This window comes from Dermacentor albipictus, chromosome 1 (assembly GCF_038994185.2).
Source record: "Dermacentor albipictus isolate Rhodes 1998 colony chromosome 1, USDA_Dalb.pri_finalv2, whole genome shotgun sequence".
Classification (NCBI taxonomy): domain Eukaryota; kingdom Metazoa; phylum Arthropoda; class Arachnida; order Ixodida; family Ixodidae; genus Dermacentor; species Dermacentor albipictus.
Window position 1 is genome coordinate 334827069 of NC_091821.1, and position 243793 is coordinate 335070861.

General features: G+C 47.3%; 4 protein-coding genes and 2 long non-coding RNA genes across 9 annotated transcripts in view; 3 read left to right on the forward strand and 3 right to left on the reverse strand.

The window, feature by feature from the left end:
• Window positions 1-35023, forward strand: part of LOC135915051 (zinc finger protein ZIC 5-like) — a 99864-nt gene extending 64841 nt beyond the window's left edge. Inside the window, exon 2 of the mRNA XM_065448032.1 lies at window positions 28826-35023. Within this exon, the coding sequence (XP_065304104.1) occupies window positions 28826-29325 (500 nt within the window). The 3' untranslated portion in view covers window positions 29326-35023. The remainder of the gene's footprint in view (window positions 1-28825) is intronic.
• Window positions 35024-82531: 47508 nt separating this feature from the next.
• Window positions 82532-165696, reverse strand: LOC135915019 (uncharacterized). Its single transcript, XR_010568498.1, has 3 exons — window positions 165642-165696; window positions 163846-163962; window positions 82532-82741 (listed from the first exon to the last, which is right to left on the reverse strand). It is a non-coding gene; the product is annotated as an uncharacterized lncRNA (long non-coding RNA).
• LOC139057407 (uncharacterized) lies at window positions 88041-90978 on the forward strand. The gene is made up of 3 exons (XR_011512749.1): window positions 88041-88435; window positions 89847-90056; window positions 90887-90978. It is a non-coding gene; the product is annotated as an uncharacterized lncRNA (long non-coding RNA).
• Window positions 165697-167061: 1365 nt separating the features above from the next.
• LOC135915050 (uncharacterized) lies at window positions 167062-200364 on the reverse strand. 3 transcript variants are annotated; one of them, XR_010568500.2, is made up of 8 exons: window positions 200208-200364; window positions 199375-199496; window positions 194500-194909; window positions 189858-190071; window positions 187910-188283; window positions 174917-174963; window positions 171357-171414; window positions 167062-167175 (listed from the first exon to the last, which is right to left on the reverse strand). XR_010568500.2 is itself a non-coding variant. In XM_065448030.1 (6 exons), exons 2-6 carry the CDS (start codon window positions 199482-199484, stop codon window positions 176209-176211), a joined length of 1197 nt encoding a protein of 398 aa, XP_065304102.1. In that variant the 5' UTR covers window positions 199485-199496; window positions 200208-200364; the 3' UTR covers window positions 176087-176208. The 3 variants fall into 3 exon arrangements, 2 of the variants coding, with proteins under 2 accessions (XP_065304102.1, XP_065304101.1); XM_065448030.1 differs by lacking the exons at window positions 167062-167175; window positions 171357-171414; window positions 174917-174963 and adding an exon at window positions 176087-176297; XM_065448029.2 differs by lacking the exons at window positions 167062-167175; window positions 171357-171414; window positions 174917-174963 and adding an exon at window positions 177923-178491.
• Window positions 200365-209290: 8926 nt separating this feature from the next.
• Window positions 209291-234328, reverse strand: Uvrag (UV-resistance associated gene). Of its 2 annotated transcripts, none has more exons than XM_065448027.2 (14): window positions 233980-234328; window positions 233683-233797; window positions 233540-233574; window positions 233369-233432; window positions 229974-230077; window positions 228895-228984; window positions 228193-228290; window positions 225372-225604; window positions 222834-223006; window positions 220744-220807; window positions 217911-218076; window positions 217049-217127; window positions 214545-214633; window positions 209291-211457 (listed from the first exon to the last, which is right to left on the reverse strand). In XM_065448027.2, the coding sequence occupies exons 1-14, from the start codon at window positions 234046-234048 to the stop codon at window positions 210842-210844; spliced, it is 1995 nt and encodes a 664-aa protein (XP_065304099.1). In that variant the 5' UTR covers window positions 234049-234328; the 3' UTR covers window positions 209291-210841. The 2 variants fall into 2 exon arrangements, with proteins under 2 accessions (XP_065304099.1, XP_065304098.1); XM_065448026.2 differs by having other exon boundaries at window positions 228193-228293; window positions 233980-234327.
• A 227-nt stretch (window positions 234329-234555) lies between these two features.
• On the forward strand, window positions 234556-242370 carry Lamtor4 (Late endosomal/lysosomal adaptor, MAPK and MTOR activator 4). Its single transcript, XM_065448028.2, has 3 exons — window positions 234556-234786; window positions 235012-235132; window positions 242212-242370. Exons 1-3 carry the CDS (start codon window positions 234706-234708, stop codon window positions 242307-242309), a joined length of 300 nt encoding a protein of 99 aa, XP_065304100.1. The 5' UTR covers window positions 234556-234705; the 3' UTR covers window positions 242310-242370.
• Window positions 242371-243793: the final 1423 nt, after the last annotated feature.

Consider the following 243793-nt stretch of genomic DNA (forward strand, 5'->3'; position numbering starts at 1 on the left):
TCACGCTAGATCTTCGATTTGAGCCGCATTTCTGCATGAAACCAGAGGTTAAACTTGGAACCTTGTGCAGTCGAAATCTTGCCTATATAGATAATCTTTAACCACGAATCCTTTCCGATCCACGCTTCCCTTGCGCGGATTAAACGTCCGACATGCTATTCGTCGAAGAAATGCATATAGTACTGAAAACCGCGATGCCACGCTAACACCGATTTCTGTCCGATAATTATATGCGATACCGCCAGACCCCTTTAATGTAACCGTCCACGGCACACCCACTCAAAGAAGAGAACAACCTACGGGAACGCAGCCTGCGCAAGCATGCGCACCAACGCACGCTATGACACGCATATGCGCACTCGACAATGCAGGCTGCGTCACTGGCAGTACGCTCGTGTCACGCTTTCGCAACGGGCATCACGAATAAACGGGAGCTCGCGCGGGCGCCGCAGAAAGTCGAAAGAAGCGTGTCGAAAGAATGAAGCCGGCGCACAGTAGCGCGTTACAAAGGAGGGGGGAAACAAATATAATAAAGTGTGCACAAGAGACCAAGCAGGGGGAGGGCTGGCTGAGTGAAGTAGGTATAGCCCGCGGCAACAAGCGTTAATCCCGCGGCCTATTCAACGCAGTCCACCACACTACTGGGAGAAGGAGAGAAGGGTCCGACAGAGGTGCGGGCGCGCTTGGGTGTCGACCCCGGAGTCGTGGCCGTCACGCCTTCCCGCCTTGCTCCGTTGTTGCGGGGCGAAACGCGGCCGCCGCGCCGGACGATTTCGTGAGCTGTGAATTAGTTCGCCAGCGCCGCACGAACGGCACCAGCGAAACATTCACAGCTCCCCGCCTCACCGCCCCGAACGGTTGCTTGTTTCCTCTTTGCTTCCTTTCGCTACGGCCCCGGTTACACGGCACGAACAAGCGGTCCCTTTGATCGCTGCGTGAACTCGGCTAAGGTTACGCGGCTAACTGCTGCACGAACAGCGTTTGTTGCGTGTGCCGTTTCCATATTGGCGCGTGCCGGGCTGTTGAGTGTAGGGGCGTTTGTGGGCTTGCCCGTGTTGCCTTCCGAAACGGCTCATTTGTTTCGCAGCAAGTGCTTTGGGGCGCCGATAATTGCGTCCTTGCCTCTGCGGAAGGCAGTGCCGAGGTGGTAGCTTTAACTGGCACCCAATCGCGTGTATTTCGATCGCCCATGCAGTGCAAGTAGAAATGTAGAAACGGCATAAACGCACGACAGGAAGTTGTGGGCAGGTGAAGAGGCGGGTGCAATGCGGGTGAATTACCTACAGGCTGAATGGTTGAACTGTGGGTGCGATTATAGCGGGTCGAGACTGATCACTGAAGCGGGCATATGAAGCATGTGTGGCGCAACAGAACGCCGATGTTTCAAGCTCTACGGTTCCATGTTCCTGCGCGCGCTGTCACGTCATATATATATCGCAGGCAATGCGGAACAGCGCCTGAGCATGAACTTGTTGGTACGGCTTCGCAATAATAAAAAAAAAAAGCAGTGCACTGGCTGCAGATGACAAACTACGAAACGGGTGCCCTCGGCGGAACACGAAATCCGTGGTTTTACATGCCAAAACCACGACTTGATTACGGGGCACGCCCTAGAGGGCCCTACAGCGCTTGTCTTCGTCGTTCTTTTGATCCGTGTCTATTTACGCGCTGTAAATGATGGTGGCAACAATAGAATACCAACTAGCCCGTACTCAAACCCTGCCTAGAGGGGAACCCGATCAATTTTGACCACTAGGTGATCTTCAACGTGCCCCCAATGCACGGGACACAGGCGTTTTTATATTTTGCCCCCATCGAAATGCGGACGCGGCGGCCGGGATTCGAACCCGCGACCGCGTGCTTAGCAGCGCAACACCATAGCCGCTAAGGCACCGCGGCGGGTCGGCAGAATATGACATAAAAATTGACTGAAATGGCTCACACAGAGTGATGAGATATTACATTCGTCAGAAGCGCTAAGGCACGGGTGCAGCCAGTATAATAAGGCAACATCAGAGAAAATGAGATGTCTGTAGGGCAAGCACCTGCCAAATTATCTTACACTTTTCCCCCTTGCACTCGTTGTGTGAAACGAAAATCAGTTCGCCAGCATTTGTGCCCAAAGTGACCACATATTATCTCATTGATTTGTGTGATCACAGTTGTAGGAAATCATGCGCCGAGGACACTTGAATATAGTCTTATTAAAACATCTAAGCTAACACTGCAGGCTGCGTAGCAAACCAACAGACAAGCTGCATATTTGTAAACAAACAAGCACAGTGCAAGCAAACGAGCACTTTGACATTTTTCCTATTCTTTGTAAACAGCCTCGAATAATGACCTACTGAAGGCCGTCATAGAAAAGTCATGGAATAATAACCTATTTCGCCATCATAGAAAAGTCGTGCCCCCATTAGAGCAAGTCAAAGAATAATAAAGAAAACTTTCTTTTTCTTCTTGCTTTTCGCCTGCATGGAGTGTGACAGCACAGCACTGACGCCTCGTATGCGTGACGTCAGGTTCTGCACTTTGTGCGCAGCGGTGGCACGATGCGAAGGATCATCTTAAGGACACAGCCGGGCTTCCGCGCGCAGACACGCGGGCACGGCTTCCCCGTCTCGCTCGCGGCGCCAGCGCGCGCGTTAAAACGCGCTCGCGGGCGTGCGAGCGACAACCGGGCGTAGTACAACTGCGCGCTTGCGAGCGGGAAGCGAGGACTGAAAGAGAGCGCGTTTTACTACGAAACTCCAACTGCGCGCCACTCACACCCGGGGACACCCCGCGCGGAGGGACGAGGCGGTGGCCCAGCGAGAGACGCTGCCGAAACGCCAACGTCGGCCGCACAGGCGGCGTCGGCGGGCGCAGCATGCCCGTGTGGAAACCTGCGGCGATCCCGACAGCGCGCACAGCTTGAGCGAGACAAAGGCAGAGAGCGATTGCGAGGGCTGCAGCCGAGCCACACCGGCGGCGGCGGCGCAGTCGTCGGAGAGCGCGCAGGCCTGCGCGGCGGCCACAATTGCCGGGGCGGCAACGGCGTGTCTCCGATCCCCGCGGCCTGACAGCAGACAGATGGCCATCGACGCCCGCTCCCGGCAACGCGCATGTGCGTGCGTACACTACGTGCACGCACACACACACACACACACACACGCCTTTTCGCCCTACGGTTAATACGCGAGCGGGGGGGGGGGGGATGCAAACGCCGCCGGGAATCTCGTCGAGGCGCCGCTTTCTGCGCCGTTGTTCGAACGGACAGGCGATCGGCTTGTGCCCTCCTCCTGCTGGTGATGATGCTCCGGACGAGTGTGCACCGGTGTATACACGCAGACGCTACAGGAGCCGCACCCCATGCAGCCCGCCTCCTGGTCCCGTTTTCCTCCGCTCTCCCTCCCATTCGTGGCCGCGCAGTGCGATTCACGAGGGCTTTTAAAGAGCGAGCTTTTAAAAACCACTTAGAACGGTGTCCTGCCAGCCTCCACGTCCCCCTGCCTCTTAGTTTACTGTGTGTGCGTCTGTACGCTATTATATACTCAACACATCGATTCTCAATTGTCCTGGGGCTTTGTGGATGCACACACGTGGTCACCGGTGGTCGTTCAAATCATTAGTGTTGCACGGTGTGTGCTTGAATACGCAGATGCTCTTCTTGTGTATGTGTGTGCGTGTATGTATTTGTTCGCCTATAGCTACTCCTTGGACTTGATAAGTGTCAGTTTGGAATGGCCGGTATTTTAGTAGCTTCATTTTCCAGATTTTTATTTGTCGGTAAGCAACACCAACCCGTGTCCTTGCATCCTTGTGTCGTGTGCTTTTGATAGCGTCTTCTGTGCTGGCAACTGTGAAGGCATACGATCACGTGCTGAAAAGTGTTTGAAATGATAAAAGCGCGGAACTGCTACACTCCCGCTCCGTAAGACAATCCAGGAAAAAATAATAAGAAGAAGATAAGACAAACATTGTGCATCGCCTGTCTCGCCCTCTCGAGTGCCGAAATTCCTAGTGTAGTGCTCTTCGCCAATATTCCATACGGAAGGGAGCACCGTCCTGTATTTTCTCTATATCGGCATCCGCCTTGGTTTTAAATGATAACTTAAGACATCAGAAACATCGCAAGGCAGTAATATATGATTAGCTTCTGCTGCTCAATTAAAACATATATTCGCGATCCAGTCATATATGAGTATATTCCACGGGCACTCAGGCTGCACCCAAGTCCACACATCCCTGACCCCATTCTGGCTGGAAACTACATCGCCCCTTCCGGGCGCACGCGTTTCGACGGCGGCTGAGCATCAGGAACGTCTCATTGCGACTTAGCGTGGAAGCTTGGGCTTGTTGATGATTCACTGGAAAAAGGGCCCCATGCAAAAGAAAGAGAGGCACAAGAGAGTGACACGCACACAGCGCTGACTTGACGACAGTTTATTCATGAAGCCATGAAGGAATAAATATATAGGGTGCTGCCATATGCGCACTATGTAAATGATCGTAAAAACATGGAGCATCATTTGCAATGCTGATAACGACAGCTACACGCGGGCAGCGCACACTGAATGTTTGCCATTCAATCCTTGTCAAGATATGCCATTTCCCGAGATGAAAGTGCAATCCAAGGAGAACTGACGCACGAGCTACCAAACCTCCTCGCGAAATCTGCCTCAATGATTTCACGTGTCAGCTATGAACTATGTTTAGCCAGCCATTCGATCTTTTCTCCAATATAGGGCTTACACCCGTGATCGCGTCAATGAATACCCAGATGGCCCTGTATCCGTGTTGTACACAGTGTTGTGGTGCTCCCTGAGACGATCATTTAAGCACCTCCCTGTCTGTCCCACGTACTTTTTTCCACAAGCGAGAGGAATCACCGACACCACGCCAGTGATGCAGGGCACTAAACCCTTCTTGTGTTTCACAGTACAATGGCCACGCCTGGTTTGTGAAGCAAACTTGCAGAGCTTCGCTAGTTTTTCCGGGGCCGAAAAAAAGCACCGCAGCACCAGCGGGTTGCCTATACCCTCTTCAGTTTGTGGGACACATCATGTACGTACGGAAGAACTGCGTTTTTTTTTTTCGTTTGCACTGGCGGACGTGGTGCTCGATCATCTTCGCCACGCTTGATTTGCTTAAAAAGTTTTTTCCGCGACATCTGATGCTAAAGCCTTCGTGTATCGCAACAAGCGGGCAACCTGAGCATCAAAACGTTTTTGCATAGAATGCGGACATGACCTTCTGAGGGCACTGACGAGGCACACATTAACGATTGCTCTTTTGACTAATTTTGAATGTGCTGACTGGTAAGAGAGAAGCGGTTTCCCGCTTCTCGGTTCGAATGACCAGCACAAATGTCTAGTGGACATGCACAGATGGAAGTTAAAGAACCTCATACAGTTACTTTCGGGTAGCTCTATAGCTATTGAAACCGTTTTTTCTATGCGAGAGCGATATTTCTCTCGCTGAAGTAAAATCCGAAGCCAAGAGGCTTTGCAATGCCCTTAGCCTTGAGAAACTATGTCAGTCGAAAAATAAACAAAGCTGAGTTTGGACTTGCTTTTTACCGCCAAATCCCACAAGAATTACTGCTCTCTATATACGAGTGATCGTAACCGAAAAACAGACTTGCCGCGATCACGGGAAAAAAGCGAAATGGCTGCTACTAAACATAGTTCACAGCTGACACGTGAAACCATTGAGGCAAATTTCGCGAGGAAGTTTGGTAGCTCGTGCGTCAGTTCTCCTTCGATTGCACTTTCATCTCGGGAAATGGCATACCTTGACAAGGATTGAACGGCAAACATTCAGTGTGCTCTGTCGGCGTGTGGCTGTCACTATCAGCATTGCAAATGATGCTCCACATTTTTCCCGATCATTCGCATATTGGGCATGGCAGCAGCCTACATACCTATTTCTTCATGGCTTCATGAATAAACTGTCGTATGTCAGCACTGTGTGGGTGTCGCTCTCACGTGTCCCTGTATTTTTTGCGCTGTGTCCTTTTTCCAATGTCTCATTGCGGTTTCAGCGGCTTGGAGCTTTTCCAGCAATTTTCGCAGCCAACGAAAAAAGGAGACGGTGACACGCAGCGGTATATAAGCCGTAAGCGATTTCCGTATGTGAACGGCACCGTGCTAACTTTTCTTAGAGTGGTTCTTAAGCTTCGCTTTCAGGAATATACTGTTTGAATCCTAATTCTGCATCAACGCGAATTCTCCAGTATTCGCGGTCGTCTTTCTGAGCACGCGAGCAGCATTCGAAGGGTCCCGTGTGTACAGGGGCAATTAACCATCCAACGCTGAGCGGAGGCCAATATCGCTGCGGTGAAGATCGCGTTCCGTGTTGCCGTCGCGCTTACAGCTTCGCCGGCGGCTGCCCCGGGCGCTCCGTTTGATCGGCGCCTGCCGCCTGCCATACATCAAAGTCGGCCCGCTGATGGAAATCCTCCTCCTCCCACAAGAGGCACGGCCGCGTCCACCCTCGCTCTAGACGCTGTCCCGCGTGTATACCCTCCAACCCCCATCCGCTTCTTCTTCGCTAGTGGCGATGCCACACACTGCATCGGGACGGTGCCTGTGACGTACAGGTTATTAAACCACGCGAGCTGCCGGCGCCCACGCAAGGCAAGGTGCAGCGCAAGAAGCAGACGAACGCAAAAGCTGAAAAGAGTCTCGCGGTTCCACGCCAAGCTCACTCCTTTCTTTGTGGTATACTTGTGGTATTACTTCTCTTGTGGTATTGCTTCTCTGGGGGTCACTCAGAATAGTTAACGCAGTGAAGATGACTGGCACTGTTCCCGCCCTGCCAGTATAGCGCTTGTTTTCTTCTCTGTGAGAACACACAGCGGGTCATCCATCAGTGCCCGTCATATACCTCGTTGATCGGGTTGTTTTTAGTTGTTGAGTTATATGCACAAGTGTGTTTCGGCAAACTCGTGCCAAGCCTTAAAATATCAGCGTGCGCGTTACGAGAATGCAACATAGTGTTGTTCACTGTCCTCTTGAGAAACTCGGACTGTATTTTACTAGGAGCTCGGGGCAAATCATTAACAAATAATTAACCAACTTTTCAAGTACTGCCTTAAACGCAAGATCTTCAATAAGAATGTTGTCGTAGAGCGTATACATTGAAAAATATCCAAACAATTTCTTTCCGTGCTACAAAGAAAGTGCGCGAGATTTGAAAATGTACCACGTGAATATGCACTTGCGCGCAGCGACACTAGTGCCCTCAAACATGCAGCGAATAATCGATGGTGAGCGCAGACTCAATAACCGTTCAAATCGGTGCGCGTGCGTGTGTGTGCTTGTGTGTGTGCGTGCGTGCGTGTGTGTGTGTATGTGTGTGTGTGTGTGTGTGTGTATGTGTGTGTGAGCGAGAAGAAAGCTGGTTAACCGAGGCACCCGATTTTCATTAACCTTACCATAAGAAGCCAAGAAAGAAAGCCACAAAAACTACACAGGGGAGATTACTTATACTTTCTAATTGAACTGAAGAAATGATAAATCAGTGGAATTGACACTATATGAGAAAACAACATGCCACAGGTGGGGAACGATCCCACGTCTGATGGTCTACCAATTGAGCTACCGCGGCGCCGTTTTCCGATTCACTTTCTGGGATGTTCATGCGTTACTACTAGAACTAACCCTGGGCGCTGGCTGACACTTCCATCGAGGTAATCCCAATAGATGTTTTGTCAAAAACCAGGCCGGCCCGTTTCTTGCTAAGCTGCACTGAAATCGACGTACCCCTATTGAGCGCGTACCCCTTCAGTTAGAGGATCGAAGAAACACCTCGGGGGGGCGGGAAAAAGGCGAGCGGGCACCTATAGCGTCCCGCCTCCGCGTCCCCTACATGTCACACAAAACGATGCGCCACACGCTGCCGTCTCGCGCGCGCCTCTTATCACCCGCGCGCCCGGGAGGAGGACAGCGGCCGGCGGGACGCTAACACGACGCGCAGCTGACCGTAATGATTTACGAGCCGCTCGGAGCAGGAGCGTCGAGCGCTTCCGGAACAGTCCGCGGCGTCCATTCCATTCTTCGCCGGCTGAAACTCCGGCCTCCCGCCGGGCGCGCACACAACACAAGAGACCGCGGGAGAGCACAGCAAGGTCGCTACAAAAACAGATCCCGCAGTTCGAAGCGCGCCTCCGTGTCTACCGTCGCTGTCTGCGCGATGACCTGCTGAGAGAGAGCGGCCGATCATCAATTGGATGCCGCGCGGGAGAAAAGGCGCCTCGAGCGGACGCATGCGGCCCGGTCGCCTCCAATTCAACGAACGGGATGCGATGGGTTCCAGCGCGACGCCGTAATCTTTCTCACGTATACAGAAAGAATAGAAAAAAGAAAGAAAGAGAGAAAAGAAACGTGACCAGCGGTCCGCTCGCACTGACATTAACCTTTATGCGTGCTCGTGGCGGTCGCCCACGCAAGCACGCAGCGCGTACGTTATGCCTGTGTCGCTTGTTGAAAAAATTGGAGGACGCTTAAGCTTCGCCTTCAAGAGTGGGACGCGACAGCGTTCCCGTCGACCCGCCAAGGGGTATACGACAATGCGCTACGGCACAGCAATCACTTACGATGCGCCCCGCATCGGACTTAGCGCCCACCTATCACGCGGTGAGCGTCAAGCAACGCAGCGCAGCGAAACGAACCAAAGAACTCGGTGTCTCGGAGGGGAAACGATCTACGCCAGCCAAACGTCGTGATCGGCACGGGCAGAGAGATAGATAGTAATCTAAACCGGAAGCACGGCGAAGCGTCGTCAGGGGAGAGGGAGTCCCGCGACGCGCCTGGCAGCGGTCCCAATGCGCGCGCGGCGCTCCTCCTGTCGGGGCAGCGCCGTACATTGAGAGGAGGGGGTCTTCTGTGTTTGCCGCAAGATGGCTCTGCGTGTGCGGAAAGCGCAGAAGAAATGCAGCGGAAACGCACTTCGCAACTCGTGTAATTGTGACTTCTGTACGTTACATGTTCATAATTACCGATATACACCGCAGTATAACTTTCCACGGCTCGTTTCGAAGGCAACACCGCATTCACTAGAGGCGCGTTTGCACCGCTTGGAAGCATCGAACTCGTGGCTGAGTGGTAGCGTCTCCGTCTCACACTCCGGAGACCTGGGTTCGATTCCCACCGGGCCAATCTTGGAAGTTGCTTTTTTATTTATGAAGCGCCTGCCGTGATTTATCGCTCACGGTCAACGCCGCCGACGCCGACACCCGACGCCGACGACACCGGCTTTTCTGCGACACGAGCTCCTTAACGCTATCGCGTTAAAATGGTTTTCGCATCGATACCGGTAATGGCGCTTTGGCGCGGCGGGCAGGCAGGGTTGTAATGGGGCCCTTGCCGCGAGGCCCAAGCACTTCTTCGCAGAAGTCGATCGTTGTCGCCTTTCTTATAAGCTCGCATTTTCAAGTATAGATGAAATATACAGTGCGTAGTATTGCCCCCCCCCCAAAAAAAAATATTTACTTTTATTTGATTTAAATAAAGTAAAAAAATACTAGAAGAAACACAACATACTTCACCTAGTGGTGCAGGGCGAGTTCAAGATGTCTAAAAAAGAATTTTAACGTAACTGATTTTTTTTTCTTTCTTGCAAAGAAAAGAGTAAAATTAAGCTATTTGCGCGAAACGCACCAAATGAAATGAAACCTCATTGTACAAAAGAAAAAAGAGAAAAGGAAAAGGAGCGGCGGCACAAGTGGTTGTGCTTTAGGATGAGACAGGATCCTGTCCTGCCTCATCCACAAGGGGGAGGAAAGCTGCCGTAAGCACGCGCACGCACGCGGTGTGCCTGATACTCTTTAGAGCTTATTTCAAATTTATTTAGTAATTCTTCAGCTTCTTCAATTTCGCGCCCAGGCTGCGATGGTGATGACGTTATTTTGACGCCAAGCACATATACGGAGTACGCTTTAACGGACATTTGGGTTGTTTTTGTGTAGCGTAAAAGCCCACGGAACGTTGTTAGGTTAAGCGATTGGTTTATATTCTATAACTACTTCATGCTCTGTCACTATTAAACCACTAGCTAATCTCCGCGAGACGTTTTTGAAGCCTGTGGCGTGTCACTGCAGAGATGGTTGGGAAACGTCAAAGTGGTACCCTCGGGCGCTTTTATTATTGGCGTCGAGAACATAGCGCGGCGCCGTCTGCCGGAATCTCTCCGTGACGTAGAAAACGTCGTCGCGTGATACCGGTTGCGAAGCGATCGACGTCTCCAGTTGCTCAGCCCGTTCAGCGACCGTTGTTTTCGTGTTGCAAGCGTTCAATGTGTGCATCTTAGCTGCAAAACAACCTGGTGAGCGGGCCAACAAAGATTTTTTTAGCGAGCCAACGTACGGCATCGTCCACTCTCGTGTGTGCGCGCGGCGCCATGCATGACGGCGAACGTGAAGAGGCCACTCGCGTGTATGGAAGCTTTTACGAAATTTACCCAGTAATCTACAACCCTAAACACTCGCACATCTCGTGTACATTTACGTTTAGTGAGGCAAGCCTGATTGCGCGCACCTATCTCTGGCTTCTGCGCGCACGGTGCGCGGCCGAGAGGTAAGATTTCGATTTGCGTCAAGTGATTGCCGTGCGTGATTCGCGGCAACGCTTCGCCCTAGTTTTGAGCGCGCAATTAAATTGGCGACGCATATGATGCTTTGATATTGCTTATTCAGTTCGCATGACCTTTAATAAAGGTAGCCATATATACGCACTCTCGGCGCAATATCAGCATACTGTACGCAGCATTCGTCGTGGCGAGTGCGGCGTGCCACTTTGGCCAGAATTATCACGGGGCGATGATTTATCACCGGTATATTTTAATAAGTGGAACTTCAACCGATCGTATTTTTGCGTCCTCAATACATGCTTCCACTATTTGCACTTCTCTGCGCAGGGTATTTTCACTGGTGTGGTATCAAGTGAGCACGCTGCAAGCGCAGTGTGCATCGCTTGCTCGACTCATATTACAATCACCATATTTCGTTTACGGTGACACTGTCGTCTCTAGCATCAACCAATTCGTTGACCAGCAGTTCAGCACATCACGGTTGCTATCAGAAGGAGAGGCACTGTGTGAGGCTGACCACGTTCGAATATGCAGCCAAAGAAACAGCATGCATGAGGGCAAATTCGCTCTTGCCGCCTCTGTGCTGCAAACAGCTAAAATGTTGCGTAATATTGTGCGGCGATGGTGTTATCGCTCTTGGACTTTATACGGAACTTCACGGTGACGGCGAAGGCTGAAATGTGCTTGGATTGTCCATATAATCGTTCTCGAAATAAAAGCTTTACGTAAAAAATTCGCACCGAGCACTTCACAAAGGCTAGCGAATCGTCAGGTTTCGCACTGCAGGTTGCGCTTGACCTCCCGCATGCTATGCAACCCGAAGGAAACCAGCCGCGAGCTTATCTCCAGCTCCCGATTCCGGCGAAGGTCGGTGTGTTTTGGACGGCCGTATACAGGAAGGTCCCGCTATGGGACTGCTCCGGGAACAAGGCACCGTCTTTTCCAGCCATGGCGCGAATAAACGTCGTAAATTCTAATACGCACAGGCCCGGGAAGTTGCACGCCGTACTAACCGAACATTTTAGCTCCAACGCCGTACACAAAATCTTCTCGCGGAAGTGCTTGCCACACACGCGATAATGAATGTTGGGCTGCTTCCCCATTCTCAGCTTTATCAACCATGCATCCTGCTGGTGCTTGGTTTTGGGGTACGCATGAAAACTCGCACTGGGCTCCGTCGAATACGTTCTGCACAGCGGCAACGAGCAGTAAACCACGCTGAAACAATAAACGAAATTACTGCCTTCGGGATGAAAGGCAGCGAGCAGCGCTGGCGTGGCTGGCGGCGGCAAAGGCGAGTCACGTGATGTCGTTTATTACGTCACAGCGATAGCAGCGCCGGTCTCTGCTGTGGTGGCCCTCGACGCCAATATGTTTACGTTCTGTCTGGAATAAACCCTGCGTTACCTGCAAAAATAATCTCATTTGTATTGCAGAAGGGCAATCTAGAGCAGTCTAACTTGCCTCTCTTTATTCTTACTTTAAGGTTATTCGCAGAAAAAACATTAATCTATTGCGCCTTATCACTACACGTCAGCCTTCCGATTTCATAATCGTATCGATTGGTGCGTCTCGGTTAGTGTTCATTGTGTCATACAACGGTATACGGAGTTTTAATAACGTCTATACGGGCATAATATATTCCAAATGACGCAGGGCGAAAATTGCAAGCACTTAAAATAGATATCTGAGTCCGACTAATACAGGAGCAAATAAGAATAGGGTGAGCGGGACGTGCACATCTATGGTGCAGGCCTTGCACATGTCTGCTATACTTTGTAGGCGCACATATTCCTTCGCGTGCATCCGTATCGAGGTTTCTTCTCAGATGGCACCCCCCGGCCGTTGCACCACAACGTCGCCTGCCCAAGCGAGAGAGAGAGAGAGAGAGAGAGAGAAGTCATAAGGGAAAGGCAGGGAGGTCAACAAGCCCTATATATAGAGACGCGAACGCTAGTTTCCTTTCTTTCATTTTTGTTGGTATCGAGCGACGTGTTGCCTATGGACACATCATCCTTGTGCCGTCAGACACCTCTTAAAGGAAAAGAAAACAGCCACTAATAGTTGTGCCGCGGGGTTTAGCTATGGCTCGAGTTCAGCTCCACAGCGGGAAAACAATAGTGAACACAGACTCGCAATCGCAGCACTCACGAGAGGAACAGAAGCCCAGTGCGAGAAGAAAAAAAAAAAGGATAACAAAGGAAGGAAAAAAAGAAGAATTCGCAAAAGGCAAGCACAGCGTAGCAGAGAAAGAAGAGGGGGAGGGGCGTAAGAAGGAAGTTGGCCTCTACGCGGGTGTACAACAGCACTGTATCCGCGCGAGTCGCAGATGCGCGCCGCCGCAAGACGTGTGCGCAGCCCGGAGGTCCCCGTCGTTTGTCACTCGCTCTAACGAGCGAGCCGCGCAAGCATCTGCAACGAGCTCCTCTGCATCGCGCCTCCTCACCTCGACTGCCTTGCCCCAACACCGAGAGACTCGCTCAAACACGCACAAAAAGAAAAAAAAAAAAACGCATCCACCGCGCGTACACCTTCGCGTCGCAGTAGCAGCAGCGAACCACCACCGCCACCAGCTTTCCGCACGGCTCAGCATTGGCCACGGCTTAGATCGACTTCTCCATAGCTACGGCACACACTACACACGGACTCGGCAAGGCGCCGCTTGGCCGACCAAGCGACATAGCCGTGGCAGGCAAGCGACAGGGCGTCGCTTACATGGCTGACGCGCGCGGCAGCTTTTTTTTTTTTTTTTTCGGGAGAGGAGCGACCGCCCGCTCGTTCGCTGCGCCGCTCCAGCCGCCGGTTGCGCCGTTTTTATCTCCCTGCCCGCGTTTTTTGGCGTTTTGCTTAGCGCGCCCATTAGAGGGGCAGAGAGCGAGGGCCCCGCGCCCTTATCTCGTCACCGCTGCCGCGCGATTGGCAAGCCGATTTCCAGTTTTCACCTGAAGCGTATACGCCACACGTGACGGCTTGTTCCAGGAAGACATGCTTCCCTTGTCAGCGCGTGCGTCTTTCCGTGTGGGGATCCGTTTATCGTATATATAGCGCCGATTAGAAGCCGCGTGGACCCCGGCATGGGGCGACGGTATATGACGTGTGAGGCGACGCAACTCTGCCAGGCCAAGCAGGAACACGGAGTGCACGACCGTGCACACGACCACCAAGCGAGAGAACGGAGATGAGCAGGTTGTCCTCTACAGTTTTATGATCTCGTGTTTCGTCTTGTTGAGCATTATTTTCGCCTCCTTGAGTACTATACTTGTTGCCGCCAGATTTTACTTTTGCGGCATGTTGGAAGGCTGTGCCTTTTAAATGCGCAAAGTGCCACCTCCATCTATATATCTGCATTTATCAGGATTACACCTTTTCTCAAGCTCGAAGACAGAGTGAGGGGGGTGGGTCATCATAAGCTTATACAAGTGAACTTTAAAAAACGTTGTGTCATCGGAAATCATGATGTTTCTAAACTACTTCGGAATTCTAACACACAGAAGAGTTCATCATCAGGTCGTTTACGCGACCTGTACATGGTGTTACAGCTGCGCTCGAATACGTGGGCGGTTTCACATGGCGGCATTAATGTAGTAGCTTGTCAGCTGCTAAAAAGCAGCATTGGTGCATAGCGCCATCTTTCCTGAAAATGAAAAGACCTGTTGAGAGCGCGCTTAGTAGGCTCAGATTTGAATGGACTGCGTAATTTCGCTAGAGATATATGATGGACGCGGGTTTTAAGTCACCAGGCGATACCCGTCCACGAGAGAAACCTCAACGGCGGGCTAGATAGTTACCGTGAAAATATTGAATGTCTACGACGGGCGTCATCTTTGCACTCGAGCTCTGAAGAGCATGTGTAAATGTATACACATCTTCAGCCGTCAATAAATTTGGACGACGCGGAGCAATTTAAGCGGCTTTCCGCTTAAAGCGGAAAGAGAATAGTCTGCAGCTATGCTTCGATCAATTTATGCTTAGCTTTAAGAATATTTTTGAAGCAGCTAAGCAGCGATGCGTTTCTTCAGGAAAATCCTCATTTGCTGCATGTTCAAAGTACCCAGGCCGACGCATCTCGGCAGCCATAAAAACATTCCACTGCATCCCGATCGTCTGTATAAATGAAAGGTTGGTGACGCCATAGATTTGTTCGGAAAGTTGTCGGCTTCGAAGAACGTCTATTTGTATGTACGCACACATGACCATGTGCTATAGTAGGCCGGAAATTCATCGTCAATGTGACGTGCTATTGCCATAATCACTGACGGAGAGATGGAGAGAAAGAGAAAGACTTCAATAAAATAGAACCTCTTAAGTCCCCATGGAAAGATATTTATCAAACAAAAGTGCCTGGCCTTTCTTAATACACGAAATACACATTAGTAGATTACATTACAAGGCATTTCACGACGGGTGAAATAAAAGGTCGACGGGAGTACGCGTGTCGCCATGCCTGTATTTCCTCGCGAAGCGCTATGTAGCCATGATCCAATCGACGCAACTATCTTGCCTTCTGAAGCATATGTAGGATGTACCACACTGTCCGATTCGCGCGGCAGTTGCACACAGGAAAGTTTGCCCACGATGAAAGTTTTCAGTCATGAAGGCAGGAGGAAGTTCTTCTCCCCGATACCTATCACCGTAAAAATGGCAAGAGAAGAATAATAAGGCCGCTCGCTGCAAATATCTCATACACCCGGAACACAGCGGGAGCGTATTCAGAAAATGCCTCGTGGGGAGGCCGCCCTTTCGCTGACACGTAACGGCTCGAGACGATAAGTGTGCCGACGCAACGTCGGGATTCTCAGCTCCGCGCAGCTATGCGTGCGAAGACGCTAAATGTCAGAGTATGCACGGAAAAAGAAAGAAAGAAGCATTTCGCGCTTGTAAGCAAGACGCGTCTTTGTTAAGAGATTTTTTTTCTTCTTTGCTGCGCGGTATTTGTCAAAGAACGTGTGCCCCCAGCAGAATGCAAGCTGTCTCGCGGCGCATTTAATTGGCCGTGCGGGTGTTTTCCCAGCTCTGCGTGTCGTCTGGAATGCCCGCGCGTCACATAATCGATTACTTCTTTTCGGTTGCTTGATTCTTCTTTTCTTTACTACGGTTGACTTGCTTACTGCGCACTTAAAGGGACGCTAAAGGCAAATACTAAGTCAACGTGGACTGTTTAAATACCATTCCAGTAACCTCTCAACGCTTGTTTTGGGCCAAGAAAAGACTTAGTTTACGAGACAATTGCATCTGAAAGGTCCGAACACCTTTTTCGAAACTGAAATCTCCCGCCACCCAACCGGGCAAGTGGTGACGTTGCATATACGCCATCACGCCACTTTGCTGCCGTCGGTGGGTAAAACGGCGCCCGACATCGGCGGTACCGAGCCAAGACAGATAAAGACAGAGCGGTGGATTCGCCGCTGCAGCTGCTTTAAGTGGCGTAGACTGGGAATCCTGCGACATCACGTGGAAAGCGAATCATCTGCTACTTGCAGTTTGTGCGAGTTTCGCGAGCCAGCAAAACCAGCGCAGCAGTACGCGATAACGAAACTACTGAAACGAGAAAGCGTCCATGGGCGGCGCAGAGTCGAGCGAAAACGAAACCTTTCGACCGCCCGCGTCGTTGTCAAGGGCAACTTCAATTAGTTCTTTTTTCTAAGAAATGAAATAGAAGTGTATAAGTAGCATTTTATTTCCTCTTATAATGCAATATAAGAATGTCCTTTTCCAACTAGTTGTTGAGTACTACAGAATTTAACTGAGGAGTGCATTCGTCGTCAGGCAAGTATACTTGAATGTCCCGGGGTAGTCTGTTATTATGTCCTGCATTTACCTCAATTTCTTGATTATTAAGGCTCTGTTCGCGATAATAATGACGCCTTATAGATTCTCGAGCACTAATCTATCACTTTAGCTTGACTTAATATTTGCCTTTAGTGCCCCTCAAAGTTTATGCTAAACTACGAGAGCACTGTACATATGCTCTGGGAGTCAAAATTTTACGAAAATAACTATGTGTGTGTGTGTGTGTGCGTGCGTGTGTGTATTTCCATAACCCCACGCCCCTTAAGCTTTTGACGCCGACTCCACATTTAGCGTTTTTTACAGGTTCCGAAACGAGAGCACATTTCTTTTAATATGACCGTTGAGCGGCGATTCGTTGCACCAACCTCATTGGTTTCACGCACATAAAAAGGACAGATTATGAATTTCTCAAAGTTGCACACTAGCATTTACGTACAAATATGTTCTGAAGAAGGCTTACTGGGTAATACAACACACATGGTAAGAAGCCCTGTGTCTCTATACAGTATAACAGTTATTTTATTCTATCTTGGCGCATAAACACACACGCACGCTTTTTTTCTTGTCGATAAGCGCACAGAGGTTACCTACGCCCATATTCGCTCACGTGTGACAAGTTATAGCGCATGCTTTCTTGGTACCTGCACTTTCTCATCTTTCGGGAGGTGTTGTGCGGCAATGAAGCCACAAAGGACGCGTCACGGAGGCAGGTTTCGTCGAACGTTCTGACCGGCCGGTCCACATAATATTTCTTTTTTCTCGCGCAGCTCCGAGGTAGTGTGCAGTGGCCTTCCATTGACGTCTGGCGCTTGGCGCAAGTAAATCTTCTCGCACCGCGAAGAGACAGAAAAAAAAAAAATCGAACACTCGCATTCCGCGCGATGAGAAGGAGGTTGATGTCCCAAAGACAACACGCTGGGAGAAACGCCCCGCTCTCCTCCGCCTCGAGCTGTCTTCGGAGTGCCGCCGCCGTGAACACTCGCTGCTGCTGCGGCAGTCGCGTATGACACCATATTTCAAAGCGATCTGAAATTCACTCTCGCTCGCGGGGTCACAGCGCCGTCAGTTCGTCGGGGCCACGGGGCGGCGCCTCTCGGGTCCCAGACGGCGGCAGCTCATCGCGAAACGCACACACGACTCGCCCCCGTGGCTTCTCTCGGTCCGCCGCCGCCGCTCGGGGGTCAAGCGCGGCGCCGGCCGCTTTCGATTAATTCGCGGCGGCGTCTCCAAAAGCGCGCACACGCGCGCGCGTGAGCGCTGCTTTTACTTATCTCCGCTTTGATTTCATTTCTCGCGAAGAAGGGTCGCCCCTCCGCCGGTACGGCACACACGCCACACTTTCCCGACCGGGCCGTGCCGGCCGAGTCAGCGGCCGAACTCGAGGAGGGAGGCACGTAGAAAGCGTGCTCGGAGGCCTCAACAACAACGACGGAGGCATCGCTCGCTGAGCCAGCGACGACGAGCAGTCGCGGCAACAACTCGGCGAGAGGGAGAGATGAGAGACCGCCCGTCGCGAGGAGGAGGACGCTCCTCCTTCGGCGCCGGCTGCTCCTCGCCTCCCTCAACAAACGCACGCACGCAAGGGCTGCTGCTGCTTCTGCAGCGGTAACTTGCAGCGCCGCGAGCCTGATCCACATATGATCCCAGCGCGGGCGTGCGCCCCGCGAACCATCTCGGCGCATCCCATAAGCCGCCGCCGCCGTGGTCATTATGGGAATGCGCATGCGCTCTCCGGTCACGACCGTTTCTGGAGTCACGTCCGCGACCTCCCCCCCCCACCACCCAACTCCGGCACCTCGTTCCCCCGCCCCGGTATTCCTCACCTATGCTTGCTCTTTTTCTTATTCTTCGTCATTGCCGCCGCCGCTGCTGCTGCTGCTGTTGTTTTCCAGTGCTTGTATATTTCGCCCCCTCGGCGGTGGTCGCTTTCGCGGAGACCGGTTCCCAAAGCCACTCGATGTTCGGCCGCCGTCGTGGCCTCCTCCGCCGAGACAACGCCGTCTCGGCGGCAGCCAGCAACAGCACTGCAGCGCACTCTCGCAAGAACAGCCTAGCCGACGCCGTCCCATCGATTATCTGCCTCGCGGGAGAAAACGCGAGGTGAAAGAGACTAACGACGACAAGCAAAGGGAGCAAGAAAAGCGAGGAAGCGTACGCCGCGAGCTTTCGGGTAAATCGCCGACTCCGATGCGACCCCGCAATGCGAAGCGCGCGGCCCTCCCCGGGGCCAAGCAAGCGAGGCTCGATTCGCCTCCAGCTGCCCCAACGTCTTGAGCGCGCGCGCGCGCGCGTACCGCAAGCAGTCTGGCGCATTCCTTGTTCTTAAGCTGGCCGTCTCATATTCCACGGTAGAACCTGCGGGAGCGTGGTCCCCAATTTTAACTCTTGCGTACTATCAAAATTCGAACCGGTCGTGACTGGGGTCCCGATCGAGCGGTTTGGTGTTCTTCTGTTCGCTTTTGCATCGCAGGGCGAACCGCTGATCTCGTTCGATAATTGTATATAGAGCGTGGGAAATCGCTGCTTTATCTCCAAATGGCCGTATACCGTGAGGAAGGTATACCACCGTATCATCAAAGGTGACGAAACTGCCGCACGTGTGCCGGTCCTTCCTCGACAGCAAAGCTCCTGCGGTGTCCTTCCGCCTCTGCGGAAACCAAGCCGAGTCACGTCCAAGTTTACCTCGTGAGCAAAAACAAAAGGAGATACCTTCCACTGCTCGGGAAAGTGGTTCAAAGAGACAGCGTTCTGCAAGAGCTGAACAGGACACACCAGCCGTATAGGCCTGAGAGGCTACTCCCGATGGCAAGGGTGGGATTATAAAGATGGAGGCGCTCACACAGGCTCACGCGACGTCCACGAACACGCAATGTTGAAGTACTTTGCAGGTCCTGGTTGATAAGCGTCCCGCAGAGACGTGAAATTACCGCCGTTGCGCACGACAGAGTAAGCACTCTTCTGAGGTTCACAGGACGTTATCGGAGCAGCCAAAAACACATGCTAAGTGACCTGTGTGTATGCCTTTACAGGTGAAAAATAATTCGGACAGAGTTTGACTCGTGCGTATCCCTCCAACATCAAGATTAAGAAGTGAATGAAGATTAAGAAGTGAAAAAATTCGTTGCTGATTAAACAAAAAAAAGTATTGCATGCGTTAGTATCACATCCGACACTGGTTTACATGAACTTTCCGCTTCCGCTCCACTGCGATATAGGCGATCTTGAGGACACCTTGGAGTGACGTCGCAAACGTATCTGTTTGTGCGGGCGTTTCGTACAGCTGTTAGTACCCACTGCACGCTATATGCAACGGCTGATTTCTTCAGACGACAAAGTTCGCTGTTTCGAGAGAGTATAGACAAAATAGTTCGTCGTTTCAAAAGCACGTTGACTTCTCGCCACGCGCTCCAGGACGTTCATGTTACACGCCTGATACGGCAGACAGCACGGACCGAAACTGGAATAGCCCACGTAACCGCGAGCAGAATGGATAAAGCCCCTTCGCAGTGGCCGGAACACGCAGGCCATAGCGAAGCGCAGCTAACGAATAGGCAGCCCTCTCTCGGCCCTTAATCTCTCCGCGAGATAAATATTCTGGAAAGGCACTTGTATATATGTATGCCGCACGCCCGAAATCGCACACTTTTTACGTCGACGTGGACAATTTGCGAGGAGCGAAAGACCTCTCCGACTGCGCGCGCCAAGCGAGTAGCAATAACGTCAAGCATCGACCAAGAAATGGGCGAGAAGAGGCGGGAAAAGAATATAGAAAGAAGAAAAAAAAAATCGAGAGACGAGCTAGATTCATGCAGTGCCGGCCGGAGGGGGAGAGGGCGCCAACGCACGAATCCCCGAAGCAGCGCCTGCGCGGCAAGCGAGGCGGATTCCGCGCAACTTGGTGCGCGCGTACACGTCCGCGCGAAGAGAGACAACGTGTTGTGTGCACCGACGGCAGCAGGTATATGGGACTCCGAGGAGGCGCCTGAAAAGATGGCTCCCCATCCCGCGGTGACCATTTGTCAGGGACCAAATCCGGATCTCACACGAACTCAGGACCGGTTTGGTGCAGATTCCTGCAGAGCACCGCGCCGCGTTCTGGCCGCGAGTGACTCTTCCCCCCGGATCAGTTGGGGTGGTGCTGCTGCCTGCACACACACACTGTGTGCGCCACTGACACACACACACACACACACACACACACACACACACACACACACACACACACACACACACACACACACACACACACACACACACACACACACACACACACACACACACACACACACACACACACACACACAAACACACGCGCGCGCGCACGCACGCACGCACACGCACACGCACACACACACACACACGCACGCACGCACACATGCACAGGCATCATGCGCACGGATAGGCCGCTGTGGTGACGCCGCCCCTTGAATTTTCACACACAGTAATAAATATCCATGATGCGCGAGCTCATATACTCGTAAGCGCACGTGTATGTTATAGAGCAGCAGGCATTTGATATGGGTCTGCGTTGTTAATGCCGGCGGGTGTAAACGCGCACTTTAGAAGCCGACCCATCAATAAGAGAATGAGCTGCGATATGGGTTTAAAGTGGATCTCGTTAGTCATCGGCCTCTAGCAACGCACTATGGATGGAGCGAAGGAGGAGCGAAAGGTACTCAAGGTTGCGGCTCTCGCGTCCATCGTACCTCCTGATGTCACGCGATAAGTTTCGATAAAAATCTGCTGTCTAAACGTTAGGGAACAAACATTTCGCAGTCGTTTCTATATACATACCTGTATATATACTACCTGTATATATGATCAGTAAACAAGAAGCGACGCACATCGGCGATTTGTATGGTCGTTTTCCCGGCGCCGGAGCAATCTGATTTTACGGGACTGTGGCAGCCACATGAGGGCACAGCCATTCTGTCCCTTCAGCATAATTCAGTCCTACCGGCTAGTGTTTGCTACAGTCATGTCTCCGAGATGACAAGTGGCCTACTGATTTTTCTTGAAGAGTTCTGTATACCGATAGCAGAGCTGCTGTAAACACGTGCTCCAAACATAGAGTGAAGTATGTATACTGAACATTAAGTTATAGAATATGTCAACGAAAGTGCCGGATAAACGTGTCCAATGCAGCTTATGTTGCGGTTAACTCGATCGGTGCGCCGCAAGCCAGTAATAAAGGCCCGCTCGCAGTCGGCAGGCACTCGTAAAGCCCGTGTAGTCAATGTGAGTCGCAAAGGCACATTACTCTCAATATCAATTTTGTGAATTGGAAAAGTTTAGCAGATGAGCAACACGAGAACAAGGTGACAGCTGGAGCCGACCTTTCGACAAGTGGACTTGTCTTATTTCAAAAAGTCCGCTTGTCGAAACATGGGCTCCTGCTCTCACCTTGTTCTCGTGTTGCTCATCGTGTTGAATTTCCATCTCCCGCATTCCCCGTGTTTTCCGTAAGGTTAAGCAGTACGACAACGCCGAGCGCCACACGTTTGTTTTTAGCCAATACAAACCGAAGCCCACAGGGGTGTAACCATATGGACAGCTCAGGGCACGGACACTCTATTTATTATTATTATTATTATTATTATTATTATTATTATTATTATTATTATTATTATTATTATTATTATTATTATTATTATTATTATTATTATTATTATTATTATTATTATTTCATGAAAGTTTGAGGAGAAATGGGAACCAAATGGCAATGCGCTGTCAGAAATTAACGAACATCGATGCAGGCCAAGGCCCAAAGTAATCGACTTTCGATTCTCAAGAATGAATTCAAGTGAATGAATTCTTCGGTTTTGTGAGGCACTCCGTTGTGGGGGGACTCCGGATTAATTTTGGCCACCAGGCGATCTTTAACGTGCCCCCAATGCGCGGGACACCCTCTTGGAATCGCATTCCGGGACGACAAACTTCCCAGTCTTCGAGGGCCACCGCGAAGTATGCGAGGCAATGATCCACACCCTCATCGACCACGGTGCGCGTTCGCACAGCCGGGGGCCACACCGGCTGAAGAGGCATCGCACGAGGCGAAGGAGACCACGCGAAAATAGAGAAAAAGAAAAGAAGGCATCCGTAATACAAAGCGATAAATTTTCACTCGATATAGTCTGCTGGCTTCTCTCGGAGAATACGCAGCAGCAGCACACAAACCCCGCCAGAGCAATCTCCCGCTCTCTTACAACTGGCTGCCGGTAACTCGGAGCGTCTTTCCTTCTGTGGTCCTGGTGCTCGCCTTTCCTCTCGTCTTCTTTCTTTTGGCTCTCCCCTCGCTTCCGACAGCTCATCGCGCTCTCTCATTTTTCAACTCTCTCGCAGGTGACAACGCAGCTCTGCCTCTCTCACGCGCACGTACGCGCTCGACTCTCCGCGCGTCTTATCCTCCTCCTCCTCTTCCTCCGCTTCTTCCTCGTCGCCGTCGGACACAGGTGTCTACAGGTGTACACTCCCCGAGATCGGAGATGTGTTCCTTGATTGCCACAGAACGCGCTAGCAGAAGCAGCAGCGGCGGCGGCGGCGGCTGGAATCGTAGTTTTTGGGAGTGGCACTTCGAGGCGAGCGAAAGAGGCTCTTTGGGCGCGTGCGCGCCGCGTCAGGGAGACGAGATTCATTTCGACGATTGCCCGATGAAACGACGCCGGTGAGGTGTCCGGCGCGCAATTTTCTATTCGAGAGAACGAAGAACGGGGAGGAATCGAACTCCGCATTAATTGAGGGCAACTGTGGCAATTGCCGGTGTGTGCCTTGTTGCCATATATATGCAGAATAGCCATAAGCGTACTCCTCAAACGCGAGGAGTTTAACCCATGGGTTTCTCGCAAGCGTCATGACGCATCGAAAAGGCGCGCCACCATATGCAGTGGTTTTTCGGGGGGAAACCCAGTTTTGTGTGTTGCAGGACCTCCTAAAGAGCGAAGGTAAAGGTTAAAAATATTGCGCGGACGAAGAATTGCTCTGTTCAGGAGGAATATGCTCGCCTCTCAGAATCACTGCAGAGATGTGTAGCGTTCAAAGCGGAGGATGGAGATTAAGCGGGAACACGACGGTTGCGCAACATGGCGCGCATAGGACACGTTAAAATGCTGCAAATTTGGGAGCCTGATTTCGGTTAATCCGTGAAAAGGCGGCAACGGTTGCTGCTCACGTTATATAGTGCGGTAATTGTATCACCGTGTGGACATTCTGTGGGCTTAGCGATATGCATTTTTCATTTTATAACGTATGAGTTTTGCTTTTCGCATTTCACAGATACTACAACACTGTTACGAAGCAGGGTCCGTGTCCACAAAAAAGAAAAAGAAAGGTACTTAAGCTAGAACTGTTAGCAAGAGCGCATGCAAACCACTCGTGACGGCGGACATCATCGAAGGTGGCAACACAATGAAAACAGAACTTGCGAACGAAAAAAAAAAGTTTTCTTTCATCTTCTTTTTTTTTCCGATATATTTGCGCTTGTTCAATGCATTTAGTTACCGCGCCCATAAATCATGCAAACAGTGAAAGCGTGGCAGTGATGCACACGAAGAAAGCGAAGCTTTTGGGTTCCTTCTTTTGTTTTCCTGTATTTCTTTTATTTAATGTTTTTTTTTTTCGCAACTTACCGGGGTTTGAGGTGGCTTCATCTGGGCCGGTCGGTATTGTGGCGAATGTGTATGCGGATATAGCATTATGAAAACGTTATGTGCACGTGAAATGCAAGCTTAAACGAACTGTGGTTTGAATGATTTGGTGCTGAATGGGGACGAAGTATAGTGTCTGTGTCCGCATGCCTGTTCTACGTAACCAAACAAGAAATCGCTAACAAAACATGTGCGTATAATATCGGCTCACAGATGTATCTCTGAAGCATACAGGCCTCTTAATTAATGGAATGACACCTAATATTCAACGGCTTCTTTGTATTTCTTACCTCTCTGAGGCCGAATTCACGACACTTTTCGTTCGTATAATATATAAGCGCCTTCGTAAATAATATGTCCAGCATCGAGATAAACTGAAATTTTCTCGTATACGAACAAATCCGGCGTAAGAGCTTCTTTTTGTGAATACGGGCACTGATGTTTGTTGTACTGCATTCCTGGCTCACTGGAATTGATATATGTGTGCCACTGTTACACAAGGCGAATGGAACGCTGAAACACATATATACATATATGTGTCGCGCCTTTCTCCGCACTCCCCCCCAATGCATCTTTCCTCACCATTCCTCCCTCGAAAAACACGAAACTTCGCCTTCAACCTCTTCACATCGGTATACATCGAGGTCTCACACTGTGCACCCGCCGGCAAGCCGTAACATGTGAACAGATATACAGTGCATAAACAAACGTCGCATGAGATTACGGTTGTGAGCTCTGCGGTGCTAGACGTTGCACGAGCTTGTGCATTGCCTGAGATGAAGCAACTCAGTTGTACGCAGTGCATTTAGTTGTATAGGGTAATTAACTATCTGGCTTAAGCTTCACTTTCCATATGAATTGCAACATGTGGGCTGGAGCTGCGTATTTGTTGTTGTTGTTTTTTCCCAACGCCAGCATGGCGGGGGATATTTTTAAAGCGTGGCTATCGTTTGCTTTTTCTGGCCCGTTTCGATACCCTCGAAACAAGACGGGGCAAACAACAGCGACGTTTAATGTCGCGACAGCCTTTCAGTGTCAGTAGTGTGCATATGCATACAGGGTATTTTTCTTTTTTTTTAGCTGCACCAATTTTTTTAAAGATTGTCTATGGCAGATAGTACAATTCTACTCCTTCGCATAAATTACTCGATAAAGCGGCCATTACATTTATGTGAAATGGAAATGTTCAACTGAATAATTAACGTAATTAAGCTAATTAACATTTAGTTAATTGTTTTGCGTAACACATTTTGTATATAGGAAATGTGTGAAATAACGAACTATTCTATTCTATGCTGTGATGGCGCTCTTGTAAAACAGCTGTGTTATATATCCTGAAAACCTGTTTGTTCCACCTTACTTGTCTTTCTCTAAATGCTATTGTAGTGCGCTTCTGTTTGGGAGTATATCTGTGCAAAATCTTTCCTCTTTTACTGGTTATGTTTTGTTCCCCCCTACGTAATGACTTTATGGCGATGTAGTTTCTCTGTAAATAAATAAATAAATTTCAATCTGCGAATTATAGCCGCTGAGTTCGCAAGGCGTACCCATTTGGAACGAATTCTCTGAACAGCACCAGTTCCGAGAAATAATTTTCAAAGTGTCCGTCGAAATGTATTGGTCTTCCAGTTACTTTTGTGCTACGATGCATAAAACAGTGGTTTCTCTTCAAAAAAATCCCCAATCCGTACACAGCAACCGTCGTATACTGAACAGAATTTGTTAAGAATCCCCTTTTAGAGTGAGCCATGCTGTGTACATATGCGGCGCCCGCCACCGGCTGCACACAACTATGTATGGTCGCGCGCAGCTTGCAGTACGGAGGAACTGCGGGCGTGGGGGGGGGGCGCCAGGTGGAGGTGGGTCGGGCACCTCACGTTCTAGCCACGCGCCACCGTGGCCCTGAAGCGCAGCTGCGGTAAATATCGCGAGCCCTCCCGTGCAATTACGCGGGCACCTCCCCTCTTAACCGCACGCATTCCGGGCGCCCACCGGGATACAACTGCCCCTGGCTGTACACTCTAAGAAAAAAAGGACTAAAAGGGGTAGGGAGGTTAGTCCTTTTGGGGACTAACTGATTTGCCACAACCATTAGTCCTTTTGGGGACGAACTGACATGGGATGAACTGTTACTCCCCATGCGCTTACTGCTTCGGGGACTAACAGTTGCCCCTGCCCGATGGTCCTCAAGGGAGTAACGGTAATTCGTTCCGATGCTCCGCAAAGGTGGAATTAATTAAATTAGGCATTTATATCATAATAAAAAAATTAATGAGCTGAAAAAAAAAAACGAGCCCGAGAGCAGGAGTCGAACTCACGTCCTCTCGCTCACAAGTCAGGTACTCTAACCACTTCACCACGCCGCTTGGTTGACAAGATGGGATATTTAGACAAAGTTAAGCATGGGAACACAAGTGCGGAAATATAAAAGTGACTCCGTATTTTGTGCAAGCTATGCAGTGAGAGTCTAACGTTGAGTGTACTTGCAACCATAAGCGACTGCGAAAAGAAATCAGCCCGCGTATTACTGGAGTGATTTAAACTGAGGCACTACGCCATGTATACGTGTAGCGAGCTCAAACGGGGCACCGAAGACGACAGAGAAGGGCAATTTCTCTGTCACTTAGCGTGTGCCGTTTGAGCTGCACATCGCTTCAGTTCGCAACCTCCTTGGAACGGAAGGAACTTAGGTACTATTGACCAAGAAAATCTAGCCGTCTATCAATGACTTGTGCGTTTAATGTGTATCGCTCACTTATGGGGTGCGCACGAAGGGCATGCCTCTTCACATTCCAGTTTTAAGTTTCACGTAATTTTCGAAGAGGCAAGGTGCTGCTTTGCATGTAGTTCTACAGACAATGCACTAACTTCGAACCATTCACGATTTATAGACAATACCGTTTTCGCCGCATCGCTCCATGACACGGACGAAAACAGCGAAGTGCCTGGGGAGTAACTGTTGCCGTTCGTCCTCCCATTGCTCTCTTTCCGAGCAGGGACTAAACACTTACTCTCCGAAATTTGCAGACGGCACGCACATTCGTGCAGTTAGTCCTTTGAGGGACGAAAGCGCCCTTTTTAGGACTAACGGCGCAGTTACTCCCGTTTTCCCCGGGATTTTTCTTAGAGTGTAGTTGCTCACGGCTTCTGTGGCGGCAGTGCGTTCCTCTTCGAAGAGACAGGCGATTGAGCGCACCCCACAAATATGCGGTCGCCACCCCGGGGGGAAAGCAGATTTTTACGCGGAAGCGAGCCGTAGATCGTCGACACACGCACGCACAACACACGTATGTATATATAGCAGAGCAGCTCGCGCGGTAATCGGGTCATCGTGGCTCTTGTGCTGTGAAACAGTTTTGCCTCGCCGTCTAACGAGAAGTCCCGTTTGTGAGTGCTTCGATGAGGATTGCATAAGCGGGCTGCTTCTTTCTCTATTCGCACATAGCACAGCACACACATCGTCAGTTGCAGTCCGTCACGCTTGCGCGGTACGTGACATCCCCATGCGTGGGGTAGCAAACCGGTTAGGCTAAACTGGTTAACCTCCCTGCCTTCCCTTCTCCACTTTTTCCTTCCTCTATTCGCACGCACCCTTTCCCGCGAGCACGGCACGGGGCTTGGTGTGTCGCGCCGTTCCAGTTGGTGACAGGCTTCCAACTCTCTAGCAAAGGTGCTGTGACGCGCAGCAGGCCTCTCAACTTTTTGAACGTTCATACGACATAGTCCGTAGAAAATGAAAGTGATTTACCGCTGGATGCTTTCAACTCTTGATAACTGAGAGGTGCGAAAAAAGCCTGCAATTTTGTTTTCTTTGAACAATCTTTAATCTAATGAACGCTTGCAAGACCACCAAGCTTACAACCTTAAAAACCACGCAGGAACCTTACGTTTAGTTCCGAAAGCTGGCTTCCACGCGCATCAAATTTGTCATAACGAGGATCGCGATGTTGTAATAGGGCCGAAGCAAGGAAGTGAGACTGACAGGACTGAAGGCGTCACGCTACACCGTTACACGTTCGTTCCGCTTGTAGCGTGAAGTGCAGTCTTGGCTCGTCGAAGTAGCGGCGTGAAGTGCGCTTACAGAATAATGCGTTGTCTGTCGTCAAATGAACTGATTCCTCCACAAAACCGCGATGTTTCCATGTGTACAGCCCGCGTGTTGTCAGCGTGCGAGGAATATAGTTTTAAGGCCGAAAAACGGATGCTGATGTATTGCTCGATATTTTAAATCACATTTTCAAGGTTGCTATCCAATTTTCTTGTGCAGCGTAATGCGCCTGACATCATTAATTAAAGTTAGTTTTGTCTGCTCGTGCATGGCACACCTTTTGTTTAATTTTACGAGCAGGGGTGAAGAAACGAAACAAGTCGCATAAAATAAAATAAGACTTTATGTGTCATTCAATCTCAAGTGTACACAATATAACGTACAATCACCTGTGTTTGGTTCTGGTTCTGCTACGTATTAGAACCTTATCTAACCCGACTGGAAGTTTGTTTCACCCTGGTCTTCCCATGTTTGCAGCTCCTGACAAAACAACGCAAAAGCCATGCATGACGCGCGTGACTACAACATACGTATGGCGGTGTTCTTGTGGGGAAATTGACTGTTTAGTTCTGCGAAGGGTGACGACGACAACCCGAGAAACAGTCTTAAGCAAGTTTCGATCACACCCCCTTTCTCGTGTATATGCTTTCGACAACTACTGTTCGTGTCCACTTATCATCGGGTATCGCAGAAACAGAAGGCTGAGCAATTTATGCAGTGCCAAAGCTGCTGCCTTCTAGGCGTGTCTGATTGCTCTCTCTCTCGTTCGCAGGCGAGAAGCCGTTCAAGTGCGAGTTCGAAGGCTGCGACCGGCGGTTCGCCAACTCGTCGGACCGCAAGAAGCACTCGCACGTGCACACCTCGGACAAGCCGTACAACTGCAAGATCCGCGGCTGCGACAAGAGCTACACGCACCCGAGCTCGCTGCGCAAGCACATGAAGGTGCACGGCAAGTCGCCGCCCCCGTCGCCCTCCTCGTCGTCCGCGTCGGGCTACGAGAGCGACCCGGGCGCGGCCGGCATCACCGCAGCGAGCCTCGGCACCGTGACGGGCTCTTGCAACGCCGCGAATCCCGCCGTCGGCGCGCTGGCCGGGACGCCGCTGCAGCCGCTCGGGCTGTCCGCGGCCTCCCACCAGCTGGCAGCGCCGGCATCGACGGCGCTGAACGAGTGGTACGTGTGCCAGACGGGCGGCATGCCCACGCCGCCCAGCAACGAGCACTCGCCGCTGGGCGGGCCACACTCACACCACCTGGCGCCCCCGCCGTACTGACCCCGGCTGACGGGGGCTACAGGCTTCTGAGGACCCCCACCACGACCTGCGTGGAACCCTTCGGCAACAACCGCACGCCGCCGCCGCCGCCGCGAGACGCAGCGGCAAGCAACCACGGCGTTCACACCGGCCGCTACGTCTGCCGCAGCGCCGCCGCGCGGAGAGCGCCACCGCCGCGGCTGAAACCGCGTCCTCTCGCGGCCCAGTGGCCGTGCTATACCATCGGGCACGCGCGCTGAGAGCTTCCGCTTCGGAACCAGCGCTCACTAGGAAGGCAGGGCACAAGGCGTCGAGGAAGAAAAGCGGTTCCTTTCCTCGGCCTCGGTCTCGTGTTTGTCTGCTCCAGTGTAAAACGAACTCCGTAGTCATGACCTCCGCGGGGAGCGAGGCGATGCCTGGTGAAAACAGAGACGTGCCAGCGAGCGCGGTCAATCTATAGCGCGACAAGGCGGCCCAGCGAGAGAACGGAAACGTTGTTCGTGCCGTTGTAGCGCCGCCGCTACTGTGCCACTCGCACAATGCCTTCCGCAGAGTGCTTGTCAGTGGCGACTACCGCGTCGCTGCGACGCGTGTGAGGTAGCGGTGGCGCGACAACGTCTTGCGAAGAGTACCGCAGGTCCACGGCCGAACATCGGGCACCATTGTGTACGGCGTGCAGCATTTGCGCGATGTGGCTGCGCGCGCGCAAACGCGCAGGAGATGCTCAGGGACAGCGCGCACTTGCCGCGCACCGCATACATGAGAACCGGATTCCCGACCTGCTGTGACTCCCATTTCGGGTGACTCGCTGGGCGCCGAACGCGATACCCTGTCTGCTTACCCTTCTCTTAATTTCATTTTCCCGGTCCATTTCACGACAAAGCGTTCCGTTGGCTTGCCACTTCTCTAGCTGCGTCCAAAATGCGTGTAAATTCACATCACGTCACATAAACACGGTTTCCATGGCCCATATTCACGTTCTCACGTATGCATTGCCGTTTGGCACTATTATTTTTCGTCCGGTTTCGCGGTCCCCAAAACCGTTGCAAAACGTTTGCTACCTTCTTCGACTTGAATTTTGTGCAGGAAATACGTCATTTGGATTAGGAGCTGTTATGACATCAAAAGCGTCCTGAATTATCTCAAAGCGCCCACGGACCTCTTAACTTGACGGTTGCGAAGTGTATTAAAAAAAATACACAAAACACTGCGAACTGCATTAGTGCGGTGTGTTCAATGTGCATTGCCATTGTGAGATCATAAGGTATTCTTGTACGAAAAAGAAATATTATTGTTAAATGTTAAAATTTTGGACGCAGCTGGAAGTGCGCAGAACACTTGCTGCTAACACCACTAACGCTGGAGGCCTGCCGCTGAAAAGACACTTGTACCGTTCGTGTGTGTGTTATTATTATTTTTGAGGCTCTTCAGCACACATGAGAACTGTACAGCTGTTTGTTTATGCGTGTATGTGTGTGTGTGACATTCTTTCTTGTTGTTTTCTCTGCTTTGCATAAATTGACAGAAATTAGCATGTATGAATGAAAGCAGAAACGCTTGTGTTCTTTTTCGCTTGTGATAGAAATGATTTTCTCCTACTGTGTATTACCATGCCGCTTCTGACATTTGTATTTAGCCGGATCGGCGATCTCAGGGCGATCATAGCATGTGTCTGCCTACTTCCGTGCGAAAGAAAGGAAAAAAGAAAAAGTAAAAACACAAGGACACGATCGAAAAGGACATACGTGGCCCCGTCCACCACACTAGAAACAATGGCGTGACCTTTAGCGGGTTAGACAACTGAAGTACGTCTGTGTATGCAAATGCCGCGTTAGTTTCACGAAGATGAAGTGGTCTCCGTTTAGTTACTCGAAGAGATACCATCTTTTTTAAGCCATTCGAACCAAAAACATCAGAGCGCAAAAAGGAAAAGAAAGAATGTAGTACATCAACACAAGAAAACCGCCGCAGGAGACCCCTGTATTCTGTCTCGGAGAACAAAAATTGCTGAACTGGCAAGAAAAACATCTGTGCTTTCAAACTCTCAAACAACTTGCTAGGTACATAAGATTTCTTGATTTTCTACTTATAAGACAGGCGACTTGCTTATATCTTGCAATTTTTGAACAAAATAAATACATGTTTACGCGCATGTAAAAGGCATGCTAAGGAATGAGATCGGTCAGCCTGGATGCTTAGACAATGAGACTTAGTACATACCACTTGCATCTGTCTCCTCAGGAGTCTCTCGTATTTGAATTCATCCCTGAGGAGTCAGCGTTATTTTCCTTTTTTTTGGTCATGTGACATTGTAACGATGTAGGAAGCAGAAGCGGCTCTTTTATTTAATTTCGCGTTCGTGCGGAATCAATCAACGAATAATCAAGTAATAAATAAATAAGATAGGCAAAGCACTCAATAAGTAAGCAAAAGATGACAAAGATCGCTAAAATTAAAGTAAGGCGCAACCTAAGGCGAGAAGGTTAAAACGCCTAGTCCTTGCAAACTACTTATAGGTATAGCCATTATCATCCATTATCGTTGTGTGTGCGCTCGGACAGGTATCTTCTTCCTACGAGAAAGGAAGGTATTGGGCGCGGGCAAGTTGACGCGTAATCACAGGCAGCGTTGAAAGGATACTGGAGCTGAACAATAAATCAGATTAAACCGCTTTACACAACTTTTCGCGATCTTCCCTCACAGAAATTTATTTGGCAGTCTATACAAGGTATGCGGACTGATTTCAACAATCTGTGGACCTGTCATTCGTTCAACTAATCTCCGTCTATCAGTATGTCTATAATTAAGCTGCAGACAAAATAAACATCATACGAGGTAAAGTAACTTATGTCTATACAGCCAGTATACATACCTCCGAGTGCTTTCTTAGACAGTAACTAAGGCAATCTTAGTGTGAAAATTTGCAGCTGAATGCCTAATTTTTCTCCTTGAACTTTTATTCGCGTTCGTACGACAGCAGCCACGATGTCATTGCGCGACAACACAGGTTTGGCGACTCGAGACCGTTCCTTCTGAGCTTTCTGAGAATGACGCTGACGCAGTCTGTGACGTCATAGGGACGTGCTTTCAGAATTCGAATGGGGATTCACCACCGGCCTTTCGCTTTCCCGACGTCTCCTCGTGTGACGAGCGTCTGCTCTCAGCAACAGAGAACTATTCGCTGTATCAGTATTGTGGTCTGCCTGTGTAACTGGGCGTCATGTGTTTAACCTTTTGTGCCCTTCTAAGCGGCATTCACTACCTCAGATCGCGCGGAGCAAAGGTCGCGGGCGCGACTGCGCTCACGCGATTTCACGGTGCGGCGAATGAGTATTGACACCGCGTGTCTCGCGGCGTCATCCGAGAGATTGGTCGCTTCGCAAGGTTGTAAAATGCGCGACGTCTTTGTGTGGCGGGCGGCGTCACTCGCGTGTCTACTACGATTGGCTGCAGCGATCGTGACGTCACGCATCAGGTGCGAGAGTCGATGATCCCAGTGTTCCATTTCGACGGTGGATGTGTACTTACAGTGACACGTATAGCAGCGCGAAGTACAGCTCTTTCCTCGCAACGCTCCTCAAGTCAAGGCCGGGGCGTGCTGTATTCAGGTGGCTCCAGTGAATCTCGTTTTGATTGCGTGTGATCGCGCTGGACATGAAAACGAAAAAAAAAAAAATAGACATCGTCACCGCGCCCACTCACCTTCTCCGACCGACAGAGAACTGTCACACGTCTTCCAAGAGCCAATGATGATCTTGCGGATATGTCGCCACCAAACTATTACTGCATGCAGTGTTGCCGAAATTTCGCAAAACAATATCCTGCGAAAATTTGCACAAGTGTCTAATTTGCCTGAGTACCACTCTTGCTTATCTACTTCCGTTTCAAGGTAACCAAAATGGGCTGAGACGTCGTCTCACAATCGCAAATGTTTAGATGGCCGACGCGTGGTTCACTAGAAATACCCATTTTTGGAACCCGTAAATCCGTACAGTTCTAACCTTTGTACTATTTATTCATATTGTTTCATTATGGTTTGACAGAAAAAAAAATGTTTTTTTCAACCTTCTGGAAATTTACTTCGAACATTCAAAACGAAAAACAAATTGAGAGAGAGAGTACTGTGCTGTTCAGTGCATTGACGGGCAATGAAAGCGGTTTTCAGGCGTACAAATTTGAAAGTAGAAAAAAAATGCAAATGATTAAACGGGCGCCTAAAGCGTTTGATCTCAGGCCAGCGAAAGAAAGAGAGAGAGAGAGAGAGAAAAAAAGGCAAGTTCATTATCTGCTTATCTGCAGAAAACCGATAAGAATAGAAACAAAAATCTCTCGGAATGGGCGTTCCAGAAAAGCCCATTCGTTTTTGCGCCTGTGTTTTATAGTCAAAGGCAGGCAAGCGATGGAGCACATTTCCTCGTATGCGCGTACAGTCCTTGCCAAAAGTATCTAGGCCAGAGCGCAATACCGACAAGAGCTATCATCACCCGGGCCAGTAGCAGGCATCTCGAGGCAATCTTTGCGTTTCGGAGTGTGCACGTCAGCAGGCTCTGTCTTTCTAAATCTCCGTGGCCTTGAATAATGCCTGTGCGGCTCAGTAGCTCAGAGACCGCATTTTGATGCTGGTAGAATGCAAAAAGGCACCAGTGCAGATTTCAGTCTGTTATCAGAAAGCCTAGATGGATAAAATTATCCCGGAACCCTAGGTTTCGGCCTATCTCAAGCCCCGGTTACAGTTTTGGGAAGCGAAACCCGATCAATTTTCATATACAACTCTTAAGGAACGACAGGCTGCACAGCAACACGTCGCAGTGAGAGCTCCGGTGGCACGCACGGTGGCCTCGAAACTTTTGGCACGATCTGAACGAAGAACATACGGCGTTGGCTCGCGTCCTCGCTTTGCATGCCCATGTTGTAAGATATACGCCTCCATCGTTTTTCATCCACTGTGTGTTTCGGCGTCACGATCGTTGTCATGCGCGTGTGTTTGTGCGTGCTCGCAAAAGTCAAGCTGCGCCCATGTGCCGGTGCGTGTGTTTCGCGCACCTGCGCGAAGTAGGGTTGTCGAGCCTCGGGCGGCGGACCACCGCGTGTGTGTACGTCACCGCCGTCGACCGCGCCTTGGGACCACAAACAGAACGGACGTACTTCGACGCACCAGTCATGCCTCGAGAGAAGAAGGCAAAAGGAGAGAGACACTGCGCGCGCTTGGTCACGTGATAGACCGCTCGGCCGTGCGCATCTACACGCATGCGCAGAAGCGGGACAACATTATCTGTGTGTGTCTGTGTGTGTCTGTGCCTACCAGTAAAAGAAACAGCTGTTGTCGTGAACGACGCGCAGGCAACGGCGGATGACTGTGTGTGACCGGGTCGTGAGTGTACGTGAACTGACGAAGTGCATAGAGGACGCTATACATGAACATGCATGCTTGTGCGCTCTATTCGGACGTGTCTGTGTACGTGATATGTGCGTGTGCGCGTGTGTCTGTGTACATTTTGAGCTCTCTATTTTATTACGGCGTCGAGAACACCTCTTCTATCCACGTCTTCTCCCTGGCCCGAAGCCTTTCACCCTCCGGTCGACATCCCGCCGAGAAGAAAAATCCCAAGTGATAGAGCATGCAATGCACTCGTCGTCTATTTTTGCAATGAACTTGGACAAAACCGTAGGACGTGAAAGTGAATGCAGCATTAAATGAGAGAGAGAAAAAAAACAGACGAGTTGCGAAAACCAAAGTTGAATTTGTCCTGTCTTCTTATACAATCCGACCGCAACAGACGACGCCAAGCGTTGCATGTGCTTGAGCACGTCGACTTGCGGACGGAAACAGGAACGCTGCAAAGCTTGCGTATGGCACTGAATGTGCAGTTACAAGCAAACCAACCAACCAACAAACAAACAGATAAACAAACGAACCTGTTATATGTTTACTTAGCCCATGCACTGACATGTTAAACGCGCAACCACTGGTTGCGAAAATGTGTTGCTTTATTGCCTGATTTACCAAAACCTGGTTATTGGCGAGGCCCCCAGGGATGGTTTTCACTAAGAAAGTAAAAATAACGTGCATGGAATCTACTTGTTCAGTGGCTGTAAATGTTACGGTGCCGATTTGCAACAACCACCTCGCCTTCTTCTTCCCAAAAAAGTTGTGTACATAGCCCGGAAGTGTGTTGTTTCCAACCTGTGCATTTAGTACCCAAGTTAACGGTATTCCTGGAACATCAATACGGTATACTTACTGGACGACACATGTACGTGAGTTGAAACTTTTCAAGACCGCAGATGTCTTCGTATACGTGTTTTTGCGGAGTGAAAGAAACAGGATAGATAGATAGATAGATAGATAGATAGATAGATAGATAGATAGATAGATAGATAGATAGATAGATAGATAGATAGATAGATAGAGAGAGAGAGAGAGAGAGAGAGAGAGAGAGAGAGAGAGAGAGAGAGAGAGAGAGAGAGAGAGAGAGAGAGAGAGAGAGAGAGAGAGAGAGAGATTTATCCCGCAGAACATCCATCGGCGAGGTGAAACCGGGTATGTGGACGAAATGTGCGCCATGGAAACAGTCGTTACCCAGCTCGTTTAAATACTAGAATGAAAGAAAGAAAGAAAGAAAAGAAGAAATACTAGGGTTGTATCGCGAGCGAGCGAACAGAATCACCAGGCTAAGATAGGTAAAAAATAAGAAAAATAAATGTGCTGTTCAAATGCGCCCTGTGCCTATTCTACGGAACACCGAAAGCGAAGCCTGCAGACCCTTCATCATGTGTTGGCGTTGAGCGCCTCGCAGAGTATGCGCGACAAGTGTCGTGCCCAATAGCAATGACTTCCACAAACGTGCATGGCACAAAAGTTGCGCTACGTAAAGTGACGTTGTGCGCGGACGTTGTGCACAACGTCTCTTCACACAACGACGTTGGAGTGACCGGACGTTGTGCTTATCTGTGTTGGTGCTCATCGATTGCTCTCTCACTTTAATCATGTGCACCGATTATGGTGAGGATTAGTCGAACAAGGCGTGTCGCCTTAAGCCAACGTTTCGACAAGAGGACTAGCCTTAGTCAGGGCAGCAGCTGCTTTCCTTAGCAGCGTTAATATGTACGCGTAGCTCACGCTCCCTCAGCCTAGGCGGGAGACGAAAGCAGTTTTTATTTCGACGAAGACGTGTCCCTTTGTCGAAACGTTGACTTAAAGTGCCATTCCTTGTTCGACTATAGTCGAACAAGGAATGGCGCCTGAAATGATGGGCGGTATACCACCCATCATTTCAATGATGGGGGAAGCTGGAAACCTGAAATGATGGGCGGTATATCGCCCATCATTTCAAGTTTCCAGCTTCCTCTTAACTTCTGTCTTGTTTGGATGCACTCATTAATGAACACGGGTAGCACACAACGCTTAAAAATGAGCTCTAATGACTGTGGGGTGATTCAACGTTAATGACGCGGGAGGCTTTCGCTGCTCCCCATTATCCTGGTCATCCTCATTTGTACCTGTGTGAACATACATTTACTGCGGTCTGGTTGGCTTGCGCAACCACTACAGTTTGATAAACCCTGCGCAGATCGTTACGTCTGACGACAACTTTCGACGTATCCGGACCAGGTAAAGGCCGATTGCAACACAATTTCGCTTAACTAAATTGTTTCCAAAGGAGTACTAGTATGTACTATTCAACCAATTTTGGCAGAGCTTCAGTGCTCGTTCGTGATCGCGCTTGACAAAATGGACGATCACCCCTTGACGGAGACAATAGTCCTATAGGACACTGTGCAAACCTGGCTCAGCACTTGTGGTCTTAAATGCGCTGCTCCGTTACCATAAGGACTAGCGAAAAAAAAAAAAAAACTAAATTGTGAGGTTTCGCGTGCCAGAGAGAGAGAGAGAGAATGAAGAGGAAAGGCAGGGATGTTAACCAGATATGAGTCTCCAGTTTGCTACTCTACACTGGGGATGGGGGATAAGGGTTAGAAACATGACAGAGAGGAAAACGCAAAAAAAAATAAAAAAAAACGAACGCCCACACATGCAGTTGCGTGCCAAAACTACGATATGATTAAGAGGCACGCTGTAGTGGAGGGCTCCGGATTAATTTTGACCACCTGGGGTCCTTTGACGTGCACCCAATGCAGGGTACACGGGCGTTTTTGCATTTCGCTCTCATCGAAATGCGACTGCCGCGGCCGGGATTCGATTCCGCGCCCTGCGCCGATTGGTCGGCGCGATCGCCACTTGCACCACAGTACGCCGCGGCAGCCACTGTTAAAGTATATCGAGTCCCTGTTCTTTTGAATTCTAAAATTAAAATTATGGGGTTTTACGCGCCATAACCACGATATGATTATGAGGCACGCCGTAGTGGGGGACTCAGGAAATTTGGACCACCTGGGGTTGTTTAAGGCGCACCTAAATCTATATACACGGGTGTTTTCACATTTCGCCCCCATAGAAATGAGGCCTCCATGGCCGGGATTGAATCCCGCGACCTCGTGCTTAGCGGCTCAACACCGTAGCCACTAAAAGCAACCACGGTGGGTTTCTTTTGAATTTTCTGTGCACGAAATTATGGTAGCTTGTGAAGCATTCCTCCACTCAAGGAATGCCAGCATTGCATTCAATTTATACCTAGTACATATACATCAATTAACTTGCTTACACCGTTACAAGTGTCCTATCGGTAATATCGCTACCGTCAGGACTTTAACAAAACTAACAGTGCATGACAACGAACGCTAATTATATGTGCGATGAGAAAAGGCGTGGTTAAAAGCTGTCTATTAATTTTGACAGCGTTGGGCACACTGAAATATGTGACAAGAGAATTTGACAGCGAACGCTTTGAAAGTTTACTCAATGCACCTTTCGCATTGTCTGTAGCAGCTGTCATCATTTTTACATGCCAGAAAAAGTCATCAGTCAAGACACCTTTATTGATCCCCACCTAGAATCGCTATAGCTGCCCCTATACGTGAGGGTCTTAGCCATGGGACAACCAAACACTCTTTACACACCCTTAAACGCGTCACAAAGTTGTACATTGTACTTTGAGGAGACATATTGTGCTGGTTGCTGAAAAGACCCGGATGTCGTACATTAATAACTGCAGCAGGGATATGACATGTCACTCTGCAAATTGTACTAGTAAATAGAAGGCAATGTAATTACTTCGCACTGTCCGCAGTGAGTGCATGTAATGAAATTCTTTCGGGTTCCACACACCGGTATACTCTACACAACGATCCATCCAATAAGACTGAACTACAGAAGCGCGTCGTCTACCGCGCTTGCGTGACCCAAGCCGATTCATTGGCTGCGCTCGGACATGCGTGATCGCCTCAGGGACAACAGATGCGAGTGCCACGAAGAAATTCATTGAATTCGATATACCGCGCGCATGCAACCACGAAGGAAGCGAGCAGCAAGCGCAGCGGCTTTCGATCGGCGCTGGCACGTCGGCCGAGAGCTATAGCGTATGTGCATACATACCCTTAATGCATGTATATTCCCGCGCCAGCGGCGACACGCATCTCGGTACGCGGATTCTTTCAAGGCGCGCATAATACGGGGGGAGGGAGGTCTGTTGCGAAGGCTCCCTTGCGCAGCTATAGTGGGAGGAGGGAAGAGACCATATCGTGCAGGCGCGGCTTGTCAGATAGCCGGCGAGCCTGCGCGTATAGCGACACATTCGTGACCTGCTGGCGAGCGTGTGTTGCGTGCCCATGAATCTATCCCAGAGCCCACGCAGCAGCCCTTGTGTGGACGCGAAAACCACGGCGACAGCAGCGGAGGGGACAGATAGCTCTCGCGGCGCGTTCCGCGTTGCACGCCGCATCCACGCAGGAGCACATTTGTACGCGAACAGTCCCTGCTAAGCACATAACGCATACGCACGCGCTGTGCCAGGTCTTGGATGTGTACGTGCAGCCTGCGTGCATATACCGCCTCGCGGAACATCTTTCCCATTCCATTTTTTGTTGTTCTTTAGCTTGCAGCGATGCGTGCTTGCACGTTGTTTGATGGAGCTGTCTGTGCAAGGCAGAAGCTATCCACCTTGACAGGCGATTACAAGAGACTCGGCACTTGAGGCTTGCGAAGATTTTCCATTTGTGAATTTCCTGACGGCACCGTTCTTCCCCTTCCTCTCACTGGCCTCTCCTTCTTGATCACTATACGGCGCGCTGCGCGAGTTGTACAGCACATGCCTGATATTTAAATAAGCCTGAGCGCTTTGGACACGCAGCTGCTGTTGCTGCTCGGCGTGCACGAAGAGCGAAAGAGGAAAGTGTATATAGTGCACAGCGCGCGGCGTTTGGTACCTTGCAGTAACAAACGTCCAAGGCAATGGCCTTTCGAACCACAGCGGAATATATGCAAATGATTCAAAATCGTGATCTATGAGTATACAGACCTTCGCTGCCGATAGAGCGCACTTCGATCAGCTGCTATAGCGATTGCATTAACGTCACGCGACACCGTTGGTCGCACAATAACGACGCCATCAAAACTAAAAAAATAATCGAAAAACATCAAAACGCCATTAAAAGATGATTCGGGCACACTATGCATGCAGTAGGCGAAGTGACGTATCGAGCTCCGACTATAACAAACAGCACAGCAAGCTCCTCCGTGGCAAACAAATTGCGGCAACTGGACAAGCTGTTGACATATATGTACGTTGCCATACGTCTCGCTTTCTTTGTGAAAGCTCTACGTTATACCCGATGCAGTGAAACGCCACTGTATTGAGATCACACGGAAGAAGTGTGACCTCATATACCGCCAATAATTAGCGTATGTGGCCAATGTGCAAACTGCATATAGCTCCAGCTTGAAATGGACGCGGCAACTGCGAGTCGAAGATACATATACGTATACAGTATACCTAGCTCTGCCTCAGAAATTTACGGGGCAAGGACGCGGCGAGGACGTCACATTTCTTAGTGACTTTGCCACTCAGCCTGGAATTTAGATGGCAGGGGCATGCAAGAAATCACGCGTGATGGCCGCGTACATCCATATCGCGCCTTTTGATTTCAAGGTGGACGCTTTAACAATATTATCTTTCTTCAAATACCGCGTTCGACAAGCTTTTACGGTTCTATAGATACGTCGAAACGTTTCACGTGGTTGCCGCCGAAAGGTCTGGCTGCCATTTCAGGTTAAGGCTTTTGTATTATCGGTATACGAAGGCTTCGGTATAGAGAAGCTCTCTATTTATTATATGTTTTATCGGCACCTTTAGGCCTTCCGTTCACATGGAACGGATACGTAGTATACAAACGAAAGAACGAGCCGGCACTAGCTGAACAAGTGAAATGTAAAGAGAACGAAAAATCGGCGGATCTGCGTATATGTGAGAATCGGTGATAAGCGAAGCTTTGTTTGATTTTGATTTTTACCGATATATCCTCATTTATTCATTTGTAGGCAAACGTTCCTCGCTCAATGCACACTATATACGGCCCCATTTCGTTTCATTTACCTTTTACTCCACATTCAGCTGCTTTTGTTGCCGACTTCACTGCTTCCCTCTTGTTCTGCTTGTCTGTATGGGAATCTACCCAGTGGTACGACTCTGCGCAGTGCGCTCCAATTTATTGACACAGAGAGCCCTAGTACGTGGGCCATGTTTTCCGACTCGTGACCGGCTTTACACAGCATGCAGCCAGTTCTTCGACGTGGACCTCACGAACAGCTAACATGCGAAATTGCCAAACTTCCCCATGGTGTCAAACAGAAGGGCCACGAAATTACTTTCTGGTGGCTACTTGGCCATTGCGGGATTAGTGGAAATGATCAAGCAGACAAAGCTGCCCGAGAGCCACATCCAGAAAACACAGCTTTCCCATACATCTTTCCAGAACAGACGCTGCAAGGCAGCATCGTCGCCTGGCATGTAAGCTCTCTTTCAGTGGAACATCCCAAATATAAGGCGCACCAGGTTGCACGAACTGAACCCTTCGCTCCCACTCTGACTTCCACCCGGGCTTCACTGATGTAAGGCATCACTATACCGGTTGTGGTTGGGAGTACACTACTTTGATTGGAATGACCGACAGTGTTGCATGCAACGTCTGCGGCGTGCATGGAAGAAAACATCTTGAAGAAAAGAAAAGAGCACTACAAAGACGCCTCTGTGATTGTGATTGCAAGGCTCTCAGTTCTATGGCATTGCCAAGAAGGCTGACATGTCATCACTAGCCACGAAGCGGATGTCTATTTTTCTCATAAATGAAACCACGTACACATCTTCACGGACGGTTCTTCATGTTTACAACAGTTTTGCCGGAGCCGTGATTATCCAATCAAACTCCGTCCCTATACAGCTGAAGTTTTAACATGTTATGACATCCACAGCAGCGGAACTTGGGGCTCTCGAAGGTGCCGTTGAATTTGTATTTGAGCAGCCACCTTATTGATGGGCAATATTTTGTGATTGCAAGGCTATAGCGTATACAAACGCTACAGTTTGCCTTGAGTCACGGCACTCATGAGTAGATTGTACATGAAATTAAAGGCACGACGCCACCAAGATTTCGAGAACGGCCATGATATTATATTTCAGTGGCTGCCGAGCCACTGCGCAATTTCCGACAACGACAGGGCAGATGAAGCAGCACGCTCGGCTCACCGGCAAGATCAGTGCACACCAATACCGCTGTCGAGAACCGATGTAGCGCGGCAACTTTACTCACTTGCGCGTAGCATTACATTTCGACATTGGAATTCGCCAGATTTTATCAGCTCTAGATTAAATCAAGTGGACTCTGACATGCTATTTCGCCTGCCACCCAGATTACCTCGTCGCAAAGCAATCTTAGTGTGCCGCCTATGGTTGGGCGTCGCATTCATGAACGCTTATTCATTACTCATTGAAATGGCCAACAGCAACGCACGCAATCCTCGCGGATGGGGCGAAACCATACAACACATTCTGCGCTATTGTCCAACCTATAAGTCTCGGCGAGAGAGAGAGAAAATAATGTAGAGAAAGGCAGGGAGGTTAACCAGAGGTAGTTCCGGTTGGCTACCCTGCGCAGGGGGAAGGGTTAAGAGGGATAAAAAGAGAAACAGAGTAGAAGGGGGAGATAGAAAGAAAGGGAGACAAGCACGAACAATGCGCGTACACCACAGAGCGGTAGGGGGCGGCATTCTTAGAGTCTGTCGTGAAGCCCCGTGGACCGCAAGAACCTTACTAGCGCGAGTAAGGCCTTCAACGCGGATGTTCTTTCGGAGCATTGGCCTAAAGCTTTTAGTTCTGAAAGTGGACGATTGTCCAACTGGTCCAGCACTCTGCACATCACTTGTCTCTCAGCACTGTATCGCGGGCAGACACAGATAATGTGTGCGAGCGTCTCGTCGATGTTACATGTGTCGCACGTGGGGCTGTTGGCCATTCCTATGAGGAAAGCATAGGCGTTTGTAAAGGCAACGCCTAGCCACAGACGGTAGAGCATAGTCTGTTCACATCGGGGTAATCCAGGCGGGAGGTGCATCCGTATGTCCGGAGACAACGAACGCAACCGACACATTGTGAAAACATTCGAGCCCCACAGGGGCAAAGTACACTCACGGGGCATCAATCGCAGCCCAGCCGCGGCGTCTGTTCGCGAAAGCGGAATGAAGACTCGTTGACCACTTTCATGCGCAGATCGGGCGGCTTCGTCGGCGTGGTCATTCCCGCTGATGTTACAATGTCCTGGAAGCCACTGAAAGATTATGTTGTGTCCCTTGTCATAGCTTTGGTGATATATGTGCCGAATTTCTGAGGCCAGTTGTTCATTGGGTCCGTGGCGCATTGGGCTTCGTATGCACTGAAGGGCTGCCTTGGAGTCACTAAAGACTGTCCATTGTTGCGGTGGCTTCTGTTTAATGAAATCAAGTGCAGCACGGAGCGCCGCGAGTTCGGCACCCGTCGATGTGGTCACACATGAAGTTCTTAATTTGATTTCCTCAGATTGTCTCGGCGAGATGCCTGCATATGCGCCTCAGCTTCTTAGACGACAGACCGTTCTCGGAAGCTAACATCCTGAGGCCCTGGCCGAAGGCCTCTGCTATGTACAAGACCACCAAAGTGCTAATGCGCTTCTTGAAGATAGCCGGAGTAGATGAGCGCCTGCTTGCGAATGAACATTCATCGTGACTGAACATATGCCTCAGTGAACTTTCATCTGCGAGTGCGCGTGCAGTAACTCTCCTTCTCTCCTTATATTTCCTTCATCTTTTCCACTTCCCCACATGTAGGGTAGCCAACCGAGCGAGACCTTAGTTAATCGTCAGCAGCGGGCATATTGTTTAGTATCTTTTACAGATGCAGAATATGCGTCTTCTCATTGGAATATATCTGAATGAAAGGTTTAATTACAACATACTTGGTACAACAGTGGTACCATCTGCCATGTCCATTCCAACTGTATACAAAATATTTTTGCCTTTTATTTATTATTTATTTATTTATTTATTTTTGTCTTCTTGTTTCGTCCTTCCATAGTCGCGAACGACGCCAATTTCTGGTTCGTTCGCGGAGGCACTCACATAGTTTTATTTGCCGAGAAGATAGCCTTTATAAACATTGTAGGATAATTCATGATCGCGCAATCACCGGAAAGCCTCGAGTTTGCGAACAAACTGCTTAGCTATTACTAATGCTCCTTTTGTGCGTTTGACAAAGAATGCTATATTGTGTGCCGCGTAACGGCAAAACATTTTCTGGTGTTGTGAATAGTAGTGTGTGAAAATCGTATGATAATAACTGTTACATTATTCGCCAACTACACGGAAAACATTCGCGATTCGAGTCGATCCACGTCTGGCACTATTCGATTCGCATTCGATTCTATCTTAAAATTCACTATTCGAATACTCCTATAAGTTCGCGCGTGGGCCGTATAATTGCCGCTAGGGGGTCACGGACTTTCAGGTGCACTAGGCTGCCGAACACCGCGGCCACATACTCGCATATACACGGGATGTCCCGCGGAACTTGTGCCAAGATTTAAAAATAGGCGAGTTCAACGTAGCTGGACAGAACCAAGGTAATGTTGTTTTTCGTCGCTTGGAGCAAGTGAGGGTATTTTTTAGAATTTAGCCTAATTTCATAATTCGGTACTATTAATAACTTAATTCTCAAATATTATAATTACATCAAAATTGTCAATAAGAATATTGTAGGCCGTCGTGAAAAATTCCCGATCCATCCTTCTGTGGCTCTATACGTACTTCGTAAAAAAATATTTTCCAAGCCTGAAAGAAGCCCGCGACGAAAGCCCGCAAGAAATGCTACGCGACTCACGCGTCGCGTGGTTTCTTTTCTTATCTTTTTTTTATTTTTGAGCATCGCAGGCTTTCTTTCAGGCTTGTAAAGAAACTCGTATGTAGCACGTATAGAGCCACAGAAAGATGTATCGGGAATTTGTCATGATGGCCTACAATTTTCTGATTGGCAATTTTGCTCTGATAGTGATATTTGAGAAGGTAATTGTTCATTAACAACTAATTATGCAATTGGGTGAAATACAAACAAATTATATTACTTCTTTCTAGCGACGTTCAACGTTAAACGGTTGAACGTTAAACAAGAAGATCGTTTATGTATAGGAAACGGTTATTAGGGGATGAAAAGAAAGAATTAGGGACGCATTAGGGACGCTCATCTGGTTGACCTTCCTTCCTCCTTTTCCTTAACTTTTCTGTCTATCTTTCTGCAATCCAGTCACTTCTTATGAACGCGTCAAATGCGAGCGGTGTGGATAATGGAAGCCAGAAACGAAGTGCCCTATCAAATGTCACGGGTTTACGAGGCGAGAACGCACGTAAGTAGAAACTGAAACGATACGCGGGCGATTCCGAAACCACGATAAACAGCCGCAGTCACGTGGTGTTTACACAAGTGTTACGTATAACTGCATGAGATAAGCGGTGAGCGGTATTGGGACTAATTTTTAAGCGTCAAAATAGTTAAAGCTTAGTCGTTAAATTGCTGTCAAAGAGAGAGACAGAGAAAGGATGCATAGAAAGGCAGGGAGGTTAACCAGAGGTAGTTCCGGTTGGCTACCCTGCACGGTGCAAGGAGTAGGGAGATAAAAAAGAGAAAGTTTGAGAGAGAGAGAGAGAGAGAGAGAGAGAGAGAGAGAGAGAGAGAGAGAGAGAGAGAGTTTCATATAGGCAGTGATTTGCACAGGGCCCAATACGCAGGCTAACCAATTCTAGTGAAACTCGATACAAGCTTGGATCTTGATCCTATGGTAAAGGTCATATGCTATGGTCACACGCGGTCGATATCTTGCTGGCTCAGCCTATACATAGCCAGCAATATTTTTTTTTTATAAGGCCGCTATTGGCACAAAAGGAGCGAACGAGCTGGCCTTATCTACGGAGGTACGACTTACATACATTTCGCCATTGTGCACTGACAATGTACCGTATGTACACATGCATATATACGTGCCGACGTGTCCAGCATCCGTCACGTATATACACACTGTTGTAATATGCTCTCTTCCGGTGTATGCCACCCTTACTTTGCTGGCGCACTAGGTGCAAGCGCAGGCTGACGCTATGTCGACAGACTGCAGACAGCGGTGCTGAAAGGTACGAGCGCCGCCAATCACAAGTCACCCGATACAAAACTGCGGGTGATTGTAAAATTGCCAAAGGGAAACTATATTTAAAAGAAACTACACTCAAGTGTTCACTTTAGCGGCGTACCGCACTGTATATGTCTTGAAGCGAGTACTGTCGAGAGTCCGACACTTACTTGCGCCGACTTCCACACTCACCCACCACATCTTGGTATCTCACTGTTCTTTCTTTCTTTTTGTTATCAACGTGGACTCAGAATTAGCACTCATATACCAAAGTACGGAATGCTGCCTCTAAGACAAACTATAGCGACAATATGAATCCCGTAATAAGCTGCACGGTTTTGAGACCTTCATTTATAACGCCCCGCACATCCCGCACATTCGGTACATTTCTGTTAAGGTGAAGGTTTGATAAGCCAAACAGATCTTCAGACTGGTCATCTTGAAAGACCACTGATTAGAAAGTTTGAGTGTTAGCAACTTCTAAACATTTCCTGAACGCATCCGGCATTAGCGTTGTTGATAAGTTGATTCGAATTATCTTCAGAATTGTAGGCGTGGCCGTTGCTGCTCTGGAGAAATATTTGTAACGTAGAAATTGATAAGAATTTTCATTCCAAGATATGTACCTAGCCTGATAAAAGAATACTGCAAGAACAAATTGAGAAAAAAAAGAAAAGAATAACGTCTGCATATTAAGCGCACGATGACTCCATTATGGGATATTCGAGCTCTCACCCGCGAAACAAATGGCCCATTAATCAGCGTCACGCTGTGCTCTTCACTAGAACATTGATCAATTCTGTTTACACGCATCCGGCACCGCAAATGGCACACACATAACGCGGCGTGTCACACCGCGCTGGAACAGTCGGGAGGTGGCGATGCGTCTAGACAGGACACGGCGCCCGTCAGAATTAACAATGCGGAGCATTCGGGTTCTTGGATGAGAGCACTCGCTCCGCACCTGCACGGAACGCTCCTATGGGCGAAGAATACCGTTCTACCGCGGGTAAAAGACAAACACGAAAGCGTAAGACCCGAGAAAGAAAAAAAGTCAACGACACAAAAGAAGAATGCAGACGCGAGGCGCCTCCATCATGTGACTCTCCGCCACCGGAGCCTGAACGACTACTCTTCTATCTTGCGCTTCTTTCTTTCTTTCTTTCTTTCTTTCTTTCTTTCTTTCTTTCTTTCTTTCTTGATTCTCTCGTTCTTTTCTTTACGCTATGGCGCCTGCGAACTCTCGTCTTCCCTTCCTCAAGATAGTTTTCGTGGCAGCCATCTTCTGGGAAAAACGGCTTCCAAATGCCGAAAGGCGCAGAAAAAAAAAAGACGGATATAAAGCACCAGGGTGACAGCCTTCTGGCTATAAGACGAGTCACCTTCTGTTTTGGAGACGGCGGGCGCAAGTGTACACCGCACAGCCGAGCGAGCACTCGAGCCGACCAGCGAGCAGGCGAGCACGCAACAAGCGTACAGATACATCATGAAAAAAAGAGAGACACATGCACGAAAGACAGAAGCGAAAGCTGTCGCCCGCGCGCAGAAAGGTGTATACGAGTGGCAGCAGTGGTCGAGGAATCCAACGCTGCTGCTACTGCTTCTGCTGCTGCTGCCTGTTATGTACGCTATTCTCTCGGCAACGTGTTTTCGGAGCGCCCCCTTCTTCGCGTCTTTCTTTGGTGCACAGCGAAAGCTGTAAATGCCTCCTTCATCGCCGACGAGATCGTAAACGAAGCCATTTCTCTCTCTACTTGAGGCTCACCATCGCTGCCCCCTTTCGCTGTTGGTTCCCCCGCCCCGTCCCCCACTTCTCCTCGTGCTAGGTGTTCCACCAGAAAGCCTCAGCTTCAGACGCACCTTCGTTAGGGAGAGCTTGTTCTTGACTGCGCACACCTCGTACGTCCACGTGACGGTCGAAAACGAGACGCGTCTCCCGAAACTCAAACAACGAATGAAAGAGGAACGGCCAGGCAGGTCAGAGATTCTCGGTAGCCGCGCACTGGCTTCCTTTCTTTCATGCACTCTCGTCCCGAGGCAGCCCCTTGTCCTTCCATTTTAACTTCCTTCGCCGTTTTCCAAATGGCCTCACGCACACGAGCAGCTTTCCCTGCTGGCTCCTAAGAGTTTACGCGGTCAGCGAGAAAAAGCAAAACGGGGGACTCGGGCCACATGCGTAAGTGCGAGTCGTACGCACAGTCCGATGCCTGAGTACAACAAGCACCTTGTTCACAGGGGTAGCCCACCTCCAGAGCCGGCTGTACAGCGGGACAACGCATAACACTCGTGAAAGCCCGAGGAGAAAATGAGGAAGTAGGCAAAGGGAGGGAATCACTCAAGGTGCGCCTCCGGAGGGGGGCGGGGGGGGTCAGATGACGGGGGTCAAATGACGACGACGCACTGACCCAGTCCGGCGCACCACGAAGTTAGCGAAAGAAAAAAGTTAAGTGGGGAAGGAAGCCCCGCGGCTATATCGGAGACAAAAGGAAGGCGAGGGAACGCAGCGTGACACGGCGAAGGCGATCCAGACGTAGGAATGGGTGGCATAGAAAGAGGCACCCAAACAACGCCGCGAGGTACGCAGAACGCCATCGTGACCAGGCGGGAAGAAGGAACAAGCGTGAGGAGAGAATGGCGCGTACGGTACACGGCTCGCGCGAGTATCCGGGCCGTAAACAATTTCCGTTGTTGTGCACAGCCAAGTCACGCTGAAATAATGTAGCGGGTCTCTGTCGAACAACTGAGGGCCTCCGGACAAGAACGGCGACAAAGACGACGATGACGAAGGGGAGTGGTAGGAAGGAGAGAAGGCTCGTCCCTTCTCGAGAACTCCATGGTGCTTCGCGACGACTCCGTGTTGATGGCTCTCGGCCCTCCGTAAAAACGCATCCGCGGCACACCGGTGGAAGGGGGTTGAGCAGTTAAAGCAGGGGGTCCGCGACAAGGCAGTTGGGCTGCGGTGGGCGGGGGAGTGCACGGGCAGGCGGCGCAGAAACCAGCGGGCAGCCGAGATGACATCGCAACGGGAGCGAACATTTTCTCACGAAGTCGTCAAACCGAGTGAAAGCCGCGGGGGAGGGCGAGATTTAGACGGCGCGCACCGGCGAGACGGTAAAAAGTCGGGCCGGACACAAAAGACACGGAGAGGAGTCGTGCAGTGATGCACAGGCAGGTAGGCAGGTAGCGAGAGCGAAAGTGGTGTTACAGCGCAATGCGACGAGCCGCTTATGTATAGCATACGGGACCTCCTGCGCACGCGGATTCCACGTAAACACGGTCCCGAACGACCACGGCGGTCGCGGAGTCAACGGGTCGCGAAGAAAGGGGCGAAACAGTGCGTAGGCGACCCAGTGCACTATACGCGGGGCTTCTTGAGTCACCCTTCTCTCAGAAGCGCGCTTCTTAATAACCGCGAGACTTTTGATTTGCCACGCAGTCAAATCAAGTGAGCGTTGCCGCGGCGGTCCGACAAAAGTCCCGACGCGTTGGAGAAGTGCAGTGTGCGGGAGATGACGAGAGAGAGAGAGAGAGAGAGAGAGAGAGAGAGAGAGAGAGAGAGAACAAAGAAGTCCCCGAAGCGGTCGCCGTAAGTCGCGAAGCTGAATGACAGGAGAGAAACAACGGGCAGCTTCGCGCAGCGCGTCAGCAATGGCCCAATAGCAACAACCTGTCGCAAAGCGAAAGAAAAAAAACGAAACGCATCGTCGTCCGGCCCGAAGACGACGTCAAAGCGTGCAGCGAGCAGCGAAATGTGCCCGACAAATTTCGGTCTGGGTGTGTCCCGACGCTTCTTTTGAGTGCGCTCGCGCGCGCTGTGTGCGAGCCGTGCATCAGAAGCCAAGCGTTGCCCCCACGCCCCGGCTCGGACTCGTCGAAACACAAGGGAGCGGAGGGAGGGGACGACGACGGCGAACGAGAGCTCTGTCGAAGCGAGTCTTCATCTTGCGCCTCTTCTTGCAGCACGCACGCGGTTCGGTTTGAAAAATCACCGGTGGGAACCCCCCCTATATCCCGTGTTCCTCCCCCCGTTCGCTGTCTACTGCTCACCGCCGCCGCTGCCATCGCAGTGTAGCCTTTTACTTTCTTCTCCGCGTGTCTCCTCCGGCCCCGCAGCGGCAGCGGCGGTGGGACCACTCTCTCGCGCACGAAGCAGCAGCAAGCGAGCGAGTCCTTGAAGTGCCACTTGCCCCGCCGGCATTCCCGATGCGCGTTCGTTCTTCGGCGTGGCAGCAGCAGCGGATCTCTCTTGTTTTGTTTCGCAGCCGGCTTGTGCACGGCTCGGTCGGTCGGTCGCTTGGTCGGTCGGTCAAACGCCGCGGTGGCAGCATCGCCGGTTCGTCGTGCGTCGTGCGCCGCCGCCGAGGCATTCCAGGCATGCTTCTTCCTTTCCGCCGCCTGGACAGTCAATCCTCCGCGCCAACGGCATACCACCACCACCACCACCCTGCGCGGCCTGATTGCTTTCTCCAGAACGCCCCCGACAGTCGCTGCTGCAGCTTGCTCGGCATTTTGGTTGTTTTTCTCTGCTGCGGGTGTACGCATTCGCCACAGAACGCGCGCTATAGCCACGACGCTGTTTTAAAGGAATTGGGGAATCCGGCGGCCCAACGGGACGGAGCGTCAGGTGTGATACATGCCTGCCCGCGTGTGGGTCAGCTCCCGGCCGGGGGCCGCGGGAACCGTTTAGAGCGGTCGACAAGGGGAGGTAATTGGTTGGCGATAAAAGCTGAGCGATGCCTCACGCACGCTGACATGTCAGAGTCGCTCCCTTTCCACGCTTGTTTTCACTTCCTCCGCTACAAGCTCGCTCTTGTACACAGGTGCGCGCGAGAGAGAGAGGCAACTCTCGCTTCCGAAGCGCAGAGGTCTTCAGGCGCTCTTCGAAGCTCGGATGCCTGAGATACTTTCGTGCAGGTCGACAATTCGTTTCTCGAGGGTGAGTCATGACACGAAAATATCGGCTAGAAAGGGGGCATCGATTTCCAGTGTGACCACGCTTGCTCATCGATCGGCTCTCCCTTGCACGATGATCGAATACTGTGATCGGGAGTTCACGCGTTCGAGCACAGCGCAGCACTGGGGGCAACGTTCACGACGAGCAACGTTCAAAAGTTCAGGGCCAAGCATCGCAACCTGCCACGCACTAAGCTTATAAAAGCGATGCCGAGTCTTCGTTTTGTTCCCCTCTGTTAGTACAAATAACATACCGGTCAAATAGCCACGCAAGAGCAACGGAGCGCACGACCACTTATTCGCATGGCCTTTAAAGCGCCGAGAAAGCGCGACAATCAACAGTGCCGGAGATTCCCTTGACGTCAATAAACGTTGCCGCAGAAAAGTGCGTGAAACGATGGCGATATCACGTACCCTGCAGAAGGAGTTTGCCGAAATTTGCAGGCTAAGTTTAATTTCGGTTAGCTTTGTATGCAAACCTAATAATTTGTTACCGATAAGCGCTTGGCCATGATCTGTGCACGCACTGTCAAAACACTGCAAGTGACGGGGAGCCGATTCGCTATAGTTTCGATTTACATGCACAGCGTTGTCTGCCGCTTTTGTGCCCTTTACGGCTTACCGTACCTCTGCTCACTGAAGGACTTAGAAAGCTGTAACTCCGCAAGTGTATTGCACGAGCAGTAACTTTATTTATTTATTTATTTATTTATTTATTTATTTATTTATTTATTTATTTATTTATTTATTTATTTATTTATTTATTTATTTATTTATTTATTTATTTATTTATTGTTCGATTGTTCGCATAACTCAAGAATTGCCTTAAAGAGACACCGAAAAGCAAAACTACACCAGTTTAGACGGGAAAAGTATGATATTAAATTTGACTTGAATATTGACTCGTCGTATTGAGGTTGAATATTACGGGAGGGAATGGAGGCTCAATTTTCCTTTATCTTGAATTTAACGCCGAGACTTCAGCGCCGATACCTCAGTGTGGTACCACACATGTCAAATTAATTGCCCGTATTCGGGCCGGAGGAGGAAAAAACTTTATTCTTGTCCTGTACAAGGTGCTGCCACCTGCCTGGCTAGTCCCATGTTGGGACCGGGAGGTCAAGCCTCCTAGCCCTATCACGGGCGTACTGGACAGCCAGGACTTGAGGGATATGATCTGGAGATCTGATCATTCCTAAAAACTGATTCCGTGAAATGCATTTCGGCCGTCTGGTAATGCAAATGTTCACAAAGCATGCTAGACTGAGTCTAGCATGTTAAACACTCAAATGCAAGTGATAGTTTGTTCCCGCGAGGACAGTCCCTATTTAGAAGAGAGGTGTTTCGGCTCCTCTTAAGCTGACACAGTCATACAGGGTTAGAAAGTTGATCGTTGTGGCTCGCAGAAGAATCGACATTTGGGCAAGTTGGTAAGACGTCTTGCGCTGCCCCTTCAAGACGTCGTGGTTCGGAAAACGTGCAATGTACCGGGCTCCGCGTCGACTTCTTTTTTTTTTTAATGCCTAGCGTTGTTAGCTGGACTGCGAAGTCTCTCACACCATATTTCATTTCATTTCATTTCATTTTATTTCCTTAAAGGCCCCATTGAAGGGGTATTACATAAGGGATGGGTACATACATACATAAAGAAATTGAAGGCCATATTTTTATTACAGGGTAAGATAATTTGTTACGGTGTTTAAAAATGTGCTAGGACAGGTTATGACTGTGATTTCGTTGGAAAGGCCGTTCCAGTCTGTTGCTGCACGAAAAAAGAATGAAGACGAAAAAGTGACAGTGCGTGTACGTGGGCGCGCGACTTGTTGCGGGTGACCGGTGCGGCTGGATATGCGTGCCGGGGGGAGAATGTATGGTGCTTTGCCAAGTGAGCTGTAAAAGAACTTGTGAAAAAGACAAAGACTAGCAATGCGGCGGCGAGATGCAAGCAATGATAAGCCAGATTCTGTTTTTAGTGCCGATATACTGATGTTGTAGGAGTACTTAGAATGAATAAATCTTGCAGCTCGATTTTGAAGCGATTCCAGTTGATTGATGAGATATACTTGATGAGGGTTCCAAATGGGGGATGCATATTCTAATTTCGCCCTGACGAGAGACTGATAGGCTAGTAATTTTACATGTTGGGGGGCGTGGCGCAAGTGGCGTTTTAAAAACCCGAGTGTTTTGTTAGCAGATGAAATGATGTTCATAATGTGCGTTTCCCAGGTTAATACCCCTGTTACACAGGTGACCTTAACCGCGGTTATCGCTAAACGTGGTTACACGGCAGGTGAAACTGCGCTTGGGCCGCTAACCACAGTTGACCGCCAACAGAGATTGGCAACCTCGGTTTAGTGTAACCGACATTTCAGAAACGGGCAAAATGGCGGACGGCACTTCTCCCGACTGCAGCGCTGGCACTTCCCAGATATCTTCCAAAAAGCGTATCATTTGGCCTGACACAACAACTGAGGCATTAATAGGCGTTTGGGAAGATAATCTGGCCCCTCTGCACTCAAGGAGTCGAAACACGCACCTCTACAGAGATGACGGCTACGCACAAATTTCAAAATTTAAGAACAGCGCAATCAAACTGGACAAGTGCAACACACACAAACGCTGTATGTTTGCGTGCGTCTCACTTTCTTGTCCAATTTGATGGCGCTGCTTGTGAATTATAACTTCAGTATTTTTAACATGTACATTTTTGTGATACTAATTTGTGCAATGTGAAATCACAGTGTACATACATTAACACCTGAAATCACTACCGTTTCTTCCTTTCTTATTCCTTTTTTTTTGGTAAATGCAAGCCTATAGTTCCAAAGTGCATTCGCATAAAGTTGTACTCCCTTTAATTATGTAACCAATGTTTGTTAGTTGAAACATTTATTTGTTCATTAAGAATATTTTTTTACCTTTTCGTTCAGTGGACTTAATTTTATTCTATATTTACCCATTGGTGACTCTTAATTCTGACTTTTTATATAGTTGTATGCACACCAGGCATGCTCACAAGTGAGAGCAGGAGCATTGAAAATAAATAACCTACACATGCAAAACCTAGTCTTACACATTAAAACTCTCAAATATGACAACTGTTTTGCTGAAAAATAACATTTTTGTACCAATGTAATAAAATGTCTAAGAAAAATTATTTAAAATGAAGCCTGTACGCAAGAGATCATGTGACGCATCATCAGACCATTAACTGTGATTGGTATAGCCTGTGTAACTCTGGTGGGCTACGGTTCGCGTTAACCACAGTTCAGCGAGTTAACCACGGTTAAGCTGCCCGTGTAACTAGGGTATAAGTCACTGCAAAGGGTTACTCCGAGATATTTGTAGGAAGGAACTAATTCAAGGTTGACGTCAGCAATTTGGTACGAGAAAACAAGTGGATTTCTGCGGCGGTGGAAGGAGACAGTCTTACATTTGTTAATAGGGTCTGAAGCGCCCGTTTCAGGATGTGTGCGGCTTTTAACGTGACAACGAAGGTTGTGGCTTACACTTTGAGTTCGCCGTCACAAGCAAAGAATTGAGCTCCAGAGTAGATCACGAGGGGCAGTCGCTTATGCTCGAGGCACGACCAAGAGAGAGAGAGACAAAAGGGAAGGAAAGACAGGGAAGTTAGCCAGTGTAAGTACCGGCTGGCTACCCTGTGCTGCCTACCCTGTTATTCAGCTGTTACCATTGTAAAGACAGGGTTTGCGCGATACTTAGACGCCGCAGCCTGTGTACCTTGCGCATTTGCAGTACACCGGTTACGAATCTTAACAATTTGTAACGCGCTCTTTAACTATCCCACACACTTAAAGCAGAGCAATGTTTCGAATTCAAGCCAACGGTTTTAAATTGTAGGCGGTACCCAAAGGTACACATCGAGTGCTACACCTCTGCACCACACGATGTTCGTATATATGCGACTCCGCGCATGCTTTTTCACGCCACTTCTCAGCTCATCAGCGGGCAACTGTAGTCTCCAGCACGGACCGCGAGGCTTCCATGTGTCGCATGTTCGACAATCTCGAAACCCAAGTTTTCAGCCGCCAAAGCGAAAATTTCTCTCCCTCTCTCTCTCTTTTTCAACTGACGTAAGTAATGAAGCTCGTTGCGCACAGACATCGGTGGGATCTTCCACAGAGCGTGCAGGAAAGGAAACGGTTTTCCGAAAGGTGCGGACGCCCGGGCGCGGGCTCCCCGTGCCCCGGCACAAAAAACACAGGTGCCTCGCGAGGCAACGACGACGGCTCCAAGCAAGCGGCGAGGAAGCCGTAAGTGGAACGAGTACAAGTAAATACCTACAGGCGGGGATAAGAAAAACCTTTTAGCCGCCTGTCAATTCTAGCTGCCTGCTTTCGAAACTTCTTTTCATTTACTTTTATTTGTTTTTGGTTTTCCCCTCCGCCGGTCTCGTTCATTGTTCAGTCCCAGGAGAGGTCTTTTCGAGTCTCGTTAGGTTGTTGTTGCTTTTGTGCTTGCGCGCTCCACACCCGCCTGGCGCTCCATTGGTGGAAACCAGTTCCAAGGAGACGACAGCGAATAGAGGAAAGGGAAGCACCGAAAAAGAGAGAGAGAGGGTGAGCGTTCGAAGAAAAACGCCACATAACGCAGTCTCAAGTGGAGAGCGGGATGGGAGAGGAAGAAAACGGGAGGCCGGGAGAGGAGGCGGCGTAGTCTCCTCGTTTTGGAACAATGGTCCGTTAAGTGATCGCTCATTTCGGCCTGACTCGCGGTACTTCCTCCTCGTCACACCATTTTGTTTCCCGTCGCCCCCGAGCGCATCGCTATTGACGCATGCGAAAGTCCTCCTACGCACTCGTTTTCATCAGCTCCCTCCCGTTTTCTTGCTGCTGTTTTTTTTTTTTCTTTCGGACTCCTTTCGAAAGCCCTTTCGCTGCAGTTCGGTGTGTCTCTGCTTCTTACGAAGCGCGCGTTCCTTTGTGCGTTCGCTGTTGTTGCGCTTCTGCTGCGGCTCTTCATTAGGGCGTAGCGTACAGTCGTCATTCTTCTTCCTCTCTTGGCGCCGTGCCTACGGGAGCGATTGCGAACGCGAGCGGATACGGCCAGCACGAAAAGCTGTCGCGATCGTCGTTAGCGAGTCGAGAAAGAAATGCCGTAAGTTCAGTCCGTTGTGTCCTCCTCTTTCCACCCCGACCCCTTTCTTTTTTATTTGTTCGCTTGGGTCAACTACTACGCGGCGAAATGTGGGAATGAAGTGTAAGCACGGAGGCCCGCTCCGTTCAAATACTGCAACATCGACTTGTGAAATGCATCGTCGCATGCCGAGGACGAGGTCGTGGTTTCGATTCCGGCTACCGCGGCCGCATTTCGGTGGGCGGGAAATGCAACAACGCTTGTGCACTTAAAATTAGGTGAACGTTAAAGAATCCCAGCTGGCCAAGATTAATCCGGAGTCCCCAACTACGGCGTGTCTCATAATTGGATCATGATTATGCAACGTAATGCAATGTACATGAGCTGTCGCTGGTAGTCGTTAGATTTGTCAGCTCTTAACTTCCCATCTCTGAGTGAATTTCTCTACCCCTTCCTATACTTGTCGGGTCGCTCCAAGCTTATTTTTCTCCCTTTAGTTTGTACTGTGCGCCATCATTGCCTCTTTTGTGCTTCACGCCATATGTAAAGCAAATGTCAAGTGGTCTGCGTCCGACACGTGCATGTTTAACTATTTCCTTAATGCTAGAAATGTGCTCATTTTTGGTGCTCATATATGTTAACATTTTATTTCACACGAGGCGTTTCCACACGAGGTGAAGCACGCTTAGTGTTATATACCTCCCTTAAGCATGCATATAGCATTTCACTTGCGGAGGATATTGCGGGCTGTAGGGATAATTGCGTTGCAGCCGTCACCATTTCCATAAGGCGATGGTGTCGTCTGCCGCGGCATATGTGACCACTGTTAAAAGGACTTGTGTGCCTCGGACACTACAGGCAAGGCAAGACGAAAAAGACAACGCACATTTAGCGAAGTTGTGGAGCATGGCGCAGTTGCAAGTCAAACTTTATTCAACGTGGTGGAACGCGGGCGATAAAGCCTCGATTCAGGGTAAAGCCACTGTGCTATCAGGAACAAGTCGCCACTCCGGACGTCTTGAAATGCGAGACGCGACTATTCGGGGCAGTGGCGACGCCGCAACGCACAGACTGCAACCGCTCCGTTTCGCAAAGCACCATTATTATTATTATTATTATTATTATTATTATTATTATTATTATTATTATTATTATTATTATTATTATTATTATTATTATTATTATTATTATTATTATTATTATTATTATTGTTATTATTGTTATTATTGTTATTATTATTATTATTATTATTATTATTATTATTATTATTATTATTATTATTATTATTATTATTTAGCGTTAGCATAATAGCTTAGCAGCAGGAACTATCACCGAAGGGTCGACTATGCCTATAGTTATCAAAAATGAACCGATAATATTATTAGTTCATAAACAACTAAATAATGCAGCAATTGTCCCACACGCGAACACCGGGCGATCACAAATCGCAAGGCGTAACCGCCGCTGGAGCCACGACGCAGCCCGTGATTTCGGCGGTTATGGAGCACTGCATTCTGCCTCGCCCTCCTTCTCATCCTCCTCCTTTCCCGCGCCTCTGACGAGCACGTCTCGAGAAGACCGACGAGCGTCGCTGAAGACCACCCCGCTCTGTCGTAATAGGTGCCAAAAACCGAGTCACCGGGCGCAAAATAAAACAAAGAAATGCGTGAGGAGCCCAGCGAGAGAGAGAGAGAGAGCTGGCGAGCTGCGTGCACGTAGAGAGGGTCGTCCGTGCGTGAGCGTGCGTGTCCACTGACGGGCCGGACAGCTGGACACATCGGGCCAGAGCGAAGACGAATCGCCCCTGGCCGTGCGCCGTGTAGAAAAAAAAAAGGGGGGGGGGGGGGCGCCGCCGCGCGCTGGAGGCGTTTGCGCCTCGCCGTGCCGCCGCCTGTGTGCGCCACTCTCTCTTTCTGATCGAGCGGGGCGACACGCAGAGTGCACGCGCGCGCATCATCTGCATGCGGCCCGGCGGCCATGCACACACACACACACGGGCCGCCTTATAACGCGTCTAGTTTTCGCGCCGAGCCAGTTGTAATAGCGTCCTCGCCGCGGTGGATTTCCTTCTTTCTTTTTCTCCGCCATTGTTCTTTTCTCCTGTGGCTCACTTCTTTTCCCGGACCACACAGCAAGAGCGTGGTCGAGGAGTGGAACTGGAAAAGCCGTGCCATTATAATTTGTCCTTCTTTTTGTTTTATTTATAGATTTCTTTTTAATTTTTATTTAGGCACATGGCGGTTTATTTCCCGATGGTCGGTTGCAATCACGGTGTAATGATATTATGGTTGCAGTTAACCTAAGGATGCAGCCCCACATATACCACCATACCAGAGGAAAAGAATGTGTATTGATGCGCCATCCAATAACGTTCGTCCATTTCCCTGACGTCTAGGCGGAGAGAAACTTCTTTCGAGATCGGCATATCACAAGCACAGAGGTCACATGCGATGCGGTTTTGTGGGTTGAGCTTGTACTGAATTCTTAGGTTGTCACGGACTGTACTAAATGATCAGTTTTATAACGCAGATAGAGTCACCTCACAACGGCGACAAGACGGCCTACTCTTAAAACAATGAATACCGAGATTTAGCGTTCGAATGGGACTCACTGGTTAAAATAGATGTGCTAGTGGGACACACCGGATAGATTTACACCGTGCACCCGCAGGGTTCGTTAACGTGCACACAAAGCACGTTACACGAGCGTTTGTGCATGACGCCCCCATGGAGGAGCGAGACCGCCGTGGCTGGGAATCGAACCTCCGACCTCGTGCTCAGTTACTGGGGCCGCGGCGAGTCTTGCTGCCACGTCCGTTTCTATACAAGCTCTGAAAAAGAAAGTGACATGAGATTGAAATTCTATAATAGGGCTTGCTAGAATGGTTAGTAATAGCGTGCCTAGAGACATGATTTTGAATAAAAACCAAGGAAATTTGTCATATGTGTAACTATATTATAAAATTTATTTGTAAAAGGTCAATCAGCACTTTCCACCGCTAAACTAGCTATGCTCTCAACCCTTACTTTCTGGGAATTCAGGCACCGGAATGGGAGAAAAGAGAGGAAGTCAAAAGAGTTTGATGAAAACTCACCTATATAGCCGGGATTAATCACAGTCAAAGAAAGAACTTGTACGCCGACCATAAACACAAATAATAGATATTGTTATGATTTATTTATGTCTGTGGTCAGCGTCAATGTTTTCTTTGACATTATAGGAGAGGAAGGAGTGAACAAACGGTGACGGTCAGTGGATGGGGGACATAGCCGCTCTTGCAGGACCGAGCTTCGCAGGCTTCATATGAAGGTTTGTGGCTTTTCTCCGACCGACACTAAGTCGTCCTTCACTTTCACTTCCCTTTTAGCTAGTGTTAACGCTCAGCATTTCTTTCCTCATACAGTGACACCGTCGTATAGGGGAGTATAGGTTCCTTTCTCGCATCGTTTCGAGCCCATTCAATAAGAAAGGTTACGTGTCCGATGGCACGCTTTAAATAACCCCAGGTCCTCCAAAACAAAAGCCAGACGCTCTCACCATTGGGCCAAAGAGGCTTGCTTCTATGTACTTGTGTAGACTTCCTTTTCTTTTATTTTGTGTTATGGCGAGGCACAAATCACTCTTCCGGATAACGTAGATAAATGATCTAATGATTGAGTACGTGGACGCGTCTGTAGCCTAATGAGCCAGAGAGACTAGGAAAGGCAAACATAGATTACATGCTCTCGTACCAACGGAAACTATAGCGCTTTGTGACGATTGGCGTGTGCGTCATGCACAGAGCATATAGGAATAATTTAATTTGCTTAAGCTGCCGCAGTAGTTTAGTGAATTTGCCGTCGCGCTGCTGGGCTGGAGGCCACAGGTTTGATGCCGACCGCTGCGACCGCGACGAACGGACGAACGGACGAACGTACGAACGGACACACGGACGGACGGACGGACGGACGGACGGACGGACGGACGGACGGACGGACGGACGGACGGACGGACGGACGGACGGACGGACGGACGGACGGACGGACGGACGGACGGACGGACGGACAGACAGACAGACAGACAGACAGACAGACAGACAGACAGACAGACAGACAGACAGACAGACAGACAGACAGACAGACAGACAGACAGACAGACAGACAGACAGACAGACAGACAGACAGACAGACAGACAGACAGACAGACAGACAGACAGACAGACAGACAGACAGACAGACAGACAGACAGACAGACAGACAGACAGACAGACAGACAGACAGACAGACAGACAGACAGACAGACAGACAGACAGACAGACAGACAGACAGACAGACAGACAGACAGACAGACAGACAGACAGACAGACAGACAGACAGACAGACAGACAGACAGACAGACAGACAGACAGACAGACAGACAGACAGACAGACAGACAGACAGACAGACAGACAGACAGACAGACAGACAGACAGACAGACAGACAGACAGACAGACAGACAGACAGACAGACAGACAGACAGACAGACAGACAGACAGACAGACAGACAGACAGACAGACAGACAGACAGACAGACAGACAGACACGAAACTTTATTTGGTCCTAAGGGACAACGCGGCCGCGCCCGCGCCGAGGGCGGAAGACCGTGATTTTCAGCCCTGTCGCAGGCCCTTTGAACAGCCCGACGCTGGACTTGAAGGTCGTCGCTCTTGATGGTTTCTTGCCGGTATTCTTGCCTATTTAAATACGAGTGGTGCAACGCAAAACATTGCCACATCATGTGGTGCAAGGTGGACCGTTCCTCGCCGCAGTCGGGACCGCGGGGATCCACACCCGGAGTGTAGTGGCTCAGCCTGGATCGAGACGGAAAGGAGCCCGTCTGCAGCATTCTAATCACCGAGGCCTGGGGTCTGCCTAGCTTCGGGTGAGGAGCCGGAAACTGTATGTGTCCCAGCTGGTATAGTGAGCAGTGATGTCGTGGAAAGTAAGCAGCGGGTCCGTGGTTCGGTCGATCCCCTGCGAAGCCGGGCCCCTCGGACCGGCGCGGTTGATGAAACCTCGCGCCTGGTCGTGGGCCAGCTCATTGTGGTTGATCGAGCTGGGGGAGACGTTCAGTCCCATGTGAGCCGGGAACCAAGTGATGACGTGACGGGCCGTGCCTGGCTTGCGGGTCCTCAGCACCGCCGCAGCCTCGGCCGAGACCGAGCCGGCGAGAAAAGCCATCGCCGCCCACATGGAGTCCATGAAGATCTGGGTGCGCCCTGGTTCGCAGAGCCGGCGCCATTGCGACTTGCACTGCGACGGACGCCGTCGAGTGTTGGATAGACGCTGCATTCAGGATCTTGCCCTGGGGGTCAACGACCGTGGCCGCGTATGAGTTCGATCCCGGATACTGCACGGCATCGACAAAGGACGCGAGCTCTGGGTTCTGCAGGGCAGTCTTGATGAGTGCTCGGGCCCTGGCTGGGCGCCGGGCCTCGTTGTGTTGTGGGTGAACATTCCACGGGAAGGGGGAGACTCGAAAGGCGGCCCTTTCACCCTGGCAGAGCGGGACGGCTCACGACTGGCTGCCAGACCCGCCATGGCTGCCAGACCCGCCATCTCGAGTATTCGGCGGCCGACCTTGGTGGTATATAGGCGAACGATCTGTGCCGTTCTCTGTGCTTCTACGACTTCGCTCAGGGTGTTGTGGACCCCGAGTTGCACCAGCTTCTCCATGCTGGTCGTCACGGAGATGCCGAAGACTCGTTTAATGTTCTTCCTCATGAGTGCGTCGATCTCTTTCTCCTCTGACCGCGACCAGTTAAGCGCGGAAGCCACGTAGTTGACATGGCTCATGAGGAAGGCGTCGTAGATCCTTAGGAGGTTGGCTTCGCTGATGCCACCCCTCCTGCTCGTCACTTGCGAAACGAGACTGAGCATGTTCTCCGTCTTCGCGCTCAGGCGCGCGATCGTTTGCGCGTTGCTGCCCTTTGCATTGAGGACCATTCCGAGCACCCTGAGAGAATCCACCCTCTGGATGCGCTGACCCATCTTCGTTCTGAGTTCTATCGGTACTTCGTCCAGCGTCGTGTCGAACTTGCTACCCTTTCTGTCGGGCCGATACAACAATAGTTCCGACTTGGTCGGGGAGAGGACCAGTCCCGTACCCTCGAGGAATTCTTCCGAGACGTGCAGGGCCTCTTGCAGGGTCTGCTCCACCGCTGTGTCCGACCCACCGCCGCACCAGACAGTGATCTCGTACTCGTAGAGAGCGTGATCAAGATTGACGCCCCCGATGCGGCCGAGTCGGACCGATAGGTCTTTCATCGCGATTTTGAAGAGCAGTGGGAATAACACCCGCACCCTGCGACGTGGCGCAGAATCCAAGCACGTATCCGTCCGACTTGATCTGGCCCAAGTTGATCGTGGTCTTGCGATCCTTGGGGAAAGAGCTGACGTCGCGTGATAGCGTTCGCCGAGGTTCAATCTAGTCACAGAGTCGAGGACGTGTTTGTGCTTGACCGTGTCGAAGGCCTTGGCGAGGTCCAGCGCCAAGATGCCTCGGAGGTCTCTCTTGACCACGTCGACTATCTGCCTGATAATCAGTAGCATGACCTCTTGAGTGCACAGCGAGGGTCTGAAGCCGACCATATTCGGCGGGAGGAGGTGCCGTTCCTCGACACGCCTCGATATTCTGTTGTGAATGACATGCTCCGCCACCTTGCCCACGCAAGACGTGAGCGAAATGGGTCACAGACTGTCTATGGCTGGTGTCTTGCGCGCCTTCGGAATCGAGGGACAATAAAAAAAGGCCCGCGTGTATAGGTACGCATTTAAGAACTGCAATTGGTCAAAATATAATCCGGAGTGCCAACCCTCGCCCGCTCCTCCCAAAGGCTTGTCTCGTAATCATATCGCGGTTTTCGCACGTCAAATTTCATAAATGTTTTTCACACAATTTGTTTTTCATCATCAGCCTGGTTACGCCCACTGCAGGGCAAATGCCTCTCCCATACTTCTCCAACAACCCCGGTCATGTACTAATTGTGGCCATTCCGTCCCTGCAAACTTCCTAATCTCATCCGCCCACCTAACTTTCTGCAGCCCCCTGCTACGCTTCCCTTCCCTTGGAATCCAGACCGTAACCCTTAATGACCATCGGTTATCTTCCCTCCTCATTACATGTCCTGCCCATGCCCATTTCTTTTTCTTGATTTCGACTAAGATAACATTCACTCGCGTTTGTTCCCTCACCCAATCTGCTTTTTTCTTATCCCTTAACGTTACACCTGTCATTCTTCTTTCCATAGCTCATTGCGTCGTCCTCAATTTGAGTAGAACCCTTTTCTTAAGCCTCCAGGTTACTGCCCCGTAGGTGAGTACTGGTAAGACACAGCTATTATTTGTTTTTAAACATATTCAATACCCTTCCACTCTGTGAAGAACGATGACCAGCGAAGCAGTGTATGTGGGCCCCTTAATGGCAAACTGCACCTCCGCCGCGGGTCGGCCCGGCACTGCACTATCTTCGGTATCGGCCCACGTATGGGGACCTTTTGTGCCTTTTTAGGAACGGCCTGCAGAGGTGCCCACATGCAAAGTTTTCTCAGCCAGCTGCAGCTGCGAGCGTGGCAAGCTTCCCCGAAGCGACCATGGAAGCCTTCACCACTTACCGCGGTGTCTCGTTTCGTAGGGACGACGATGTGCCGCGTCAACACCCCCTCGGCGCCACTATGACTAAACGCCGCATTGTTCGTGGATTCGCCGTGTCCGCTGTTTGAAGCAGGGGAGCCCCTGGAAAATATTTTGTGCGGCCGTCTCACGGGGCTTGGAAGTCATGGACGGACGCGGTGGCCATTGTCTGCGGGGTCAACACTGGGATGAAGACGCGCCTGCGGGCCAAGCCCCGTGTCTCCAAGAACCCATTCAGCTCGGCGTGGTCAGTAAAACCTGTGTGGAAGTGTGTGTAACCCTCCCCCTAATAGGCGGGTCGGCTACGATGACGTTGGACGCTACGAATTGGCGGTGAACTGCCATTTTTCACCTCACCTAGGGATTTAGGAAGGACAGAGTGTTTATAAGCAGCTGTTGTGCGGCTACTGAGTGTGCTTTCTCTCGCAGTCCTGCTAGACTGATGAACTGCAACGTCCTTATGTAGATGCTCTAAATAAACCCATATTCTTTGTTCTCGATGAGAAGCAGTTCTTCCCTTCAACAACGTCCTCAGCGTGCATAAGTTGGGCGACGGCATGGGCCAAATACCATCTATTTCATACCCGACTCCAAACTTGACAACAATGGCAGTGGGGAGATCGTCCCTAAAACCTTACAGCCTACACACGGACACAATCCTGGGGGAACTATAGCCCTCAACAGCTTCGCTGTGACAAGTGAGCGCATGCGTGCGTGTGGCTCGCCAGTTAGCACTACAGGCTACGGGCGGAGTTGTGCTTATTGTACCACTTTCGGGACCAGCCCAGATCGTAATGAAATAGGTCACAACTTTTTTTTATGCGAAGCATATTACGAGAGCTCAACCCAGCTCCTCAGGCGCGGCGGTGTCGCCATGAAACCACGTGACACCGTGACGTCACGACAGAGGAGAAGTGGCTTTGGCTCAACTCTTGCAAGACGGGCTGGGTGGGAATCGAACCAGGGTCTCCGGAGTGTGGGACGGAGACGCTACCACTGAGCCACGAGTACGATGCTTCAAAGCGGTACAAAAGCGCCTCTAGTGAATGCGGTGTTGCCTTAGAAACGAGCTGTTTCTAAGGCGTGCGTCTCTTGCTCAGGCGCACATTTCGTTGCCGCGCCGAACGCTGCTTTGTTCGACGCTCACCGCGTCCAATGCGGGGCGCTTAGTCGCTGCCCTGTAGCCCATTGTCTTACACCCCTTGGCGGGTCGACGGGAACGCTGTCGCGTTCCACTCTTGAAGGCGAAGCAGTAATGCATGAGTTGTTTCTTCGTCTAGCCGAACCAAATATAGCCAAGCAACAGCAGTTCACCAGGCTAAACAGTGGTTCAACAACTAAAATAAAGGCTAGTATGCTTCGCATCCTGGGCTTAACCTTACCTAAGCCACAGCCATTTTTTTCATTGGAGTATATATTAAAACAGTCGCTATACCATCGACGTCGCCCGTCACTGTCCTACTATCGTCGTCGCCGTTGTCATCAGATGGCTGCTGTCATCACACACACGCTCGCGCCGCGCACACAGTCGCGTCGCTGACACAAACATGTTGGTGCAGCCGGCAAAGCCTTGCATGCAGAACCGCAAACGATGCTGAATAGCCGGCAGCTTGCAGGACGTTTCGTATAAAATTGATTCCCAATGTGCCTAGGATCTGATAAAATTTTGCACATTGCAATTAAAAAAAGATGCACACACTTATCTTCCCCTGGCTTCATTAACTCTTGGGTTCACATTGGCTCAACCTAAAACTGAGCCCTCCGGTTTTCATTATTCTTCTCTCTCTATTAATTTGTGACGACAGGCTCTTACGCTCGTGTAGCTGAGGTTTAACTCACGAGCTATATAGCTAACTGGTGTTATATCGAATCAGGACAGGATCTGCTAGTGCACCAGCATGGTTATTTAAAACGGGGCGCAACAATTCTCCGAACTATACGACATGCGACGAGACAGGAGACATTGAACACATACTGTGGTCGTGCCCTTAATTCCGAGACGAAAGGGATGCCCTCCTGAAAAATCTGCAACAAAAGGGCCTTCCACATACGTGCCTGCAACACAATTCTGTTTCGCGAAGGACCAGCTTATAGCCCGCCAAGATACTTCACGTCTCCTTATCGGATTCTTAACAGAGACTGTTCTGATGGACATGTTGTGAAACACCACAGTGATATTATGAGACGCTCGGGCGGAGCAATTTCCAGCTTTGATGACCAGGCTAAATCCGCCTGTAATTCACCACCACCACCACAACCGAAATCGTGCGCTTTCTTGCGTTCATAATCAACAATCGCGACCGAAAAAAAAAACGGGGGGGGGGGGGAGGAGGGAACCCCACGGAGCTCATGCACGACCTTGTGTTGTCTGTCTTTTTCTGAGACGACGAGAACGCGAAGCCGTCGGCGACTGAGCAGCACAATTCGCTTGCGACACGAACCTGCAAGCGCGTTAGTCGCCGCCACCACCTTGGAATCCGATACGATGCTGCTCCCCGGCTTCCTCGCGTCGCACCGTCGGGACGTGCTTTCTTATCAAGCAGCCGCGCTTCGGCCAGCTTGAGCGAGACGAAAGAGCAGGGCGACGGAGAATGCTGGCGGAATCGTTGTGGTGTAATACCGGCGCCTCGCGTATACTCTGTGACGCGCACGCGCGAATTTGAATACCCTGACAGGGAGAACGCCTTTCCGTCAAATTGGGTCAGCCGCCTGCATGCCTGCCAGCCTCGAGCGCGGCTGCATAGCGTATTGCGCGCATGTCGACACCGGAACGCCGCGCGGTATACAAAGCGACGCCGCTAGCACTTTGACGCGTCATGGATGCAGCAACGTGGGGGCCGTTTGGCAACACACTGTGAGATGCATAAGCATACGGGAGCGCGAATACATATGCATGCAGGTCACCACTGGATATGTGCACACACATTCATGTCACAGCGTCCATTGGAAACATACCATTTCCATTTGAAGAAAGGTAAAGCACATGATAGGTCTTTTTAAGCCGTGAAGCAGTTATGAGATATAGGTATATGAACTCATAACTGTAGGTATGGACAAACTCTGATTTCCACCCAGGCTTCACCGAGGTGAGGCATCGCTTCTATGCCGGCTGTGGTTGGGAGTGGCTTTCACGAAGGCTTGCACCACATCGAGTGGAATCACTGACAGTGCTGCGTGCGACGTCTACAGCGTCGAAGAGAACATCGAACATTTATTGTGCAACTGTCGCCGATTTCAGTCGGAAATACAAACACTATCTATCGCATTGCGACGACTGGACGATCGGCCGTTGACCGTGCAGGTGCTACTTGAAGACCGTCCCTATCGCTCGTCGGCCCACAAAGCTGCGGAGGTACTTTTGTCTTTCTTGAGGGCGACTGGACTGTGTGAACGCCTTTGACTCGGTCAGGCTCTCCGCGTGCGTGTGCGAGCTCACCGCTTCTTTCATTCCCCTCCCCCCCCCCACTCCTCTCTCTCCTCCTCCATAGGTATGGGGATATCCCTGTAACATAACGGTTCATTGTAACATTGTGGCTCCTTATAGGATCACCCTCGGAACTTTGGAAACAAAAATAACGATAAAGATCAACTTGCCCGCTTTCCGGAGCACAAAGTGAATATTGTGGACAGTGGTATTCAAATGAGGACCAGTATTGAGCATTGCTTATATGCGACTCGCTTCGGTTATTTTACTTGGGTGGCTCGCTTAGAGGAAGAGCTACACGCAATGGAATTGCACAGCGCAGACACTTACTGGGAGCTTAATTTTCATAAATGGCGACATCTGATTTTGCTTCTGAGCTTAGTTGTGAATATGAAGGTTCATTTTTTTTTACCCTGTCGAATATTATGCGATTCTTGAGAATATCATGAAGATTTAAGAATAAGTCACTGTTATCCTCTCAACAGGCACCATAACTCGACTGCGCCATTGAAACACAGCAAATTTTGACAAGCCAAGGAAAGTTTCGTCTAATAAGTAAAAGAATAAAAATAAAGCAAAGGCCGCATTATGTCATCATGTGGCGCTATACTCTGTCACTGTCAATCGCGCATTCAGCATGGGGACAAAATGCGGCACACTGAAATTCACTGGTTTGACTATGCGCACCTATGCATCATATTCGCGTCACAGCGTTCGTTTCAAGGGACAATAACAAGAAATATTAAATTTATTTATAGTACTACTTTTCGATTTTGCAGTAGAAAATGGGCAACTAATACAATGACAGGAAGCTTGGCGAGCCAGAGAAGGTCCAAAAAAACAAAATACGAGTGGTGGACTAAACAGTTCGTTCTAAAGGAAACGAAGAGTCGATCTTTTTTAAGGTGCGAACACCTTTCCGGTGCCAAAAAGGCCAAAATATACGACAGCGTAAGCTAATCCGTGATGTCACAACACTATGAGGTATACCAGCTTCGTGGTTACAGCGGGGAACTAAACAATATTGAATCAATAGATTGCTAGTCTGAACTAAGTTTTTTCACGGAGTTTCCTATCCATCAACAACGGCTACTATCAGTGGATGGCTGACTCCTGGTGAGCATTCTAATGTTACAACCCACCGTCGTGGCTCAATGGATGCGTTGTGCTAAACATGGCACGATGTCACGGGTTTGACTATACATGTCGTGGCGGCAGCATTCCGACGGTTACAGAACTTAAGATTCAGGAGCACGTTAAAGAACTCTTCGGGGTCAAAACGAATCTGGATTCCTCCGTTGAAGCGCCTCTCATAGCCCCAGTGTTACTTTATTATTATTATTATTATTATTATTATTATTATTATTATTATTATTATTATTATTATTATTATTATTATTATTATTATTATTATTATTATTATTATTATTATTATTATTATTATTATATTTCATTCCCTCCTCCCTACTCTGTTGGGAGGAGGGAATGAAAAGAGGAGAAGAGGAGAAGAAAATAAGAAAGAAAGGAATAGGAAAGAAAATAGGAAATAAACAAATGAGTGGCGTCCTAACTTGTTGCTTTAGGACACCAAACCCAATAAATCTATAATGGTAGCAGTCCTATTTTTCTTTTGTTTTCTTTCTTTTTTTGAAATTCTATCCAATTTACCTTGCTTGAAGCTTCGAAACCGCTCAATAACTGCTTGCGGACGGTTACAAACATACGACTGCAAATAGTCATCGGGGTCCAAGGTTGAAATTACATGCCGGCGGTACATCCAACGGTATTAGCAGCTATACCACGACACTGCAACATGACGGTGAATCGCATTTCCGGTGGCCGTTAATATCCCCATCAAAGTCCCACTATGATCGAGTGGAATCGCTACATGGGAAAGGTCTCAGGACAGATCTTAGGTTTCTAAGCAATAAGACATTGCAGCCTCTCCGCGTCCTTGCATTCCAATGTATACGATCTTGCGCAGATGTGTCGGCTCGGCGAGAGTCGGAAGGAACAGCGCTATATACTCCAGATAATTCGGAGGCGGGCGGAATCTCGCGTCATTGTGGCACTCAGCACACTTCGTGTTACACATTGTCCTGAATTTGAAGCAAAACGTAAGATATTAATATATTAACCGAAGCGCAAGACGGCACCACACTCAAATGCAAGTGAGATTTCGTTCCCGCGAGGGCATTGGATATTTAGGAAAGACGTGCTTCGGCTCCTCCTAAAGTTCCTCCGTGATACAGGGTTGGTAAGCGAGTGGTGAGCCGTGTGGGTCATGGTGGTGCGGAAAACGCACAACGTGTTGGCTTCCATGTCAACGTGTTTATTTTTTTTTCACTTCGTGCTGCTATATAGCTGGACTGCGAAGTGTTTCAGAAAACATCGCGTTTGATGGGTGGCTTTCAGGCTGAGCAATTGAGGGAAACTTTTGCGATGCTAGGAACGCCTGCGCCAAGCAACACCTCCTCCTCCTCCGCTATCCCGCGGAAGCTTTCATTTATGAGTGGCAAAAATTCACCGACAGCCTCCGTCATAATAATGCGCAGTTTTGTTGAAGCTATAGCCGATCAGGAGCATGCCAGAAGTGAGGCTCGTTCAGACTGTCGTGAAAGAGAGTGGAGAATAATTTGTTCATGACGCACAACGTCCACAAGGACGCCCTTCTGGATCGACAAGCCAGAAAGATCGCGGAAACAGAGATGCAGCGAGCGTCCGCAAATAGCGCAGCAGAGGCCAAACAATATTGCGCCGCTCAAACGAAGGCGACCAACATGTGCCACGCAGCTGAACTTACTTCGATTCGGCCTCCTTGCGTTCGAGAACGCCGGGCAGTTCCAGTTCTGGCAGGTCGACGACAGACTCGAGCGTTTCGCCCAGCGGTGAGGGCGTCGGACATTCTGTGTTTCTATGTGTGTGTACACTAGATTGTTTCTGGCGTCGACAAATCTGCAAAGAGGCCCGCACGCGCTTCGTTTACAATGCTTGGCCTTCGGGCGCATGCACGTGCAAGCACTCGCTACCCGACGAGCCTGGATCTCCGCTCGCGGTCTTGTTTGGCTTGCGTGCCGAGAACGAGCACCCGCTGACACAACGGCGGTATACCCCGGCGGCTTCCTGGCGGACACGCGCGGGCGTTTCGTGCTAACTGCTTACACCTGCTCGCGCTTTAGGGCGCCCGGCAAGCAACGAGTGAGATGCGCAAAGAACGAAGAAAAGTGTGGCAAGAGCGAGGAATCGCGACAAATATTCGCACGCTGCCCCTATACGTGCCACCGACAAATGGATCAAGCAGTATTGTAAAGGCCTCCTAGCATCGAGAGAAGGCACAATCTCTTTTCATATTCCTGCCTTTCTCCATAACGTAACCTATCACCCAACCCCAGCAGACATGGCCTAACCTAACATAACCAATTCCATCTCAACCCGAGCTAACCAACTAGCGCAAGCCAGTTCCTCACTATACTTCTTTCTTTGGTGTATATGACGTTCGATGAGCAGTAGTTGTGCAGTATTCGAGCGTTCTGCATGAGCGAGTACTGCATATGGACACGAACCTGCGCAGCGACAAAACAGCGATTAAAAATTTTGAGTAACAACATCGGCGATGGGGAGAAAGCGTGCCGATGTCCCGATAGCATTTTATTAGTGGTCGGTAAGCGACTATGCTATAGTGTAAACAGGGTTCAAGCCTCAAAGCGACATTGTTACCAATAGTAGAGAACCCATCGGAAACTGCGTTTGCACGTGCCGCCGAACTAAGCGCGCGTGCTGCGTAGGCTAAAATCAATCGATATAGAATTGTGTCGCTATTATAGCGTCCGTTATCAGTGTTGGCGCACTACCGTCGACGCCACAACGGCCATTGTGTCACGTCTTACCGTTTAGTTAGTAATCGTTGCGCACCTATTATACTACAGGTGAGATAACCGAGGCATATAAAACAGGCTATGTTTGAATTGAACTAGTAACAATTTCGGCAACACACAAATTCGGGCTAGTTGGTCGATCTTCATGTTAAACTTTCTTGAAGCGCGACTACGAATACGAGGGACAGTTTAAAATGAAAGTAGCATGATTAGATGACACCTTCGTCAGAACCCAAAAGAGAATGCAACAAGGGTGGCTTCAAGCCAGAATTATCGCATGCATTAAAGTGCCAAGAATTGAAGAATAGTATGACAGCTCACGCGTTCAGACAGCATAAGAACATTGGCTAGCAAGCTCTCTCAAGAGGGTTAAGAACTATTCAATCTGACAACTATATGAGCGATGGCTGATGGACAACACATCTGATAAGGCACTCTTGCGGCACGTGCATGAAAGGAGCACGCAGGATTTTATATGAATTCATCCCATGTATATTGCACGGCCAGGCAAACCAATGCGGAAAAAAAAAGTGCTCACACGAGCTTATTGTTTACATGGTACGGGGGAGTGTGAATGTAGCAAAGTTCAAAAGACGACGAAGAGCTACTATGGGAATTTTTGCACGTGTAAAACTGAGACAAAAAGCAGCAGTGCTTGAGCGTTAACGATGTGCAACGTAAATACAGGTCACCTACTAGTTAAAAAGCAATTAAGGTACGTTACTGTTTGGAAATATTTTACCACAATGTTTCGCCACGAACACTTTCACCAGTGTGGAGTTAAGAGGGACAAAAATGAAAAAGGAAGAAAAGAAACCCATTCAAGCTACAGTCATGTACACGGAAGCAGCGTCGTTCGCCGGCATAGCTCAGCGCACTTTCCTCACAGCACGTGCGCAGCCTGCCCCAGAGACCTAGTGGCAAAGCACAGTCGTGCAGTACCGCATTGCTACGTGCCGTAATTGGCTCCTTCCCATTGAAATGAATACAAGCTAGCGACAACAAGGGTGTGGGTGCGTGCTTTCACGCTGCACCCTTCCCCTTCCCCTGGTTCTCGACACAACATTCACAGGTCCGAGAAGCTCGCGCACAGTACAAGAGTAAAGAAGAAACGACGACTGCGTGCGATCGTGAAAAACCGACCGACTTCCGCGAACCGCTCGTGTGGTCTCATTGTGCCTTGACGAAGCGGGACCGTTCCCGCTCCGCCATGGCGCGTTCTTCTCATCGCCGGACAAGCCGCCCTGCATACGCGACCCTTTTGTCGGGATGAGCGCGCTGCGCTTCTTTTTAGCTACTTCCGCACGCGCTCCGCGCTCTTTCCCACCTTCTTTTTTCTGCGCCTTCTCTCTCTCTTCCTGCGTCTCACCTATACCCCTCCCTCCCAGCTTCCTTTCATCCCCAAAAACCGCGTCCGCCCGTCCGTCACCGTCGCGCTCGGTCCCTTGAAGCAGCGGCCATGAAGAGGGACGAGAAACGATTTCTGGAAGTGAAAGTTCCCAAACAAGAAACCCCCAAACCAAAAAGAAGGGGAAAACAAGGAAAAAAAGAAAGCGAGCCCAAGTTGGGGGAACTCTCACGAAATATATGTAGAAAATAGAAAGGAAACGAAAAAGTGGGGAGTGCGAGCTTGTTTCTTCCGACTGGGTCACCTTCGTTCCCGTCGCTGTTCCGGTGCCCGAGTTCCTTTCTTACAGTTTTTCTTATTTCATTGCCTCTATTTCTTTTTCTCCACAGGGCGGAGGCGCTGCAGTGACTTGGACGAACAATGCGAGAACTGTCCGATTCCGGCGAAGACCCAAAGAGAAGAGACAGTGACGCACCACAGCCGTACAGCTTGCGGCAGGCTCAGCAGGCAGGATACCCCGCTGGGTCTCGACAGCCGTTTTCGAATACGGAAGAATCTGCGCTACAAACTCGACCCCCTCTCCCACCGCTCCATTTCACCCCCAGGCCCTAACTGCCTTACAGCCCTTTCCCATCTGACTCGGTGCGAGAAGACGCGCTCTTAAAGATGTTCCCTGGTGCGTCCTCGCAAACCACGAACGACCTGACTTGACGAGCGCGTTCTTTAGTCTTGCAAACGAATCTCTCTCGCCTCTCTCTTCCTTGTTCTCACTGCATACGTTCAGGCGAGTCAGCATTCGAAGCACTAACGCGACCTCCTCAAAGAAGCAGCGTGACGAAGTTTTCTTTCAATAAAGAGATGGCAATCTGTAGTTCAGAGCTGTTGTTGTAATGCTGAAGAGAGACGGCTATACACCAAGCGTTCTTTGCGTGCCTTTCTGGTAACACGGATGTCATGCTGTTATGACTGAGTTCTGCGAGTTTCCAGGACTCTCAGAAAGTCGGAAGGTACGCAGTGATAACTGAAAGGGCCGTGCCAAGGTGGATGATCCAATTGCCGTAGAGGAAGTCAAGAGAAACAACACGAGCTTTTGTTCGCGTGACTTCGATATACGCACAAAAACGATTGCAATTGAACCTTCGTGTGCTCCAAAACCAGACTTATGTTCGAAACGGTTACACTGCGCGGTTCAGTGGCCAGCATGAGCTATCTAGGCTATTGTGAACAAGATACTAGCGAAGGGGGGCTGCGCAGTGACACGCAGTTCTCGATAATCAAAAAGCCTCTTGCATTCGGCTCTCGGTCTCTTTCGCGGCATGACAGCGTTACTCGGTCGGAAACGATGCACGTAAGGGCTCTTGTGAAGGGTAAATGGATTTGGTCTCGCTCGCAGCTTGACAGATGCCGCCGAAGCGTGGAAGCGACGCGACCTACTGAGAACGTTTGCCGTCGACACCCCTGGTTCGCGTGGAGCACGTACGGAGAACGTACGCACGTAGGCGTGCGCACTAAGCGCCTTTACACCTCAGGGGCGGTGGCGCCCCCCCACTACCGCCCCTAGGCGCACGTGCAGCCGCATAGGAGCGGTTCGTTGTCGCAGCGCACCTGCACACGGATGAGATCGCGCCATGCTGCTCGGCGCGGTCGGACCTGGAAACGTCTTCTGCCGGCCAATAATGGGCGCTTTGCGGTGTACGTTGCGGACTGGCTGATTGACAAGCCGATAGAGGCTCTCGTCTCGAGACTTCAAAGAAACCGTCTGCCGGGACACCGAGGAGGGCGGCCGCGTGCCTTGCGGTCCAGTGCTTCTGATCACCCCCATGGCGCAAAACGGCGAGCGGCTCGGTTGGCACGCCCTGGCCGCCTGTGCCAGCCTCGCTGCACCCGTTCGTGCATGCGGGTGAGGCAAGAGTGCGGTGCGCTGACGTCACAAAGACACGCCGATCGTCTGCGACGCGCTGACACCTTTTAGGAAAACCCGAAGCAACGCAGATGAGAGCGCAGAAGGTCTCCCTTTAGAATGTCATCAGTATTTCGAACCAAAAAAGCGACTGGTGTCCAAACTGACGAGGTTTGATCGAAGACCAACGCGTCTAAAGGAGCTGCTGCAGTACCATGGCCAACAGCTATATCTCACCAGGAACGTGCGCTTGCTGCTCTTATGGTGTTCTTTAAAAGTCACTCGTATTGTGGTTAAATACAAGGATAAGGAGAGCCCGAGCATTCTTCCTGATGAAGATTCAGTTGTTTCACAACCAAACAGATATCTGTCGAATGTTTACCTCAGATGTAAATCACTGCTTGCATTTCTCTCTCTTGTGACATTTTGTGTATCTGTAGTATTTGCGATCTTTTAAGCTGTGTTACTCTATGAGAAGCTCTCATGCTTTGAGGGCTTATCGAAATGTTATTTTAAAACGTATCTTTTCTTTTACATCTCTGATGTCCTGTAAGTTGTGAATTTGTGATAAATCTATTCACGTGACAAGGAGTGATTGGCACCGCTTCTTGTGCAAACATGTTGCTACGTGCTACTAGAAAATGATGATGTTGACCAGGCACGTACCCAGGATTTTTTTTCGGGGGGGGGGGGGGGCCACCACCTCCATCATCATCATCATCATCATCATCATCATCATGTTTTATGTCCACTGCAGGACGAAGGCCTCTCCCTGCGATCTCCAATTACCCCTGTCCTGCGCCAACCGATTCCAACTAGCGCCCGCGAATTTCCTAATTTCATCGCTCCACCTAGTGTTTTGTAGTCCTCGATTGCGTTTCCCTTCTCTTGGTACCCATTCTGTAACCCTAATGGTCCAACGGTTATCTAACCGGTGCATTACATGACCTGCCCAGCTACATTTTTTCTCTTGATGTCAATTAGAATATCGTCTATACCCGTTCGCTCTCTGATCCAAACCACTCTTTCTCTCTTAACGTTATGCCTAGCAATCTTCGTTCGATCGCTCTTTGCGTGGTCCTTAACTTGCTCTCAAGTCTCTGCCCCATATGCACTGGCAAAATGCACTGGGAAGGAAGGAAGGAAGGAAGGAAGGAAGGAAGGAAGGAAGGAAGGAAGGAAGGAAGGAAGGAAGGAAAACTTTATTTGGTCCTGCAAGTAGTGATAATTCATCACTAAGCGGGCCGCTCCCACTTCGAAACCGGAAGGCCAAGCCCCACGGCCACATCGTGAGCCTGCTGGACAGCCCAGAATTGTTCATCCAGGTCTGGGAAATGCACTGGGAAATGCACTGGCACATGCATTGGCGCTGGACATATTGCATTGGCAAAATGCACTGATTGCACACCGTACTTTTCAATAGTAATGGTAAGCTTCCAGTCAGGAGCTGGCAATGTCTGCCGTATGCGATCCAACCTATTTTTATTCTTCTGTGAATTTCCTTCTCATGATCAGGGTTCCTTCTGATTAATTGACCTAGGTAAACCTACTCCTTCACAGTCTCTAGTGGCCGACTGGCCATCCTGATCTCTTGTTGCTTTGTCCGGCTATTTATTATTATCTTCATCTTCTGCATAATAATATTCAACCCCACTCTTACACTCTCTCTGTTAAGGTCTCCAATCATTTGTTGTAACTCGTCTGCATTGTTGTTGAATAGAACAATGTCATTGGCAAACCAAAGGTTGCTGAGATATTTGCCGTCGATCTTTACTCCTAAGCCTTCCCAGTTTAAAAGCTTGAATTCTTCTAAGCACGCAAAAAATGGCTTTGGAGAAATTGTGTCTCCCTGTCTGACCCCTTTCTCTATAGGTATCTCCCTGCTTTTCATGTGTATAATTAAGGTAGCTGTAGAACCTCTGTAGATATTCTAGCGCGAAAAACGAGTCAGTAAGACGAGAAATTATTTACACATTATATATAGAACAACGGTTGCAGTGAAGACCGGTTAGATTGACAGCGCGAGCCCAGTTCATTCTTCCACATCTTTTCTGGAGTGATGGCGCCTACGCGCCTCGTTCAGACAAACAAATACCTCACGCATGTAGCGATATTTTCCAAACTTTTTACGTAAGCGTCTGTACTCCTTGATTACGTAGTGCCTCTACAATTGCTGGTATCTCTACTGAATGAAATGCCTTTTCGTAATCTATATAAGCCACATAGAGAGGCTTATTGTGCTCTGCGGATTTCGCGATAACCTGATTGATGACATGGATGTGATCCATGGTAAAGTATCTCTTCCTGAAGCCAGCCTGTTCCCTTGGTTGACAAAATCCAGTGTTAACCTGATTCTATTGGAGATTATTTTGGTAAATATTTTATATAATACTGGGAGCAAGCTAATGGTCCCGTAATTGTTCAATTCTTTAACGTCTCCTTTCTTTTGCGATTAGTATAATGTCTGCATTCTTCCAGTTTTCTGGGACCTATAGTCGATAGACACTTCGTATAAAGAGCCGCCAGTTTTCCAAGCATTATGTCTCCTCCATCTTTGATTAAATCGACTGTTATTCCACGTTATCCTCCCGCTCTTCATCGTTTCATGTCTTGCAGGGTCCTTCTGACCTCATCGCTAGTTATAGAAGAGTTTCTTTATCCTGTTCATTACTGTTTCTAAGTGAACTATCGTGACTCCTCTAGGAACTGTATACAGGTCAGCTTAGAATTTTCCCGCTGCTTTTACTATATCTTTGAGATTGCTGATGATATTATCCTTCTTATCTTTTAGTGCATGCATTATGGTTTGTCATATGCCAGGTTTCGTTTTTTACTGATTTCAGGCTGCGTTCATTTTATACGGCTTCTTCAGTCTTTCTCATGTTATCGTTTCGAATATCAGTTATTTTCGCCTCGTTGATCAGTTTTGACAGTTCCGCGAATAGCGTGACGCTGTGCGGCTGCCAGTCCCATACAACCGCGTAGAGCGCAGGACTCTGCGATTCAAGACGTACTGCGCTCACTGCGAAATGTTAGAAAAACCCCCACATAAGCACAGCAGACAAATGGCTACGTGAGGCTGCTCGACCGATAACTGTAGAAGCGTCATTCAAAACAAGTAATTGTTCTCCACTTCCGGCGGCGTTTTCTCTACTTCCTTTTTAAATAAAAAGATGTTGATCCATAAATATTCTCATAAACAACGGTTAACTTTTTTATTATTCGCTTTTGCTTGCAGTTTGGTTGTTGCCTTGACTCTCTCCCTTAGTAGATCGCTTAATTTCTCAACTCCTTGCGATTTTTGTTTCCAGTTGCCAATTTTGCACGAAAAGCGCTATACAATTAGGGAACAAACAGACGAGGTAACGGGCGACAGTCATCTTGCTTATGGGTTAAAGGGTTATTGCAGGGTTTCATGATGGATGCTTTTTCACATTATTTTATTTCCCACCTTATCTAACCCATATCACGTGTATATGGTTACGGGCATCTGCCAGCGTCGCGGCGAGCCGTAACTCAAGGAAACAATGAAGCAAAGGGATAAGTTAAACGCAATTGGCGTTTTCTCCGGCCGCAACTCGTTCCATGAGAGTACAGACCAGCTGAGTAACAGCCGCATCCCTCTCCTGGTCCCAAGATCAGCCTAAACAAAGAAAGTTGAACTAACAAAAGCAACAGCTATGCACGTGACGGTTGAATAGATGGTGACAACTGAACGCATCTCGAGTTGATCGCGCGGGTGCGGAATCTACGAGAAAGCTGTCCTTCACATTACAAGAGATGCCGATAACTACCGCCATCTAAAAGGAGTGAAAAAGGCAGCATAATGCTGACCGATGAACAGCTGCGAAATCTCAACATTGATCTAGCGGCGCTTTAGGAATGTGTGAGGAGTGGTGGCGTGGGTGGGGAGGGGGGGGGGTATGCCACTTGATTACGGGGGGGGGGGCCGGGCCCCCCCGGGCCCCCCCCCTGGGTACGTGCCTGATGTTGACCCTTATATTTAGTGGGACGTACCCATAAGCGCCCACTGCTGATCTGATGACGACGACGTGTTTTGATGGATGTTCGCTGGTTTCCACGTTGGCCAAGAAATGGGTGGATTATTCCAAATTAATATGGAGCATAAATTTCCTTATATCTACGGAATTAGTATTGAACAGCTTAGAATTACCTGTTAAATAAAATCAGGAAGGTCTTGGCCAATCCCCCATCGTGGGTAGGAGCCACACGTGTGGCAGGCTACAACAACAACAACAACATGTTTGCTTGCTGCCCTTGTAAATACACCCTGTAAACAGTTTCCCTACTGTGGTGGTGGTGGTAACAACTTTATTGAGACTCTGCTCAGTTGTGATCTGGCAGGTCCGAGTCCTAGAATGGCCCCTCACGAGGAGCGACCCTTTCGGCCTAGGCAACGAGGGCTTTTTGTACTGTGCTTTCACGTAACATTTATTTGGTGGAGGTGCGGGGTATCGATCCCAGTATCTCTCGCGGTAGAGGCGCTGGGTACTTCTTCTGACGACGGGGCTTCGCAGCGGACGCCACCTCGAATCTACCGCCATGCCTCCAGGTGATGACACGTCGCCGCCAGCTACGCCTGCGAGCACTACCCAGTTTGTCGCCCTCGCACGTCCCCGCGATCCCGGGACCTTTTCCGGGGCGAACAACGTTGGCATGGAAGAGAGGCTCAGCATGTACGAGCGAGTCAGCAAACAGAATTGTTTATACAAGGAAAAAAAAAAAGACTAAACGCATGTACTTTGCAACGCAAGCGCTACTTTTTAGATGAGAACACAGAAGCACATGACAGGACAGACAAACTCGCAGAAGCGGAGCGAGTTGAGGGTTGAAGGGGTCACGTTCTACGAGCTACGCGAACATATGATGAGTGAACTTGAAATCACTCCTATTGTCGGGGAACAATATTCAATGAGCTAGCTAATGATTCCCTTATATACTTCGTATCATTTCGTCCTTTTTCTTTACACTCATTCCACGTATAACGCCAACCACAATTTCTCCGCCATGTGGAAAGGCAGGAGTTATTTCAAACACTTTCACACACTGCAGTGGTCGTCTTGCCTGTCACATTTTCGGAACGAACGCCTTTGGCATGTTGTCCGAAATTAGCACCATGTAGAGGAAAGCGAAAGTTCGTGTGCTCTATATGTATATTCAAGATAATTATACGACTTGCTACAGCAGCTAATCGCTTGCATAACATCGATATGAGCCGGCATCTCGCTACCCTTGGTCAAGTTTGTTTGTGGGTGCGTGCGCGTACTGTAAAAAGCTAAAGAAATGCTTTGTTGTGTCACATTCCCGCCCACCCGCCTCCTGCTTCGTGTTTTTCACTCACTCACTCACTCACTCACTCACTCACTCACTCACTCACTCACTCACTCACTCACTCACTCACTCACTCACTCACTCACTCACTCACTCACTCACTCACTCACTCACTCACTCACTCACTCACTCACTCACTCACTCACTCACTCACTCACTCACTCACTCACTCACTCACTCACTCACTCACTCACTCAACTCAACAAAAGGCTTCGGTGTGCGAACAAATCCGGCGAATGCAAAATTGTGCAGCGAGTTAAAAATGCGATGTGCCTTGTTTATTTTTCTTACTACATATGCCTTGCGGCGAACACCCCGAATAAGAAAAATCCTTTTAAAAATGTGTATGTGCATGACCGCAGCATCTCTGCTTCCTTTAACGCAACATACCGGGTACGTTCACTGAATATGCAAGCCCATTCTTCTGCAACGCAGCAAAGAAGAAACAAACAGCGAACAACATCGCAGTGCTTGAAACGCATGTAAGGGCAATAAACATGCCTTCCTTTTTTTTTTCTGCTCAACGCAATAAGGTTCATTATTGCTAATTGGACAGAGAAAGTTAAGTTGCAGGTTTCCATCTATACAGTTAAACAAAGCTAGACACCTGCGGCGGCTGCCTTAAAATACAAATTTAGCACATTAATGTGGAAGAGAGGGAACAGGAAAAGCAAGGAGGTTAGGTAGACGTCCAGTTTGCTAGCCTCTACGTGGGGCGGGAAATATAGAAGTGTGAGAGAGAGAGAGAAAATCAAGGGCTTGCACTGCAAACGTGCCACGGCGATCCTGTAGAGCCGGGCACGATATGGTGTGCTGCTTTCAGATGCTCTAGAATAGCTCGTTCGGCTTGCTGGTCTATGGGCGGTGAGGCAATGCTCTCAGGACTACTGCATCGGTAAAAGGCCGATAGTCTAATCTCTAAGTGACTTTTATGGGAAAGAAACAAGAGAAAAGTGCAGTGCTGTAACTGTCTCTCGTTGTTAGGACACCTTAACAGCACTGCACAGGAGAGGAATGAGGGGAATAAAAGAAGAGAAGCGGAAAGAGGCCTCCTCAGTCAAGCGGCAAAGCTTACCTCACGCTCAAGGCACACTCGGCAGAATCATTGAGAGAGAAAGACATAGGAAAGGTAAGAAGGTCAACACTTGCGACCTGAATGTCCAACGAGACGGAATGTCCAATAGTGTGCACATTCCGATTCGTTGAACGTTTAGGCTTGTTGGACAATTCGTCTCATAGCCACGTGACCCATTGGGCGTTCCGTCTGGTTGGACATTCGGTCCCGTGGGATATTTAGGCTCTGAATCGGAGGTCAACCAGATGCTCGTCCGGTTTTCTACCCTACAAAGAGGAAGGGGGCTAAGGGGACAAAAATAAATATGAGAGAGGAAGTGGGAGAGGAATCACTAAAGCAGTCGGTCACTGAGGTCAGCCGATTTCAGAAAATTTTAGAAGTGGAGTAGCGTAAGGTATGTGCCTCCAGCCTCTCCAACGGATCTCCCAAATAAATCTATCTAAATCTAGCAATGCTTTATCCTTCTTTTGTGAGTCTGCGACACATGATTCCCCAGTACCACGGTCCTCGTCTGATATTCTATAGAATGTTCGTTGAAAATGGTTTAAAATCCAACCTCTTTAACACAGTCCAGAGGAGACTACGCTTTACATAGCAAAATGGAAAAAAACACCAGGCGTATTCCATTGCCTGCACACCGCTGCGCGAGCCACATCTAGTTGTGTATGCAATTTATAAGTAAATATGCTCTCGTAAATGCCACGCCTAGCCAGAGGAGGCGCAGTAAAGTTTGTACTGTCAAGAGAAGAGAGAAAACAAAGAGGGAGAGAGAGAGATAACTGGTTCCTCGATTCTCTAGGTCTTCAACTTTGTTACTTCGTTGTTTCACGTTTGGAAGACATGCTACTGTACCAACTTTTCAATCATAAGACCAGCATATATGTTTAAGAGCAAAACTACCGCCCCAACTAGTCAGCTAAAATGAACATAAAAACCACCATACACGGCATTGTGTGCTGCCGTTCTTATGTCCGTCCGTGTCCATTCAGCGCTATTCGGTTTTTCAATATGTCTTCACTGCATAGCACACGCACTAGACAGTGAAACCTGCAGCCTGCACATAAGATTAAGAAGCATCAAGTTAATACTTCTAAATGTATTAAAATAATTTGTTTATTTAAAGATAACATCACAGCGAATCTGAATACAAACGGCTTCAATAGAATAGTAAAATAATGTAATGACCTAAATAGCCCAGTTTGAGAGTAACGTCAAGCACGCTTATCTCGAGTTATGACCTACTAATCCTGCATCATGACTATGAACTTCGAGGCACACTGTCATCTATTTGGTACTAATTCGTACTAGGCTCCTCTTACGAGAGATTACAAACTCCGTACGGCCCCACTGAAACGCCTAAAACTCTCATTACTACTCCGTTAAATATAGCATTATATCTATCTACTGCATAGAGCGGATAACTGAACGGAGCTGGAAGTTCCGTTAGCTGCTAATAGTATTTCTAAACCACGATACAATCTACTGAAAATAATTCAAGACGTTATGTCCATTGCCCACTAAAAGCGCATTTCCGCTCCTCAAACGAACCTATCATCCTCAATGCCGTAAATCTGCTGTTGTCACATAGTTCCATAATCTCGTTCAAGAGAAACCGTTGTTCTTTCGAGTAGATCTTGGCAACGCGAGGATGCGCGCTAAAGGCTGGCGCACAGTGGCCTACACGTACGGGCCGCACCGGTCCCTCGTGGCAGTGCACAAAGACAGACAGAACCCCCCGTCTAAGGCAAGGCTGGGGTGTGCGGTTTCGCGGGGTCCTTTCTCATAGCAACGCCGCTCGCGTGTGCGGTTACGTGCGTGCGCGGGAAAGTATATACTACTATACTACATGCGCCGCGGAGCGAGGCGGCAACAGACAAGCCGAAGAGGAGGATCCCGCAGGATCTGCGCGCACCTGGTCTTGAGCCGTGAAATCCGGCCGCGGTGCGCGTGAAAGCCGCGAGTGGGCTGCAGATGCCCGCGTCGCTCGTCGCGGGCCCGCCGGGGGTTCCGCTTGGCTTCGGCGGGCGATAGAGCGGCCTGTTGCGCCGGCGCTCCTGCCTGTTACGTCTTCATAAATCGGCGGCCGACGCCTTCTTATTCTTCTCCTCCCGGAAGACGCAGAGTGCCGAGTATCCACCTCCCTCCTCTTCCTTTCTTTTTCTTTGTCAACTGTGCAAGACAAAGAACGCTTGTACGTATTTGAGTCCCTTTAACAAAACGTAATGACAAGATACCTGAAAAATCTGCATGCTTTGCAAAAAAAGAAATTGGGAAGAAAAATGAAACAAAAGTTGGCGTCAAGCAAGCTATTAGAGACGAGGCCAAATCTAAAATAACTGAATAGGCGCACTTAGCCAATTGCCTAAAACAGTATACAGTTAGGAGCAGAATAGGATTTAGAGATGTGGAGAGGTCGCGGGGAGGACAAAGGTTCTGACGGTAAAAAATCCACAGTTTCGCCAGAAAGGCAAAGCATCGATTGCGATAGCAAATTAGTAGACAGCTATACGCTGTAAGGATAGTACTTTTATCAGCCGTATAAACTAGTAAGCATTCCACTTATTAACTAAAGTAACAAGCATGACGTCACGCGCACACAAGCAAACATGAACACATCCTACTCAATGAGCGCGGAAACTCAATGTCAAAACGCTGATGTGAGGAAGCGCGGCAGCAGGAGCGAGCGAACTGACTTTCGCGCTGCCTCTCGCTTCAACGCTAACTAAGCGGCGAGAACATAACGCACACGAAGGTATCAGTCGTCGGTGCGCCTATAGACGCCTAAACTTTGTCCCCATCGCAGATCGCTTTCGTGATAGGGCCCGCGCGGCCGTGCCATGTGCAGCCGCCGCCAGAGTAGAACGCCCCCCCTCCCTCACCTCCCCCCGGTGCCTTGCGTGCGACGGAAGACGTCTCGCTTCCTCCCCGCTTTCCTCCCTTGCGCGCGCAAGATTGAGCCGCCATCGTAGGCTCGCCGTCGCGCGGTTTCACTCGCACATATATACAGCATACGGCGTGCGGGAACAATGTGAGCCCCCTTGGACGCTATACGGAACATCACAGCGACGCTGCCGGCGACGACGGCAGAAATGCGCCTGTAATGTCCATATAATTGCTGCCGCAATAAAAGGACCGACAGGCAGGGCGCTCGAATTAGCAGGCTTCTGGCTTCTGTACTCCGCCTCAGCAACTCCCTGCAACGCAGTGAAAACTGTTAGTCGCGTCAGACAAGCAGAATGCAGAACCAGGAAGACGTTTCCTCCGCTGTCCGCCTGCGATAGCGCTCCCAACGACGCAGAATGAATGGAAGATTCACGGAAGGATTAGGGGCACACAATGGGCAAGCCATTCTACATGCTTGGGACTCGCAGCTGGCTCTCGTTAATAATTGGCTGGCACGATCCCTAGCCTTCGCTACGCTGCGCGCATTTGGTAAAACGGGCTAAGGTCTGAAGCCGAGCTAGTTGGTAAGTGAACATCTATAAAGCTGCTCAAGTTTTACTCAGTCTGAGTGTTGACAAGTGACGTATCCACTGGAACAGGAAAAAATGTGAAAACAGCCATAGCATCGTACGCGTGCTTTTAATGACCTGGATCGTTGTGCGTGAATGTTAAAAAAATTCGGCAGAGACGCTTAAGACTGCTTACGTGTGGGAATGCGAAAGCATTATAGTCCCTTTGGCGAAATGCTTCTTCTGCGCGTTCCTTGTCCTCGCAAGCTCTCGCCTGCCTTTTAACTGGGCCTCGCTATAAGGCCAAATGAAAACCGCGCCACGCGTATCAACGCGCTCGCTTGCCCACGAGGAGTTCCTCCCTCGAAGGACCGCTCAGCGGCGTTCGATAGTACATTATGTTTTAATTGCGATAACAATTATATGGACACTCCAGGCGCATTTGTGCTGTCGCCGTCGCCGTCGCCGTGATGTTCCGTATGAGTGAAAGCGTGCGAGGTTGAGCCCGCGAACCCGGTTCAATCTCGCGTGCGCGAGCGAGGAACACGGCCCGGATGCATGCCCTCTCCTGTGGCGCGCGAGGCAATGGGGGTTAGACGAAGGAGGGGGGTTTCCTTGTCCGGCGGCTGTCAAGGTGTCTCGATGTCCTCCTCGACTGCCTCTCCGTACAGAGTGTTGCAGCGTCTACTGCGGCGTTGGCCACGTGAATCGCGGACAGCGTAGTAGACTCCTTTGGTGGACGGCGTATATAGGGACGCGTTGCAGGCGCTCGTGTGTCTTGAAAGCAATCTGCGACGTGGCCAAAGTGCGCGCCCGCGTGGGCCTCATCTTCAAAACGATCTGCAATGTTTGCAGAGTGCACAGCTTCGTGTGCGCTGTGCTTTCGACGTTTCGTTCGTGTTGAGGCGACAGATGCGCGGAGGTCAATTGGCTCGCGGCTGCTGCCGCGATAATCCGCCGTTTTCACAGACAGTTTCTGCTGTCATTGAGCGAGCTGTGTTCGTGTTTACCTGTGCGCGCATGACAACGTGCTGATTAATTTAGTTAAAACACGTTGACGGGCTAGTTCGTTTGAAACCATGATAGAATGCGTAGGCGCGACTGAACAAGGACGTAGAAGCAGACACGCTAAGACAGCGCTGTCTCTGTGAGTCTGTTTCCGTCTACGTCCTAATTGAGTCACGCTTACATATTCTATCATTGTTAATTTAGTTAGTAAGCGAATGTTTACGAGTTTATACGGCCGATAAAACTATCCTTACTTCGTACAGCTACCTACTAATTTGCTATCGCAATCGGTGATTCGCCTTTCAAGCAGAATTGCGATTTTTTTTAAAAATTTTATGCACTCATTTTATACACACATAACATGGCGCCACCCCTACCCTTTGGCTCTGCGGTCACGTGCCCAACGGCGTACGCACTAGGCCACGCGTTCAGTAAGCCAGATGGCTGCGACGTGACGCTCGCAGTGACACACGCACTAGACACCCATATAGTCAATCGGAACCGCGGAGCCGCCGTGGAGTCGGGAGCGTGTTCCCCTTGCAACACGGAGGCCCGGGTTCGATTCCCACTCTGATCTAAATTTACCTAATATTCTTTCAAAAGTCATTAATTTACTTTGTTCAGAGGAACCTCCCTGATAAATTTGACATCAATCCGAGTATCTTTTGACGTGTTTTTACTCCCTGCCATCGGCCATTTTTGGTACTATAGTTCGGTCACGCCGCCGACTATAATGCTTTAGCATTAAAAATGGGCCACCTTGCGTCAAAAAACTCAGCTGGAAGTTAGCGCTCTGTTTGCGCGTTTGCCACTTGCCTGATACCGTCTGTTGCACTGTTCCATTCGAAGACGGTAAGATGGAGTGCAAATGTGGGGAAATACATTGGAAAAGCGAGAGAGAATATAGGATAACAGGTGACGATACACCTTACCCATACAAAAATGCTTCCTTACTTTCTTTAGAACTTTTATCAACATCCTATCAACTTTAGTAACATCCTGTTGACTTTTACTTTTTAGTAACGTTTGTCAAAAGAAAGTTGGTTACTTCTTTTCTAACGTCAGTATGTAAAAAGAAAGTTACTAGAAAGTTAAGACACACTATTTTAACTTTTTAGAAACACGATTCAATAGGAAGGTAATAAAAATAATTATGTTCTTAAAGTACATAACCCAAGTTACAAAACATGCATGAATATTATTCAATAAGGTTATAATTATTCAGTGAACATGGCTGGTGCAAGACAGTGTTGTTTCATGGACAGGTGTAACTTTCCACAATTTGCAATCAACTTTCTAGTAACCCTGGTTACTACAAAGTTGTTAAAAATGATTTAGTGAAAAATGAACATATAACAGCATCTGAACTATAAATGAATATGCAAAGACTGGCTGCATTAAAAAAAATGTTTTTTTGCACAGTAACTGTTTTCCTAATTTGTAATCAACTTCCTAGTAACAGATGATAGTAGAATGTTCATAGAAAAAAATTGGTTCTAATACCGGACGCTAAGAGGAAATATGGTCTCACCAATTCAAGATGTGGGCACGTATTCTCAAAAACACGACAGCTAGTGCCATGGGAAGCGTGTATATGAGCGGTGATCATGAATTTGTGCTCAGTAGGTGTCAAAGAAGCCCGTAGGCCATGCACCATCGTACTAGACGGCGCGCTGATCGGCTCGTGTTCGCCAACTAAAGCGGGAGACACACGGTCCGATTTGGTGTCCGATCCGGCGTCTGACGCGCCGAAACTGCAGCCCGAATCGAGGTGTTTTGCCGTGCCGAAGCGCCGGATCGGACGTCCGGCGTGCGACAAACCGGGCAGATTTTCATCGTTCGACGTATCCGACAACTGCACCGTCGTCTGGCCGCAGCCATTGGCAGCGCGGCTGGCATGTGACGTTCTCTGACGTTCCCTCCACGGAGGCGGTGCTGGCTTTCCGGTTTCTCGCAGTTATTCTTTTTCCTTGCCTGCTGCAGTTTGTTTCTGACATGAAATAGTTACCAGTTCAGTAAAATTATCTCGAACGTGTGCCTGTTATGCAAACCAGCGCCTTGTACACTAGCACTAAGCTACTGGTGAGATCGGGAGCCGCGACGCGAGGGCATTTCGCGAGCAGACATCACAAACCGACCGTCTGAGCGAGGCCGCTCGCTTCGCTTGCACGTTTGCCCTTCGCAACGACTGCGTCGAGTAAACCAATTGTATTTAATTACGGCCGACCTAAGTGTACAGTGTTCATTGTTTTGGCAAAAATAAGCACTCTTCGACGAGCTCGGACTGGATCGCAAGCGCCGTCGGCTGCAGCGTCCGCCTAGCTATGCCTACCGGCCCTATCGCTGGCTTTAGCGGAGCCGTCAGTGGACAACGCGCCGTCGTGAAGTGTTCTGTCACTCACAGGGGCATAATTTTATCGACAGCCTTCGCGTAAAGCGAAGCAGTGTTGTGCAGAGTTGTTTATATTGGGTTTCTCGACGTGGATATGAACTCAAGCTGGGGAGTTGGATGTGGGCGGAGCTTACGCGCCGCTCATGCCGTAGCATGCAGCGCCGCACGTCGGATCGGACACCGAATCGTACCGCGTGCGTCTGTATAGCTCGGTCATGGTTCGGCGGAAGTCCCCGTATACACTTTATAAATAAGGAAGCCTACATAGGCACTGTAAACCCAATGATTGGGGCCTAAATGCCTCTCCGCTTCCTACTACGGCTTCCTTTGAGTGACAGTCTAATCTCGAAGGCCGTGCTTTTGCAACCTGCATGCACCTGAAGCAATTGCGAATCTTGAAGGCAACATCCGCTTAGTTTTTATTATATATACATTTCCTTAAACATCGCATCACAAAGTACAAAGTACACACTTCTGGACCAAATAAATTTATTAAAAGACTCTATCAAATGTTATTAGAAAAAAACACGCAATTTTTTCATTTAAGATACATTTTTCTAAAAGACCGCAGAGTGGCGCTACTGTAGTATTCGTTTGGTCGACAGACCACGTTGGTTGTCGTGAGTGCTCCCTGCAGTAAGGTGGTATTTGAGTTAAATTTTAGAAGTGCCTAGACAAAACGTGCTCCTTGTTGTGTGCAGTGACCATCCCAAACCCTCCGGACTCGTGTAACGCCATTAGTTCGCCGTGTGTTTCGAGCGAACCACCAGTGTCGTCAGTGAGTGCCCTAGTACAGCTCCCGTCCGAGCTGCCTTTGTTCTGCCGAGCTGCCTGCCCGCGCTCTCGTGAAAAGTCTGGTACTGGGGCTTCGAATTGTAGTGTTTGGAAGACTGTTGAAGGTTGTGCTTTTGTGGAGCTGGAGTTCATCGGCAGTTCTAAAGTGCTTGCGCCAGAGAAACGTCGGTGCTTCTGTACCTGTTAGACGAAGGAGCGTTTGCCAAGTCTTGAAAGGTAAGCAAGTTTGGCGCTTGCACGCATTCTTGAAGCTTATGATTTACGTAATGAGCGTTGTGTAACTAGCTAGAGCAAAGCGCTTTCCTATCGTATGTTAGCCATGTTGCTGTGCACATTTAGCAAGCAATTTCACGAAAGCTTCCTCTGATGTTACAGCGTACTTGCATTCTGCTACCCGCCTTGATTGCTATGCCTGAATGGGCACACAATTATGAAAACACATTGAAAGTTTGTGTTCGTTCGGCAGTGCGTAATAATTTGAAGACTGCGATTTTGTAGCGATACTTACCCCTCGATTCTATATCACTCTTCTCGCCCACCGCTAACGGCCGGCAGCTGCAGTACGTAGCACGGGCCGGGGCGTCGGTCAGCCTACTAACGAATAGCGCAAAGGAATACCATCGCTACAAAATCGCGGTCTTTAAATTATTACGCAAATTTTGTGCACAATGAGATGTTATAAACACACCTTGCATGTACATGAAAAAAAGGTTTACAACAGAGATGACATATATGCATGGGCACATATATGTGTCAATAAAATGCTCGAGCCTCTTTCTGCCTACAGAAAAAGAAGTTATGTCTTCTCGAGGGCATGGCTGCTTGTACTAATGAACCTCTAAGGGAAGGTTTTCTCTAATCCCTATTTTTGATATCTAAATGCTTATGTGGCATGTACAAACTGCTTGCATCAATTTCTCATTGGGATGAGCTGTCTGAAATTTAATTTTCAGTAATAATTGCAATAATTAACTCCTTTCACCTGTCTTCTAATGACTAAAGTTCTATGCTTCTACCTTGACAAACCTTTTGTGAAATTAGTTTGATGAGGCCCAATATACAGGGTTTTCTAAATTGAAGGTATCAGTACCTATTAAAGACTATGCTAACTATGAAAATGCTGCTTGTGTGTATTGTTTATTCACTCTGTCAGACAAAATCTTTACACCCAAGTGCAGTCAGTAAATTTAAAAGTGCATGTCTGCAAGGGGAAGTCAGAATCGTATTTGAAGACAATTGCATCCTGTTTGATAGTTCTCGAGCACTTGTGCGCCACTAATCGAGCACAGCTTGGCCCTATACTCGATGAGGCTTGAAGCTTTCAATGTCTGCTAATCACTAAAACAGCACCAGATCTCACTCAGTGTCAAGGGGTGGCACACATTTGCTTAGTTCTAGGCAGATGCATGTCTTTCTTTCGCATTGAAGTTCCCAATACTTTCTAGTCTTACGTAAAAGTACACAGCTCAGTACAATGCATGTATGGTATACGTAAGGCTGCTTTGTTCTTTAAACCGAATCAACAACAAGCAGCGACTTCCGTTTTTGCAAACCTTACCCTACTTCCTAACCATTCCTTGATCAAATGCGTATAAAATGAATCTTTGGTTGTTGTATTCTTTCACAGGTAGACATCGGTGACGGTGTATACGTTGAAAAGGGCCTGCTGAAGAGGCTGTGCCTGGATGCTAACAACTCAGGCTTTCACTTCGTGGAGGGCCTCCTTAAAGCTCCCTTTTCAATAGAAAACGTTGAAGGGAGGTCCTTCATTGGGCGGCTGTCAAATGCCTTCCACAGAAGGATCCGTTGGATTCCAAGAAGGTCAACACCACAGTAGGTATGTGTGTCACAAAGAAGCATCTTAATATTCTTTGTGCAGTTTTCAACAAAACTCCTTTCATGGCAATTTCAGTGCTATCTTAGGGTATACTCCTTTCTTTCCTGCTAAAATAGCTATTAACCTGATTATAATAGCATATTATAATGCAAGCTTTGCCACCATAACTAGAAAATTGTCATTACTGTTGGCATATGTATTTTTGTGATAGAGGCCCTGGTCATATGAATGCACTGATAATATAATATCCTGTCTTGTGGAAAGCTAACATGTTTAGTAACAAGCTCACTTTGACAATGTCTGCCTGCACAACAAAGGCATTTTCTAATCTTGCTGTAGAACGTCCGTAATGCCTGTTCAACTGCTTACATGTTGCTTGTATCATTTCGTGGTTCTTAAGGGCAACATAAAAATCAACTCTTCTATGTACCTGTGCCCAAGCAAAGCTGCAGCATAGTTATGACTGACACCTTGCCTTTCCTAAGATAATTCACACATGAAACTTCCATGTACTAGTCACAATACGAATATCGAAGTTCATTAAACTGAAGTTGATTTACAGCTTTTGTTTGTAGATGACAATTGGTACGATAGAGTTTGTGTTGTGCATCTGTTGGTGTTACGCACATCCATCACGCTCCCAGCTTTAATGCACGAATTCAGTCATTTCATGCATTTTTAGGACTGCACAAAACAGGTGGAGATGTTTATAGCTCACAGGATTGAAAGCTTGTCTCTTGTGCACTTCCTTTTTAAGAAACAGATGCATGGTGTGTTGCAATGTCACTGTAGCAAAACTAATATATTGCCTTTTTTCTTCTCGTTTCTAGACTACACAACGCAACATTTCAGCCTACTTCCAGGGCAGCTGGAGAACTCGTCCTCCTTATTAGCCCGGGGATATTAAATGGATGTGTTCAAGCACAAATGGAAACCCGTCTTCTTCTGTTGCATGCCACACCTAGCCACTTGGCAATCACTATTCGCCAAAGACAGATAGTTGACAGGATGTTACTAGCAAGTCGTTAGGATATATAAAGGTGGTTAATAAATAGTCATTGCACAGTTTTTAGGAAGCAAAAAAAATTTTATTCAGAGATAGTCAAAGCTTACTTTTGCAATATATAATTGCAAAAGTAATTACCTCTGAATAAAATTTTTATGTACTTTCTAAAAACTGTGAAGCGACTATTTATTAACCACCTTTATACATCCTAACGACTTCCTAGTAACATCCTGTCAACTATCTGTGGCGAATAGTCGACAGGATGTTACTAGCAAATTGTTAGGATGTATAAAGGTGGTCAATAAATAGTCGCTTCACAGTTGGCACTTTCTAACGACATAAGATAATAAGCAGTCGGTAAGAATTCTATCGACATTTTATATCTATACTCTCAATTCAATATCGGTGGCCAATAGTCGGTAGGAGGTTACAAGGAAGTTGTTACGGTGTCTAAAGACGTTTTATAGAATGTCGATAGGTTCTAGTAACATTTGTCTAAAGACGGTTTATAAAATGTTACTAAAATTTTTTGTAAGGGTACAACACAGAATGCCAGCGATGCAATTCTGTCAAGTATCAGTTAGCTAATAGCTTCTGTATAAGTTTCGTTATCGCCCAGCCTTTAATCATCTGCACCGCTAGCATTCAATTGAAGCAGTTAGTACTGCTAAACGTCCTTGAATATTTGCAGCTCGTATCTCCAGATGTTTGAATTTCTGCATTCTAAATCGTGTCGTCATATGTCTTTCCGCTCGCCCGTGATGACCAGCAAATTCGGCGAAGTTAGAGCTATGCGGTTATACGCCACGTACGTTGCTTACCTACCAAGCCGGTTTCCTATGACCTATATAACATCTTATCGACGTAACAGAAGCAATAAGCATATTGTCACTTTATGCTTGTCACCTTGAGTAACTGACCCTGGTTAGGTTGAATAAACGAATTCAGTACTTCTATAATTGACTCAGACAGGATCTCAGCTCAGATAGAAACCAATATATCAAACTAACGAGAAAAGCGCAAAGTTCAATGCCGTTCTCTCTTGGTCGCGGCAATCGTATAGCACCCCGCACGCCTCGGTTCTGGACGGTTCCCTCTTGGGTTGTCCCTGAGTTTTTGCCACATTTCTTCACTGTTCCTCGGCAGGAGGTCCCATTAGCACCGGCCCACAGATGTTCGCCTCAGTGCGCTTCGAAATTGTTCCCAGAAACACGGCCTAGGCACAATCATCCATGGGATATATGTGCGCCTCCCCGCGTCAAGTATGCGACAGGATGGGACAAAGAAAGATAAAGCAATCGCAGCCCGCACGTGCTGTTCATTTTCGGGTGTCCAGCACCGCACAGTGATGCTCCTGTTCGGCTCTAATGCGCCTTCTCGTTAGGGAGGCACGATGCTGCTTCTCCCTAAGTCGAGGCCCACTCACGGCCGTAAGAGCATATCCGCGCTGTGCGTGCAAGTACGACACGTTCAGATGGAGCCACAGGAAAGAGAAACACGTCGTTAACTTGTGAATTGGTGAGACATAAGCTTATAAATGTTCATTCTGACAGCCAGCGTGCTTGCACGCAATGATCAGTCAGCTCTGACGCTGCCTCAAGCTGCAAAATGTGGAACGGTAGAGGGAAGACGCGTGCAATGGTTGGCTGCAAAAATAGTGACCGGCGTCTTTATGGAATGGAATGAATTTGTGTCGCCAATTCCACAGACCACTGACATAAGAACTGCCTGCGTTGCCGGGCTTTCGCGATACACGGCTTTCCTCGAGCACACGCAAAAAAAATAAAGAAAAAGAAAAAAATTCACTCTTCCGTCAATGTTGGATCGCTGATTTCCAAAGAAAGGACTTCAGCCCCGGAACGTCAGCAAAGAGTGAGTAAACCGCCCGTTACACAACGACAAAGGTACTAGCGTCGCTTCCTAGCACAGTAAGCTTATCGAACTTTATCTACACGCATCCACTCCAACTCACGCCAATATGCGCCCACTGTATCGCCAACGTATCAAGAAAAAATTGGAGGACGCTTAAGCTTCGCCTTCGAGAGTGGAACGCGATAGCGTTATCGCGCCCCGTTCGCACCGCCCACTCATTCGCTCAGCATGCTCTTGACGAGACAAAGGGGAGAAGCGGGCGAGTGGGCGCCACCTGTCGGGGCAGCGCCGTACATGGCGAGGAAAGGATCTTCTGTGTTTGCCGCAAGATGGCTCTGCGTGTGCGCCAAGCGCAGAATAAATGTAGCGGAAACGTACTTCGCTACTCGTTTAACTGCGACTTCTGTAATTTACATGCTCCTAATACGCGATATACACCACAGTATAACTTTCTACGGCACGTTTCTAAGGCGACACCGCGTTCACTAGAGGCGTTTTGTCGCGCTTAGAACCATCGAACTCATGGCTGAGTGGTAGCGTATCCGTCTCATACTCCGGAGACCCTGGTTCGATTCCCACGCAGCCCATCTTGCAAGTTGTTTTTATTTATAAATTGCCTTCCGGGATTTTTCGCTCATGGCCAACGCCGGCTTTTCTGCGACACCAGCTCCTTAACGCTGTCGCGTTAGTAGATCAATGGCGCATACTTCAATAAATGCGCCAACGTATTTGACACGGCGACTATACGGACTTACACACGTGTGTTGGAAGCTGAACGTTTCGTGGTCGTCCGCAGGGGGTAAGCGAGTGACTATAGCGTTAATACAGCCTCGCTACAAGCTATTACAAAGCACAGGCCAGTGCCTACGTTCCAAGCCTTGTGCGCCGCAAGAACAAACATATCGCAAGAAATGCATGCATTTCCCGCAAGCGATTAGGCAGAAAATAAACAGTACGATGGTCAATTAATGCACCGAGAAACCTTATTGAGTAAGAAATATTATACAAACCGCTGCATCAACGTGTTTGCTGAATAAATAATGAAGAGCAATACACACTGATCCTGATTTAATTCATAAGTGGAACGTTTCGACAGCTTGAAATACATTCTCAGCCCAGCGTTTAGTATGCAAACACTGTATGCGCTGCGCGTGATGTTTGGACAAGGTAGTGAGCGCGGAAAGCGTATATACGTGTCCTCGAAAGCTGTGACCAAAGTTTCATGTCCTCAACCCAGTCACCGTCTACGGTATTCGCGTAAACAGAGGTTTGATGATTCACACCGGGTGTCATGCACATCATAAATACGGAGAGAAAGGAGGCTGCTGAGGCAAGCAATGGGCGCATCGCCACGTGATCAAACAGAGCGGCGCCCATGTACGGGATCGCAGTGAAAAGGGTCTATACCGCCCCGTAATCCAAACCACGATTTTGTGACAGTATTCTGTCACTAGCATAATCAATAAAAATAAAATAAGATGCACGTGTTAATAATGCCATTAGCAACATTTCATATGTATCACGACAATATTTGTCGAATTTTCTTTGTGTTTTTGGTAATGGGGAACGCCAGACTGGCGTTCAAAGAGTCTGTAACAAAAACTTATTTCTGTCCATGTTCAGCATCTTACCTTTTCGTTTATCTGTTCATATAAGGAGGTCAACAAAGAGCGAAAATTGCTAATTTCACATCCTTTAAATGACCTGAAATGCCCCATGCACCACGCATCTCTGTAGCGAAGATGGCGGTACATACAGCACCTATCTCCTGGCCGCTTCCAAACCGTAACAGTCGTCGGTAACTGCCTCTGACAAACAAAAATATTACTGTATGAATACTTTCCTACTAGAATCGCTCTCTTCCGTATCTCTAACAATTTATTTCACCCTTCTATACTATATTTCCAAAAATTTCATACAAGATTGACGATATACTCTTTCCCACACTCCAAGCTTCTCATTTTTTCAAATAGTTATTCCCTTTTGAAATATTGGCACTGAAAGCTGAAATATTGACACTAGTTTACACATTCCTTTTTTGCACTTGGGATCTGGTTCGTATGCATTTTCATTTACCTTTTCTTTCTTTTTTCTACTGCCATGCGATCCTTGCCCTGTCATCGCAGTGGTTTGTGCCCTTTCTTTCTTTTTGCTTAGATCATAATCTTAATGATCATCATCGTCCTCCTCAAAATCATCGATAAATGTGTGCATGGCTCAGTAATACAGGTTTCAAGTTGGATTGAGCATGCGTGAAACGACGATTTCTGTTTTCTCCAACCGCAAATAAATTGTAAACTGCCTGCGCTCAGAGGAGTGCTCCGCCTCAACCCCATCGGTCGCGATGCGCAAAGCCTCTATACACCAAACTGAAAAGCGCAAGCAGTATACGCCGCGCTTAGAACTGTCGACGGGCGCGTCTATTATTTCGGAAAAGCTCCAGCCGGCGCTTATATAGCGAGCCACCCGTCGGGCCATTTAAAGCAGGTGATGCAGCCATGGACGCCAGCCCACACTTCGCAGCTCTTTCTTTTTTTCTTTCTTTCTTTCTTTCTTTCTTTCTTTCTTTCTTTCTTTCTTTCTTTCTTTCTTTCTTTCTTTCTTTCTTTCGAGTGCCGGCAATCGCTTTGGCTTTTCGGTAGAACGGCGGCAAGGCCTGGAGCATCGGCGTAAGGGCCAACGGCAGCTGCCTGTCGAACGCGTGCACGCGCACGCGCACGTACACACACACGCCCGCACAAGCGCACACATACACACACATACACATTCACGCACGCACACGCGAGCGTGACTGACCAAGCCTCGGTTTGGTTTATACCTCCCACGTACTGCGCTATATAGCACGCGCGCGTGCGCATATCCTATGTAGCGCACAGCCTGGGTCGACAGAAGTATCCGACGGGGCGGAGGTTCACATCGGCCGGATCAGTTGAAAAACTCGGAGTGTGCGGACGTACACTTGCAGTGGCCGCAGCACGCTCGCAAATGGTGCGCCCTCAGTATATATAGTGTATGCTCCTCCGCCCTCGCGTGGCCTGTGGCTCAGTAAGAACTCAATTTCCAGCTGTCAGCGATGTTCGTCGATTCTATTTGTTCTATTTGTTTGGTTACTTCGACAGCTGCGTGGCTGTGCGCAAGCACGCCCCAAGTTGAAGAACCGTGGCACATGTCGGCACCGTTTGAAAATCCTCTCGAACGAAGGCAGAAAAATACGGTGAAATCATGAGGAGCCAAAACTGAACTTTCCATATGACTGGAAAGTCGACTGAACGATGTGGCCTCGCCTGCTCGGACAACCCTGCGCGATGGCCGCGTTGTGCGTGGGACAACCCAAATCATGGTTGTCAAGGGCTGGACGAGTACTAACACGAAGCGTATCATGTTCTCCTGACAACGAGATAAAAGGAAAAAGAAAAATATACCTGCGTTTCAGTTAGCAGTCCGAGCAGGGCCCCTGGTTCCTTCTGACAACGATCATAAGCGACACCTCACCTGATCTTGCTGTCTCAAATTATTTTCTGTTTTCTCAACATTGGCCCTCTAGGTAAAAGCGTTTTCCGGCCCTCAACGCAATATGATGGAAAACCAGAACGCCATTCAGGAAGAAGACATCGCCTACAGTCTCAAACATTAGTACATACATCCTGTGAATTGTTACACCATAGCAATTAATAGCATCATATGAAGGGGGATTACTTGGACATGCAGTAATGGGCACTGCACTGAACATTTATATATATATATATATATATATACATATATATATATATATACATATATATATATATATATATATATATATATATATATATATATATATATATATATATATATATATATATATATATATATATATATATATATCACACAATTACATCTCAATTACAATTAGGAATGACAATACATCACAATTAGCTGGCACTTGCACTTACGCACAGTTGTAGCTAAACTAAGGACATCTTGTGAACACCAGTCCTGAATTCATTCACCCGACTTTGTTGCCAGAAGTCTTAAAAATCATGTTTATTGAGTTCGTGTGCAAGGGAAAAGAGCTGAATAATGTTTGCGTTTGAAGCTGCTGAGCAGAAGAGACGCGCCAGCGCGCTGACAGTGATCAATTTCTGTCAAAGCATCTCGCTGTCTGAGCTCCTTGTACCTAAAGAAAAAAGAAAAAGCGAAGAACACAAAGCGCCTCACATTGATACCAGTGTGAAGTAAAATATTAAATGGGGTTTATGTTGAACAACCTTTCGGCGAAAGTGCACCGCCTTTAATATTACCTTTTTCTTTTCCTTTTCTGCGAAAACGAAACACACCAAACCTAACTCGTTCACTCACACGGCGACCGATATGCAACAAAATGTTCTTGCACTCAGCACCACGTGCGACTGGACAAGACAATTTACCTATAGTTTACCGAACAATAAATAATTCAAATGAATTTTATCCTTGCGAACGCCACTGTTCATCGTGTAAAAAAATTATATTGCTCAAATAACTCCATACACGATAGGAAATGACGTCCCCGACAGGAAGACGACGCGCCGACGCCGCATGCGCGATATACGTCAATCAAGTCCGACTCTCGAAAAGATGAAGCAACAACAACAAAAAAAGCGATATATATATCCACCAGAATGGAAGCTGGTGTTCGTTCAAAGGAACGGAGGCGGTCACGGAGAAGCGCTCGACCAGCGGCATTCACATTCGTGCAAACGCCCGCGCGCACTCGAGGAGCCGTGCAGGCCGTGTATATGAGCCGTCGCACGCCGGGTCCGAGCCCGTCCGCCCCCGCCGTTCACGCTTCAGCGGGCGTCTTGTGTCAAGCCCGATCTGTTTACCAACACTGTGTCGGACGCCCCTCCACGCCGGAGACGAAGGCAAGAACGAGCTTGCGCGCGCGCGCCCTCATCGCTCTGTAGTGCGTGCGTGCGTGCGTATGCGTGCTCGGTGCTCATGTCGTCTGCTCTTGCAGACGACACCGCGGTGCCCCTGCGTCCGCCCTACAGCGACCTCTCTCCTGCGGGAAGAGTAGAATGGCGTGGCTGCTCGCTGTGTACCTCGGGCCACACCGCCTTAAATCTCGGCGCGGTTTCAACGCCGGCCTCGCTCGCAGCGCTGTAGGTGTACGGCCCTCTCTATTCCGAGCTCCGGGCTCGCAGCCGGTGTCCATTATAGCCCGTTCCTCGCCACCCCGGCAGTCCGTGTTCCCGCTCGCTCTTTCGTCGCCGATTGAATGCCCTGTCCCTGGCCATTCTAACCTTCCTCGCTGACATCCCCCTACACTACACCCACTCTCTGGACTCGCAGCAAAGCGAGTGGGGGCAAGGCAAGAAAAGAAACACAGAGGGGAAAAAAGAGTGTCAGAAGAAGAAACACACAAGTGTAGAAAGTGCAAAAATGGAAGCGAGAGTTCGGCATTCAGCGCCGTCGAGTGCGTTCCGGGTATATACGGGTATAAACGGGAGCGCGCGCACAGAGAATGGGTCCCCGAGCGACGGACACCATACAAAACGGCGAATATTCGCGCCGCGGATCCGAAAAGCCGAAATGGAGCGGATCGAGGAACGGGCTTCGCAAGAATAAAAGGAAAGCACACCGGCGCGCATCCACTTATTTATCCCTCACTTCTGACCCCGCCGAGGCTCTCCTATTTCCTCCATTCGTGCGCGTATTCGAAACCCGTTCACTCGCTTTCTGTCGTTTCTTTCCTTTTTGCGCCGCCGATTGTGGCGGCCTGTCATCTCCGTCCGTGGCTCCTCAGCGCGCGGGTTCGGGAAACCGAGGAGGGTGTGAATGCATGCGTTGAAACGCGGGCGTAAATCTGTGGTCACTGGCGAGGTGTCACGCTGGGCAAAATGTATACGTTCGTTTCGTATGTGCCAGCTCTCGGCACGTCGGTCCGTGAATTGCCGACGCCTTGGTTTTATCGCAAAGAGCCCCTTCCGTGAGCGGCCAATGAATACCAATGTAGAAACCCTTACCACCGACATTATTGATCTGCACGGTAAAGACCTGCCCTTTGCACGTATGTGTGTGTGTGCTTTACTAGTTTTTTTTTTCTCGTTATCTTGTTTTTTATTGCAAGAACACAAATGAATGATAGGAAACGTGGAAGTTTCCAGGAAGAATTTAAAATGAGGCGAATAAAAAAAAAAGAGACATTTCATCTCGAAACGCCCAGGACGAAAAGCAGGTAAAGAATAGAACGTATCAAATACGAGTTAACCCCAGAGCAAATGTCTAATTGTGCATCTCGTACCGAGCGAAGTGGAAAATGCATAAAATGTGAGGAGAAAGGAAGCTGAGATAGGAAAGAAGGAACTGTCCTCGCACGCGCGCGGACACGCCGAACAGCAGAAACACCGAAAACTACCGTAATAAACCACAAGAAACCAATCCGACTTATCGTGGCCTCCTCTCCGTAAGCTATAGCAGCGCAAGCCCAGATCCCGCTGTGCGGAAGCAGGTCCCCGTAAAGCATGCACCCCCTTTCATATGACCATAATCTGCGTCGACTATCAAGCAAGCGAGATCATTTGGGCGTGTGCGCTATCCAGACAAAGCGGTATAAAACATAATCTAGTATAGTAAATTCTTCATCACTATTTACTAGCGTGATCAAGTCGACAGAAGAACAAATGACACTTTCAAGGAACTGTGGCTATACGACCTGGCCTGCAGTTGTCCTCGCCCAGCGAATATATTAGCATGCATCTAATCTATTAACATCCGTCTTAGACCCTGAGTCTACCGACCGCGACTGCAATCATATTCGCTTAATATCCATGCATGTTAAACTGTAGGTAAAGGCACCCGATGGTTTATCCACTACTACTTCGTTCTTTTACACATTCATACTCGAAGCCCCATTCTTTCTCTTAATATGAACTATAAGATTCCACTACACTATACTATAATTTCCTTTCCGTCGCTTGCATAGCGCTGTCGGCTAAGATACCAGCAGCAATTGGGTCTACGGTGCGAAGAGCGGCGGTGCAGTGCTGTGCAGCCGCCCTCCAGGGCTCGCCCTTATGACGAGGACAGCTGCGTACGAGCATGCCGCGGCGGAAGCAGCGGCTCTCCCTCCCGTGTCTCTTCGCCCGCATCACTTCCTCCTCGCTCCTCCTCTGTCTTTTCTTTTATGGCCTTCTTGCCGCCTTCCTGCGCGCCCTGTTGCTGTCTGTCCTCTGGCACGCAAGTGTCCGGACCGGCCAGACAGCTTGGTGCCGACGCCTCTCGGCAACAGCGTCGCTTTCCTGCCATCCGTGGCTGCCACCGTGTTTTCGGGGGAATGGGGGGGGGGGGGGGGGGGCGGCTCCCGCTCCGTCACGGCCGTCCTCTCGTTTTGTCTCCGCGTCTCTCTCCGTTAAGTAAAAATAAAGATCACCTGAAAGTTTGTGCTTTGTGTTCCCGCCTCTATGCATAGAAAGCTACTCTTCTTTCTGTTCAGCTGTTTTAACCGTTTGCACATAGGTGTATAAACAAACATCACTGGCGCAAGGGAACGCTGCCATATCTTGAACTGTTCAAAATGGAAAGTTGCGAGCCGTGAAAAAGACAGGTTCCCTCGAAACTGCACGATTGGCATACAAAAAAGAACGCTGTCTTTACTTCTATTGTTGTCGCCTGTGCCGGGTGTCATCCCCGCATGCCCCGCGCGATAAAAGCTCTTGCTAGTACAACAAGTACATTCGATAGCTCTACTGCGCCGCCCTCGAAGCCAACTGGCGACCCTCGACCAGGCCCGGCGAGCCGCGATCGCCAGTGGAACCCTGTCAGAGGGAACCACCCAGGAATAAACCGCGCAACGGTTCCTGCAATAATAAAGTTCTTCTTCTTCCTCCTCCTCCTCGTGCTTCCTCCTCCTCCTCCGCCTCATCCTCCTCCTCGTGCGACTTCGTGCTTAGCAGCCCAACACCATAGCCGCTAAGCAACCTCGGCGGGTGAATCGCGAAGTTTTGTGCATGAGTTCAGCACACATACGCGTATAGAGTCAAATATTTTGAATTGCCAAAACACCGAACACAAGTAATTACACTGAAAAGCACAGATCACAAGTAATTACACACAGCGTAAAAAAACACGATCACCCCTTAAATCAATCTTGAGCACAGAACAGCACTTATATAACTCATTTAGCTTATTAGGATAATCTGAAATCTATTTATTTCCCTAAAATACTTCCAGTGCACGAACGGCGTGAGCGTTATCAGCGTGACATAGCATTCTCGCCAGCGCTGAGTTTTCAAGGAAACGCGAGCAAGGCAGATGACGATTATTGTTTTGGGACAAGATAAGTCCCAACGGGTGCAAACTTTCTTATGACTGCAGACTATAGTGTTGTTTTCGTGGCAGCGCCCACTATACTGACGGAAAAGTAATATGTGTTTGACAGTAACAACACCGCTCGATAGGAGAACGTCAAAAGTAAAAAAATCATTTGAGACCATCGCACGTGCCCTTGATTCCGAAAAACTCAGCTACAGTGTTTGACGAAAATGAGTCGGTAACTACGAGACTCAAGCTCGAAAAAGGTTTCCGACGCCTCGTGAGACGATTGTTTAGGAGTGCCGCAAGGAAGACTGAGTTCTTTACTTCTCGTTGAGGAGCAGCAATGAAACATAGCGACGACAGGCATTTTATTCAAAAAGTGTGGTGCTATAGTTTCTGCCTAGCGGAAAAACAAGTGAGTAGTGCAGTCTTAAGAATTTCCCTTCGGAATGGCTGCCGCGTCGGGAACGAAGCCAATTGAAGATCATAGCACTAACACTCGAGCAAAAGTCGCAGTGACAAATAGTGAAGCGACATTAAAAAACTCACACTATTCTTTTCATGGCCTCTCCCTCCCCTCCCCGAAAGCCTTCCAATTGCTTTCTGGGCCTGTACTTATTAACCTCGACTGCACGAGGACGTTCGCTTTTAACATTCCGCAGTCCACACTAGGCATATCAAATTTAGGTGAACAAAATGCGCGCTTTGGTGCCACTCCCCGCTCCTCCGAAGAACAAACGTGCGGCATTGCACATAGGTGCGGATCGACAGCACTTCGTTTCCCTTGCGCGGGCAACACTTGCGCCGAACGAGAAAGAGGAGCTCGAATTATACAACAACAACAACAACAAAAAAACACAGGATGCGTTACAGAAGAGGCTGCCCCTCGTGCATTGCTCCTCCTGGGTTTCTTTCGTGCGAGGGGCCCGCAGGCGAGGCGAGTGCACAAAGGTGGACGCGGGCCCGTCCCATCGGGCTCCGTCTGGGCCGCATCGGGCGCGCGTGCGGCAACACGACGGACGAGTGTGGGCGCTCGGCTCATTACTATACGTGCTCGCAGGCAAGGGGCCACCGCCCTAGACCGGGGACCACTCCCGTCTCGCTCTCGTCGTAGGAAAAGAAACGAGGGGGTAGTGAAGGGAGGGGGGGGGGGAGAAAGAAGCGCGCTTTACCGCATGTACTCCGGACCAGCAAGGCGGCAGTGCGGATATATGCCTGCCTATGCGGACCCGGATCTTAATTTGGCCCGTGCCGACGCCGCCCGCTCCTTCGCTCGTTGCATTAGTCAGGGGTCTCCTTTCGTCGTCCGGTAACGACAGGGAATGGCCTTCCAGCCCATACAGGTTCGCGGTTGAACCGCATCGCGACGCGGCAGAACGGCACGTAAAGAGTAGCCCGATTCCGACGCTAAAAAGCGAGAGCTGAAACCGGTCCAAATGCTCGGGGCAAAGCCGCTCTCACGACGTGCGCAGCGTCAGGCGCTGCCCCTTGGAAATTTGGCGGTGCTTCACTGCCCAACTTCGGAACAGACGCGGCGTGCTATGCGTGATCCGGTATAGGTCCTCGAACGAGCCAAGCCACTTATACCTCGGACGTTACTGGGCGCGTGCTGCCGGCTCGTGCGGCTCTCGAGCAACGAGTGGAACGGACCCATCCCTCAAAGTCATCTCGGGGGCCAACCGCGGAGCGCGGCGCGCTTTTTTGGCCGCTATCATGCACTTCGAGCCTGGCTACGCTGAGCGCGCAGGGCGAGGGGGGGTCAAATCGTTTCCGCCTCTGTACAAACTGAGGGTGCTCCGTCCCGGTGACGTGAACTCGGCGAGCGCGCTCGCACAACTCGTGAATGCGGGCCGGTCTCGTTTATAAGCGGGTGCGCGAAATATTTGCGGTCGGCGGCGGCGCGGGCCATCCTTTTACCGCGATGAGCCGCGCGATTAGCGAGCGGCGAAGGTGTGGCCGCGCCGGACACTCGCCATTCTCGTCGACACGGGCAGAATAGAAGGGAGAGGGGAAGTTCGAAAGTCGGCGAAACCTTGTAGCGGTACGGCATCGCGCTTCTGCGTGCGTCCCTTCGCGTACGTTATGATTGAACACCGCGTGTTCTCGTGCTGCGCCCAGCCCGTGGAACATTCAGTAACAGTTCCAAAGATCGGGTCAGTAAAAGCAACTTTCACAGCGTTCGAGCATCTTCTCACCTTTTTGTTAGGTTCATTTGTGTAGGCACTTCAATTTACTACGGAGCTTCCCTGATATCGACCATTGAACGATCGTGATTAAAGAAAATGTCTTACGGAATCTGGCTAAGAGTATATACACGGGGAACCTTCTGCCGATGACCACGGTGCATTTCGCTAATAACTACATGCCTGAACCCAATTTCTTTGTATTAAGCGCAGGCAAATGTATGCATAGTATTCTTTGTTTTCAGCAACCTTCAGACGTTATCCTTACTTCACATATTCTTTCTGAGTTATTTTCTGCATTTATGTGGCGAAGTACGCATATTCCACCGCGTAGACAATGCTAATTATACAGTGAAACCACATCTACTTGAACGAGCTCTAAGAAGAGTTCAAGAAACTTCGCTCAAGTGAACGATTATTCAATTTGACCGTAAATACATGAGTTTCCTGTTAGTGCGAGCATGTTGAAATGGTTCGTTTATCTGAACGGTTCCCTTATGGCATGTCAGTGCACTTGTCTCAAACTTTTTAAGCTTGTTCTATTGCAGGTACTGATGTGTAACAGATCCACTGTTAGCATATGTCGACGAAGCTGGTTCTCGGCATAAAATTTACAGCAAATATGCATAGTTTCCGCTGTGGCTGTCTTCAGTGCTGCAATACAATGCTGCAATACAATGCTGCAATACAATGCTGCAATACAATGCTGCCCTTAATGTTATTTATTCGTAAAGTTCATTACCATATTTTAGTTTTTAAACCATCACTCAGTGTTTATAGGCTATGACAGATTCTGACTGCCATCTCCACAAATAATGATATGCACCCTCCGTGGTTGCTTAGTGGCTATGGTGTTGCGCTGCTAAGCACGAGATCGCGGGATAACTTCCGGCCACGGCGGCTGCATTTCGATGGGGGCGAAATGAAAAAAAAAAAAATAGCGCCCACCCATGTGCTTTCAGTTAGGTGCACGTTAAAGAACTCCAGGTAGTCCAAATTTCTGAAGTCCCCCAATACGGCGTGGCTCATAATCACATCGTGGTTTTGGCACGTAAAACCCCATAACTTAATTTATTAATGCTCTGCCTGCAGTGGCGTAATGTTCGCAGGAGAAGCATACCTGCTAGGAACACGTTCTGGTAAAACAACTGAGCCATTTCTCAGGAGTGCCGTGTACCAACAATCGTAATTTTAGAGGTGTATTCTTTTAACTCAGAGCTGTCTTAGCATGATTACCGTACTCTGGTGTCGTTTCGTCTAGCCTCTATCGACTACGCAGGTGTACACTGACGTCATGTAGTCTTGTATAGTCTACAGAAGACGTTTTCTCTCGTTTGTGAATGGCGCCCTCTCAGAAGATCCAGACAGCTGTGGAACATGAAAGGAAGGAACGACCCCAAACCATGGACAAGTCCTAATCTGTATATAGATACCTGCATGCACATTGTACATATCATATCTATGTGCTGTGTTTCAACGCACCATTTCCCAAAACTAAGAAAGCTTCGCTCACACGGACAGACATCGGGAAGGTCCTGCCTCTTTTTTTTTTTTTTAAACCTCATGTTGCTCATCTGTTCGTCCTCATCATTACCGCCCCCACAACTATTATCCTTGCACTTATTCTTTAGCATTGCGTAGTTTGTGCTTCTGGAATAAAAGCTCCGGTTGAACCAGTGCATTGAAATATGCATCACTAAGGTGCCAACAATGATCTTTGCCAAATATTTCAATGCATCGCGCACAGTCAAAATGTTAGGGTATTGTGTTTTCCTTTTATTACTTTAAGCAATATTTACTTGTGCGCTCTAGTCACATTCGTCACCATTCTGCCGTCAGCGAGGTGGGAATTGCAACACTCCTGTAGAAGTTTATTTATCGAATTCTGGCCGCAAAACTCTAAACTAAGTGCAGTGCGTTTTCTTCCGATGCGTGCAGGGAGCGCATGCCTCACTAGCTTCTTACACAAGCAGATGTCGCCAAGTGACAAACACGGCGAAGAGCACCAAAAACCAAACACAGACGTTTCAGTCGTCATTTTGAGAGCGGCAGAACCGGCGACGCGTCCTGCTATCGATCACGTGATCCCAAACGTCACGCGCAGCTGACAGTGCCGTCGTTCGGGGCACAGTCAAAAGGAAGAAGGCACCGGCGCGGCTTCTGGTGAATTGCGAATGCATCGTGGCCTCTGCGTCAACCGAGGGAACTGAAAGGCAGGCGAAAAATGGGAGAAGGAAGGGAAGCCTGGCCAGGGGTGTGCGCTGCAGTGTGTACGATGCGAAAAGGAAGCAGCCGTTTGCGAGCACCCGCTCGCTCCCTCTCTGCCCGTCATCTCCCCCGACTCCCCATCATCACCTTGCGCTTCTTTTCTCAAATAATAACCGTACGGCACGCGCGCGTTTGGCCGCGTGCGCTGTGGAGGGATGGCCACGTGCACAGAGAGAAGCCAGTCACATATACACAGCCGGATGCACCGGTGCCACTGGAGCGGCAGGCCGACCCTATGGAACCCAACGCGCAGGCCGCGTCAATTTCACACGCCCTTGACTGATTGGTTATGGTTTTGTAGCCTCGCGTCATCTTCAACGTCGTTCGATTTACGACGCCGTCGTCGGTCAAGTTTTGTTTCGCCTGCTTTTCCACTAGCCCCAGCAAAGTAGGAAATGAAAAATCAAACCGTGGAGTCTTAAACGTCCCGAGGCTAGCTATACCCACATGCAATGAGTCCGAGGTTGCACCTAAATTTACGAGCACACGAGCGCTCTTGCATTCTGTCAGCATCTGAATATGGCTACCGCGGCCGGGAATCGCACTAGCGAGCTCGTGCGCGGCATTGCCTCGCGGAGCCACCGTGGCGGGTGCAGCGAACTTGACAGGCTTTCTTTGGTGGAACAGTTTACATTACTTTTTGACGTCAATGCCCTTCTTTAGGGAGTTGGATCGGCGTTATACACTGATGAAAGCGCTCCAGACTACCCGTCCAGCATGAGTGCCATATGGACAAAGCAGATAACCGTCACTGATATGCGTCAGTCGCAATGACGGACCCAGAGTGAAAGCAGGGGGTCGGGATGAGACAGTGCGGACTCGGGCTATAGTCATTTCTTCAAATTAAATCAAATTGTGGTGTTTTACGTTCCAAAACCACGATATGATTATGAGGCTAACCGTAGTGGATTAATTTTGACCACCTGGGGTTCTTTAATGTGCACCTAAGTCTATATAAACGGGTATTTTTTTGCACTTCTCCCCCATAGAAATGCGGCCGCCGTGGCCGGGATTTGATCCCGCGAGCTCGTGCTTAGCAGTGTAACACGAAACCCACTAAGCAACCACGGCGGCACGGTAATCTGTAACATGAAGATTAGGGGGTACATACTAGCGCGACGTTGAAATAAGGACTTCGTGGGATGGAGTAAGAAAGAACAGAGCGAGCGCCAAACTTCAAATCTTTGTATTGTATTGTATTGTATTGTATTGTATTGTATTGTATTGTATTGTATTGTATTGTATTGTATTGTATTGTATTGTATTGTAGAGCGAAGTCAGGAATACACACCAACTGGGCATGCCTATATAGCATTCAGGTTGGCCGCATGCATGCGTAGGTCTTGTATTCCTGTGTCTTCGCTCTACGAATAAACAGTTAAAGTTTAGCGCTCACTCTGTTCCTTCTTACTCCATGCTATACTGAGTCTTTATTTCCACGTCAGCTAATACCTACTCCCTGGACTTGAAACAACTCGCCCAGCAATATAATCTGCTCAACATGAAGGTTGCAGTCAACTTTTCTTTAAACAAAGACCGCATGGCTGCTTGTAACAGGCAGCTCACGGCAACAAGAGGTGGAAACGGCAACTAAGGGTACGCTGCATGTTGCCTTGTCATGTAGGTCTTATTTTTTTTTTCAATTTCTGCCTCAGCTGATGGCAGTCACAAGTCTCGGCGACAGTCTTAATCGGGGCTCCCGAAATCTTTTCGTTTCAAATGACCATTCTTTTGTCGTCAGCGTTATTTTTGATCATGATAATGATAAGCGGCAGCTGAAGGTGCACAAGAGCCAGGGTACAGCCGCACCACGCATTGAAAGTATAACAGCGCACGTCGCGGGCTACACAGTAAAGGGGGCGGCGGCCATTCACTCTTCCGTCATCAGCGGCCCTTTCTTTTCTCTTCTTTCCCGCCAACTGTCGTAATTGTCTTCGGCGTTCCCGTTCTTCCATCGCGCGGGCCTCGCCTTCTCCTGTGTCAGACGCCCTCGCGCAAACGTATAGCTTCGGGCTTCTTCCGTCAGCTGCCGTTCAAATGAGACCCGCTGCATGGAATACTCAGGCCTCCGCACACACGCGCCCCCATTCAGCGCCTTTGGTTACTCTCGTACTCCCACTCTCCATCCCTTTGTCACTTTTTGTTCGCTTACTTAGGTAACCGCGCCTAAAACAGAGCATCTCTCCGGATATTCTCGGCAAACAGGGATTCCAGCCGAGCGCGCAATCTGTATACAGGCGTGGTCCTTGTCAAAGGAGTAATCGACCGATTGTAGCCTCCGAATTTGGAAAGCTATATACGGCAGCTCGAAGCGGTCGCTTGCCTTCCATGCGAATGATGTACCTTGAGCATGCTCATCGTCTCATACGTGCATAAGCTGCTAACGCTAATCTACCGGCACTGCGATTAGCATCCCACCTTCTGGCTCAAGGGTATCTTAACAAGGGAATACAATGCGTCAGTCCGCCACCACGGTCCAAAGCGGAGGCATGCTTTGCAGAGGCACAAAGCGTATACTGCCAAGCTGCTCGAAGTTCGATTACATGGTAAAACCGACCTGAAATTTTGAGACGATGCAGATAATAATAATATATGGGGTTTTACGTGCCAAAACCACTTTCTGATTATGAGGCACGCCGTAGTGGGGGACTCCGGAAATTTTGACCACCTGGGGTTCTTTAACGTGCACCTAAATCTAAGTACACGGGTGTTTTCGCATTTCGCCCCCATCGAAATGCGGCCGCCGTGGCCGGGATTCGATCCCGCGACCTCGTGCTCAGCAGCCTAACACCATAGCCACTGAGCAACCGCGGCGGGTGAGACGATGCAGAAGACTGGGCTTAAGGATGGTCGAATCATAAGTCAGCCCTTTTTACATGAGTTTGTTTCTGTGGCTAACCAAGAACTGATAGGCAGTCGGTGTCGAAGCAAGACAATAGAACGTCCTTTTTTTGTTTTTCGTTTAGCTGGCTGCGCATTGCCAGTCCGACCCGATTGCATTTATTACACGTTAGAAAGTTTATCGTTCTGAGTCCACCTACAACGTATACGGACGGTTTAAGTCCGCTCGAGATCCTTCAGCAATAAAGACTTTTCTCAACGATAACAGAACCCTCACCTCATTAATTTGACGATTCCGTAACACCAAAAGGCAACCAGCAGCTTGAATTTTTCTTCTTTACGTCACCTTAAACGCCCCCATAAGAGGAGCGGTATATCGCATAAAGGCTAGTTCATACGATTACAAAAGAAATACAGACAGAACACAGAAAGCCGGCAGTGATGTCGTTCATTTTTTTCTCCGCGTATCTTCTGGGCTGTGCAACTCGTACGTGTTCCAGCTGCTCCTGCTATACGGGCGGCAAACAAAATCTACGCAACATGGACCCACTCACACAGGTTTATTGGTGACGCCTTAGTGAATCGGACACGCACAGCGTTAATATCCTTCACAGGCATGGTAAAGCGGCGCTAATGAGATAGAAAAAGGTTGACAGTCAATTTAGCATACGGTAAAGAGGATGAAGGCCAAAGCCCGTGTGCTCGCGAGACATTAATTAAATTGCTTTGACATTATCGTTCGAATGCGCTGTTACTTCCTACTACTTGTTTTTCACTTGTTCTTTTTTTTTCCGCCGCCTAGACATCGCCACTGGTTATGCGTGGTTAATGGCATGTTAGAACGCTCGTGGCGAGTCTATAAAGACCATTAAGACAAATACGCAGATTCACCGAATGATTTATTTAGCAGTTTAATCGACGAGGGTAGCTACATGGGCTTGTATATGTGGTGCCTTCTACTTTCTTGTAGCGCAGGCTGGATGAGAGGGACACAGAACGGCAAATTAGACAAACACACAGCGCTAACTTTCAATGACAGACTTATTTACATGGAGTTCTCGCAGGCGCACTTATACTGCTCAAATGTCATAAGACACGTGTGCATCGCTCGACATATATGAACAAAAACGGGGAATACCACATGCAGGCACTTTTGTTGCCAAACTGTTTATTTATAAGGGTGGATCCATTCCACGCGAGCAGAGATAATCGAGCTCTTTTATTGATAAAGGAGTCAATGGCTTAATGGCGCATGCGCTTTAATGTTGGTCCCATAACGCCGGACGGTCGTCGGATTCTTCGATCCACGAGCCATCTAAGGATTTCGCCTTAAAAAGAAAAAAACGCAAAGCGTGCCGGCAGAGCTGCTGGTGAATGTAGTATCCTTTGTCAAAAGATGCGAAGGCACCGAGCTCTGGCCCCGTGACATCGTAACCGGGAAACTTCAGTTGCAAGAAAGCCTGGCAAGGAAGTTCGCTTCATTGGACTTTTTTTTTTTTTTCTTCTCGAAGCACGCAGTGCGAATGGCACTGGAAACCAATTGGACGTCCACACCGAATGAGTTCGTTTGTTTTTACAAAGCCTGTATACGTGCACGGTTCGATCCCTCGCGAGGCGTACGTAAACTGCAGTCATGCAGCTTTCCTTACGCTGTACGGAAATCGTGACGCGAAGTCCCCGAATACATACGCGTAAGCGTGCACACGCGGAGGACCAAACGCGGTCGAGCACCGCGGTCGCAAAACGCCACAGCTTTGCACGCTCTGTATGCCGCACACAAAGCCGGTCGTTATAGACCGAACGCAGCAGCGATGAAGTACGTCCACATCATCTGCTAAACGCGTCGGCGCGCGCACGTATACATATATATAGAGAGAGGGAGCGCACTGGGGCACGCGCTGGGGCTCCCTAAACATTTTCACGGCCCGCTGGAACCGCTCAATGGCGCGGCGGTTGGAGCCTCGGGTCACCCCCGAAAAAAAAAAGGAAGCTGACAAAGAGGACACACTTAGTGCGCACACGTGTCCAACGCCCCCCCCCCCTCCCCCCTCGCCTTTATTTAGTCGCCGCAGATCACGTGGCCTGTGTAAGGAAAAGGTAAATGAAATAACACACACAAAAAAATATCAGGAACAGGAGAAACGAGAGCGGCACGTGCGGAGCAACCACTTGAGAGGATTGAAAGGCTAAATAAAAGCATGATGAGTCCCCATTGTCCCGCTTAAACAGCGCTTGGTTTCCCATGCCCTGGAAGGATACTTCCCTCAAACAACCTGTATACGATGCGGTTTCTTATGGCGTTTTTCACTGGTCGATTCGGAGCAGGATTTCTTGCTCCGTGGCAACGAATCCGAATTTCACTGGTCGATCTGGAGCGGGTTCGCGCGTTCCACTGGTCGTTTCGGATCAACTCGCTCCGCGCCGGATCGCTCTCACTTGCTCCGCCGCCGAAGCGCGGATTCGGGCGGAAATAGCTCGCGTCACTTCCGTCTTCAAGCGAAATCGGTACCGGTTGGTACGCACAACATTGTGTTGCTTCGCAAAATGGCTGCGTTCGTTGCTGCTGCAGAGTTCGCGTTTAGCGATGAGAGCTCGGACGACAGCGATTACTAGGTGACGCAGGTGCTGTACGAAGCCTTCTATGCACGTTGTCCATGCATAATCCTTGCGGGCGCGACATGGAAATGACGGACTCTGCGATTGCCGTGGTCAAATTACGCACGGGGGACGGTGAGTTTGGTTGCCGTGGAAACGTAGAGAGCAGAAGTCGGGCATGGTTTCCGGAACCGGTTTGTGCGACGTGCACGCAGACTTCCGGTGTGATCCCCCACGGAGCATTTTTGCGCTCCGCTGGCCGATTCGGATTCGCGAAACCCGAGCGCTTCCTCGAGGATTTCGGCGGCCGCTCCAGATCGACCAGTGAAAAACGCCATTAAATACCGTTTTGGACTCCCTTTAATCACCCATTCAAGAGAATAGGCGGTTAGCGGGAGGGAGTGCGCATGGATCAGTGACTGACTTGTTGCACGTTCGCAAATACAAATCCGCGGAAATGCACGAAGCCTATGGAACTGTGAGATATTAGGTCATCTTTGGGCGTGTATATTAACAAGCAAAGATCATCATTCTTACCAATTGCATGTGGCGTGCCACAAGGAAGTATATTGGGGTCCCTTTTCTTTAATACTTTTATCAATGATATCGTAAATATCGACACCACAGTAAAATTCGTAATCTATGCTGATAATAGCACCTTACTTATTTCTGGGAGTAATATTAGCACACTAGAGCCAAAATGCAATGATATCCTTACTAAACTATCGGCATGGACTAGAGTAAATAAAATCAAAGTAAACCAACTAAATCCAAAGCAGTTATTTTTCGTGCTCAGAATAAAGCAGTTCCTCCGGTGAATTCATTCATTTTTCAAGACCAGCATATAGAAATAGTCACCGAGCACAAGGTTCTCGGTGTGTACTTTTCTGCCCATCTAAAATGGGACGCTCATGCTGTTTACATCTCCAGAACACTGTCTGCAGTTACAGGTGTAATCTCACGCTGTCGCACATTTCTTCCCACAAGCGCTAAACTACAAATGTATTACGCCCTATTTCTTTCTCACGTTAACTATTGTACACTGGTATGGCCTACAACAACTAAAAGAAATATGAACAAGCTCTTGTATTACAGAGGAAAATTATTCGCCTTATCGTTAACATATTGAACCAACGTCGAGTGTTAATCCCACAATAGCATCATTCAATTTGAACCGTGTAGATAATATATATGAATTTCGCTTGTTACACATAACATACTTTTCTTCCACAGGTATGAGTAATTTCCTCACACAACTTGCTTCCCTTGAATATTGTACACCAATAGTTAACACTCGTTGCACTGACACTTGGTCCTTAACACAGTTTAGAACCTATTACAACCTGCAATCCTTGGCTCACAATCTGCCATTTTTTTCTCAATAAACATAAAGATACTGCTGGTTTTAGTAGAAAACAACTGCGAACGTACTTTGTGCACATGTAATCCGTATTCCTTCATATGCTGTTTAAGAAAACTTCTGTGTTATTGTTGTACTTGATTTGATGACTACTTCTGTATTGCTATTGTTATTTCGTTCTGGTCTGCTGTTGCCATGTAATGGTTTCCCGGGCCTTCATGAAGCTGTTCGTACAGCTTTTAGCCCAGGTGACCATCCAGATACTTGCTGGAGAACAAAATATGATTTGATTTGATTTGAACGGCGTGATATTTTTTTTATCTTCAGACACAGTGCTGCTCAGACGAAAAACGTTTCTGTTACACATGCAAACACTGACGCAAGTTTCTGTACGTGCAATCAGCGCGGACCTAATCTCATTTCAACTAGGTTCCAGCTATAAGCGGACGAGAATTTGCAAATAATATCCATTTACCTAAATGGAATGGTGTTCTATATAATGTTCCTTTTCTTTTTACTCTTTAACTACACATAGTCAAAAATATGTGCAACTTTGCTCCAGTGAAATAGCCACCGTTATATATATAGAACAGCATTTGACACATGTGTCCCTATTATTTGGAACATGACTTCACACACCACTATAGACAACATTAAACCATATTTAAGTATGCGGGGCGTGGTCCCGCATGCCATGGCTAATATTGATACAGTGGTTAGTATATAGTCAGCAAACACCGATAACGGTATTTCAAGAAGGCTAAAATTGTCCAAGACAACGGAGGAACGAAACAAAATATGAGAGGCCCTAACGTCGCGTTTTAGAAGCCGGAAATGCAGCTATGTTGGTGTTCCACTTCTCCTTGCGGCTCAAGTATAGCTTGCCGGTGAAGATAGGCGCCAGCTTTGAACTTGCATTGCTATACGAGCCGCCGGAAGTGTGTGCTGCCGACGCGCGTCAGAACAAAGCCTACGAAACTATACTGTAACTGTTTTAGTGAAACAGATGCGCTCCTGTGCTTTACCGTGGCACGTTGAAGAAGACGGCGAAGGCCCACGCCGTAATTAAGTGAGTGTCTCTGTTGCCGGTTGACACTCACACACACTTACCCAAAACACAACTGCCACGCTTACACACCACGCTCCAACGTGAGCTTGTCTGGCGAACAGAATGTGCTGCGAGAACGACGCGGGCCGAAAGTTCTTATCTCATTTTTCTTTTTTTAATTATGGGGTTTTACGTGCCAAAACCATTTTCTGATTATGAGGCACGCCGTAGTGGAGGACTCTGGAAATGTCGACCACCTGGGGTTCTTTAACGTGCGCCTAAATCTAAGTACACTAGTGTTTTCGCATTTCGCCCCCATCGAAATGCGGCCACCGTGGCCGGGATTCGATCCCGCGACCTGGTGCTCAACAGCCTAACACCATAGTCACTGAGCAACCACGGCGGGTTTCTCACTTTTCAGAGGCCGAGACCAGCAGCGAGAGCTTCACCAGTGCGGCTGCTATGGCAACGTTGACGTTTGGGGTACCAGTGTAAGTGCTCCTTTGCTAAAAACAGCACGTGACTTCCGCCACACTTTCTCCAACACGTCCGTGCTGGCCGGGGCCTCTCCTACGTTTTCCTTCATCCATGTCCAAGACAAATGCGGCAGCGTGACGCCATAAATTCCCAGACGTGTTCGCGGATGCAGTTTCTTTAAATGCAGAAAAAGCTCGCAAAGCTTTTCAGGTCCTTCGACAATTTATTCGACAGTAGAAAAAAAAGAAAAAAGGAAAAAGAAACAACTCGGCCACTCGTCACTACGAACTGTGACGTCACATTTGCTCGCTTACATAGATAACCTAAGGGTAGCATCAGCGCTCGCTTTCGCTTTCACGTCATTTTCCCTTTCAAATCATCAAAAGAAAGTTGTTAAGAAAGGCAGCGAACGCATCGGGAAGTTCCTTCTTTGTTCGCGCACCCGAATCCGCTCAACAGAACTGCTTTGCAGCGTACGAAACGCTGCCATACGAGGTGTCTTCTTTTCTTTTTTCGCTCAAGTGCGCGCATTGAATAGATCGAGCACAGAAGGCGTTCTTGAAAAGTGTGCTGTTAGTTCTATGCACACCCGTAATGTCCTGTAGCCACCAGGGCACAGATACTATACGGTGTTCTCTTGCTGAACAGAATACTCAGTGATAACCGCCTGAATATTCAGTTCAAGCTTCATCCACAAAACTGCAGTGGAGCTTCCCTTTTTGCCTCCGCTCTCGAAAAAATAGTTCCCAAGGGACGCCAATTTTGAAAGCAGCTCGCCTTCGCCGTGACGTCACGAAAATTAGGGAACGTAATTGGCTGGCGCATCTATACAAATTCTCTGATATGTACAGTGGTGTATTTTCGATAGTTCGGCGGGCTAACGTTTGGTCAGGTAAAATCGCTATAGTAAAGAAACAGGTCACTGATCCTAACGAAAACAAAACGAAGCTTCGGAGAGAAGAAGACACAAAGAAAAATGTTTGAAGAAAAGCTACATGTGGAGACATAGTGATGTGATGCATGGTAGTCCGCGTACCCCTTTCCTGGACGGGTGAAAGGCTGAAGCAGTCTCCAGTGGGCTGTAAAGAACTAATACGGTGTTGATCATTAAAGCACACGCTTCACAAGGGCACGCTTGGTAAAAAGGCAACACGACGATGCAAGAACGTGAAGACGGAACCCGACAAACGGTAACTGCGCAAGAAACTTCACGAAGCTTCACGAAGAACGTGAGACAACAAAAAATAACATTCAACATCTTTGTTCTTTGCTTGCCTACGCCTACTAGTGAGCATTTGAAAGAGCGGCATGGCTCTTCTCAAGAGAAAACGACGAGTACCACACAAACACGCAGGCGGGCTTCATAAAAGCAAGACGCGCGCAAGACACGCGCTAGTGGTGAGGCGCGCCCTTGCGTTTTGTTGCGCCATCGGAGACGCGCGTAGGCGCGCTGTGGTATATAGCAACACAGTGACGCGGCGAGATTGCGGGTTGGTTGCGCCGGCGCGTCACGTGACCTCAGGCACCGCGTCGCTGCTGATTGGCTATTGTGCGAGAGCACTCGAGGGGAAAATTGCTGGCCCCTATCGAGGAATAAGGGCGCCACCCTTGAAAGCAGAGACGACGTCGGTATTATAGCTGTGAGCGAGCGGCGACCGAACTGGGCAATGCGAGGACAGCCGACGTCTGGTGAAGAAAGTAAAGTGCATGTCTCGGAGCTTGTCGTAAAGCGTCGTACCCCGCACAATACGCTTACTGATATAGCAGCGGGGAAAAAAAAAGAAAAAGGAAAATGGGGATGGAGGACAATAGAAGGGACGACACAAGCAATTTTTAAATCCCTATCATTTTTTTTTTTGCTAGCATATCCTAATCATTCAGTGATCTGTTCTTGCGCTTTCTGTGCTTTCGAACCTGCCTGCTAGTTCAATTGAGGTAAGTTGATACAGGCATCCCATAGCTCCATCCATAGCGGAAAGCACGACGTCTGTTCAGGTGGATTAACCATGCATGCATCTCAGTGCTTTTACTCACAGAGGGCGGTCTGCTTCACTGAATCTCTTCCCGTTCCTGTCCTGTTTTCCTCCTACTTCTTTCCTTCTACCTATAGATGCACGTACATATCTGACATGTACTTTAAGCAAGCGCAAATCAAAATAAAATAAAAAGAGTAACGGCGAGGATATTACTGTCTCATTGCCCGACCTTGTTTAATCCCGGCTCGTAACCAAATTTCTTAATGTTTCTAGCGTCACAATGCAGGGCTGTGATGCCCATACAAGCTTTGTGCGTGGCTTCAAAGTAAGATAACTAGACATTTATGTCTTTTCTTTTTTCTTTTAATCTTAGGTTGTGCGCCACTGAAGCCACCAAAGAGCCACTACTGTCACCCGTGTGCAGGCACTGTGTAAGTTATTGGCTAGCAAATTAAACGTTCAAAGGAACACCTAAAAAGCTGCTTTGTTTTCTTTTACTTATGCAGTGTACACATTCATTCGGGCGTTTACATATTGATTGATTTATTGATTATTTCCATCGAATTTCCAAACGTGATGTATACGTAAAGTAGCATGCACTCCGGTACACGCGTACTATCAGTTTTCACTACCTCCCCTAAAGAAGGAGCGGGCAACGAGGTTTACCGCTAATTGCATTGTTTGCCAGCCCCGGCCACTAGTGGAGCGAACAGCCACTTTAGTTGAATGTATCTGCGATCAGTTCACGGCGGCCTTGCGAAACTGCCCGCGCTGGCAACTTAGCACTCAGTTGGGGAGCCGTAATCAGATTGGCTCCCCGGCCCCAGCCTCGCGTCGGTTGCTTCACATGGACTCCGACGGCTACGCGGGGTTCGCTCGCGGCTGCATTCAATTTGAGCGACACGGGTATCAGGGGAAGGAGGACTCGCGTGTACGTCCTTCGCCCGAGCTGGGTGAATGCTATGGAGCCGAATCTTACTTGCGAGAGAAACCGTGTCAAATCAGCAGACAACGACTCCCCAAAGCTGGCCTGCGAGTGAATGTGATTTTGCGGCCGTAATGGGGAGCCTCGTCGCCTTTCCGTGTCGATATACTTGGATGAAGTGAGCGACATATGCGGGCGATTTACTCAATGGCTATAGAGTTGGGCATGAGGAGAACGTATATAGGCGAAAGATACGTCCTTACGTATTATAGCGAAATATATTGAAGTGTCACGCGACTTCGTCAACCGTTTACTCATGGGGAAATGTTTGCGGCTAATGCAGTGTCACGGGATTTGGCAGATCTTGATGAAAATGTGGGCGACTCACGGTATATAGCCGCTGCATCGAGTTTCAGGGCGTGACTAACGCAGACGACTTATCTACATTCCTCCGCTGTACATACAGTAGACCAAAGAAGTTTACGGAACATTGCTCCTTCGATAAAGAATGTCACTTCCTGCTCTGTTAAGGCATGACGCTTCTCATTTAATGGGTCACTGTGTAGGTAGCACAAACTACTAAATATCAAAACATTGAATCGCTAATAGCGCAAGCTTCACGGACGTTCAGGTTTCTCGCTATTCCCGTGCCCCGTAAACTTTTTTGCCCGAGTGTCCGTCCCTCAGTGTAACCGCATTTCATTCGGCGCATGCTCGAGCAACGATGACCAGTAAGAAATGCCCTCCTCAAGGCGGCAGCGTAACGGTCAAACTCGCAGATTCCACATTTATAAGCTCGCCAGCGCAAATTGTTGGGCAACTTCAAAAGTCGCCCCTGCAGTGTAGGCAGACAAGCACTAACTGAAACAAAGAGCACCAAGTTCGCTCCGTCTGCATGCCAACTTGGTCATAGTAATTTCGTGTTCCCGCGCACAACTCGTTACCGTTGGCCGCACATGAGCGCCCACAGCTTCGAGAGCGGGGGCCGAAATTTCTCAAACTCAACAGCCACTTATGGCCGTGGCCCAGCCGATCATCCAACTCCCGGAGAAGTGGACAGGGACCGAAATGAACCGAGAGGAGGCGATCGAGATTGCGCGCGCAATAAATCGTGGCCAGCTGGCGGCAACAGGTTCCCCGAATGGAACCGCGCGTGCCTTCGCGCGAGAGGTGCGGGGCCGCTCTTCGACGAAGCCCGGGCCTGACAGCGCGTGTCAGACCATTTGAATATAAATGACATAATCGATGCAGCTCGCTTGCCCCCGACGCGCCGCCGTGTGTATACCACGGAGACACCCTGCTTCCCTCTTCCCCGCCGACTCTGTGAGAGAGAAAAAAAAAAACTGGTTCCCGACCGAGTCACTAACCGCACCGCGATGCAGCAGCCTTGCGCTGAGTGCCTTTGTACACTCGTGTATGCCTGTATACATACACGCCCGCACAAGCAAGCGCAACATGCAACGCGCGAGGCTGTACACCGAGAGCACTGGGGCGCCGCTGTCTGCGAGAGTACGCGAGTATACGCGCGTAACACTATATGTGTGTGTGTGTGTGTGTGCGTGTGTGTGTGTGTGTGTGTGTGTGTGTGTGTGTGCGTGCGTGTGTGTGCGTGCGTGTGTGTGCGTGTGTGTGCGTGCGTGTGTGTGCGTGTGTGTGTGTGTGTGTGTGTGCGTGTGTGTGTGCATGCGCACCAGAGCGCGTCTGCGAGTGTGTGACACTTCGACTTGTCTTTTGGCCTGAAAGATTTCTGGAGAATGTCTATGCATGCACGTTCTCGGCGGCGTTGGGGAATGAATGGTCCTGCGTGGAAAAGAAATTGGCGGCGACGTTCGATAAGATCAAAGTCACTGATCGTCGGAAATTTTTTTTTCGTGCTTGGTTTGAAACGCCAAATTGTTGGTCAATGTTTTAGCGTGCGCATAGCGATACTAGTATAGTGATATCGTAGCTTCGAATGTTTCTTTTCTCCGTTGATTTGTGTTTCTCTCTCTTTTTTTCTTTCTCGGTCGAGGGGAATGGAAGGGTAGGTGTGCAGCCTTCACAGCACACTATATACACGTGCATGCTCTCGTGCTCTTTTTATAACACCATATAAATTTGTAAATTTACAGAGGCACAGTTAATTACTTTATCATGACAAGAAATAGAACTGCTGCAATGACAAACATAAACGTTATAAGTTGACTTTACAATAAAGTGACGTTCTGCTGCTGAGCGCCATCGGAGGTCGGAGGTTCGACCCTATATCGCGGCAGTCCCATTCCGAATGAAAAAAAAAAATACTCGTGTATTTAGGTACATGTGCACATAAAACAACCTCAGGTGGCCGAAATTAATCTAGTGTCCCCTATATGTGAGGGTCTCTCAGAGCCCGTGCCTTTAGTTGGGACATTAATTAAACTCCATCATTTTATTTGCTTCGACGCATAACTGCTTACAAATTTGAGTTCAATAATGTGCCCTGAAACTTCCACGATAAAAGCGCTCATAAGTGTCATATCCGAAGCGAAAACGCTCGCAAATATTTACAAATGAATTAATTTCAACATCAGCGACAGGTAAGTGTACAACCAATGACTTGTAAATCTCGGAGCGTCTTCAGGTATCCGAAGATCGTCGCAGTTATCGATAGATAGCGCTTCTACGTGGGCACGTGATACGTATACTGGAGTCAGGCGCAAGCGTTGCGCCAGACGACCCGGCTAATCAGTGCGTTTTTGCTTATATACGAAACATCGGACGTCATATACCTGCGAACGGGATCCCGCGTCGCCGCTCTCAGCTGCCCTCGACGACGTCAACGACGGCGCGTCCTTAGGGCTGCATTACAAAGTGGGCCGTGTACATGCGTGCCGCGGAACGACAGCCGTTGTCACGCGACCACTCTGCGTTACGTCACACTGCCCGCTGTCAACCGCGGCTCCGATGAGACGAGTATTGAATGCCAACGCAGTGCACATCTATACAGGCGTGCACGGATAGCTAAAAAGATGCCAACTGCCGATGCAGAAAATCACGCAGCCCGGAACCTTGCCTTTCACTGGTTGGACGACTGCAGGAGAACAATACGCATGCGCGGCACGTCTGAAGGGGCACCGCTTTAATGATGACATTTGAAATTTTAGTCCGATAACAGCAGCGCGAACACATAGTCTTGGCAAAAGCTGGAGAGAGAGAGAAAACAAGGGTAGGAAAGGCAGGGAGGTCAACCAGAACAGCATCCGGTTTGCTACCCTACACTGGGGGAGGGGAAAGGGGAATAGAAAGCGGTAGAAAGGGAGAGAGTAAACACTGAGTTCGTGTGGGAGGGACACCAAACACAAGGACACTATAAACGGTCTGTTAAGCCCGTGCACTTCAAGTACTGCACTAGTGCACGAATCGCTTTTCGAGCCAGCGACGGGTGTGGCCACGGTCCGAGTATCTTTGACTCGGTGAAAGGTCTCGAGTCCAGTCTGCGTAAAGTTGCCCGCAGAGAGAGGCGTTGGACATCGTAGCGAGGGCAGGTACACAATAGGTGCTCGATGGTCTCCTCGCACCCACAGGAGTCGCACATCGGGCTCTCGGCCATTCCCATACGGTAGGAATATGCGTTCGTAAACGCCACTCCCAGCCACAAGCGACACAACAAGGTTGCTTCGCCGCGGGAAAGGCTAGATGGCAGTTGTAGCCGTAGCGTGGGGTCCAGTTTACGTAATCTGCAATTGAAGCCACTTGAAATCCAGAGATCTTGGGACTTCTTGCGCGCAAGTCGGCGAAGTTCTCTGGCAGCGTCTGACCTCGCCAAAGGTGTTGGACGCGTCTTGGTATCCTCGTGGGCACACCGGGCAGCCTTGTCAGCTAGGTTGTTGCCGACGATGCCACAGTGAGCAGGGATCCACTGAAATATAATCTGGTGTCCTCTTTCCAGAGCATGATGGTGCAGTTCCCTGATTTCAGATGTCATTTGCTCGTAAGTTCTGGGACGTAATGCGGACTTGATGCTGTGAAGGGCTGCCTTAGAGTCACAAAATACGACCCATTTCTCTGTTGGCTCTTCGGTGATGTACATCATAGCGGCATGGAGAGCTGCAAGTTCTGCCGATGTAGATGTAGTCGTGTGCGACAATTTGAATTTAGCTGTAACGTTCTTGGCTGGAACGACGAATGCGGCAGTTGAGCTGGTAGGTGAGGTCGAACCATCAGTATATATATGTATGCGGTCATCATACGTCTGGTGCATTAATAGGAGCGTAAGTTGCTTCAGAGCTGGCGATGGATGATTGGACTTTTTTGTAAGTCCAGGAATAGCAAAATTCACTTGAGGTGGTCGCAGGCACCACAGGGGAGAGGAAGGCTTCGCCGCCGGTGTAAAAGATACCGGTATGTACTCTTGATGAGCGCTAATCACTCGTGAAAAGGTCGCTTGAGGTCTATCTGCTGGTAGGGAGGCCAAATGATGGTCGGGGATCCTTGACAGATGGCGAATGTGCGCTCTGAGAGAGTCGACAGCTACATGAGTCTGGATTGTATGGTCTCCTGCGATGGCGATTGTTGCTGCGGTTGAAGTGCACCGAGGCAGCCCTAAACACGTGCGTAGGGCTTGACCTTGTATGCTCTCCAAGGCGCGAAAGTTCGTCTTGCATGCACTTGACAATACTGGTAGGCTGTAACGTAGGAGTCCGAGAAACAAAACCCTGTACAGTTGCAACATAGAATGGACTGGTGTACCCCAGTTTTTCCCGCATAGAAATTTGAAGACCTGAGCAATGGCGACGAGCTTCTTCTTCAGATAGACGCAGTGAGGGCTCCACGAGAGGTTGCGGTCAATGATGACGCCCAGAAAGCGATGCGTCTTAACATAGGATACAGCTTGACCATCGATGGTAACAGGATACGATGACATTTGTTTCCGCGTAAAACCAAGTAATGCGCACTTTTCAGTAGACACACTGAGGCCTTGTTCTTGGAGGTAAGAAGCCGTCATGGTTGCCGCCCGCTGAAGCCTGGCTCTTAGCTGAGGGCGAGTCACCGCAGAGGCCCAGATGCAAATGTCGTCGGCGTATATTGAGAGATGTACTGTCTGCGGTAGGTAATCCGCTAGTCCTACCAGGACGAGGTTGAACAAAATAGGGCTCAACACTCCACCCTGCGGCACACCACGGCAGATGTAATGGTCTGAAGTTGGGCCGTCTTCGGTCTGTAAGAAAAAACGCCTCTCAGTCAAATAGTCCCGAATCCATTGATACATCCGGCCACCAACTCCAACAGCCTCTAGTGAGTTTAGTATGGCCTCATGGGCGACGTTGTCGTATGCTGCTTTTATATCCAGAAAAAGTGCCGCAGAAAGGCGCTTGAGGCTTTTTTGATTTTGGACCCATGTTATGATGTCAATGACGTTGTCGATGGACGTGCGACCTCGACGAAAGCCTGTCATGGCGTCCGGATAGATGGTGAATCGTTCTAGGTACCATTCCAATCGAGCAAGAATCATTCTTTCCATCACTTTGCCGACGCAGCTCGAAAGCGCAATCGGACGATATGATGAGATCTCAAGCGGAGACTTTCCAGGTTTCAAAATGGGGATCAAGCGGCTCGATTTCCATTCTTTAGGAACGGCGCCATTCTGCCAAGACTGATTGTAGTATTTGAGCAGCTCATCACGTGCGTCATGTCCAAGGTGGCATAGGGCAGCATACGTGATGCCATCAGGTCCTGGTGACGAAGAACGCCTGCAGGTCGCCAACGCAGCATCGAGCTCTTCGAGGGAAAATAGCACGTTTATTTCTGGTACACGTGCCTCAGGGATGTCATTCAATGCTGCGTCAGTAATGATGGCCATGGACCCAGCAACCCGTGCACAGAACTCTTCAGCCACTTGAAGTTCCGAGCGGAGTTGGTAGAGGGCCAGAGCAGCGAAGGGCTTCCTTTGATGCGGAGATGAGCGAAGACCCCTAACCGTCCTCCATATGTGCGAGAGCGATTTTCGGGGATCAAGTGACTGACAGAATGTTTTCCATCGCTTATCTTCCAATTTATCCATGCGACGCTGGACTTTCTTTTGTATGCGTCGTGAAGCCCTCAGATCCAAGACGGACTTCGTGCGCCGATACCTCCTCTCCGCCTGTCGGCGTGTCGCACGCAGCCTCTCAAGTTCCATGTCCAAGTCTGTTCGCCTTGTTGACTTTGTAAGCGAGCAGATGGATGTTTTCACTGCCTCTGCGATTGCTTCTTCGATGGTGTGTGAGAGGCCTTCCCGACATGTGTCATCCATATCCTTCTTAAATTTTGACCAATCAACTGTACGCAAGACGGTAGAGGAGCGTTGCTCAACTCCTCTAATCTTTATGTAGGTTGGAATATGGTCGCTTCCATGTGTTTCTATGTCCGTAAACCATTGGACGCTTGAGGCAAAGCGCCGTGACACCCAAGTTAAGTCCAAGCAGCTACTGTAGGTCGTGCCTCGCAGAAATGTAGGGCTGCCGTCATTCACACAGCACAAATCATGGTCAGCAGCAAAGGAGGCAAGGCGCCTGCCTTTGGAGTCAATTTTAGTGCTTCCCCATAGCTGGTGATGCGCGTTGAAGTCACCTGTGATAATCCAGGGGCCATTGTTCATTAGTAATATTTTCTTTAGTCGTTCGCCGTCAAAGTGACCCGCTGGGGATATGTAGGCTCCAATTAGTGTAAATGACACATTCTTCTTTTGGACATTTAGGCAGACATATTGGTTGTCGTCATGAGGCTCTATCGCGTTAGCGACGTATGTTAAGTCCGTGCGGATGTAGATGATCACCTTCGTGCTCGCACCGCATGTGGACGAGACGAAAGATTCATAACCGGACAGCCTGAGTGGAGTTGACGTATTTGGTTCGCAAATAACCAGTATGGGGAAGCGGTGTGTAAAAATGAATTGGCGAAAGTCTGATATACGGGTCCTTAGACCCCTGGCATTCCATTGAAAGATCGACGCACTTCTGAGTTCAGTGCGGAAGGGGACTGTTGATCGAGCCATGATGCTTAAACGATGCTAGCAAGCACTGGATTTAGTGCATCCAGTATTTGCAGAGCGCTTCGAGCTGCTGGTGTTTGCAGCTTGTTCAGTATAATGCGCATTGTATTAATTAGCGATTGCAGCATATCAGCCACTTGCCTGTCTTGGTCGCACAAATCGCCGGCAGTAGATGTCGGGAGTTGTCCAGCGAAAGTTTGCTGTGTTTCTGTAGGTGAATGTTGTCGTTTCGGTAGAGCCGGCCAAGATTCGGCAGATGTGGTCTTCTCAGTAGACTGGCTCTTCGCGGTCCTTTCCACATTGTCTGGCCTAGGTGGTGGAAGAGGAGGTGGTGTTGTAGGAAGTGGCATGCGCCTTCCTTGAGGAGCCTTCCTTGAGGAGCGCCGGCGACGTGAACGTCGCTTCCTGATTTTATCGGCGGCTTCGCGATGAGATGAATGATCTCTCGCCATCTCTTTCAAGATCGCCATTTCCTTCTTAATATGTGGGCATGCCTTCGATGAAGCTTCATGTGATCCTCCGCAGTTTGCACACTTCACTACAGTCGCGCCACATTTATCTGCAGCGTGGGGCTCTCCGCAGCGGGGGCATGCTGCCTGATTTTCGCAGACGCTGCTCACGTGTCCCAGTTTCATGCATTTGCGGCACTGAAGAGGTTTCGCAATGAAAGGCCGCACTGCATGTCTGAAGTGTCCCACCTTAACATGCGAGGGTATATATTTGCCCTTGAATGCTATTTTCACGCAGCGTGAACTGCCTAGCCGCCTAACATCAACGATGACCTCATAATTGGCTGGCTTGATAAGAATCGGCAAGTCGTTGTTAAGGATGGCGACGTCTACGTCGTAGATAACGCCGGTGACTACGTCAGATCCCAGAGGGATGTAAGAGCGCACCTGAATGCCATCGAGGTCCGTTACGCTGCGTAGAGTGGTCAAAGCAGCCGCATGCTGGACATCAACCGCCAGAAGATTTTTTCGGGTGTTCACTCGAATGTCCGATATTTCATTTGGCACCAGGGCTTCCAGTGACATCGACACAGATTGCCTGTTAAGTAGCTTCATGTTGACGTTGGGAAGCAGGGGCACGAATATGATGGTATTGGCGTCCGGCCTCTGCGTCTGTCTCACTGTTTGCGTGCTTGACGATGAGGACGTCCTGGTGTTCCTTCTCTTCGCTCTGCGACTCTGCACAAGCTGGAAGTCGTCATCGGAAGTGTCCTCACTGCTTAGAGAGTAGACATGGGTGTCCTCGCTGTCGGTGTCGCTCTGCTGACCGATCCGCTTCCTGGAGGCGGCCGCCGCTGACGCCGCCGTCGCCGGCAGACGTACGGGGTCGTCCACTTCCATTACGACCGAGCAGGGAGCGAGGACCAGCGGATGAACTGAGGTTTTCACAGAAATAAACCGGAGCTAGAAAGAACAGCTCTGTATCAAAAGACACTTCGTCAGCAAGCAAAGCAAAAGCTGGAGATTAACAGCAAAACTGCTACCTTCATATGCATCGTTATAACAAGTGAAAACCATGTTAGTACCGAATTTTTTGTAAAGAAAACAACTTATTTTTATGTTTCTGTGATATCGTCTACGTATAAGAACAGCGGCTAACACGACAAATGTATTGTGGTTGGGGGAACATTTCATTCCTCAGTCATTTCAACTTACGTTCATACGTCTGTCCGCGATCAGCTTTGTGGTAACTGCGTATCGTTTTATCGCTAGCATATACAGCAAATGATCGACTGTGTCTTAAGTAAAACATCAGCAGCAGCAGCCTATGTTTGCTTATGTCCACTGGCTGCCGGACGAAGGCCCTGCGATCTCCAAGTACCCCTGTCTTGCGCTAGCTGATTCTTACTTGCGCCTGCTAATTTCCTAATTTATTTTAGGAAAAATGAGACATCCGCTCATTGTAGCAATTGCTACCAAGGAAACCTATGCGGGTTCCTCAAAAGAAAAGACCCGCCGTTGAAGAAAAATTCGTCTTCGCCCGGGACTCGAACCCGAGACCACCGCCTTTCCGGTGTAACCACTCTACCATCTGAGCTAACCAGGCAGCTAGCAGATGGCAGGGCGAAGTCGAACTTGTGAACAACTCGAAGCAAAGGCAATTGTTTGACGTAATAGTTCTGTGGAAAATCGCAAGGTGGAGACAATTAATTAAGAGAAAATGAAACATCCACCCATTCTTAGCAATTGCTATCAAGGAAACCCATACGGGTTCCTCAAAAGAAAAGTCTCGCCATTTAAGAAAAATTCGTCCTGGTCCGGGACACGAACCCGGGACCACCGCCTTTCCGGTGCAGCCACTCGACATCTGAGCTAATCAAGGCGCCTGCTAGCCGCCTCACGTAATTTTCTGCCGTCCTCGACTACGATCCCCTTGCCTTGACACTCATTCGGTAACTGTAATTGTCGACTGGTTATCTGTCGTACACATTACATGGCCTGACCAGCTTCAATTCTTTTTTTCTTAATGCCAACTAGAATATCGGCTACACGTTCCTTTTTTGCACTGTAATTCACACCGCTATCTTCCTGCTCTTAATGTTACGCCTAGAATTCTTCGTTCCATCGCTCTTTGTGCAGCGCGTAACTTGTTATCGAGCTTCTTTGTTAACCTCCAAGTTTCTGCCCCATATGTTAGCGCTGGTAGAATGGAATGATTGAACACTTTTCTTTTCAATGACAGCTGGTGAGCTGTCAGTCAGGGTTTGGTAATGCCTGCAGTATGCACTACAACTAAATCTTTTTTTTTTCTGTGAATTTCCTTCTCATGATCAGGGTCCCTGTGAATAATAGACCTAGAAAAACGTACTCCTGTACAGACTCTATATAATGAATAAAGGGAAAATGAGACATCCACCTGTTCGTAGCAATTGCTACAAAGGAAACCCATACGGGTTTCCTTTGTTTTTTTTTTCTCTTCAACTATGAGGCTTTTCTTTCGAGGAACCCGTATGGGTTTCCTTTGTAGCAATTGCTACGAACAGGTGGATGTCTCATTTTCCCTTTATTCATTACTTCTCTCCACCTTGCGGGTTTCCGCAGAACTACTTCGTCAGACTCTATATAGACTAGCGATCCTGAATTCCTGTTCCCTTGCCAGGCTATATTGAATATTATCTTTGTCTTCTGCATGTTAATATTCAACCCTACTCTTTCACTTTCTCCGTTAAAGTCCTCAATAATTTGTTGTAATTTGCCCCAGTAATGCTGAACGCGACATTTCACCTGCAAACCGAACGTAGCTGAGATATTTGCCATTGATCCTCCCTCCTATAGGTCTTCTCAGTCTAATAGCTGAAATACTTCTAGGCATGCAATTGAGAGTTGTTTCTCCTTGCCTGATCCCTTTCTTGATAGGTAATTTTCTACTTTTCTTGTGGAGAACCAAGGTAGCTGTGGAAGCTTTGTAGATATTTTCCAACTTATTCATGTATGCTTCCTTCAATCCTTGGTTACGCAATGCCTCTATGGCTGATTATATACCTCTACTGAATCAAACGCCTTTTCATAATCTATTAAAGCCATATTGAAATGTTTATCTTATTGCGCAGATTCCTCAATCACCTGACTGATGACATGGATGCGATACATCGTAGAATGTATGTTAGCACCTCACAGCGTTTCAGCGCTACTAACCATTTAACAAAACCCACGAACACCATACAATACATGATGATTTACTAAGTTTTCACGAATCCGAGTCATGCAGGGTAGACGTATGTATAGGTATATCATGCAGGCAATGAAGCAGAACTTCCCTGTGTATTATTACTGAAATTATCGTATTTTACGTACCAAAACCACGATTATTATTATTATTATTATGAGACATGCCGTGGTGGGGCGCACCGACCTAATTTTGGCCACCTGGCCCGGGGTTCTTTAATGTGCATCCAATGCACGGTGCACGGACGTTCTTGATATTTCACCCCCATCGAAATGCGGCACCGCAGCGGTGACCTGATCCACCTCCGTCGGCCTTATAGCAGCGTAACGCAAAAGCGCGCATACTTCACCACGATGGGTATATGCATTATTACAGCGTCCACGATCGCGTAAAAACTGCCACGCAGTGAATCACAGTTTCGACCCACATACGTTCGTGCTCTCGCACGCGCACGCTCAGCTTGCGATCAGGCTTCGTAATAACGCGAATAAAGAGTTGTATACGACGCCTCCCCCCCCCCCCCGCCCCCTCTTCCCTATCTCGAGGACGCTCAGCGGTTATGTGTTTCTCCAGCAGCCCGTGATGTACACGGTAAACGCCCAAGCGCAATTCGACGCTGATAGCGAAAGCGGATATGCGCGTTAGCATTAAAACAGCAACAAAAACTATCAAGGGGGGCGTCCGGCCCAAGCGGAAGTGGACTGCAAGACATCCCTGACGGGCACTCATCTCGTGACTCCACGGCTTCAACGCGTCCGCTGTCTAATACGCTCCGCAAAAGCATGCCACACGTGAAACGCTTTTCCTTTTCACCCACGCAACGGCGCCGTAATCCGAGTATGAACATCGGCCGTGCCGTGTTCCCATTTTCTTTCGCGTCCGTTTTCTCTCGCACGCGTGTGCGCTCGCAATCTCGAATAATTGTTTCACGCATTTCTCTGTTTTCATCTATCTGAATATACTCCTCCGCGATCCTTGCACAAGACGCGGTCGCGGAACCTTCTCGAAGCAGGAACCCACGGCGGATGTGCGATGTGCACCTCGTATCCGCAACGCGCCTCCTCTGAAATCAGCGCCGCCGCTTTTCAAGACACGGGGGCGAACGGGGGCATTGTCAGAGAGTGCGCGCAGTTGACGGCACGTCATTCTCCATTTTGCTCCGCGCCACTTGAGCGTTTATTCCCCTCCTGTCCGTTGCTGCCGCTTTCTTCTTTGTTGTGTATCTTCTCGCTAGTTGCACAACTCGGGCCAGATCGCGTGGCACGGTACAAGGAAGCAATTGCGTATGTACACGCCTCGCGGCAAGTCGTGTGTCGTGTAAGCTGCAATGCCGCGATAGCGTCTCGCGCCGCATTCGCGCTAACGTGCGCGAGGCAACCGTGAAAAGCTGATTAATCTGTGTGCATCGCCAGTTTCCGCATAGCAATATGGGATTGCCGGCTAGACCGCGAACCTCAAAGAATTGGCGTCGTTGGTAACGTGACGCAAGTTGGCTCCGTCCGCGTTCGTTTTCATTAACGAAGAAAGTGGCTTCAATAAAATGTAAAAAAAGAAAAAAAAATGTAGCAGCACCGAGTCGGTGACTCAGCTAAGCAGGTCCATTGTAACTCGCCCCTTCACATGAGCTAGCAAACCTGTTCATACAACGGAACCAATTTTTGCATAAACAATGCTCAATACTTGTCTTAACTTATTTTTTTATATATATGGGGTTTTACGTGCCAAAAACACGATCTGATTATATGAGGCACGCCGTATGGGGGGACTCCAGAAATTTGGACCACATTGGGGTTATTTAACGTGTACCTAAACCATACGTGGTCTGCGTTCCCTCCCAGAACAACGCTTCCCATCCAAAGCGCTGGCGCTCTTCCAGAAGCGACCGGATGCTGATGTTGCAGAACACTTTTTTGCAAGGATCGCTGGTCAAGCAACCGGTCCAGGCTTTTCAGCCCCCACTCGCATCCCTGTTTCACGTGACTGCCGCATGGATCTTCCTTCCACAATGGAGGAACTAGAAGCGACTCTTGCTATATGTGCAGGCGTTCTTCATCCCCGGGACCATGCAGATGGAATATCCTACCGCGCCTTGAACAACCTGAGTGATGGCGCACAGAGAGAACTGTTACATCTATACAACGTATCTTGGCAAGGTTGCATTGTTTCCGAAGAATGGGAGACAAGCCGCTTGGTATCTCTCCTGAAGCAAGGCAAGTCCCCATTTGAACTCACCTCATACCGCCCAATAGCGCTGGCGAGCTGTGTGGAAAAGATAATGGAAAAGATTACCCTTGCCCGCTTAGAGTGGTACTTGGAACACTACAACATGTTACCAAATTGCATGGCTGGTTTTCGTCGAGATCGCTCATCAGTATATACAGTGTTGTTTATCTCGCTACGTATGTCCAGCATCAAAAGTCACGCGAAATAATTATCTGCAGCTTTGTTCTTGGATGTCAAGGGGGCATACGATAACCTATCTCACGAGGCTATCCTAGATGCTCTTGCGTGTATCTGACACGTCCTCAGATACACGCAAGACTTCAAAAAGCTGCTACTCTGACAGCTATATACCTCCGCAACCAAGGTCTTGAAATCTCATCAGACAAATGTGCACTGATGGCATTCACTCGCAAACCAATGACACCACACGCCATCTCAATAAATGACCAGATCATTTCCTATGAGTAGACTCACAAATTTCTTGGCATATTCATTGATAGAGATCTCCCATGGAGCCCGCATGTGACCTTGAAACTGCGTCTGACAACAATCTCCCAGCTTTTCAAGTTTCTGGGCGGAAAGACTGGGGAATGTCAGTGCATGAAATGTTGGAATCGTACAAGGCTCTTTTTCTGAGATTCTTGAGATACAGTTTGCCCGTACTGACCAACACTTTCCAGACAAATTTTCGTGCTCTACAGGCTATTCAAGCTCCGGCTCTCAGGGTATGTCTCGGTTTGCCGAAGTGCACATCGACAGTGGCGACTATTCGATCGCCCGGGACCAACCCATATAAACACAAATTGTGGTGGAAGTGTTGAGAGTGCACATTAGGCACTTGGCCCATGCCCGTTCCCACCATCTGGAAATACTACCGTCAGAAAGGCCGCAGGTATCATTTTGTACTACGATTTCGGATTATTACACCTGCCTTCCATCAGGCTTCACCCCCGTAACTAAGCCATCGATTCCTCCATGGTGTTTGGCTCGCTCTGCAGTGCACCTCACCGTACTAGGAATCAGGAAAAAAATCTGCGCTGTCATCACCTGCTCTTAAACAACTAACTCTGCTCCTTTTGCACGAGAGGTGCGCCGACCATGCACGTACATATCTATACTGATGGATCGGCAACTCTCCAGTGTTCCTCTGGAGCCATGGTTTTCCCAACGAAAGTCACCACCATCAGTTTCAAGACATGTCACCAAACGACACCGATGGCTGCGGAACTTGCAGCTCTTCGCGTTGCACTTCGTCTCGTCGGCCAAGAACAACCTCGAAGATGGTCAATATTCAGCGACTCGAAGGCAGCACTGCAGTTTTTGCTATCAGTCCTGCGGCGTGGACCACACGAACAACTGGTATTCGAGATTAGAGAACTAATCCATACCTTCACTGAGAAAGGACACCACGTGACATTTCAGTGGCTCCCAAGTCACTGAGGCGTCATAGGGAATGAACACGCCGATGACGCTGCTCGGTCGGCTCTTCAAGGCGACGAAGAGGAGCCGATACCATTATCAAGGACAGATGCCGCTAGAAAACTTCGAATGCTCAGCCGTGATATCACGTTCTCCTTGTTGAACGCAGGGAATATTCAAAAGAACCGGCTGCACAAGCTAGACCCATCTCTACGCCTTTGCATTTCAACTGGACTCTGCCGTCGCGAAGCTACCCTGCTTTATCGAATATGGCTCGGGGTGGCCTTCACCAAGTTTTTTGCTTTTCGAATCGGATGGGCCGACGACGCCTCGTGTGATGACTGTGGTAACGGGGAGACTCTTCAACACCTTCTCTGTGACTGTCCTCGCTATAATTTACAGAGACGATTGCTCGCAATCGCGATAGCGCGTTTTGACCAAAGACCTCTAACAAAAAAAACTTATTTTAAAATGTCGCCACCACAAGCCATCGCAGCAGAGGGCGACGAGGGCGCTGTTGCAGTTTTTGAAAGCAACAGAATAGGACAAGCGGCTGTAGCCTGAACAGATGTTTATAGTGCTACAATTGCTACTGTGCCATGCGGTGACAGTATGCGGCGACAGTGACCGACTGTGATTGTATGTCTATGCTCCTTTCTTTATCTCTACTTTGTTATCACTCTACCTCCCCTCCCCTCTCTCCCCAGCGTAGGGTAGCACCCTGGATATTCCTCTCTGGTTAACCTCCCTGCCTTTCCCTTTTCCTCTGTTGGAAGTCAATAATTAATAAAAAGAAGAAAGAAAAAGAGAAATGTCTGCGAAGTGTTAGAAAAGTAACTCATGCAATGCATGACATAACATATAAAAAAACACATATGCCATATAACATACAAAGTATAACTTAGAAAATATGACATATGAGCACTTATTATACAGAACAATCTGTCAATTGCAGCATTATTTATAAAATTAAACTTTAAAGTTTGGCTTTAAAGTTTGGTATTAAATGTGCCATGTTCTGCTTGTAGGTGATGCGGTTAAGTTATTCCAATCTTGTTGGTAACATATTAGGTGTTAGGCAAGATGTTAGTAACACTCGAGGACAGGTCCCCGAGTGTTACTAACACCTGGGATGGCTCTCAATAATGCTTCGCATTAAAACCACATAGGGATAACTAAAAAAAAATTAATACACTTGCTATATGTTATATCTTACATAACTTTATATGCTTGTTTCCACGGTTTTCTAAAAAAAAAGGAATAAAAACTAAAACTCACGAAGCTTATCTTTCTAGTAACTGTTGGAAAAGTTAGGGCGATATGCAGGCAAATTTTGATGTGTGTGTGTTAATTAGGAGTTAAAAGACAGCTGCTAAATACCCGTGTTCGGCCCGGCCTCTTAGATGCGTCATATGAAGCGCTTACAAAGTTTCCCCGCTTCCCTGAGAGGACTGAAAATGCAAGCAGTTTCATATTTAGAGGAAATGGGGCCATGTTATGGGTGATGTGCATCGAAAGTTTCAGGGGAGTGTGTTAAATATATATACGTGGTTTAAAAATAATAACTGAATGCTCGTTTTCTTCCAAATTTCATGCATCATACGAGGCATGCATATACAGTTGGTTTTATCACGGTCTCATCGGTAAACTATGCGAGGCACGTAGTTTATGTTTCGTTGGCTTAGGACGCGCGTTGTGAAAGACAAACGATAAATGTTCAATCTTTCTAAGCAAATTACACCCTTTGCAGAAAATTACATATTCAAATATTCCAGAGTGTCACACTGCCGTTAACGCAATGTTTCCAGAAAGCTAAAACAGCTGCACAAGACACGAAATTTAAATTTTGTGAAGATGAGCGGCATTTTAAGTGTAATGGGCAAGGAAATTTTAACGTCTCTGGTTTAATCAGAAACGTTGCGAATAAGCGCTCGAAAGCGTTATATGAGGGCGAGGTTTCAGACAGGTTAGACGTATGCGGGTAACGTCTTAATGTATGAGGTTTAATTGCAGGCACCCGAAGTTGTGAACACAACGACTCGAAAGAAACAGCATCGCTGGAAATTGGGTTGTGATTCTGCAAGGTCGTACAAATGAGCTGTCTCTCTCTCTCTCTTTTTTTACGAACTCCGCAAACTAACAGCATAAAGTCTTATACGTTTCAAACGGAAGTGTTTTAGTGAATAAAGTTATAGCAACTGATTAAAATCTATACGAACAGCTAAAGGGTCCGATAAGCTCGCTATCAGGGAAGGCCACAGCGGAGGGCAACAAATTAATTGTGACGACCTTGAATCAAGAACACGAGCGTTCTTGCATTTCGACTCCGTGTGAATGGATAGGTAATCGAACCCACGGCCTCGTTTTCAGTATAGCCCAATACAATAGCCACTGAAACACCGCGGCGGATAAGAAACGAACACAATAACCTAACGTAACTTGCGCATCATTAACAGTACACGAAGTGTTTCGTAATTCGCTCTTTCCAGACGCACAAAACTGCTATAGGACACAACAGCAACAAGAAAAGGCAAGTGGAGCGCATGAGCGCGGTGAAAAAAAAAAAAACAGAAAAAGCGCGCAGCAACTAAATGTGAGAAGTTGCGAACGCCAGCATTTAACGACCCGCGATATTGGCGCCGGATAACGTATGCAACAAGGTCAAACAAACTAAAAAAATCAAACACTGTCACCCTCAGCGAAGGAGGCGAGAAGTAACATAATGAAGCAAAAGTAAGGAAATACATGAGAACCCGCATAGCATAGAAGACGGATAAGAAGGCGCACAACTATGGCACACGATTTAAAGCAAATATATTGAATAAGAAAATACAGATTCAGTGACGACGCGCCGAGAAAACTCGCGGGTATTACACGTGACAAGGAAAAAAAAAAAGCGAGGAACTACTACGCAGGAGCCAGCGGAGACAAAGGAAAGAGCGCGCGGGATACGCGACACGGCACGATTCAGCGAGGGACGGATGCGCAGAGGCGAGAAGGGTATAGGCGCGCCCGCGGCAAAGGGTGGAAGGAGGGGAGAGACGAGCGAGAAATGAGAAAAGAGCGGAATCGGCCAGAAGACGAGGAGACGGGCCCAGTGGAGAGAGACGCGAGGAAGGAGACAGAAATAGGCAGGACCGGGACGAAGAAGAAGCATAAGCGAAGAAGAGCAAGACGAAAGAAGCGGACGACGCGGGTTGTAGCCATAGAGGAAGGAAGGAAAGAAAAACTCGGTCGCTCGTCGCCGCGGGAGGTTGCCGGTCATCAGCGGCGCTCAATGCCCGGCCCCGCGGGGCGCCCAGCTTTCATTACAGGCTCCGGACGCAACTCGCGGTGCGCGCACCACCACCGCCGAGGCGCAGCGGCCGCGTGTCTCTGTCTCGTTGCGTCGTCTCGGGCACTCGGCCGCCCATATAGCGCGGCGCGCGCTGCCCGTCCTCGCGTCGCCCGCGACGTCCACGCAGCGATCTCTGCGTCGGAAGCTCGTGGATGCGGGGCGCGTTGCGCGTACGGATGCTGCGGAATATGTTAATTAGGGCGCTTTGGTGTGGGGCCGCCATCTTCGACTACTAGAGCGAAAGTTGCGATTCGCAGGAGAAAAAGAAAGGCAAAATCATTAAAGCTTTGTTTTCTGGCTATGCCAGCGGCGACGCGTGCTCCACTGACCAGTTGGCTGCTGAATCGCGTGTTGCACGGCTCGCGGGTCGATACGGAGAGCCGGGCTCCGTTGTGGACTATCCGCCGATAAGGTGGGCGATTCGACTGCAAAAATATATTGGGGAGTTGAGGTGGTCACATGCGAAAAACAGGGGCGAATTCTACAGACGTGCGAGGCGTAAACGTGAGAGGAGGCGACCCGTTTAGCTGCTTTCTACACTGGCATGATTGCGTGTTCACTGCAGCCCAGCTTCGAACTGCGTACGATCGTCGCGTCAGTGCTACAGCGTCACGTCGGACTGCTTTCAATCCATTATGAAATGTCGTCACAACTGCTTTGTGCGTTTTCATGCGTGGCGTGGCCGCTTGCAGATGTCGAATAAGCTTGTGGTGACTGAATTATCTGTCTAGCGCTGTGCCCTGTGTGCTTTCGTCCGATGTCTTTCTTGCACTAGCTAATGGTGCCTCAAGTCCGAAGTTACCTGGCTTATAATATTGAAATTGTCGGCGTCACAGCCACTGTTGAAGTGGATAAGCATCCTCACTTTCTTAAAAAATCGTTTTCAGGTATACATTTATTGTGTACTTCTATGAGTGTGCTTGCATGTGTGCGCATGCGTGCACATGTGTGTGCGTGTGTGTGTGTGTGAGATAGATAGATAGATAGATAGATAGATAGATAGATAGATAGATAGATAGATAGATAGATAGATAGATAGATAGATAGATAGATAGATAGATAGATAGATAGATAGATAGATAGATAGATAGATAGATAGATAGATAGATAGATAGATAGATAGATAGATAGATAGATAGATAGATAGATAGATAGATAGATAGATAGATAGATAGATAGATAGATAGATAGATAGATAGATAGATAGATAGATCTTTGGTTGCACTATGGGGTTTAACGTGCCAAAACCACGATTTGATTATGAGGTACGCCGTAGTGGACGACTGTGGTTTATTTTCGACCACCTGGGTATCTTTCCCCCAATGCACGGGACACAGGCGTTTTTGCTTTTCGCCCCGATCTAAATGCGGCCGCCGTGGCCGGGATTTGATCCCGCGACCTTGTGATTAGCAGGGCAACACCATAGCGGCTAAGCCACCGCTGCGGGTAGTGAGTGAGTGAGTGAGTGAGTGAGTGAGTGAGTGAGTGAGTGAGTGAGTGAGTGAGTGAGTGAGTGAGTGAGTGAGTGAGTGAGTGAGTGAGTGAGTTAGTGAGTGAGTGCACATATCCGTGACAGCTTCCTTATCATAGTTCTGATCCCAACCAGAGAGAGAGAGAGAGAGAAAGGATGGAAGTCCAAGCTGAGATATCAGGGCTCCTAAAGACGCAACCGAACCAGCATCCCGCATATATATAACGTGTGCTTTAAGAATCCTCGACCCAACCGCAACGAGTATCCTTATGTGTATAACACAAGCACTATATAACAATGCACATTCAGGAAATGATACCGAGCAGGGCGTTCCGCAAAGAGCAGGAACGTGAAAAATAAGAAGCCTCCCAAAAAATTAAGTAAAAGGCGCCTTCGGTGGGTGTTCAAATGATATATGACGAAACTATCACTGCACAAAACACGGAGCAGGAACCAAGACAAGCGTATGCCGGTCGGTCTGAGCTGAGCGCGGGAAGCAAGGAAATATACATAACAATAGCGTGAGGTCGAGGGCGCGCACATGGAGAATCGGCAATGAGGAAGAAAATAATGAAAATAGGGAGAGAGAGAGATAGAAGTCATACACGTGTTCGTGGCTGGGCTTCACGCCGACGCGCAATAAAATATAAGCCGGTTAGTCGCGCATGGCTACAGGCAGCGTGGCGGCGAGGCTATACAGAAGAGTCGCCTGTAGAACAAAACAAAACAAACGGAACGGGGAATGACACAACAGACATATACTCTTCGGAGGGTAAGGCGGAATACGCAGAAGAAGGCGCGCGTACAGGAGCTGGGGTTTGAGGGGGGGAGAGGATGGGGGAAGGGGAGGGTTGTGCTGTGAGCACCGAACTTATTTCTGTGAAAATATCTTCTCTCGCCTTCTCCTCTTTCCGAGATGCTCCGATAACGAGTGACGGCGGCCGCTCGCTGTTGTCCATGCAAAAGAGCGCACTGCCTTTGCCCGCGCTTTGCAAGGAATGGATGTTGAGGATTGCGGGAGAGGGAGGGCGCGCAGGCAAAAAGTCAGAGCGAGAGTAGAAAGGTGAGGGAAGGGACTAAGAAAAATTGCCCTCCAGGTGGCATGGCTCGCGCGCCCGTGCCCGCACACACGCCGGTAACGCGGTTTCGCTTTGGAGGGTCCGCTGGCATGCATATAGCAGAACAGAAAAAGAGAAGGAAGAAAAGCAGGGAAGGAAGAAGAAGCAGAGTCAGTGCGGGTTTCTTGGCGGGTAGTGAACGAGATGGAAGAGAGAGAGAAAGAAAGAAAGAAAGAAAGCAATGGGACAAACCGCACTGCAGCGAATGCTGCGGGCCGGGGAGATAGCATCGACACGGGAGAAAACGACGATCGCGGCTGGCGGCTAACTAACGATCGGTCCGGCTTTTTGAGCGCCGCGAGAGCTCCGCGTAGTCGTGGTTCTGTTGCCCGAGTAGAGGACCGTGCCCGCCCCCTGTGCGTTCGCCTGCGCAAACGCACGCACTCACAGTTCGCCGTGCGGTTGACCGGCAGTGACAGCAGAAGAATGAAACGTTGTGTCACGAAGAACACGGCCCCGGTCAGAAAATGCCGAAGCAAAAATGCATAGAGAGATGGAAAAGTAACAGAATTATACAAATGGCGAAAGAGTCGGGGGGAAGGCGGATACGTGATTTAGGAGAGATATGATCGGAAACGTATGCGCGATCCGTGTCCTTCTCTTGCCCTCTAGTTGCACTTGTCTATTAGACTTTCGTTTTTCTCGATCGTAGTGTGGGCTGCGAAAATGGTCCTCCCTGACATTCCCTTTCGCCGGAAATACGCGCATGCCTTTCGTCGAGTGTTTGGCGCTAATTAAAGCCACAAAGAGCAGTGCGTGTGCGTGGGTATACTGGGCAGTATATACTACATGCCCTTGCACACACTGGGAGAACTTAGCCATGTGCTCGGTGTCGTTTTACGTGGTTGCTTTGGCGAGGCTGTCCAAAGAGGCTCCGCCTACTTCGATCGCATCCATGTCCCGTGGGGGCACCGCTGCTCTCTCTCTCTCTCTCTTCTATATGCTGCAACACTCTCGCAGTATTACAACGTAGCTGCGAGTTGGTTATGTATGTGAGTTTTAACGTCGCGAAACTGCAAAGTTGTTTATTAGGGATGCAGAAAGGCTGTGGAATAATTTTGACCACCTCGGAGTTATTAAAGGTGCGCCCATAGCGCGATATACACGAGCGTTTTTCCACTCCGCCCTTATCGATATGCGCATACTCCACAACCGGGCTCGAATCCGTGACCTCGCGCTCAGCAGCACGATGCCATTGCCACTGACATGCAGCAGCTGTTTTATAGCCGTCGTTTATGACCGTCCGCGCACACGAAGAAAAAAAAAATAATCGGCTTCACATATATAGAAGGTAATGTGTAGTGCACTCCACGCATACCATCGCAAGACGGTGGCGCGCCCGCAAGCTACACAGTAATGTCGCGCATGCGCAGGCGAGTCATTTCACATAAAAAAAAGGAGAAACACTCGCTGAACCTACGGGAACTAAGCGCTGTGCTACACGGATTCATACTATACACCTCCCCTCCACTCCAACGGCGCGGAGAACAAAAGGGCTGCGGGAACATCGGCGAGTGCCCGGATGCGAGAACGCGATGAAAATTTGCGGACGACGGGCGAGGCGAGAGAACCGCGGAGCAAGAAAATCAAGACGCGTTCGCAGAAGCGGGGAAAGCTGCGCGCAAGAACCCGTACGATCCATCGCCGACGCGCTCGACAGCGGCGCTGAGAGCGGCTTGCGCGCAGGCGTCCGTACCTCTCGTATATACGGCAGCGCGGCGCGCGCGTTGAGTGACAGGAGATGAGATCGGTGACCGCTCTCGCATCGGGGGTGGGGGCGCCGTGTTCCGCGCGCCGAAGCACGCATATAGCACGCACCCCGCCCGCCGCGCATGCAGGAAGTGTGCGCGGTCAAACGTCTAGCGTTTCGACGGAGAAACCCTCGGGAGTGCGGAACTTGACGCATATACGAGATCGACGCACTCGAACGAAGCGCCCTTGTAGAAGGAGCGAAGAGCGCGCACAGACAATGCCCGCTGTGCAGAATCGAGGCGTAATTGTGCATCCCGTCATGTACTGCGTTGCACGTTTAACGAGCGCGAATCGGTTTTACGCACTGTACATGCCGTATGTGACAAATGAAAGACATGAACGAGAAGAAAGGGGGTTAACCGAGGGGCCCGATTTTTATTAATCATATCATAAGAAGCCGGCAAACATTGACACCAAGGACAACATAGGGGAAATTACTTGTGCTTAATAAACGAAATGATGAAACGATAAATTAATGGAGATGAAACTGGATGAATATACAACTTGCCGCCAGGTGGGGAACGATCCCACAATTCATTTATCAAGCACGCCCCCTATGTTGTCCTTGATGTCAGTGCTTGTTGGCTTCTTATGACTATTAAAAATCGGGCCCCTCGGTTAACCCCCTTTCTTCTCGTTTATTACATAACGAGAGTCTCGAATCCGGCAGCATTGATGCCTTCAGGTAGCATGTGGGGGTTTATTGACCAGTTGCCTTCACCCGAAATGATCACGTTCTCGTGACGCCTGCGGCACAAAGGATGTTCCACATCCGCCGCCAAGGTTTGTGAGTGGTGGCGCTGGCTAACACTCCCAGGGTTCTACTAGGAAACATAAATACCCAAGAAAAGTGTATGGGGAAACGGCGCCGCGGTAGCTCAATTAGTAGAGCATCGCACGCGTAATGCAAAAGTTGTGGGATCGTTCCCCACCTGCGGCAAGTTGTATTTTCATTCACTTTCGTTTCCATTAATTTCTTGTATACTTATTAAGAACAAGTAATTTCCCCTATGTCGCCCTTGGTGTCAGTGCTTTTGTTGGCTTCTTAAATCAAAGACATGGTGGCGCGAGAAACAGAAAAGGCATTTTTGTAAGCAAATCGGGTGAAACGTGTGTCGCGAGGGCATCCATTACGGTGCATGACGCTGAACTAGATTACCTGGGCGCCCACCATTAATTAACGTAAGAACTAAAAAGTTTTAAACTTTTTCTTGGTGCCACCTGTGTTTTTTCAGCGCGTCTGCCTGCCTGCCTGTCTGTCTGTCTGTCTGTCTGTCTGTTTTTATTATTATTAAATCATCAGCTGATAGTCTGCGCTGTGTCTGTGTTTTCTTTCCCTCCGTCTACGTTATTTCGCACTACCTAAATCAAGTATACCGTATATAGCGAAACCTAATCATAAAGGAACGCATCGATAACGAATGTCTCCTTCTCAGATATCGGGGTATCAGAGCCATCGCCCTCCCGACCGTATACGTTTGTTAGAAAAAGAAATGTCGACATGCTATATAGGAAGGAAAATTACTTCCTCAAACGCGGAGTAATGTATTCGCATCCAACACCGAGCTGGCTATATAACCAACTGAGTCCAACCAGCGTGATACCATCGCCGTTGTCGCCTTTCTTATATATTCAACGTTCAAGAAGCGGCCACTCAAGATATAGCATATATGTCAGTCGTGCAACATTTTCATAACAGTACGCTTTCTGTTATATATATAAAGGCTATGACGTTACAGGTGTACGTCGACTAAAATGACTGTGCAAACAAAGCAAGACGCCGGGTACCTGCGCAACTCCCCGTGCGCAGTAACTGTTAGCGAACAAAGCTATATGGGAAATATATAAGTGGGCGCCGTCGGCATCTGTACGTGACGTGGACGAATCGACGACGCGACGCGGCTGGCACGCGCAACCGGAGCCGACAACAACTTGACGGGAGAGAGCACGGACCATGCAAGGACTGAGCGTTAACGGGAGGATCCAAGCTTCCGTGTACGTAATGCCAGGTTGCGTGAGGACTAAGCGGGGATATATATATAGGGAAGGAGGAGTGGATGCGGAGCATAGCACAGGCCTCGATGAAAAATTCATCCCCCCAAAAAGCGAGAACCCCGAACTTGACATGGGTCGATCCCAAGCGCGGATTGAAAAAAAAGAGAAGAAAACAGAAGAAAAAGGATGAAACCGCGCGCCAACCTTCTCTTGCCGATTGCGCGCACACGTTCGCGACCCGCCAAAACCAACAGACATCCTCTCCAAAGTAAACATTGTTTCGCTAACCGCCGCCCGAGAGCGGTCCCGACCAGACCCCATTGACCGACCCCGACCCGCCGGGGTGACAATGGTGCAGCACTAAAAACCCCCGCGACTCGGGGCCGGGCCCGGCGCTTCGGTGAGCACAATATGCCTGCGCCCCCTCCACCACCGCCCCTCTTCTTTGGCGTTGCCCCTTCGCCGGGTGCATATTATTTATATGGAAGGATAATAGTTTATTTTAAATCGAGGTCCGCTACGGGAGCCGAAATGGGAGAATAGGTCCCGCGACGCGTACAGCGAGAAGGAGCGCTGCAGGCGGAGGGTGTCGCGGAGGCAGGAGAGAGCTCGCGCGCGCGCCCGGCGTGGACGGGAAGTTTTTTTTTATAATGTCGGCGCACGGGCCTTTCCCTCCCGAATTCGCGCGCCTGAGGTATGAGGGAGCAGTGGGGGGGTGTTCGCACAATGACGCCGAACTACGCGCCTCGGTGAACCCGTGCGAGTCTTTCGGTGCGCGCAGTCTTGCGCGAGATGCCGTGAAATGGCGGTTCGTTCCGACACCACCCGAGGGCGGTACGTGCGGCCGTCGTGAGCGCGACACAAGTACGCAACGCGCCGCGTCCGGTTGCATCGCCGCGAAGAAGCACCAGGTTTCGTTCGTTCTCGGAAAAACACTTTTTCATGTAGCACGTATTGAGCCAGAGAAAGCTGTATCGGGCGTTTTTCATGTTGCTCTACAATTTTCTCGTCGACACTTTTCATTTATTTATAATATTTGAGAAGTTGATTAATTAAGTAAGATTAACGATCTGCTTAGGTGGTAACGAAAGTTATAGAGGACAGGTTAATATAGGCCCTCACCGTACTTGACTTGTAAGCTGTAATTTCTAGCCGCCGTGAGCGCGGCGAGTATGTACGAGATAATACGAGAGTACACGAGCGGGTTGCGAGAGTCGATCGTGACGTGGACGTCACTAAGACCTACCGCGTACCTAACAATGTTGACAGGTCCGGCAACCACGGAGGACCTACTCCATAATAGTCGACGCGCAGATAGGCCCTGGAGTGGTGCGGCGTCAGAGGAGGTCGGCTTGCTGAAGCTAGCTGCCTGACGTCACGCTCCCTGACGTCATGCTCCCGTCTATTTTTGTTTCTTCCTCCATGTGTGTGACGTGAGAAGCACGTGACAGCCTGAGTGGCGGTGGATTCGCTGGATTGCGCAATGCTTTCCACCACACAGCTTTGCGCGGAGACCCGCCGTGTTTGCTTAGTGGCTTTGGTGTCGTGCTGCATGCTAAGCACGAGGTCGCGGGATCAAATTCCGGTCAGGGCGACCGCATTTCGATGGGGGCGAAATGCAAAAACGCCCATGTACTTAGATTTAGGTGCACGTTAAAGAACCCGAGGTTGTCAAACTCAATCCGGAGCCTGGATACGGCGTGGCTCACAATCAGATCGTGGTTCTGGCACGTAAAACACCATAATTAAAAAAAAATTAAAGCTTTGCACGGGTGTGGTTCTAATAAAGCGATAGACTGCGATTCGCCACAGTGTGCACTTGTGTTACACGCGTTCTGTACGTTATATGTACCGTGCTTAATACCACTAATATCGTAATATCTGTAGTCGTCATATGAATATATTGCGATGGTATGGTAAGAGTATGCAGTGACTTTCCTTTTTCCAGCGAGATAGCAATGGTATATTAGATTGATAGTCGTGATGCATATAGTTTACGTATGTATCGTGTTAAACAGCAACCAGAAGAAATAAAAACAGTCGTGCTGTGGTGTTTAGAGAAATCAATAGGTAAGGCTGTAGACTCGTAGACAGCAGCAGTATAGATAGTAGGCACGTGCCCAAGGGCCCCCCCACCCCTGAAATTAAAACACATACTCCCCCCCCCCCCCCCCCGCTCACGCTACCACTTCTCACACACATTCCTAAAGCGCCGCCACGTCAATGTTGAAACTTGACAGCTATTGGGCGGTCAGCACTTTGTTGTATTTCTGACTCCTTTTGGATGGCGGTAGTTATCGGCATCTCCTGGAGTGGGAAGGCCGGTTCACTCATCGATTCGGTGCCCACGCGATTAACTCGAGATGCATTCAGTTGTCACCGTCTTTTCGGCAGTCACTCGCATCACTGTTGCTTCGTTAGCTCAACCTTCTCTGTTTGGACTGATCCAAGGGCCACGAAAGGGATTCGGTTCGTGGTCAGCTGGTCTGCATGCACGTGGGACGAGTTGCGGCCAGAGAAAACGCCAATTCCGTTTAACTTTTCCTTTAGCTTCATTATCCTCGGAACAATATACCCCTGATATGGGTTAGATAAGGTGGAAAATAAAATAATGCGAGACAGCGTCCATCATCAAACCCTGCAGTAACCCTTAAACCCATAGGCAATCTGACCGTCACCCGTTAACTCGCCTGATTTTTCCCTAATTGTAGCCCTCTTTCTTGCGAAATTCCCAACTGAAACCAAGAATCACAAGGAGTTGAGAAATTAAGCGATCTACTAAGGGAGAGAGCCATGGCAAGAGCCAAACAGGAATGAAAAGCGAAAATTAGCAAATTTGACCGTTGTTTATGAAAATATTTATGGATAAACATATTTTTATTTAAAAAGGACGTATGACAGAAAAAGGAAGTGAAGAACAGTTCCGTGTGTTCTGCCTGACTCTTCTACAGTTATCATTCGAGCAGCCTAACGTAGCTACTTCTCTGCTGTGCTTATGTAGGTGTTTTTCTAACCTTCCGCGGTGGGCGTAGTACGTTTACAATCGCAGCGTCCTGCGCCCTGCGCGGTTGTACGGGACTGGCAGCCACGCATCGTTACGTAACTTCCCAAATAACAATACGAGTCGGTTGTGGCACTTGGTAGAGCAGTAAACGAGGGATCCAAAAGAACTGTGATTGTTCCGCAAATATATACTTCTCTATAAATATTCCAGAGATAGTTCCAAACACTACTGTAGTCGGAGGCAAATCAAGTCGGCAGCGAAGCCCCGCCCATGCCCTCATATCCGCCAGCCACTGTTCCTCCAGGAGGCTGCAAATAATTCATACTTCAAACTTTTCCTGTTACCCAAATAAGGAGGTAACCACAAAAATGAAAATATTATGGGGTAATCTTGTACCTTTTCCCTCGCTTATTATAGTGGAATGGCCCAAGCCTAATTCTTGATTGAACTGAAATAACATGCTTGAAATAAGAACTACTTATTGTCAAGTTTCACTTCAGTTGGCAGTGAAGTTTCATGAGGAAAACTGTTTCAGCAGTGAGATGAACCGCACCGCAGACTTTTCAAGAGTGAAATGCTCAGACTTCATACACTTTGCCCATGTCTGTTGCATATCTCATTTCTTGCGCCGATGAAAAGACTCTTCAAGAGCAGCAGACGCTCCGGAGGTATCAAGTACGACGCCACTTTGAAAAGGCCGCATGACGACGATATTGTTTGCTTCTGTGATTGGCTGACGAAGTAGCACAACTCCGCGCGGTTTGTGTGCCTGGGTTGCCAACTGTTTTTTTTTTTTAAGTTGTATTCTACTAAAGTAATATTTATTTTACACTTTGGCTTCTTTACTTGTTCTTGGCAGTGCTCCTCCTGCGCTTCTTTACTGCACAAGTCCATCTGACGTAGTAGCTTGTTTGCAAGTAAAGGAGAGGTGTATCGCACATGCGTACCTGTAAAATACACCTTATTTCATTTCTCTTTTGTGGGTGTACGCGTTTTTACGGCGAATGGTGGACGTTATTCACATTTGTACAAGTAAACGTACAACCCCCCCCCCCCTCATTTGCATAGAACTTACCTTGTGTTGCCCCCCTCCCCCCCCCCAGAAAAAAAAATCCTGGGTACGTGCCTGATAGATAGCAATGTCATAGTAAATTACAGATGACCCTGGGCTATTACAGGAACTCATTTGGATGTAAGCATCAAATTAAAAGGCTTCACAATTTTCTCGCATTACGGTCACCCGAGTGAAGTACGATCGAGGTCCTGTACGTATACGTATCTGCAAGTAAAATCACGCAGATCTACTCCTCAATTTACATTTTCGCTGTTACAACCATGCCGAATTAAGCTCAGTTCACGTGACATAAACCGGAATAAGTTTTGTCACCTTGTACTGAACTTCGATCTCTCCAAGAAAACATTGTAAAAAATTCCAGGGCGAACTCCAACGGCCATCGACAGACATATTCTGCGGCAAAAAGTCACAAAGTGTTTTCTCCGTGCACGCAATGCTGTCCAGCCTCACTGTCAAGGCTGGAGAAACAAGGAAAGTGGGAGAGAGGGGGGGGGTCTCGTACCCCCTCCCCGCCCGCTTAAGTGTCTTCCCTTACCTCGTCCCCTTCGCCATACATCACGCGCGCGACCACATTTCCACGACGGCCGGCGAACGAACCGAGTTGCCATTGAGGCACCCTATGCGAGTTGCAGGCAAGCAACGCCCTCTGTGCGGGCTGGCACGCAGCAAAACTGCGACCCGGACGATCCGGTCGGAGCGAAGCGCCGCACCGGAAGAAAAACCCAACCGGGGCTCGTTGAACGCAGCGCTAAAAGAAAGAAATAAAGAAAGAAAGAAAGAAAGAAAGAAAGAAAGAAAGAAAGAAAGAAAGGAAGAAAGGAAGAAAGAAAGGTGTTACGCGAGAAGGAGAAGGCAGGGCGCACAAAGGATGACGACGACACGCGATGAAAAAAAAAATAAAGAAGAAAGGGAGAAATAAAAGACGAGTAATGTTCGCAGGAATACGTCCCATGCACGTCGTAACAAAGGCCATTCAAAACAGACCGCGCTTACACGTACGCGGCGGCCGCTGGTTGGAACGGATAAATCGCAGGAAGGCGTAGAATGAAGAAGGGCCGCGCGAAATAGCGCGAGTATACGTGCGCGCCGAGGGAGAGGGCGCCGCGTTGTGGGAGGAGAAACGAGCGGCAAAAACGTGCGCTGCCAATGACAACGGGAATGCTGGGAACAAGAAAAAGTGTATATATATATATATATATATATATATATATAGCAATGACAGAAAAGAAAAAAAAGAAGTAATGGTCATGAAAATAAAAGGAAGGAAATGGGTTTGGGGAGGTGCCGAGTGCGGCATTGTTTTGGAGATGACTAATTATTGTGACACGCTTTGCGCTGCACCATTCAAGCATCTTTGATGGACGTTTACGTTGCGCAGCCGGGGAGCTGTATATACTGACAACTCAATTCGAGGAGTTACGGACAAACTTTGGATGGTGGCGGAGAAATCAGGCGATACTATGTAAACTGAGACTTTTAAGACGCCGGTACAACTTATGCTAACATGCGTCGTCAACATAAAACCAGTGCAATGTCAGTTTAGTTTTGTCATCATCCGAAAATTTAATGTTACAGAGTCTTTCTTGAGCGCCAAATGACGAAAGCTTCGGAAGCTCATTTACGAATACAGCACCGATTTTTCCTTTATTTTTCCTTTTTTCTCCCACGCGCGTTGAACACGCTAAGACAAACATATTGTTACACTGCTCTGCACAATTAGCGTTGAGCAAGAATGTATACGGCTGTTCGCATTTTAACACCACTGTCACATGGGCACTTTCGATCGCAGCCGAGCCCGATCGGGATCGATTGCGATCGAAGGTGCCCGTGTGACACCGATATAAAGCGTTCGAAGGCATATACGCGTAATATTGCATGCGTAATGTGCCTCACATTTCCTCCGCGTCATCGTATACATTCATATGGGTTCATCTTTCAGTGGAGAGACAACTCGTGCAGGCGCGGGCCGGCGCTGATGCGCTCGCGAAGACAAGTACGCACACCGGCTGCTTCAGCGAACACTTTCAAACATTTTTTTTTAAACGTTGCCTGTGGCAGATAGCGCAATCTTAGTTAATGAGCCGGCCTACTTAAAGAGGCGGACATTGCTTTCACACACGCACGCATGCGCGCGCGCACACGCGCGCGCACGCACACACACACATACACACACACACTCACACACACACACACACACACACACACACACACACACACACACACAAGAAATAAATGCATTATCAACTAATTAAAGAATGACTAATTCAGTTTCCAACTAATTTATTTAGTGTCCGCTGCTTCGAGTAGACCACCACTTCAGCTAGAATTGTGCTACCTGCCACAGACAGCATTTAAGACTTTTTGAACGTGGTCGCTGAAACACCCTGTCTACTGTTGTATGCTTGCTCTTGTTATGTGACAAGAGGCCTCCGAAGTCGCCTCAGGGACCCAGCGTCTCTCTTATATTTATGCAGCGCGTATACGTAATGTCAACAAAAAATGAATGAAACGAATGTATGAACGAGTTCACCCATTCGTGCATACAATCAATCAATCAATCAATCAATCAATCAATCAATCAATCAATCAATCAATCAATCAATCAATCAATCAATCAATCACTCAATCAATCACTCAATCTATTGTTACGTAGTGACTCAATTGGTCAGTCAATCAACGCCCCCAATCAGAGAATTAATCAAACAGTCAATGCAGCGCGGCATGTATAGCCTAGCGACGCGCACTATATATATGCATGCGGTTTCGTATATACAACGAAGTGTGCTGTTTATACACAGACACTCGGTCTGGCATCCGGCGCGGCGTGGTGCATTCATCGACGTTCACGCCTTATCCCGGCTGGACCTCTCTCCTCGTCTCGCATGTTGGCGCCTCATGGCCGCCGGTGCCGCGCATCCGGAGAGCGCCGTATATACGCACGACGCGTGTCTATCTCTCGGCGCATAATGCATGCACGCCTCCCCGCATGAGCGTGCATATGCACGTGGCGCACGCGCGGAAAGCCCGCGGTGGAGCGTCGTGCTGTATCAAGCTGTATACATTGTATGCAGAACGCGCGCGCCCACGCATACATTTGGCTCGCGCGATGCATATACACGCTTGATGGAGCGGCCGCCGCGGCCGATATCGCCAAGAAGTGCGTGCATATACATGCGCAGCCGTCCTCGCAGTCGCGTACACATTTCGCCACCGAGCTCCCGAATATGCATCGACACATACATATGCTGGCAGGATTTGCACCCCCCCCCTTTTTTTTTTGTCCTGCATAATCCACAACTAGGGTTCATTACACTTTCATTTTTATTCGGACAAGCTGCGAGAAGTGCCCACGGAGAGAGGCAAAACGATCTGTCTCCTGACTGTGCTTTTACGACCTCTTCGTGCTGCACCTCGGACAGATGCGGCAAGGCATAACGCAGAACAAAGTGGCATAGTATATATGTATAGTATAATGTTGGGTTTTGATTATCAGCGTATTCATAAAAGTATTTTATAGGCTGCCAATCTGACTGGAATGGAAGTATAATGTGGGCGTCCGAGCAGAAGGCTGGAGAAGTTGTTGCTCGGCGGCACACGCACCGTGTGACACTGAATGTGCGACATGTGGCTGTATACGTATCCGTCAAACCCATTCAAAAAGAGGTGGATATATATAGAATAGAGTCGCGTCTAAAATATGAAACGTCTTGACGCACAACATGCTTCGAATCGCAGCTGTAAATGCTGCGCGCTATATACAACTGACGGATTTGGTATTGCGGCGCGGTATATATAGGTTAACCATTGTGATGGGCGTTAAAGAAACTGTAAGGAAAAAAAAAGAAAGAAAAGGACACGTGTCCCAATACATAGATTACGCACTTTTTCAAAGCAATTGAAACGCGCAGATGATTTTGTTTGGTTTTTTATATGCCCATGCGGCTCATTACTACGTTCTATATCGTTGCCCAGTGAAACCTACATGTGTTTATAGTGCCGTCATAATGTGGTTCGGCGCCGTCAGCATATATGGCTCACTTGAAGCGCCAAACGAACATATCGGAGGAAGTCGCACCCCGCTGGCGTCATCGATCGGGCCAGAGGTGCGGGACCGTCGTTATCGTAGACGATAACAAATTCGGTTAAAGCCAATGAGTCTGCATGCCGGTCAACCCTATACATACAGCAGGGTGCATAATAACAGTCATTGTATACATTCGTTTCAGAGCAAGATCTATGTATCAGGGGAAGTAAGGTATACATGTACGCGCACATAACTGTCATAACAGACATTATGTGTACTGTTCTATATATATGATAGTTGCATATATTCGACGTTCTTCTGATTCGGTTTCTTCAGATGACAAACCTGGCAGTGGCGTATATTTGATTTGATATCCGGGGCTTATTTCGTGGGGTCCCTGCATGCAGCTTGGCGTTGATTTCGAGGAGCGTGTGTTTTGTCTGCCAGTATAAGCTGTTCCCTGTCGCTTTCACAGTTAATATATATGCTTTATACGGGGAACTTCTGACACAAGAAGTAACGCCTCCTGCCACCTCTCCGCTTGTCTACGTCACTCGCCGTCATGTTAACGATTCTACGTGCGTATACAGCGAAGACTTCAATGAATATTCACGAGAACAGGAAAGAGAAAAGAAGTGAGAAACTGCTGTTCGATCATATTAAGAAAATCATCATCATCATCATCATAATGACTATTAAGGAAAATATCACTATATGCTATTCGATTTCACTTAGCATAACCCCATGTTTGTCAATTCATACCTCTAATACATTTATGAAATCTGCTCAATTCTTGGCCAGTCCCATTTAATGGGTGTATATAGCTGCCGCCACTATATTTAAGATCATCATCGTCGTCGTCACAACCATCACTTTCCCATCCTGTGTCTATTCTCATGTCAAGGACATCTCTGCTATACTCTTTCAATCACTCTGACTCTCCAGGTACCATGCATAATACAAATAATTCACAAATTTCTTCTGCTCTGTACGTAAAGCATGCATAGTCGGTCAAGCTTATAACACCAAACTATTTGCCCCTTCACCCGCTAACAATATCCCCTACAAGCACCCATGCCCAGTGTAACTTAACATGTTTCTTTTTTTAGTAATTTTGCAAGAAATAATAATTATCCGGGGGAAGTTCGCGATTATCCGCAGATGAGGCATGCAAAAAATAGCAGCCATGGTTAGTTTTGGTGTATAGAGCTCCAGGTGGCGCCCGTACTATAATGCATCATAACTGAAAGCACGGTTTGGATAATTATCATCTGTAAGAATCTATAAAATATACTACAAGGCAGAGACACTCGTTAAGTATACAGAACTCATTTCTCCACACGTAATAACACCTTTAAGGATCCGTTTCTTTTTTTGTTTTGTTTTTTCTTGGACAATTTAATGGAATAAACTTACTAACGAAGCGGTTTTACAGCCACCCTTACACCCGTTTGCCTTACAAATTCAGCAGCGACTTGTCCCACATGACGTGCTCTTTTTGAAATGTTCTAGTGAAACATTGAGCTGCATTGACAAAATATGTCATTCGTTTCCCTGTGTTATTGTCATTGTTGGCCAAATTGCAAAACCCAGCAAATGTAACTCCACCTTGCTAAATGCCCCCATCGAGGTTGCAGTATTCATAAATAAATTAAATAAATAATTTTCACGAAATGTTTAACCCTTTGTGAGAGACTTCATTTTTGTTTCCATTTTCCCAATCTGAAAAAAGAAGAAAAGTTACTGGAAACCAAACAATGAAGTTCGTAATCTTGTGCTGCAGCTAGTGAGAGCAAAAAAAAAAAAAAACTGCCAGAAAAATGTATTTGAGTGACTAAAAGTTCGCCCCCAGTCGCGTGCTAGAAACAGAAAAATAAGAAAAGAAAAAAATACAGGAAAAAATAACAATCGCAGTTTCAGCGGAAGAGGATCAGACGTTCGGACACGGCTGATCATCCGAAAACCACGAAACGAGGGTTTCATCCAAGTTTCACCGAGCTCCCAAACCATGTTGTGGCAGGCGAGCCACGATTAACACGGGGAGGGAAAATGTTACGGGTTAGAATGGAGCACACATAAAACGATCCCGTTCCGAGTACCAGTCAGCTCCTCCATCGAGATAAACGTCGCATACGCTGTGCATGAGAGTAGTATTCAGCCCGCAGTTACAGCGAACCAAACAGCGAGTCCCAGATTACGATTACTAATAATGAAGAGCTGAAAAAGAAATTGAACACACACACACGATAAGAAAAAGATATGTTAAAGTGAACCGGTCCCCGCTGGAACAATAATAGCAGGAAAGGCAGAGGGCGATGCGTACACCGGGAGAGGGTCGCCACGCACGTGCTAATGACGTGCGCCCGGTGGGCAAGGGAGTGCTCCGATTGGCGGAGCAGCACGCCCCAAGGTCGCAGCGGGGGATCCAATGAGGGTAAGGGGCAGCCCTGCAGGACAACGCCCCCTTCCCTCGGCAACCTCGCGCCTCGGCTGGCACCACTCCCTCACCCCTCGAGGCCTGTGTTTTTGGCAGGGAGGGGTCTTCCCCTGGCTCGCTCGCCGCGCGCGCGGTTTATGAACAGGGAGGGGGGGGGGGGGGCGACGACGTCACCGGAACACTGCGCGCGGCAGAGCGCCCACAGCGGCTTGCACGGGCAGACATGTGCGCGCGTCCGGCGCAGACGTCGTGAGACTTGGGTAACGGAAAGATGAGAGGTGCGCGGGGGAGACAGGTATCATTCTTCTCTCTCTCCCCCACGTGAGTCACAGTACGAACAAAAAAGTAACAATCGCGACTTCGCGAGTGTTTTAATCAGTGAATAAATGGTGCTGCAGCTGCTGGATTCTAACGTTTCGTGTTTTATTTTTTTTTTCATCTAGCTTTTCTTTTCTTTTTTAACCTGCAGCATTCTGTACCCACGGCAATATGACACTGAATTGGAGGTGCAGAGCCGTATCCAGGCGCTCGAGACAGCAGACGACGCTATGACGCAGAGGGACGCTGGGACATGCATTGACGCGTTAACGCTCCTCATTGGATGGCGCATGTTGTGGCGTCTAGAGCAGTGCCACGTTATTTTGAAACAGAATGCGGGACCAGCCCCCTGTGCTTCTGTGTCATCGTCAAAAGCAGCCTTTGTGCCTACAATGCGAAAGACGAATGCTGCCAAAAAGAGATAAGAGAAAGGATGGCTTGACAGCTCGTCTCTCAAGTTCAAAAAATTAAAGAAAAGCGGTGACGAATGGGCAGGACGTCTTGGCCCTATAGTCATACCCGTTTGGTTGCGGTACACAGGCAGCGTGCGCCTTGCGTCAAATAAAGGATGAGCGCACATATTTCAGCGGTGCAAAGATCGACCTACAACCGTCGTCTACAAACCGTGACGTGTGGGCTGCTCTTAAGTGTAGATAAGCCAAGATAACCTTGATTTAGGCAGCAAGAACACACCTGCACACGCAGGGTGTCCTACGGCAGCTAAGAACTGACACAATGCATATAAGGACACCCATGCATGGTGTTCGTTAATAAGTCCTCTTCCGCCGCCGGGACAAATTTTGTGTGCTAATTATTTGGCTAATTACAAAACAATAATCAAACGAGCTTTTTCTTTTTAAATCACGGCAAGATTTTCGATAACTACTTTCTAAAAATAGGAGTGGCAAGATGGCGGTGTAGGTTCCCGCCTATGGCGAGCTGCATGTTTCGCATGACCTTCACAGCCTATGCAATAGGCGGTTGCCGAGGTAAGTAAATGAGCGAAGTTGGTTTCTTCAAATCTCTATTGGAAAGGCATTCAATCACGCGCCACTTTTTGTTCGCGCGCTACTAGTAAAGCAAATAATTACTGAGAACATGGCGTGATGAAAAAGAGTGAATGGGCTACTTTAGGCCGCAATACCAGATTTTGCCGTCGGAAATTGTGCCCTCAATTCAAAATTTAAAACCTTGATTACTTTCTCTAACTACTTATAGTTAAATAACTTATTATAGTCACGGCAGCGGTCGACCAGATCTAGTACGTTTGCTACTCTATCTATGGGAACGAGGTAAGGGGACGAAAGAGAATGATGAAAGATGAGGAGGAGGAGGGCAATAAAATAGACACGTACGTACAATCGCGAACAAACGTCTGTGGACAACGACTGCCGCAAGCTGACTTTATTTCTTTGCAGCCTATAGCACGCAGGTTGAAAGCAAGTACGACCTATAGGATATATAGGAAGAGGCGTACGTATACATACGTACGCCTCTTCGACAAACGTAATGAATTGAGACGATTTTACCTTGCGCAGCTGTACAAGAAAAACATTTTATACCTTTTGCTGGTATCATGGCGCACAAACTTTTGCTCCCGACCGTAAAGTAGTTACATAACCTAGTGGCCTTCATAAAGCATCGAGTCTCGTCCAATGTTCTGCAGTCTATATATAAGAGCCGTCGTGGCTGTATTGGGTACCACAGCTAAAGTGTTCAGAGAACATGCTGCTGCTAATAAAATACGTTTTTTTTGTGCTCCTATGACGTTAAAAAAAAAGAAAAGCTAATGGAGTACAAGGAATCGAGAAAAGGGCAAGGCCAGGGGTAAACGAACAATCACACGCGTGTTATTTGCAAGTTAGGCGTAGTAAAATGTTAGAGATTGGGAGAAGAGAACTCGCTCGAATGTTTCCTAAGAAAGTCAATGTCACGAAGGCACAAAAATAAGGTACCTAAAGAAGTGACGTTGTTCTGGTGGGAGTACGTACCTGTCTAATTGGACAATGGCACAAGCGAGCCGCGTGTTGCCAATAATACAAATAACAGCGACGGATAGCACAAACAATAAATTGTTCACAAGAACAGGAATGGGAATATAACAAGGAAGAGCAAGGGAAAATGAAAGAATGAAGGCCAATTTTATTAGAGCACACGGGTGAAATAGGTGGCTGTATGGAACACACCAACAATGATAACAGCTAGTGCGCGGGTTGGCTTCGCCGCAACAAGACTTTTAATGTGGAAATGCCGAAGTGCAAGGCTACTTTTATTTATCAGCAAAAATAAAGAAGGAAATAAATATATCCTGCAACTATATCAACTATTGACAAGGCAGCGTGACCACGCGCATCCGTTTCTGTGGAAACCAGGACACCATTCCTGACAACTTCTGTGGATATTCCCTCAAGTGCGCGCTAATTGACGGACCAAACGGAAGTGAATATGAGAGAAGAATTGCACAACAACTATCGCAGTTATTTTTTTCACGTCGTACTGTTATCGAATAGTCATTGAAAGGAAAGTACAATCGTAACACTGCATGCTTAATGCAGGTTTTTCAGTATCTCGCAATAAATGGTGTGGTGCATCCCCATCATCAGGCTGTGTAAGGTGCCTTCCTGTCTTGTTCCATAATTTGACCCTGCTTTGAACGTATCATGCTTTCAACACGACAGTGGGGCGACAGACACCAGCAGCCTCATTTTTCGCACGCTTCCTCATCTCCCACTGAAATTATATCAGTGCAGCAGCACAAATTTTGTAACCATGGCAGATGTGTTAGCATGTATGCGGCCACCGTATATATAGAGGACTTGCCTTTACACATATACCGTATGTATGCAAGCGGGAGTGCTTCAGTGCTGCTATACTCGGCGAGAGGAACGCAGCGAGATGCTGCAGCCCCTTCCATCCCTCCTCGCCACAAAGATTTGCGCGCGGCGTTGATGGAGCCGCAGACGCCGGAAACGGATATAGAGAAAGCAGAGGGAGAGAGCGTGGTGGAAGCGAAATCGGGCGGAGCGGAGGCGTCGGGGCCGAGCGCTTGATGAGTTGTCTCAGCGTGAGCCGCGGGTAATCCATCCAAGCTGGCGGAAATTAGACGAGGCGCTCGGGCTTAGAAACGAGAGCGAAGGCGGTGGACAGACGCGGGAACGAGACAATAGAGCTCCGAACAGAGACGAGAGGACCGATATAGCGTCGACGCGAGGGAAAATGAAAAATAAATAAGGAAAGAAGAAAACAGCAGCAACATGGATGGTTGCGTAACAGGACGGGTGTACATAAGCGCACACAAAGGGCGGGACTCGCGTGAAAAGTGTGGAAAGAACATCGTCTCGCGCGCGGGTGGCTCGTTTCGTCGACAAATTCCGGATTCAAGCACAGCGCAATGCCCCTCAGAGGCGAAAGTTTTTTTTTTTTTCATTTTCGGGGCCACTTGAAGAACATTAAGAACGGAAAGAGCTATTCACAGAACCACGAGAAAAAGTAATCTATACAAGACTAGATGTATATACACTCCGAATGTCACCTGTCGGGTCTGCGTCTATAGTTCACGTACGCAATCCAGTGAATTGCGCTTTCGTTTCTCGATGAGCCCACTGCAGACGTGTGCGACGAAACCCGTGCAGCGGAGTGGCCAACTTCGTCATATAAGACTTCGGAAACGGTGTGTACATTTCGGGATACTTATATAAGTACATAATGCCCGCATATGCAAAGACCGGATTCTTTCGTATAACATCTTGCTCATCTTGTACGACAAGTGGGATGCCTTGAACCCTTTGCTCCGTATTTGCCGAAGTTGCGTTGTATACTGACGCGTTATTTAGAAGGACGCGTCCTTTCACGAACAAATGAACTCCTTCTTTGGCAATGTATAGGCGCTTTAATATGTGCGCGGACGGCCATATTGGTCACGCAAAGTACACGACATATCTCATTCACAACCATCAAAACTCAAAGGAATAAGAAAATCAAAACTATATACACAGAATTTCACTGGGTTTCGAATGTAGAGAGTAAAACCGAGAAGGAAGCCACGTCAACGCCCATTTCAGGTTCCCTCGTCACCTTCCCGCGTGACTCTCCAGCGCGAAGTAGACGGATCTCGTGAAAGAGTACGGTGGGCCGCATTTTCCGCCAGTGTCGTCGAGTTTCATGTCGAAGATGACCACGCCGTGGGCTTTCCTCCAGGACCCCATGTCGGACTGCGGATCCATCGCGACCCTGGACAGCGAGCCGGAAGACGCCACCACACAGCCGTCGGAGCGGCTCACGTTCCAGCCCTTGAGACCGCACAGCTCGGCGCGGCTCGCAGCTCGTCGAAATTTAACTTCGCTTGCGACGCTTCCATTGCTGACGGAGACGAATTCAAACGCAGCCGCTGAGAGGCTCACGAACAGCTCGAATCCCTGTGGCGCGGCTGCTTCGTCGTTACCCACCTCCGCCGTCTTCGCGGCGCCTGCCGCGAATTCGTCCGGGACGAAACACGGAAGCGGACCCGCGGAGAAGCGCCTCGCATCCGTTGCGCGAGCCATTTTGATCAGTATCAGGTAGTTCGAACCGTTGAGCACCTGAAGGTCTTCGTACATGTCTGCCTCGACATCGGGGTCGGCCGGCAAGAGCACTGCCGTGCGAAGCGACGCTTGCGCGGCCAGCGCGCACAGCACCCGCACGAACAGCCCGACCTTCTCGGGCCGCTTCAGCTGCTCCGGGCGCGGCACGTGAACCAGACTTCCCCAGTCAAATCCCAGCCTGTTCAAAGACTTCACCACGTTGGTCGCCAGCCTGGCGCGCGTCGCGCGATTCTCGATGGCCCTGGCCAATACGGTGGCGTTCGTGGCCGGCCCACCGATGCCCAAGACGCGCTTGACGTACGGGTGGCGGTTCCGCAGCTGCGCGACCGCCGCGCTCAGCGAGTCTCCTTCCACGTCCAGCCACGAGTGGTCGACGGCGCCGCAGCAGACGACGACGTGCGAGCAGAAGCGATACGGCGCCGCGGCGTCTCCGGCTGCCGTTGTCGCCTCGAGCACGCAGAAGATGGAGCTCCTGGGCGGAGGGACGACCTCGGCGACGAAGGACGGATGCCCCGAGGCTCGCGCTGGCGTCGTCGGGTAGCGGCGCCGCGCTCCGTGGTAGCGCCCATCGACGCGCGGAGCGTCCTGGACGAACGGCGTCGCAGAGGCTTCCCGCTCGCCATCCGCGGAAGCGTCGGGCGTCGCAGAGGCTTCCCGCTCGCCATCCGTGAAAGCGTCGGGCTGCGACGCGAGGTAGCTGCGCGCAATGAGCGGCGCCAGCAGCAGGCCCAAAGCGGTCGCGGAGAAGACCAGGCCCGAGGCCAACACCAGCAGGAGACGGCATCGCCCGGACTCGGGTTGCTCGGGGTAGGCAGTGCGCTTCCGCTGCTTCTGTTTCGAAGGGTCGCGTCTCGTTGCCGGGAGGTGGTGGCACTCCGACGGGGCCTGCGACGCACGCTGGCTCATCTTGAAGGCTGTGCAACTTCCTCTTCTCTTTTGATGCGCCGCCGCGTGGATTCGCAGCATGCAGGTGATCGTTCGCCACGCGACACCACGTGAAGCTGGGAACAAAAATTCGCGGGCCAAATTCACAGAGCTTTTTGTTCGTTAAGTGCTGTTTTTCATTGGCTGATCACCTTGGCTAATAATATTTCCTACATCGCTATTGGCTGGCACGAACGCTGGAACGAACGGGCCCATATATCCGAGTGCATATAAATATAGGCGACGCCAAATGAATATTGAATGTCTTGCGCCGCCGTCCTTTGCGTATATACAAGATATCCCAACTATCATCCATCAAGATGTAAAAATATCCTAGTGCCACGTAACTGGACAGAACCAAGGTAATGTTGTTTGCAGTCGCTTGACGATAGTAAGAATACTATTGCATTCCACCGAATTACATAATTAGTCTTAATTAATTAATTAATGATTAATTAAATTCTCAATTATTATAATTACACGAAAATACACATGATAAAGCTGTAGAGCAACAGGAAAAGCTACCGCTGCAGCTTTACAACGGACGATTACGAAGTGATATGTGTTCATGCAGAGAAAGACATCTTTGCTGTGTACGCTACAGCCCTCCCGTTGGCGGTATTGCCGATTTTCTTAATTTTTTTGATGATCTGTTATCATTCGACAATGAAAACCACCTAAATTTAATTATTGGAGGAAATTTCAATGTACATATTGGCTTGGATAGAACACGCCGGTCTTATTTTGAAAGGGTAATCATTTCAAATGGTTGTATATATTCAGTTCCCTCTAGCACTAGAATAACCGAAAATACGGAAGCTACTCTTGATATGTTTATAACGAATTACGATCATCTGTGTATCACAAGTGCTGTTTTGAATAGTGCTATAAGTGACCATATGCCCATTTGCATGTTTGCAAAAACTAAAATAGCTAGCACCTTGCACAGATACACAAACGGAACCTTCCAGAAAGTAACCGAGGATGCATATGCGCCAACAGCATTTCAAATAGAACTGAAGCAAATTACCTAGAATGATGTTTTACAAGAAAATAATGCTGAATCAGCCTGTAATATATTTCTTAGCAGGTATGTTGGCGTGTATAAAAAACATTTGTTTACAAAATCAATAGTAGAAAAAAACATACCTAAGAAAGCCATGGTTAACGAATGTTCTTTGTAAAAAAAATGAAGAAGCGCGACAAACTATATGTAAAATTTATCTAAACTCGAGAGCCTCTGGATTTAAAAACATTCAAAATATTTCGTAACAAATTAACCAAAGAATTACAAAAAGCACGTGATGCCTATCTTCTGCAGATGTTTTCGTCTTGTGTGAATGACTCAAAGAACCTATAGAATACACAAAACGTTCTCATGAATAGAAAACAGAGGAGTGATCCAATTGAACATATTAGTTTAAACGGTAGATTTTTGGTAACGGAGAATTTGGCAAACGCCTTCAATGATTATTTTGTACGCAGAGACGTTGATCTCAATAACCCCATGCCGTATTATGTGCACATTACACCAAACGTAAACAGAATATATTTTTAACCAGTCGTGACTTCGGATGTATGTGCTGTATACATAAGACTCAAAACCTCTCGCAGTTGCGATGCCGATGGTCTACAGACTTAACCTATAAATGTTGTTATATACGATATAGCCCCTGTTTTGAAACACACACACACACACACACACACACACACACACACACACACACACACACACACACACACACACACACACACACACACACACACACACACACACACACACACACACACACACACACACACACACACACATATATATATATATATATATATATATATATATATATATATATATATATATATATATATATATATATATATATATATATATATATATATATATATATATATATATATATATATATATAATTTGTGTATTTCCACAGGCGTATTTCTAGAAATTATGAAGCTTGCTAAGGTAACAGTATTATTTCAAAAGGTCTTGAGAAAGTTATCCTAAGCCAGCTTTCTTCCTTCTGTAAAAAATACAAAATAATTTCAAATGCTCCATATGGTTTTCGTAAAAACAGGTCCACTGAATTAGTTCTTCTCGATAAAAAAAAATTATATTGCAGAACTTTGAACATAAGCTATTAACAATAGGCATATTTGTCGACTTTACACAAGCGTTTGACCATGTTAATCACAACATACTACTTTACAAACTAGAGAATTATGGAAATAGAGGCGTTACACCGCAACTATTAAAATATTTTCTTAATAACAGACGCCAGTTTGTTTCTGTAGGCAATAATACATCGCTAACCAATGAACTATTTTTTGGCGCCCCACAGGGCAGCATTTCGGGCCCGTTGCTCTTCAACTTGTACCCCAACAATATTACTTCCATCTACGAAAAGGCGAAATTTATCATTTACGCAGATGAAACAAGTGCTTTCATTTCGTCCGGTTCTTGCACCAATTTAATTACTGTGGCAAATAGCTTCTTGTGCAGTCTGTCCCATTGGTCCACAGAAAACTGTTTCAAAGTAAATACGGCGAAAACAGAAGCTGTAATTTTTCATACCAAAGGCACGAGTCTTCCTTCAGGTTTAACATTGGCGTATATGTCTACAAATATAGAACTTGTACATACTGTAAAGGGGTACACTGCACAAGTACTTTGCAATGGGACGACCACATATGCTCGGTACACCAAAAGCTTAGCCGCATAACAAGTGTTTTAAATCACAACAGATATACTTTACCTTTCTCTATGAAATTATGAATTTATAATGCTTTATTTGTACCTCACATTCATTACGGGCATCTAGTACGGGACACCGCGGCTCATTGTAAATTGAATAAATTACTTCGTAGCACGGCGCCCGTGAGGGGAAGGACAAGCGACGTTCGGTTTGAAATTTCAGCTCTTTCCGCGGCGATGAGCGATGTAATACTTAGCAGACATTATCGTTAGCGCGCGTTGTGTGCACGGCGCTTGTGAGCTCAAAATGGCCAGACCAGGTGAGGGGCCCTTCAAGAGTGGAACGCGATGGCATTCAAAGGCCCCTGACTGCTTCTCGTGCTTCCCGGCTACTGCAGCTTATGTAACCGTAATGTTTACCGGAAAACGCCGGTGCCGAACGCTATGCACTAAGGCGAGCTTTCTGGTAGAAACGGCACGCGATGGACGGACGGACGGACGGATGAATGAATGAATGAATGAATGAATGAATGAATGAATGAATGAATTCTATGAACGTCCTCTTAGGAACGGGGCGGAGGGTTGCGCAAACAAGCTATTAACATATTGCCTAATGTCCCAGCTATGTTAAAAAGAAAAAAAAGAAAAGGAAAAAGAAATCCACGATGAATTTCCATAACCAAACTTTTTGAACCCTTATAGTGAACTTTGTTTTTGCACGCCTCCATTGTTTGTCGTTTCCCCTACTTTTCTTCCACCAATCTTCCAATCGCTTCTTACCAATCTCTACTGCGGGCACGTTTACTTTCCCTCTGCTCTCGCTGAACCCAAGGGCTTCAAGGAAGCCAGAAGTTCCTAAATCGACCGCTGGGCAGATATCTTCACATTCTAATAAAACATGCTCCACCATTTTGCTAGCTTTACCTCAGCGAGCACATGTTTCTTCTTCCTTAGTATATTTCGCTTCATAAGTGGCTGTTCTAACATACCCTGATCTAGCTTCGAAAGTAATGAGCTTTCCTTTGAGTTATCATAAGTTGCCTGATTTCATTTTTTACTCTTAAGCAGTTACCTTATAGCAGATTTATTTTCCATTGCCACAACCCATGAAATTATCTCAGCCTCTCTGACTTGCCACCCGACGTTCTTTATTGCTGTGTTGCTCACCCCACAGGCCGCATACTTTCTGGTAAGCTTCCTTGTTCTTTTACTCCAATGTGAATCAATGTTTTTCCTTTACAAATACTTCAACAATCTCCCAGCCCATTTACTTTCTTCCATATTCCTCAGTCGTTCTTCATAATTAATTTTTTCTGTGAGCTTCCCTCACTTCAAAAGTTGTCCAGCCCATATCACCCTGCACAGCTTCATTTGTAGACTTCCCGTGAGCACCCAATGAGAGGCGTCCCAATGACCTTTGGTTGCCATCGAGTCTTGATTGTATCCCTAATTTCAAGCAAAGAACTCCATTTCCAAATGTAAGTCCTGGAACCATTAGACCTTTTCACGTACCCCGGAGCACCTCATGCCTATTCTATCCCCATAGCGCTCTGTGTTTCATTATGACTGCATTTCTCTTTCCCTTTACTGTTATTGTTTTTTCCTCTGTTTCCATATATCTATTACCTTCGCTTATCCATATACCAAAGTATTTATATTCTGTTATCCGAGGTATTTCCTGGCCCTGTATTGCCATTGTCTGTTCGCTGTTCTCATTGAATACCATAGCACCTGACTTCTAACGCTAAATTTCAAACCTAAATTCTCACCTTCCTGCCCACAGATATTAGCCAGAGGTTGGAAATCACTTTGCTTGTTAGCTAGCAAAACAATGTCGTCCGCACAAAATAAACCTGGAACCTGCTGCTCTACTACTCTACCCGCCTGTTTGTATGAGATTAAACCCGATATTACTTTCCTCTAGCGCCCTCTTCATCCTCACCATGTGCATCATAAACAGCAATGAGGATGAAAGGCACTCCTGCCTCATTCCCTTGTTGATATAAACTTTCTCGTTCCTCATACCTCCCCATTCAATGCAAACGGTATATTCAAGGTAAATGTCTCTCAAAAGCTGTATGAAATCATCGCCCGAGCCTTCCCCTTCTGGAGTATCCCACAAAATCTTGCGGTCTACGTTGTCATACACTCCTGTAATTCATAGTTCTGCTGCAGTTCACTCCTGTAATGTCTAAAAAGGACACTTATAACGGCCTCCTTTGTACTCTGTATATTTCAACACGCTGAGTAAGGACAAATAAGTTATCATCCAGACGTTCTTCTGAAGCCATTCTGAAGTTCTCCCAAAATGCCATTATTCTCGGCCCATGCTTGCAGCTTTAACTTGTAATTGCCTGAATTGCTAACCTGTATAACCTGTATTTAGTTGCCATAAATTGTTTCTTTCGTGATTTCGTATTTTTCCTCTGAAGTAGTCACTCATAGCACGCTTCTTTTTCACTGCATGCCGCCACTCATGAGATTATTTGAACCTCTCTGACTTTCCACTTGATGCGGCGCGACGGAGGCGAGCGCCATCTGGAGGTGTTGCAAGAAAACAGGCGCGCCGCTTCGTGGCCTCCGAGATTGGCGCGCACGCAAATATTGGAGGCCATGGCTGCCTTGTGAATGGTAGAAATGCTGGAACAGGGGTTGGTGTTGGAGTTTTCCCGTAGCAAAATGATGTTTTCACGTATACTTAAATTACAATCCTACGCTATTCGGTTTAGATTGTATCTTACGATTTTTCTGACGCATGTTACTTCGAGAAATTCAATTCAGTAACGCCTCTGCGCCAGTCAGATGACCTGCGTGGTTGCGGTTCGGAATTTTTCGCCACGCGACGTCCGACATCGTATGTTTTGCGACACGGGGCCCTTAAAGCTGTCGCGTTAAAGATGTCACCGGTCGCTAAATCTAGCGACAAAATCGCTATAATGGCAACCGTGCGAGGCGAAGTTGCACAGCGCTACACACTAAAATTAGTTTTATATTAATTCTCTCATGCAAACATGTCGAGCGGCACGAAAAGGAGTGCCGTTCGGGAACGTCTTGAAAAGAACCGATGCAGCTGTAGAGAAATACCGATATAAAAGTGTTTTTTTTTTCCCCTGGTGTTAACAGCGCAATTAGGCGGGGACACGAGACGAGAAGACGACACAACTTCTTGCGTCGGGAAGAAGTGGTGTCACAAGAAGTGGTGTCGCAAGAAGTAGAGCGTACTCCTGAGCAAGAAGCTGCCTACAGCAAAAGCGAAAATGAGATGAAAGAATGGTGAAGTTTGACTTGCATGGTGGAACACTCCGTAACTAACACAGCTTCGCTGTTCGTCCATCTTCACGTAATGGGAGGGGTGGCGATTTTTTTTTTTTTTTTTTTTTTTTACCGATGCTTCGCCACTAGGCCCGACACGCAGGTTTCCTGCCAAGGGGAGCGAAGCGATTCAGCGGCCGCACACCAATGCAAAATGACACATTGTTACTGCGAATTCAGTTTTGCTGTAACACATTAATTTGCAGGTTATACTTAAGTTTTTGTTCTTGGCTGGGCTGCGCGCACGCAGGGCGTACCCGAGTGGCATGTAACCTGCCGTAGCCGACGGCCGCGACCATGTCAGAGCGCCGAAGACGCACTGCGAAGCGGCAACCATTATGCTACGTACGCCACAGTGACACGGGCCACCCACTGACGACAAACAGCCGCTTCGCCATTACGGACTCTGCATCAGCCGTTTATGATCCTGTTTGTACGAAGGTTAAGCGGCGTTTACTTGTGGTCGAGGGAGCAGGCAATGCACACAGTCCTTCGTAGCACCAGGGTGGTAGTCCCTACGCTAAAGCACATTAGAAGCAAGAGACCCCAGCAGTCTCCAGCAGACTTCGCAAAAATCCCCAGATGTCCCTTTCGCAACTCACGCATGCGCACGACGTTCGGGCAAGTACGAAACAGCAGCTGTCGTTGCACAGTCACCGATGTCGTTGCAGCGTCATCAAAATTTGGTCATGACGCGACGTCAGGATACGGCACCCTTGCTGCCGTATACGAAAAAAAAAAAAAAGGTATCGTATTAAAATGTTTCCGACCTTTACACTTGCTAAGCATCGTACTCTTACGTGCAGGGGTTGTGGAGTTCTTACTTGAAAAATATATCTGTACTCATTTAGTTATGGCAATCATATCTCTCTTTTATTCGTTGTCCCTCCTAAATTAATAGGCAGCACACTACCCACCTGCATACGTTCTGAATGGCTGCCAAGAGTGCAGAGGGATGTCCAATTTCACGTGCATTACGGTCTTAGCTTCTCCGCAAACTCGCAGATGATACAGTTTAGATTACTCGAGTCATGGACGGCAGTAGCAAAGCTGGTGGCGACATCTTGCGCCGATTTCTCAAACTGCAAAGCGTTTGACAACGTTTTGTTGCATCAGTGTTATCGTTGACGGAAAGTCGTATAAGTACGGCACATTAGCGACTGTGTTGCTACAAACACTTTACAGCAGTAAAGTAGCATATACAAGTCGCTGCAGTATTCGTTTTGCGTGCTCTACCGATTAGACACTGCATCACCAAGAGGTTGTTACGAGCTCTGCTGTTGGCATACACTTCTCGTGTAACCTGCTGCTGCGCGAGCGCACAAGCAAACTTAAAGGGACACTAAAGGAAAACAATAAATCAGTTTAGACTGATAAAGTATTGCTTGAGAACTCTGCAGGCGGTCATTTCAAAATAATAGTTTGATTAGATGAGAAAATGAAGGTTAAAGTACCGATATTTGAATTTCGCGCCTAAATCCCTACGCCGGTAAGTCAGTGTGACATCAGGGATTCCGAAGTATGTTTTCGAATTTGGGCAGCGTTAGCTCAGTAAAGGTTCCCCAAACTTGCCATGTCGAATATTTGGTTCCTTAAGAACACTACACAGTCAACCTGTACAGCTAAATGAATAAATAGGCCCTAGAAGACACCATCAAAATTTATGACGTCACAGCAGCCTGGTGCGGGAAGTTCAACGAGGCGTCGCCACATGTATTTCGCTTTTGCGCTTTTTCTTGCTTGCTAAGCGTCTTATTGTGGCAAGATTGGTGTTTGTGCTGTTGTAGAAGGGCAATTTAATGATGCACAAATCATTTCTCTTTCTAGTGTCCCTTTAAGCTTCGGTGATCGTTCCTCGCCGCCTAACCAGTTATCGCTCGACATAAGAGGTGCGTAGATGTTTTGAAACATTTCCCAATGTTGTCGCACACTGTATAGCGAAACAATCGTAAGTTTCCATTTGGATTGCATACGCGACGCGCATAGTAGGGCGCCTCGAGGTCATCGAGCACCGTAGCGAATAGGACGCCTCACAGTGCTCGGCGATTAGTCGCGATATTCGGACCGCATGCGGCCGGCGAGTGCTGGGTGATCGCGGAGGGGCCTAATCAAATCGCGATGCATCAGAAAGGGCTCTCGCTTTCATGCGATACAATGAAGTATCGGCTCGCTATCCCCAGCGCCCACCGGTGGCGCAGAGTGCCGGCAGCCACACGCTCAGTGCATCAATCGCCGAGCACTGTACATTCCGGAACAGACGCGAGCGCTAGTGATTTCACTGGCAAGCGAGTCATGAATCGGCGACGCACTTGACCCATAGCTAAGAATTTCAACGTTTGTACACGCCGCTAACGTTTGCGTATCGAGTTTCACTTGGCAAGGTAAATTCGTGACTCACTTTGGCACTGTCTCGCTCTTCACCGTCACAATCCATCCATATGTATATTTTACGCCAACACAGTCCACCCGGTTATTCCGACTGACAGGAATGACGTAATTAACCATGCATAGGAACTAAAACATGCCCCCGTATAAAACGTGCGCCCACTTTATGTCCAAAGTAGAAAACTAACTTAGAAATGACACCAAAGCTGAAACTCACCAACTCCTTTCGGCTATATTATCAATGAAACCACCCTTGAGCACGTGACTTCCTATAAATATATTGGAATCCAGCTAAACAGTAATCTTTCGTGGCATGCGCACATCGAATATATCATGAACAATGCAAACATATCTCGGCTACATTCGCAGGAATTTCTCAAAAGCCACACCCCATTTGAAGTTACTGCTCTACAAAACACTACTTAAACCGAAGCTAGAGTACGCGTCATCTGTCTGGGACCCTGGTCAAAAAACACTACCAGATACCATTGAGTCAGTTCAGAACAGGTCAGCACGTTTCATCCTTTCCAATTATTCCCACACATCTAGCGTTTCTTTAATGAAGTCAAACCTTGGCCTTACTAACTTGCACATTCGAGGAAAACTTTCCTGTCTCTGCCTTTATAAAAAAATCTCTTACCAAAACAGCTCACTTAAACAAGACTTAATTTCAGAGCCTTCGTACATGTCGTCGCATCTTGATCATCAGTTTAAAGTGTTCATTCCTTTCTGTCGCACAAATGCTATCTCCGACTCATTTCTGCCGAAAACCAGTGCCGAGTGGAACCGCCTTCCTCCCTCCATCGCCTGCATCGAGGAGGCATCTTCTTTCAAGACTGCAATAACTGATTATGTTTTGAGTTTATCGCCTTAATACTAATAATTGTTTCAACATGTATTTTTTTTTATTATTGTACCCACCCCCTCTTATCGCCCTTCTGGGCTCCGAGGGTACTGTGAATAAATAAATAAATAAATGCATTATTTTGATCTCCAATGCTTTCCTACAGAATAGCTTATGAATGCAAGATTACATAAAATCACGTATTTGCACAATCTGTGCTTGCAGTATGTGACATACTAGGCTTAGGTGAGTGTGGCCAGTGGTTGCAGAAACTAGACTTGTTCAGTGGTAAATAGGTTCAGACCTGTGATGCTTTCCATGTAGTAAATAATCGCACAAGTATGAGACGTTACCTTGAAATACACGATTCATACCCACACCTTCCACTACATTTTGGTCTAAAATTTAAGAAGCAACTGAAGTCTCTCTAGCCTCTGCAGTGTGGCCTGCTCCATATGAAATGGAGTAAAGTAGTTTGATTGGCATACTATTGTGTTAGTACTATGGCACCCTAAAGGGTGCAAGCTTGTGGTGGCACGAAAGGCTGGATGCAGCAATGTGCCCCGTGCAGAGCTAGATGACCACCAAGAAACCTCCATATGATCTTTATTTTTGACACGCGCAATTAGGGTGCTACAGGGGACTTGTGCCCATTGCCGGTCTTGGGGACCTTGCCAGGCCAACATGGTTGACAGACTGCCATCTGCACAAAGCCCACCAATAGAAAGTAATGCAGTCAAACACAACGTGACTTCCAGCCAATGCAGTCAAACACAACCTTGCGCACAATTCACCATGTTTATTGACCTTAGTCAAACAATAGTGAGACAACTGCAAGCCTAAGGTCATGTTACTTGGACAACGGGCTTGCCCTTTAAGCAAAATATACATACATACATTTTTTGCATTCTGCCCAGCAATTCACTATACAGATCAACTTGACAGAAATTCCGCGCACATGAAGTTGTTCAAGTTGGCATGCTGCTTCTCATAAGCCACCAGTACAACATCCACATGTAACCTGTCACAACAGATATAGACAAATGACTAAGGACATCATCCAAGTGCCGGCTCACAAGCTACAATGTACCCTTAGTATCCAGTTTCAATTCTTATGCAGCCTTAACGTGATGCTGGCCACCTGCTTTAGTCACAGCAAGCACTCAAAACTAGAACAGTGGTGTTCGTTCTACCTAAATAATTATCAGAAATATAGAAAACCAAGCAACACTCATGTGGTCGAATGCTTTTAAACGAAGTGCTTGGAGCCTCCGACATCATTTGATATACAGGTCACTTTAGTGTAAAGGTCACACACCACACAGCTCACAATAGAGCTGTGGGGTAAGAGCGACTGTAAATTGCAAGAAAACTGAAGCTAGAGCAAGCATAAAGACTTCCCCGACATTCTCTCATTATCTTTTACTGCTCAATATTTTCTGCATACAATGACAATCCTGCTGAATGCACATAATACGGTCTGTGGTGTTAGCCACAGATATATTAAGAGGAAGCTTTAGCTCGGGCCCAACTCCAATGCAGCCTATTCAAATACATGTAACATGCAAAAACACTTTTCCGAGATAACCCCTGGACCGAGCTTAATGAAAATTATTGCATTTGAGAAAGTTAAATTCTAGTGACTGTTGGAAGCGGAATAGGGCCTGAATTTTGCTAAAAAGATTTTTAACGAATTCGAAAGTGCTGAAAAAAGACGCACAAAGTTTACAAATTAATGGCTCAGCTTTAAGAACAGATATCGTGGTTCTGTAAACGGCACCTATTAGAACATTCAAAGCAAACAAATTTGATATGTGAATTTATATCTTACGCGAATTTCTTACGTTGTGTGCAAGGGTTCTGCGAAAGCTGTATTTCCATATTACAAAATTTTTTTAGATTCACGTAACATATCAATTTTGCCTGCTTTAGATGTACTATCAGATGCAATTCACAGAACTGTGATGTCCTTTTTCCTTGATGAGTTAAGAGTTTTAAACTTGGTAGTTTCATCTTATGAAAATGTCAGATTTTTGTCAATTTTTAATAAAATGTTGACGACCTAAATCAAAAATTTGAAACAAACAGTCGCTACATTTTCAGTTTTTCTTTTAAATGCAACAAACCTCATCAAATTCGGTACAGTGGTTGCCGAGAAAAACGGATTCTCCTTTTACATGCGTTTATACAGGAGCATTCGAGCTAAAGCTAAGGTTATACTGTGTGTTCTTGTGACACAGCTGTAAGTCTGTAGCGCAACCCTGATTATGATGGTCTCATCCCATACGAAACTACTTTCGTTATATCTGATATTTACAAGCGTACACAAGCCAGCCAATCTCCTTTTGGCTGTGATGGCTTGTCAGCAGCTTGCTGTGGCAGCACATGGCACCCAAACAAGACTGAATTACTAATGTATTTTTGCTAATATACAGCCATGAGATCAAACAAAATCGGAAAGCTAGCTGGCAGGCTGCAAGTCGTCAGCCAAGCCATTTTTGTTGTTGGTGGTCAAAATGCACATCCAGAAAGTGCTGTTTGAAGCTGCTTTTGCCAACATTGATAATTTGGACACATAGGAGAGTGCCTAAAAGCCTGAATAAGTGCAAAACTGAACCTATCTCTGTACTTTTATTTAAGTGACATTATTATACACATGGCTTTAAAATCTTAAAGCCTTGCTGCACACATATGCATGTGACCAGTTTGTTTTTCAGCTATTTTCGTGCTACAGATACTACGGTCAATGATACCATCAAATCTCCATACCCTGGCACCAGGAGTAAATAAAAAAATTGAATTGTGGGGTTTTACATCGCAAAACCACGATCTGATTACGAGACACGCTGTAGTGGCGGACTCTGGAAATTTGGACCACCTGGGGTTCATTAACGTGCACCTAAATCTAAATACAGGGGAATTTTCGTATTTCACCCTGAAATGCGGCCGACGTGGCCAGGATTCGACCCTACGACCTCGTGCTTAGCAACCCAACACCATACCCTGGCATCGGATGGCCAAATGATTCTAGGTTTCTTTGCAGGTGTTAATGACCAACTCTTCCATTGCTATATCACCACCTGTGTTGGTGCAGACATCTAGGGTTGAGTTGGCACGATATAAAAATTCTTGATGGATTTAAGTGGCAAAATATTTTAAGAGTAGGGGAAAAAGAAAGCCACCTGAAACCATGTCTCCAATGTAAAATAAAGCCCAGCCAGCCAAACACCAGATTTACTTCGTTGAAATGTTATAGCAAGGTACAGAAAACCTTGTTAATATGTACTCACTTGATAAGTAGTTGCAGTTTAAATATAGAGGCAATGAATCCTCCACCCTGTCGCCGTCAAACTTAATGTATTGGTTCACCATTTAATGTAGTCATTTACGTTACTGCATGCCAAACAGTGTGTAGTATTTACTGCCATCTTTAGACGTGTAGAAGCCCAGAATCGTGGAAATGTTGTGTGTAGAGATCATAGTGAATTTGTGGTGTACAGCTTTTCATTTACTGCAGTCACCAATGATAGTGGCGTCAAACTATGGTGGTCATGACGTGTTTGCCGATTCCATAGCTTCTGGTGCTTCCATGTTGTTCATGATGGTGATGTAGAAGCGGGTGATGGCACTTGTCTCTGACCAGATGCATGCGTTTACCATCATGAGGGCATTCGCACAGGAGTGGAGTCTGGTGGAGGAACTGGCTCACAGCCTTGCCGAGTGTAAATTGGAATGTAGGTCAATCTCCAATACAGGCCGGCCCTTTGCTTTGAGGTGAAAAAAATTCTGCAATTCAGTTGGCGGAATATACTTTATTCAATCAATTTTCTCATTTGTCAGTCAAGACAAAAACCAAATGTGCTTGCTTTTGACAACCCACATTTGCATCATTATTGGTGTGTTCAAGCCTTTTATTATGCATGACTAGGACTGTATGTCACTGTCGAAATGAATGACACACACTGGGCACCTGAGGTGCACACGTAGTGATGAAATTACTGTCCGCCACTTATTTGCTTTGATGGTCTCCCGCTGGCAGCGGTTCAGCACGTTCAGCTTTTTCACGCCATGTTTACAGACTGCAGTGGCTAACACGACCTACCCCACTGTCAATTTGTACTGGCAAGTAGTTGCATCGCAGTCTTAGTACAAAACACTAAAAGCTCATCTGCTTTGCATACACTCCTCTGAAGAAAAGAGAAGCCTTTCCATTTCATGAAGCGACACACTCGCGAGTTATTTACGACGCCTCTTCAATTATACAAATCTGCCATTACGGGGAGTAATCGTGTGTGATGCTTAAGAAGGAATTCTACCATACCAAAGTGTCTTAAAGTTAAGCGCAGCGGCCATGAAAGTTTTCAGTGAAAGTCAAGTTTCACAAACAGTGCAGTGCCAGCATGGCCCAGTTTGCATCCGCGCATTCTATCACATCGTTTTTAACCGCAGCACTCGAGTCGGAGACCTGCCAATTTGCACCTAGACAGAAGTAAAGCATATTTGCACAAAGTTTGCCAAGTTCATGCACTTGCAATGGCAACAATAACAAGAATGCTTATGCATTCTCTCCATTATCCCATAATGGCCAGACAAAAATTGACAAGAGGCACCTTTTCACAATATTTTTTTGGAGAAAAAGGATTCGACATATATTCCAGTTTTTACCGTACATTTATGTGGAAATACGAGTAATAAAGGTTTGCACTGACGCAACTGCTGGTAAACTAAACTTTAACATGAGACGAGCACAGCCCAGCTATCAGCTTCCAATACTTTTTGCTGCCAGGTACCCATACTACGAGAGGTGGGATCTATTGCAAGCATGAGTTCACAAGCATCCATGGGAACATCATAAAGAATTCCTGCTACACAATGTTGCCTTACCAGTTCTGAAGTGCAGTGGGACTCAGTTCCAATTGGCTCTCCACCAATGATGCACATCCTGCATGTAGCAAAAGGGTTGCACTGTATCAGCATGTTTCATACACAGAGAAAGAAGGGCTACTGTAGCTGTAAGCAACGCATTCCTAAGCCAGTAGTAGCACCAGTGAACAGTACAAACAGGAAAGAAGTGAGAACAAGCACTACAAATAGCACCTGTACAGTGAAACCTTATCACGAACGACACATTAACAAACTTTTCATTTAGCGAGTTTCTCAGAAATCCCCTGCAGACTTTTTATAGTATCAACGTAAAAATATTGTTCTAACATGCACCCGGACGGCCCTGCCTGACTCTTCGTTGTGCCTGAGCATCTGCGTCAGACTGTTCCCACCCAGCTTTATCATGTCCCTACTGCCGGTCACCTCGGCATGTCACGGACCTATGACCACATTCGCCGGCACTTCTACTGACCTGGTCTATACCGTGACGTCTGCCATTTTGTCGCTGCATTTGACCTTTGCCAATGACGCAAAAAGCCGACCACACTCTGTCGGTCGCCTTCAACCACTTGACATGCCATCAGAACCATTCTTCCGTGTAGGTGTTGATCTTGTAGGCCCTTTTCCTACGTCTGATTCGGGAAACAAGGGAATTGCTGTAGCAACAGACTACGCCACCCGATATGCAATCACACGGGCTCTTAACAAGCTGTGCAACCGATGTCGCCGACTTCCTCCTAGAGAACGTCATCCTTCACCACGGCGCCCCTCGACAGCTCTTCATCGACCGCGGCCGCTACTTTCTTTCTAAAGTTGTCAATGACATTCTACGCTCGTGCGCGACTAAACACAAACTTGCTACTGCTTACCATCCACAAACGAACGGTCTAACCGAGCGCCTAACCGCTTCCTTAATGACATGCTCTCCATGTATGTCTCCGCTGACCATCGCAACTGGGACGTTGCGCTGCCGTTCGTTATTTTCGCCTATAATTCGTCTCGCCATGATACCGCCGGCTTCTCTCCATTCTTCCTCTTGTTTGGCCGCAACGCTACGCCACCTTTCGACACCATTCTGCCTGCTAGCCTGAATTCCACGTCCGAGTACGCCCGTAAAGCCATACTCAAAGCTCAAGAAGCACGCCATATTGCCTGACGTCGACTTGTGGAGTCGCAGGACAATCAGCGGCGCTTTTGTGACGCCCGCCATTGTGACGTCCATTACACACTGGGCACTCTGGTTCTCCTTTGGTCACCGTCACGACGCGTTGGCCTCTCGGAGAAGTTACTTTCACGCTACTCTGGCCCTTACCATGTCTTGCATAAAGTAACTGACGTGACGTACGAAATCGCCCCTCTTGAGCCAACCGTGGCTCAGCATCGCTCTGACGTGGTCCGTATCACTTGCCCGCCTCCTAACGAGCACCGAGCCGGTGCTTCCGCCGCCGGGGGTCATGTGACACGCTGACGAAGAAGATGTCAGCTTGGTCGGAAGACTACGCTTTGGACTTTGCGTACTGTCTACCATCTTGTCAGCTGCTACAATTATTTATCCTGCAAATATACGTCTGACTGTTTTTAACCCCGTAAAATTTTTTCAGTGCTACAACTTCAGAACACCCAACTTTTCAGAATAAGGGCCGTTATTCAGTTTCTGTGTGACGTTAACACCACCTCAGTACTACGAACTAATATTCAGAATTCTGGGGATTCTTATATTTATGTGTATCCTTCACGGCAGCTGAAACAATAGACTAGCAGATAACAAGGCGCAGGAACTGGACACTGCGGTGCATGAATTTGGGAAACCAGAGTTGGCGCCCAAGGGGAAAAAGTAAGAGGGGGAGTGCAATTACGTTTCCACTCCTATTCAGGGGCAAAGACAAATCAGGTTTTCCGAGCGCATGCTCCGACATGACAAGAGTTGCCTAGCAAAGGAGGCGTGTCTCTTCCTTCTTTCGCCATTTTTTCTGCGGCCATACTACACTCCGTTTCAGACATCAGGTGCAACACTGTAGAAGCTACGCAATAAGTTTGGCGATGAAAATGTATCACTCCGCACGTTTTATCTATGGGTTGCTGCGCACCAACACCGTTCACTCGCGCGAGCGTGCATGTGAGGCTGCCGCGATGGGTTGCCAATAAAAAAAAAAAAAAAGGAACACAATTAACCCTTTGAAGATTTTTGCCGTATATGTACAGCGGCGGTTTTCTGTCCCGCAAGGTCTTTGCCGTACGGGTACGGTTTCGACCCTCCGTTTGAAATTTCGCGCCATAATGACGTTGCGTGCTCACCGGGAGGTGCTGCCACCTCTTAGAACTTACAAGAAGCCTTTGAAATTTGTGCTACCTTATTGGGGAGATAAACAGAACTGATTTCTAGCTTCAGCGCATCGTGCAGACTGCAGCCACACCCCCTTTGCGGCTTCGGTTTCGCCGCGTGATCGCAACGAAGGCGCACGGAACGTCATTTTTCTCTTTGTCGGCACTCTCTTGCCGGGCAGTGGAGTTGATTTCTATCTTGATTGGCGCTGCTCTTAGCTTGTTTATCACTGCCGCTCGCGAGGTATTCTTGCTCTCAGCGGCAACATGCTTTTGAGGTTTCGGTTCCGCCGCGTAATCGCAACGGAGGCGCGCGAAACGTGATTTTTTTCTCTTTGTCGGCACGCTGTGGCAGGGGCGGCGGAAGTTGATTTCTATCTTGATTTGCGCTGCTCTTAGCTTGTTTATCACCACCGCTCACAAGGTATTCTCGCTCTCTGTGGCAACGCGCTTACGCGAGAGGGTGCCTCAGACCTCTGCCCAAGGCAGCCGCACACAAAGACGATGTCATGTGTGCGCCAACACAACTCGTCGCTTCAAGAGGAGAACAGACACGCATTTTAGGTGTACAGACTGTGATAAGACGCTGTGCGTAGAACCGTGTTTCAAGGAGCACCACCCTCTGAAATTCTACTGAACATTTTGCAGTTCTGAGTGATGCCGACACCAAAATAGTTTCTAATTTTTCTTTTTTTACTATTTATTCCCGACTTTATACATTTTGTACATCCAAGATCCGCAATAAAGTAATTCGAACACCTGGGAAAGTTTTTTTCAAAGCAATTCGACCCTCAAAGGGTTAAAAACAAATTGGTCTAAAGCACCCAGTCGTGCAGCTATGGGCAACAGGGTCATGGATGGGAAGACACCCAGTGCTAACCATACGAAATCTCGTGAAAGGAGATCGTATCCCCTCAAGCGAATGATCGGGGAATTTGCCCCAGAATCTTATCATCCATTGTTTTTTAATGTGCACGTTTATTTCGACACTCGGGTTTTTCTCATCCTGCCACCACCTGAACGTTGTTACCACGATGGCCAGGAATCAAACCAAAGGCCTTGGGCAAAGCAGTACAACACAGTGACCGAGACATTATGCTGGATCAACAGCAGACAAACAAATATTGATTCCATAAAGCCCAATGTATAAGGAGGCCAATGATGGCTCCACAAAAAGGTTCTACAACAGTGCGCACTAAAGCCAAGAAGGAACCGGCTGAACAAGAGAATACACTCACCCTACAGAAGATTGATGCTCACTCCTTCGCAGGAAAGGTGCTTCAACCTGAAGTGCAAAGGAGCAAGTTAATAAAAACAAAGAAAAAGTTGCAGGACAAGAAATGTCACTTAAATAAGTTCCCAATTCTTAAACAAGCCAATTCCAACTATCAAACAAGTGAAGAGTTTTGAAATTATGAACTGGGATTCCGGGCCCTGCACACTGGCAACAAGAAGTATTGTCAGAACAAGCTGCCAGGCATCAAGCCATTTCATTCAGAGCTCAAACACTGAACATGCAAGTTTGAGATGTGTGAAGTCTTAGAAATGTGCGAGTGGCAACTTTGCTACAAGTGCCATTATTTGGGGCCATATATTGGGGTAGTATCCAGTGCTAATGCCAGTAGTGATGGCTACTAATGTACGTTGGAAGTTTTGCGCGAGCCCATTTCCCTATTTACATTAGCCCTTTTCCCTCTTTGCGTAATCTGGCCGTTTGAAAGCATTAAAGACAGGCAATGTAATGAAACTTTTGTTAACCCACCTGTGGTACTTATCATCCTTGGATGCAATTGATTTCAGCATCGCGGAACCAAGCTTTGTGGTCTAGTGTTCACGTGCAATGCTTCGCTGCACTTTCTCAGCACCAGCATACAAATGGATATAGAAGCAGGCGATGTTTTTCATAACAGCATGGCATACTTGCTTCAATAGAGGTTTTTACTGCACTGAGCTGCAAGCAGCCTATGTCTAGTTGTAAATGATGAAAGGTGCCCTGGATTATTAGCTGTTTACCTACACAGTAAGCAACTTTTTTGGTTGCAGATCAAGACTCTTGAATTACTGCAAAGGTGTGCCAAGCCACTTAGGTAAATGGCACTTCATCAGTGCCTATTCATGATGGTTTGTATGCAGCACAGCATCATCCAAAGCACTTACTGCAAATTGGTCAGAAGACTCATAATTGGCAGCTTTGCTGCAACAGTGATGCCATGCTAAGCATGTGCAAGTACTGTAGGTATGGCTTACTCATCTGCCGTGTGAAAGAGTAACGAAACCCTCTAAGGTTGAATGCTGTGCTCGCATAAATAGGTTAAGTTAACACAACTGGCAGTAGACAGGGTTACGTGAACTTGTCACTGCACCTAGATGGCATTAGGCATTACTAAAGCAAGACACATAGCCATGCATATGTATTATAACTTCTTTATAGACACTTGGAAGATGTGGTATACGAAGAGTAAAATGGTGCATGAGGCTTCCTTCTGTGTAGCAGCGGCAACGGCCGAGATGCTGGCTTTCATGAGCGAGATTATGTCAGGGTAGTGTGAAATACTTGGCCGTAAGCCTGTGGAGCCACTGGTGCTGTGCCCTCTCCATAGAATGACGGACTTGCGAAGGCTGTGAAGGATTTAAGAAGACGGCCTTGCAAGCATATTCACATTCAAAATCCTGGAAAAGCTTGTTACTACTAGAAGCAAATGACCTGCGCCAACTAGCAGCACTAACTAGGGTGAAAATGCTTAAAACAGTCACAGTTAACATTACACAACTCAAGCAGAATGCTTGTTTCCGTTACCTTAACCGAAGCATTACGAGCTAGATGGGGACTGTAGAGTTTGCGACTATTACCTGCTACTGGGAGACATCCAACGTAGCAGCCGCAAGCATTTACATGGTTTGATTGTATGCACAATGCCTCCTGCTACTTATTCAGGCAGCACTACAGTTGCGATACTTTAGACCAGAATATAGTTAAGGGCCAGTATATTTGTGTGCACTCTAGTATGTATCCCACAACAGGCATATATTGCTTTGTACTGTGTACATTCATGTATCACTATGTTTCAATAAGCCACTTCCTATCAAATTAAGGCACCAGAAAAAACAACGTTGATAAACAATGACAGACCAGATAAGTCTCAGTTCAAGGGCACTGCAATCATAAAACATTGGCCTTAGTGTCGTTGCGCTTCACTACAAGTATACAGTGGAAATAAGTTCAAACCTGACCCTACAAAGCCAGGCGCTGCCGCAATGCATTTTGCAGCATTCAGGAGTTCTACAGAAGCACTGCCCACGTGTTTAAACAGCCCGACTTCGTCATGAAAATTTTTTTCTAGCAAGTTGAGGCAAAATTTTTTGTTTCTGAACTCGTCTGAACTTCTATCAATGCTGAAGGATGTAGCACTGCATCAGAGCTTGAAGAGAGGTAACAATGTCGCAAGTGCACGAGATCAACTCCTGATTGCTACAGCAGCACAGCTTGCAGCATCCGCCTTTCTTACATCAGTGCCTTTAACTGAAAAGTGTATTCTCATTAACATGTTAATGCAGTGCAGTGCTAAATGAATTCGCACTAGTTTGTTTGCAAACAAGCCTTAAAATGCACTGCTCTACAGCTGTAGTCTCATTACACTAATAAACCAAAATGGTGCCATCCCCGTCTGGTGGGATTTGCATTAAAGCATGTAGTCCAGTTAGGCCTTATTACACAGGGGAGGCATCAAAATGACAAAATTCTGGCATGTTTCCTGATGCAGACTAATAGACTAAAACTGTGCCATCCCTTTACCTCTGGTAAAAGTATCAAAGCAAGCAATTTGGTATGGCTTATTGCAAATGGGAGACATCAAAATGGTAAAATTCTGGGATAGTGCAGACTAAAAGTGCTTGCTACTAAAATGTGATCTTAAATTTTAAATACACCAGCAGACAAATCTGCCAAGCTGTGGTGCGAGGCAATTAATACTTTCCAGCTGTATAAGAACAAATGCACGATGAATAACAGTCAAGAGCTAGTTACAGCTGGAGCGGACTTCCAGTTTTAGTGATAAGCTTACCAGGGCAGCTTAACAGCCTTGTGAAATTGCTGATGCGGTTCTCAATGGAAAAGCAGCTTCGGACAGGCACTTGGCCCTGTTCATTTCTTCGTTCCATTGCAGTGTGGCTGTAGAGGTTCGCTACGCTTCCCACAAGGGCTAGCGCTGCATACTAAGCATCTCAGTAATCAAACTTGCAGCAGCTAGGGGGTTCCACTCCACATTTTATTTCATTTGATCCGCCTGGACCACTTTGAATACATACAGAGACAGTAGCATGTGCTTGTTTCATGACATGAGCGCTCACTAACACCAAGTTCATAAGACAATGCCAGGTTCCATGGGTAGAAATGAAAAATAAAACTATGATGTGCCTAACGGTGCACTGTGGCCTTCCGAGCCACCTGGCTAATGCTTAGGGAGAAAAAAAAAGTTCCACGAGAGGAAATGAGAAATGAAGGGTAAATTACAATCACGTGGTTCATATGTGGTGTTGGGAGGAAAAATATAGCACAGTGCCTGCATCTAGAAATTTCTTCAAGCAAGGCCATGATGGTATGTTGAAGATGGATGTTGGTGGGCATGGTGGAGGCTTTTTCATATGAAAAAATGTCTCTGCCACTCTTCTATGCCTGCTCTCAAAAAGAAAAAAAAAAAGGACAGCAGCTTGCTGCACTCTTAATAGTGGCCTGCCCCTCCATAGCTATCCCGAGATTGGCCATACGCTGCGCCACCATAGCTGTCATAGGAGGCATAGTCTGATCGGGGACCACCTGCAAGCAACGACAGACACCGAGACTGTTATGCCGCTTCACACTTCTTTGCGCATTCTAACAAGTGGCTGGAAACCATACCAGCTAAACGCCTATGAACTTCTGGCCTTAGCCATTTTGTTGAGAATCTAGATTCAAGCCGAAGCTCTTTTACAAGTTACTGTGACGAACCATTCTGCGCAAAAATGCTTAAACTAGTCATAATAACTTAGCGGCGATTACTGCTGTTTTGCTGTATGGTGAAATCGAAATTCTCAGTGCGTAACTTCACACTCTACAATGTGCAAAACTAATGCATGTATATTAGTGCCTCTGCTACAAAGCAATGCCTACTTCACAAGGCACATTCTAAGTCTTACAAGCGGCTCTTTCCATTTGCACAGCAAAACAGCCATCTCTTAGGAGGCACTGCTTCAGGTCTACTGCGAAAGTGACATCAGAATATGAGCCTCAGCAGCCCATTTGCAATCAGTGTTGCACTAAGTCCTGCACTTCCTTTTTCGTCATCTATCACTGTGCATGGTACTACAGAATAAAATTTCAATAAATGCAACAAATGCTGGGGAACTATATCAATGATTTGAAGAATTCATTAGGTCGCGAACCACATATCCTACCCAGCATCGCTGCAGTTGCATGTTGAGCAGCCATTAAAATAGTTGACTTGTATGTGCATCATTGTCACCATCACGTGACAGTTGCTCTAAGGTACTGTTTTAATTGCTATGTGTTTTCTAGTATTGTTGCACACCATTTATACGGACTCAGCATTACGAAGAAGCCAGACAATTTCTATGGAGGGATATGGCAAAGGCATGCCGTTCCTATGTTAGCCCGCACTGGTGTGAAACCTTATGTGTTGATGGGTATCTTGGCCCACTCTGTAAAAATTAGCAGCGAGGACACATATGATATTCTAAAACCAATAAAAAACATGTCACATTCATTTGCTACTTACAATTCAAGTCCATGAAAGCATCAGAAATACCATTAGTGGCTAAAAACACAGATTAGAGCATGCTGATTCAACATCACATTTAATAGCTGGCTCCATGGTGCATGTGCCTAAGAATGCTGCTTGCAAACAGCGTCATGAATCACACAAGTTAGCAAGGCAAGTATGAGCATTGCTGATCCAGCAGCCCTTCTAGACACGTGGCTGTGGTCACACTGACGCCCAGCAGGATACCAACAAATGGGTGCAACCATTGAGTGAATGAAAATACGACGACAAAGAAAGCAGCTTTACATGCACCAGCAAGTAGAAGGTAATACTGTGTTTCTTGCCATTTGTGCAATGTGCACAGAAGGCACTACTCTAGCCAACAACTTCCCTCTAGCATTTTCCTGTCAAGAGATCTGTTTGTTGCAGAAATGAATAGAAAGGCTTTCTTGGCTGAGAGAAAGCTATAAAGAAAAATGTACAAAATTTGTCTACTGACCTCTTACTTGGCTGCTTTCCTGAGATGCTCATTTTTCAAAAGTCGATTTCTTAGGTCACTAGAAATGTTACTGCCACAAAGCAGCCATGCAGCCAAAGCAGTTTAGAAATACACCCAATCACATGATGTACTAGAGGTGCGAAAAGCTTATGCATGGATGCCAAAAAAGCTGGATATTTCTATAGCTTGTTACTCACATTTCCTGTCTTCACCAGAAGAATAAACGATATGGCTAAGTAATACAAAAAAACCAAAAATGCTTCCTTATGAACACTGCGTGCCTTGACAGACATTGCCCGATGGAAGGTAAGGGTGGGTGTAAATCCTAGTGGTAAGCCAACCACCGTGCAACAGCCTGCAGGGTCTCAATGTTTTTTCAGCGCAAACTTATAAACCTATTGTTTAGATTATCAGCATTTATTGAGCATGCCTGTGCAAGTGCAAACATCTGAACAAGAAGTCCTTCTCTTGACTACATATGTGCAGCATTTCAACACAGCCGCAATTACACCTTGCAGCACGAGCCACAAAACATGATTTGCTGTTCCAAGTTATATTCTGCAGCAGTAGAATGCACAAGTAAGGCGGTCAACACATGGCCTCCGAGGCCTTCAGCATGTGCAGTGCACCTTGAAATCTTAGAGGCCATGGCCAAAAACCTCAGCTTTGAACCTTGCACCAGTAGTAGCATTGCACACCACTTAATTTCAGCGTAATCCACATGAAATTATATAAGTAAATCTTGTAACAAAAATAGTTCATGTCTATTTCTGGAAAATGTTTCACTAGGACATGTTAAGGGGGGACGCAGCAATTGAAATGGTCAATTTGGTCAAAAGTTCAGATTTTCCTTCTTTTTTGTGCAATCTTCGTGGATTGTTTGTACATTTTACCTCATGATGAAAAATACAAATACACGCAGTAAAAATAGAGAAAACAGCACTTTCCCAGTGCGCTGTCATCGAAAATTAAGAGAAAATAGGGCTTCAGGAGGTGCCATTGGCATCACCACCATCTTGGTAGTACCATAACCACGAGAAATCGAAGCTTAAATTAGCCCACAGCTCTGCATTTCTGCAAAGTGAAAAAAAAAAAAAGAAAGGGGGGAGAAAGTGATTGCAAAAAGGGAATACCAGTGTCGCAATTCATTACTGTAGCCACATGGTGCATACAGTGCACTGCTATTGGCAGACACAGGTTTGAATCACTTGCGCACTTCTTTCGGCAGTGACGAGCTGCACATTTTCAGTGTTTCGGAGAGAGACACTTCATGATGTACCTGGAGTTTGAGTCCTACCTGGTGCCTGATCGAGATTTGATTTAATCAAGAATACGTTTATTTTCCTTTGCAGCAGCAAACCATTTCCTATCATGCGATCTGACAAGCAGCAAAAATGGTCAAGTTTCTGTCTACAGGCATGGTAAATTGGGGAAACCATGGGCAAGTTGCTGTCTATAGGTGCGGTAGATCATCATCAGCTAGACTTCGCACATGACACTGCTGCGGCAAGTTCGGGGTGCAATCATTTCGCGGGAAAGAGAAAGAAGGTATCGAATCCTAACGACAAAATTCCGGGCACGATCATTACGCGAGTGCTATCATTATGCAAGTAAATACAGTAAACTAAATTATGTTTTTTGGATAAATTTGTTTTTTCAGAGATTCGATAGTTCAGACTTATGTTCTTTGTGGGATCCATATAATCAGTCGTCAACTGCATAAAAATAAGCTTTTCTCTGTTCACTCGCCACCACCCCAACTGGGGTGAGGCAACTATTCCACAAGTGTCATGAAGTTTCAATGCAATTTTGTGACCTCCATGACACATTGTACACAACAGTGCTCATAATATGAACACTGCCATTATCATATTTGGCTTCACGGAGGTCTAACTTCAATGTTGTAATGTGAAAATACAGTCGAACCCACTTATAACAATATTCAAGTGCCACGAAAATTCCATTGTTACAACCGGGTTGCATGAAAAAAAAAAAAAAAATGGAGGATGGCAGAACTGATGCGAGAAAACTATAATGGTGGGGAGGCCAGTGCCACCATCACCTCGCTCCATCCGGCTACTGATTGTGTTTGCTCATTTAACTGATTCCTGGGTGCTCCTATCGCGTGTAACAAGCTGCGGCTGTCGGCATTAAAGAATGGCACTGCTATAACAACTGCAAAGAGGTGCCACCGATGGCAAGCGATATGCGAGCACCGTCAAATATTACTCTGGTGGCCCTAAAAGGGTCCTTTAAAAATTGCGAGAAAGCTGCCACGAGAGCCTGTCAGCTTGAGAAACCCAGAAGAAACGCTGAGGAGAGATTCCCACAAGCATCTCATCACATACCGTAAAAACCGGACTATAGGTCGGACCGGAATATAGGTCGATCACCCAACTAACCAATTCTCAAAATGAAAAAAAAAAAAAATCTTTTTCAATGGCAAAAAAACCGAAAGACATGACACCCTTACCTTGAAACAAATGCGACTCAGGGGGTTGCACAATGGTGACAGTATTTATTTAAATGCTGCTCGCAAGTGCACCTGGGCCAAGTTTTTAGCGGTATCGCGCGACCATCGACACGCGTGCTTGTCAACACCTTATTAACGGCGCTGAGCAGTGAAACAAACGAGATACGTGCATATGTACACATGCCCTTACTTTCGCTATTTCGCCGCTCCGTGCCGTGATGATAAGGTGCTGACAAACACGCGGGTCGATGGTCGCGCGATATTGTTAAGGGGAGACACGGCTCTTAGGAGCCGAAAATTTGCCCGAAAATAGAGTTTTCAGAAATGTCATTTTCGTGTTCCTACTACCATCCCGCACCTGTCTGCAACTTTTTATTTAAAAATACCTCGTATTGATGGCGTAACAGCGATTTAAAGATTCGTTGCCACACCCACAGCCCTTTAAATTGTGGACAAATTGCGCTTATTTCGGCTGCCTATAACTCGTGAACGGCTCGCTCAACCGCGGCCATTTTGGTATCGTTGAAAAGCTCGCGCGTTTAGCTTCTTTTTGTCACTCAGTAAACAACCCTGCGCTCGCCGCCTTCACAAATAAAACGAGAAAAAAAAAGCGTGCATAGAGAGTCGTCATTGGCCAGTTAGGATCACGTGGCTACGATGGCGCCATGTTATTGGCTTAGGGCACTGGATAGAAAAATTTGGCTGCGAGAGGCGCCATTTTGTCTTTGGTGGCGACCGCGCCGTGGGTGTTCTGTGACCACGCCACGACAAAATGCCTGGAGGACCGAAAAAGTTCCACACTGTGTATCAGTTCGGCCGAAAGCGAGCAAAAAATAAGAAACGTGCTAAGGGCACGACATCGCGGGACACTGCAACGGATGAGCAAGCGACTTTCGTCGCTAAGGCGCCCGACAACGGCGATGGAGGTGATAGCGTTCCAACAGCGCGCGGCTCTGGAACCGATAAGCAAGTGACTCCCGGTACTGGTGCATCCGACAACGGCGGTGTATCGCGCGTCTCTACAACGGGTCAGCAAGCGATTCGCAGCGATGCTGGTGATAGCGATCTGCAGACCGACGGCATCCTTCGCGCCGACTCCGACCGTGTGATAGTTGCGGCTCGCGGCGATGCAGGTGATAGCGTACTGCAGAACGACGGCATCCTTCGCGCCGACTCCGGCAGTGTGAGAGTTGACGCTAGAACTGTCACGAGCAGCGAAATAGCTCAAGTGAGTGCCCGTGATCAAGTCACGCTTGATAGACTTGAGTCGACGCCGGCAACAGCGCGAAAGACTGCTGTTTTCACTGATGCAAGCGACGCGTCATCGGCTTCAGCCGTGGACATTGCAGCTTTGTACGCGATTGTTGACTTGAACATTGTCAATGTGCTGCTTGCTTCCTTGAGATGCAAGGTATGCGGAGGTTGTGCGAAAGTAGTCACGGGCGACCGTGACTACGGCCTCGCCAAGAAACTGGTCGTGTTGTGCGAGAATTGTGGGGAAGTTGCGGCGCAATGGAACTCGCGCAGAGTTGATGGCGAAAAGACATGTAATCCGTTTGAGATTAACATGTTAGCCACACGTGCAATGATCAGCAGTGGAAATGGCCAAACAGCCATGAACGACATCTTCGCGTCAATGGGGCTTTCGCGCCGGGGACTCCACAATAAGACGTTTCAGCGGCACCTAAAGAAGACGCTAGAGCCTGCTGCCACCCGAGCTGCCGCGACCGTTATGACTCGGTGTGCGAAAGAAGTCGCTGAATTGTATGAGGACATTAGCTTTGGACACAAAAAGAACATTGCCGTGTGCTACGACGGAACTTGGTTGACAAGGGGACATTCCTCACATATTGGTGTTGGAACTGTTGTTGAACTCTTCACTGGATATGTGCTCGATTACCATGTGATGTCTAACTTTTGTTTGGGCTGCGAGAATGGCCCTAAGCCAGACAGTGAGGGCTATGAGCTTTGGAAGTTGAGCCACCAGTGCCAAAAAAACACAAGCTGCAAGTCTGGCCAGATGGAAGTAGATGCAGGCAAAATCTTGTTTGAGAGGTCACTTCAGCGACATAACCTTCGCTATACCACCATGTTGTGTGACGGTGACAGCCGCACATACAATGCAATTAAAGAAGCGAAAGTTTATGGATACATTGAAGTAGAAAAGGAGGATTGCATCAACCATGTTAGGAAACGCATGGGCACCGCACTACGCAACTTATTACAGAAACACAAGGGTGAAGGCAAACGAAGCCTCGGTGGCAAGGGGAGATTGACAGCTGAGCTGGTCGACAGGTTGGCTGTCTACTATGGGCGAGCCCTAAAATCACATGTTGGTGATGTGGAAGCCATGAGCCGTGCAGTGATGGCAACTTTTTATCATGTGACTTCCACTGACAGTTGCCCAAACCATTCCCTGTGCCCGGCTGGTGAGCAGTCTTGGTGCCCCCACAATGCAGCAAAGGCCAAAGGGGATCCAGAGCCTAGGCACAAATACAATTTGCCTAGTGATGTCGCTGCAGCTCTTTTGCCAGTGTACCAGCGCTTGTCAGAGAAGAGCCTGCTGCAGAGGTGCCTGAGGGGAAGGACTCAGAATTCGAATGAGTCTCTGCACTCTGTAATCTGGAGCTTGCTAGCAAAAGAGCAGCACTGGTCTCTTGTTGCAGTACAGGCAGCTGTTGCAGAAGCTGTGCTGCGTTTTAATGCTGGCAACGAGTATACAGCTGCAGCAGTGCTATCAGAGCTGGACATGAATATAACACCCACTGGGTCCAGCAGGGCAAAAGAAAAGGACTTGCGGCGGAGTACAAGTTCTACCAAAAAAAGGGCAGCGTCACTTGGCCTTGCTAAGGCAGTAAAAAAAAAAGCACCATGACAGCATGCATCCTGACTACTCCCCTGGTTCATTTTGAGATATATCGGTGGGGGGGATCTGTGAATAAACGGAAATATTTTGGCCCGTTTTCTCAAAGCAGCATTTCTGATGGTGTCATTGTCTTGGAGCAACAATATATTCAGTTCTGCTTATCCTACAGCAGTAATTATTTTTTTGCCAGAAAGGTAGTGAATTGGTCAGTGAAGTAGGCCTCAAATATGAATAAATATCATTACAGAAAATTTATAAAAATAATAATTTTGCCTGGCAGCTGCATTAGCTTTTACTTTGAAAATTTTGACATGCTCTAATTTTGGTCCAAATTTGTGAAAAACATTCATTCTTGCCTGGTTGGACCCCTGTATCATCCTTGATCAAGTTAGTATTCAAGCATTTGCAGTAATCACTACGAACATGTCCTGAAATGTTTTTCCTCGTTTTCTCAAAACGTCATTTTTGATGGTAGTGTAGTTTTGGAGTGACGATATCTCTGGTTCTACTCATCTTATTGCAATAATTCTTTTTTCGTCTGAAAGGTGGACAAATTGGGAGTGCAGTAGGCCTAAAATGTGAACAAATATCATTACAGAAATTTTGAAAAAGTAATAATTTCTCCAGGGTTTCACTAATGCCTTCTGCTTACAAAAGTTTGACATGCTGTAACTTTGGTATAAATCAGTTTAGAACATTCATTCTTGTAGCACTGCAACCTCTGATCATTCAACATCACTTTGATGTGCCAGTCTCCTTCATTAACAGCCAGCATTGTAGAGAGAACTTGCCTCCAAATTAGTCCATACAAGAAAACATGAATTGCTCATATTGTGAAAAGTACTTGTTGCATGGGAAAACCAATTGCATATTTGAAATCAGCATGTAAAAATACATAAGTGATAGAAGTTTTATCAAGTTGTGGCCACAAATAAAAAAAGTAAAATAAAGTGGGGTGTCCCCCCTTAAAAATTCGTCGGGTGTCAGAAGAATTCGTCAGAAGGGAACGAAGTGCACAAGCGCTACTCCGAATCAGAGCAACGCTTTGATCAGAGTCGGATGATGAGTGCTTCTCGCTGCCCAGTCCATAGGAGCGTGCGATCTCTACCGCTTTCAAGCGGATGCATTTGGCAGTCACAGGCAGCGATCTTGCACGCAGCTCGCGGACGGACTCTGCAACCTTGCCTTCCAGTTCTGCAGTCCGCTGCGATCCGGCACGAAATGACGTTTTCTTTTGGTTGCTGCAAGTTGTAATACGTTGCTTTTGCCTCCGCCATTATCGAATGCTCTGTTCGGATACTTCAAGTTCGCGTTGTGCCGCCAGGTTGCCGTGGGCTTCCGCGTACTCAATCGCTTTTTTTCTTGAAGGCGACGGTGAATTGACGCCGGCTTCCACTCACGCTTAATTTGAAACAAAATGAAAGTGCAGCCTTTAATTAATATCACTTTGCGACAATGGAAATGCAAAATGCTGGTGCCACAGCGTTGCCACGCCGCCATAGGCGCGCTGCTGCTGATGGCGATGGCGAAGGTGGCTGTTTACTTTATCCGCCCATTGTTGCAAAACTTCCGTAGTTTTTCCGCCAATGTCCGGTACATAAGTCGAGGGTCGACTTTTCACGATGGTTTTTTGAAAAAAAAAAAAAAAGTTCGACCTATTTTCCGGTTTTTACGGTACTTCTCAGTGGTTTGCCTATGTCCGTCAGCCTTGCTTGCTATATGCAAAGCTTGCCGACATCGTTCTCCGAGGTATCCAAGTGCTTCACATAGTGTAACAGAAGGTTCCTCATGAAAACGAAGCCCCGAAGGGGCTGAGTTATGAGGAACTGGGCTTCCTGTGAGGACGACGTTGAAGCATCCTGTCTTACTGCGTCACTATCTGATGCATGTTCACACCGATCGTCTTATTGGCTAGAAGCACTTAGTTACCAAATTTATAGCCAAGCACTTGCTTTTCGCCGGTAATGTCATGCATTGCCAATGATCAGCGGACGCATCAGCCATCTTCTGTTTTGACGGCGAGTCAAGCAAAGCTGAGAAACCATGCAAGCAATCTGCTTGCAATGCAGTTGGCGCAACCTATTCGCGTTTCGGAGGGTGGGGTGGCGTAGAGCTATGGGGGTAGCCCATTCGTGTTCGGAGAGCTGGAAGGGTGACGGCAGAGAGCCGCGTGGAGATGACTGGAAAAGAATGCATGGCGGCTGTTGGAGTAGCGGCCCATCGTGTAGCAGCTTGAATTTCTCGTTTTCTTTTTTTATTTTCAGGAATTTCGCATTTCACTACCTATCGGCTCGGACACCCAGCAGTCGGACTTCCTCGTTAGAAACGATAATGCAGTATCAGGGCACTGTAGTAAGCGGGTTATTTCACCATGGAAAACATACAAAAATTGACGGTGCAGCAGCTTCTCATTGCTGTAACCGATATATTGTTAAAACCGGTATCGTTATAAGTGGGTTCAAATGTATGTACATATTCTTAGTCTACAAATGGACAGCAGTGCCTGAAAGGGTTGAGTCTAAAACAATGCTTGTGATCAACACACTTTCATGCCATCCTTATGGGAACATGCACCTGAAGAGCCAGCCAGCTGTGAAGGCAGATACTTCATCTAGGGGAGCAGAATGCAGAGCTTACCTCCACTGAAGTTGTCAGCCGCTGGGCGTCCTCCCCCGTAGCCACCATCTTGCCTTCCCCCATAACCCCTGTCGTCGTAGCTGCTGGCGTAGCCGCCACCACCACCGACGCCACCAACGGGGGGTGCATAGCCAGCACCACCACTTCTGAAGTCACCACCTCCCCTTTCCATCGGGGGCTTGTTGTAATCCGTGTTGTAGCCACCAGCACCTTCGCCATAGCCGCCTGCGTTGCCACCTACTCCAACTCCGGGACCCTGATAGCCATTGCCCATCATGTCCGAAGGTGCTGCATACGAGTCCTGGTAGGTGCTCCGACTGACAGGTGCTTGTCCGTAGCCATCATCATAGCCACCAGTGTTTCCATAATCTTGGCTGTGAAACAAATACGGAAGTAATTGAGAGTATGCCAAAAGTTCACTACAAACAGTCATTAAATGCTCACAAAGATTTGAGCAAGTTGAATTTTACACTGCTTTCAGGCTGTGTACAAATATGAATCACTATTAATATGCCAGTACAATCATTAGTAGTTTTTTCATCATGTCAAAACCTTAAAATTACGCTGCAAAATAGTAAAAGTTTGACTGTGACTGTTCTGTTTGATCTTGCCAACTTGTGCCTTATTATATAGGGTGTCCCTGTTTGCAAAGCTGTTCAATCAGGGAAGGGGGCAGGGACCACCCTGAACCCTTGGGCATGGCGAAATAAAAGTGAGCAGATAGCATATCCTGCTGTTAACATCTTGGCTGAATTTCGCTGTCGTGCACAGCATATGGATCTCACAAGCGGCGCTCAAAGTCTCCTTTCTCTTAAAAGCACACTTTTCAACAGTAGCCTGCTTCTCACTTTCTTGTGCCCTTTATTTCATAGTATAGCAGATTCTCATAAACGGCCGCTCTTGGTCAAGAGCTCAATAAAGGAGGGTGTTTAGATTACTGTGATTCTTCCGACTGCTACTGTGTATATTTACTGACAAGGCTAACAGACTGAAGTGAAGATCTGCTGTGAAATTTCGATAATTACTATTGTCTGTTCACGCTCGGCCACCTGCATAAGAACTTTGGCCACCCTGCTTATTGGTGTCTAGCCGCCAGGGCTCACTAATTACAACTAGTTTTGAACACTCAACTAGCCTCAAACCACGCAGAACTTAAAATCCTTACCGTGGTTAGAGCATCAATCACTGTGGATAGATGGTTTTGAATGCCCCGCCAAAAATAGAACTCCAGGGTTATGGATACCTAACGCCATCTAACCAGTGATAGAAGAACTAGTGCACATATTCTTTTGCATTCTGTCACAAGGGCTCCAGCAAAAAAGGGTGCAGCAGAGGAGACAGCATCGAATTTTTGCAAACATGGCACCGAAAATGCGTTGCACGCCGCTGAAGTCTTCTGAAAGTGATTCTGCTGCTTCTGATAGCGACATTCTTGATGTGAGCAGTAGTGAGGTCTCCGTAGAAAACACTAAATCGTCTCATTCTGACCCCGACATGCGTCATGTAGGTCATGAAACAGCTGTTAACGTCTTGGTGCTTTCATGGCCGTTTTGTTAACTTCGTAGGCTCCCCACACACTGTGTCGCATGACATCGATTCTGACAGGGCGCGAGATCTGCCAGTTTTTTCATTCATCTTTTGTGCTGTCTTCTATTTGTTCTATGGGGGGTGCCTGGGAAGAAAATGACCTTGGCTCCAGAAAGGTTTGCTTTCCTTTTTTTCTCCCTTGCCCATACATTAATATTTTTCTCACTTCTTGCTAGCAGGGTTGCAACGTTTACTGTACAAGTATGCTGCATTAAAAAATGGCAGTTACATCTGGGCTAATTTCAGTGGGTAACATCTCTAATTGACAGTTACCCAAGCCTGGTTCTAACCGACAGATGGTTGTTTGTGAAAGCATTAAGAGCGACTATGTTTCAAGACAGATTACACCACTTTTCCACACCTTGCTCCATTGTTGTAGTAGTTGTCCTGATAGGAAGCGCCCGTATTCGGGGGTCCCTCCCAGCGACCCCGCTTGGCAGGTGGTCCTCCAGCACCCATGCCACCACGTGGTGGTAGCATGCCATGGCCAACTCCCGGCGGGGCATCTCCCCTTAAGGCAGGCCCTCCACGCATTGGTGGTCCGCCAGCTACGGGTGGTCCTCCCACAAAGCCACCTGCACATTCAAGAGGGGATGCAAGCATTAGCAAAAAAGCATGAAAAGGATTATTCTTTAGACATGGTGCTTTTGGATTCTACAGCTTACACTGCTTAAGTTCGCCAAGTTCCAATGGCAATGTGCCAATGTCTCATTGCCTACTAGCAGGAACGAAAATTAGGGGTGTGCAAACATGAAGATATTCTAATAAGGTTCGAATATCAAATAATTATATGCATGAAACTTTCGGGTACGTTCACACCACCGAACTATGAGGAACAGCAAAATCTCATAAAGATGTGTTAATTATTAGTTCCAGAGTTCTTGAGGTCCAACTAGGTGGTTCATGTGTACGCCCGAGGAAGAGCCTGGAGAAGTGCCAGGACATTGTAGGAAGCTGAAATTCACTGTGATGATCCCGTGACAGATATCCCAGGGAGCTACAAAGCCCCTTTCTTTAATTTCCCCTCCAAAAAATTTTAACGTAACTTTGAATTTGATGTAGCCAGTAATGACCACATTCATCAAAAATAAATTGCTTATAAGTTAAGGCGGGACATAGCTACTCAAATAATGCTCCTGATGTTTTCCCTTATTATTAATGAAACTTTCCATTCTTGTTAAGACTATTGCGCTGATTTCAAATATGTAGTTATTTTTCCAATAGACCATTTAGTTCTGAAGATAAATGAAATTCGTTGTTCATAATTTGCAGAAATAGGGGAAGAAAAATGCACTACGAAATTCATATTTGCATGCCTGGGTACTAGAAAACATTAGGAACACAATGGTAGCAATACTATTTTGATACATCAAATATTAATTTTATAGCAATTCAATCTTTACCGTTCGAATTGTGGCTACCCTACTGTCTGATCTAAAGCAGAATTGAAAATATTTAAGGCATAAATTCCAAAATCTGATCCTACCATTGTGTACTGTGCACACTCAGCTACAAGCCACAACAAAAATTATGGCTCTACCTGCTTTGAAGGCAGAGATATCGCTGCCGCAAATCAGCAACAAGTCAAAAGTCGGTGTTTTGAGAAAACGAGAAAAAAGGAATACATTCACTTTTAATCAAAAGTACAGAAATAATTTCGCAATATTTTGCAGTGAAAATGGCTAAAAGCCACCAGGAGTGTAGTCGCTCTGACCACGGCCACCCAAATGCAACAAAAACATTTGGTGCTGTTCACCGATTCCCGGTGGCTTGCATTGCGCGCGCGGCAAGGTTGTCATTCACGCGGGCCGAGCTCCACGCTGCCGCAATATCGCAACAACATGCGCACGTGATAACGAACTTTATGGCGAGGACAGATTAGCATTTGCTTTTGCCTACTGCGACGCTGCCGCCGCACACCTTGCACTTGACAAACGACATAAGTGCGTTCACGGAGTCCTACTGAGGATAACGAAGCCTGCCTCGGCGTTGACTGGCGTGGCTGCAACGTCGTCGGTGCCAGTGAGCAAATCTAACACCCGCTTTGTTGCTGGCATTGACGCAAGAACCTGAAGTTTTTTTTGAGCATTCATCTTTTGCTGCAACAAATCTGCACGCTGCAACATTGCAGTGTCACGCCGAACGCGGCCGTTGTCCGTAACGATTTCACTCATTTGTGAGCTGGCTAGGCCTACTTTGGCATCGTCAACGGCTTCGGCATCATTTGCTGTTGGCGGCGAGCTATTCTCTATACTTTCTGAAGGAATGGAGCGCTTTTGAAAGTTATAAGCTGATCGCTTCTTTTTGCCGAACTTGTGCCTCATGGCAAACTTCCCCATTGAATCAGACATAGTTGGGCATGTGGTAAAAAACCTACGAGACGCGCTGTCGCGTTGCCTGCGGAGTGCAGCAGACGACAGGAACCTCGCGCAGCCAACCACAGCACATGTTTTTGGTCAAGTGCACTAGTCAAAACGAATCGGATCGTGCGTTCGGCCTGTCTTTCTCCCCTGGCTGCGATCACGCGCATAGAAAAAGAGCTACGCGCATAGAAAAAGAGTTACGCGCCGCGATAAAAAAGGGCCGTTTTTGCGTGGAATTGAGCTCACAGCGATGTTACGAATTGATATTGCGGACGAAATACTCTTGCGCGAGATTCGAAACTTGGTGAATTCAAGGAATATTAGCAGTAGATATTGAAAATTTCATTTTCAAAAAATAGATTTTTTTTTTACCGCAAAGAGCCGTGTCCCCCCTTAACTGCACCAGCTTTTAAAAAAGAAGCTTGTTGCTTTCTGGCAAAGTCATTTAGGAACAGAACTCAAAAAAAAAAAAGAAAGGGAAAAGCGGCACACAAATCTGAAGAGCGGTTCTTGAGATATCGCCTTCTCCAGCACCACTACTAGCGAAAAAATCCATTCTGAGAAAATGGGCCTTAAAGTTGAACACGTGTTTATTATTAGAAAGCTCCTGCTGAGCTTCTAATTAGAGCTTGCAGCTCCAGGTACACTCAATGTGTCGGATTTCAGACTGGCGACAGCCGACAGCACAGTCCCGCCGTTGAAAGCATCTACGCAGTCGGCACTCGCTACGGAAGATCGGAAGTTCCATGCTCGTACAAGTCACATATCGCGCACCGAACATCTGCACCATCTTGGGCTTCGTTGCCAGCATCGCGTGCAGCAAAGAACCAGCGGAGGGGGGAAAAAAAGCGCAAATCTAAAAGATAGCGCAAGGCGATGAGAAGCTAGCAAAGCAGGCTGTTGAGGCGGATGGAGCAAGGGGCAACAACGACAAGCATGGCAGGCGCGGCATCGAAGGGAGCAGGTGCGCACTCAGTTTCATTTTGGCACCAACAAATCTCCCGGGTCATTGATGCAGCATTCACAGCTAGCACTATCAATCCTGTTGAGATAAGCACCTTCACCTATCTGTTTTATGGTGTGTGACACGTAGTGTCATTGGCAGTGTACTGCATGTTTTAGCAGGCAATAATCCAATTGCGCCACAGTTCCCTGCTGCAGACGGTACAATGTGGGCATCACATTTCGCTATGGCAGCATCCGGCGTTGCCCACCAGCTTGATTTTGCTTGTTTCCCATAGTCCTCCTAAAACACCACACAATAGGAAAACAACAATGCGTCTCGGACCGCAACAATCCGTGTGACTTTGTATCACATAGATGTCAACAATAGTAGAATCTGTCGATATTATTTAGTTACTCTGGATTGTGTGTTTTTTCCAGGCAGTATGTTTTTTTCTCGCATTTTTTTTTTCCAAAAGGCATGAAGAACGTTCTACTGTACATACTCCTGTTTCATGAGTGGTTCCTTTCGTTTTTTTGGTACGCTTCACCGCACTATATTGCATTTTCACTGCGCAACATAACTGCATTGCAGCAAAGCTGAGCCATCCACAATCTTCGCAGATGGCTCCTGCCAAAAGTGAAGTCAGTGCCATTTCTGACAGCGGAAAATTGTTTCAATGAAAAACCTGGCACTTATCCACAGGAAGCCTGGTAGTGAATGTTGAAGCAGTTAGGGTTAGAGTTGTAGGGGTGGCTATGGCTGTTAGCGGATTGGAGTGTGAGAGAGCTGGTTAGACGCTGTGAGATAATCAAAATAGCAGTTGTGGTGGCATGGATTAACCCTTTCAGGGTCTATTTTTTCGCCACATGCGGCTGCCCAGGGTCGATTCATTCTTAATTGCAGATTTAAGTTCAAAGGGACCTATTTCAAAAAAGATATTTTGCATTGGTATATATGTACTGCTCATTCATTAATAACAACAATAAAAAAGGAAATAAATTAAAAAAGTAAATTAAAAAATAAATGTAAACGGAACAGCGTGAAACGGCGCATTCATGATTTCTTCAAGCCTACTGCCGAGCCGGAATAAGTGCGTGGAAATAAAGGATTTCATTTTCCCCCTTAATCTGCTTTTTCAGACACCTGTTTATTTGGACATTTTCGCAATCCCCGTGAGGTCCGAATAAACGGTCGGCGACTGTATTCCCACAGCGGCAGCACATGCCAGGAAAGAAGTTGGGAAATTGGCATGCTTTTTAAATGCTCAGATGGCGCCATAAATATACGGCATTGACCCTGAAAGGGTTAAAGCTGTTTTGAAGCTGCACCCACTAGAAATGTCTTGAAAATTGGATGGCAAAGGGTTTCAGCCGTCCTCATACATTGGCTCTATGGGGTTTGTGGAGGTGCGGTGAAACCATACAAATTATCGGGCATGCCCAAAAAATTGGTTGACTGTACAGCCTAAATTGCCAGAGTTCTGCAGGCGAGGTTTTCACACAAGACCAATACATTGGATCTTTTGAAGTAAAACGAGCACAAATAGATATATATATATACACATACATACATATATCTGAACACACTTGGCACTTACAGAGACAGCAATTTGGGCTTGTTGGTGATCCATTACAAGCACTAGATGTAGCCAGAAACAACACACAGATCAGGCTGCACAGCTTGTGTGCACTCACCTCCCCTCGCAGTGTTGAAGTCGCCCCTTCCACGGGGTGCAAAATCTCCACGGCCCCTTGGTGCAAAATCTCCGCGGCCCCTTGGTGTGAAGTCACCACGGCCTCTTGGTGCGAAGTCACCGCGGCCCCTTGGTGCGAAGTCCCCACGACCTCTTGGTGCAAAGTCCCCACGACCTCTTGGTGCGAAGTCTCCGCGGCCTCTTGGTGTGAAGTCACCACGTGTGGGAGGCCCCCCTCGTCCACGCGGCGTAAAGCCCCGACCTCGGGGGACAAACTCTCCAGTGCCTCGTGAAGAGAAGTCACCAGCACCACCCCGACCTCGTGAGAAATCTCCGCGACCCCGTGGTGTAAAGTCACCCCGCCCATGCCCTTGGAATTCCCCGCCTCCTCGTGGTGCACCTCGGAAAGCACTGCAATGAACAAATGCCAATATAGTAACGCTGCTGAAATAAAAGACAAGCATAGCAAAGTGGCTGACAGAACACTAGTTTTGACAGCAGTGAGCAAGCTGGTTACCAGCATTATCAGTGTCAACACCCCGTACCCAAAAACCAGGACAAAAAAAAAAAAGTGCTTATTACCAGCGGTACAAGCCTCACTGCTAGTGACATGCAAGGTGGCCAGAGCCTACTGCCATGCAAACTCATAAAAAACTGCAAACATTCTCTCGATGGAACTAAAACCTGCACATGAAATGCTTTGATAATACAGTCGCCGACCGATTTTCCGGACTCCGAAAATTCGGACATGCCCGATTATTCGGTCAGGCTCGCGGCACCGCCATTCTCCCCATAGACGATAATGTATAACAACTGCCGAAAGTTCGGACACCTTGCAACCTCTCGTCTGATTTTTCGGACACTCCTTGAGCCAACTCGGTCAAGAGCGCCATGCACCAACTCTGACCGGTGCATGGTTCGACTTGCTGAACGCCATTTTTGTTTTGAACGGAGCTTCCCTGCTGCCCCACGAAGTGGCGCTACTGGAAATCCCCGCTCATCATCATTGTTTCTGGCTGGTTAGCTAGAGTGGCTCTGCGGCAGTTCCGGTTTCAGCTTAGTAAGCCATGTCAAGACAATCCAGCAGCTCACTTGTTTCTTCGCGCAAGACGCTGCGAGCAGGCCGCGTTTTTCGTTTGTGCGACTGGTGTCGGCACGGTGGCGTTTGCTTTGTGTGCTGTGTCGAGGTTTCGGTTAGCCAACGCGGCATACGTAAACATCGCGTCAAGGGTCTAATGGCGCCGACAGTGCCCGCGCAGACTGCGCTGGGGAATGCCGGCAAGCGGGTGCCGGGAGGCCTAGGACTTGTCACCTTCCGATGTGCTCCCTACTGATGCGGAAAATGTTCTGCCGAGACCTGCGCAGTGGTTGCATTGCGATTCCGGACACCGTCTCATTTGACAGTTTCATAGGTGCTGACACTGCTGTATTGACATGCGCAGAACTCGACGACGGCAAGATCATTCGTCAGGTTTCTGCTGCACCGCCGGACGATGATTCTGAGTCGGAAGATGACGCACCATGTGCTACGCTGCCGTCGCATGCGGAGCGTGTACAAGCAGTGACTGTGCTTTCAGCCGCTAATAGTGACCGTACGACCCTCTCCGAGATTCAGGCTTATCTAATTGCGCGTAAACGGAACAGCGTGCAACGGCGCATTCACAATTTCTTCTAAGCCTACTGCCGAGCCCGAATAAGTGCGTGGAAATAAAGGATTTAATTTTTTTTTCTTAATCTGTTTTTTCGGACACCTGTTTATTCGGACATTTTCGCAGTCCCCGTGAGGTCCGAATAAACGGTCGGCGACTGTACATGATGAACCATTATTCAATCGACCCAGGAGCTGCGCCATGGACCTGAGATCTGACCTGAGCCCTGAACAAGCAGCATGAGCACCCTTTCTTGGCCCCCCCCCCCTAATATTTCTCTTTCATCTGGACCGAAGAAGATAGAGAGGAAAAGAGAAAAAAAATTGCAAGCCACATCTGTTCAGCTAAGCTTGGCCATGGTCACTAAGACGTCTAGAATATGTTTCTTACTTCTGCAAGTCTCACATCAGCACAATGCCAAGCATTTTTTCATCCCAAGAAAATACAGGCTTAGAAATTTGCAACAGCAACTAATCCAACACAATATTTTTTCAAAAGATCCTAAAATTTGGGCGATTCGGAGAAACAATTTAAGAGAATGCCCATTAACGTGCAAGCCACTGCTACACATAACATACAAATAAAATTTTTTAAGTGGTGGTCAAGAACAGAAATCTTATTAGCACGAAAGCTGGTTTGGGGGGTGCTGCAATGAGCTTAAATGCTTTGTGGGGAACCAACCTATAGAAATTTGCAACTTAAGGCTCACACACATTGAGAGATTTTCCAGCAGAAACACAGTGGCCAAAACATAGCCGTTTGCCGCCGATCAAGCCAGGCATAATATTGTCACCGGCAGCCCGCCGAAAACGGCGAACGCAGGCAGGCAGTTCGGAATGCTGTTTGCCGCTTATATTGTTTTCCGCTTCTTTACCGGTTGCGCTAGCTAGGCAGCACGACTGGACGAGCGCATTGCGTTGTATGTTAAAGCTACTGAAGTTTGCAAGAACTGAAATTGTTTGTTTCATGTGGCGCGGTAAATCCTCGCAGCAGCTGTCGCGCACTTCGTGTTCTTACATCTATTTTATGCGTGGCTTCGCACATGTTTAACTGTTGATAGTTGCTGCATGCATAACTCTTGTCGATTCTTTTGAGCTGCGAAGTTTTCACCCTGCCTTGTTTGTAAAGGGTATAAATCACGCTGTGTCTTATTGGAATGATACCAAGGAAGTGCTTCTTTAACAGCTTTATTCTTTTCGCCCGAGGGCATCTTAGATATTGTTTGCGTTTTTGGAAATTTGTTTAGAAAATAGGTAGTTCGGGGCGAGAATCGCTAATAGCTGCTGCATATGGTATTTTTGTTCCATTTCTCGCTGAAAAGTTCGCGTCCCATTTGGGAAGTCATCACACCTCGATGCTGCCTGAGCAAACTTAACACGCCGAGTGATTTGTTTGTTTCCAACGTAGTCCCTTCTTGCAGGTGAGTTTTGTACTCAACTGAATTCTTTCTTATACTTACGCCGCAGACGATTAAACCGGGCCTTGTCGCCAGCGCTCATCTACTTTGATTGGCGCTGCTCTGCCTTTAAATATATTATGTGGCACCAATCTCTAGTAATATAAAAAAGTACTGAAAAGTTAGTCAGTCTTTAGCTTTGTACGTTTCCAAGCAGCTCCCTTGGGGAAGTTAAAATTGCACAAACTGCAGCGGGAACGGTAATTCATCGGCGTATGCAGCAGAATTGCATCGGCGGTAAAGCACTAACACGCGCTTTTATTAACCCATGTGTTTGGCGACTTCGTTGGCTAGCGTACGCGTTTCCATCAATAAATTGGCAATTACTCTTCTTGAGGCGACTTCGACTGCACTTATTTTTGGATCCCACATGTATTCATCGGCAGAAAAATCACAGCGTCATATGCAGAGATTGCACCATGCGGATTTGTTTGATATAAGTCTGCACTAATGACGGGTGCTCATTATTCAGGTACAGAAGCAGCATTACGGCAATGGTAGAATTAAAAAAAAGAAAAAAAAGAAAAAGAAGAAGAAAAAACATCTAGAGGTCGCATCACTCAACAAAATTTATTGGCTAGTGAACATGAGCTCGACGTCATGTAAATGGGGTTCATGGCGTTTGTCTGCGGGACACGCCTTGCACGTATGTGGACCATGTCCCAAACACCGTTAACATCGTGTTCATACCCGCGCGCACAGAGGTCAGCATCTTCCCTACAGCTGTCACCGCAGAAGAAGCAGACTGGCACCCGAACAAAGGAGAAATCACAGCCGCCAACTTCAGCCATCCTTGCTGCAAAGGGTTGTCGTCTGCTACTGCTCCCGCGTGTACTGTTGGAAGCACCCACTAGGTGGCTTTCAGTGGCGCCTCTATAGGTGGTGCACGAGGCGTATAGGCTCACGTGCAGGTAGCGCGAGAATAGGACACGGTAGCGCACTCCATCCTTAGCAGCTGCAGTGTCGGGCGCACTACTATGTTCTATTCTCGCGCTACCTGCATGTGAGCCTATCTTCTCCCTCTGCTTTGGAGATAGTTGTGCCGCTACAAAGGTATAGTGCGTGCTATCCAGTCATAACCACTGACGAGTGTGCACATCCTATTAGACCACACTGCGCAGTGATGCTCCCGCTATATACTACAATATTTTCGTTTGTTTTGATTCTGGTTTGAAAGCGGAAGAAAAAGATGACTGTGCAAACTGTAGCATATGCACCGCTGTTGAATATGATTTAACGCTATAGCACATACAGATTTGGCAGACTGTGCTACAACACTCCCCCTACACTGCAATATTTTAGCTTTTCTTTAATACTTCTTTTATCCCAGTTAAATAAAACATGCCCTGAACAAATATTGCAGTATAGGGGGAGCACCATCACGCAGTGCTGTCACACAAATGAGTGCACCTGTAAGTGGCGATGACTGGATGGCACTATACTTTCAGTTATGGTTTAGCCATGCACTGCTGTGTTCGTTTCAGTTGACGCCGTTTATCTAGTTCCGGCTTTGCGCTATTGCTAGTTGCTCATAGCACTTCCGGGCGACGAAATCATGATTTCCATAGCCGGGCGATCTGTCGCGCGGCGGCCCGTTTCGTCGCTGTCTCGAGCAAAATCGCTCATATGGGGTACGGGCTTAACATATATGTCTTCAGCGAGTTTAGCCTCAAGAGTACCATTTCCATTCAATGTGTGTGACCATTCTCTTGGGCCCAATGATGGGCACTTGTGTGAAAAATAGAATGCAACAAAGCAGCCGAGTGCTTACCCAGGCGGTCCACCGCGGCCTCTGGTGGGTCCACCACGGCCTCTTGTGAAGTCCCCTCGGCTCATCCCTCTGGAGTAGCCTCCTCTACCACGCATTCCTCCACCATCCATCTTTCACGGTTGCTGAAACGAAACATGAGAAGTGCGATAGACTCACGAGGTCAAGCTACGATTGATATACGAAGGCAATATGCAACGCAATACCTGACCCTTGTACGAGAACCAAGTTCCGATCGCTCTCCTACTTGCCGGTCTAGCGAACGCACTTTCCATAGCAATTTTCGCAGTTTGGTGCAGACATGAAATTTCGCGCGCAGATTATAGATTCAACTTCTGAGAAGCGTGCACTCCTGAAAAAGCTTTCACCAAACAATACCGTGACAAAGACCACGGCGACAAAAGTAATGTACATGAGGAGCCGCAACGCTCAGTGAGGTCATTATTACCATAACCTCTCACTACGCATCACCATTTTCCCACTCGGCAGCGAGGACGACGCTAGGCCTACTCTGGGACTTGACAGGTATGAAACCAGCAAACTCTATCGGAAAAGCAAACATACATAGATGATTTTTTCTAGGTCGCACCTAAACAGCACTCAGAAAGCCACTAGTTTCAACTCCGAACAAGCTCGTACTGTGATATTGAACAAGTGCGTCGTCTTCGGGCGTCGGCGATAGGCCTAGTTCATAGTCGACAAAGAATGATCACGCGGGGAAGTCGGCGCGACACCTTAACAATGCATTCAATGCACACGAAACAATCAGAGCTGGTTCATACGGTCAGCACCAAGTAGTATATACGTGACGTATAAGAATAACAAGTAGTACTCACAATTTTTGCCGGAATTCTACACGGACAACCAAATGAAAGAAATGCGATGAATGACGGGAAAGAAATGACGCCGGCGCCGGTTTGCCGGTACCAAGCAAAGCGCCACTGGTGGTGAACTGCGTACTTGTAAATGCGGACGCTATTTACTTTCTTTAATTAAAAAAACTACGATTAGCAAAAAATTGCACGATAAATAATGTAACACATTATGCTATATTGGTTTAGTCATGGAGTAAAGCAAGCGTAGACGTAGGCCAATGCGTAGGCATTGCCTCTGATTGCCTCGCTGCCGAACTCTTTCTCTTTTCTCCTCTCCACTAGTTTCGGAACTGCTGGGCGCTACCTGGCTACCTGTTGATTTTTTATTGTGGCTACCTCGCGTGACTTCTGAAATCTTCCTCACGCGTGCGAGCCGATCCCGAAGGCCATTAACCTTCATCATATCTCAGCGTACGTTTGCAGGCATTACAGGCGACAGCTGTTCTAGTGCCAAACAACAAATCCTTGATGCACACCCAATGATTGTGCTGCCAGGGTTTCATCACGGTACTGACCACGTAAACACCGTGCGCTGGATGAGCAGCCGTCACCACCACCCGCCGCCCGTGATGAATGCTTGAAAGGAGCGCGTCTGCTTCAAAAAAATGACAACCATTCTTCTAAAAATGGAATGGCAGCGAATACTGACGAAGATCTCCACACTGACTCTTTTTCTCAATATTTTTCAGCTACTTTCACTCACTTTAGGCAAGTTTTGTAGCTCTAGCTCTACACTTGACAGATATTTTTCAATATGGCCTCAAAATTGGCCGAAGTTCAAAAACGTCAAAAAAGTGACAACTTTGATTTGGATTTAAAAAAAAAACATCATCGAATTTCATTAAAATTTGCCTGAATAATCCTCAATACTCGATAATTATAAGGCACAAAAAAGTGTTGCATTATATTGTTTTAAAGTATGAAAATAAATACAAAACAGACCATGATTTCAATCCCTATGACTACTCAGTATTCCCTCTTTTAGGATGCGCAATCGTGAGAAGCTGGATTTAGTATTGGTTTCTTGTTGGTAAATTTTAAATGCTACAGTTGCCGAGTTCATAAGTGTAATTTGTAAGTGTTTTTTCTCTTACAATCAAAGGTCTGCTCCTATTCGCTTTCGTACTCTTCTAACAGTGGGACTTAAATTACTGTAAGCGTATTTTACCACGTTATTTTAGAGTGACGTGTGGTTAATGCAAACACGTCGCTACTCTCAAGATGCCTTTAACGAGCTGCCGCCGCTCTATGGATGAACTGCGTTTGGCAGCCGCTCCTATAGCTATATAACGCCCGGCGCGACCCTGAATTTCATAGTACCATGTGTGCCGCCACCGCACCGAGGCTTTAGCCGCCGCTATCATCCTTCCATCGCAACGCATCGAACGCCTGGCAGATATGCCTCAGCCTTCGACCGAGACAGCCCCGATGAGCGGATGTTCGGATCTCGAGTTTCGTGTCGTTTTGCAGGCCTGGTAGACAGTGGGGTCGTTTTCTGTACTCGCTTGTTTTCTCTGCGCTGGAGTGCTCCCACGACAAGCATACTTGGTATCTCAGTCTCAGCTCGTACGCCAGGCCGAACCAGCGTCAATGTCGACGGCGGCACGCCTGTGTTAAATATCCACCCATCTGTCCATCTTTTTTTTTTTTTGGAAAAGCAGCCCTGGGCCCTGTATCCGTCACCTGACCTTCTGTCCCACAATAATCTTCGGAAGCGATGAGCTTTTGCATTCATGAAGAGATTTGCGCGGCGAATGTTTTGTGCCAACTACTCAAAAAGGCACAGAGAATTGAAAAAGAACGTAATTTTCGCAGTGTAAAGACACTCAATGTCGCTGCTCTAAAAAAAGTCCTACTTCCCGAAGAAGCTCTCCAAGTACGATAAAGTGACTTCATCTGTCAGAATTGTTACCGTCGGTTCAAGGAAAACATAGATAATATGCAGGCAGATCGAGTCAACCAAAACATTTGAAGAATTCCGCCCTGGGGAAGAAATCGTAGAAAATTTAAACTCCAGTGTCAGCCCCACCTGCGAAATCTCGCCCCTAAACCCACCGAGCGCTTAAAGAAAACGCCTCAGACTTTCGTATGCAAAGCGAAAGCAGGAAGGGGTGGCAAGAGCTATGGTGACGAAAATCCGACCAGGTAAATATCCCAGAGACTTCGCGTGCGTCACAAGAAAAGTGTGCACAATGCAGCAGCTGGGAAGACAACCTACATGCTGCCTACAATAGGTTAATAGGTGTACATCCTTTCAACAGTGTTGCCAGCTGCTGACACTGCTACCACGCAACCTAACCATGAAATATGCGCAGGAAGTTATTCCAGAGGCTCAACGAGGTACGTTATCCAAAAATCGAAGAAGATGGTGGATGAAGAAGGCGTATGGTCAACACAGGAGAGATATACAAGATGTAAGCTACAACATGAAGACATTACCACCGTTTTAGAATATTACACCATGGATGAACTCGATTGCTCTAGACAGACACCGAACAAAGAGGATGTTGTGAGAATCGAAAAGGAGGGAGAGAAGGAATGGGTACCTAAGCGCTTCATGACACAATCCTTACGAGAAGCATTTTGCCTCTACAAGCAAGCTCACCTTGCCTCGCAGGTTGGCCTCACAAAATTCATATCCTTGTGTCCTAAGTGGGTGAAATGCTCGCCACAGTGGCAAGTGTGTGTTTGCGTGTGCTGTGCAAACTTTCAGTTGTGCCTTGTGGGACTGCAGAATGCCTCCGGAAGGTCGCTTTCTCCAGATGATATGCAGAGTCTCTGCGTATGCCAGGAACCTACTGCGTCATGTTTCCTCAGGAATTGTGAGCACTGTCCACAAGATGGCATTTTCACTTTAGAAAATTTTGAAATGAGCAGCGAGGACGAGATGTTGATTGCTTCATGGGAATACGGTGAGCTAGTTAAAAAAAACTCTGACCGCTTCATCATTTATGAGAGAATTTCTAAGAATGACCATGAAATGGATTCTCCACAACTGTATCAAATCTGTGCAAGCAAAAGCAATACATGAAGAAAAACACAGCTGCAAGAGAGGTGCAATTGTTTTGCATTTTGATTTCACTGAAAACTGGACAGTTGTGCTTCCAGACGCAGTACAAGCATACCATTTGCAGAAAAAGCAGGTCACTGTGTTTACCTGCGTTGTCACGTCAAAAAAATCGACTCGGAACTACGCCGTTATTTCCGACGATATGTCTCGTGATTCAGCTCATGCATGCTTGGCTCTGTCGAAAATCAAAGCACACCTCGAAGACAACGTGCCAATCGACACCAAGATAACGTGTGAGCGACGGGGCTCCCGCTCACTTCAAGAATAAATATCAGTTTCATGAGCTACAACGCAATGAATGTCAAGAGACGAAATGGATGTTTTCGGCCACTGGACACGGCAAAAATGCTTGCGACGGCATTCGTGGGCTTGTGAAACATCGAGCATCACACCACAACTTGCGGAAGCCTGCAAGTGAGGCCATACAAACAGCCAGCGGCTTCGTGGACACAATTCAAGGAACACTAAAGAGCATCACCATTCTGGAGCTCCCACAGAGGGAGCTTGTAGGCTTTCGCGAAATGAAGAAGAAAGAATGGAAAACGGCAAAGAAAGTGCCTGGAGTTCAGACGCTCCACATGTGGAAGTACGTTCAATCAAATGAAGGCAGTGCATCCTACGTGGCCTCCACCGCTGCTTCGGAATGGAAGAGACTGTGATCTGGTTTGTGCTTCGGGCTGGACAATATAGTGTGCGCACACCGAAGTCAACTGCTGCCGTGTATTTCTTGTTACGATTTTCTGAATTGCAATCTGCACATAAAGCGGCATACCATTTGTAAATTACGTCCCGATTAAAACGATAAAAAAACCTTGCAGATAAATTGTCCCTCTCAGAAGATGATGTTTTGTCTCCTGACAGTGCCCTGTAGAACCATTGAACACAGAGGTAAACTGATGCAGGTACGGAAACGTCGGCTTCGGAAACACATTAATATTAATTTTTATATATAAAAATTTTTCTAAGCACCAAGAAATGATCTAATATTTTTAAAGAATGGATTACATACGAATGTAACTTAGGATGATAAATTACAGAATACAAGAAACGTTTGACCGCCACCAGCCAGTTCTTGAGACATCAGGTGAAATAGCGAATTTATTCCCATTTTGACGCATTAAGAACGCCGCTAACAAGCAAGTAGAAGCTCTACAAACAGTGGTGTTGGTTCAGATATTGTGGTAAATAAAATGTAACCAAGTTCAATGAGTGCTAAAATAAATTTCTGACGGTTACTATTTCTAAGAGGGAGTAATAAGCAACTCTACATAACAAAAACATGAACTCAGTTTTGTATTCGTTTTCATACTTTCAAACAATATAATGCAACACTTTTTTGGTACCTTCAAATTATTGAGTATTGAGGATTGTTCAGGCCAACTTTAATGAAATTTGATGATGTTTTTTTTTTAAATTCCAAGTCATAGTTGTCACTTTTTGACGTTTTTGAACTTTGTCCAATTTTGAGGCCATACTGAAAAGTATCTGTCAAGTGTAGAGCTACAAAACCTGCCCAAAGTGAGTAAAAGTAGCTGAAAAATACCGAGAAAAAGATTCAATGTGGAGATCTTTACGCATTTTGACCTGAGGCTGCCCTGAAAAGTGCCTTTTTTGCACGGCATAGCTCCGGAAGCGAAGTTTGCAATTTTTATTTAGAAGATTGACACAGCAAGAACATGCTTTTTTGTTTGTTTGTATAGTAGAAGTTGCAAAGAGGTAACAAAAAAATACTTATGTGCGGAAAAATTTTTATTGTGCATGCAGTGAGGCTACAAACTTGCAACTTTGCAAAGTGGCAAAAACGACATTCTCCACCTCTTGTGACATAAGTTTTTTTTTCCAAGAAAACTACAATGTTTCTTGCAAAACTAAGGTTCGTTCCTTTGTGTGGACACATTTACCATCACATATAAAAATTTCATTGAAAAAAAGAAATGGTCATGGGATATTGATTACCGTGCTTATCTGAACATGCCCATATATATATATACATGCATTTATATATCAATATGTTTGTGTTTGCATGCTCTGATCACAAGGAAACAATTATGGCTCATTTGCTGCTCTACTACTTATCGGAGAATGCGCCAGTATGTAAAAGAAAAAAATTGAAAAGCGCAGGACAAGACTAAAGAAACTAAGGAAGCTATCAAAACTGGTTTAAATTATAGTGCTTCACAACAAAAGGTGTAGGAGATTTCGTGTTCACGTTCTTTCCTGCGCTTAATTGTACCGTCATGGTGCATTTATTTAATTGTACACTGCAATCTTGAAGAAGTATTCAGTTTCTAACATAGCCTAATTGTATTCATAAGTTAAATGCCAATAAAATGTTTTGTTACACTTATTTTGTACACTTCTTTTCTATCCTTAGGGAGCTCAACAATAATTAAACAATTGGTAAGCGCACAGTGAAATTTAGTTACAGCCAGACGATCATAAATCAACTACGTCCATGAGCCAATGACGTGAAAACCAAATATTTTTTTACTCTGTACAGGCCTCGGTGTGAATTTTCACGCTTCCAGAAAAATACACGCGCATCCCTTGCGATCAGCGTTCCCTGTCAGTCTTGTCAAGATTACCCGCATCGATCAGAAATCTTTAAGCTCCATAGAGCTTGACATACTTTTTTTTGTGGCAAGGCCAACAGAGCCTCTACAAACTATTAAAATCACAAACAGCATTTTAAAGCCAGAAAAATTTCAATAATAACCGACCTTTTACTGCACAGTGAAAGCTTGCAATGTGCGTCTTTGAGCCCATAAACCTTTTTTGCCACCTGGCAACTGCTGCAGAAATTCGAGAGGTACAATGACGCGCTTGCTTCGCTCGTTTGGCCACTTCTATTCTATTACCATTGTCCAGTGTGTCCATCCCATTGATAACGCAGCTGTTTCTGGTGCCGATATCTCTCCTGCTTATATACTGCAATAACCTTGACATCATGCTATTTTTCACGGCAAGCATTATAATCTGTTCCGCATTTTGACATCTGTGCCACAGCACTGCACCCATGAGTGATCACACACAAAGCAAACAATGAAACCCATTGTGTATGAGTTTGTTAGAAATCGCGAAGTCCGTTTCTGTTGCTGGATGCCGAAGAAAGCTACGGAAGGTTAGTCACATACAGCTTTCGCTGTTATAAAACTGTTACATAAGCTTCGTAGGCTTTGTTTTGACAGCACCACACACACTTCCGGCAGCTCGTAGCAATGCAAGTTGCTACAAGCTGCCTTTGCGCCTCCAATCAGCTCACGCCTGTCTGCTCCAGTAAGCTGATTGGAGGCGCAAAGGCAGATGGCGCACCAAGATGGCTGCGCTTCCAACTTCAAAAACATGATGTCAGGGCCCCTCCTATCTATAGTTTCTTTCTTCTATAGGTTTAGTCTAGTGTTGATTTACGATGCGAATGACCAATGGAATGTCGCGTAACATGTGTGACAAAAACAAAAGGGAACACTCAGGTCATTGTGCCAGCAGCTGCCATGACTGTCCAATGCCCATTTAACATTTCTTTACTGTATTGACCTGGTGTTTATGGTATGGTATGAAGAACTTTATTTAGGTCCTGAGGGATCAGTCTGGGACTGATGCGGGCCGCTCCCACGTCGGTACAGAGAGGCCAAGCCCCTCTGCCATCACACGGGCCCTCTGGACAGCCCTGAGTTGGTCCGCCAGCACTTCACTGTGCAGCATTCGCTGCCACCACTGTTCACCTCGAGAACCATCACCGGCCAACGCCAAGCAGCGTTTAAATTAAATCATGGGATTTTAGAAGCCAGAACCAATATCTGATTATGAGGCATGTAATAATGGGGGACTCCGCAATAATTTGGACCATCTGGGGTTCTTTAATGTGCACTTAAATCTAAGTACACGGGTGTTTTCGTATTTTGCCCCATCGAAATGCGGCCACTGTGGCCGGTATTCGATCCCGCGACTTCATGCTTAGCAGCCCAACACCATAGCGACTGAGCAACTGTGGTGGGTGTGTTTATGCTTTCTCAGTGTTCTAGTACATTCTCGTTATGAAGATGCTAAACATATTCTTCTACATGTAATGTCAATGATTGAATGCATCTGCGTGTCTTCATTAGTCTTCTGGCGCTTGGCTTCTTCTCATGTTTACTGGATGGGAATGACATTTTGTTTTCAAGGACAGTGTGAAGCTTATTCTGTCACTCATCATGGCTTCTGTCACTCAGCATGGCTCCTCCACATAAAGAATGCACAGCTGCTCAAGTATTCGACCTTACAGCCAACAAAGCTAAAGGGTTACTTTAGCAGAGACCAGTGGCCAAGTCCAAATAAGTAACATAGGGAATAAAAGCAGTTTTTCAGCTTCACCAGCGGGAGGCTCAACTTCCACAAACAAACATGACACGCACTTGTACTTCTTGAAAAGGAATTACTTGCTCACACCTGCGAATGTTCGTTGCAAAAACACCACACAAAACAGCCTAAAGCTTAGTGCGCATCATCCTTAGCCACGTATCGCATGACTGCTTCATGTCAAGGGCAAAACTTTTTTTTTCTCACTGTCTGGTGTGCATTGTGGCATGCGTACCCTGTACACATATTGGTCAGTTTTTCTAGTTCTTTTCCGCCACTGGGAATCCAGATTTTGTATATATACAAATACTTACCCATCATTTTCCACAGTTTACAAGAGACACGAAAGCAAGAAAGATCACTGCATCAAAGCAAAAATGGTGCCTCCAGATTCAAAAGCAGTGCCACAAGCATCCTAAACTGGCTTTCTTGCTGCAAGGTTATGTGCTCGTGTGTACCTCCTTATATTTCACAGCAACAAACAGCACTTATGCTGCGTCAAGGTAGCTCATTCTATGAATGTGGTTGTAAATGGTAAATGTCACTCTGAGAAGCTTTACAATGCTGTTTTACTTGGGAAGACTAGTGTAGGAGGTGAGCAAATTATGAACATTGTGAATACAAATAAAATGTTCTTATAATGTATTTACTTCCAGAATTTCTTAATTTCCTCCAACATTACATGTTGTAGCTGTCTGTCTAGTACATCAAGTTCTTACCAATCTCTTCATGTCTTAGCTTGTTCCATGTTTCGTTGGGCTACTGCACTTGTGTTTCTACCAATTTACCTCAACTGTTTTGAAGGAGTGAACATTTAAAAGAAAATAAAATTTTTTTTCCCGAAGAGACAAACAGGGGATTAGAGAGTAGCTGCATGCTACAGCTTGGCAAAGCTCCGGCCTCCATCCAGTTCGGCAGAGAGGGCCAACAAGCTTGCAGTCACAAGTAAATAACCAAGCTTCTCATAAGATCTTCCTCCAACAGTATGTTACTATACTCTATCAGGCAAAATTTAATCATGTAAAATTTTTTTCTTTTGTCAATGTAGCTTTTGCTGTCAAGCCAAATGTCCTATCAAGCCAAGAATACTTTATAATTACCAACCATCTCTTTTGCCAGTGAAAGACAATTTGCTGTACACAGGGAACAAATTAGTGAGCATTCCAAATGACTAAATTAACAAGCTCTTGCTTTACCTCTCTGGATTTATATGTTTTGTATTCCTGAAGATCCTAAAATGTCAGCATTACTAATGCAACACAGATGCGTGCATTTTGGCGCAGTTGCATTCAGTTTACTCTAATTGTTGTGTTTAAATCCTGTGTCCACCTCTGTGAACAATGGCTTTGTTCATTCTCAAAGCTAAATGGGGAATGACAAGCTAAAATAATCCGGTGCAACGTAAAGCTAGACGTAGGCGACGTCATACGTCAAGCTTGTAAGAATTGTGTTGCCACTGGTTTTCGGAAAAACTGACATTTTGCGTGAGACGTACTGCAGCATTGCTACTAACTATGAAAAATGAATGTGTTGTGCATTTCAAGTGCCACCAGATGACACGGCAATCAAGGATGAAAAGTGAAGGCGAGGAAACACCAGGTGATGTTATACCTACATCTATAACAAAAGACACATCTGAACAAGTGAAGAAATGGGCTTTATGATCTGATCATGCGAGTACTTTTTCAAAAATGTAACAAAACGAACCAGCTTTAAAAGGTGTTGGGTCACTGTCACATTGCTGGCGTCGGAGAAGGTTATATCACTCAGTTTAAATCTTCCATTTTGTTTGTAATATGCCTGTATTGTGTGCATTGCAGGGCATAAGTCAGATATTGTTATACAGCTGGACGTTTTTAAAACGAAGTGCTTAGGTCCTCTGAAAATATCCATTATACAGGCACTCTGCTGTAAAGGATGTGCACCACACAGTTCGCAATAAAGTTGGGACACAATTGTTCCTTCGTTATGCAGGTCATAGAGGCATTTGTTGTAGAGGCACTCGACTATACCTCCCTTTCCAAGCAATAAAAGTTTCCTTTATTTACTTCAATATTCTAAGTCCATATTTTCTTTATTCATGTACAACAAAAATAATTTTGTGCCAACAGATAAATACACCACTGATGTTGAAGGAGAAGTGGCAGGTGGTTATTCATCACCTCAGCATTCTCTTAATAAGCTTTGGCTTTTTGTCCCACGACATATAATACTGCAGCTTTCCCACATATGCTATCCACATCATCACGCAGGCATGGACGCATTCAAATCAGTCACAAACTGCATAGCTTGTCCACTTTTAATCTTAACTTGACAAGCAACCAAAGTGAATACACGTATGCTTTCTAACCATTTGACTAGCACAAGCAGTTACTTTGTGTTATGCAGCAGAAAGTCCTGTGCCCAAGCACTCATCGTAGAAAAGATAAACCCTAATATCACAATGATTCTACTTCGTGTGCAGCAAATGCCCACTGCAAGCGAACAGATATCACTACATTGCAAAACGTTACAAATTCCAACGGCAATGTGGCAGTTTACATGAAAAGTCATCACAACGAAACAGTGTACAAAGATATATCACTCATTAACACAAAGGTAACAACAGTTGGAGTTCATAGCCATCTTTGAGAAACATGCATACTCATAACTACATAATGTACAAAATAACATTATATTATATGCTGAGCATGTTTATAACAGTATAAAAACTTCTTGAACTTACTATAACTAGTGAATATAGATATGAATTTACCATCGATGGGTAGTAGATTCTTTGATATTTGCAATCTACAGGCACAAATGGCGTTACTACCAGAATAATTAAGGAAAGAGGACATCACTCTATTAAAGAAAAAAAAAAGTACTCAATTAATTCTGTTACCATGGCCATGAACTTGTGAATGTGTACACACAGGGTAGATTAAAACTGAGTTTTTTCTAAGTCAAATTGACATAGCCAAGGTACACCATTCTCTTGTTGTAGTTGTAAGTCGGACATTGATACCAAGAATGTAAAAGAAAACCAGCTGCCTCGAGATGCACGTGTCAGTCTCTTTGCACCAGCACAGTTTACATTTGTGGCACTTAAAAATAACCATAAAGATAGCAGGTCGTGCAAAGGGCTTTCACAACTAAATCCCCCATGCCCATTTCATTCTAAACCACGAGAGGAATAAAGAAAACACTATGGCTTTGGGCTCGGTCCATTGGATGATGATACTGAGGAGTACGTTCGGAAGCTGCGCACCACACTAGCCAACTGCTCCGTCCGTGCCGTGAGGTCCGCATCAAACAATGTGTCCACAGCCACTTCCACAGTGCCATCACCACTGTTGAGCGATCCGCTCTCCTCGGTCGCATCGTACACAACTGGTGGCACAGGCAGCAAATGGTCCGCCGCTGCCTGTCTCTCCTTGAGCGTTGTGCGTGCCTCGAACTCCCTGAGATTCGGCTCACTGAGGCGATAACTACTCTGAAGGCTTGGGAACTTGACTGGCAGCGCAGCACTCCTCTTGTGCTCGGGCTCAGCAGCAGTCGTGTTCTGAAAGCTGTCCAGCCCTTTGTCCAGAGAACTGCTCAGTTTCTGTGGGGCAACAGCTGTGCTTGCCTCCACTCCACCTGCTGGCTCCTCCTCACATTTGAAGATGTGCTCCATGTCTTCACATTTCGTTGTGGGAGGCGAAAGCACCTCGTCTGACGACCGCTGCTCCCGTGCAGAGCCGATGTTGTTGTTGCTTTTTGTGGGCATGGCTAAAGGAGAAGCTGGCACTGGCACCGGTGCACTACTTGGCTGGCTATTCCTTCATGAAAAGATTATATGACAAACAGCAAGCAACAAGGTTAAAATGTGCTGATGACTTACTGATATGGTTGCATGAAGGCAGGACTTTCATTGTACATAATGCATAGAGAACATATAGCTGCCCATGAAAGATTTTGGAGTGGAACCTGTGGAAAGACATTATTTCTTCGCAGCCCAAACAGCAATCCTTGAAGTGAAGGGGACATTGCGTAAACTGCATGGGGATGTCCGTGGTCGCCTTTTTATTTTTGACCAGAAGCTTTAGCTTTCCAAAGCATCCATGTATTGAAAATCTTTTATGGGCGTCTGCCTGCATACATTCTCAGAGCAACACAAACAAAAAGAATTTTTTTCAGTCTGGGAACACTCGTGGCAACATCAAGGGAACATCAAAAAGACACAACCTTCAGTTAATGTGCCCAGATTTTTAACTGCCTTCCTGGGTTAGAAAATTCTGCTTTTCATACCGACCCTTTTCCAAAATATTTTGCTGGAAGAAAGTAGGTACACATAACATGAAAGTCAAATTATATTGTTAATGTACTTTGTTATATTTCAACAGATAAACACTTCACACTATTATATTTGCTTATCGAGTGCAACTGAGATGGTAGTGGGCGACGTTCACCACTAACGACAAGAATGAAATTTAATGACTGTTGCAGTCGTGATTACAGTAGAACCTCGTTCATCCGTTCTGGGAAGAAACACGAGAAAGAACATACTAAATGGTAAAACGTACGATCTGAAGTCACTAAAATATATGGCAGACTCAAGTGTAGTTTACATTGATGTAATGGGAAGCACTGTGCAAATCAGTGCAGCACAAGGCGCCTACGCATGTCAAGCCGGTGGGCCTCAAGCAGCCCGAGATGTGTACTGTCACTTTTGCAGGTTATGTTCGTGTGCTGCTCAAATTCGGCCTGGGTCACAAGCTTTCTCAAACATAGCATTTCGGCGGGAAGTTATGAGATGCCTTCTTGGCGTGAATCGTTGCCATGCGAGACACACCATCTTAAAACACTGCACAGTGAGAATTTTTGTTGCGAAGTGCTGGAAGATGGTGATGGGAAACTGAAACAAAACCCTGCTGGTGGGTGACAGCAGAATGCCATGCCTACAATTCCACCAGAGCGAAATATGATGCTCATTTTGCACTGCCTGCAGCAAGCTGCTTCGAAAGGCGACTATGGTTTTCGATCACGCGCACCTTAAGCCTCTTATTGTTTACATGGGATCTAGCGGCCGAGAAATGTATGATCGCGGTTTGGCAATGTACTAAATGTTGGTAGTGAAAAGGTAATGTTTTCCGGGAACGTATTAACTGATAAAAAAAATAAGCATAACTGTACTGGGTCTTTCTTTTTTTGCTATTGATTATGAACGTTGGTGCCAGAAAATCATACTTAACAGGATAGTATCAATGAGGTTCTGCTGTAAATGGTAAATGTGGATGATATTGCCGCTTTCTGGCATTGACAGTAAATCGGAAAATTTTGCGAGGGGGAAAAAAAAAAAGACATTTCCAGCATTTGCCAAAGACAATATTCACATTTTCTTTAACTTTTTTTGATTGGGAAGGTCAACAGTGGAAAGAAAAAGCTATTCTTACTAAATCATTGATGGACTATCTTGCATGTTCAAATGAGTGTTTCAGCAAGACTAGAACTATAGATGAGGAATAAATGCCTTCTAAACAGAATACGAATAAAAAGAAATGCATACAGAAGCAAATATTTTTGAAAATTAGCTATTTCTATCAACTGATAGCAAGCTCATTGGTATAAGGCCCGAACTTTGTGACAAGTGAGATTCTCTCTGCAGCTTGAAAGTCAACCTTAACTGTCCTGGCATACTCTCAGCCCATGCACAATCCCTCGGTGTTGCATTTCACTGCTTTAAAGAGTTTATTTTGGTTTGAACGATGGTCGCCTGCATCACAGAGTCAGCCAACACTTTGCTTTTTGAGCTCAAGCTCCTTCAAAGAGGCAGCACATTTCCTTTCCTCATCATTCCTCAATGCTACGGTCCTTTCTGTTCTCGTTCTCGTTCCACAGCACGTTCGCCCCACTGCGCGTTTGCCCCACTGACCATTTGAAGCATTCTCTTGGTCAGTTGTATAGTTAACATCCAATTTTCTAACTCCCTAGGGGCCGTAAAAATGTCCGAAAAAATGAATGTATGTTTTTTACTGCCCTTAAGGGCTCAAATTGCCAGAGGCATGTCCGAAAAAAAACTCTGAAAGCCTGCCAGTACACCTACTATGCATATCAGAGCTCGTACTGTGACAAGAGACGGCGGGTACACGTGTGTATAGTTAGGGAATACCCACGGTGTCCCGTGACAATAGCCTCTTCTCACGCTTGTTAAGCTTCACCGCGTAACATTGCTGCGCTGAGGCGAAGCTGCCTTTCGTGACCCAGCATTATGCAACGTGTCGTGCCTTCTAAGCTTCGAAGCGAATCGCGAGGATTACAGAAGCGGAGTCGGTGCCATTGCTGACAGCAGTGAATTCGTTCAACAAAAATCTCGGCACCGAATGGTAATAACCTTAATAGCGAACGTCGAAGCAGCTAGGCCTCGCGTTGCCATGGTGGTTGCTACGCCTGCCAGTGGATCTATGTGCGGGAGCGCCGGTTCGAGGCGGTGAGATGATCAACACTGCGGTGTTGGTTTTGATTAATGCTGTTTCGGCCTTGCGGTCACGGCAAGAAGTTCGGAAAATCGGACCACGAAGGGTTCTTGTGTGCGAAATTTCAGACGTTCTTATTCTTTGACTATATGGGGTACGTGGCGCCGCGAAGCTGTCCACATTATCGAGCGTCCGCAAAATGGGTCGTTGACTGTACACTGGCAACTCCTCCAGCCGACGACACGGCGTCAAAGACAATTCGTTACGATTTCCCTCTTCTACTCTAGCCAGCATTAGGGTGACTATGTTAGAATGTTAGAGCTTCTTAATTGTCATACATACCAAAGCAACATGCAAAAATAGGAATTAAAAGTAAAATTGCCAGAGCTTCAAAGAGAAAGCAGAATGGATACATAGTGTTGTAGTGTTGTGGATACATGTTGTATTACTTACTGCTTTATGCTGTAGTAATCATAAAGCCCATAAAGATTGTGCAGCGTTGGCCGGAGGTCTTTGGTGACCATGTTGCAGTGGCACCTCATCTGGAAAAAAAAAAAAAAAAGAAGAGAAACAGAAGGGAAGAAAAGAAATTTACAACTGTGTTACCTATATACAGTTGAATCGTAATAACATGAACAAGAATATCTTCAAGTAACTCTAAAAAGTACCTTGCCAATATCAGCATGTAATGATAATGAATACATGAGTGCTCATAACAAATACAGGATGTAACAAAGCTACTTTGGTGCTGTGTTGGATGCAATTTTGCTACAACGCAGGCCAACTGTGCTTGAAGGAAAATGATGTGCAGAGCATCTCCTGCTATTGTAGTAGTTAAATATAAGTGCTGCTAGCTTGACACATAGACAACAAAGCACAAAATGTACACTCTAAAAGTGCCAGCAACTTAATGGCCAGCAATGGGGGTTAAAAGGGCTTTAGGACAAGGTCATATAATAAAAATTTCTCCATATAGGTTTTTCATTTTCAGTTGCTTGCACATACATGTCTTAAAAAGTTGACAGTCACTTCAGCATATGCTAAAAAGCATGAATACAAAAGCCTGCATGTTTGCAAGCGATTATTTAAATTACTTGACATTCTCAAACGACTCTGTTGCTACCTATTACTCGTTTTCTCCCACCAAAGATTATGGGTTTGAGTGCCTTAACTTTGCCCTAATGAACACTATAGGCCGTGAGTTTGAGTTTCTTGATTAACTATATCTTAATTAACCTGTCATTAATTAACCTCACTTTATTTACCACAAAAGGACGTGGGTTCGACTCCTCCAAAGGTCGTGGGTTTGAGTACCTTAAGTAACTATATATTAACTATACCTTAATTAACTTTGATCTAATGAACACCAATGATCGTGGGTTCAACTTCCACCAAAGGTCTTGGGTTCGAGTGCCTTAATTATATATATACACATAACCTTTGCCCTAATTAACACCAATGATTGTGGGTTTGGCTCCCAGCAAAGGTGGTGGGTTTGAATGCCTTAATTAAATATATATCATTTAACTGTGCCTTAGTTAGCTTTGCCTTGGGTAACACCAAAGGTTGTGGGTCTTAGTGCCTTAATTAACTTACATTAATTAAGCTAGTTAATTAAGGCACTCAAACCCATAATATTTGTTGGTGGTTCCATGTGGCATGGTGGCACCATGAATTTTGACGCTATAACGCTGGACATCGAATCTTTTGACCCATGAGCTATCTAAGGCTTTTGCCTCAATAAGCAGTTCTTTCATTGAGGCGTTTCCTAACAGGCCTCAGAATTAAACCTTCAATGCATACAAACCATTAGCGTTTGGAAAGTGCATCACAAATGTTAGCAGCATGTCATAGGGTGCTCCTCTATCATCCTCCACTCGCAAGAGTCATGTGCCCACAGATGAAATTGGCAAACTATGTTTCTTTGGTGTCCTGTTCATGATGTCCTAAAGGAACTTGGCATCAATACAAACTGGAGAGTTGTGCTCCAGAGTTCATAGCTTTCTACATAAGATCAGAGTCATTCCAGCAGCCACATCATTGTCAAAGTTTGCCAAAGTGTTCTTGTCAAAGTTGAAAGCAATGCATAATTATTGGTTGCAACATAAGGCCCCAAATCCAGAAACATTTACTAGTTAGCATTCTAGGTTGGTTATAGAAAAATATATATATATTCAATGACAAAAAGAAAGACAAAAAGAGAGGGAAAGGTAAGAAAAAGAGTGGAAAGCAGTGTTGCCTTTCAAAAGAAGTGGTCATACTTTAGCACCACTTCTCAGCAATAAGCGAGCTAATGTGTCCAGGCACTCTCAGCACCTACTCTGAAGGCAATAAAGTCGAGATGCCCTTCTCAAACTACTACCTAGACCAGGAATTGCAGAAGGATCATTACTAAAACACAGCATCTGGTTCAGCCAACGAGCAGCACCACCCCACTCTAAGTGCTGCCGGGGGTGCATTTTGAGTGAAGGTCTGTTTCTTCTTAAATGACTAGAGATTCGTTGACATGCGCCCAAGAAGCATGTTTTCATGCTGCACAAGTGGTAACTGTCAACAGCGGCAGTGCTGGAGCAACAAATGTGCTGACAGAAACCACAACCTACGAGGTCATGGTGCTGCAGATAATTTGGCATATCAGACACACTGGTGTATGCAGTTGGACAGAATTAATAACTAAAAAAAGCTGGGTTTAATCAAAACAGGCTGAAGTGCACAGTTGGCATTAAAAGCTTATGGGGCATGGGTTCCTCGAAAAAGCAATAATTCTGTTCAATTTGGGCACAAAGAATCTAAATTAATGAAACAATGCTTAGTCAAGTATTATGCTGCAGTTTGCCATTCCGAACTCCGATATTCTCATTCACAAATCTGAGATGTTCGTTCATAGAAGCATCCCATCTTCGAAATTCTGTTCTTGCAAGAGACTGAAGGTCAGAGGTATATGAAGGAGCGAATACCTGGGCAATGTTGCGATTGAGGAGATAAACACCATAGTTGAATGTCATGCGGTTCTTTCCTTTCATGTGCAAGGGAAATCTGAAATTTACATAGAAGACAAAAGTGAGTGGGCAAAGTACAAAGAAAGCTAAGTGGTGTCCACAAAGCCATAACAGAAAAGGCAACAAACTGTGGGTATTGCCTTCAGTTGAATGTTGCTTAAGCACAAGAAGGAATCAAATTTGCTAAGATTAGTGATATTCGTGATCCCAAACTCATGCTGAAGAATGAAGCCAGACAATGCGCAGCATTACATTGTTAAGCCGACGAGTTATCTGAAAAATGATTTTGTTTTTCACTTTCTCTTTTTGTTTTTACCCTAAAGCATCCACAACAAAAAGTAATTGTTTCCCATTTAGCTTGCTTTCATAAGAAGTGAACCAGCAAATCCCCAAGCAATTCACATGGAAATCGGCACCTTTCTCGCATTTCTAAACGTAATGGGATGTGCATGTGGGAGATGTTAGTTTGTTACCTGTACACAGTTGAACAGCAGATGACACCAACTACACAAAATATAAAATACCAGAAAAGTCATGCCAAAGTGCTACTCTACATACACAACTGGTGTGTTACATCTGGCATGTGTTGGGCTGCCTTTTTTTTAAATGCCTCACAAACGAAACTGTCATTAGTCACAGGTAAAAGGAAAAAGAGCCACAATTCAGCAAATTTGGTTGTCTTGTGGACAACTTCCAAAAGCTTCTGACAAGTGAATGCACCAGTCAGCGCTATCACATGCAAAGTGTTTTTAGCTTGCTCAGGCCAGCAGACAGAAATTCAGCAAACAACCCAATATTGGAGAGATAGATGGAAGCTCACTCGCGCTCTATGTCCGTGAAGTGCTCGATGAGGTTGTCCCGCACAGAAGACATAGATCCGCAGTGGATAAGAGGATAGCGGAGTGGCATGTCCAAGAAGTGTGACATCATTAGCAGTGTGTGCGTGACGTAGCCAAGGGCGACCGAAATCGTTTGATCATCACGATCTGTGCCGGATGATAAAAGGAAGAACATATATTCACATGCAACATCACTGTTACTTATCCCTCAACCAGTTACAGTAAGGTTCAATAGCCAGAAAATTTAAGTGCTATATTTGTATAAAGAATATAGTGGAATGGCTATGCCTTTGCAGCAGTAGGCACTCTACAGTGTTTCCAAGATCAAAAGGACCAGCCATGATTAATGTCTTGCAATCAAAAGTATGCAGCAGGACATCGTGTGGGCATTTGTGGTATCTCTGCCAAGCCACTAATGAATCTGCTGTAAAATTCTCAGTGCTTTAATGTGCTAGATGTTTGGTATGGGAGCATTTATACCACTACAAAGCAAAGCACCTTTAGTGCTAGAAAAGTCTTAAAATAAAAAATTAAATTCTAGAGTTTGAAGTGCTAAACCCACAATATGATATTGAGGCACGTCGTAGTGGGAAACTCCAGACTAATTTTGATCACCTGGGGACCTTTAATGTGCACCAAATGCACCGTACACAGGCGTTCTTGCATTTCATACCCATAGAAAGGCGGCCGCTGTGGCCGAGATTTGATTCCACACCCTTGGGCTTAGCAGCACAATACCAAAACCACTACACCACCACGGCGTGTTATAAGTCTTACGCAACCACCTAGTTGCAACGCCTGTAAGCATATGGTGGCCCGCATATATTTGAAAAAGACTGTATAAAAAGAGCCTTCTTGTTGGCTTGCAGGTATGAAGAGAGATAATTTATTAGAAAGGCAGAGAGGTCAGGCTGAACTAGCATGCCCTGGCCACTCTGCACAGGGGAAAAAGGAAAGGGGACAAAAAAGAGTGATGAAAGACATAAAAGTACAAATTGGGTTCATATAGAAAGAAAGTTTCAGGCTGTACATATCTAATGTATAGAATTTGATGGAATTATGCACGATCATGAAGAGCCATGACAAAAATAGGAAACAATGACTTGTGAGCAAAGTAAAAAAAATAAATAAAAATAAAGAAACAATGCTATGTTTATAAAATCTTTTTCACTTTTGGTTCTTTTGTTCCATTGTAGTCACTGCCTGTGTCTGATACTCACAGGGCTAGCATCAGTGGGGCCTCTAAAGAAGTAAACCAAGATATGCTTCAAAATATCTTTTACTGATAACGGGACACTAAAAACCACCGCCCAAGCACTTCGTACAGATGGTTTAGCAGTGATGCTGAAACGTTCGGTCCCGATGTTTATCACTGGGTTAATCCCACTGGTCTACTAAAGTCTTTCTCAATTATTGGTTATGTCTATTTGTTTTTAAATGAGTTTACACACATGTCTGACTCGACGGAGAGAACGATATTAGTGACGGGTTGCCCGCAGTCCACTGTTGTCGCTTGCATTTGGTGTCTCAAGTTTGCTCGGTAGCGTGGTTAGCAGCACCTACCCGCCATTGCCGCTTGCTATTCTTCAACTGTGAATGGCTCATACCACCTTAATCAATGGCTCATACCTTTGTAAACATGGTTTCCGCATTACGACGACAGAAGAGAAGTAAAATTTACTCTGGAATGAGGAGCGGCAATGGAGCCAGCTCTGAAGAAGACGACAATGACAAACGCGGGAGTAGTGGCACGAGCGCGTTCGCACGGTTGCGCAGAGCGGCACCAACAAGCTAGGCATGGAAGAAGTTGCCGATGCTCAAGCCATTGCTGATGATCATAGTTTTCTGTACATAGGTGCGAAGAGACGGATTTTCGTTTCATCTAGCCATATAAAGCTTCGCTTTAAAAGAAAGGTGATTTGAACTGTGTAATTTTTTGGATTGAATAACTTTAATGAATGGTCCTGCGAGCTACGGGACGCAAGGTCCCATAGAGCGGGCTACTCCCACATGGGGACCGGGAGTTGTAACTCCCTAGCCGCATCGTGGGCTCGCTGGACAGCCCAGAGCTGCTCCACCAGGTCTGTGCTGCGTAATGCTTCTTGTAGCCTGGCGGAGTCTTGATCCTTGTTTGCATGGGTCCGACCACACGGCCAGAGCAAGTGATGTACGTCTAGTGTGCTATGGCAATTTTCGCAATATGATGTTTTGTATAGGTCATCCATGTAGTGATGTAGTCTGTTCTGCGTGGGGTACTCCCCCTTACGCAATTCCATGAAAGCTACACTTATCATGAGAAGACTCTTGCTAAGCCAGAAAAGACACGAAAACAAAAGACAGGCGATGCCACTGTACAGAAATTACCGCACCAGATCACCGAGACATCAGAGAATTTGATGTCATCTGCTAGGGCTTAGTTAAATATTTATCAGTAAAGATGGATCACATTCTATTCTAAAGGAGCCAGCGTCCGAGCTTAAGGAGTTTTAAAAGCTTTTACTGAATCGCAGTGGCAGAAATGCAAAAACATACTTTGCAATTCGTGATGTCATACTGGTGCACCAGCCTTGGGGTATCAGCACAAAAATGAAAAATGAAACTTTCACAGTCATTTTGTCTTTTAATAACAAATCTATTTACTATAAAATCAACGAAAGTAGAGTTCTTCAAGAATACTTTACCAATGCAGACTGATCTATAGTTTCTCTTTATTGCTGCACAAACACTTACTGAAGGTTATCACAATGATATTTACGAGAAAGCACAGTAAATTGAAAACTTAGCATCACGAAACAAAATATCTTCAACACTTACCACTAAAATCCTCACTATTAGGAAGATGAACAAAGGAGATAGTGTAGCCCTTTCCTTCTGGGAGCTAGAAGACATATCAAAATAAAGTATTTAACAGTATAGAAGGCAAGGTTCTCACATTAGAACTTGCATGACTTGATCCACTCACAACACGTCAAGAACATAAGCCCTACTATTGTAAGTCACACCATCACAATAGTGTCCTTTTTTCAAGAGTACATGCTTACAATACAATAGAAAGTGCACCATGAAATAGGGAAAGATGCAATGCTCCACATGTGAAGATGGCACAAAATTTGAAAATCATCGGTGATTAATTACCGGAATTGTGACAGTTCATTTTTGGGCCAAGGCTAAGTGTAAAACTGATATGCCACATTTTCCTATCATTTAACAAGGCAATGTAGTTTTTTTCTTTTGCGTTGTTTTCTTCCAAGTGGCCAAGGCTAAGTGTAAAACTGATATGCCACATTTTCCTATCATTTAACAAGGCAATGTAGTTTTTTTCTTTTGCGTTGTTTTCTTCCAAGTGGCCAAGGCTAAGCGTAAAACTGATATGCCACATTTTCCTATCATTTAACAAGGCAATGTAGTTTTTTTCTTTTGCGTTGTTTTCTTCCAAGTGAAATGACCTTAACTCTTAGTATTTAAACGAATGAATGAAGTAGCACTTACGCATAATTATTCTCCATTTGAGAAACCCAATTAATGACAAGTGCCATGAGGACATAACTCACACCATGCTAGCAGGTGACTGCTGCAAGATTAAACAACTGCTTTCGTGAGGCTTGTTTCCTGGGCTGTTCTGGTAATGTGTGACTTATGCTAACTGAACATAATTGCTTATACAAAGATTCCCACGTTACTGGCCAACACACAGTGTAGCCAATGCACAGACATCGCAAAGTGGTAAAGGGAATAGTTCAAACTGGTTTTATTTACACATACAAGCCTGATCAGCAAACATTACCGATACTGCCCTTGTCGACTAGCAAACACAACATATCAACGAAACAAGAGCAAGGACAAAGTGCTGCTTTTTCAAACAAGTTACTCACAAAAACACAGCTTCGAGCACTTCCACAAAAACTTTTGCGACAAACACAGCAACAGATGCCCTTGGTGCGGCTCCACCCCGACGCTCGAACACATAAATTACCATTGCATGCAGCAACCGGACGACGCTGTCTTGCTGCTACTTAATAACACACTCAATAATTGGTCGTGGGAGGCATAACTCTCCTAACGGGACTTAGGAACCCAAATGGCAACCCACAACCAGGCCGGTGAGCCGCAATAGCCATTGGGGCCCTGGAAGAGGAGCTCCACCCACAGTAACCAAGCGCAGTCTTTATTGAAATGTTCTCTCTCTATCTCTACAACATTTTCCACACGGGACAGAACAAGTCATGAGGGTTCCACCCAACAGGGCCACCGTCATAGAGGGCTACTAATAAAGCACAGGAGATGACTGGAAATAATTTAAATGAAACTTGTAACACAAACACGAAGAACCGTTTGCAGCAAGTAGTTGAGGTTGCTCATTTTTGTCACCAGCCCATGACAGCTGAAGCAAGTGGCAGTCTCTATTAGTGAAGGCAGTGCCTCCTCTATTTTTTTTTCAATGGCAATCAAATGTGGCCGATTCGACGACCGTCCACTACCCTCTGCTATCGCCCTTTCCTACTCTACTCCATCGGCTAGCGTTCGTGCTTTCTTTACGGTCGTGGGGGAGAGTACTATCTGGGTGGCGCCTCATGACAGAATGCAGAGGAAGACTGACAGACGTGTGATGACTTGACATGTGCAAAGATGGAGTGTCTACCGCTTCTCCAGCAGAACGGCAGTGGCACGCGCTCAGGATCACACGTGATGCAAGTAGTTGTACCATCTGGGTAGCATTGCACCGTGGCAACTCATTGAACTAAGGCACACCACCGGCTCCCATTGGGGAGCAAGCGATTGCACTGGCATTGAAAAAATAGAGGAGGCGAGGGTTAAGAAAATGCTTGCTGTACCTGGCTTAGCCTGCCACATTGCAAGTAGTACTGTAATACATTCCTGCTTTCACCAGAAGGCATAGTACTTACAGACACCACTGGGTAGATAAAGGCCAGCTCAGTAATGAGCTCCTTCTGTCTGAACAGCAACCGTGAGGAAGTCTTGAGCAGGCTCTCACGGACTTCAAAGTAGTGCCTCCGCCTTTCCACCAGCGTGTTCCGTTTCTCCACAAGTTCGGCTGCCATGCTTGCCAGTTGCTTCTCTACCCGTGAGAAGAGATGAAGTGTACGCATTTATGATGCATTAGCTAGATGTCGCTTTAGAGTGAACAAATTCGATATACTCCTTGTAACACAAGAAAGCAGCACACTTCACGAATGAGACTGCTGCAAGAATCCTTGGTTTTATTTTCATCTCGCATTAAATAAGCCCAAAACTTGGAAAGCTTACTTCCATCCTCAATGCACACAGCATGGTAGCACTACTACTTCGCATATTACGAGGAGTCGCTTTATGGCCTAACTAATTCTCTCAAATACCTGCAATGCATAGTACTTCAAACCTATTACAACTCGTAAAGCATAGCTACTCATAAGTCAGTTTATAAAGCAGCATAAGCATACACCTAGGCACACCACTAACTTTTTATTTAATAGACATGCATGGGCAAGACAAGAATAACACATTTAAAAGATTAACTAGTTTTATATAACAGCTCATTCCCGATATTTTCTACGTGTACTGCAGGGACTGGCCACAAAATACAGCATCAGTGTTGTGTGTGTATGTATGTGTGTACACACACATACATACACACACAACACTCCAAGCATAGTTGTCAGGAATAAATTGGATACCTTACACTGTCTCATTCTTTTTAAGAAATGTTATAGTTAAAAAGACATGCTGAGAAGGAAGGAAGTAAGGAAAAGAGCAAGTATAGTATCGGAACACAAATAAAACAGGAGCAATTACAATTTTTCAATACCAGCATGTATGAGCTAAACCATCAGTGCACTATTGTTAAGGCATCATATGTTTGAGATTTGTAGAATATGGGAAATACATGTCTCAGCTGGCTGCACAAGCTTCACAAACCAATCACTGATTTCAGACAAGCTCTCGACTGTGTTACCCTTCAGGACTAACTGCTGGTCTTATGGATCTTGCATAATCTCTCGATTGAATTAGTACTACAGGAAGGATGACCACATGAGAAGAGAGAACTACTCATATTCTTTTTTGTTCCAATTTCTTCATACACCTTTTACTAATTCACCTGAACAATTACCCTGATTGTACCATGTACAAAACAATAACTAAATTCCATTATTCTACAGAAGAAACGTTTATGACATGCAACAGGCTTACTTCATACCGATTAAAGAATCGTAGACCATGTTTACACAAAATTAATATTTCGAAGAAAAGTAAAAAATCATGTTAGCGGTATCAACACGTGCCCAACCCTGGTGCAGCAGCAGTTGAGTTGCTGACTTGATTACAGTACATGCATTTCATTAGACTTCTGTCAGATTTCAAAGCCATGACAGGGGACACAACATAATCTTTCAGTGGCTTCCAGGACATTGTAACATCAGCGGGAATGACCACGCCGACGAAGCCGCCCGATCTGCACATGAAAGTCGTCAACGAGTCTTCATTCCGCTTTCGCGAACAGACGCTGCGGCTGAGCTGCGATTGATGTCCCATGAGTGTACCTTGCCCCTGTGGGACTCAAATGTTTTCACCATGTGTCGGTTGCGCTCGTTGTCTCCGGACATATGGATGCACCTCCCGCCTGGATTACAATGACGTGAACAGACCATGCTCTACCGTTTGTGGCTAGGCGTTGCCTTTACAAACTCATATGCTTTCCTCATAGGAATGGCCAACAGCCCCACGTGCGACACATGTAACATCGACGAGACGCTCGCACACATTATCTGTGTCTGCCCGCGGTACAGTGCTGAGAGAGAAGTGATGTGCAGAGTACTGGACCAGTTGGACAATCGTCCACTTTCAGAACTGAAAGCTTTAGGCCAATGCCCCGAAAGAGCATCCGCGTTGAAGGCCTTACTCGCGCTAATAAGGTTCTTGCGGTCCACGGGGCTTCACGACAGACTAAGAATGACGCCCCCTACCGCTCTGTAGTGTACGCGCTTTGTTCGTGCTTGTCTCCCTTTCTTTCTATCTCCCCCTTCCACTCTGTTTCTCTTTCTATCCCCCTTAACCCTTCCCCCTGCACAGGGTAGCCAACCGGAACTATCTCTGGTTAACCTCCCTGCCTTTCTCTGCAATATTTTCTCTCTCTCTCTGTCAGATTGAACCATGAAATTTCCTTTTCTTTATTCAACTTTCAGCTTAAATTGCAGAAAGTGACACGGCACCCATGTATGTCCTAGATGCAAGGAAGGAAAAGAATTTAATAGCAAGCAAGCAAGCACACGGATGTGCAATTACTACATTCTTGCAATGTTGAGCAGGCCACATTTTCCCTTCTGCACACTATACATACGAAGATAACGACTGTCCTAGAAAGAGGTCAAAATTTGAGTGCTACAACAGTGCGACAATGCATCTTGCATATGTGGCATTTGATTAACATAATAAAAAATAACTCAAACCTTTGTCAGCAAGCTCCTGTGCCTTGACCTGGTAGGCTACCCGTTCCTTTTCAAGCTGCCGAGAACGCTCTTCAGTGACTTCTTTTAGCAGACCTATTCGAAGTTGCACCTTTTCCTGTTCAGCAAGACGCTCGTGCAGCTGTAGTCGCTGCTGAAGTCTCTTCTCAATAGCTCTGCGGACACGTGATACTGATGCCTGTGTCTGCTTGATAGCTCTCTCAGTCATCATCATCCTGGAATGTTCAACCCCAAAAAATTCTAGCTGTACGCAAGTGCATCACACTTCAGTAAGTTTAACAGCAGTTCATTTAAACTCCTCCTTTAACTCAACCAGGCTTGGAAACCCTAGACAGCATCTACATTCTTTTATACAACTCAAATAAAAATAATTAAATAAAGCACTATTTAAAACTGTAAATATTCATTAATAAATTATTTAAGCCTAAGTAACTTAATCACCTAATAAACGAGAAGAAAAGGGGGTTAACCGAGGGGCCCGATTTTTATTAGTCATATCATAAGAAGCCAACAAACACTGACACCAAGGACAGCATAGAGGAAATTACTTGTGCTTAATAAATGAAACAATAAATTAATGGAAATTAAAGTGGATGAAAAAACAACTTGCCGCAGGTGGGGATCGAACCCACAACCTTAATTTCCATTAATTTATCGTTTCATTTATTAAGCACAAGCAATTTCCCCTATGCTGTCTTTGGTGTCAGTGTTTGTTGGCTTCTTATGATATGACTAATAAAAATTGGGCCCCTTGGTTAACCCCCTTTTCTTCCCATTGATTACATAACGAGGGTCTCGAATCCAGCAACATTGATTCCTTCAGGTAGCATACGTGGGTTTATTGACCAGTTGCCTTCACCCAAAAAGATCACGTTCTTGTGACGCCTGCGGCAAAAAGGACGTTCCACGTCCGCCGCCAAGGTCTGTGGGCGGTGGCGCTGGCTAACACTCCCAGGTTTCTACTAGGACACATAAATACCCAAGAAAGTGGATGGGAGAACTGCGCCGTGGTAGCTCAAGTGGTAGAGCATCGCACGCGAAATGCGAAGGTTGTGGGTTCGGTTCCCACCTGCGGCAAGTTGTTTTTTCATCCACATTAATTTCCATTAATTTATCGTTTCATTTATTAAGCACAAGTAATTTCCCCTATGCTGTCCTTGGTGTAAGTGTTTGTTGGCTTCTTATAATCACCTAACAGTAGGATTAAAACAATACTGATTGCGCCAGGAGCACGAACCATGATCAAAGCAACTGTGGGAACACTCTCAAAATGCTTCAGGAAATGTAGCTTAGCTGCAACATGCAAGTATGCATTAACATTCAATGACCCATTGCAAATGCAAAGCCACCATCGACATGTAAGAAACATAATATCTATTATATGGACCAAACTGCAGTCGGTGACAAGTCAAGAATGCAGGGGGCGGTTCCTTTCAAGCAAGTGTGTTGCATCTGCCATTTACCCTGCTATGCTTGAAAAGAACTAACAATTATAATCTGGGGTTTTACGTGTCAAAACCACCATATGATTACGAGGCACACCGTAGTGGGGGGACTCCGGATCAATTTTGATCAACTCGGTTTCTGTAATGTGTGCCCAATGCACGGTACATAGGTGTTCTTGCACTTCACCCACATCAAAATGCAGCCGCTGTGGCCAGGTTTTTATCCCGCAACCTCGAACTTATCAGTCTAGTGCTGAAGTCACTATGCCACCACAGTGGGTACCTCGATAGTTCCCTTACAAATGTCGCAGGAAAAACTATCATCATGCATGGCATGCACAAACAGCTGAAATCTTTAATTGTGGGGTAAAAAAAAATATACAGCTCACCCCCCAAACAAGCCGTTTGAAAAAGAGATTGGGAGAAGGACTTCACTGGCCTTGTGCACAGGGCACTTGCTCACCGACACCCTCTGCCTACATAGAAAGGCTGAATGGATTAATTGAACCGTTCAAAGACATATCATGCAGAAAGTTCCCTCAGCAGGGCAAGGGACTTTGGGGTAAGGAAATGTTATAGGAAAGTGACGGTGGAAAGACATGTACACAAAGGATAAGGAAACAACAGACAGGATGATTTGCTGTGTCATGTATACATGTGACTTTTGATATACATCCCTCTGCATTCATGACCTGCTACTGACTATAGGGCTAAGCATAATGCTTATTATGTTAGCACAGCTTGAATGGCACTCGATGTCATCGTTTGTATATAGGGTCTGCTTGCAAACACCGATAGGAAACACCACTATAGGGGACATTTATCAAGTACTTGATTTCAATCATGTTTCAAACTAGTACTTTATTTTTAGTATACCTCAAAGCAATTTTGCATATCTCCCCAAAGTTTAGTTATTGGCAGTCGACTGGTTCCCATTTTATGTTTGGAAGCACCAGATATACTCACAGTAAAGAGGACTTTAGGAGTGGTGTGAAATATATGTTTTTGTTACAATGCAATCACCTGCATTAAGGCATGATCATGAAAAAAATTGTGGGGTTTAACATCATGAAGCTGCACAGCGATGCCACAATGGAGCACTCTGGGTTAATTTTGACCATGTGAGGTTCCTTAACATGCACCTAAATAAACTTACACAAATATTTTTGCATTTTGCCCCCCCATCGAAATGTAGCCGCCCTGGCCGAGAATTGACCCCACAATCTCACACTCAGCAGCAGAACACCATGGCTAATAAGCCACCACTGCGGTTAAGACAATTATACAGACATGTGTGTCATTGGTGCATCCAGGCGCTTATTGGCATTTTGTGATGGCTATGTATACAAATCACTCACCGCTTCAAGCTGTTGACTGAGCAAGAATTCCTGATCACAGTTGGGTCTGAGTAAAGTACTTCATACAAGCTGTGCCCTGAATGGTCACTCTTTGGTCCCTGCTGAAATAAGGAGCAAGAAACAATTCTGAACTGTCAGCTCCATCAATGCCTGCCATGAAAAAATGCAGAAAGGACGATATAAACAGACTTTTCTTAATGAGCCCCAAAAGAAGCAACCAGCAGTCCTGATCAGTCTTCATAGTTGATGTATTCAAAAGGCTAATCATTTTTGCCAAATTTATAAACCATCAAATGGTGTATTCATTGGAAGAAGGATTCGCTTTTAAAGGGCTGCAACAGGCTTGAACCTAGCTAAGTTAACTTGCAGAGACCCAGAAGTCCTTTCTATGGTTAGTTCCATTCTCAGAACAACTTGTTAATCTATGACATAATGATTGATCTATTAAAGCAAGAAGAAAAATATTAAGGAAAAAAAGTAAGATAAAGAATTAACTTCTCACTTTCTTGGCTATGTCAACATCCCTCTCTAGTATAATTGAATGCGACTTCCCCATAAGGTGCTTCAGCCTGCCTTTCGATAAAGACAAACAAGCAAAATTAGTCTTTGCCCATTGTTCAAAAACTGATTTTGCTTGTTTGTCCTTATCAAAAGGCAGACTGAAGCACCTTTGCTTTCTCTAAGTGAAAGTGTGTATTGTACCTGCACAATGGTGTTTGCAGCTCCGTAAATGCCTTCTGACATGGCAAAAAGAAGCGTGTTTGGGAGAAACTTCCGCCCATCCTTAGGCACCTTTCAAAAAGGAAAAGAAATACGTTTCAGATAATGCAAACCACACGAAGTAAATGTTTTGCTTAGGAAGCTGATAAAAGACATCTATGCTTGACAGTGCTATCAGTGCCTTTTGTCACCAATATAACTTTTAAAATTCTAGCTAAATAATAGATCACAGCACCAATAAGGAAATGAACAGTTACTCAAGAGCAGTGTGAATACAGCGAGTAAGCCTAAAAAATTCCTAGGCATGCTGAAGAAAAGAATACTGTCATATTAAGATATGCACAGATTTGCTGCAATGGTATAGTCACTGCAGGATAACTTTTCGCTCTTTGTCCTTGTCACTTGTTCTACGGCTATACACGAGTTTCACATGGTGCAAAAGTAAGTATCTCAATGGCAAAGGCCACTGGTAAGCATAATTGCATATATGCTACACGAACCAAAAGCAAAGAGAAAGGTTCATGTTGAGCTTTACTTGTGGCTCAGGCTGTCTTTAATCAACCTGTTACCAATTCTCTCATTTTTGGTATGCAACATAATTTTTCTGCGGTGATAAATAACATGAACCGTGTTGTCGAGCCTCTAAAATGTGACACTGCAGTTGCATATAATGCATGTTTAAGTAGTTGCAACAACCTAATGCATTCCTGCTTGAAAAAAAAAAATAAGTAAGTTAGTCTCTGAACTAACTGCAGCCATGTCAAAAGCTTGAGACATTGTTAACTATTAGCATTAAAAAGACACGGGGTGAGAATGAGAAACATACAGGACACTATGCTAGTAATGTCCCGTGTGTTTTTCGTCCCACGCAAGCGCTAGTTAACCCTGCCTCAAGTCTGGATGGAGTATGCACCAACTAGCCCAACTTTCTTCTGTAATCATGTTAAATGGCCCGTGACAATATGAAATTTGTGAGTGACATTAACAATAATTATAACCATTGAATAGTCATTTTTACCTGTGGCCATGACATTTACTCTTAAAAAAGAAACTATGACTACCTGTTCGCCAAGGAAGGACAGTCCATGAAGATTGACATCCCATTCTATCACACAAGTGACACATGAGTCATTCTTCTTGGTCAGCCAAACTCGCACCACCAGAGCTGCATTGTGTCCCAAGAAGTCAAGGAAGCAAATGCCTTTTCACCACACTGTATAAGTTATGAAACCATGCAGGAGGATATTGAAGTTTGAAATGCATATGCTGATGACATGTGCAAGCTAAGCCAGAAAAACATCTAAAAGTCATTGTAAGATCCATAAATGTAACTACTTTGATGGTCAGATATACTACTGGAGCAAACAAGGGCACACATGAACAAGTGAAATGCCACTGCAAGATGGTTTTACTGAGCAGAGGTAACAGGTACGCTAAAATTGTGTTGATACTTTCCAAACATAGCAATTTCCATGCTGCTATATCATGGACGCACGGTTTTTGTAATGTGCGCAATGACTTGTCTGTGCTGCTTTCCAACAACTTACACAAACGTTCCTGCACGTTATAATGAATTCTGACATGAAAATCTAAAGACTTTGCAGGGAAAATATGCTCTTTACTGCTCTACTTATGCACTGTGCTTACTACTCCCAATGGAAATATTTCGACCTATCTTTATGCACCAATGGTGACAGCGATATGGGTGCAGCTGAATCTCTGTCTGTATCTATGGCAACTGTGAGTCCTGTCAGTGCCTCAGAACACTCCCTAAATTGTAGGTGGCACTCTAAGAAATGAATGCACGCCACGTAAGATCTGCACTTGGAAATTCCACTGCCTATCATGCTTTGACGTCCTTTCTGAATCTGCAAAACTACAAATATGCATAGTCATCTGCGGGTGCACGTATATTGTGCCTGAACGTAATACAGTAAAAGCTCGTTAATTCGAACCTCAAGGGGAAGCCGCTTCAGTTCGAATTAACGAAAGTTCGAACTAACGAAAGTGAAGGAGGGCAACAGTACACTGCGATTCGGAAGCAGTAGGGCATGTCAGAAATTTGGCGTGTCAGAAAGTGGCACACGCCATCTTCAAGTTGAAGCTCTGGGTCCGACTGTGCCACACCACCGATGTCCACCGAAACGAACGTTAGCCGAGGCTTAACACCATCACAATGAATCGCAACGGCCGATACCTCCTAAGCTGAAAACAGAGTTGCACAACCGATGAAGACTGCCGAGACAAAGACGCTGAACATGTGAAGGTGGCGAAGGCCCTGATTCGTTGGCTCTTGATTGCAAGCGCAGCTGCGACGTACTTGATTCGCTGTGTTTTGGAGCTTGCCGTGCCATCTCCGCACATTAGCAGCTGTACAAGATTTACAATGACTCCGAGATTCGCAACGGGCAAGAAGTCTCGGAGGTTACGCAGAACGGAGAAGCGGCAGCCGCCGCTGCCTTCTGGCTGACCCCGCGTCGGTTAGATTTTTTTCCGATTTTGCCTTCTCTCGCCGTTCTCTCCGTTTCGGAGGCAATACAGCCTTGTGTGTAGGCAGTAGGCGCGTTTCTCTGGCCGTGTGCCAGGCGAGCGTAGTTCGAATTATCCGTGAGGGAACCTTCTCGCGTTCGAATTAACGGACTTTTTTATACATAGACTGCTGTGGAGCTTGGCCGGACCAAATCGTACAGTTCGAATTATCCATAAATTCGAATTATTGAAGTTCGAATTAACGAGCTTTCACTGTACTGACAATCCCAAGGCACTCAATCTGTTCGGATGAAATGCTGCACTGTCAGATAATGAAAACAAGCGGCAGACACCACTTGAGAAATGTTTTCCTAGTCAAAGTAGGCAATGTAATAAACGACTTGTTAGTCCTTCCATGTTCACAGCTGCTGTATTTTTTTTTCATGGTCCTATGAAAAATACACCAAGTTTCTACTGTGTACCACCACACAGACATGAAGTACACATGCATGTAAACAGTAAGTCACAAAGAAGAGGAATGAAATTCTGCATGCACATGAAATGCTGCATGCTGTAGTGGAGCTGATTCTTTTTATAGCATACAGTGGTATGCTTGTATGGACATCTGCAGGAAAATTTTCAGGGTTGGGAGGGCAACATTAGAAGCGGTAGTGATTATAAGTGAAAGAGGAGTGCATATATTGTGCATTATTTACCATAAAGCGTGCTTCACAATGCAAGAATGTGTTGCATGAAACTTTTACGATTCAAAACTGCTTGAAAATCTAGTAGTTCTGCTCGTCCCTCCATCCCCTTTCTCAGAAATTTCAGGGAGGAGGGCATCCAACAAAATTACCTCACAAACAGTGCTTAAATTTTTAAAAAATTTTTTTGACAGTGACAAACTGGACACTACTCTAAGTTAGCTACGACGTTTCTGTTACTGCAAACAAAAAAATAAAAATAATATTTCGATATCTTTGCCCCCCTTAGTAGCTTATGCTAAAAGGGTTAACAATTGGAATTAACAACACAAACACTTATGTTAAGACATTAAGTAAATAACAGTGAGTAACTAATTAAGTAAATAACAGTAAATAACTCTGCTTGCAGCAGCATCTCTTCTAATGTTGTTGTTGTTTCATCATATAAAACTTGATGCACTTGTTTATGTGTGCTGTATGGCTTAAACACCTGAAAAATTTGATTCCAGCTAAAAAGGATGTTGTTCCAAATAATTTAAGTAAACCGCACTGAGCAAGCTAGGGCGCCAAGAGTACGCATTTCTCAGTCAAATGAGTTCTGTCAGACACCTTCGGTGAGGAATTGGCTTAAGGCGAATGCCACTTGATTTGCCCATGTGGCACCATGCAAATGACATTAAAGCTTAAGACACTAGGAGGTTAATGCCACTTTCTGCACCCGTGTGGCACAAGTATTATAATACAATTAATGCTACTGATAAGTGGATAGTCCCACAGGAGGCCAGTGTGTGCCCTACATAAATTTGCACAAGCACTCTTTTCAGCAAGGCAAAAGGCTGATTTAATTACCAATGAGGAACTTGTTAACCAACACATGAAACCTTATTTGCTGGAAAAGCTTCCTAGCAGGAGTGATAATTCTAGAACCTTTACAACCCACAAGTTCCATTTCAGTAAAGCTCCTCTATCTATAGTGGATTTTGGCATGATTCTTTCGGTTCATAAACCCTGCATCCCTTGGCCTGTTAGATTGTGCACATTATAGATCATATATTGAAGCTTACATCAACAGATAGTTCAAGCTAGTCTGCAAAAACTTCACAAAAGTGACACTCGTGTCATACCAAATGAAATTACTCAGTATTGTGCTCAAACGCTGAGAATATTCACAAAGCCTCAAAAGTTGCTTAAGCTCTCCTGCGCCAAATGAAATTTGATGCTTAATTCATTATACAATATAAAACACCAAAGGTATACAGTAAATGGATCTGTGAAAAGGACACATTTGGAAGTATTGTTCCGCAGGCTATTGAACTTTGCCATCTGCAGCTGCTGCCACATCGGATTCTGCGGGAGAAAGGAAAGAAAAAAATGCATTGTCTTGTCTATGGTAAACACTGAATGCAGTGTTTTCTGTCAATCGCAACGTCAATGGACATACAAAATGCACTTACCAAATTATTCTCGCACACTTCACTGGTGTAGATGGCTGAAACCAACAGCACGAAGGTTAAGTTCAAGCGACAAATGCCTCACGTTTCTCAGTATACTTAGCAAACAGCACCACAAAGCTTAGGAAGCATGGTGCGTCGCTCACCGGAGTCATCACGGTTTAGGTGAATTGTGTAGAAAAGACCAAAATACTCCGTCTCTGATATTTCAGGTGACACAACGTTTCGCGCATATATTGCTGTCAGGTGCCTGAGTCGCCTCTGTAAAAGAAGAAAGCAAATGCTTAAAATCAGTATTCGGGGATACGCACCAAAGAGTGTTTTGTTAAAACGCTGGCCACTAAGGCGCAAAGGGGGTCTGAGAAAAACGGGAACCTACGGCTGCGAAAGCCGGTGGAGTTGCAGCCTAAAGAACGAAAGAAAACACGCGAACGAACCGTTACCTGATTGCTGAGCAAAGGAATGTGCCTCCTGCGTATTCGTGTGTCGAAAGCGTAGTCAGTCAATTCCATCTTGGTCCGTTTGCGATGCCCCAGTTACACATCTCCATACACCAAAGGGAAGTGTAAACAGCGGGCGTATACACGGCCAATGGCACTTTCCCGCTGAACGCAAGATCAAAAGCACACGCCGCAAGACAGCGAACGTTGTTCGAAACACACGTCAATTCCCGCTTTTACGCGGTACGCCCTGGCGTATGTTCATTAGAAAGATTAGCAGTCAATATTCCTGAACACATTCCTAATTGTGACTTCAGCACGCCACAGCAGAGACGGCAAGGATGCCAAACAGTGCACACCTCCATGAACAGCGGAACCGGAAGTTACAAGCGTGGCAAACAAACAGCTGCGATATGACTTGCTACGGCCATTTAATTCACCAGTTGCGTGAACGGGCATTACATTCATTTGCTGTACTTTAGAAAGCTGCAATGGTCTTATTGGAGCCTTATCTTTTCTTGGACTTATTTGACGTCATTAAAACTCAGAGGGATCAGAGCAAGAAAAGCGCAACGGAGAGAGCACTTCCTGTCATGCTAGTTCCGGCGTTTCGGTTGTCATTTGCGTGCATGCTGGCTCGTTAACTGCACGAAGTGAGACTTTCTTGAGGAAGTTGCTTTGTATTCAGTACGTTTTATTGTTTGTGCATCGTTTCATCGTTGTCTTGAAATGATGCTGTCGTGGATGGAAAAGATTCCAGACCAAGTAGGATTTCTGGTGCTCAATGCTGCTGATGGTGGTGTTATGAGTGTGAGTAGGCCACATACTTTCAACGCCCCTTCGCCTTCACGTCATGACTTTTCTTATGAATTAACGATTAGTGTATTAAGCGTATCGTTTGTTATGTAGTGTCATTTATAGCTTTTGAAGAATCAACAGGTACAGTTGTCACTTTCGCAAAACGTGCCGCTTTGTCGTATGTATCTCGGAAGTTCATTTGCTGAACATGTTTATGTACCGCGTCTTTACCTGCAGTCAGGAGGCGAGCTTGAAAACGAAGAGCGTATCGGCGAGATCATCCGGAAAATGGTATACTGTGCGGACAGGCGTGATCTACTGCCCACAGACAACAGTGATGCAATCAACCGCATGTCAAGTAAGTATCTGGAGTTTTAGTGCCGTTTTGATAAAGCCAGCCAGCCGAGTTAACGTCCTTGTAGAGCAAGCATACCCAGGGACCTTTAGAGTTCATAATACAAGTGTTATCTGTCATAAACACAGCTGTCACTTCCCCTAGGAAGAAAATGATAAAAAGCTTTCCCTCGTATGACAAAGCCTGGACCTATGTCTGCTCGAAGGTTACGATTTCCTCTATTGCGACATTGAAGATAACAATTCACAGAGGCCACTCCTTATGTGCGCACTACGTGATTGATCGACCTGTGGGAATTCAGAGCAGATAATGCCAGGCGTTGGATATGCTTGAGAGAGGAAAACGAAAATGGCTTGATTACTGCTACATGAGCTTTTTGCACAGGACGCTTACTTGCCCTGTGTTCCCAGGACAAGGAAGTGCTTTCCTTATCAATACTCCCTGCTCATATGCCTTCCATGGGATGCTCTGAAACCGGAAGCTGGGCTTCTTTTAGCCAAAACTCCCTCTTGGTGTTGTGAAGTGGGCTCTATAAGTGCTGTTTGTTTACCGTTAAGGGTGGTAGTGGTAATAATTGTTCCTGGTTTGTAGATAATTATGTTTTGAAGAGCTTGTGTGCTAAGGCTGACTAGATTCTTGCCAAATGAAATGTTTAACTGGTTTTTTTATGATCTAGTTACTTGTATGGGCGCTCCCCAGTCTTTAACGCATTGAAGCTACAAAACCGTTTCTTCTAAAGCACCTCAGCAAACTTATAACAGCACCTCTTCCATGTTGGTCTCACTGTTATTGCTGTTGAACAGAAGTATGAATTCTTGTATGCTTAATTTGAGAAAGCAAAATTAAATATGTCATTTTCGTGATGGATTTTCAGTACAGTTAAGCAATTGTAAATTAAAAAAGATTCAGTAAACATGCTCTGTACCATATAATTTCTCAAACATAACTAAGATTCTGCGAGCTCAAGAAGGTGTGTAAATATATATATTGCCGCTAGGTGTCACGAACCAGCACTGAAAAAGAAGTTGGGACTGGAACGCGCGCTCAGCTGGAGACGGGCGCTGGGGTAGAAGAAGTAGAAGCTGAGGACGCCGGCTTGAATTTATTGTACGCCATCTTGTACAACGGTCTGCCTCGCCGACGCCAGGCACATCTTACATTGTCTTTTCGTGACAAAACTGGTGGAGGTGCTGGGTACGGTTCATCCGATGCCACAAACCCCTCCTGGTAGCAGGAGTACCAGCCCTATCCTAGTGGACACCCCTGTTCACCGGGCAAGCAGGAGAATCCGAGGATTGCCTCCGGAGCTTGATCCTCTCTCCGCATCAACATCGACGCCCGCACACACCGGTATGGAAGGAACATCGACGTCCCTACCGACCACTAGGCAAGGTACGGCCACAACGGCAACTCAGTATCTGCTGCAGAATCTCCGAGTGCCGAAAGTGTTCCACGGGGATATCTTCGAGGATGTAGAAGACTGGCTAGCCCAATTTGAGCGCGTTGCCGAGATAAACGAATGGAGCGACGCGGCGAAGTTAAGGAACGTCTATTTCAGCTTGGAGGACGGTGCCCGCATTTGGTACGAGAACCGAGAAGGGTTCATCAAATCGTGGTTCGAGTTCCGTCGTGCCTTGCTAGAGACTTACACCAATGCTGATCGCCGCGAACGAGCCGAACGGGCGCTCCAATCCTGCATTCATCTGCCGAACGAGAGCGTGACGTCGTACGTCGAGGATATGACGCGCCTCTTCCGTCGGGTGGACCCAACCATGTCCGAGGAAAAGAAGCTGCGCCATCTAATGCGGGGAGTTAAGGAACAGCTATTTGCTGGCCTTGTTCGAAGCCCGCCAAAGACCGTGGCTGAATTCCTAACCGAAGCCACCACGATGGAAAAGATGTTACACCAGCGTTCAGCTTTCTATGAAAGGCAACTGAACGCAACTTCACCTTCGGACCAGCGCTCAGCTCCGTCTGACAGGCACGCGAATGCTGCTTCACTGACGGACACGATGGCCTTTGGAAACGTGGACGTTCTCCGAGACCTTATCCGCTCTGTGGTGCGTGATGAGCTTCAACGGCTCACCTGCCCGCCTCAGCCCACGCTAAGTTCCATTTCTGCCCTTGTGAGGAACGAAGTGGAGCAAGCGATCCAACGTCCCGTTCCAAGCAGCAATGCACCACCTGTGACAGCACAGTTGCAGCGGTCGTCGTATGCGGAAGTTTTGAGGCGAGTCCCTGTCCCCGCTCCGACCCATTTCGACCCCACCACGTCTTACGCCGCGTCATACGGCCCGCCACTCCCAGCAGTGCAACCGATCCAACGTATGGAGGATCGGCGCCCGCTCGAAAGGAAGTCTGACGTCTGGCGTACCCCGGACAGAAGGCCTCTGTGCTATCATTGTGGAGAAGCCGGTCACGTATACCGCGAGTGCCCATACCGCCGCCTCGGACTGCAAGGCTTTGCCGCGGATTCACCAAGGCCCAGATATGGCGAAAGGCCTAGGGCGATTGAAGACTACCTGAAACAGCAGCGTATGCCACTGTTCCCGCGGCGGCAGTCGCGCTCGCCGTCCCCCAGGCGATCTTCCCCAGCTGCTAGAAGCTCTCCAATGGCAGTGCAAGGACGATCGCCAAGCCCTCACCGGGAAAACTAAGAACAGCGACCTTTGGGGGCGAGGCCGCTGATAATCGCCCTTCCGAAGACCTCCCATCGACGCGAGCACGGTCTATTCAGCGCGATTCAGCGATGACTGCAGCCGAACTCAGCGACAGACTCTCGCTCGACATACCTGTTGTGCTCGACGGCCGCCACGTTAGTGCGTTATTGGACACGGGGGCCGATTACTCAATTTTGTGCGGAAAACTAGCGAAGGAACTTAGAAAAGTCATCACGCCTTGGTCTGGAACGCAAATTCGTACTGCTGGCGGGCACATCGTAACACCGTTGGGCGTGTGCACGGTCAGAGTACAAATTCGTGGGTCCACGTTTCCAGCCAGCTGCCTTATACTCCGCGATTGTTCTCGGGACCTCATCTTGGGCGTTGACTTTCTGCGAGAGTATGGTGCCGTTATAGACCTCCGGGCACGCACAGTGACGTTTTCGACAGAGAGAGCAGCGAACAGCCGCGACAATTGCCGACGTAACGCGCTTCGAGTTTACGCCGACAGTGTAACTGTACCACCACGCGCAAGTGTCCTGGTAATGGTCGTATGCGACGATCTGCGTGACGGCGAAGCTGTTGCAGAGGGCAATTCCTCTCTTATGCTTACTCGTGGTGTATGTGCAGCCCGCAGTCTCATTGTGCTTCGAGATGGACTTTCGGCGCTCCTCGTGACGAATTTCAGCCAGGAACATCGGCACCTATTTCGTCGTACTACTATCGCTTTCGCTGAGCCCATGGACGACGTTGCTGAATGCTTTGCGTCTATGACGAAGGAGAACCCAGCTCAGACACTCAGCAATATCGACATCAATTCAGACCTTTCGGAGGAAAAGCAGAAAGCGCTGCGCAAGTTGCTCCTTCGGTTCAAGGAGTGCTTCGCATCTTCCTCTAAGGTACGCCAGACGCCCATCACGAGGCACCGAATAATCACGTACGACGATGCTCGTCCCATACGACAACTGCCTTATCGCATATCGGCGAAAGAGCGCAACGTGATTAATGCCCAAGTGAAAGAAATGCTTGACGATGACGTCATACAACCGTCCCAAAGCCCTTGGTCTTCGCCGGTGGTCCTCGTCAAAAAGAAAGACGGAACGCTTAGGTTCTGCGTTGACTATAGAAAGTTGAACAACGTCACAAAAAAAGACGTTTATCCGCTTCCGCGGATCGATGATTCGTTAGATCGTCTCCGGCGGACCCGGTATTTTTCATCCATAGATCTGAAGAGCGGATATTGGCAAATCGAAGTTGACGAATGAGATCGCGAAAAAACTGCCTTTGTTACCCCGGATGGACTGTACGAATTTAAAGTACTTCCATTCGGCCTGTGTTCTGCACCGGCCACATTCCAGCGAATGATGGACACGGTTCTGACGGGTCTGAAGTGGCACACTTGTTTAGTATACTTAGATGACATCGTCGTGTTTGCGGCAACCTTCGAAGAGCATCTGAAGCGTTTAGAGGCGGTACTTGAGGCGCTCCGCTCCGCTAATCTCACACTAAAGCCAGAAAAGTGTCACTTCGGTTACGAAGAGCTGAAGTTTCTCGGGCATGTCGTGAACGCCGATGGCGTCCAGCCTGACCCAGACAAAACATCTGCTGTTGCTGCACTCCTCGTGACAAGAAAGCAGTACGCCGCTTTCTCGGTCTGTGTGCGTACTATCGTCGCTTCATCGCTAATTTCTCGCGCATCGCCGAACCACTCATACGCCTCCCGCGAGAAGACACACCCTTCGTTTGGACGGATGAGCAGGACGCAGCTTTCACCGAGTTACGACAACGCCTGCAGCAATCACCTGTCCTCGCTCACTTTGACGAGGACGCTGACACCGAGGTGCATACCGATGCAAGTAACATCGGTCTTGGCGCTGTACTCGTTCAACACCAGGAAGGCGTCGAGCGAGTCATCGCTTACGCCAGTCGCACACTTTCACGCGCCGAAATCAACTACTCCACCTCCGAGAAAGAGTGTCTAGCGGTTGTGTGGGCCATCATGAAATTTCGGCCTTATCTCTACGGTCGCCCTTTCAAGGTGGTGACAGACCACCATTCCCTGTGTTGGTTAGCCAACTTACGAGACCCATCCGGGTGACTTGCTCGATGGAGTCTCCGTCTGCAGGAGTTCGATGTTACCATCGTATACAAATCGGGCCGCAAACACGAAGATGCTGACGCGTTGTCGCGCGCTCCCATCCAAACTTGTGATGAGGACATGGACGAAGATGGCGCATTCCTTGGGGCCCTCACCGAATCTGACTTGATCATACGGCAGCGCGAGGACGCCGAAATACGCCCTGTCATCGATCACCTAGAAGGCAAGAATGCTACAATCCCAAGACACATTTCTCGCAGTCTTTCGACCTTCTGCCTGCGCAATGGTGTCCTCTACAAGAAAAACTCGAGTGCCAGCGACAAAGAATATCTATTGGTCGTACCTGCCGCCCTTCGTAATGACATTCTCTTAGCCTGCCATGATGAGCCCACGTCTGGACACTTGGGATTTTCATGCACTCTTGCAAGAGTACGCCAGACGTACTACTGGCCCAGACTTTCTACCACGGTGAAGCGATACGTGCAAAGCTGCCGTGAGTGTCAACGCAGGAAGTCACCGTCTTTGAAGCCCGGGGGGTTACTCCAACCCATCGCGCCACCTAGCGCGCCGTTTGATCAAATCGGCATGGATCTTCTGGGACCCTTTCCCTTGTCAGCCAGCGGAAACAAGTGGATTATAGTCGCCACGGACTATCTAACACACTACGCCGAGACGAAAGCTGTACAGCGTGCCACGGCCTACGAAGTTGCCCAGTTCTTTATCGATCACATAGTCCTCAGACATGGTGCCCCATCACATGTCATCACCGACAGAGGCACTGCCTTTACAGCCCAACTGATAGAGGACATATTCGAGCTGAGCTGTACACAACATCGCAAGGCGACTGCCTATCATCCGCAGACCAATGGACTGACGGAGCGGCTCAACAAAACCATAGCTGACATGCTGTCTATGTATGTGGACGTCCAGCATAAAACATGGGATCAAGTCCTGCCGTACGTTACATTCGCGTACAACACTGCCATTCAGGAAACCACACGATTTACACCGTTCCGTCTTGTGTACGGGCGCGAGGTCCAGACCACGCTAGACGCTATGCTCCCGCACGACACCAGCGCATCACTTACTGCCGACGCCGAGCAACTTACTCAACACGCAGAGGAAGCTCGTCAACTTGCGCGCATACACATCGCGAAGCAGCAAAGAACAGACGCACGACGCTACAACCTTCGACATCGGCAAGTCGAGTACCAGCCAGGTGACCAAGTCTGGGTGTGGACTCCAGTCCGTCGCCAGGGGTTGTCTGAGAAGCTCCTTAGTAGATACTTTGGACCCTACAAAGTGATACGCCGCGTTAGTGAAGTGAACTATGAGGTCATTCCCGACGGTGCCGCGTCGTCTCGGCGTCGACAGCATCACTCGGAGATAGTGCATGTCATTCGCCTCAAACCGTAGATCCCGCGTTAAGGCGACGCCAATCCGGTCTCATAAGACTTCCACACTTCATCTTTCTAGTTTAGTAAGCATCGGGTCAATGCCTTTCTTTTGGCGGGGGAATAATGCCGCTAGGTTTTCTAGTTTAGTAAGCATCGGGTCGATGCCTTTCTTTTGGCGGGGGAATAATGCCGCTAGGTGTCACGAACCAGCCCTGAAAAAGAAGTTGGGACTGGAACGCGCGCTCAGCTGGAGACGGGCGCTGGGGTAGAAGAAGTAGAAGCTGAGGACGCCGGCTTGAATTTATTGTACGCCATCTTGTACAACGGTCTGCCTCGCCGACGCCAGGCACATCTTACATTGTCTTTTCGTGACAATATATATATATATATTTTAATGTTAGACTTTTCATACTTCAGTCATAATGGACATGAAAAAACACGAAGCACAGAGGGAGTGCATTATATTGAAGTAATCATGGCTTTCTACAGCTTTGCTGTCACACACTTGATGACATTCGTTATCTGCGAAGCTTTATTTACAGAAATAAATTAATGGAGCGAAAATGCAGTTTCTCAGAATGCAGCTCTGCTGTTGTAGTGGCTCACTTACATCTATTATCGCAGTGCTGTGCAGTACCGCAGAAGCCTAGTATGATGTAGCTAAATGCCTGGAGGTGTGCAGATACTGCTGTACAAACTATAGTCGGTGACAACCCAAGGATTACAAACGAGCGCCTCCCACAAAAACCTAATTGACTGGCACACCTATGCGAATTGTTAGGTTGTCACCAACTATAGAAACTATATTGACAACCAGTTTAGGTGTATCACCGTTTACACTGTGCTTATCGTTTTTCAGCATGTGAAATTGTTCTGCTAAACATTGTGTGATTGTACTGCTGATCTAGTGTGCATTTTCTGTTTCAGTTTACCTGGGAAAGTACTACTACGTTGTGACCCTCTCAAGCCAAAAAATTTTCATATCCAAGAGAGAGTACCTGCCAGTTGAGCCAGTTGTTGTGTAGAATATGCTGTACTGTGTGCTAGGTCTGCAACTTGTGTAAATAAAAATTCATTTGCTTACTATTTCTCTTGCTCACCAGAGGCTTTAGAGTAACTGCTATAGTAGAGGCCACAGAAGTTGTTCGAAGTTCTACTACATGTTTCATGCACGTAACAGATCGACATATTGCACGACAGATCAACAGTACTGAGGTTGGGAAACATTTATAAAGTAGTTTTAATTTAATACTAGATTCATCACATAATGCTGGACCTGGTATCATCTATATCATGGTAGAGAACAAAATTTTCACTTTTGTGTATCAAGTAGGGATGCAAAATTTCCCCGAAAGTTGAATGGTCTGAAAAGAAAAGATTTCTTTGCTCAAATTCTTTGAGAAAAATTAGAAATAAATTAGGATTCACAGTTTACACTGAAAATATTTGTAGCAGGGCGATTCTGTACGCTATACAGGTAAAAATGATAAACAGACGTTCAATATATCTTATTCGCTTGACTAGAAATACAAGATTAAACAGATGTGCTGCAGTCAACATGACATCAAAGTAACAAATTTTTCTGCAGTGCAATGTTAATGCTTTGAAACATGCATGTAAAACGAAAAGCTAGCGCACTGAATGTTCTGTGTTGGTGTTGCAGCTTTTGCTTGGGGATTCCCTGTGTACTCCAGGAATTTTTTTTTAAAGTTTTGCATTATTTTGGTGTGCTTGAAAGATTGGCCAATTTTCCAGGTGCTTATAAAAATTATTAGTTTTTTCAGCAATATTTGATTTCCTGACCATTTGCATCCCATTAGTTGCAATAAGGGTTGGCAAGATGGTGCGGCTCTTAACAAAATAAGATTTCCGAGCGTGTTTCTTTGGGCTGCACTCACCTGTGGCAGCTGCTGCAATTGCAGGAACATAGTGCATACCTACCACTACCTACCTACCAAGTAAAGTTTATGAATTTAGGCTCATTCCGTGACTTTAAAAAGAATAATTTCTGTTTTCGAAAACGTTTCGCTTGTCAGCCTGTGATCTTACCGTTGGATCTCTTCTTTTTGTGAAAGGATACTAGAGCAATTTTATTCAGACAAGTTCCTGAAGCATGCGAAATCGATAACAGTAAATTTGCTGAAGTCTCTGCAACCTGACAACAGTGTTGTTTGTCGTTCTGTCTGCTCGTGTGCCGAGTCTAAAGGTAATTCATCGTCAATAAGGTGCCTATAGGTCCCAGAAAAGGCGTGTGGATAAGGGAAAGCTTAAAAAATAAATGCGTGTTAGTTCCCCTGCTACTTTCCCCTCAGTGTCAAGTCCACGGTATATTTACTAATATTAAAGTGTGCTGGTTGGCAGGAATGGCAGTGAACCAGTGTATTGTGATGCCATGATGCATCCTCCTTTTGGGTACTCTAGCTGTCTCGTAGAAACCAGTGTCGTAGCAGATTACTTAAGGCACTCTGGCACTGGCCAGTGTTTTTTTTTTTCTGAGGTTTAGAGAGTT

What these genes read in the sequence shown, in the direction of transcription:
- LOC135915050 (XM_065448029.2), bottom strand. Translation starts at nt 199,484, where the DNA reads ATGGATGGTGGAGGAATGCGTGGTAGAGGAGGCTACTCCAGAGGGATG. An exon ending in CTTCAACACTGCGAGGGGAG is followed by an intron (nt 190,072 to 194,499) that starts GTGAGTGCACAC and finishes TTGAATGTGCAG; the next exon opens with GTGGCTTTGTGGGAGGACCA. An exon ending in TACTACAACAATGGAGCAAG is followed by an intron (nt 188,284 to 189,857) that starts GTGTGGAAAAGT and finishes TTTGTTTCACAG; the next exon opens with CCAAGATTATGGAAACACTG.
- Uvrag (XM_065448026.2), bottom strand. Translation starts at nt 234,048, where the DNA reads ATGGAATTGACTGACTACGCTTTCGACACACGAATACGCAGGAGGCAC. An exon ending in TTCCTTTGCTCAGCAATCAG is followed by an intron (nt 233,798 to 233,979) that starts GTAACGGTTCGT and finishes CTTCTTTTACAG; the next exon opens with AGGCGACTCAGGCACCTGAC. An exon ending in TAATAGTGAGGATTTTAGTG is followed by an intron (nt 218,077 to 220,743) that starts GTAAGTGTTGAA and finishes CATCCGGCACAG; the next exon opens with ATCGTGATGATCAAACGATT.
- Lamtor4 (XM_065448028.2), top strand. Translation starts at nt 234,706, where the DNA reads ATGATGCTGTCGTGGATGGAAAAGATTCCAGACCAAGTAGGATTTCTG. An exon ending in CTGATGGTGGTGTTATGAGT is followed by an intron (nt 234,787 to 235,011) that starts GTGAGTAGGCCA and finishes CTTTACCTGCAG; the next exon opens with TCAGGAGGCGAGCTTGAAAA. An exon ending in TGCAATCAACCGCATGTCAA is followed by an intron (nt 235,133 to 242,211) that starts GTAAGTATCTGG and finishes TTTCTGTTTCAG; the next exon opens with TTTACCTGGGAAAGTACTAC.